General features: G+C 38.9%; 1 protein-coding gene across 1 annotated transcript; it reads right to left on the bottom strand.

Annotated features, from left to right (window-relative positions):
- Nucleotides 1-16616: 16616 nt before the first annotated feature.
- Nucleotides 16617-167382, bottom strand: LOC134540850 (importin-4-like). Its single transcript, XM_063383847.1, has 18 exons — nucleotides 167169-167382; nucleotides 147164-147511; nucleotides 142249-142434; nucleotides 131695-131952; nucleotides 128982-129176; nucleotides 124096-124314; nucleotides 122430-122691; nucleotides 115112-115228; nucleotides 111311-111546; nucleotides 100084-100201; nucleotides 97766-97844; nucleotides 90337-90488; nucleotides 46803-46996; nucleotides 46540-46710; nucleotides 43530-43738; nucleotides 37524-37656; nucleotides 29256-29430; nucleotides 16617-17336 (listed from the first exon to the last, which is right to left on the bottom strand). The coding sequence occupies exons 1-18, from the start codon at nucleotides 167220-167222 to the stop codon at nucleotides 17209-17211; spliced, it is 3234 nt and encodes a 1077-aa protein (XP_063239917.1). The 5' UTR covers nucleotides 167223-167382; the 3' UTR covers nucleotides 16617-17208.
- Between the last annotated feature and the right edge of the window lie 76411 nt (nucleotides 167383-243793).

The following is a 243793-nucleotide window of genomic DNA, read 5'->3' as shown; positions in this document are numbered from 1 at the left end:
GACCGAGGCAACTTCCCTATACATACATACCTTGGGTCGGCCCCACCTCGTGTACTAGCCGGCGTCACCCGTGGAAAGGTCCCGCATCCCTTTGAAGTGTCCCGTCATCAATTTAATACTCTCAAAACCATGGGCCTAGATCCCGGGTGAAGGAGGGGGGGGGGGGGGATGAGGAGCACAAATGGGCCCGAATTATGAAGACCCTTACTGAGGCGGCCCGCCTGCACTTGAAAATAAACGCATGGCTGTGAAACAGGTTTGATGTCAAAACTATGTTTTAGGGAAAACTTTCTGTATACTTTAAATTTTTCTGCTTATTGCATGCTTGTAGGTTCAAATTGTGGGCAGTATACAACATACAAATACCACATATAGAGATCACGTATCGGTTAACCCGCGTACAGAACTCTCTCCCCTCCCCCTTCCTTTCCAGGATATCTTGAGAATCCTACAGATTTGCACCTCTGCTCAGAACCCTTCAGAGGAACAGCAAGGCACCCTGGACTCCGTGGGACAGAAAGAGGCCTGCAAATAAGGAGTCCGTGTAACGATAAGGGCAGGGGCTGACGCTACGTGTGTTGTGTAATGACTGATCTAGGAGAAAGTGAGGTTTTCCCTAGTACCTAATCCATCGGGCTGGCTCACCGGTCTGGCTAGCTGACCTTCGTCTCTAGCAGCCTGGTATTGGTTTAATGTGTAACTGACATGACTTGAGGCCAGTGACGCCATTCTGCTCTTCGATCTGCGATCCATTGATCTAAGCCCAAGAATGATCTAGAGATCTTCTAAATGTTGCGCCAACATATACTGGGACTACAAGCTACTTGCTTGCGTGAACTATAACTCATACATTTCCAATCTAGCAGCAATGTCGAAGAAATGATAGGTGAATTTATATTGGTGGACTGGAACGACATGAGTCGCTACAATTGATTGTGACTCGGCTAACAAATGGTTGATGCGATTGCCACAAGATAGCAGTACACAATCGCTGCATCATCTTTTAAATTTTAATAATTGAAAACACATACTGGTGTTTAAAAGTCAATACAAAATGAAAGGCGGAAATATGAATAGGTTTTGACTAAAATAAAAGCGTTTTTTAAATATGGAAAGTAATTAAGACGAAATAAAATATTGTAACATTAAACTAAAATAACAAGCATTGCATTCATTAAAAATATGGGTATTTCACGTGAACAGAGGGTGTAATATTATAATAAGTATACCTTTGATTCGTGTGTTTTATATGTTCTACAACTTTTTTTAAATAATACCTACTGTAATATTTACGCCTGATTAAATTTACGTGCATAAAGTCCGTGCAAATTCCGGGCATATCTGCTAGCGCAGTGTCGATCCGAGATCATTGCTATGAACCGACCCGAGAGGCGGTTCACACTGAAGTTCCCAGCGATCTCTCAGCGCACACAACTCAATGGTGCATCAAATAATGTAGTCTAAGGATGATCAAACCAACTTATGACTTGAGATCACGCCTGAACTCTATGGGCTCCGCCTACCCGGGCACACACACGGTGCGCAGAGCTTTAGGAAAAACAACGCGATTTGAAAACTACTCAAGATATCCTAGTGGGATCCGCTTACGTAAAGCATTCAAGAGTTCGCTGATGGCCGAAAAGTAATTTTGATTTTGGATTAATTTTTGAAACTGTGTTTTCAGAAGCGTTAAAAAGGCTAAAACGCGTGTTTTCAAAGTAATTTTTAGGCGTAAAACAACTGGTAGAGATTCTTGAAAGCACTTAAGGGACTTGCATTACTCCTTTATCTTCATTTCTATGCCATGTAATGTTACGGTCACCGCTCAAATTTCACAGTTGTCCTGTGACGACGAGAAGACTGCGCGCCAGTCCAGAGGAGACACCGCGCTAAAAGCACCAGCGAGCGTCGCGCTTATCATCATGCCTCACTAAACACATACACCCCTGACGAGGTGGGCCTCTTAATGACTATTATTTGGAAATGGAACACAACCCCGTGCCACCTCCTCAAATAACCCCTTGAATGAGGGTTTCAGCAAAGAAATAGTACCTGCAACGAGAGTAAAACATAGTTACTGTCGCAATTTATGTGTATAGTTTTGGTTAAAAAAAATGTAACACCTAGTTAATTAACTTCTGCTTACAAAACATTTTCCAACTAAAGCATGTTAAAAAAAGTTATGAAAATAAACATAGTTGAAAACTTGTTCGAGAAAAAGAGCTGTTTCAACCAGGTACCTAAGGAAATTCTGGCGAAAAGCTTTCACGTTAATAAACTGGAGTAATAATGTCCCTTGCCTCAAATCGCGTCTGCTAAGCCGACTTTTACAGCGGAAGGTCACATGTGCTAGGTATTGATGAATTAGTAAGCATCGCCAGCTTAACTACCAACCATAAATTTTAAATAGGTTACTAGTCTATACTCTGAGTTGATACACTTTGAAAATCACACATAATTAGTTGTCATAGTATCAAAATATAAAAACACCCACATAATGTTTTGATATTTTAGTTTTGAAACCTTTAGATGTTTAACAGAAATACATATTTAACTTCTTAGCTCTCGTATTCGGCATTTGGTAGGAGAAATTTTGAAAATGCGGCGGAAATAAAGAACTAGAATTTTGTAGCAACCATGGTGCTGCGATCATTGGCGTATGGCACAAAGACTAAGGGAAACTTTATTGTATCAACTATTTAGTAATTTTTAACAAGATATTTATTAAAATTCCTTGACAAAAATCAGGTTCAAAGTCTGGGTTTAGTATTTTTTTCAAGTATTTTTCGTTTTTAACGGAACCGTTTCATTATAAACTTTAAAATTTCTGTTTGCAAATCAAATTATTCAATAGTCGACATAGCTGCTCCGGCAACGAATTATAGCAACGGGTGTGGAAACTATTTGTGATTCGCTTCAAAAAATGTATTTCGAAATAAAATTTGCGTGTATATTTATCACTTTCGGCATTATTTTAAAGAATTCCACGTTGCATTTAATATCCAAGTTTAGTATTACTAGAAGAAGGGACCGGAAAAATTCGCGAATTCAATTACCTACAGGATAGACTTCAAAGATCCTCTATGCACTCGGAAAAATTATATCTGCTCATTGGCTACTGACTTGTGATACCTATTAACTAGAATACTTTTGATTTGATACTTCTTTCGTTGAGGATTATTCATTGGCTCTGATTACTTCAGCCCAATCACTGAAGCAGCAAAAGGTTAAACACATTTGGATTCTAGCATATCGCGAAATGAAACAGCGAATTTTTCCTGTCTCTAACTATAAGTGTATTTGCAGCATGAGAAGACATGAATTTGCTCGTTGCCGAGGTTAGATGTTACACATCTCTGGCGAGTACTGAAAGATTAGCTCACATTTTTGTTTTTAAATGTTATTTTTACTTCACTTCTGCTACATGCATACCAGGCCAACAGAGCAGCACTGAAAATACGGGCTGATACAAGGCACATACCTGCTTTATTGTTATTCAATTCACATTCGAAAGACTATCTTCGGCAGCGCTCTACATGTACATATATGTCAATGCAATCACTCTCTTTGGCCGCTATAAATGCAGTTTGTACTCACATCCAGAAATTGATAATTGTTTATGGTAAACCTTTATTTACTTCACCATCATCCGCAAATGGCATCAAGAAAAAAAAAAAATGATATATTTAACTAACAGAAACGGCTCCAATTAAAACGAAAAAAGATTGAAAAAAAAAATCCTAAATCCTGGCTTTAGACATGATTTTCGACCAAGATTTTTATTAAACTACTGACCATTTTCTTAATTCACCAAAAAGTTAATAATATAAAGTTTCTGACAATGTCAGACGTTATAATTCTATGTTACTAAAATATGATAAAATAAAATATTAACCTGAAACATTTTAAAACTTATAACACTTAGTCTGTGCAAGTATATTGGTTTTGCTGAAATGACTTAAATACGCCAGTAAATAATTACTACAAACAAACCCTAAGCTGATTCAACATTATTATTACCTACATAATATTATTACATTATGTTAAAAATTTTAAAATATTCCAGTGCTGAGAATTGAACAAAGTCTCTTGAGGTTAACAAGCGCGCGCTCTACAGCTGCACCCGTTGAAATATTGCAAGGCGAATATTTATTATATTGTCAGACCAGTTTTTTTAATAGGTATTTTATAAGTTCAGGTTACCTTTAACTATACTATTTTCGTTTAGCAAATATATTCCGGGGTAGTTCCACTACCTATCAAAGTTACATTGGGTGCACCAATACGTTTGGTATGTACCCTAATGTTTACGAAAGTGAATATTACAGGTTTTTTTCCCTACATGTGGGTCCACCATCTTTGTCACATTTCCGTTTATCAACTTTCGTTTCATTTTCACAAAATTACTCCTACTAAATGCCGTATACCGAGAGCTAAGATGTTTACACACAAAATATGCTATTGTTTAAATGGTCTACAGCTTAGTCCAACAACCAGAAACTCAAAGCCTTAATCGAAACTTTAATTTACATGTTTTTATTCAGTACACATGAATGGACTTAAACATAAAATAAATAAAAAAAAGTTTATGTACTAATGTATGCATGTTGAAAAGTTTGCTTTATGAATTTAAATAAATGCAAAAAAAGTTCTTAAGATCATAACTATTCCAATACTTATCCCATCTGTGAAGTTTAACATGTCGAAAGGTTTACTTTACAATTTACATGCATTTTTGTTTACAATCACTGCTTTGTAGATTGTTCAAATAGGATTGTACGGAAATACAAAACTTAAGTGTGCCAGATCACTAGCGCTACATGTTAGTGCTGGCTGACACTGTGTATTCAAAATATCAAATATCCATAACGTTCACAGTTGCATGTCTGTTGCTTGGTACTGACGTCGACCGGGGCTACGCCCTCCCTAAGCCCGATGTGCCTCACGCCGTCGACACCCCGCTCCTCCCACCAACACCCTCTGTTTCAAACCTCCCGCCCCGTGTGCAGGTGTGTGTGTGTGCGTGAGGCTGCCAACAAGAGGCGAGTTTAGAGTGTGCCACGACCCCTTTTATTTTATCATTCAATTTTAATGTTTACGTAATTGCTACCTGTCTTTTCTTTAAATAATATTTTGTTTGCAGTGCTAGTTGGTAAGGAAAGCGCAGCGCCCCACGCGGCAGGCAATGGAACTACCTGCAACCAGTTTGGACCATAATCCCAATTAAAATAATTAATACTCAACATAAATAATTAAGGAAACCTTGTTATAATTTTATTATAGAATTTTAGTGTATTTGTTTTAGTTAAATAAGTGGTAATAAATAACAGGAGAGGCTAACGGTAAATCCAGCGCTTTCCGGCCGCCATGCTGCCTCTTCAGTCGCTTCTGTTCGTCACCCGGGGTAGGATGCTTGGTGAGCACCACGCAACTTCATATTTTTCTTAATCAACTGATCTTTTAACATCCGCCGGACTTTTTATAATTCTTAAAACCTTTTTGTATCTGCGAGGCCTACTCCGGGTGGCCGACTCGTTTTAATAAATATTTAAGTTCAATTCGAACATTTAATCACGAACCGCATCCTAAACTCACGAGGCCAGGCCACGAGGTGACCTGGTCAGCCTGTAACTGATTCTCTCCCGCCGTTGGCGTTATTAACAGTTTCATTGAGTGTATGTAGGTGTAGCGCAATTGGAGACGTGTTGTAACGTTGCTGAAATAAAAGGAGTATGTCGAACTGGTGATTTTTAGTCGAGTGGCCACGTGTCCCTGCTCCTGAACCTCGAGGCGTGTGGGATGCCTTAAGAGCCCACTGGAGCGATATCGCGTGCTAATGGAACCGGGCCTATCCTTACACGGGTCACGTCACGCCCTGAAGGGAGTCTCCGCCGGGTCCACGTGCCCACATCACGTGGTGGCGCCCACTCCGACATTTAATTTGTTCGTTCCCTTACATCCCTAGTACGACAGATTAAAAATCCTTCCATTCCTTGCCATTCTAATGTGTTTTCGGATGTACGCACAGTAGTCCTACAATATTTTAGCTAGCCAACTATTATGCAATGAGAAGAATAAAAAATGAAGTGTTTTCTATTGCTAATAAAGAGTTTAATTTATTTCATAGCCGTCATAAATCATAAATCATTTTACAAAAATGTTGCAGTGTGTCACTAAACACAAATAAAATAGAAGTTGCCAGCATGATGATGTTGAAAAATTTTTGGCTTGATTAATCAAATTCGAGCACTGAGAGTATACATTAGTGGTTTTAAATGTAAATTTGTTTATATAGTTAGAGTTAATTGGCCAAAATTCAAACACTGAAGTGCTAGTCGATATTTCCTGCTTATAATGTATTTTTCCTTATGCAATCTTGAAAAATCTTGACAGGGTTCTACTGTACTTAATTATAGAAAAAAAAAAGTTTTTTATTTTTATAAAAAGTTGTTTTGTAATACCAACTCCACCAAAATAGTCGTAAAATTTAAATGCTTACTTTTTTATGATAAAAAAAAAATAAATAAAATAAAGTAATCTGAAACAAAAAAAAAAATAAAAAAGCATTTGTGGATTTAAAAGTGATTCAATAAGAGAAGCACAATAAAACAAATTAAATTAATTTTACTGATCCATGTACAAAATTTTGTCTGAATATGACATTCCTTGAATTTAAAACATTTAAAGATTACTTTTTTTATGATTTTAATTCAGTTTTAATTAAATACTAATTAATTCAATGATATAACTTGCTTTTCAGAGCTGTATGGTGTATTAACTTGTGTTTCGGTGTTTCGGTGTTATGCTGTGTTTTGACATGCTTTTCAGTGTTATTCTGATTTTATCACAATTCACCATGTAATCTTGTCCCTACTTATTTGGCTTGATTAAATACAAGAATAATGTTAAAATAAAAAAATGGTTGTCTGTAAAGTCGGTTTACGGACGATAGTTTAACGTGACGACGTCATAACAAAACATTGATGAAATGATAGTTTAGTTAAAGTACTAAATTTAAAAGCTACTTTTGAAAAGCCCGTCTTAACCTATTTAATATAATAGTAGATTCATAAGCCAATTGAGTGGAAGAGAGATAGATGCGGCGCAAGCGTACAATGAGTGTAACGGGACACAGCGTAATGGGACAATGTGCATAACGGGACACTTTTTTGTGCGTGCAGCCGGCGTTCATCCATTTATTAGATTTTGTGACGTCAAAAAGTTTTAAAATGCAGCATTCATCATATTAAAGAGAACCAAAAAAAGCATAATTATCATCACTGTCATGAAAGTTTTAACACAATATTCTTGGCTAGTAATCACGAAAACCAAATTACAGAAATGGTCTTTACTAATTTATGTATTAAAATAAAAAAAGGGTGCGTGAACATATATGTACAAACATTAAAATTTAAAGTTCTTTGGCATAATTAAATAAAGCATACAGTTAAAAAAAAAAGTATAGCAAATCATACATGCCATGATTATTGTAAAACATTTTTCTCAGCTAGTAAATTATAAGTAAATCTGAACAAAAATGATTGCAGAAACAGAAAATGTGTTCACTGGTTTAATATTAAAAATGTACATAAGAATGTGTTTTTCAATTTGCTGGTAAACTAAGCTATTTTTAATTTGGTTGATAATAAACATTGTACTCTTGCATTCGAATACTCCCGGGTAAAATAAATAAATTTCTGATGTATGGTGTGCGCATATTACATTGCATGCAGGAAACCTCGAAAAGAAAGCAGTTATTTATTAATGTAACATGGGCAAAGAACTTTGAATATTTATTGTTTTGAGAAACAATGATCAAAGATTTCATGTGTTGAATGCAGAAGTTAGGTAGGCCATGGAATTACTTGGAAGTTGCAATTTTCTGTGTACATTTTTGAAGGAAACTTCTTTGCTGAAGGTGCTACAATTTTCGAGCATTACGAACATTCTGATCGCATGAGGGGAATAGTTAGGTACGTGGTGGGGGAACCGGTAGAGGAGGAGAGTGCGTCAGCGGCGACGCCAATCAAATGTATGCACAAGTTGTCTAATGGAGAGATGGCAAGGAGGGGGGATAGGTACACAGCATAGCATGCTATATGCTAGTCGTAACGGCTGGAAGAGGAAACGGTAGGGGAGAGGTATAAATGACGCAGCAATGATGCTACGGAACTCTCGTAATGCTGCTTGTATTTGTCTACTCCTGAGTTTTTCTAACGGCTAATGATTGATGCTATTATATTTCTTTTATTTAATTTAAAGTATCTACAATTTATTTATTTGTGTGGAAAAGAGATATTGATTTGTGCAATCAACTTTGTAAGTATCATTCATTGTTATGTGACTAGTGTGATTGCAAATGTAATAGACATACAGAATTACGAGGTTAGCTTTATAAGTGTAATTTATTTTTGTACATGAACATTGTGATTATAAATGTCAAAATGAATTGCAGACTCATGAGAGAGAATTTATAGGTAAGTGTAAATTCTGTTTAATTGGAGTGTTTTTTTGTTCTTTCATTAGGTTAAGCAGGATATCGTTACTTAACATAATGCCTAAAAATAATAAAAAGGCAGAAACAGATTGAAGATGCAGTATTATCAAAGGCAATGTGAAAATAAACCACCAAGTATCAGTGAACGGATGCGAGAGTAGTGAGTGCGGTAAAGGAATTTTTTCATTTGAGATAGTACTCGCAACCTTACTATTCTCAATTATTATGTCTTATTCAATAAAATATATTAATAATTAATCTCCAACTGTACCTAATAAGCAAGAAGTTTCACTTATGTTGCACTTTGACTTTACGCACACTTTTTTTTTTTAAAATTAGGGTCTTGTTAACTAATCATATTCCAATGTAGCTTAACCATTAATGTATGCACTAGAAACTTTTGACCCTTAACATAAATTCAATATTCTTGTTTTTAATCAAACAAAACTGTTTCCAAATGGCATTGAAAAAAAAATTATATTTCAAAAACATTTTTACAGCATGTCAAACATGGTAGCAAGTAGTCAAATCTGTACTTCATTATTTCAAAATGCCTTTTTTTTGCAAACATAATAAAATTCCTTTCACAGTTAAGGTTTAATACATGATATGGTTTATATGCATCACTTCCAATGAGGTCCTAGATTAAATCAAATATGAGTCTTCAACAAACATCATTTAAAAAAAAAAACTGATAAAATGCCATTCTGCCCAAACTTTACCAAAGCTAGAGAAAACCTATCTACAATGGTGAAAGGTACATCTGAAATTTATACAGTAAACTGAATAAACAAATGCACAATGAAACAGCATATACAAACACTTGATTTGTGAACACAATCCAACATTCATAAAACATTAACACACACAACTATAGAACGGTGTCAGGCAGATATATGTAAATTGTAGAAAAAGACTTTGGCTGCAAGGTTTGTGCAAATATTCAAAACTCCAAATATCAAAATGAATAATTTATTATTGTATTTGAATTTAAAATACATATACTTCCAAACACGTCATCCCTGAATTTGTATTGCCTAATGGTTTGATAGTCAATTTTAATTACTCCTACCATTTTGCAAATAAAAAGTAAAATTGTTGCTCAAATGGTCTAATTATGTATGCAAATGTTAAGTAGGGAGATGAATTTTTTTTTTATTCTATGTGTAGTCGCTGCCCAATTGGAGAGACTGTTAGCTGAGAGAAAGGTAGGTCAAGTCAGGGGTGCAAGTCAGTATGGTTCGCAAGGGGGCCCCACGCTGCCAGAGTTTTGCACGTGGGTTTTAATTGACACAAGTCATCGCTGGACAGGGCGCGTGTATTTTGCATACTGCCCATATGCGTGCAAAAGGAGAAAACTTTTAAAATTTAAAGAAAGTATTCCATGAATACCATGATGTTTCCATGTATTCCATGATGTTTATGTTATGAACCCCATTTCACATTCATAATTTTTATTTCAAACAGAACCTTGCAAACGCAATTTTAAAGTGTATGACGGCACTTAAAAAATCATCTGGAAAAAAAAACTTTCACAGTTGACATCGTCCGGGCCTGCGGCGCCTTTGAGCCCGATATGCCACCGCCCAAACACCTCCACCCTCTGTTCATGTTCAAACCTCCCGCTAACGAGTGCGTGCGTGTGTGTGTTGGTCGCCCGGCAAGAGGGCGCTGTAGAGCCAGTGCTCCGCACCCCTATATGTAATTCATAATATTGTAACCTTTTCTTTTCACCCCTAAAATAGTGTCCCGACAAGTCAGGAAGAGAGTGTCTTTTGTTTTAGTAATATGTATATTATATTTTTGTAATAAAGTACGTGCAAGCACGGACAAGGACGCTCCCTAGCGGGCGAAGACGGAACCAACATATAACTTTATTCAAACTATTTTACCACATAAGTAATTATTACAGATGGTCTGGTCGTGGATGTGTATATGCTAATTTTATAGAGAGTTCATGTTATCTTCTATAATAACCTGGGGCACGCAATAGCTAAGTTGTTAACGGTAATTGTGTTGGGCGCGAAGGGCGCCATGTTTCCTGCCGCAAGCCCTTGTCTCACCCCAGTCTCCTTCTTCAGCCGGCCGAGAGCGGACGTCTCTGCAGACACCCCGAGGACATCACCGTTGTCTCACCAATAAGTAGTTATGTTATATAATAATTGTTCAAATCGTTTTCTATTCATCCTCGGGGCCTCTCTCGGTCAGTGGGGCTGCTCAATTAATAATTTCTATGCTATCAGGAGTTTTTTAACCACTTGTGCTTTACGTAAAGGTTTGAGGCGACCACGTGTGTGGTCCGCCTCCTCAACTAAACCGATTCGTGCCTCGGGTGTTTTTAACAGTGTAAAGGAAGGACTGTATGAGGACGTGTAACGTAGAAGTAAATAAAACCAACCTAATTGAGTCACGTGTCTTTGTGTTCAGGGGGCCACGTGGGTCCTTAACCCAGTCAGCGGCGTGTGGGACGCCCTAAGAGCCCACTGCGGTTAAGTATAAGCGTGCCTGACGCTGAGAGCGGGCTCGGTTAGGAACAGCTGTGGAATTAAATATCAGGAGGGATAATATCTTGCCGCACACGGGCCACGTAACACCCTGAGTAAGAGTATTAAGCCGGGTCCACGAGCCCACTCACATGGTGGCGCCCACTATTTCCACAAATAATCCAGATCGTAACACCGGTATGCTCTCACAGTGTTGTAATTTCAGGCTGGAGCTTGACGTTTTCCTACTCAAATTACCATCACTGGGGAATTACCATCATTATCACTTTCCCATGATTGAAAGTAACGTCCCTGACTTTTCAGAATGTGGTCACCCTGGCAACAGATTATATACCAACAAGAATGATGCAAAAATTTCATTTGGGGGAGGAAGGGGCTGGTAGTAGTAGAACCACTTTGCCCACTGTTTGCTTTTACATTCCTTCCATACTAGTGAAATTTATAGATGGTATATGATACCCCTCTAACCACTCTTCACCCCCCCCTCCCCCCCGTCAATGTCAACCCAGACCTTGACTCACGGCTTCTCAGTCCTTCAGTGCGTCTTTATGCCTCTAACAACTCTTGTTATTTTAGTATGTACACACTTTTTAACTACTGTTTCGATTACGAGTCGACCATTTCCTTTTTGAGCATCAAGGTCAGCTGGAACGTTGCTCAACTGAACGCTGAACATTTAAATAGAGTTTACTCCTCACGCTTAAGGTCTCCATTCTCTGCATTCGTCCATCAAGGAATATTAACTTTTTTTGGCCAAGTTGTAAAAGTAATTAAAATTAACCATCAAACTATTAGGCTTAACACAACCACACTCCACAGAAATAAAAAATATTTGACTGTATTCTAAGTAGTGGAGTACCAATGTAATGGTTTTAGTATCTGCATTGGTAGATATTCAAAAATGTTGAGATATCTGATATTATTGTTGCCAAATGATACTTAAAAAACCAATTATCATAAAAAAAAGTACAATTTCAACCATTCAGGAGTCCATTTTTTTCTCTAATTTAAGGCTAAACGTGAATGATGGGTTTGTTGATTAGTCAAAGGCATAATGTGTATTGTGTTATGCACAAATTTTAAGTGGTAAAATATTTTTTTTTATCTACCAATAATCAATACTTAAAAATAATTGAATTTTTTGAGACTTGAACATTGATTATTTACAAAAAGGATTGAATCAGTATCAGTTTTTATCCACATACCCATTATTAATTTTAAATGTAGAAGGTTCCAATACCACCCGGTTTAACTATCAATGTTAAGGTGAAGTCATTGTTGTAGTGCTAAATGAATGTGTACATACAAATGTTTTCAATAAATGGGCCTAATATAATAAGCCATACACATACTCATTTACTGCAGAATGGTGAAATTGAGATAACAGGTTAATCTGCAATCAGAAAAATTTTGGTAAGCTTAAAACAAGTGAACAAAAGGCACTTTGAACCAATGCCAAAAATCTTAAAAATAATTTGAAAGCATACTTCTTTCACAGTAGTGATTTATTACTTAAACATTATAACCATTTATATAAAATATTTACTACAGCTTCTTAAAAGCATGCACAAGTTTGTTTTTAAATATAAATTTCAAACCATTAGGTACGTAAATGGTTTATAAACAAATTTCTCCAACCTTGCTATTCAAATTCAGTATTCGCATTCGAGAATATTTTGATATTTGTATATGAATTCGATTAGAACTGAAAAATTGATACATACTTGCACAGTCCTAGTGCGATTAGATTAGAATCCAACCTCTTAAATATTCCTCAAAATCTTCACAAAGATAGAATCATCTATCAAGCATTTCCATTTCAGACGTACAAAGGTATAGTTACAGCTGCCAAGTAACAAAATACACCCTCATAATTGACAGTGTGCCATTTAAATAGCTCTGGCATTAACTGGAAGGAGAATGTCAATCACAAACTTTCAGAACTTAAGTTACAGTCCCTTAGCACATCAATTATTTATAAAGATATTAAAATAAACATATCTGAAGTCATTAAATATAGTAAAAATGCCAGTCATCCAAATCAAAATTTAAGTCTACCAATTTTCTCTTGTTGTATTGCATCTACCATTCTAATTCTAAATATGCACATGATGCACTATAGTTGTACATTGAAACATTTCTTAATTGTTATGATCTGCTACTTTTTGGTATCAGACCTTTTTTTTTTTCAGTTCCAACTAATGCTTTGTTCAAGATAAACGGCTCCTAAAAAACACTTTACTGCCACTGAACATATTCTAGATAATTAATACCTCTTTACAAGCATTACACATTGCTGGAAAAGAAATGTACGTTCATTAAATGTTTCTCAATCCACACACTGTGTCAGACATTTGAACTACCAGACACACAGCAGTAATGGCTTGTAACACTACTCATTAACACCTAATCTTTTTTTCTACTGTCGCAAAAAAAATGGGGGCAGGGGGAGGATTGTTTGTACCCTGAGGAAAATTAAAAGTAAGAAACAGCAGTGTTCAAACCTATTTAGCACCAAACTTAAATTCCTAATTCACTTTATAGATGGCTGATATACCGTTTTATCGCATAATCCTCGCACGCGCATAATCTTTGCATTATTATTCCAGGGCGTCAAAATTTGGAGAAAAAAATTCTTGCATAAACGTCGCATTATATTTTTGGTCCCGCTGTTTGATTCCAAGCTCTTTGTGTACGTAGTTTTCCCATATAAAACAATGTACTTTAAAGTTGAAATCTAATATTTAATTGGATATTACCACTTACTTATTTAATTAACCCAAATACGATGTTGTTTGATGTGTACATTTTTTTTAAAGATGTTTTCAAACATTATGACCTTTATCTGTTTATCTTAATCGCCGCTGTGTACCGCATACAAAACTTTAGCCAGCGCTATTTGGCAACATTCATGTTTGGTCATGTTGATTCTTGTAAAGAGCAAACAGTCGAACATGGATATCGATAGCTCGCTAATTGCATGCAATCTGCGCGCTTTGTCTAGTGCAGAATTGACTACATTTAATAGCCCACACTCTTTCGTGGTAAGTGTGTACTAAGATGATAATTATGTGTTAGTTCGGGTTGACATTTGGGTCACGGTTTTCGTTTTCTATTTAAAGTTGTACAAAATGTTTTTGTTGCATGACTTAATTTAAAATGTTTGGCGTACTCTACTTTTTAAATAAACATACTTTCCATGAATAGGTTTTTTGTATAAATAACTTCACCTAACATTTTTTTTTTTTTTTGCAAAACAACTGCACCTCTACTTTTTAAACTTGATTTTAGTATAAAATGTGCGATGATTATGCGATAAACATGGTATATCTGGATTTTAAAGGTACACAATTTTTTTAAATTTGTTTTATAACTTGTTGAATGCATCGACAAAAAGTCATATACCGTATTCACCCAAAACATAATTCTATGATTTTCACCAAAACTGTGGGGGAAAAAAAGTGGCGGTCGCATTATAATAGCAAGCATGCATCTTGCCACTGAGAAAAGGCTGTTTCTTAAATGTATCACTTACTGGGTTCTTTCTGCTTCTCTTCACTGGCTGCCGGTGAAGGCCGATCCTCTTCATTAATTATCACCCTACCACACAACCTCTGTGTATCACCACATTCTTTGCTTTTTCATCAGTTGTCCTTGAACTAGTCATACAACTCGGTTTATTTTCTAACTGCTGCATGCTGTTTCAAGAGAGACCACGTAAATCACTCTACTGACAAACGTAACACCAGAAAGCACATGGAATCAATTTAAAAAATTTAATAAATTCCAATTGCTATGTACTTGAAGTGCGATTTACAATCCATAAAGTCTTTTTAATAAACTCATAATCATAAAATTTGGGGTCACATTATTTTCGGGTGAATATGGTACTATGAAATAAAATTTAGGGAAGAAAAAAATTACATTAAAGTAATGCTAGTTATTACATACTAACATCTAATAATACAAAATTGATTGGTATTTCTCTCAAAACCAAACTTATTTTTTGCCTTGGGAAAGATCTACTTCAATGATAGAAAAAAAAAAAAAAAATACTGACAGCCAAGACTGCTGCCAGTGAACAAAGTAATAATATTGTGCGAGTGTACAAAAAAAGAAGAATGAAATCCAGCCTAGAGATCATTACATCATTACACAGCAGAAGGATGTTCCAACTTCAGAATAAAACTAGAAACCTCAGCAATACAACCAGTAAGAAAATTTTCACACGAAAATACTTTTCTGAAACAATACAAATTATTACTTTCAAAATGTAAATTTTACAGTAAAAGTAATTTTTGGGAGGTCACAGGCTTATTCTCATTAATATGCACCACTTCAAACCCTTACATGTTATACTATTGCATTTGACTATTATTTCTGTACTATCTATGATTTTACTGTCACCTAACATACATCTTAAATAACTTACTAATACACAGGCATGTTAGGATTATTAGTTATTTATATTGATTGTACCATAAAAAAATTCTTAAATGTACTATATATTTGAAGAAAGACTATAAATAATCAAATAATAATTTTTTTAAATTATACTTCTAACTTGTAACCTACTAATCATTTTTAAATCACTATCTTGATAAAATTACATTTACATTTTTTTTTTACCTACAGGTGAAAACCTTTCTAATTCAAGCAATGCTAATTGTTTTTAGTTTAAGAGATTGTTGCTAAAATACACTTCAAGCCTGGCAGCTATTACGTAATAACAAAAAAATTAATTAATAAAAAGAAAAATAATATTTTCACAAAAACTGAAGTTGTACTACCTTAAAATAATTATAAACAAGTAAAGGAGAATAACCATTCCCATTAAAAGTTATGTGAATACAATAGGGCATAACCATTTTCCTCAGTTTTGTGTTAATTGGAAAAATGAATTGCAACTGAAATACTTGTAAAATTAATGCCTGAATTTAAGTTAAAAGAATGGAAGAGGCCAATATTTAAAAATCATTAAAGCTAGGTGAAAAATAATTATAATAATCCTGACCTAAGAGAAAAATAAAATTTGCAAAATGTTGAAAGTGATTTATAAAAAAGTACACACTATAAACACATGGTGGAAAATGTGTTTTATTTTTTAAGTCATAATGACACACATTATCAACACAACCTGAAGGGACCATTAGTTTGGCACTTTGTATCAATGAGATTGAAACTAACTAAACTAATGCAAATATTTATATTACAGTGTTTGTGTTTTGTATTTTAAACTTAAAAAAATTCTCTAATGGCTTAAAAATCTCACCTGCCTTTTCTAGCTATGTATCATATATTATGTATAATGATCGCAGATGAAACAGACATCTTGTTTTGCGTGAACTTTCTATATGAACAACTGTGAACAGGACATAAGTGCGCAATCAGTTTGATGCGTTTTTCAAGCAAATACCTATGCTTCCTGGGTACAGCTTATAAAATATAACATACATATTTATGTTTAAGTTATCTGCTGCTAACAAATATCTTCACTAGGTGCTGTTAAAATAGCCCAAAATTCTACAGTCAAGACTAGGCTGTTACAATATTTTGGTGGAAAATGTTTAAAACATAAAAAATACAAAAACATATAAATAACATCGATACCAGTATCCACTGTCCACTAATATATATTTTTTAACATACAAATATATAATCTTCATTAACAAAACCAGTCTTACACACATTCTGCAGTAATTTTGTGTCCCACTAATTGATTACTAGACATTAATGTCACAACAGGCAATTACCATTCCATAAGAGGAATAACAAGTAGCAAAATAATGTCATGAAAAATTCGGTGAACTATGAATATCACTTGTTTTGGAGTTACAGTGTGCGAAAATTTTCTAAAACCTAATTCTGATGAACTCAACCTTCATACTTGCATGCCATTTTAAACATACTGCACACAATCAAGCAATAACAACACATCATGCTTGGTTAAATTTTTTTTTACGTATATTTAACTTTTGGTATATGTATGTAGTATACTTTCATCACAATTTTAAATATATGAAATTTTCTGAAAGCTCTCTTCATATCTTACACAACCTATAATCAATATTTCGCTTTCACAACAGTGTTACCATCAACAATTTTGTGATCTTGCGGAAAAAAAAACGATGGCAGTCCCACGAGAATGAAAAGACGCGAACGTAACCACACTATTCACACCCTCCAGATCCGGACGCCCTCCAGCTGCTAGGACGACAGCACCTCCTGCACGACGGGCGTCAGCTCCTGGGGCAGGTCCGCCACGATCTTGTTGAACTCCTCGGCAAAGTCCCGGCGCACCAACTTGGCAAAGTGCAGCACCATCTCCAGAGTTTCTGGAAAACCCCAAAAAAAAAAATTGAAATGGAATTGCTGGACTAAGGCAGGGTGTCTACCAATACCTGGTGAACCAATATCAGGAACGTCTAGTAAAATTTTCATACCAGTTATTCTGAATGAAAGGGTGGTTTTAAAATAAATTTCTAAAACAAAACTACAGATGAGTAAATGCAATAACCAAATTTTCTACAATCTGCACTAACGTACTTAAAAGTTAGAAAGATAAAATTTTTTCAGAGATAATTTCAACATGATATTCAACTTGAGTCTGTAAACTGTGGTTAGGCCGAAAAAAAAATACAAAAGCTTAAAAAATGCTGCTGAAAAATTATATTTTCGTGACTTTCAGCGCCATTGCTGTTTATTTAGGGTGGTATTCCAAGACATTCAGGTAAGGTAGCAAATAAGCACTGCCTTGTTGGGACACAACCGTAATATAACTTCCAGGCATTATTCCCAGATCATATCCAAACTGAATCCCAGTAAGCAAACAAAATTGTGCCCTGAGCAATACTAAACACTGGTTTTCACGTATTCTAGCAGACGTTTTGCAGCCATAGATACAATTGTTATGTCAAAAACACTAGAAAAAGCAGCACTATCGCACAAAATAGAACAGATTTTCTAATTTTCTCAAGTAGTTTTAATTTACGATTATTTCTTTTTATGACCATTTAAGTGTACAAAATGTATTTCAGGATAGTTTCACTAAAATAAAGTTTAATTTGGCGCACAAAAACGCTTGGTACGTCCTCCGATGTTCAAAAAGTGTTTATATTGTCGCGGGTTGAAATTTTGCAGGGTTGTTGAAATCAAATTTGGGGACTTTACTGACGGGACTCTGGGCTGGCTGCTCTGTTCACTCGTCAGCGCAAGTGGCGTGACCATGTAATTGGGGCACGGGGCCGGCGCGGCGCGCTGCGGGCTTGCAGAATTTTGTTTGTTTGTTTGGCCGCGCGCTGGCGCAGCCACGGGCCGCAGTTACTGGGGCGCGCTGTCGTAACAAGCCGCGCGGTGTGGCCTGCACATCGGGGTAGAGGGGGGTAGCCTTCCCAGATGTTCTAGTTAGTTGTTTAGTAAATTTGACTTCAATAACGAGCTTTTGTTATGGTAGGCGCGGCAGGGCGCGCGAATTTAAGCGCAAGTGAGTGGTGACTCGGGGCTCACTCAGGCGGAGGCTATGCGTCTCACCTGTGGTCACGAGTTGTTAGTTCGTTCGTGATGTAGGAATTCAAGCTTTCGGGCGGAAGCTATGGCCGACGCCAGAGGCCACGAGTCGTTTAATTTAAGTTAGGTCATAATGTAGTCATCTTCAAGCTTTCGGGCGGAGGCAATGGCCCTTGTCACTAGTCGTTTAGTTATAATTTTTTAAAATGTAATGTTCGTTCGGATTTTAAGGGCAGGAGAGGCCCCTACGTTAGTTTTAAGTAATCGATCAAGAAAGGCTTTTCGGAAAATGTGAGTATGGACTTATCTTTGTTTTAATTTTAAGTATTAATTATGATTTGAGGTATTCGGAAGGACTAGGGAAGTGTTTAGTGAAGTTCTCTCATTCTCTCTCTTGTAAGGTCGTTCAATCGTTAAGGAAGTAAAGAGATTATTGTTTTAAATTGTAATCCCGCTATTTAAATGTTCTTTAAAATGATGTTGAGTATTTGACTTTAAGAATAAAATAATTTTAATTAAGTATTATGTTATTTTGCAAAATCTCCTTAGTTCAGCTCTCACCAGACATCCTGTACGGGATGACGAACCTATGATCCTAGGTACAGTAAAGTATTTTATGAAGTTAAGACTAGTTGATGCCAAGCGAGTTGTTTCTATGTAAAGAGCTACGATTCTCGCCCCCCCCTCTGAAGGTGGATCGTGACAGAAATGGTGGTGGCACCGGCTAGGTGCCACGTGACAGAAATGGTAGAGTTCGCCGGATAGGTTCTATTTCTGGAGAGAGAGAGAGGTAGATTTTTATGTTTATTATTAAGTTAGTTTCAGCTTCTGATAGCAGGTTATTAAGAGTTTACTTGAGGAGAGGATTACGGAATTTTAGTCTATAGTGGAGGAAGTCTTTGAGATTTTTTTTTTGACGTAACAGATGTTTATTTGAGGATACTTGTAAGGATAAAGTTTATAGTGATAAGTTGTTTTAAGTCGTTGAATTTATTGTAGATTTATATCGGGGATTATTACGTGAGGAGAATACGTTATAAGTTAATTGCTTATTAGAGATAATGCAAGTGGTTTAATTTAATTGAAGTTCATTTTAAGATTGTAGGTTAAGAGAATTATAATTTAAAATAAAGTTTTTTGTCGTAAATAGGAATTATTTTCAAGAGAAGTTTGTTTTGTTTTCGTGCGCGTAGGAGACGAGACGTACGAATTAAATCAGTCGAGGGAAGGATAAACGTTAGAAAGGAATTAAAGAGAAAACGAGAGTTTATGTAAAAGAGAGTTATAGAATTTATAGTGATGTTTTGTTTTAATTAGAAAAATGTTGAGAGTTGTTTCAGAACGACACGTCAGTGGACGTGGCAGAGTGAACACGTGACGGGGAGGTGCTGAGACCTAGCGGAGAACGGAGGAACCGCAAGCGAGGGTTGGCGCACCTGATGGAATTCGGTGACGTCACGGGCTCATACGGAGACGTGGACAGGCCGTGACCTTGTTTTGATCAGCTGTACGGTAACTTAGCGATAAGAAAATAGACTATTGGTTAAATAAATTTAAATTTAAGTGTGTTTTAGAAGAAGAGGAACTTTCAGTATGTAAGTAATTTATTTTAAGAAGTGTATGATGTATAGGCTAGAAGTGTTTCGTTGTAAGTTGTTTATGTTTTTGTTAGTTAAATTCTACCTCGGTTTTAAAAATATTTTTTTGGGATTTGTAAACATTATTAAGGAGGTACACTATAAAATCGATAAGCATTAAGAAAACTGGGAAGGCTAGATTTTGTGTGTAGAGGGAATTTACTCCAAAAGAACAGAGAGACAAAATTAATGTTTTCATTAGGGCGAGGGACCCTAAGGTGAGGCGTTGTGTCCCTGGGAAGAAAGGGAATTGTAGCGCAGACCATAGGAGATGGGCTGACTACGGAATTAAGGGTCAGGAGAATCCTGAGAGTTGTGAGTAGTTTGGGGCAGGAGTTCCCCATGGTAGTACCGAAGTGGCTATCCTGTATGGGATAGGGTACCATTTCAATGAAGTTTGTTGGTGGGGTTAGAGCCCCCTGTGTAGTGGGCCTATAGCAGATAGGCACTACAGTGAAATTTTTGGTTATTTTGTGAGGTAAATTCCCTGGAGGTTAAGTAAGATTGGATTCAGTTAGGAAGGAGGGAAATGAGAAACATTGCTGTAGAGAGTTAGTGTACTTGCCTAATGTGAAATTGAATGTTACTAAATTAATTTAGGAGAAAGTTTTGTTCGGTAAATAAATAATAATGGAAGATAGCTAGATAATTAATTAATTTTTTTTGAGTAAGGTGTTTTAAGTAATGAAATAAAATAAGGTGAAGTAATTTGAATAATTGGGGAGGAGTTTCTTTAAGAGTTTAGATAATTGTTTTTGAATTTATTGAGATATTCAGCCAGTGAAGTTTGAGTGTGAGAGATACAGTGAGATTTTAAGGAAATCGGTTGTTTATTAATTAGGACAAATGAGATTTTTTGATTAAGAGTCAGTAAGCATAGTTAAATTTACGACATAATATTTGTTGACAGTTTACAGTTATTAAGGAGAAAACAGAGTAATCTATTTATTTTTATTTTAATGGTTTGAAGATAAGATTATGAATTTTTTTTGGAAGTTTCTTTGGCATGTTGGAATAATTTTTTTTGATTTTTAGAATTTACAGAGAAAATTTAATTGATTTACATTAGTTTGGAAGTATGGAGGTTTAGTGTTCGATTAGCCCTAACTTGATGGTCGGATCCCAAAAGAATGCCGTAAAACCGATAGCCAATTGAGAGGAATGCGGTAGGCGCTTGTGTAGAGAGGGGTTGTGGGAAAACTCCTTGGGACTGATGGCAGATCAGGGGCCCTAAATAGTGTGTGATGCTGTAAAACCAGTGCAGGGAAAGCCTGGTATGCTTACATTTTTGGGCACAGGTTATGTAAACCTGGGGTTCCATGGGATTTAGTCATGTTAGCTGCTGTGAGACATTAAGATTTCCAGGCTCCATAGTAAATTCAATGTAAATTTTTGTTTTCTTAAAATAATAAATTTGTTTTTAATTTTTTTGAGATATTTGATTTGTAACAGTGAATACAGACCCCGAGGAATAAGAGTTGTCATGCTGTGAGAGGAGAAGGTGGTAGGCCTAAAAGGGTACAGGCACCACAGAGGTTATGTGCATTGCATAATTTAAATATAAGGAAACTTGAGAATTTGAAATTTTGTTGTTGGTTTGTACACCCATAAGAAGAGTATAGGCAGAATTTTTATTGTTATGAGATGTCTAATTTAATTGAAAAGAAGAAAGTTTAAAGATGCAAGGTAACATTATTATTGTAATAATTGAAAGAGATTAAGAGGTAGAGAGAAATAGGCAGTTTTTGTTTGTAAGTACTAAAGTTTACAAATAGAAATTTAGTAACTAAGAATGAATAATAAGTTAAGTCTAGTGTAAAAGTTTTTTTTAAGTTTGTTAAGTTAAGAGTCACAAGTAAATTTTTTTTTAGAGAGAATGTCTTTGATAGGAAGTATTAGAAACTTATGGGAATTTTAGGGTAACATAAATAATGTAGGTAATGAATAATAAATAGATGGTAGGTCTTAAGTTAGGATTAACATTTGAAGCAGAATTTAATTAAGAAGAAGGAAAATAAATAGGCCTAATGAAAAGAACAAAAAAGGATTTTATGGTAAAGCATTTTTTTTTAAGTAATAAACAATGAATAATAATGTTGTTTCAGGGTAATGTGTACTAATAATACAATTTTTTTTAGGACCAAAGAACAGGAATTATGTAATTTAAATTAACATGTATTTTTGAAACTGTTACAGATTCCTTAAGATGAGCTGAGCAGCAGTCCAGTTTACAAGATGACAAGAGTTCGAGAGACAAGATACAAGATCACTGAAACAAGAGCCAAGACTGAAGATTCAAGAGAAGAGAAAGCTGGCAGCCATGGACTTACAAGTGGAGATTAATAAGGTCATGTAAAGTTTTATTTTTTTTTATGGAAGACAGTAACTGGAGTTTTTTTTGTTATAAACATTATTTACAGAACTTTTTAGGTTATAGTAATGTAATGGAACTAGTGAGTTGTGGTAGCTGTCAAAAAGAACTAATACCTTAAGTTTAATTTTTAAAGTTAATTTTCTTAATTTACAGAGGGATTAGTAGTTTTTTTTAAACCTTATTTAGGTTGGAATTTAAATACAATAGCTTATTATAAATGTGTACGAACAGTTCAAGTTCACCGTACTGATAGGTAGGTCAGATGATCTTATTGATTTTGATGATTTGTTGTTTTGAGTTGATTTTTAAGTGTTGTGAATTAGACAATGAAATAGTTCTGAAAACTTAAATTATTTCAAGCTAAGAAATAGTAAAGTTAATTGTAACTCAAAGGACACCAGAATTTAATTTTTTTTTGAATTAGTAATGTTTGAAAATTTTATACTTTACAAGAAAGGTTATAAACAAACAGATCGGATGGAACAAGGATGCAGTAAATCACAATTTCATTTAGAATTATTGATTAGCTTTTGAGGTTATGAAGTAAAAGTAATTATAGTTTAAAAGTTTGAATAAAAAAAAAATGTTTTTTTTTTATTTGTTTGAAATAGAAAGTTTAAAAGTTAATTAGTCATGATCTAGGTGGGTGATGGGGTGGGAATTGGCCACTCTTTTTCCCTATAACCTCCCTAACATGGCCTTCTATTACAACTAACAGAAATAAAGAAGAAGAAAAATGAAGAATTATTAGTTAGAATGTTTCTTTCATGAAGATACCTGATGAACTTTTACTGTTTGGAAGAATAGAAGCAAGGTTAGTCAGATATTTTTACTCAGAAGAAGAAGAAGATAAAGCAGTTTTATGACTCGACAAGCCAGAGATTGGTGTTTCCCCTCTGCGCTTCTATTGACTACGTTGTTTACTCTCATGGGATAGCTGGTTCGGCACCATGGAGAGAGATTGGTGGGCATTGTGGTTGCCCCCAGAAGAAAAGAAGAGTAGAAGAGGTTATGGGTGGGTCATGTGAACTGACCTTCAACCCAGTTACTTCGTGGGGACTATTTGCTGTATAGAGAAGATCAAGACTCAAGAGTTAGGGAAAATCATTGGAGGTCATGTTTCCCTTCCTTAAGTTTTTCCTATCAAATTATTTGCCTGATTAGATTATGCTAAGGGTGGGATACTTTATGTTAGCAGTTGAATTAATTAATTTTATTTTTTTGTGTGTTTGCATCCTTGCCCATCGATTGCAGTTTAGTAGTTAGTTTTGTATTTGTCAGGCGTGATGGTAATGCCTGTTGATGATGTTTCAGAATTGTAATCTGTTCGTGATGAGGATGGCACAACTCCGAAGCAGATGTGGGGAGAAGTTGTGAGCTGCCCTGGAAGCCAGTCCAGTAGCTGTTGGAGTTGAGTGGTGTTTGCTGATGGCCAGCCCAGGGAGCTACTCTTCTCGACAACACTGACTTCGAGGAGTTGCACCAACCTTCACGAGATAAGAGTTTAATTAATTGAAACACTGTAAGGACACTTAATTTTTTTTGAAGAACGAAAGAAGTATGGTAATAAACGGAAACCGAAAAAAAAAAATAATAATAATTATCAAGAATTTGCACATTGTTTAACGAATACTGAGAAACTAAGAACAGTAATTTAATTTGTAAAGAGAGCTTCACTAACAGAACAATTTTTTTAGAATTGAGAACTCGAGCCTCTGAAGGTTCCTGTGAGAACAAACCAGATAAAAGTTTTACATTTAATTTTATGAATACTTGTTGTTTTAAAATAACTCTTATGCAGAATCTAGATGTATGTTCAGACAGCAAGGAACTAAGAAAATTATTATTTTTGTGAAATGAGGAATTTATAGTTATGGTTTAATGGAAAAAGACAATTTGTAATTTTGAGGTAGCTCGATGGGGCTCGAGCTCTGTGAGGGGAGGGTTATGTCGCGGGTTGAAATTTTGCAGGGTTGTTGAAATCAAATTTGGGGACTTTACTGACGGGACTCTGGGCTGGCTGCTCTGTTCACTCGTCAGCGCAAGTGGCGTGACCATGTAATTGGGGCACGGGGCCGGCGCGGCGCGCTGCGGGCTTGCAGAATTTTGTTTGTTTGTTTGGCCGCGCGCTGGCGCAGCCACGGGCCGCAGTTACTGGGGCGCGCTGTCGTAACAAGCCGCGCGGTGTGGCCTGCACATCGGGGTAGAGGGGGGTAGCCTTCCCAGATGTTCTAGTTAGTTGTTTAGTAAATTTGACTTCAATAACGAGCTTTTGTTATGGTAGGCGCGGCAGGGCGCGCGAATTTAAGCGCAAGTGAGTGGTGACTCGGGGCTCACTCAGGCGGAGGCTATGCGTCTCACCTGTGGTCACGAGTTGTTAGTTCGTTCGTGATGTAGGAATTCAAGCTTTCGGGCGGAAGCTATGGCCGACGCCAGAGGCCACGAGTCGTTTAATTTAAGTTAGGTCATAATGTAGTCATCTTCAAGCTTTCGGGCGGAGGCAATGGCCCTTGTCACTAGTCGTTTAGTTATAATTTTTTAAAATGTAATGTTCGTTCGGATTTTAAGGGCAGGAGAGGCCCCTACGTTAGTTTTAAGTAATCGATCAAGAAAGGCTTTTCGGAAAATGTGAGTATGGACTTATCTTTGTTTTAATTTTAAGTATTAATTATGATTTGAGGTATTCGGAAGGACTAGGGAAGTGTTTAGTGAAGTTCTCTCATTCTCTCTCTTGTAAGGTCGTTCAATCGTTAAGGAAGTAAAGAGATTATTGTTTTAAATTGTAATCCCGCTATTTAAATGTTCTTTAAAATGATGTTGAGTATTTGACTTTAAGAATAAAATAATTTTAATTAAGTATTATGTTATTTTGCAAAATCTCCTTAGTTCAGCTCTCACCAGACATCCTGTACGGGATGACGAACCTATGATCCTAGGTACAGTAAAGTATTTTATGAAGTTAAGACTAGTTGATGCCAAGCGAGTTGTTTCTATGTAAAGAGCTACGATTCTCGCCCCCCCCTCTGAAGGTGGATCGTGACAGAAATGGTGGTGGCACCGGCTAGGTGCCACGTGACAATATACGAGATAATGGCACCAGATACGGGTCTGCCATCTGAATGAAATCAACATGCGCTGAAATTGTGATATAGATCGGCAATGAATGAGACACCAACATCCGTTTCCTAAAAATAAGGGACTGGCCATGTCATATCTAAGAGATTGTGAGCGGTTTTGTGCACTAGGAATATGGTTAGGGAACAGGTAGCATATCTAATGCCTAAACCCTTATTTTTGTGTCTTGGCCTTAGGGACCTTTTTGTGACTTTCATGAATAGTCTTTAAGTTTTACTTTTTCTTGACTTTCAGAACTTTAGTGACAAGCAGATACATTGTAAATGTATCGTTGGCATCAAGGTGGCCAGAAGAGAGAGTGCATTGATGGAATGAATGGGTGGGGGAAATCGGAGCAACCTGAGAAAACCCACCAGCTTGATGCAATTCGGCCATGTTTCTCACTTAAAATGAAGCCTGGATCGCCTCACATTTGGAGGCAAGTATTAGATCAATCAACCACCTGTCTCCCTCGGAAACAAAAAAATAAACTCGTACTACGACATGATAACCAAAAACCCAGAACGAAATATTATTTGTCCATTTCATGACAAGCAATTGAAAGTTTTAAACACAAACATCTGAATCTAATTATAAAATAACTAGCTTTAAAGTACTGAGAATAAAAAAAAAATTCATTAAAAATTAAGAATAAATTATGAACATCTTTCATTATTGAGTAACAAAAATATGTGTATGTACTAATGACATCTCAATGCAAACACAAACTGTTACATACTTACTTAATACACAAATTTGACCACACCTTCACTAAAAAAAATTGCGGTGTAGGTAATATAAAATAGTTTTTTTTTTTTTTTAAATTTGTGTACTGTTACGCGATTTCTGGTAGCTCACAGAGCTAGTTTTACAAAGCTTATTTCTATTAAGATAATCTGCCGATTGACAACTGAAAAAAGAAAGAAGTTAAATTTTTTTCTGGAATTAAAATTCCATGATCGGAATTTATGTAAATACCAAGAAACTTTTCTAAAATCTTATATAATTTATTTTTCTTCAAACAATCAATAATTTCTCATATTATATACATATATATATATATATAAATACATGACATATATACATATATACATATAACATACATCAACTTTTGAGTTGACGGTTTTGGGATTTAGGGACCATAAAACTATAAACAACCGGTAGGTAGAAATTTTACAGAAGTCGCATAATGGTAATGGCAGCAGTATTTCTTGGAGATCTACCTAAAAATGAGTGAAGACAACCGAAAAAATTAACATTTAAAATAATTCCACTGACATATGCCACTGCTGATTTACAGTGGTTGTTACAAAAAACTTCAAATATGGACAAGAAATATGATCACACAGAGAACAAGCCAATACTATCAGATGTTAATTGTTACATGCCTAGATAGAAATTTAATCAGAAAAAATTACAGCACAGACGAACACAATAGGCTGCTAACAAGAGACGGATTCAAAAAGAACACTAAATACAGAAAAACAAAACCTTGGATAATGCAGTGATGCAAAGACCAATCCAACAGCATAAATAAACACACAACATTACAATGACACACAAATGAAAACAGTTGGCTTTCTGCATAAATAAACACACAACATTACGATGACAGCACGAATGAAAACAGTTGGCTTTCTATGTCAAAACAGTTGCAACGTTTCGGGAACCAACATACACTTCAGTTATCAAGAACTGACAGACCACTAGTAAAAACAAGCAATGGCATATGTTCATGAAATAATTTTCAACTAATATTCCTCCATAAGGTTGTCTACAAATGCCTGGTGAACCAATTTATAGACTTTCTCAAGACTATGATGAAAAATTTCTTGTAAAAAGGAGCATTTTCACACAAATTTTGGTAAGCAAAATTAAAAATCATTGCAGGAACATACTGATTTATAAGGTACTTACATTAGAAAGCTAAAACCTTTTCAAAGATAATTTCCCCAAGATTTAAGAGTGTATGCACGTAAAAAAAAAAAGTTAAACTTGTAGACTTTTTAAGTGGCCAAACTTCAACTAAATGAAAATTTATGCAGCGCATACTTTTTGCACAATTAGTTGGCACAGTTTAATTTTTAAAACTTTTGTTCAGATCGATAAGAAAAACAAATTGAATAATTAACTGAAAATTGTTAGGTTTAAAGGCAATGCTGGCGGCTACTGCGTGGTATAGTTTAAAATTCTTTCAGAAATTTTTTTCTCATTTTATTTAGCTTTTAAAATAACAATTTTGATTTGATTTAAATAGCCAGGTAAATTTTAAAAACTTTTTCTGAAAGAAATTAAACCATATCACATAGCAGCCAGTAGAATCGACTTTAAAACATACAACGCTCCAGTTTTATATTCCATTTCATTATCTTTATCCATACTGCACAAAATTGTTAAAAATGCAACTTTGCCAGCTAATTATGCAAAAAGTAATATATATATAAAATTAATTATGTTGAAAGTTCAGAACGTAAAGTGGGGCGTAAATATAAAATAATGACCTGGAACGGGACATACACCCTTAAGGTTAGTCTCCAAGTGTTTATATTTAATGTGCGACTATAAACTAAAGTGAGACATCAAAAAAATTCTGGGTGGACTGTATTTTGGACTACAGCCGCCAGGGGTTTGTTTCATGCATTTCCATTGCGCTGAACGAAACTGTTGTGTATCAAATAAATATAATAATTTAACAAAATCGATGTTGCTTTATTTTTTGATGTGTATTAAATAAACGCCTTTCTTGACGATTAGGTGGCCACGCCAGAAAAATTGTGACATCAAGCCGCAACAAACTTGGCCCATCGTTCACAACCACTGGCTCAGCTGACTCCATTGTCAACATCAGACATCCATTATCAAACAATTTTCTGCATTCCCTGTAACTTCTCATGAGGTAGATAGGCTTGCTCGAGCACAAATTTCACACCTTGTTCGGGGTTTCATTTTTCCCTACTGGCTCATTTCTCTTGGCTACTTTTTGCCTCATTTGATACCTACGACACTTCTCTGCATTTTTAATTGTGTTCTTTTGGGTGATTTAACTTGTTTTCATTCTTTTTTCCAACATAACCCGTTTTCGCTAAGGGATTTTGTGATTAATGGCCGCAAAACTATAGTTAGTAACATTATAGTTATTCCACTCAACTAGCACCACTCAGTGCTCACTCACAAGCAAATTAAAGTTTAAATTACGCAAATCCGTCTAGTACTTTTGGAGTTACAGCTCTCACCGACTTCAATTTTATGCTACACACCAATGCTCACTACGTCATCACTGTAAATGTTAATTGGTTAAGTCATACGTAACGACCATTAGCAAAGTCTGCTCTACTATGGTATATTTACTTCAACTCTGTAGCTTTCATAGTTTACGAGTTTTAAGCGGTGTCGAATCCTCGACCGAAGTGACACCCAACAAGAGATTAAAGACATTCATATTCCCATTGGAAATTCACGCAAAAAAAATTACACGTTAGTAAGAGGAAATTGTTTTGAGACTTCCAGCACTGTTAATACTTATTTTGGGACTTGTTCATGACATTGGTGACCTGTAGACACCCTGCCCGTTGGAACGATACGGCATCAAATGTACTCTAGCGCCAGGCGCAAGCGTTGCCTACCTGTGTCCCCTTGGTGCGAGTGCAGGACCATGAACGCAGTCTTCAGCACAGGCGTGAGGTGCTTCTTCAGCATGGGGTGGCCCAGGTGGTACAGGTGCAGCATGCACTTGTACACAGACTTGTTCTCGTCAAAGTCCTGTCGCAACGGCAGGTAGTTGACGAACACCGGGAACACCTGGCGAGCAACAAGACGAGCCGCGTCGCAGCTTACCTGGACAACTTCACATTGTAATGAGGCCTGTGCGAAGCTAAGACCAAACTAATCAAATATAAGCTGTGCTACCGCAATGGGGGTTGAAGTGTTTGTCTAAGTTTAGGGCGCCACCAAATCTATAACGGGCATGTGGACCCGGCTACTCTGTTCCCAGGGCCGTGACATAGCCCGTGTGTGGCGAGGCCCGTTTCCCCCCCGTATCACTGAAAAGCTCCGAAAACGACGACAGGTGCATGAAGCTCCTTCCTCTACCAGCGCTCACGACTCACTGCCCGTTCGTCATCGTTCGGCAACTTTCGCGAGCGGAGCACTGACGTCACATTGGCGGGCGCGGGCCGACACACACACACACACTTCGGCGGGCAGTTAAACACCAGGGTCGTAGAGGGTGGTGGTAGAAGGAATGCTCGCAGCGTGTAAAGGGGGAGGTGGTGGCACATTGGGCTCAGAATGGCGCAGTCCGGGACGATGTCAGCTGTTTCTGATATTCAATTCAACTCTGGAAATTTCTACTCGTTTCATTCAAAGCTTCTCCTGAGTTGCGAAACCTAAGATTCACGAGCCCTTAGTTAGATGCAGTTTTAATCCAAGTGCATAATTAACTTTATTGTACCTTGATCTTTGTACTGATTTCCAACAGTGGTTTAACTGTTGTATATAAGATTATATTTATCTTCACTTAAAAAATTAATTTTTGAGTTTTTGTAACATTTCTTAAAATCTATTCTGTGCGTTCATTAAAAACATCATAAGAATTATTCTTTCATCCAATACCCAACAAATTAAAAAATATATGTGATCCATTTTCACTTCACTAATTTCAGTATACAGTTTGGTGCACCCTTGCTTAAAAAAAAAATCGCTATTCTATGATCTTCACGTTCAGAAACCAGTATGGATCTGCATGGATCTAGTTTCACCCTACATTACATAACTGCATAGAGCCAAGATCTTATTCTTTTATATTTTGACTAGTTCCTTGCTTTCTTTTTATGACTGCTGAACATGTCAATAGTATTGTGCATTAATAAATAAAATTACTCGAACTTAGGCATATATAATTTTATGTATTAAAAAAAGTAACAATGTTATTGGAACTACCAAACAACACAAATTATTAGCAGTGGAAAGAAAATATTTGTTTGTTGTTTGGTTTAAATTTCTTCCCGGTGAAACCATATTTTGATATTTTCAAATTTAAATTTACTTTTAGTCACTATATCATCATCATTTTATTATTAGGAATAAAAAATCAATATCTAATTTTGAAAGCCCATGTTTCTTTTAAACTTTCTTTACGTATTAAATAAAGAAGGGGAGAGAGTCGGGGGGGGGGGGGGAGGAATCACTTTATAATATTGCCTCTAATGATAGCAATGACAGGAGCTCGCCAAAATGTTCAAAGACAAAAAAATGGACAGAAACGTTGGTCATGTTCTTTGTGCCATTCTTTCTTGCCACCAGAGAAAGATTTTCTTACCAGCAAACACTATGACCACACCCAATTAATTTATTGTCATTAATATTTATCTAGGAATTTTCCTGTAAATTTATTATTTGCATTTGTTATTAGGTGACGGATTTTCTCTCCGGATATTTACTAAATGTTATTGTTGAGCTGTATCCTAAAGCCACACAATGATCATGATTATGAACACTTGCTTGACCTTTTACTAACATGAGATAACGTTTGGTAAGCATATGTTTGGCAGATTTGAGACAAAAATAAAATGCAAGAAAACTCTTGTGATAAATTAACAGAAAAAAAAACTAAATAAAAAAAAAAGCACAATAAAATGTCTTTTACACCGGTAGTTTCTCGAACACAACCATGATGGATAAGTGATTATGGCGAGTTATTAAATTTCAATATATATTTAACAGAAATAACAACAATATATATATAACAGAAATAACAAAGAAAAATTTATTTTCAGTGTAATGATATTTAAAACGAGTTTTAATAAATTGCTCTGTAGAAAAAAAATACAGATGTATGAGTAGGGACCCTGAAAAATGGTAAATAAAAACTACCAATAGCGGTGCAAAAAAACTAGTGAAAGCGGTGTAAAAAAACCTGGTAAGAGCGGTGTAAAAAAACCAGTAGAAGCGGTGTAAAAAGTCAAAATTTTTAATAAAGCGGTAAATAAAATTTGTTTCACTTAACACGTAGTACATTTATGTAGGGGGGGGGGGGGGGGGGGGGGGGGAGAGAATACAGGAAAAGTGAAAATAACTTAACTGTTAAATTTTAACTTTCATAATGAGATAATATTGAAAACATCTTGCTATTATAAACACTTGAACATTTACACATTTAAAATTGTAATATTAATATAAACCCTTGTTGGGAAGTTGCAAAATTTGCACATCAATATATTTTTCTTTGCATCAAATCCGTCAGTTGCAAATTGATACAATTTTCGGCATTATTTAAACGCTTGTAAAACGTTTATATATGGCGAATTGCAATTGTATAAATGTTGTTTAAATTACATGCTTCATTCGAGGGAAAAGTACTAGATAAATTACTGTTTCAGATAAATGTATGAATATATAAATTCAAGAGTAACACTTAAATCCACTTTTCAATCTAAAAAAATATATAAAAAGTGTGTATTCAACAATAAGCAACATCAAAACAAGCAAACCCGGAGTTTCTGAGCCAAAGATAAATCTGTTTCTCCGAACGTCTCAGAGAAGACGAGATAAAGTGTGTGAGTTTTGTTCACAATACATCAAGGATGTCATTTTGTATGGAAGGACGCCATGTTGGTAAAATTATTGTTCTTTTTGTAAATTAACGTAATTCGGTATTGACTTCAGATATATTGTGAATGTTCTAGAAAATTAAAACTTTTTTCCGTATAAATGGGGTTTGAAAGAAAAAAGTAAAGATTCACAGCGAAAAATTAAAAATTTTCAACATGGCGTCGCCATGATAAAGTGTTTATGTACTTTCTTTTCTATGGCTTGTTATGGCCGTAAGGAAACCCGTTGGCCAACAAATGAAAACAAAACAGTTGTGTTATTGTTAGGTTAATAAACGTAATAAACCCTTTTCTTGAACCCGAGGGCGTTAAAATATGAAGTTACTTATATTATCAAATTATAAAGTGAAAAAATGATTTGCCTAGGCGTCGTTCTGTAAAATATTTTCGTGTAGTGTGGAGTTTTATCTTTGACTTGTAAACATATTCTTGCGCAAATCTTAAAAATAGTGATTTTAAATGGACTATTTCGTGCGAAATTTCGTGAAATAGAGGAATTTAGCCCCATTTCGCGCAAAACGAGAAAAATGGCAAATTTCGTGGAATTTCGCGGAATTTCGCGAGGCATAAACGGTTTGTAACACAATAAAAATAACATAAATTATTGGTATGTTGACCCTATATGCTTGTATAAAAATTTCGTGAATAAACCATTCGCGAAATAAAAGGGTCCCTATGTATGAGTTAAGTGTTTGAAAAATAGTTTCTAATATTACATTGGGTCCGTAATTCAGATGTCTTCTTGTCTTCTTCAATACATCATTAGGAAATTTTACCAGTGAAATGTTATCCTAAAGAAAACAGGAAACACTGTACTAATACACACACACACACACACAGCTAGATTTTAAGGAATATTTTAACCTGCCCAACGGACAGGTGTAATCGAAAATTTGCCTGTCCGCCATCCAATTTGCCTGTCCGCTGTTTTACCCAAATAAAAAAATTTCAAAGTCGCTGAAAAAGTGAGAAAAAAGGATTTTTGCTATATTTTGCACCTATTTTTATCACACACTTAACATCCTTATTTAATCATCATTTTCAGACGAGTCACTGTCTGAGTCACTGCACGAATTTCTTGGCTGATTCTGTCTTGAACATCTTCGATAAGGAGGCTGAAAGGGTCTACGTTTTCTCTGAACATTATGATACCAGAGATTTATTGCTGGTGCTGGATCAAACTCACTTTCAGAAGGTGACTGTATTTGAACACGCATGAGGGCAGACAGTGTATCATCATTTAGACAGTTTCGCCAGTCTGTCTTTATAGACTTCATGAGCGAGAACCCTCGTTCACAATCTGCAGTGTGAGCTGGCAGGGATAGCACAAGATCAATGAGAGAGACTACATTTTCATACTCAGTGTGGTATTTGAGATTGATATCACTCCAATTTGCTTTGGTTACTGGATTATACAGCTGGTAAACTGTGGTCTTTAGACTTGTCCATTCCAACTCAATCATTTCACACTTTACTGCATTATTCACAAGGGAGGGAGAAAAAAAGTGCATCAACCTAACGATGCAAGTGTCACCGAACTCTGGCTGAATGCTTGTAGGCCACGTTTTAAAACTACACAAATTTGTAGCAGTCAGTAATTTACAGAGTCAAGTTTTCTTATCTCTAAGGCGAGATTCTAAATTTTCAACAACTGCATTTATAACAGCTGTTTTCTTGGGTGTCTGCAAAGGAGCTCCTTTCAACTGCTTAGCTTCATCTTCAATTAATTTGTTGCATGCACGGAGATGAAAGCCATCTTTGTCACAGAGCTTCTGCAACATGGTATTAGTATCACACAGTGACTTTTGTGTTTCTGCTACAGTCAAATAAGGATGTTGCAAAAGTTGTGAAAAGAAACCCAACGAGTGCCTCCAACTCTGGTAGGTACGCAGAACTTGATTCTCAGAGTTTCACAATATTATTTTTTCAAGATCGCTCGGTGCACTGGACTGTGGTGGAAGAATGCATATAATTTCTTCAAGAAATTTTCCACTTTGAGATTCAATGGTGTTTCAGAAAGTGCAGCCTTCAATGCGAGTTGAAGACGGTGTGCTAGACAATGTATAGCAACCAAATTGGGCTGAATTGATTGCTTCAATTTGGTACTAACTCCATTATGCAATCCTCGCATCACTGCTGCACCATCACTTGCAAAGCCTACCAAATGCAGCTTTAAATCTGAAATGGTGGACCCACAATACTCATTTAAAACACACAATATGCAGTCATAAATCAGGGCTGCATTAGGCCTTTCTACATGTTTAACACCTACAAACTTACAATGTATTACCCCTTTAACAGCAAACCTTACATAAACAATGACCTGTTCTTGTACAGCACTGTCTGTAGACTCATCACACATTACTGAAATATATGGTGCACTTCTTAAGTTATTTTCCAATTCCTGGCGTTCTATTCCTGCAATGGAACACAGAAATTCTTTGCACTTCTTGTCAGTGCGGTAAGTATTACCAACATCCAGGCCTTTCTTTGTGTCAAGTATACACTGCCAAACTGTCTGTGAAAGGTCGCCCATGTTTAGCCAGGGCATGAGACGTACGAAACAGTATTTTCAGTTTAGTGAAAACATCCTTTTGAATACTTTGTAAGGTCATCTCTGCTTTGGATTGTCCAGGTTTTGTCAGTATTGCATCTTCCATATCTTGAGACTTGTTGTGGGCACTGCTTGTAGCATGCGACGTTAGGTTTTCCTTGCGAAAACTTGAGCAGCCCGTAACAAAAACTGATCCAGATGATTTTGAATGCGTTTCGCAGGCTTTGCAAAACATTTGTTTTGTTTCTGTGTCGTAACGAAGTCAAAGAAACTCGGAACACCAAGACGATAAAAAGGTACGGGACCGGGCGATTTTGTCATATTTAACATAATATTCTGACTTGTCCTCGTTCGTTTTTCTTTTCTTTTCTGGTGGATTTGAAGCACCAGTAATGAATTTCCACATTGTGTAACGCAGTTAATTAAATACTTAAACAATCGCCGTGACAAGATAAACTGTAAAAGATTACTGTGTCCTCTGTAAACAAGTAATGTTTATTTTTTGATGCAACAGTTGACAGGCGAATTTTCAAGTAGTCGCAGTCACTGCGGCCACTGTCAGCTGCATCTGGAGTACGCCGTGAAATGTTAACCACGCGAAAACACTTTTCTGTTAACAAACTATGTTAAAGTAGAGCAAGGAATTAGTAAAGTCGCGATTTATAAAGACAATAAATTTAAAAATATATATTTTGAAAGTATACAACGGTAAATTACGTAATTGTTGGCTGCACTGCAACAAAATTAATATTAAAACATGGCAACAAAAACAAACATCATCGGTGTGAGACGTTTTGCATCTGTAGCATACGAATACGACTATGTTACGTGAATCATGACGTGAACGTAAGATTTTAAGAATTATGATTCAGAAGATTTCAGCACTTTTTTATCCCGCGGTATACAATAGCCAGAGTCATCCGTCACAAAAGAGCAGCCATTATTGTTTATTTATAGATACTGTCAAAGACGTTTTATTTGCGGTCGCGGTCGCATAAATGTTATTAATCACCTCTGCTGCATTAGTGCGTGCGAATAACCTCGGCGTCACAAGTTGCACCTGTCCACCGGACAGTTGCCTTTTTTATTTTGCCTGCCCGGACGAGATTTTGCCTGTCCCGGGCAGGCGGACAGGCGCTAAAATCGAGCCCTGTATATATATATATATATATATATATATATATATATATATATATATATATATATATATATATATATATATATATAGAGAGAGAGAGAGAGAGAGAGAGAGAAAGTGTGTGTGTGTGTGTGTGTGTGTGTGGTTGGCAGGTTTAACCGTGTGGAATGTGAATATAAAATAATGACCTGGAACAGGACATTCACCTATATTGTTAGTGACAAGAAAATTAATTAATTAATCAAGTCAGCAAGCGAGATAGAACCGTAAGTGCAAAGACCTTACCCAAAAGGATGTCTTGTGACTGAGGTCTTGTCTTCAGGGAGACCTTGTAACACGTGAATGCTGCCTTGTATTCCAGGGTATGGTCAGAATGAAAGTTGAATTATTTAGAGGGTGTCTTACATTGCAGTGGATACAGCGGTTAAAACAATGGAAGATTAGATTAATGGTTTAGTTGGTACAGGTACCCATATGAGGAATAGTTAATCTATGTTGATCCAAAATTAAAATTGGTCTATGCAGTTACACACAATAAAAAGCAAAAATATTCTTCAAATAATCTCAATTAAGAAAATTTTCCTGCAAGTAAGTTTAAAAAATTCTGCTCTGGACCTAAAGATACATCCAATTTTACCCTTTAAATAAAATTTCCCTGATAATGCATTTAAATTTCTAAGCACCTTGGAAAACTTCTAAACAGTAATCTACTATATATTGCTTTACAACAGGTAGCCTGGATAGTAATGTTTTAACTGAATTTTATTTATTTATTGAAAACTAGTAACAATACATCAGCCAGTTACAACTTTTTCATTACAATTTAGAATTTTCATCTTTTTATCTTGACTGGTCATGGAACTGTACATAAATAAATATAATTTTAAAAAATATCGCAATAAAGAAGTCATTTTACACACTGTAAACGGAAATAAAAATGATATAACTATTTACTAAATGTAAATCCCTGTTCAGATGTTTTTCAATGTACTTAGAAATTTGACCACAAACAGGAAAAACTTATTAAAAGGGTACAATTGTTCGTATTAATAGGTCAAGTGGTACATTTTTTCAACACTTTACTACACACATACCACACTAACAGAGCAGTACTGGAAATACTGGCACACACAAAGTACACCGGCTCGATAAGAAAGAAAGACCGAGTTCAATCTTTAAATGGTTATTGCAATGGGGAATTTTGATTTAATACAATTTATTTGACGTATGTCATTGCAGTATATGCAGCATTGTCTCATTGTCGTGAGCCCACAGTGTTCGTCTGTGCGGTATTCATTTTTTTCCATTACTAAATTCCTTCCACGGAAATCTTGTGCTGTCTAAAATTTAAGTTTGAATGTGTTAGTCTGTGCTGTCATCCTTGTGTTGTCCATAATACTGGTTTACGTACACCGTTGGGTTTATTTGTTTTAACATCAGATGATTCAGGCTTGTTTTCTGTTCTGTTTTCATAAATTTCATTTCTTATTTTTTCATTTATGAATTTTTCCCATGACAAACAGTGCGATTCTGCAATGGCATACATCCAAGAAGTTGTATAAAACACCCGAGTGCAGGCCACACTCCATACCTGCTCCATCGGTATTCCGTTCACGTTGGAGATGACCATCCTGGACAGCGCTCCACAGATGTTGTCGAGAGCTCCCGGGTGGGTCTCTGTCGCAGCCGCCGAAGAGAGTGCTTGCAGAATTTCTGGGAAGTGACTGAGAGAGTCGACTCAGGAAAACAATTGCACAAGAGTACAAGGTGAAAACGATAATTTTTTTTAGTTCTGACGCAAGAACAAATATTGACGTGGCCAATATTATGTGGTGAAGTGCAAAAAAACTGAAATAACACCTAACAGCACGTCAATACACCATGTAACACAGAAATGTAAAATTATAAACCATTTAACATCAAAATACTACTCAAATCATAAAATTAATCAGCAATATTAATAAAATTATACTCAAATCACACAATAAAAATATTTAAAATTTAATAAATTCAATTACTCTAATATATTTAGGTTTTAGGTAATTCTTGCAATAGTTATTAGTAATTCATTTTTACATTATGGCATTGGTACATTTTTCAAACACACAAATACTTGCAAATTATTTTTATTGTTCCAAGAAGTAAAACATGCTTATTAAAAATTATTATACTGTAAAAGTACAATATATAATAGCCGAAATAAAGTGTTATATTTGTTTAATAATTTGTCATATTTATGAATCAAGAGAACTGAAAAATAATAAATACTATACTATTGACATATCCTATTTTAAAAATGAAATAAGCTTAAAAATAAAACCACATAATATCGACCCTATTTATAACATACAAAGGCAGAGGACCTAAAAGCACAATAAAAGACAGACAACTAAAGGAAGTCAGTTTTTCGTTACAATGAAGCTTGACAATTCCTTGATGACATGTTTAACTTCTCTGTTTAACATTACTGACTTCATGATGACATTTCTATAATTATTCCTAGCAACAATCCAGGTTACTTACCCTCTCCACTTACTAAATGACTTTACTGAAGGTTTACTAGTTTTTTGAAATCATAAACAAAACATGGTTAGGCTTTTTGGTATGATTTAAATACCAGCAGTTTATTCTTTTGAGAGAGATTTGTGTAAGTCACTTAGTTGTTTTTATTTGCTTGTTTATTTATGTAGTTACATTTTTGTGTTAGTTCACTTAATTTTCTTTTGCATTTTGTTTTGTTTTACTTGGTATGAGAGATGGCTGATGCAACAGTTTGCAAACCTAATAATAATAATAATAAACATTTTTGGACATTTAATAAAAATTAGTTAGACCACAGTCATTGGTAATAGCTCAAAACAATGAGTAACTTCATTAACTTCAACACTGTGCTTGTACAGTGTACAGTGTAGAGTGAGTTTTAAGCAACCACAGGATTTATGAGCAAACAGTATATGATTTTGAAGATTGGTAACCTTGAACAGTAAAACTGTATTTGTTTGAGTCAGCGCATACGTACTTTACGTTTGTAATTTCGACATATTATTTGTTTTTGTGGTCAGAAGATGGTTGGTGGTCATTGTAACTTGTGAATTTTCGTGAAGGATGAATAAAAACAGTAAAAATCAGTTTGTGCCCAAGATACGTCATTTCTGTAATTAATAATTCACAGTAACATCCTTTTACAGACTTTAAATATTATTTCAGCACCCAACAAATTTCTTTAAGTGTTCATGTAAGTGCACTCTAGACCAATGTTGAACTAGCCAGTGGTGAGAAGTGTTACAAAGTTCACTTATAGGTATTAAACAAACTTATAGCTAGTGATGGGCCGAGACTCGAAAATTTGAGTCGTGTCGAGCGAGTAGCATCAGCTCGGCTCGGCTCGGCATTCGAGTTTATTTTACTAGACGGGGCGAAACTCGAAAGGGAATTCGGGTAAAACTCGATGATAATATATAATAAAATTGAATTAGAATAAATTCTTAATATCTCCTTACGTGACTTCGGCCGACACTAAAAATTACGTACGTAAGACCGAAACACGTACCTACTTACAAACAATGACGACAATCGGCCATATTATTTATATTTTAGTTTTACATATTGCCAACTTAACAGGTGTGACCACATAGCAAAGAAGACGAACACATTTTTAATAAACAAAACACGAATTTAATTTTATAATAATAATATCGGCAGAAATATTACTTTTTTTTTTTAGTAAATCCGTGCTACAATCGGCACAACGTTTCAATAATAAATTAACGGTAGCGTTATATTTGTGCGCATGTTTGCGACTGATACGCCACCAATCACGAAATGGCATTTAAAAAAACTTTGCTCCACTAATTTTAGGATGTGTAGGTTGGCGAACATGAATTTTTTTTTCCGTGTTTGTTTACATATTACGTTCGGCGAGATTGTTTTGAATAATTGTTTGCTATCCAAGTCAAGTGGCAAGTTAAAATTAATTATGAAGTATAAAGTATTTTATAAAGTGTAACTATTTAATACAAATACAAAATCATGGATTGGTTGGAAGTGCCAGCTTGCGATTGGCTGGCAACGTAACGGCGTTAGTGTTGTAGCAATAATCTTTAAATGTATTATATTTGTTATGGGAACGTTTATTGTAATGTTGCGCCAATTGTAGCACGGCCTTACACTTCCCATAAGTGAAAGTTTTCAAAAATGTTCTAATGATTGTGTGAAACTTACCCTAACCTTCGCGCCAACAAGCCTAAATTATATTCATTGTTTTTTATTGACTCGTGAATACTGCAGGCCGCAGCTAACTCGTTCAATCCAAAATAAGGTAAATATGTAGTTGAGCGGTATTTGCGAAAAAAAAATGTTAAAAATCTGATAATACTTTTATTATATGCTCTTTAAATTCCTCTTTTCATTAAAGCCGGTGGATATAAGAAATTACAAATACTTTAGGAGATATCAAATTTTTTCATTTTCACAGTTGGGCAATATTTGTTAAATAAAATTTAAAAATTCCGAAAATACTTTTATTCTATGCTCTATACACCAATTATTGAATTGTATTATATCAGTTAAGAATTTATTCTAAATGAATTATTTGTATTAATACTTGCATTTTTAATATATTTGATTAAGTGGGCCATGATATAACAAGACAACCATCTAAGGACTCTTAGCAGTAAAGTGCAAATATTCAAGCTCGACTTAAGTGTCAAAGATTCAAATAAAAATTCAAATAAAAATTCAGACTCAAATCGACTCGACTTGAATTTATGATATACAAACTCGACTCAAACTAATTATTGTAAAATTCGACTCGACTCGACTCGACTTAAAAATTTGCAGGTTCGTACATCTCTACTTATAGCATTAGCTTTTATACAGCTGCAGTTTGTTTTGCTAGGCATTTACCAACCAATTATAGAACAGATACTCGCTCCGTAGACAAATAGAGTAAATCTAGCTTAATAAGTTTTCTTGCTTATTAAGTTCACAAAATTATTCCCATGATCACTTCCATATATGTCAATGTTAATTTTTACCATTCATAATGTTTGCATTAATAGATGGTTCCCGCATATAACGTTCAGCGTTTGTGGGAAAAAATAATGTTTGTCTTTAAACTTTTAAACTCTATTCAATGTTAATTCTTAAAGATTAAAGTATTTACAAATGATAACGAAAAAATTTATACTGCAATGACAGTCGAAACCTTTGCCGCACACAGTTACAAGTGTATTTTTCAACTGACATCTGCTTGCATTTGTTTAGACAGAGAGGTTTTATTATCTGTATGCCATTTCCCTTATTTGAGGTATAAAATCTGACGAATGATTAACACAAAAGACCGTTGAAACCTTTACCACACGCTGCACGTTGTTACAAGTGAATTTTTCGACCAATCAACTGCTTACATTCGTAGATGCGAGAGGCTGTTCCATTATTCCTATTCGAGTTATACCACGTGATGAAAACACAGAAAAACAGATTACCACCAGCCAATATTCATTGACCTGTTTGCTTTTTCTTTATTTTTTGCAAGCAGTGGACGCACTTTGTATTGTGCTCAGTAAACAATAATTGATAACCCACAAATACCGTATATACTCGTGTATAGCGCGCCCTTTTTTCCCCTCAAGTAAAGGAAAAAAATAAGGATGCGCGCTATACACGGGAAAAAAAATTTTGGGGGGGGGGGGAGGCGGGGAAGAGTGGAAGTCGTTAACTGCCGGGTGACGTTTCTGGCCAGCCCCCACACATACGCACAAGCAACAAGGCCTCTCTTTCACACACACACGCACACACACACACGCACACACACACACACACACACACACGCACACACACGCACACACACACACGCACACACACACGCACACGCGCGCGCGCAAGCTCGCACATCATGGTCTCTTGTTTATTTTTAGACCTCCCCCCTTTACAGAAAGCCAGCTCAGAAGCTAGTAAAAAGAGAGAGAGAGAAAGAGAGAATGTTGTCACCAGTTCCCCCCCCCCCCCCCACCCGGCAACTTCTTCGCTTCCTCCATTCCTCACCGGTGAGTCATCAAGTTCTCCGCGCCAGCTTAGCAACGTAGCGCGGCACGCCTCCCTCCCTTCCTTCCTTCCACGTACCAGTTGTGACGATATAGCGCTTCATTATCTTCCGTTTAGACAGCAGAGTTTATGTATTTTCCTGACGCATCACCACACATCAATTTAAATAATCAGGTACCACAAAATGTTAGTAAAATTTATTTATGGGGGAAAAAAAAATTCTTTGGAATTAGTTGCAAAAATCGTGGTGCGCGCTATACACGAGGGCGCGCTATACACGAGTAAATACGGTAAGGGGTTTTAGTTTGCGATCTTTTTAGCATAATAAATTTTTAGTGTTGTGAAAAACAGTGCATAATAGCATTTACAAGTAGTGGAGGACCCAATAAACGGAAGGCGGTATCGTTTGAAGAAAAACTGAAAATAATATCTGAAGTTGATGCTCGCGCTACATCGATCCGGAATTGTCATTATGATCCACCAGTTTTGTCTGTTCATCCTGAAGTCCCCAATGTTTTTCACTTGGTGCTTAAAACAAAAGATGTGGTTGAACCATGATCAAACCAGTTCTCACGATGCGTTCACACTTAAACTTGAATGGGCGACTTACCCAGGGTTTCCACTCTCTACCTTCTGCAGATTTCCCTGACTTTTCCCTGTTCCATCTAAACTTTTTCACCCGATATCATCAGTCAATCTGGTAAGATAAATACCGTAATGTTCCTGCTTACATCATATTTTTTAAGTGCCAACATTTCCCCCATAAGAACAAAGTACTAGTTATTTCCTGTGTATAACATTTTAGAGTGGTTTTTGCTTTCTTAAACTAAATAAATAAATAATAATAATAAAAAAACCACCCCCCTACCAATTAAAACACTCATTCCATCTGTGAAGTTTAACATGTTTAACAGTTTACTTTATAATTTACATAAATTTATGTTTACAATCACTGTTAACAACATAGATGTAGATTGTTCACATAGGATTGTGTACAAAAAAAATATATGTGTGCTAGTACATTGGTACTACACGTTAGTGCTAGCTAACACCGTGTATTTGAAATAACAAAGGTACGTAACGTTGGCAGTTACTTGTGTGTTGGCTCTCTTGATCATGGAAAAAAGAAAGAAAGAAAGTGAAAAAAAAAAATCCTTAATTTTCTTGCCATTCTGGTGTTTTTTTCAGTTTGTCAACTATTCTGTAGTGGCAAATAAAACATGTTTAAATGGCGAAGGAATTGGACACAGGCATTCTCTCTCCCCCCCCCCCCACCCCCCAAAATGACCCGTCACGAATTTTGAGATAATTTTACAGGAATACAGCAGAGAGATACGTGCACGGGGTTAACCGAAACGTCACCTCTGGATACGGTGCTTGTAATTTGTGTACTGCCCTTATTTTGAACTTAATACATGCCATAAGAACAAGAAAAAATTTTAAAATATTCATAAAATTTTCTATAAAATGTAGTGTTGACATTTTGATGTCTTTTCATAGTCATAATTTTGCAAGTGCAAGCAGGCCAGCCGGCGCGTCAGAGGAAGGATACGGGTGAAGAGCCTCCTGGCCGTGGCACACCAGCTCCCCGATGCCGAAGATGGCGTTGTTGCGCACCTCGTCGCTCTCGTCCTTGCTCGCCTGCAGGAACAGGGGCAGCAGCTGGTTCACGAACTGGCCCGACCTCGGTCCCAGGGGCTGCAGGCACTCGGACAGCGTGCCCACGCTGAAGGACCGCTGGGCGACGGTGCACACCTTCTTCTGCAACAGGGCACTTCCCGTCACCGTCTCGTCTCCAGTCATCTCCTGTGCTACAGTCAAACCTTGTCACTCTGCAATAACCAGGTTTGTATCTACCAAACTGTTGCTACACATATTTTTCACATTTTGTATATATATACATTTATATAGAGTGTGTTGTGTAACTAGGTATAACTGGTGTTTAGAAGGGAATTTAACCATTGAGATGTTGGCGACACTGACCATAAGGATACTGTTACCGGGCGCCATTGTGATTGTTCAGTTCTTTTTTTTGTTCATAATGTGAGTAGGCAGTGCGGTTGACTTCAACGTGAACACGAACAATAGGTATGCCGTGCATACAATTCGTGTTCTGGACCATAGGACAGCTGCTGTGACTTGTGGGTTTGTATAGTTTCGTGCAATTATATCTTTGCAATTATTTTGCGTGGTCCTCCGGTGGAACGTGGTTGTAACAACAAAGGAACTAAGTTCTATTTAATTGGGAACCCTCTTCATGCTAAATAAATTATATCCACTGAATCTACTACAATAAAAGATTACAGTTTTGTAATCTAAGTTAAGCTTTGACACAGTTGGTTTCATGATTGCAGTTGAATTCTGGTGCTAACTGGTGCATTAACTTGCATTTCGGTGTCATATGCTTTACAATGTTATTTCAGTTTTATTTCAATCCACCGAATAATCTTGTCCCTAGCATTTGCCAATCTCTAAATAATGAACCAACCCACATAATTTAAAGGTATGCTTTAAATTCACAAATAAAAAAATGTTTTCCAATAACCTAAAAATAGTTATTATGCATTTATAAACACTTAATAGTTATAATGATATTTAATTTTAGTGTATCAATACTATGAATATAATTACCTCTATTGTAAACATATCTTAAACTATTTAAGAGGGTGGCCACAATTTTACACTTGATTTTTTGTAGCAGAGGTTTATAGTCTTACGTATGTCTATACCTACTTTCGTGGTACACTCTGTAATCAGGCACCAAACAATTTTTTTTTTTCAGTTGGATTTGTGCATTTGAGATCCAAGTCACAGAAGTAACATGACACAGAGACTTATTTTGCACAGTGATAACTCACAAGTATTTCTGATTGTCATAAAGAAGCTTATTAAAACTTGTTTCAAATATCATTGAACATTAATTTTCATTTGATATTCTATGGAAACTGTATTTACATTCAATAATACCATATTTACCCACAAAAGGGTCGTCCTTGCGTAAGGGTCACACCTAAAATTTGGGTCATAAAAATCCAACATTTTTGCCGTTAAGGTCGTCCTCGAAATTGTTCGCACCATATATGTCCTCAGTGGAATACAAGTGAAGTCTTTATGGTCCATGTTTCAGCTTATTACAGTGTAAGAAACACGCCACTGTTGTTGATCCTCGGTCCTTCCTCTCTCCCCTCGCCATCTTTTATGGCCATTCTTCAACACTGTTAAATCCATTCTGTTTTATTGTAAAACCTTAAATTACTATCTACAACTTTTTCCTGAAATCATTGTTTATACGACCAACCATTACTGCAAAAGGTAGAATAAACAAGGGTTGGAGGACAAAAAAAATATAACTCCTTTCGTAGGCGCAGCACCGAAATCGTTAGGATATTTTGTAAATCTTATAATTTTTACCTAAAACTTTTGTCGGAAACAATTGTTAATAATACAAACCATTAATGCAATGGATGTAAATAAGGGTAGAAAGACACATGTTATTACTTTTTTTTAATAGATATACTATCAAATCTATTATAATTTATTTTAAAATACCTAAACTTGATCTAAAACAATTGGCTCAAATAATTTTTGATGAAACGAACTATTACCGTAAAAACAGGTGTTAAGATTAAAAAAATCAAAACTTTCTTAGTACCATTAGTAATTGGGATTTATTAATAACCATATTAATGTTACCTTAATATTTTGTCAAAAAAAATTTATACGACTATGTATTAGTGCAAGGAATGAAAAAAAGTTTTAAGATTAAAAATAATAGCATAACTACTTTAGTTCGTATAAAAAGAAATGCTGGATGCATTAAGTTTAAACAATTTAAAACATTTTTTGCTGCAAGGAATATGAGAAAATGTTAAATCAATATTTTTTGAATATTGGCAAACATCTAGGATGTTATGTAGGCTACAGTAAGTTCTTAAAATGTTTAAGGAGTTTATAGAAGTTATCAAAATATTTCCAGAAGAAATAGCTGCTTCGAAATCTACCTATGCTGTAGGCTGTTCCGACAGGGATTTTTTTAATATATAGGTTTATAAACTATGCATGGTTTTGGGTTGTGTTTCTGATGGCTATATTTAAGAGAAATGTTCCAAATACTGTTTAATACGCCGACTTTTGTGCATAGAAGCGCACGATGCTCTTTTTAATACATACATCAGTTTTCACATGTTTAACTTTTTCACAGTGAAAGAAAATAACTTTCCATCAAATTATAGACAATATATTTGATTTTCATGATAAATATGAATTATCAAAAGAAGCCCGGTATTGAAATTTGTTTTCTAATATTTTACATTTTTAAGTTATAAGGTTGGTGACGTCTTGCGACCTTGTGTGCTTCACAAACGACAGTGTTTTTCTTGCGTTGGTTGTGTGTTGCACTGTTACAATGGTGTGTTCCTTGCATAGTTTATAAACCCTGCCTAAAGAATATCTAGTGTACTTTCATTTAAACAGTTCAGTGATATACTACTTATACAACCTTAAAATAACGATCAATAGTTCACAACATCTTTCGAAACTCCTTGAGGGATCGCAGGACTTACAGATTTCGCAGTGAACAGTGGCAACAAATTGGCGAAGTACATGGCGAAATCGTCCGGCGACATCGCCTTCCCGAGGTTGGGGACAATGTTGCCGGCACACTCGATCAGCACCTCGTCTTGCTCGGCATCTGGGTCATCGCTTTCCCCGTCGTCCTTGTCTTGGCATTCAGTCTGCACATAGTTACAGAGAAATAAAATAAAGAACAAATTTTTAAGCGTTGGCGCTACCCTACAGGGTATAGCTGATCACAAGGAGTGCTCGCCTTGTAGCTCATGACGTCCATGATGCAGTTGATGATGGCGTCCGTGTGGCCTTCTCCCTCCAGCACAGGGGCCTTGACCTCAGCCAGTAGGTCGCAGTACACGTCGAGAGCCGTCATCACCACGCTCCTCTCCTCGTCCATGCGTATCAGCTCCGCGCACTTCGGGACCACCAGCATCAGCGCTTTCGACAGGGCTGCGAACACGACAGGGCTCCGCCTCACATGCCGTGCCAACGCTGGGCTACTTTTGCAATGGCAGAGACACATTCAAGTTGAATGTACAGATAGTAGCTACATTGGAAAATACCACACGCACAGCAAAACAGCACGAGCACAGCAAGTTGTCTGACTATTCTCTCGGCTGTGCGCAGAATTCAGTTTGAGGCCAATCAGTGTACACCACGCCCACGGTTTGGAATAACTGGCGGTTGTTTTGATATGTGCATTTCAAACATGAAGAGAGAAACTAATTTGAATATGCATTTATTTGCAAGGAAATTCTTTTTAGTTTATTACTAAACTTTAAATACAAATCTGTGAAATAAAATGCTTGGATTTAGGTAAACTGCTTCTGTAAATAATAGCTAACAAATTTCGAACATTTGAAAATGAAAATTTTAACAGAAATAAATTAAGGAAAAAATCTATTGGATGATTCAAACTGGTAACTGCGTGCTATCGCGAATGTACATATGGCTCAACCACAATCAACATAAACTTTTTGAAAGCACAACAGTATTATACACATCAGTTGAACTCCATGACATTCAATTTGACTAGCTACAACCGTACACTGCGATAAGCATTTACACAAGTCTGGTATTAGTATTAAACAATTAAGTAAGTATAGTAGCTTTAGGTTGGGTAACTCTTGCTTAATAAAATCAAAGGGTCAAATCTTCAATTTTCTTGAATAATTCAAATCTCGAGTTGGAATCCCACAGAGTACCTTGAATATACCCCTCAAATCAGATTTTACATTTCAAGAATAAAAAATAATATACAAGAAATTAAAAATATTATCTATGGTGGAGAAACATCGACCCTAAAAATATTTGTTTCACAAACTAAGTTTCCAGAATTAATACATATTGTAATTTTATTTATTTATTAGATTTTAAAACTATAATGTCAGAAATAGTAATAGGATATGTAACAAGAAAATATTACTCTATAAACTTCAAAAGTTATTAATGTTGATTATTAGGTAGAATTCAAAGAAATACTACCAATTGAAGTTATTACCATGGTGTGTGACTTCCCGAAAATTTTAATTTAGTTTTTCGTTTCATGGTCCACAAACCCCAAAATCATCGTTAACTCAAAAGTGTGTGAGTGTATGTGTGTAAGTATGTGTGAGTGTGTGTGTCTAAAAATTTTATGGACCCGATAACAGCTGCAAATTTTTCACAAATCACTTCCAAACTGATACATAAAATCTAGTTGTGGAATATCTTGGTCGAGTTTCTTAATATTAATTGGCAATATCTGACCAAAGGAGTAGAAATGGGGAAGGTTTTTTGAAAAATAGAAAAATCGATGTAACTCCCAATAATATGGAAAATATCACATCCATGTTCCAGGAGTTTATAGAAGTTTCCAAAATCTTTTTCAAAATAAATAGGTCCTTCAAAATCTACCTATGCCTGTAGACTGTGCCAAAAGGGATATTTTAATTCATTTTATTTCTTCTAATAATTTTCTTAGAATCTTGACGTGCGACGTGCCGCGCACGTCTATAATCACGAAGCCGTCAGCCCCTTCCTTCCTAAACACGTGTGCGCGCCGCCGCCACTGACGGCTGCGACAGCGTCACCGTCCGGCCACCACCGCGTCGCCCGTTGCCAAGGCAACCACGCCGCGTCCTTGGTTGCCATGCCAACCAGCTGGGTGCGCGCGCACACTCCTACCGGCCGCCACCCCTCGCCTACCCCTCTCTCGCCAGGCCAGCCGAGTGCGCGCGCAGCTTCCCCCTCCTCCCCCGTTTTTTTTTCCCTAATCTAAGTTAAAACTAAGTGTGTAAGGGAGGGGTCTAGGTAGGGAAGACTCTAAGTGCGTCTCAGGGCAAGCCCTATACGCTCTAAACATGCGGGTTTTTAACCATGCAGAAAAGGTCACGTGCATCATGTGCTAGGAGGGGATTGGCCAGCCATGGCAGACGTTTTCGCCATGACTTAACTCCCCTCACTCTTAATTCTAGACTAAAACTAGATAAGTTGGGCCCAGGTAAAACCTCCATAGACAGAGGGAAAACCCTGGGCACATACATGCGGGATGCAAAGGTCATGCATTATTACAAGCAGGTGGATTACAGGAATAGAAGGATGGTCCTGGAAGAAGAGTGGGGCATGGTATAAGTTCTACTATGCAAGGGGTGGGGCACTTGGACTTTTAGTCCGCATTGGTTTGGTCAGGTCTGGTCTTTTTGGGGGCCACCCCTCGCCTACCCCTCTCTCGCCAGGCCGAGTGGGTGCGCGCGCAGCTTCCCCCTCCTCACCCACCTCCGCCTGCCCAGCCGCCTCCCCCCGCCTTCCCCTCTCCAACCAAGCCGAGGTCCGTCCCAGTGGGAACCACACATAACTTAGAAAGTCACAACTTAGAACAGTCATAACTTAGAAAACTTGGAAAAATCCACGTAACTTAGAAACACACAACTTAGAAAGATCATAACTTAGAAACACACAACTTAGAAACACGCAACGCAGAACCACACAACTTAGAAACATCGTAACGTAGAAAGTCACAACTTAGAACTATCACAAGTTAGAAACACACAACTTAGAACTGTCATAACTTAGAAACACGTAACTTAGAAACACGCAACGCAGAACCACACAACTTAGAAACGTCGTAACGTAGAAAGTCACAACTTAGAACTATCACAAGTTAGAAACACACAACTTAGAACTGTCATAACTTAGAAACACGCAACGCAGAACCACACAACTTAGAAACGTCGTAACGTAGAAAGTCATAACTTAGAACTATCACAAGTTAGAAACACACAACTTAGAACTGTCATAACTTAGAAACATGCAACGCAGAACCACACAACTTAGAAACGTCATAACGTAGAAAGTCACAACTTAGAACTATCACAAGTTAGAAACACACAACTTAGAACTGTCATAACTTAGAAACACGCAACGCAGAACCACACAACTTAGAAACGTCATAACGTAGAAAGTCACAACTTAGAACTATCACAAGTTAGAAACACACAACTTAGAATGATCATAACTTAGAAACACGTAACTTAGAAACACATAACGCCGAATCACGTTACTTAGAATTTGAATGAGAAGGCGTAAATATTTTGAAAGGACTGTAGTGAGAAATATTTTTGCTTGCATTCCCCGCATTCAGAGCTGCACTCTTGTGGCTAAACAGTTACTTTCGGGTTCAGTTTGGTTCTCTGTGTATAGATGGTGCTGTTAGTTCCACACATAGCTAAATTGACTTCAGCTAATGGTTTGCTCGCCATATCTGAATTACACGTTTATTTTATTCCTGTTTTCATATGATTAAGATTTAATTTGTGTTAGTAAAACAGTTTGTTTTGTTTGAAGACCTATAATAAATTCGCTGTTGACGGAAATTTAAAACTAAATAAAAATAAACTTGTACTATCTCATTTACTTACGTTGTAGCATCATTAGGTATTCTTCTCTCGAAGGTTACATTAGTGTCTTTTATTTAATATAAAATTTTTACAGTTTTTTAAATGTAGCGATAAACATAATCTTGAGAATATAAATACAGAATGTATGTAAAATAATCGTTAAAACTGTAATAAGTGATAAATCACGTAATGTAGAGAAAGCAGAAACATTAATGTTCAGACGCAGGGTAGTTATTAAAATCTTTTTAACACATTTTGAGATAAAAAGCTTTAAAAATTTTATATATGAGGAACATAAATATTTAATTTTTCCATTTCATAAAATTTATATCAAGGTACTATTTTCCTGATGATTTCCGGGGCAATACTGCACAAGCAATGTTTACTGGGGATGCAGAAAACTTTTGGCCAGACAGCTGGTTCCAACATGACGGCAAGGTTATAGGAGAGGTGGTAAAAAAATAAAGATTCATGAAATGATTTCGAACCTGAGCTTTCGCGTTTTCGCTACCTCGTTGTATTATACGTAGTGCATTTCCGAGTAACACTCATTACTTGATGTGAGATAATGAGGTATTTTTACGGGAATTAGGTTTTAAATTTAAAAGTATATATTTTTTTACAATTTTTTTCATTGTTACTTTAATTAATTTATTGTTTGCCTAACCTATTTTCATAGTTGTAAAATAAAATTCGATAACTATTTTCCTTTAATATACCTATTCATATTTTTGAATGAGTTACCCGTAGTTATTTATAACTATTTTTGACTAATATTATAAAAAAATTTAAGGGTATTTTCCGTTTATATATTTATCATAACTTTGAATTAGTAACAGTTTAGGAAAAATTGCTGTTTCTTTTCTTCGGCTCGTAGAAGTTTCAATCGAGTTCATATTTCAGCGTGACTCATGTAGCTGAAAATGCCGGTCGATCTGCTCGGTGTGACCTGCATTATGCCCTACGTATAAATCAGAAATTTTACTATCTCTCGCGGACTTTCTCTTCCTTCACGTAAGATTGCAGAGTATTTTGTCTACAGACTTTTAAGTTTCCAATGTCTTAGTAAATATGTTGAAATGTACGTACTACGGCAGCTCCCCCCCCCCCCCATTTTTTTTATAGTAATGTCAACAATATAAGTACGGGTTTTCATCAATTAATGATTACCTTATTTTTGGTTTCGTATTTCGCACAATAAACTTTAAAATTTAATATTATGTATTTTAATGGTTCTATGAAAAAAATTCCCTTTTATTATTTACTTTACTCTAAAAGTAAGAACTGTGTCAGGTGTTTTGGACGAAAATTTTAAGCTCTATTGCTTGCAACCAGATAACTATTTACTGTACTCGACTTTGAATTAACACTTTCACTAATTCATTGCCAAATGCGAGTAGGTTGAGTGGAGAGGCATTATTCACAAATGAGTTAACTAATTGTTTTCTTGAGAAAAATGCTGTGACACAATTACTTAATTGAATGTCTGCGGTTGGTTATGTTATGTGTAGACCTACATTACATTAGTCTGTGGCTTTTTGCCTCATAGTGCTACACTCCATTATTTAGTAATTTTAACATATTCACTTGTGTTGTTTTGTCATATTTTGACTCATTTTTTTTGCAGCTGAAATTAACAGCAGGGCCTTTCCCTTGAAACACACAAAACTCCTTTTTATATATTTTTAAAGAATTCTTAACAAAAAAAGTATTTATAATTATTAAGAAGTTCACGCCAGTATGCATTCAAAATAAACTTTTTTTTCTAGCATTCCGTATGAGAAGTGTATAAATGTATGTCCGGAAACTGAAGTCGGTGCGTGGTGTGTTTGGAGTCCGCCATCTTGGATTGTGACATCATGGCGGCTATCTTGAATGACCTGGACTATGATCTCGCCGCCATACTGGAATCCACCATTTTGTTTCTGAAACTTTCCACCATCTTAAAATCGAATGCCCCAATTCGTTACGGCCGCAATCTGGGTTTTTCCATCATCTTGTTTTTATCTGCCGGAAGTTGTCATCTTGCTTTTCTTTCTTCTACTGGAGGTCGTCATCTTGGATTATGTAATGTCTACCATTTTTGTTACTGCTATTTTTTCCTAGTGTTTGTCAAATACTCTCTGTCTCATGCACATAAGTTCGATGTTCCATTACCTACTAATGAGTTTATGACCCTTATCGACATATTAAATTAAATTTTTTATACTGTATGCATTGGCAGTTAAGTTATTCGAACCATGGCAGTTCGGAACTCTGGATTAAAAACATACGCCTTTTACCACATGACCATCGAGACATTTAACAGACTGAGATTATATAAGGTATATATAAAAAATGTCGCAAATTCAGACGTAATTTTTTTCAATATGATGAAATAAAAATATCAGAATTTGTTAGAGGGAACTGCCGCCATACTTGTTTTCAATTCACAATAATAGGAGCGTGAGTGTCATGTAGTACACCAACCATATGCTAGAGGGCGCTGCCAACATATTTGTTTTCAATTCTAGCTACCAGGCACGTTAGTATCCAGCTATAGAGCGCTACCGCTATGCTGGCAAGAGTGCAGGAGTATTTATTGCAAGAATGTTGTCACTTCCGCCATATTTTCGGACATCATAGCCGTCATATTGTAATTCTGTAATTATTAACCTATATATCCGGAAATGATTCCAAAAATTATAAAAGAAAATCTTTCATAATGTAATGATTGACCCGATTGATTTAAGTCTTTGGTTCAATCCTTGAGCAATACAAATAAAGTTTTATGTTTAAAATTTAATTAAATTCATTTAAAAATACAAAAATATATATATTTACTTTCCTAATCTATCGGCTCCTAGTGAGCCGCAGATGTAGGTTTGATCGCCATATTGAAATTCTGTACTTATTAAATTAATAATCGAGAAAAAATCAAAAAAATATTAGGAAATTAGCCAAATAATATAGCGATTGAATCAATTGATTTCAGTCCTCGGTTCAATCCTTGGTCGATGCAAAAAAGGGGATTTTAGACTAAAAATATATATTTTTTATTTCTCTCTTTACCTTCTGACAATTGGATAGTTGGCCTTACAACAAAACGTCACTCTAGACAGGCCGTATGACAAGCGTCTCCACACCAAGAGGTTTGGAAACTCCTTCAGCTTACTCATGTACCATTTCAGGTATAGACAAAGTATCCCGAACCATAAGATCTAATTCATCGGTTCTCAGAATACTGTTCGAACAGATCATTTACAATGTCAGCCTTGTAGGCCAAGCATATCCGAACCACGATGTATTCGTTTTCGATACTTATGTTTTTACTGCTGATAAAGACACTGCACCCGTTAAAGTCTCCTCTAGTATGTAAACGACGATGGTAGACCTTCCACAATGATCTCTACTGACGATAGTCAGCATTACTGTTGTTATAGGTGATAGGTCAGACTGAACTGAAGAACCTTCAATTGCTGATGGTACATACGTCATCAAGGTCTTCGTCATTGTTGCGACTGCTACTGTCCAGTCCGAGTAAAGATTAAAATCAACAACTCAAAATTACTCTGGCTTCCACAGCTCCAACTGGCTACGACGGCTACAATCGCTACATCAGCTCCAACTGGCTACAACGGCTACAATGTCTCCAACTCTCTACAACAGCTACAACTGAATTTAGCTCTTATTGGTTTCAGTCATATTTAGCCCGAAATTGTCGCGATTGCTGAGAAGGCTTTTTTGTTACTTATTATTTTGTTTGGTGACGATTTTTGCATATTTTAGTTAGAAATTGTAGTGTGAGAAAGTGTAGGCGATAAATTAAAATACAAGAAATAAAACATTTTTTCCAAAATACAAAATATAATTTATTTTTCAATAAAATACAGTTGCAGGTAAAACAAGGCATTATTGTACTATTCCGTACATCTTAGTGCATGAAGTATAGTACCTTTTTCTTTAGTAATGGATATATTTTTAACATTTTGGGAAGCAAGTAGAAGTCTAAACCTATCGACCAATATTTTAGGATCTTCTCATGTGTAATCAATCTCTTCTGCTGCTGCTGCCTCCATCTTCTTTACGCTTTTACTGCCAATTTTCTGAGAAACTCGATAGTCTTCTGTTTTCAAACCAGCCTCATAGTTATTATAATCATAATCGTCCCATTGATCATCACGGAAATGATCAGAATTGATAATTTGAACATGTCGCTTCCATCGTTTAGATCTCAGTGCTTCATCACAATTGTCGATCTTGTAAGATTCAGGTGCTACAGCTTGGTCTTCGATCTTGAAAGGTTCAAGTGCGTCATCACGTTATTCGAACTTGTCAACTTCAGATGCTTTTATATTGTTTTCAGTTATGCAAAGATGACTTCAATTTGCTATTGATGATTCTTTTTTTTTTCATTTCCATTAAAGATGCTACTTTCTTCGTTAGCATTTAATTTCAAATCATTAACGAAATCTGGGATAGTGTTGTCTTTATTTCACTTTCTGGATGTTGAAGCACTGTTCTTTTTATCATCAGTTAGCTTGGTTGTACAGATCTTGTGATGTTTATTCAAGATATTTCGTCAACTAAATGATGATGAGTGCAACTAAATAATTTTTGGTAATGACCCAAAATACACTCGCTTCTCTCATGACGTTTAACAATTATTGCAAGGTAAATTTCTTGCTGCAATAACTACACTTGTGTCCGTTCGATAACGGCTACAGACATCGCTACGGAATCCATACTAGCTTCTGTGAATGTGGTCAGAAGCATACTGAGTGTTCCAAACTAAAACAGACATTCAAGTAGGAATTTCAGCAAACCATCAGCTAGAGTTAATTTTACATTTGTTGAAAAATTCATCTACAAGTAGATCTGCTTTTCACCTACAGATGTCTCCTCATGTAATTGCTCACAGTGTTCTTGCTTTAAACAATATATCTGAATCCATCTAGTACAATTTACCTTGTATAATAATGCAAGTATAAAACATTCGTTATTTGTTATGTTGTAAAAGCGGCCACTGTTTTAGGCGAGATGCAGGATGCTCACTCACGATCGGAATAGGAGAGCTTTGCTAGACCTCAAGCAGAAGGAGAATAGTCTTGCATGCTGTGGTTCTCAGCTGTTTTAATACATAGAAATTGACTCAGTGATAAATCTAATTTATGTGTGAGTTTCACCTGATTTAATTTGTAGTTGTAATTTGGTAACAGGAATTCACTAAATAAACGCAAAACTGAATACAATTGCATGTCTCATATCGAAAAAATGCTTGAAATGAACCTACTTTCTAATGATTAACCAGAAGCACACTAAGAAATTCAACAAAAGTTTTGACAAGAATAACCAGGAGCACAGGGAGAACACCAACAAAATGTTGTCAGGAATATCAAGCGGCCGAGGTCAAAGTCAAGGTCATGCAAAATGGCCGCCGTGAATTCACAATCCAAGATGATGGACCTCAACCACACACGATGGACCTCAACCACACACAATGTACTGGCACCAGATGCCGGACATACATTTATATATTACTCGTATGCCATATCGGAATGTTTTAGGGCAAAATTACAGAGTAGCGGCTCCTGGAAAACAAGTTGAATAGTAACTACAGTTAAAGGTTAGTTAGGTTGCCTTTATTAATTGCGTAATAAAGTTTTACTTACGTACCAAATGAATATTACTACTTCTGAATTTACGCAACGAATCTTCCACTTCACGGTTTTGTATTAGCCTTATTTACAAGAAGCTGCTATTTTATAAAATTACCATAGTACGAAACTATCCTAATTTTTTGTGTTACAATATAGATTTTATACTCCTTATATACAAATTCTAACCAAATGAATAGTGCCCTCAGCATCATCTAAGAATAATTAGTTCTTGAGTTTGGCTAGGTTAATTTTAGTTCTCAGTATATGTTCTTTAGTATTGAGTGGGTTGAGTGTTGGAAAAACTTTTAACTGTGCGTAGCCTTGCATTTGTGAATAACAGATTGTTTTGCAAACAGCCTTTCCATTTTATTTATACAATACATTTATTTTAAGATATTTTCGAATGTAAGCTTTCACTTGATTCGTTGTGAGGATGATTTTGACTTTACACCAAAATCTATAGAATTGGTTGTAGGGAAAGTGGAAAATATGTACATTTCATCGTAAACAATTTTAGTAATTTGGTTGCTCTTGTATTATGTACTAACTTGGCCCCGATTTCAGGAGCCAGCGCTCTGGGAAGATAATTTTTAGCTGCCCCCTTTCTTTCCAGTTCCCCGCAAAAATAATAAAACTTTTCAATGGCAAGCTTATTTGAATAAGTTTTAAAACAGCATATTATGCAACTAAATACAAAGGTTTTTCAAAGACAAAGGCTGTGTGTATTTTTTTAAATTTAATAAATGCTTGTAGCATTTTTATACGGTTGTTATACGTACCGTAATAAAATATGAGTTACAGTATACTATTAAACAAATTTTAAATCTTTTTCTAAATTATTTTATTTAGTAATTTATATTTTTAGGCATTATTTCTCGTCCCTCAAACCATTTTGTCCAATTTTTTTCGTACCACGAATTCTTTCGCCGCTCAAAAACTGGAAATCTGGGCGAATGCCCGGTTGACCCATATGTAAATTGGGGTCTAGTACAAGTACATTTTTTGGATCTACAATGACGAAATTACTAGGATATGAAGCGTAATACGAAGTTAGGTCATGAGATGTAAACATATCAATGCCTGATTATTAACTATTAATGTATACTTGGTTTATAAACACTTATCATATTTTCCGATTATCATCGAGTTCTAAGGTAAAGCTGCCATGAAGTGAACGATTTTGATAAGAAATTGGATTTTTTTTTTTTTTTTTCAGTATCACTGATGGAATAATATCTTTGAAAATATGATTTTTTTTACATCCGGTCATTCATATATGCTAATCCTGTATGTTGTTGTTTTTACACTGATTTTTTTGCAAGTTCTCGTAAAGCAAATGCAGTTATGAATCATGGTAGTTGAAAGTGTAGACGTCCAATAGCGCTGGATTTCAGTAATTAATAAACAGAGTATGCTGTTGTTTTCATTTTATTTGAGAACTTTTAATATGTAGTTCGCTATTATAAGACATTATTTTCAATTTGCCTCCAGAATCATTACTTTGTTTTTAATTATATTTAATTATATAATTATGTTTATATACATGTGTGTGTGCGTGTAGGCGTGTGTGTGTAAATCATGATAGTGGTTATTTTATCGTAACTCAACCAATTTTCAGTTAATTTATTTTTTTCGTAACCGTGAAATTCAATCACTTCATTACCATTTGTTAAGTTTTCACACACTGTGGAAGCAGCGAACGCATATTGAAACCTAAATTTCTTGAAGTTCCATTACACATTGTGGAGCGGGCTTGAGCGGTAGATACGTGGCACTTTTCACGTGGAAGAAGTGTGAAATACATGAAAATTTAACAATTGGATGTAACTGTAGTAAATTATGTTTAAGAATTGACCACGGGTGTCTAAAATTAAATAAAATCAACAAGTATAATTTGGCTACACCTTAAGGTGTTCACTAGTTGACTACAAGGCTAATGTTATAAACTTCGCAAGAAAAGCAAACGCACAGGACGCTACATGCAACAAGTGCAATAAAACTGCGGCAATTTATAGGTAAAATACGCCAGAAGCTAACATCGCCGACCCTGCAACTTGAAACAATACAAATGTCGAAACAATTTACAGTTGGCTTATTTCTATAAGTAATGTTAATTTTTATGTCAAAGTAAGCAATTCTTTATAATTTCATTAAAAAATTTCATGTGCTTTCACTGTTTGGTAGTTTCATAAGTGAAAACGTGAAACGTGTAATAAAAATAAAGTCGTTGGCTTCCATACAAATAACTTCAGTGTTCTCGGAATACGTTACATTAAATATGGAGGACAGAATTACAAGATGTCTTGTGTGATTTTTAAAGGTTATTTGAAAACATTGTTATTTACCTTTTCTTGAGTTTCTTGTCTAAAACTGATAAGACTCGGTCTCATTGGGGGCCATCCCTAAATAACGCCATGAGTTAAGGGGAGGGGAGGTGGTCGACGAAGTGTGACATTGTGTGACAAGGGGTAGGAGGCGTCATAAGCTTCGTGATGTCACATGTCCAAATATAAAATATTGAAATGCGAAACTTTAAATGTAAGCGAAAAATGTTTGATTTAATGTTATTTTGTTTAAAACATATTTTTAATGAGAGTAAAAATAATTTTAAAACTGCTGTTTTAATTAAATTAGTTCAATATATAAAATTGGAAAATTTGTGACGTCACACCATCTGTGACAAGTCCCGGGTGGGGGTGGGGGGCAAAAAAATCATGATTTGAGCGACAATTTATGGATGGCCCCTTGTAAGTGTACACATGCGTCTCTCAAAGCTCGTTGTTTTACCATCTGAACGGGTGAAAAAAATTTATGTGTTAGAATACGATTGTAAAAAGTGAAAAACTGTAGATTTTTATAACATTATTTAATGTGAAGGTTTAATTTTGGAAGTAACTTGGAACACTTAAACTAAACAAAAATTTATTTCCCCATAGAACTCAAGGAGACTGTATTGCGTTTTTATAATATTTTGTGTTTGTGAATACTCGAATTATATTTCATACAAACCAGCACGAATATCTGCGTAAGTTTCATTCTGTCCTTTGTCTTGAGAATCCGTTTGCCCGTAAATTGTTCCCCCACCACTTGGCAACTTATCTCCCCTTCCCCAGTGACGCACGGGTTTCCTGCCACACCCCACCCCAGCACATTTCAGGTATTCTTCTCCAAAGACCCTACGACCTTGAGTCCGGGATCTCAGGCGCCCCACTGAGGCATCACAATGACAAGCCATACAGTAAAACCTGCAAACATTTCCGTCGACAACAAGCAGTCGCTGTGCTCAGGGGGGGGACACTTCATAGGGTATGGCAAACACATTTTTCTAGTTGCTATACAGTTTTATCCAACATCTGAGCACAACAATTATAATCAAAATACCACGTTGATTAAATAATTATTACATTTGTTTTAACATTTTATCAAATTTATGGCATAAATTGATATTGTTGAAATGAAAATAATATATTTACTTAAAAGAAAATAAACGAGTTTTCGTTGGCACGTTGAACCACTTGTTTATCCATCAACACCATAATTAATGGCGTCGGCGTTGAATTAAGCGATATTAGGTTTAATAAAAAATTTCTAAGGAAATTTTGTTTCAATCATGTTGAAATAGTAATCTCGTAAAATAATATCAATGATTTCATGAACTGCTTTATAAATCACTGTTATGAAACATGCCTGATTCAGCTACGTGTTGTGTTAACTACTGCTACAACAAGAGAAGAGATAATAATAATTAACTTTACTTTAAGTTTCCGCTTGACGAAACTAGGTATGTGTAAATTATTAAAACGAAACAAAATAAAAGTTTTGTGTAATTAAAATAGTGATGAGCATTTTGTTTTCATGCCCTACAGAATTTCCTCTTTTTAGGTAGTGTGTAGTCGCACATTGAGGACAAGCACACAATACATTAATACTTAGGTACTGTTCTAAATGTCAATGAGTCTCAAATTCTGCTCAAACTTGCTACTTATGTACTTTAATTAGTCTAAATGTTTTGTATGAATTTTATTTTTAGGTCGAGAGGGAGGTGTGGGTAAAAATTTTGTATTGCGTATCCAAGTCTATCCCTTGATACTAATGACATAATCCTGTGGTAATGATTCTTGCTGTTTTAACATTAATTAAAACAGCAAGCATCATGTGCCACCGGATAAATCATACATGATCATGCCAGCAGGATCAAGGGATAAACTTGGATAAGTGATACGGAACAATTACCGAGGTGAGGGTTGCGATAAAATGAAGTGTCTTTTAAATTTTTATGTTGAAATTAAGGTTTTTTTCCCTTAACAATTGCTATACACCTGTCTTCAAGAAGTGAAGATACGAGAATGATTTGTACTTTCACCTAATCCATAAAGAATTAGATGCCATTGGTAACAGCTTCATTTCAGTTTTTGTGGGAAAATTGTACAACTTAGGCAGTTAAATTTGCCAGAAATACACATTGCCTGTGTTAATGATTAAATACTTCTGCACGTTTTTTTATGCATTTTGTTTGCGATTTGTAATGCAATTCGGTAGGTACCTACGAAAATCCTAACCTTAACTTCAATCAACATGATTCTACTAAAACAGAAATTGTTTCTTGGACATAAAAAAATGCAGCAATTTAATATAATCCGAAAATATGTTACATGTTATATGCATTTTAACAAATGTTATGATACGTAAACAAAACATTTTTAACCGAAATGAGGTTAAGGCAAACACTGTCCCGAAGGTAAGAAATTTACTTATTGTTTTAAAAATATTGCTCTCCTAAATCATTTTATGTTACGTTTACCGATATTTAGTTAAATGATTTGCTTATAAGGGAAAAAAAATAAAATCAACATTTTTATAAATATCAATGCATGCACGAAAAAAGTCACAAGCTCGCCAACATTCAGTTGAAGCTGCAAATTTCCCTACTATTCAAATTAGTGTTTTAAGCATATTAACTGCAAATTGTACTTTCTACAATCAATGTTGTATTTAAATTAAAGTTTACTTATAATTTGAAACGTAAGTCTTACTCCAGAAGGTACTTTATCTCGGTTTTAAGCCATTGCAACTTTGTTTTAATGTTTGTCAAGTTTGCGTTTTTGTATAGCAACTAGGGCATTTCTGAATAAAAAAAACGTAGAACTGCAATAGCATTGAGTGTCCACTCTGTACTAGTACTTTATTTACTCTATGGCTGTGCTCGTATACACAAGCATAAATATTCGTTCAACCTATTCATAAACAAAACTAAATTAACTTTTTTTATTTTAGTATCTGATTTCGGGAGACACATATCTAATTTCATTGAAAGAAATGTCAATGACTTAAACAAATATAGGTAAACGACTATGAAAAATAAACACAGGCCTGTTCCGTTCAATTAGCACTTTTATTCATTCATCCTACTAATATTATAAATGCAAATTTGATTTTGATTGTTTGTTTGTTACGCTTTCACGCCTTAACTACTCAACCGATCATGATTAAATTTTGCATACACATTGTCAGGGGTACAGAAAAGGACATAGGATATATTTCATCAAAAAATAAATTATAGTTTAATAAACTTAAAGAAAATTTTTACAGCAAATCTAACTAATATATCGCTGGGTGTAGTTATTTTTCGTTGCTATGAGCAATCCGTTAGCACGGAGAAACGTTTCCATAACATAAATTGTATGTATATATTTTTACTGGTGAAAAATCTTATCAAATTTAAAAATCTAAACAAAAATTGGTGAAAGGGTCTACGGAATTCAAAAAATTAATAATAACCTAGAACCACCTACATGCGATCCCGCTTCGAATGGTGATGGTCCCATACCGGTACTTTTAGTCGTGTTTACGCGATTGCACCTCAAAGCAGAAGAAATTTCATCATTTATATATATACTAGCTGCGCGACCCGACTTCGCACGGCTATACTACAGGGAAAAGAAGACCAAATCTCCCATTTACAGTAATAATTAATGAAATACCATGGAAATTAATTTATTACAATGTTTTTTAATGTATCGGAGAGAAAACGAATAGCACCGATGGTTTCCCGACTCTCGAGCACGCAACGTCAACTGGTGTACCCGTACTTCGCTTCGGCAGTCTGCAGGCAGTACACTTTTACGCCGCTCATTTTACATGCCCCTCCTTGTGGGTACGCCACTGCAGCGCCTCGAATGGAAAAAGAAATCAAAGCGATGCCCGTTGCCATGGAGACGAAGTAACCACTGTTGCACGGACTTAACCACCCTTGAGAGCTGATTTTCGGAAAACGTCATCCTGCGTAACATAAGGAACATTACTGTCAAGTTTCAAGTCGGTAGGATATATATTTGGAAAAAAAAGAGCAATTTTTATATATTTAAATTCCCCACAAAATTTCAACGGTGATGGGGACTGCACTAACAATGAAATAGTCGTTGCCATAGAAACGAATGAAGCATCAACAATGTTACAGCCGTTGCCATGGTGATTTTCTACCAATTCATCAAAACATCACTAAACCTCTAAAATTATCAGTGTTTCTCTATTATATTATGCATGTTTTATAGATATAAACCTTCCTCTTGAATCAATCTATCTTTAAAAAAAAACGCATCAAAATCCGTTGCGTAGTTTTAAAGATCTAAGCATACATAATGACAGTTTGACAGCGGGAAGCGACTTTGGTTTATACTATGTAAGATATAGATTACAAGCGGAGTTAATAAGGGATGTTAATTAACTGTAGGTAAAATTTAATATGGAGTGGGATCTTAAATTCGCGACAAGGCAGAACCCATGACTCTACTAACACAAACTCCGCTATTTCTTTTCTTCTCCAACACTTAACCCTGATTTATATTGTGTAGTTTTTTTTCTTTTGTAAATATTTAACCTCTACCCGTATTGAACAACATGAATGAAATGAGTTAATTATATTATTAATTAATTTAATTTAATAGTTTTTCTTCCTGTGTCGACCGACAACCTGAATTGAATGACAAAATCTACTTAAACGAGAGCGAAGCCGTGTGGGATAAAGCTAGGAAGTAATAAATGTGATGGATATTATTTTTATTATATTTTAAGAAATGAATGTATTATGTATCATTTATTCATTTCTTGTTCTACAAACTGCTAAAAAGGTTTTATATATACACACATGTACATACAAGCACACACACATATTAGGTGTGTGTATATGTTTGTATATATATATTCTTTCCTTGCGCGCTTGAAGTTGTTAGGCTAATATTACACTATGCTTTTCTGACGCTGCGGCTAAAACTTACACTGAATATATATTACTTTTGACACGAGCAACTAAGAAATTTACTTTATCTTAAGTGAACTATAAACATACTGACTACTTGTAAAACATTTATTATATAAAATTAGTTGTATAATTCTTTATTTTTTAATTTTAGACCAGATTTTTCTAATGAAAAAGGTGTGGGACTAAGTAAGTTGTATGGATGGTTCAGATTTAGCATGTTTTCTTTATAGAAGCAGTACAAATAACTAGAGACCGGAAAAATTCACCGATTGTTTCAGCGATAGGCTAAAATTAAAATAAATATACCTTTGAGATGATTTTGCTATTGGCTTATTGTTCATCTGGACAAATCTCAACCAATTATAAACCCTCAACCAAAGAAGGATCGAATCACAGACAAACCAGCTGAGACGACTTACAAGTCAGCAGCCAATGAACTTGCGTTATTTGCCCGAGCGTACAGGGGAATGTGCAGTCTATCCTAAAGGCAATTGAAACCGTGAATTTTTCAGGTCCTTACAAATAACTGATATCAAACTGAATGTAAAATTCGAACAATTTCTTATATTTAGTATTTATTTAAATTTATTTAATTATAGCTGTAGAAATGTGGTAATAGTCAGAATTGATAAAACATGCATAGCAAAACATGGTTTAAAATATATGCATTGCTCTTAAAAGTAGAGAAACTTAAAAATATATTTATTGTAAAGATAGATGGTTTGATTAGTTAGCAAAACGTATTTAGGTACACACTGATGGCTAGCGTCTCCCTTCTGAGCTCCGTGTGCGTGGCTGATAGCAAATAAAGACAAGACTACAATCGCATTACTTAATAAGGTACATGTAAATGAAAGACTGTAACGCTATAGGCGTATAAGCTTGACAGGAGCAAGGCACTGAGACTAGGGATTGCAATACAGCTAAGAGTAATCCCGCAATCCCGCGGGATCCAGCATCATCTGAAGGCCTGGGGGATCCCTCACTGGCTTGTGGATCCACATCATGTATTGGTTGACAAATCGCGCAAAATTCAGTCAAATTTGCCGCTCTTTGAATCGCCTAGCGCGACGTTGCCGTTCCGTCGCTCTGCATCTCGCATGCACTCGGACATAGCCGCGCCGCCGCGCCGCCGTCTCACTCGCCAGTTGGCATTTGATTCGCGCAAAAAACATGGGTGGTTTCACGAACAATCCGTCGTCGTGTTAGTAAAGTATATTTTTGTTTTCGCTCATTTAAATAATTTCTGCCTTTACCTTGATTCAAGATAATCCCATTGAATTGTGGTAAATTTTTAGAACTATTTTATTATCTATTCACGTAAGGTGTATTACATTAATTCATGTACAAAACCTAATCTATTATTTTTAATTGCGGGTACTAGTAAAGTATGGCTCTTTCAAAACCACATCAGAAGAATTTTGGTGACAGTAATGTTAAAGGTTAATGGCATTAATTAAATACATCTGAAGGCCTAATGTGTTCTCAATTTTTGAAAATCAGTCACTGGCTTAAGAACCCACTTAAAAACAAAGCGATGCTTAGAAATAGGTCAGTTACGTCCATTTATAAATACAGATATCAAAGCATCCTCGTTAAAAAATGAAGATATTGAAGAAGAAATACCCAAAAAGAAAAGTAAAACTATCAGACGGATATTTGATAAAAGAATATTTGATGTGGCTTCTTACTACAATATTAAAACATAAACACAATTTTTCATACAAATGTTTTCTGAACAAAACATTACCGCAAACCGTTATTTTCAAAGCCTTGTTTTCGCCAAACGAAAACTAAGCACAGTGTGTCTCACAACATTTAAAGTAATTTGCCCGCGAAGTAAATCAAATCGGAGGCTTCCAACGATAAAGTTAAAATCACGTTCTAGCGAAAGAGGAATTAATTTCTTACATATGTAAGGTTTAATTCAATACAATAAAAGAATAACTAAGCCTATTTGTATTTGTATTTGTAAACATTAAGTGGCGCTCACCCGTCATGACGAATAAAAGAAGTGTGAAATGGACGGCGTATGCATTTTACGCCTTTAAATCTAATAAAATGCACGCACTTTTGTATGTTGTAAGTGAATCCAATTATAAGTACAAATATGGCGTTTATAAATTATTGATTTGTATAAACAGAAAATTGTGTCTTCTTGGTTAGAACTTTTGCAATTTTTTTTAATGATGTTACATCACATAATACTTGTGTTGCCTTCTTTAAGCAACAACTAAATCTGATTTTTTTTTGTTAAATGTATATTTCTGTATTCAATTAAATATAGGACAAGAAAACAATGACGTTAAAATTTTTTTGCTACCTTAAAATATTTAAAATTACTCTTTATGTATATACCATAAGTTGGCAAACATTTATAAAATTAATTATTTGCATTAAATGTTATGAAATAATTTCATAATATGAGAATAATTGTCATTAATTGTTTTTAATTGTATGAAGATTTACATACCAGCATTCTGTATATTTTTATGACATGTGCAGTGAGATTGAAAAGTTAAATAATAGAAATAGTATTTGAACATAAAGACATTCTGCTTGTTGCGGAGGAGATCAGTCACCTAATAGGCTTGGAAGTGTAAAGACAGCTGTGGATTTTTTGTCTTCCCGAAGTTCAAATACCGTAATTGAATTAATTGACACTAATATTTTTTTTTCATGTGACTGGTTTCAAATACGTCTTAATATAAGTTATACTTATAAATAGTTGTCTGAAGAAAAGAGAATGAAAAAAGAATTCATAATTTTTGTAATTTATTTTAATTTTTTTATTTGAATCTTTTAGTTTCTAGGTAAAATTGGAATCTAGTATTCAAATTTCACTCTAAGCATCAAATTCTACCTGAGTTATGAAACAATATTAGATCTGTTATTTTTCTGTAAAAGTAATACGTCAAAGTCGGGTAGAACCCAACTTTAACAACAATAACAACTCTAAATTATGTTTTCGACTCGCCAGACCTTACTAGTTGCAAGAATTCAGAAATTTGTTAGTCCATGAAATTTTTATGTAATTTTGTTCTCTTTTAATGTTAAAATATTCAAGTTAACCAACATTAAAATATTTGTTAAAATGCTACTTTCCTTATTCATTTAATTTAATGGAATTTAGTAACTGGTAAAAATAACGACACAATGTTTGTGACTGCAGAAGTTACACTAATTATTTTGGCAACCAAATCCAAGTACACTTAAAAAATACAGCAGTATGAATCAGTCCACCAAGAAATATATTCAGGCAATAGTTTGTAGGGTTACGAAAAAAAAAAATACTTAAATTTGTTTTCAGCCTAATTTTTTCATATAAAATTTAAAACAAAGTTTTTAATTTTTGATGAGTCTAGAGAAATCGTTTTAAAATAGAATTCTGAAGAAGGGGCCTATTAAGCGTTAACACAAATAAATTATGGATAGTAAAAGTAAGCTCAGGAACAGTATAATTAATTTACGGTTATAAAATTAGTTCTTAAAATAAAGACTCTCTTAAACAATGAACGTTATTGAGTTAAAATAAGATAGGATGGCTGGTCGCTACAGCAGTATCGAATATAATTTCGAAACACAACTCATAAACTTTGTACGTGTTTTTGGCATTGTTTTCTTGATAATCCAATACACGATCAAACTCTATTCGACAATCCTTTTGAAGGGTACAAAACTATGTCGCTAAGATTTTTTCTTTCTCATTTCCATTGGCCTACAACACAAACTCTAGATGATTTACTTACAAATAACAAATGGTTGAAGTAATATCTTGTAACGTGTAATGAAACCATTGAACTATCAAGTATATATTATAAATTTGCATGATTATAAAGCTCTGCAGTAAATAGTAAATTTACATATACAAAAAAAACATATGAAATATTTTGATTTCAAACTTTTGTCAAAAGATAGACCCGTAAGTCTGCTAAGTATGTATTTATTAGACCAATTTTTAAACTAAAATAATACTACTTAACTGTGAATCGCACATAACGAAAACTTAACAAAATGTTTCATTGTGAATCTATTGGCTAACTTTCTGTGTTGTATGGGATGATTATACATTTTCTATAAGACGTCGACTAGCCGTAGTCATTAATGCATTTTATTACACGTGATACTTCAGCGAACATACATTATTATTGAACATTGGACTGTGAATGAATTTTTCCGTTTCACAAATGACCAACAAAGCGGAGTTTTAACAATTAAAGGAAATAACATATAAATTCAAAATACTTGTTTTAATTACGCAGTTTCAAAACACAAGAGTTATTTGGTGTTCACTATTACAAAGAATAAACCAATCGTATTGTTCCCAGTTTTAAAACCATGCAATCAAAACTACCCATCAAGTTTTAGGCATTACTAGCTCATTTAAATGGCCGTTATTTCCATCATATTGGTAATTGGATGTTAACTTTATTTTTTAATTCAGTTGAAGTAATTTTTTGTTAGATTGCGCTTCAAATAATTTAGGATATTTTTTTATATCATAGTTCAACTTTGAGTTTCAATTGGAGATAAGCTCATTATTTGACTATTCTACAATTAATAATATATGATATTTATTTCTCACAAATGTTCTTTGTTTAATGTTCGTACTGTGTGGAAATGCCATTGTTAATAAAAAAAAAGTTTATAAAATGTAGTATTTAAAGTAACCAATAGAAAGCACTCGTGGTAAAGATGGTTAGGTATTCATCTCCATCTAGCGGGCAGAGTGAGAACTATGTAGGGACTGCATGAAAGACCGTATGAAAACCTTCGCCACAAACACACAACCGAATGTTAACAATTCAAGATCCACACAACTTAGAAACGTCATAACGTAGAAAGTCACAACTTAGAACTATCACAACTTAGAAACACACAACTTAGAACTGTCATAAATTAGAAACACGTAACTTAGAAACACGCAACGCAGAACCACACAACTTAGAAACTTCATAACGTAGAAAGTCACAACTTAGAACTATCACAAGTTAGAAACACACAACTTAGAACTGTCATAACTTAGAAACACGTAACATAGAAACACGCAACGCAGAACCACACAACTTAGAAACGTCATAACGTAGAAAGTCACAACTTAGAACTGTCATAACTTAGAAACACGTAACTTAGAAACACGCAACGCAGAACCACACAACTTAGAAACGTCGTAACGTAGAAAGTCACAACTTAGAACTATCACAAGTTAGAAACAAACAACTTAGAACTGTCATAACTTAGAAACACGTAACTTAGAAACACGCAACGCAGAACCACACAACTTAGAAACGTCATAACGTAGAAAGTCATAACTTAGAACGGTCATAACTTAGAAAATTCTAAGTTATGTGTTTCTAAGTTGTGTATTTCTAAGTTATGACAGCACCCCCGTCCCAGTCAAGTAGGCCGGCTGGAATTCCTGGAAGCGCCCGTGATTCTTGGAACTCCCAGCCCTTCCTACGTCACTCCCCGGCCCTCAGGAGGGGTATATAAGGCCGGCCCTTGGGCCAGGAAGTCAGGTATCAATAAGCAGGCAAATAGCCATTAATAGGATATGTAAATTTTTAGTTAAAACTTTAAAATCAATCCCATAGGCAGGAGGTAAAAGTCCAGTGGACTAGGTACTCCAAAGCAAAAATGCACGAGTTTCTGGGCGGCACTCTATACGAGAGCTGGCACAGGACTCAAGCAAACAAGCAAACAAGAAAAAAAAAAAAAAAAGTCAGGGAGAGTGCTACCCAGTGAATTTATTTGAAAGGTAGCCTGTGCACCCAGAGTGCGCAGGCAGTACAGGTGTTAGCAAATAGAGTAAGCGCACTAATCGCCCGGGGAGTAGCTGCCCCTACAGCCTAGCCGCAAACCCGGACTAGTCCGGGTTTTGTTGGTCAGTGGGTGAGCAGTGCTGCTGCAGCATGTCCGACCACGAGTGTACCAATGCAGAACAGGAGCACATGAATGTGCCTCTGCCCAGTGAAGATGAGGCAGATATGTCTAGTGACGACGGCTTCACCGTCGTCGCTAGCAAGAAAACCAAAACAGGGGAAACAGGCAGGATTCGCCCCCCTCTTACGAACCCGGCCTACAACAAACAGGACGCGCGCGCGCGTAAAACCCCGGCACGCCGGACTCAAGAGCCCGCGAGCCTGCCGGCCCCCAGCACGAGTGCAGGTTCGAGCCCTGCCTCAGCAGAACCAGCCCCTCAGGCACCCAAAAAGATGCAAGTTAAACCCCTGTTTGTTTTTGTCGACCAGGCACATAGTTACCCGGTCATAAAAGCTGCATTAGATGCAGCCCTGCAAGAAAAGTGGTCGTGCATAAGTAGGGGGCACGACCAACTAATGGTACACACCGCCACAGTGGCAGAGTACCACAGGGCAGTGAAGGCCCTAGAAGTGGCCGGAGTGCAGCACTCCGTGCTACTACAGTGGGACGAGGTCCCGAATAAATTCGTTTTCTGCCGCGTCCACAGCAGCATGGACAAGGTTTTCATTCAGGGGGAGTTCCAGAGAATGGGACTCCCAGTACAAAACTTTTGGTTCCTGACCAATAGGCAGACCAGGCAACCAATAAATAAATTAGTGGTTGAACTCCCGAAGGCCATCAACACAGACAAGGTCTACGCCATCAAGACTTTCGGTGGCCTCAACATCAGAGTTGAGGACTACAGACACCCTAAGGGCCCACTGCAATGTGAAAACTGCCAGCGATTTGGCCACTCTGGCAAAGGCTGCAGAGCCTCCCCTGTGTGTCGCTGGTGTAGCCAGGGCCACAAAACTGAGGTGTGCCCCCAGGGAGGGGACAAAAACCAAATTAAGTGTGCGCGCTGCGACGGCCCGCACTCTGCAAACTATAGAGGCTGCATGGCCTTTAGGAGAGAAAACTGGCGTCACCTCCCGCAGCAAGAAAGGAAGGAACGCGAGCTCCAATCAAAGCGCGCATTGCGCGACAATAGGAGAGCTGCAGCAGCAGCTCCAATCCCCCCTCCCCCGCAACACGCAGGCCCCTCTGGGTACCAGCCCCAGCCCCCCAGACAGGCGTGGAGAGCCCCCAGCTACCCCGCCCCGCAACAGTACAATCAGTACACAGTTTTGGCCGACAGGTATGAAACTGAGTACCCAGTCGTTGCCAACCCGTGGAGGCCTAGAGGCCAGCCCCAACCACAAAGACCCCCGAAGAAGAACCTAACGGGGCACAAGAATGATAGGGGAGAAAGCCCCCAGTGGAACAGCCGGCCCCGCGGCAGGAACAGCCCGCGACACGGCCCCCTCCTTCCCCTCCCAAGGCTCTAGAGCAGCCAATCGCGCGGGCAGCGCCCGCAGCCACCGACATGCAGGTGGAGCAGGTACCAGCAGTGCAGCCAACTGCTCCACTGCAGCCCAGCCCCGTAAACAAGCCAGCCCCTGGCCCTAGTGAATTCCTGAAGGTTGTCCAGCAATCTGAAACCTTCGCCCAGGATCCGAACCTGGCCCAGGTTCTAGAGCCGATGTGCCAACTGATGGCCATCTGGTGCAACCCGGCCATGTCCCTTCAGGACAAAGTACAAGCCACCATGGGCTTCATGACCACCCTAGCGGCCAGCTTCAATGGCCAACAATTGTAATTTAGGCCCTGTCGTTGACTTAAACCCCGGCGACAATAGACTAAGCACCATCCTTTACTGGAACGCACGAGGAATTAAAAATAAAATAATAGAGTTTACAGACCACTTGATTAAAAACAATATTAAAGTCGCGGCCATCAATGAAACTCATTTAAAACCAGGCGATCGCCTCACGATATTAAACTATTTTATATATAGGCGCGACCGCGATACTAGAGGTGGGGGGGTTGACTTAGTGGTCCACAGAAGCATTCAGCACTTAGAATTTCAATTACCTGTATTTAATGAACTGGAAGCAGTAGCCATAAAGTTAAAAATAAATAATCAAAACATAATACTAATTTCTATGTATGCAAAACCGGGCAGGACACTAACAGAATTAGACTTAGATATCTTATATCAATCAGCTCCTTCGTTTCTAGCAGTTGGAGATATTAATGCTAAGCATTGCGACTGGAACTGCCGACGCAACACGGCCAATGGTTTCGTGTTGCAAAGGCACGAGTCAAATAAAAATTATCAAATATATGCTCCCTCAGAGCCAACACATGATAGTGGAGCAATAAGGCAAACCCCAGACATATTAGATATAGTACTAAACAAGCGAGTTCACACGGGTTTCGAACTCAAAGTCGTTCACGAAATGTCGTCTGATCACTTCCCAGTTCACTTAATATTCGATGACGCGGATACTGACATCAATCTGCCGAGAACAGTCAGAGACTATAAAAAAGCAGACTGGAGAGGTTTTCAGACCAGACTAATTGATAATTTACCAGCGGCCGATGCTGCCAACTTTGAAACTAAAGAAAATATAGATTCAGCAGTAATTGAACTTACAGAACAAATACAGCTTGCAATGAACTCGTGCATTCCAGAAAAGGAGGTTAATTTTAAGCAGGACGAACTGCCGGCGTATATTCGCAACTTAATTTCTCAGAAAAATAGACTAAGGCGCGAGTTTAGCAGGCGTCGACAACGAGATACCAAACGGCGCATTAATGAACTACAAAGAGTAATTTCCGAGGAAATTACTCTATGGAGGAGTAGCCAATGGGACGACAAAGTTTCGAAACTCCAGGTACAAGATAATAGCACCTGGAATATGACAAAGCGGTTTCTCAACAAAATAGAAAAAATTCCTCCGCTGCAGACCCCCACTGGTGTTGCCTTCACCCCGATAGATAGAGCTCAAGCATTCGCGAATACACTCGAACAAGCTTTCACCCCGAATCTCGAGCCCTGCGACCCGCGATTTACTGCCGAAATCTATAGGGAAATTAGATTAAAATTAAATCAACCCCTCACCACAGAGCCTTATTTAACTCAGTCGCAGGAAGTTAAACAAGCCATTAAGCGCATGAAACCTCGTAAGGCCTTTGGAAATGATGGCATCCAGGCAATTGTACTTAAGCAGCTGCCAGAAGAAATTATTGAGTATCTGGCAGCCCTAATAAATGCTATATTTCATTTACAATACTTCCCTTCGCAATGGAAAGAAGCGAACGTAATTGTTTTTCAAAAACCTGGTAAAGATAAAACTCTCCCACAAAATTATAGACCTATTAGTTTATTAAATATATTATCAAAGGTGGCTGAGTATATTATTCTTCAGAGACTCAACACCCACATTAAAAATAATAATGTATTACCTGATGAGCAATTTGGTTTCCATAGCGAGCATTACACAACACATCAACTAGTGCGAATGACTGAACAAATAGTTGATACATTCACTTGGAAACAATTCAGTATAGCAACATTTATAGATGTCAAAAAAGCATTTGACAAAGTATTTCATGCAGGATTAATATATAAACTTTATCAAACAGGCTTTCCCGACTGTTATATAAAACTACTAGCCTCGTATTTAAGCGGTAGATCATTTAGAGTCACGACTGAAGGGGCTCAGTCAGACGTAAAACAAATCAAAGCAGGAGTCCCGCAAGGCAGTATCTTAGGACCTGTATTAATCAATATTTTTATTTACGACATGCCTAGACCTGAACATAGATATGTCCAATTAGGACTATATGCTGATGACACAGTTCTGTTTAGTAGGTCTAGGAACTTAAATTTGGCTGCCGAAAGGTTGCAAACTGCATTAAATCTGTTTGAAAACTGGTGCACAAAATGGCGAATTAAAGTAAATCCGACAAAGTCAGAAGCCATAGTGTTCACGCGCAAACATCTGCCGGACTTAGAAAATAGACCACGCCTCACACTCTTTGATGCAATAATACCGCATAAAAACGTAGTTAAATATCTAGGAGTACACATGGATAGAAAACTACTATGGCGTGATCACATAGAATCCAAAAGAAAGGCAGCTTTCGCAAGACTCATGACACTCTATCCAGTCATGAGCAGACGACTCGGGAGCTCTGTTAAAAATGGCTTAATAATATATAACGCGCTCATTAAGCCCATCATAACATATGCAGCACCAGTGTGGGCAACTGCGGCTGAGAGCCATTTAATAAAGTTGCAGCGAATACAGAACAAGAGCATTCGTATCGCGACAGATGCGCCTGTGTACTGCCCTGTCAGGGCTATGCACAGGGAGCTTAAACTCGAACTCTTGAAAGACTATTATGTCAGGACTGCACAGAAATTCTATGATAAGAGTCGCTTGAGCGCAAATATGTATATTTCCTCTCTCGGAGACCGCGACCCGGAATTTTATCGCAAATACAAAATGCCTATTTCAATCCTGGCGCACAGGCCGCCCTAGCTGCTCAGTGATTGGCCGGCCCGCTGGCCAATCACGTCACGCACAGGTTCACGCGCGCGGAACCCAGCCCTGTCTACACGGAAAATTTCCTACGCGAGTAATACTTCAAAAATAATTATTTAACTTATAAATACTAAATAACCAAGCAGGCTGCATATAAAACCTCACTTAATAAAAATTAAATACGAATACTCCTTCACCATTCGCCTTAAACCCATACGCCGACAGTTCTTCCACTATAACTAGTGAATAGACGTAAGTATAATAATATTAGCCTATATTATGTTACATAATATATGTATTAAAAAAAAAGTAGTTCTAGTTATGCTTAGTAACACATTTACAGTTAATGCTACACGCACACAAACTCGTAGACAATTAAGCGTAGAAGTTGGGGCTAAAGGGCTCGCGATGAAGGAATTGGGTAGTTTCTCTAACCGACCGACTGCCCTTACTGGCGACAGGCGATATGAGCTGTGCCCTCTTCCTGAGTGATTCCTGAAGCGCCAACTCGCGGATACACTGTTTAAATTAATTATTCGTAGCTCTGGATGCGTAGATGCTGTGATAATGGGTTAAGCAATGATGGACGAACTAATTTCTCTAAGTGCCGACAGCCATTGACAGGCGACAGGCGACCTGAAGCTATACTGTCCGCGTCAGGAAAGGTGGCACTTCTCTCCGCGGGGGTGAGGGGTCATGCTGGAGAGAGGGGAAGTGACTCCCCGCGTATACCTGCGTCTGTAGTCAGCAACCTACAAACATTGTTCCCTCACAGCAGTTCAACAGTGGTAGTCTGTTACGATGGATGAGTCTGGGGGCCCTCCCCCGTAAAATAAACAACTATTTTAAGGATCAAAATGGTGATATAGTTGTATTGGGTGCCTAGCTATTTATATTGTAAACACCAAATATAATTAAATATTAAATATGACGTTTGTTTTAGTGAATATGTGAAAAATAAATAAACTTTATTTTAATTAATCCAAAAATCCTCTCCACCTATATTAACGGGGGTTTTCGGCATAGAAAGGCCGCCTAATTAAGCCCAATATATACGTTCATTAAACACAAAGAACCGATGGAAAATCAGGTGTATGTTCATATGTGTCCGAATTGTAGTTTGTGCTGAAATTGATTCGTGAAAACTGTCCAGTTTCTATTTAAGTATGTTTGTTTTATTAAGGGAGTAGTTTCCTAGATTTAATAATTTTATAATTATTACTCAGCAATTAATATTTATGGCATAATCTTGAAATTTGGTGGTAATCATGACACAGTAAAGTACTTATCAGACCTTTTGAATTTGAAATGAGTTGCCTGTCATCCATATTATTTGTTGAGGGACTGAAATTATTGACTTATTAGAATATACCTAATTAGGATCATGCAGGTCATAAAATGATTTAATATTAACAAAATAGTACTTAAAATTACTGTTAAAACGTGATGTATGTCATACTTAACCTAGTTTGAAAATATCGGATATAAAAATATAGTAATGGCGAAATCTAAACCAATTCATGAAAGTAAGGAAACTACCCCCTTAAAGCTAACTTGTTGATTCTAATTTAAATTAACATGTTTTTGCAGGCAAAGAAAGACTGTCAAAATTGACGACAGTTTTGATAAAGAGTTATTCGAGATACAATTCACGAATTCTATATTGTGAAAAAGGTTGTGCCAACAGTCAACAAGCTATTACCAATTCTTAAAGAAAAGATCTGCTGGATTTGGAGCAAATCGTCATTGCGCCGACTTCTGCAGGAAATGGGTTTCGTGTGGAGGAAAACCCAAGACAAACGTGTAGTACTCCTTGAACGAGCTGATATCATTTGTTGGCGGTCAAAATACCTTACTGAAATGAAGCAAATTAGAAAAGATGGAAAAGAAATATTTTTCCTTGATGAAACTTGGATTGACACAAATTTAACATTCAAGAAACGTTGGAAGAAAAAGGACGATATAAACGGTGTTATGAGTACAGGAAACGCAGCTCACAGACTAATAGTTTTGAATATTGGTTCGAGAAATGGTTTCCTTCCAGGAGCATGTGTTGTTTACAAAGCTAGTGCTACAGTGAGGGATTACCACGGAAAAATGAACTCTGTAAATTTCGAAAAATGGCTTTCAGAAAAGGTACTGCCAAATCTACCACCTGCATCGATCGTAGTTATGGACAACGCACCATACCACTCCAAACAAGTGGACAAGCCACCATCAAAATACGATGTTAAACGAGAAATAGTGGGATAACTTAATAGAAATGGGGTCGAATGTAATGTGACTATGAGTAAAACAGAGCTACTAGATCTGCTGGACAGACATCGACCACAAACAAAAAGGTTTAGAGTTGATCACCTATTAGCAACTCATGGTCATCGGGCTATCAGATTACCACCCTATATATGTGAATTGAATGCTATAGAGCTCGCTTGGGCAAAACTTAAACGTCTAGTGCGAGAAAATAACACCACCGGTGAATTGTCTCTCTCTCTCTCTCCAATCATTGCAAATTCAAACCACACAAGCTATGAATTATATCTTTGAATATATATACCTACTGTATAGAAGTCGCCAGCCCAGGTTAAAATTTCTAATACGGTTTGAGGTAGTTGGTTAATTCACCGCCGCAATCGCCACCATCTCTAGGGCATCGACTTGTGTTGGTCCCTAGCGGACAAGTGTCGAACTCTTCAAACACCCCTTCCCCCTCCCGTTGAACGACCTTGAGCTGCAGTGAATGATAGTTGGGGGGTGCGGGGAATGACAGAGGGCGACAGTGCTGCGCTCTAACGTGTAAATAACAACTAAGACGATACAGGGCGTTATGGCAACGAATTGCAGCGGTGAAGTTCCCAAGCTGCTCATCATACGCTCCTGAAAAACGTAGAGTAAATCCTATCCACTTGTGACTTCTATACAGTATATATATTCAAAGATTATATTACCTGCAGTGACTGGGAGGGCTACTGCCAACACGTACAGAACACGGAAGACAATTATTGCAAGAAAGACCCATTAATGGACGATATTCAAGACGAATATTTCATCATCATTGGGAACGACAGTGAAGATAGTGATACCGGTGAGGGTAGTGAAAACAGTGCCGAAAACAGTGATGGTTACTGTTCTACATCCTGTGAAAGTAACGACAGTGTTTTGGCAAGTCCATTGTGAGTTTCCTGACACGTGCAACACATTTTGTACGTTTGAAACAACATTATATTTGAAATATATCTCTATCAGCGTAGCTTGGTATTTCACTCATACATTTCTGAATCGTATTTAATTCGTTGGTATTGTTTATTTATAGCATTTGTAATGCTACACTTTCAGCCTTATTATTATTATTTTACCATTCATGTTATCACATTTTTAATTGCTGTATTGCATAGCAATACAAAGACTGTAGGGACATTTCAGCTGCGCAGTAATGCAGTACCGTGATGAATGTTTTATTTACATTTCGATGTGACATAAATGTTTAGTATTTTAAATTATGTTTAATATTCGATTTTTTTTTTTTTTTTTTTTTTTACTGGAACAAATTAGTACCTTGTCTTGAAAGCTGTTGTAAAGTCAATGATTATGGTCACATGGTACAGGTGTATATCAACATTTACTGTGAAACATTTATAAATATATTCATGTAAGGGAATATATGACCAGGCCGTTACTACTATCGTCCTCGCTACAGATGATCGTACCCTCTGATCCGAGGACTAATGTGACCGAGTGCCACCATTCCTGGCGCGGACAAATGTTTTCATGTAAGAGAATATACGGCCACGCCGTTACTGTTGTCGTCCGTCGCTGCGGGTGGTCGTGCCCTCCCATTAGCCCGAGGACTAGGGAGCTCAAGTGCCACCATTCCTGGCGCGGACAGTAGTTTCTCCGGAGTAAAGCCCATGTCTCAGCTCGCGGATACTTAACGTAAATAAAACATTTAATGCCCACACATGCGTTACACCACACGTTAAGGCATGTTAGCCCGCGCAACATGCATTTACTAAAAATAGTCTTAGTCTGTAGGATGTTTAATTTTCTCTCTTTTAGTTATAGGTGCTGCTGTCTGGAGCGGATGTGAGTGGTTCGTGTTACCCTCACCGCCAGGGGCGCCTGCGTCCCTGGCCAGCGAATTCCAGTCCTGGACAAAATCAAAAATCAAGGCGGACCTCGAGTCCAAGTGCCCAACCCCCGCATGGTAGACTCTTTCTACTCTGGCCAACTCTTCATCCAGACCATCCTCTGTCTCCTGTACTCTCCTACACTAATGCATGCAAACTTGCATCCCGCATGAAAGTGCCCAGGGTTTTCCCTGTGTCTATGCAGGTTTTACCTGGGCCCAACTTAACTAGTAGCTTAGACTAGAGATAAGAGTGAGGGGAGTTAGTCATGGCAACAATCGCTGCCATGGCTGGCCAATCCCCTCCTAGCACACGATGCATATGACCCTCTCCCTGCATGGCTATTCCCAGCATGACTAGGGCGTGATATGCTTCGGCCTGAGACGCACTTAGGTCCCTCCCTAACCCGGACCCCTCCCAAACACACTTAGTTTTTAGTTAGGTTAGGAAAAAAAAAATCAGGAAGTCAGGACACTTCGCACCAGGCAGTGGTGCAGAGAGGACAGCCTCCCTAAGGCCTAGCTTTGCTGTTCATATCAGTGTTTGTCAGCCACCACTGCTCTTGGGTTTTGGGCGACCGGCGGGTCGGATAGCCCGCGAACCGCGACAAGGGAAGTACAATGGCGAACACAACACCGAGCGACCAGGCAATGGAGACAACACAGGCCAGCGCCAAGCGCGAACGTGCCGAAGACGATTTTCAGTTGGTTGGGGGGAAAAAGGCCTCGCGATCAAACCGCACACGTGACCGTAGCCACTCACTCGGCAGGAAGCGGGAGACTGTTCTCGCGAACAGTGAGGATGCGCGACCAGTCAGGCGCGACTTAGCTCAACAGCCAACAGCAGGGACTTCCGCGATCCCACTTCAAAACAGCTACGGCGCACTGGCAAACCTGCCCGCCGACAAACAACCACCGTCTCAGACACAACCACAAACCACCACCGCGGCCGGTAACAGGTACAGGGGTGTACCTATCATGGTCAGGGAAGTGGCGAGGCTCAAGGAGATCGCAACTTTCCTGAACGCGCATCGCATCGCGTTCAAAAATACAATCACGCGCAGGAGAGAGCTGCGACTCACATTCGAAGACAGGGAGGGCTACACACAAGCACTCACATTTCTGAAAGCCCATGACAACTTCCACCACACGTTTGCGCATCCCGACGAGCGCAACACAAAAATCGTGATTAAGGGACTGTACCCGCGGAATTGACCGAGAAAGGTTTCGTGGTGCACGATGTCAGAAACTTTGAGATCACCCGGACTGATGCGGCGGGGCAGCCACAGCGTTTCAGGTCAGGGACGTTCTGCGCGACCTTCCGGCCTCAAACAACAACATACTCGCCGTGCGAACACTCCATTACACTTCAGTGACCATTCAGAAGTACCAAGCCCGCCCATAAGACATCGCCCAGTGTAAACGCTGTGGCGAATTCGACCACACACACACTCGCTGCAGCAAGCCACCGCGATGCGTCAGGTGTGGCGACAACCACGCCCGCAAGGACTGTCAGAAATCTGATGACACCGAAAAATTCTGTTTCAACTGTAAAGTGCGGGGACACACTGCAGCCTGGAAGCAGTGCCCAGTGTTCTTAAAAATTGTCGCGAGCAGGACACAGCGTCAAGCCGTGCAGACACAGGTAAAAACACAACAACAAGCGCCAGCCACGCACAGCCAGGTGGAGTTTCCCCCCCCACCCGCCCCGCTCGCGCACAGCCGCGCGCCCAGGTGGTCAACAAGCCACAAACAACAACAACCACCGAGCTGACACGACCGGAGCGCAAATACTCGCAGGCCGTGAAAGAACCACGCACCACACACACTCCAGCGCAGAACAGAATGGAAGGTAACACCGTCGGTGATCTGTTTGAGCTGGCAGAGATTCTGAAACTCTGCAATTTCTCACAACTCATCGCTACACTCTCTCCACACTACGCCGCCATCCGAGCTGAAACAGACGTATCGAAGCGAGAGATGATTCTACTATCCACAATCCTGAATCTCGCTACACCTTAAAATGGCACAGAACCCGGGGAAGCTTTTACAGGTCCTAATTTTCAATTCACAGGACCTCCAGAATAAAATCTATGAACTGGAAGAGTTACTTTTTGTATACGGGATCGATGTCGCTTTCATCTCTGAAACTTTTCTAAAACCACACATGCGAGCGTACATATGCGGTTACACAGTATACAGAACGGACCGCCCCGCACTCCGCGGCGGCGGTACAGCCATACTAATAAAACACGGAATTCACCACCACCCGATAACAATAAATGGACTACAACACATTGAGGCCACCAGCATAAACGTCCGTAATAATAATTCGCATGTTTGCATGTCCGCGGTATACAAGACGCCACAAGACCCACTCACACCACAGGACCTCAATAAATTAATGGAAGTCGAAGATCAATTTTTTTATAGCAGGAGACTTAAACAGCAAACACACTGACTGGGGCTGCACCCAAACAAACGCCAACGGGAACATTCTACACGGCCACGCGGTAGCAGGAAACTACATCATTATTGCGCCTGACTCCCCGACATGCTATCCAGTAAGTGGTGGCACTCCAGAAATTTTAGACATAGCCCTAACCAACATACCAAACGCTCAGATAAATACAGAAACCTTAGATGAACTAAACTCCGATCATTTACCGGTGCTAACACAAATAACTTTTAATGCTACATCCAACATTCAACTCTTTAATAATAACCTTAAGATAACAGATTGGGACGGGTTTAAGGAAGAACTTATAGACACACTAAATCAGCCCCACGAAATAACTTCACCTGACGAAATAAATCCTCACGTAAAACTTTTCACGGACACAGTAAAAAATGCTATTAAAAAACACTCCCGTTTCGAAACAAAAAGGCAGTTCACTCGAACACACTACCCCGATCTGGATTATCACATTTCTCTAAGGCGACAAGCCAGAAACAGGGCACAAAGACTTCGCACACCAGAAGCCAGAAACAAATACAATAGACTAAATAATCTCGTACAGCGCAAATTAAAACAGGAAAAAATAAATCAATTCGGAAACTTAATAAACGAAGTAGCCACAAAACCGCAGGAAATGTGGAAACTATCTCGCAGGCTCCGCGGTAACCAAAAATTTATTTCAACCCCAGCTATTATAAGAGCCACCGGGGCTAAATACATCGCAGAAGACAAGGCCAACGCAGTCGCAGACCTACTGGAGAAACAATTCTCCCCGAACACAGACGTAAATGACAGAAACTTCACTTTAACAACAACACAGGCGGTAAATAACTTTTTACAAACAGGCACGCAGTCTGTTCCTGAACCCATAACGTTAAGGGAACTTTTAAAACTAATTAAAGCCAGTCCGAACAACAAATCAGGCGGCACGGACGCAATAAATTACGAAACACTTAAAAAACTCCCTCTCGAGGCACTCGAATATTTACTGGCGATATTCAACGCAATACTAACACACAAAACTTACCCCGATTCCTGGAAACTTGCAAAAATAATCACAATTCCTAAACCAGGGAAAAACCCAGCCATCCCAGAAAACAGGCGACCTATAAGTCTTCTAAACAGTATGAGTAAAATTTTTGAAAAAGTCTTACTCTCGCGCCTTCAAACACACGCAGAGGAACACGACGTGATTCCAGACATTCAGTTTGGTTTCAGGAAAGGTCACTCAACAATCCACCCCTTAATTAAAATCGTTGAAGATGCTACCGACGGATTTAATAACCCATCTAAAGCCTACACAGTAATGACAATGCTCGACGCAGAAAAAGCATTCGACAAAGTCTGGATTCCGGGTCTTATTCAAAAATTAATAAACTTCAAATTTCCAGACACATATACATACCTGGTGGCCCACTATCTATGGCGTCGTAACTTTTATGTTGCTCTGGACGGGGCTAAATCGACTACTCGCGAACTTACAGCTGGAGTGCCACAAGGCTCCCCACTCTCTCCTTTCTTCTATAATATTTACACAGCAGACATACGCATGCAAACGCCTACGTACAGATGTATGCGGACGATACAGCCATAATTAAACAATCTGGTAACCTAAAATATGCCATGGTATGCGTCCAAAGGCAGCTAACTGCACTTGAGCAATACTACACTCGGTGGCGAATTAAAATTAATGCAGCTAAATCAACCACGCTTGTAATTTCAAAACGTAGAGGCAGACCAGACAGGGAACTAGAAATTTTTCACCAACCTAATCCTAATGTTTCACAGGCAAAATATCTAGGACTCACGCTAGACAGGACATTACTATGGAGCAAACACATTACTCGAGCAACAAACATTGCAACAGGATCCTTAAGAAGCATGTACCCTATGTTAAAAGCACCTAATTTACCACGCAGGAAAAAACTCCAACTTTACACTCATATTGTACGCCCGCAGTTGCTATATGGATGCGAGGTCTGGGGCTATGCTGCAAATCACCATATAAATCGGCTACAAGTTAAACAGAATAATTTCCTAAGGGCCATTTTAGACTGTAATAGATTTACGAGTAACGAAACTATTCATAACGCACTTAACATTCCTTACATCCGCAAAATAATATCAAAGAATAATAATAAAATGTACCTAGATTTACCACAGCACGAAAACGCACTGATTAATTCAATAGCGATTTACGACCCGTCCGAGCAACGTAAACATAAAAAACCTTGTTTAAATTAAAACTATAAATATTAAAAACGAAAGCGACATGGATTCAGTTTTAAAAAAAGTCTTCAATAACTTTAAAATTACATAAAATAGCATCCCGAACACCTTGTGCGGGGGCCTGCGGGGCCCCGGCCAACCACAGGCCTAGAAGCTCTCTGATTGGTCGGGGCGCTGGGGGCCTCCAAACAAAACTGTTTTTCCGCCCGACCCCAAGGTAGAGGTGGGTTGTTACAGCAATTTTCGGTATCTGTCCCAACCTGATACTGATACAGCATTGTACCATGTTACAAGTCTCTGATACTTCTGTATCAGACGGTCCCAGGAGGCAACAAAGCTCCGCGTACGCAGACCGTGCGACCGGAAGGAGAATCTGATACATTATTTATCACGCCTGGTAATTCTTTACCTCTGATACTCTCATGCCCTCCTGATACAACCAGTATCAATCAGTTCAACATTCACTGCAGTTCGTCCTGGCCGTGTATCACCATGTTGCGGGCTGTCATGCTTTGTAGTTAGTATTTTTATAGTGAAATAAGGAATGGATAAGTGCACGAAAAAGACTTCATTTGTGTGGAATTTTTTCACGGAAAATAATGAGTTTGCTAATTGTAATTTGTGTAAACAAAAACTGAGTTATAAATCATCGACTAATCTGAAGAAACATTTGAAACGTAAACATTGATATAGTATGCTCACTAATGTACCTATCTGTTTTTTTATTTTTTATTTTTGATAAAATCGTGAATTTTTAATGTATAAAAACACTAGTTACTAATTGTTATCGAAAAAAAAAAGTCCATATGTTGATTACATCTGTTATTAGTGTCAACTGAGAATTTATTTGCATTTTCATAGCTGTTAGGTGCACAAATATAAATATTATATCTTGTATTAATGTACTTTTTAATATTAAAATTTCATTAGTTTTATTATTGAACGAGACGGTGCACGCACTGCGCACTGAGCGTACTTTGAAGTAGGACAATAAACAAAACGACTTGTAACCAGGGCTGCCACTCTGATATTCATGAAAAACCTAGATAACCTAAAAAAAAACCCAGACACACGGGTAAAAAACCCAGATGCGTCTAAAATGCTATCGTTGAAAATGTTTGCGTACTAATTCAAAAATATAAACATAACTGGTTTTAATATAAAACAATTAATTACCTTACAAGACTGAAAACGGTTAAATACAACCAATACAAGAAAATTACACTGCAGCAAAATGGCTGTATAAGTAATTCTTGGACCAGCACATATCATAAAAAAACCTACAAATATATACATGACAAAACAAACACCATCACTGTATTCTTTAAACCGGTAAATGTTTTTATAAAACTGCATCATGTACGTTAGTCTTTATTCAGAGTCTGATTCTACAAGATTGGTTTGAAGGTTAATTGTTGCATTGGTTTTGTGTTCTGCAAGCCTCTTTGAAGAATGTGTCTAATTTAATATTCGACTTAGCTTCTTGAAAACTAGTTTTGTGTTTATATGTATTTTTGTGTGTGAAACACATAGACTTGTTTGCATTTATCAAACAGATATTGCAACAGATACAGTAGCTACTACCTTTATTATTGTTTTAGGTATAAAAATAATTAAAATTATAAAAAACCTAGAATTGTTGGAATTCATTATTTAAAAACCCAGAAACCCAAACACCATTGGAAAAACCCAGATCTGGGTGGAAAAACCCATGAGTGGCAGCCCTGCTTGTAACAATATCGCTTTGCGCCTCTCCTTCAAGGCTTCAACGCCTTCCCCTGCGCTTCCTCCCCTACATTCTTTCCCTTCTTTATCCCTTATTCGTCGTTCCTGCTCCCTCCCCTTTCACAAGCTCGGCCCAAGTGACCGTCATCTGCGATCGGGTACTGCGCTCATTGGCCGTGGTGTTGTTCCAGGTGAATTCTGAACTGATACTAAAGTCTCTGATACTTTTCAAGTGTACTCGTTTGCCATTCCTGATACAGGCGCGTATCAGTTACAAAGTATCAGGTTGATACTTTTCGACCCACCTCTACCCCAAGGCAGTCGCACTCCAGCTCCGGGCGTGTTCACACCATGCAGAGCCTACAGTTTAAACTTTAAAGTTTACACGGCCTATACAATTCAAAATGGTCCGAAGCACGCAGGTGTATGTACTAACCGACCTCTGGGTTCACTGCCTGTGTTGTTAGGGCTGACTCCCTATGCCTGAAGGGCGAGACCCGCCTGGCAGGCTTCACCTCCAGTGCCGGCCGCATTTCGGAAAGGCATGGGATTTTGAATTGTGAAACAATTAAAATTTCTATATATAATAATAACAATTAAAAAAAAAAATACAAGCTACAAAATAACTTCAGCACCATTAACTCCACTTCTTTCGATTCAAAATGGTCCAAAGCACACAGGCATGTGCAGCCCCCTCGGGTTCACTGCCTGTGATATTAGGGCTGACTCCTTATGTCTGAAGGGCGCGATCCGCCTGGTAGGTTTCACCTCCAATGCCGGCCGCGTTTCGGAAAGGCATGGGATTTTGAATCATAATAATAAAATACACTTCTAGCTCACCACTTAATAATAGCAAATTAATTTTCTTACATTCTCTGCATTTCTCTCTCCTAGCTAATTCAAAATGGTCCGAAGCACGCAGGTGTATGTGCTAACCGACCTCTGGGTTCACTGCCAGTGTTGTTAGGGCTGACTCCCTATGTCTGAAGGGCGAGACCCGCCTGGCAAGCTTCACCTCCAGTGCCGGCCGCGTTTCGGAAAGGCATGGGATTTTGAATTAACAAAGCTAGTTCCGTAAATCTATCATCACCTAATTAATTTTCCCTTCCCCGGGGTACGTAACATTTTACAGTCAAACCACTACAACACGCGCGACAATCCACACACATGTCGTAGCACCTTGTCAAGGCAGAATCATGCAGGTGAACTGGCAGAGGGAGCTGCCCCAGCCCTCGCTGGGGATCCGGGCCGAGAGGCATGCATGCCTGTAAGGGCAGGGCTCTGGGGGCTTGTATAGTAGCTTTAAGTCTAGATTAAATATATATATATATATATATATATATATATATATATATAATTATATATATATATATATATATAAAAAACAAAAAAAAACTGGACGAGGGCATCTCTCTGCTCGAACAATAATAGAATAGGACGTCATTCATTTACTAATTTCACTTTCTATTTTTCAGGTTTAGATGACAACAGCCTGGGGGCTAGCTACAGCAATACTGGTTTAGCCTAACTTTGACCGAACTATATTGGAACGCAATAGTTCGGTCCTTAAGGCGGCCAGGTGTTTACTAATCTATGTAATTTCTTTTACCGTATCACCAACACGACCACACGATGATATGCCTGTGTGAAGTGACGGCCTGAACTACCTTGTTACATGCAATAATGGGCTAACTACCCTAGCATGTTTCTGTGTTCCCAGGGGTTCGTAGGAGCGGCTTGCACAGCTTTACACTACACGCCACACCCGAATTTAACTAGGTCACTTGAAATTACAGCACACCGACAAGCCTCTAATGCACACCAACACGACACTACATCACGCCAGTTAGCCGATCTAGCTGGTGGGGAGCTTTTCTCCCCCGCCGAATTAGGTACACGTAACTTTTCTAGCATTACACAACATACCAGCGCACACACAGGCCCGTGTGCCAAACTTATTCCACAAGACACGCGCCCCGCCCGTTGATCCAAGTGATTCTACAAAAGTGTGGGGTGCACCTGATTTACTATGCACTAAGTGAGTTACAGAAACTTCGGTTTCTGGTCTCGCACACACTAACTGCCCCGGATGGCAATATGATGGATCGGCGGCGGCGGCAGGAAGTCAGTCGGTGCCCTCGAGGCACCACTGGCTGCCGAGCCTAGCTCACCGCGCCATCAACTGCTCACCGCGCCTTCACCGGCAGCCGAGCCTGCCAGCCAAGAGCAGAAGACCGACAACCGTGTCCGCGAGTTAGTGTGTATCGGGAGGCTGTCGGTACCAACCGCGAGTGTGCGAAATAAAACTCATACCGCATATCGGAGAGTGTTCTTTCGGGGTAAGGGCGAACCTCGGGGACCTATCCAACCAGCCAGCCAGCCGCCTGTCAGCCAGCCAATCCGCCAGCCAGCCAGCCAGCCAGCCAGCCGCCCGACTGCCAGCCAGTCCGCCAGCCAACCGCTCGCCTGCCAGCCAGCCAACCGCCCGCCTGCCAGCCAGCCAGCCAGCCAGCCGCCCGACTGCCAGCCAGTTCACCAGCCAACCGCTCGCCTGCCAGCCAGCCTGCCAGCCAGCCAGCCAGCCAGCAAGCAGGTCAGCCCTACTACTGGGAGACCGCAGAGCCAAACCAGCCGCAGCCCGTAAGTAGGCATCAGACGAGGGACACTGGGAGTCACTTTTAGGGCATCCCAAGGTGGGGGAGAATCCTACCTACCCCTCTTAGGAACCTCCAGCCAGAAGTTACTCGCGCCAGTCAGGCCGCTCCCTTCCTATTCAGGCAGCACAGCAAATATTGGACGCAGGGAGGGGACTCGCTCTAGCAGGAAGCAACCCTCACCTCGCGACAATTAGTGGCGCCCAACGTGGGGCCACTCCCTTCTCACCCAGGCAGCAAACTAAAAGATTGACGCTTAAGGCCATTCTGGAAGAGCCAGAGAAGAGCCTCGCGACAATCTTTCACCTCGTTTTTGATTTGATTCCTTCGAATTAAAAATTTGATGAAATATAAAGATTTGAGTATTTGACTATCCCATCCCTACTTAATACTGTATTATTAAAACTGTGATATGTTTTCCATCAGAAGCTCTAAACATTCTACTGTGTCATCACTTGAAAAATTTATTTAATAAATAAGAAAATCTGTATGCTGACTACACAGTGCAGGATATTATTTCTTTTTTTTTTTTATTATGTTTGCACGATGGAGTTAGCTATAAACATCACAGTCCAATTTCCGAAGAAGAAATTTAATTTTGCAATTCCTATGCAATTATGGATTTTATCCTTATACAGTGTTTTCTCGCATAATTGTCGCACATTTTATTCTAAAATCAAGTTTGAAAAGTAGGGGTGCGACGATCATGTGGGAAAAAAAAATTGTTAGGTAAAGTTATTCATAAAAACAAAACCCATTCATGGAAAGTACGTTTATTTAAATAAAGTGGAGTACACAAGACCACGCCAAACAATTTATATTAATAATTCATTAAACAAAAACCTTTCTTCAACTTTAAATAGAAAAACAAAATCTGTGACACGAATGCAAGCGACTTGAATCTATGACATGAACTAATGCGTAACTACCGCGAAAGAATGCGGGCTATCAAATGTATTTAACTCGGCACTCGACAGAGAGTGCGCGTTGCATGCAATCAGTGAGATATCGATATTTGACTACGTGCACGCGCTCTATACGGGAAGCAACATAACCAAGCATGAATGATGCCAACTAGCGCTGGATATGTTTACAAGCGGTATACCGCGGCGACACAGACAATCAGATAAAGGAAATAACGTTTAAAAACGTCTTTAAAAGAACATTTACACGTCAGACAACTTTGTATTTCCGTTAATTAAATAAGTGAGTAGTAATTTCCGAATAAATATTAAATTTCTACTTTAAAATACATCGTTTTATACGGAAAAGATAACACAAAATGCTGTGCATCTAATAGCGGGACCAAAAACATCATGTGAAGTTTACGCGAGAAGTTTTTTTATCCCAATTTGACGGCCAAAATATAGGTGTGACGATTATGCGAGTGCGACGATTATGCGATAAAAGAGGGTAATTACACACTGCAAACTATAGCAACATTAATTTTTCGAAGGCTTACGAACCAAAATAAACAAATAAATGGGGTTAAGAATAGGTTCGCTGTAACCAGGCTGCTGTACTGGTTTTGTGATGTGAAAAGCTTATTGCAATAACTAAATGTTGTGTATTATGTTGATTGTTGCCGGGTCTTTATTCATTTCATTTTCCTGTTATTAATGTTGTTATGAATGAGCCAGAGCAGGAATACAGTACTTGAATGAGATCATGGGAAAAGCAAGAATGAGATGGTACAGCCATGTCCAGAGAATGGGAGAAGAGAAGTTTCCCAGGAAAATGACAGGGTTGAAGTGCGCAGGAAGAAGACCCCAAGCACGACCAAGGAGAAGGTGGAAAGAGCAGATAGTTAAAGGAGTGCAGGAGAGATGAGAAGTATGGAACAGAGTGGAGGAGGAGAAATGCAGGGACAGAGGAAGGTGGAGGCATTTTACTTTGCTGAATCGGCCACACGCTAGAAGCCATCAAAGATGATGTTTAATGGATATTATCAAAAACTTATCAAGATAGCATTCTTACATATTGTGTTTCATCACAACTTTTAACACCAGATATTTACTTAGTGTTAGTTATAGCGGAGAAAAAAGTTGAGAATTCATTCGTAGTTATGATTACTAGCATGATACTGATAGTTAACAACATAACTAACGTTTAACATTTATCTGGAGACAAAATTTGTGACCAAATTACCATGATAACTTCATGCCAGATAACAAGTAAATTAATAAACTTTCACTTTATCTAAAGCCCAATAACCATGTTCCCACATTTCAATTCAATCCTTAAAAAATATTCCTACCCATTAAAAAAAAAAATTATAACCTATTCACCTGATATACTAGTTCAGTTGGCAACAAATCACAGAATAATGTTTCATGTCTAGTGACCAATTGTACCATTCTGCTAATTGATCCACATTCCAATGATCTTAGCTCAAGAATGACTAGACATTGCACCAACACATACTGGGACTACACAAACTTCGCTCGTGTGAACAGAGGTTCATCATTTTTCCAGCAACTGGCAGTAACAGTGTCGAAGGAACGCAAGGTACATATCTATTGGTGGACTGGTGTTTGGACTTGTAAATATTGTGTGTAATTTAGTGTATAGTGTTTGAAACATTTGAATTTTGAACTTCCCGCACTGCTTGCTAGCAGCGCCAAGTTTTTCAAGTTGGCTGCCTGCCAAGGCAGGTAGCCCTGCAGCTTCCGGCAACGAAACAACAGTTGTTGTTGAACCATCATGGCGGTAAGTTGTGCTATCGTGCACGCTTGCTGCCAATCGAGTTGTTTGCGAGTGAATCGTTATTAATTGTTTCGTTTTATATGGATTTTTACAGTCTCGTACGTCTCTATACAAAACAACTGGAATGATTTAAAGTCGCTACAATCAACTATACCAGCTAGAAAATGGTTGATGTGATTGCGAAAAGATAGCAGCTTATGTGGGTTACTGCCAAGTCTCAGTTAATTTTTAATAAAACAATTCACTGGTATTTAGATGCTATTACTAAACAAAACATTCTAACAAATCTATAACTTTTGTTATAAAACCTCTTAATAAAATAAAATGAAATAACAAGCCCTATTAAATCATTACATTAAAATGATAAAAAAATTCAAACATTAATAATAACATAGAATAAGCATAATTTTTCATACATACTTAATCTAAATTTGGTAAATCATTCTCTGATAATTAAGTCTGATTACAGTAAGAAGTTACATACGATTCATACAAATTCCGGACATGTTTGTATGCTCGCTGTGTCCATTCCACATAATTTTTATTAACCACAATGTCGGTTGGTTCGTATTGAAATTCCCAAAGAATTGTGTTCCGACATGATCATTGCAATAATAAAAACAACTACACAGGACCAAATAAAAGTCTTTTTTTTTTATAGTTGCAGGATAGAAAGCATTTAGCTATAAGCTTATAAATTGCTAAGAAGGGTAGTCCAAACTTTTAAATTAACCGCAAATAATCACATAATAAATCACAGTCAATTTGAAGAAATGGTACCTGCTTTTCCTTCTTCAGTCTCTATCTTCGAAAAACAAATTGAAAATTGTAGCAGGGTTTCCAAGACAGCCTTCCTTATCTCATCTTGCGGATATGTTATCAACTTGAAAACTTCTTCAAAACACTTCTGCAGGTATGGCAGGAATGCAGAGCTAAAATCAAAAACCAACTATAGAATAAAATTTTTACACTGTTTGTAAAAAGTGAAAATTACCTTATTTACCTGAATATGATGCTACGATTTTTAACAAAACCTTTGAAACTGAAAGTGGGGGGGGGGTCGCATTATAATCACAAACTTGTATCTTGTAATTAGAAACAGCTTAGTTGAAAAACTACACTCTTTGCTTGTAACATGCATCACTTATGCCACTGTGGCCCAGGGCTTCCTGAACGTCTGCACAGAGTGACAGATGAGATGCAGGATCAAGGAGAAGGTGCAAATGGAGTTAGTCACTGGGTTCTCTCTGCTTCTCTTCACTGTGGCTTCTAGGATGGAACCCCCCCCCCCCCCCCCCCCCTCCTCATTCACCCTCACAGAAGACCAGACCGCCGTATGTCACCCCACATATTTTGCTTTCTGAACAGCCACCACTTTTGAACTAGTCACACAAAGCAATTTTTTTTCTAACTGCGGCTTATTGTTTCAACAGAGACCATATCAAATCACTCTACTGACAAAAGTGGCACCAGAAAAGGTCTAGTAAATATGGAACACATTTAATAATTTAAATAATTTTCAAGTGTTATGTGCTTTAATAGAATTTCCTATCTATGAAGTATTTATCATAAACCCATAATCAAAATGTTAGGGATCACATATTCAGAGTTGCATTATTTTTCAGTAAATACGGTATTTACAGTAGCTGTAATATTTTCCTCCAAAATAAAGCTGTAGCATGCTTGGCATTATTTCATTTTCGGTAGACTATTATACAAGTATCATTACAACATTCTTGTTTTGAACACTACAATGCAAGATTGCTTACTGGATTATGTACACAGTAAGTGATAGCTGATAGGTCTTTAATCCAGCATTTCAGGGTTTGGTACGTGCTGTAATCTGACACCAATCGAGCTGCTCGTGTTGACCCTGCCCTCCCGGTTACATTACTGAGCGGCTGGCACTTCAAGTTTGCTCAGAGTTTGCAGTTAACAGTCTGTTTTCAATTCAGCACAGTATTTTCTGTTTTCTAGTGGGTTAAATTTTCAGTGATGATTTTTTGACGAAGAGATCACAGACACAATGTAATATCAAAAACCTTTTTAAACAGTAATGCTCATCTATCTAGAGCAGCTTATTAAAATTTTTTTTAAAAATCATTATTCTGTATACTACACTAGAACCCTGTTATAATGTTCTTGTTTATAGTGTTTTCCTGCTTATATCATCATATTTTAGTCCTAACATTTTCCCCATAAAAACAATGTATTTCCTGCGTATGTATATTTTATAAATTTCAATAAATAATAAATAAAGATAAGTTTATGTATTAACATATGCATGTTAAAAGTTATACAGTAAAATTTACACTGCCTATAATGTATAATTTTAAAGTCCCAACATTTTCCCCATAAGGATAATGTATTTATTATCTGCATATAATGTTTCATAAATAGTGAAATGTTTGCATTATAAATTTCAGTAAATGCAAAAAAAAGTTTTATAAACCAAACTATTCCCACACTTATTCCAACTGTGAAGTTTAGCATGTTAAAAGGTTTACTTTATACTTCATGTGTTTTGTTTACATTACTGCTGTACCATAGATGTAGATTGATCAAATAGGACTGTATGGAAAAACAAAATGTAAATGAACCAGAACTCTAGTGCTACATGTTAGTGCTGGCTAACGTTGTGTATTCAATATACTGAAGGTGCATAAAGCATAATGTTTGCAGTTACATGTCTGTTGAATGTTGGCACCCTAGTCTTAAAGAAGAAAATTACAAATCCTTCCATTTCTTGCCATTCTAGTGTTTTCAGATGTACATACGTAGTCCTACAATATTTTAGTTTGCCACCTGTTCCACAATTACAAGAATAAAAAAGAAGCATTTTCTATTGCTTATAGAGTTTAATTTATTTCGTCATCATCGTCACGAATCGTGAATCGTTTTACAAAAATGTGGCAGTGTGTCTTTAAAGATAGTAAAATAGAAGCTGGAAGAATGACAAAGTTGAAAAATTGTTGGCTTGGTTAAGCAAATTCAAGCATCTGGTGTATCCATCAGTGGTTTTAAATTTAAATTTGTTTATATAGTTTGATGAGCAAACTGGTAAAAAGTTCAAACATTGACAAGTGATAAATTGATATTTCCTGCTTACCAGGGACTGGAAGTAACGCGCTACTAGTAACGACGTTATTTGTAACAGTTACTTTTTATGGTAACGATCGTGGTAACGCAATATATTAAGTTTTCTGTAACAGTAACTGAATTACATTTTTCTCCCTTAAAGTAACGATAATTGTCGTTACTTCTTGCGTTACATTTTTAAAATGTATTTCTTATTGAACGAACAACGATTTGTTGATTTTTTCAATCCCAGAATGAAAATCCCGACGAGCATATTATTTGCGATGGTATTGCTTGTACTTGTAAAACTGCTGTTGGCTAGCATGCGCTCGTATTTCGATTGTCATTTCTTTAATATTTGCGGCATGCGGGTTTACTGCTGTGCTGTTTAATTAATTAACCTACCTGTGCACATGCGCGAAAGCAATGACAGAATCTAATGATGCGAGAAGCCGAGAAAGCAGTCCAGAATTTTCGTTGCTGTGGCCTTCATATTCTAATTTTTTCGAAGTTCGGTCGAGTGATAAAAATAACCTTATTGTGAAATGCTTGTTGTGTGGTGCTGCGAACAATTTTGTAATGTGAACTAATTACTCAATGTAATTTAAGACCTATTTAAAAAATTTTAGTTTAAATAAACATATATCTTTACTAAACACAATATGTTTTATTAGCTTTTAATTAATAATAACAATATTACGTATCACATTTTTAGTTTTTCACAAAGTAACTGTTAAAGTAACTTACAGTTACTTTTCTCATAACTGTAACTGTAACTGGTTTATTTTCAGTAGTGTAACTTGTAGTTGTAACAGAGTTACATTTCCAATGGAGTATTTCTAACTGTAACTGAGTTACTTTTTTAAAGTAACTTTCCGGTCCCTGCTGCTTACACCGTTTTCTTGCTTATAATTTATTTTCCTTACACCTTATTTATCATTGTAACAGGGCCCTACTGTAATTTAACTTTGGTAATGGTTGGTGTTGAGTTAAAACAGTATCTAGGAAGTGTTTAGAAGGGAGGGAGCAGAAACAAAGAGGAAATTGTAAAAAGAGAACAACAAGGGGATGCATTCTACAGGTGTGTGAGATTTGCCATTAGAGTGCAGACGAGAGTTGTACAATACATACTTAGTACCCATAGTCACTTATGGAGCAGAGCCTTGGACTGTAGGTAAGAGAGATGCTTGGAAGATCTGAGCAATATGAATGAAGTTCATGAGGGGTATGTTGGCAACTATACAAAACATATAGCATGCTAGCAAATTACCTTTTCATGTAAATAAAAAGAAAAAAAATTTAAAAACAAAATCACTTATGCATTATGCAATAGCAAGATTAAGTTATGTAGCTAAATTTTAAATTTAAATATGAACAAATTATGATTATTGCCTATAACTGTCTTTTCAAAAGCCTAACAAAACTGCCTGTTGTGCAAAACCTGAAAAATTATGATATGAAACAGAGTTTCTTTTTTTGATGTGTAACAATTTAGCTCTTGGTGGGAATAATTTCATGAATCTGACGAAACCAAGTAACGGAATGTGTAACGAACACCAAAATACACACGCCATCTGTCACAGATGGCATAAACCAAAGTTCACAAAGACCACGGGAAACTTTATAGTATTACTGATTAATGAATTTTAACACAATAATAAAACTTCTTGTTGAAACTTAAGTCCAAACAGTATTTTTCAAGTTATTTTCTCTTTTATTGGCGCCCATTCATTATATAGTTTAAAATTTTGCTCTTCACAATGAATGATCCGATAGTCAACACAGCTGCTCCAGCCGCAAATTTTAGCGGCGGGCAGGTGCGGAATTTAGGGCCTACATAAGATTTGCATCCAGAAATGTAGTTGAAAACACAATTTATGTGTATCAGGTTCAACATTATTTTTAAGAATTCTACGTTAAATTTTGTGTCCAAGTTTTATACATTATAAGTGTACAGTAAAACCTTTTTGTTGCGACCCCATTTATTGCGACCACCTCTCTTATTACAACCCGATTTCGAGGAACCGTGAAAAAATTGCCGAAAATCCGAAGAAAATCGGACAGAAAATAAGTTTCTTGTGGTGAGTAGCATGTTACTGCGTTTCTCTTGCCGAGTCCTGTACTGCTGTAGGCAGCGCATATCTATAAATAGATACCACTTCCTGTCCACCGCTGTCAGCGCTTGACAACCCCCATTCCACGTCCTTTTGCCAGCAGGGTGCAGATAAAGGTTTTGGTGGCAACGTGTTTACGTTTAACTTTTTGCGAGTGTCTAGTGTGGTACGCAGTTAAGGCAAAGCTACCTGCTGGATTTCTCTTGATTTTGATTACTATCGGTTGACAATGTTTGCTTAGTTTTTGAAGTCCGATTTGGTATATTTTCTGGCTTGAATTAGTGAACTATTGTTGATGACTTATGCAGGTTTTTTTCTCTTTTTCCCACGATTTTGTGTATTATGACTTAATAAATTAAATACCATTAAATATTAATTACTGATAAACAATGGAGGAAAAACCCTCCGGCCGCAGCGTGTGAACAAGGTAGTCGGCCGTTCGCTCCTCCCTTGCTCACCCTCTCCCCGTACCGTGTGATGGGGCCGATCTCGGATGCTACTTGTACTTGTTACAATCACGTTAGCAGCTTCATTTTAACGAGGAAAGTAAAAATATATTAAAACTGTCAGCACATTGATAAAAGATTTAAGTGTTCGCAAAACAGGACACAACACTGGCCCGCCAGTTGTTTTCATTCAAAACGTGGCTAAAGAACTTTCATGGATCAGGCTGAAAACATCCGGCAATACGTGTAGGTTATAAGGAATCTTGTTATGAATTGAGATGTTACGTTTTTCGAGTAGATATACACAGCGACCGACTGGATGCACGTCTGCCTCGACTTGTTTTAACTGTCGCAGCGATGTTTATTTTGACAGTTCAAGCAATTATCTTTTCCCATGTGTTGACAGAAAAGGTCGCTTCACCTAGCATAAAAAAAAAGGCTACGCCACTTATTCCCCACGCAGGAAACACACTGGCTGCCGTCTGTCTCCCCCGCATTTATCTTTCATCTAACATTCCATGTCTCGCCTCTCGCGCGAGTAATAACGAAGCGACCACGCATTGGGCCGTTTTATGCTTTGTTTAGTGACAGCAGCTTGATTTTATTCGGTATATTACTTTTCATAGGACCCTTGCTATTAAAATACATTTATATTTAAGTTTGAAAGCTTGTAAATTCCATGCCAGAGATATGACTGAACTCGAACTTGATGTGAAAAGTGACATATTTTGACATACTTTTGTTTGGGCGTGTTTGGCTGGAAGGGAGGGGTCCGAAAATATTTACAACGATCTTACCCCTCCCTCACCGCTTTAGTACCCCATTCATAATAGCCAAATTTTAAGGGTGAAGGGAGGGTGAAAAAAATATTTTCTCACTGAAGGTTTTTCAAAGGGAAGAGAAGTTGGGGTGTTATAAGGGAGGACACTAGATGGTTTGTGTCTGGGAGGGATGAGCTAGCCTTGAAGAATGTTACCGTGGGGAGGGAGGGGTGAGCTAATGCGTCATGAAGCCGCTGCCGCCAGCCAGTCGGGCGAGCTTAGTGTGCGCCCACTCGCGTTGCAGAACCTACTGCTGCCATATTTTTAAAGGAAATGTCCCATTATTTTTTTGTTATTCTTACATGAACATTACTGTAAGTATTAAAGCCTACACAAAAATACGCTGTGTGTTAAAATTAACAGATTTTAATGATCTTTTATTTATTTATTTATTTATTTTTTTATTCTGATTTTCACATTTTGGTCAAAATGTCCAATTTTTTGACGGTTCCCGAGAATGTATTCGCAAAATCACTGCTTCGTTAAATCCGGGGTTCGTGACATCAGGGTTCTAGTGTATTAAACTACGGCAAGCAGAAAACGTACATGTAAATTAACCAGTAAAAATGAACTGTCTTTTGACATATTTTCTTTAGAGGTGGCCTGTAGGGAGACGGACTTGTCATGAAGGTTGAAGTGGGTTTAAAGCAAAGCCGTCTAGCATTGTGAGTGACGGCATCCTGCCATTGTACGGCTGGTTTCTTAGCGATTAGCGGTTTGGGTTGGGGGAGGGATGGCGGGGGGGGGGGGGGGGGGGGGGTTTTGAAATCAACTGAAAATTTCGGAAAACATCTATTACGACCCTATTCCAGAGAGGTTTGACTGTACTTGCAAAATAATAACATAAACTTGCTTGTTACTGAGGTGAGATATTACACATCACTGGTGAGAACTGAAAGACTCGGCTCAAAAAATGCCTAAAAAATTTGGTGAAAAGAATACAGATATCTTTCTTCCATTGTATGTTTTTACCGAGTAAATGATGCAAACCATTTTAAACAGTGTCTTGTATTTGGTAGAATCTTACTCTTCTATACATATTTTATATTGCAACTGCAGTTAATTTTAAAAAACCCTTAGAGATGTTCAAAATAGTGCCTGGGCAAGGATTTTTTTTTTGGTAACAGAGTGCTCTATTCCCCTTAGAAAAGGTGTCTGTTTGAGAGAGAGAGAAAAAAAAAAGAAGGGGGGGGGGGGAACTAGCAGTGTGTCTGTTTGGAAGGAACAATTGCGTGTACATTATCATGGTTCATACTGTTTCACAATAATAGAAATTAAAGAGTTTGAACTAAGACTTTTAAGGATTTTTAATAACAGTAATGAACATATTCTGCTTTAAGAAATCATCTTTGGAATCTTCTAAAATTTTATCTCTGCCAAAGATGAAGAAATTATATTTAAGGAATGGACACATCACTAGACAGTTCTTATTTCAAATAATATGATACGGAATGTAATAAAACTACTGTAAAAAAATTTTTTGGATCAAAATATCTCAGGACTTAGATTTGGTTACTAGTTGAAGTCAACACTTGTGAACTGGTAAGATTATCATGATAGTTACAGTCCCCTGCGTGAAATAATAACTTTTTTTCTCGCGACGCTTACAGACTAGAGCCAGTTAGTAAATATGTGGTTGCAACAAGGTATAGAGGGTCTATGAGAGATTATTTATGCTCTGACATGCCAAAAAATTGAAAAAAATTGTCCAAATTATAATTATAGCAAAAAGATGGAAATAACATCATACCCGGAGTGCTGTGCAAGTTCTTTCAGCGCCAGACAAGCTTCTTCCTTCTCATCCACGTAAGCATTTTCAACACTGTAACCTGAAATAAAAGAAACACAACAAACTTTTTTTTTTACAAATGTGCCATTTAAAAATCGGGGAGTTGCTAGTTAAAATCTAAAATGAACGACACAAATGATATAAATACACCCGCCCCTTGAAGTAACGCTTTCTATTTGAACAATTTGAAGTTAACGATACCAATAAATCACGACATGATTTGAAGTAGCGCGGTCACGGATTCAAAGTAGCGCTTTATTCTTTTAGATGAATTTTTATTTCCGTGGATGCAAAATGGCAACGGGCACTTGTGTAGTATTAAATAGAATGCAACAAATTAGTAATGCGATGAATCAACCTGTGCAAATGTCAGTTTTTATTTTTTTTTGAATTGCATACAAATAAATTTGAATAGTCAGAATGATAGAAAACCACTAAAAAAATTTTTCACATCATGTCACTACTTCTGGGAAAATGTTTGTTAAAATATTTAAGTAATAAAATACAATGTTGAGTTCTTCATTATGCAGCTCTCTTACCTTAACCAAAATTATCACTAATCTAACTTTAACTAACCTAACCTAACCCAATCAATCAACCTTTCTATTAATTTTTTATTTACCTTATTTTCCACTATCTGTAATTCTACATATTGAATTGAATATGAATAGTTTAATATTTGTATTTGTATTTGAATTTTAAAAATTGAATGTTTGCAGAAGCTTAGCATTTAGCAAACAAAATATTCAGGAATTACATTACGTAACTGGTTAAATAATCTTTCTAATTAAAAAAAAAACATTAAGGTTATGCTTTTTTAAATATTAATAGAACAAAAATATCTCGCCTATATTAACAACATTATTATGTAGTAATTCAGAAATGTCATTAGTGACTACTCAGTAATGTTATGCCCAAGCACTATTATGTAAACAATACGGTATGTAAATTTTTAAAAGGGGTTACTTCGAGGGGTGGGTAAACTAGGTATCTGATGTGAAGCTAATATCAAACTGAATGTTTAAATCATTCACAAAGTTTAATGGCTGTATTAAACTTATTTTTATAAAGTAATGGAATGAAGTATAAAATAATAAAATACCGTATTTACTCGTGTATAGCCCGCACCACGATTTTTGCAACAAATTCCAAAGAAAATAATTAAATTTTTTTTCCCATAGATAAATTTTACTAACATTTTGTGGTACCTGTTAAGTAATTACTTATGAAACAAATGATTATTTAAATTGATGTGTGGTGATGTGTCAGGAAAATACTTAAATTAAATACTCTTCCACCTGAAAGCGAAACTTTTGTGGCATACGGTACCATCTGAAACGACACGAGCAAGCTAAAATCTGCTGTGTAGACGGAAGATAATGAAGCGCTGTATCGGCACAACTGGTACAAGGGCGGGGGTGAGGGAGGGAGGGAGGCAGGAACTGGACTATGACCATCAAGTAACCTTGACAGTTGACAGGACTAAACACCACCACTCCCTTCACTGTTGCTAAGCTGGTGCGAGGCTAGATGACTCACAGGTAGCTGCTGGGATGAGGAAGCGAAGGAAGTGGGCTGGGGACTGGTGACAACAACATTCTCTCTCTTTTTTTTACTAGCTCCTGCGCTGGCTTTCTGTAGAGGGGGGAGGTCTAAAAATAAACAAGAGACCATGATGTGCGAGCTTGCGGTGCGCATATGTGTGTGTGTGTGTGTAGGTGTGTGTGTGAGCGTGTGCATGCGAGAGACCAGGTTGTGAGTCTGTGTGTGTGTGCGTGTGTGTGTGTGTGTGTGTGTGTGTGTGAAAGAGATGCCTTGTTGCTTGTGCGTATGTGTGGGGGCTGGCCAGAAACGTCACCGTCAGTTAACGACTTCCACTCCTCCCCCGCCTCCCTCCTCCCCCCCTAAACTTTTTTTTCCCGTGTATAGCGCACATCCTTATTTTTTTCCTTTACTTGAGGGGAAAAAAGGGCGCGCTATACACGAGTATATACGGTACATATATATCAAGTTTTCTGTTCACCAAAAAAAACGAATTTTTTTTAAAATAATGTATTCAAGCATAAGATCCAGTGACACAAACTGAATGGACTATAATGTTATTAATATAACACACATACCAGAGAAGATATCTCCTCTGGAAAAAACAATCAAAATAACAAAACCAAAAAATTATCTAACCACAAGAGACAAAAGACCAGGTTAAAAAAAAAAACCAACAACAACAACAACAACAACAACCATTTCTAAAACAGTTTTATAGTAATGTCAAGTTTTACCAGTTATATCTTCATCTTCTTCCTCTTCGGATTCATTCTCTATATCTTCTTCATCGGGAGTGTCGCTGAGGTCTTCACACACTTGATACGCACCATTGTCCTCTTCCCTGAAGTGAGCCTGGAAACATATCACTTGCAATGTCAACGCAACCACAACTCTTATCTCAAACCACTACGAATGTTTAGTTCATCATCCGACAACTTGATAATATATTCATTTTAAATAACTTCAAACCAACTTGCATGGAAAACAAATAAAAAATAAATCAATAAAAATGTTGCATTAAAGGATCTCCAGAAGCCCACCAAGTGAGCGGTGTATTTGTGTTAGTGAGGTGGAATTATAAGTGCAAATCTCACTGGCTAAGTGCAAGGCTCTGAACTGAAGCGCAATCTTCTAGTTGTGCATAGGGCAACTAAAAGATTAGAGCAGCAATCAAAACATTAAATGGCAGAGAAATGGAGATAACAATATAATGCAAGTCCCTCAAGTGCTTCCAAGAATAGGTATGTACGGGGAGTATCCTACCAAAATATTATTGTGAAAACATGTATTCTAACCATTTTTACACTCATAAAATACAGTTATAAACAAAATACAGAAATATAACTACATGTCCGCCCTAAGCGTATCCTCAAATGCTTTTCGTTAACATCAATATAATTTTAACTGGAATACCAAAGAAAAATCATTATACAATAAAATAATAAATTTTTAAATTATGTTAAAATCAGCTATACTATTGCAAGAAAAATATAAATTAGCATAGCCGTTTCAAAAAAAAGTATTCTGTATCACCATGTGGCATCCATTAGTCTTATCTCTACTACAAAAAATCATTATGGATTATACACAAATTTATGAGTTCAGCTGAATTATAAAGCTAACAGCTAAGTCAACAAACACCTAAATTCACATGAAAAGAACTGAATGTAAGTGGTTATATCAAAGCCCGATTACAGAATGTCCAGAAGCACAGAACTCTACATTAAAGAGTGGCAACTGTCATTGGTTGTCAATGCAGGTTTGCAATTCAACACATTTTTTTACATGCAGCATTTATTCAATCTGGATCTTATACATTAATTAAAATGCGATAAAACCAAAACACCGAAAAGTATGTCAATACAACTTATACCAACAAAATGTAAGTTAATACACCATAAAGCACTGAAATACCTTTAAGATCATTAAATATAAGCATTTCAACACAACTTGAATCAAAACACAAAAACTTTTATCTTTTAAGTAATAAATTCAATAAATGTAATTTATTCATTATGAAGTTTGTACCAAATGTATCATCTAAACTACATATATAGAAAAAATAATTTTACTTTGTTTGAGCTTTCATCCTTTATTACTTTATTAGTAACCCATTTTTACATTCCTGGCATTCGTACATTTTCTCAACACATAAATACTTGCAGATTTATAATTATTATTGTGAATAGTTCTGCTCTAGACAAGCTAATTAAAAACTATCTTACTGTAAAAATGCATTCGTGTCAGTAAAAAAATGGCACTGTTATGGTGAAATTAGACATATTATGAAATATATTTGTGTCATATCTATGAATAAAAATAATTTATAAAAATAAAAACAATACCACTCAAACCTCCTGTTTTCTTGAAAATAAAACCATAAAAATCTTGTCTCAACAAACTAGGGAATGAAAAGAGTTAACTATTATAACAGTTTTCTTTTCGTGGGGAAGAGATAATGCTTTAGGAGGGTCTAATAGGGTTCAAGGTCAAGGTCATTTGAGCATGAAAAAAAAATTACTTGTCTGTAAAGTCCGTTTACGGACGATAGTTTAACATGACAACGTCATAACAAAACATTGATGAAATGATTGCATACTTTTATGAATAAAATTGAATCATTTTTATTGAATTATCACTATTTTGTATGGATACAAAGGAGTGAAATGAAATCTACAATTTTATTGATAAATTTACTTTTATTTGCACTCATTAATTCGAATATGTTTATTACTTTAACGAAGGATTATTTTAACAATAATTTTATACATGTTTGCTATTTAACTTCTTTCAATCTGTGTTATTCTGTTAAGGATAGGACAATAATAGAAAAAGTAGGAAACAAATGGGAGTGTTTCAAGTTTAATGTGCCTTGAAAAAGTCAAATCGATGGTTGTTCCAATCGAGTGGAAGAGAGATAGATGCGGCGCAAGCGTACAATGAGCGTAACGGGACACAGCATAATGGGACAATGTGCATAACGGGACACTTTTACGTGCGTGCAGCCGGCGTTCATCGATTTATTAGACGTCACGTCAAAAAAAAAAAAGCCTTGGCTGGTCTTGAGTCTCGCGCAAAACTCACCAATGGTTTCCTACAATTGGAACAAAATTAACTTCAGTGATCATACCCATTTCTGCCACGTTTTTTTTTAATACTATGGCATGATTTCCTTAAGTTTTTATTTTTAAATACTAACTATCCAGTTAGCTAAAAATCATGCACACAAACTTAACGTTTTAGGCATAGAAACACGGAAATAAAAATATTTATGACCGATCAAACAATACATACTAGCTGCTACTTGTGCAAAAAGATTTTTGTCATTATATCTACAATGGTGTAAAAGAAATTATAAGGGAAAGAACCTTGGTGAATTTCTCACCCAAAATGGGACTATAGAACACTTAACGTAGACTATATGGCATAAAAAAACAAAACAGTATGTCACCACTGTAAATCACTAACAGGCAAAAAAAAAAAAAAAAAAATAAAAAAAAATAAAAAAAAATTCCAAGTCCTTGATGGTTTGTAATGTGTAAACAATATAGTAAAAATTAAAAAAAAAAAAAAATTAAATATCATTTGGAATAAATTATGGGTTGGATCCCAATTTCCTCAAATTATAATATTAAATTTGAATAACATACCTTAAATCTACACCTCGAAACCAAAATCAGGTCTCTGGTGAAAAATAAAATAACGTTCAAGAAATAAAATATTAGTAATATTACGTATTAACTATGGTGATAAAACATTCAACCCTTTAATATTTGTTTAACAAACTAAGTTTCTAGAATAAATGCATATCGTGATTTTATTTGCATGATAACATATTAGCTAAAATAACAATAACTTGAGGAATGGTTAAAGGAAAGATTATATGGTGAATAGCGATAAAAGTGAAATAACAGCGAAATTTAATTCAATACACTGCCGAACACAGAAATTCTCTTGAATACATATAACACTGAAATGCAAGGCAAAACAAAAATAACGCAAATCCTCTCCTCAGTTAACTATTTTTTTTTTTTAAATTTATTACAGAATTATTTTTATACATCTTTAGTTTATGCTTTTATTTAAAAAAAAAATCTAAATTATTATGTCCTAAGTAAAAATATTAATTTAGTTTCTATTTATGTTTTTTTTTTTTTCAATGTAAATAAAAGCAGTCTATAGCTGATACTATACAGATGCAACTAACGAATAATATGACGATTTGCATATTGGTTTTTTTTATTCATATTAATAGTAACAAAACTAGGCTTTAATCATTGCAGTTTTAAAAAAAAATGTTTAGCTGTAATATAATTTTCATATTAATAACTTTCTCATGAACTACGGAACTTATTGAATGCTTTAGTTGCAGTATTTTGTTTAACTTTGTGCCGGAAATTAGGCATTTCGACACCTTTTTTAATTTTTACTATAATTTTTAATTAATTTTGGAACATTTTATTTTTTTTAATTTATCTGGTTGCTAAAGGGGTGAACTACTCTTTGTTAGGCCGGTGTACGCCACGTGTTTAAACTTTGTGCCAGTGGACTGAAGCACCTTTCTCAGGGACTTATCTGATATTTTGCTAGTCTAATGTGGACGTGGGCAGCCCGGTTGAAATTTCTCTCGCCTGCAGTCACGTCCCGGGTTTGTAATATTAATTCCCTGCATGACCAAAATCGCATAGGGCAGCTTCTGGCCTGCAAGCTGCTACTTCTTAAAGGCCTGCTGAGAGTAGCGAGTCTCGTCACGAACGAGTCTCCAGTGGACCTCCGTTCCCAGCTTAGTGGCGTTTTCTGTCCACCCTCCCCTCTCTCTCCTCCCCCCTTAGTTCTAAGAAATCAAGCTAGGAGCAGTGACCTGACGTGAACTTCGCCAAGACGGTGGCCTACTCCAAGGACATTCTCCCTTGTCCTACAGAGACCTCCACGACATCTAGCGGCAGAAAAAGCAACTTCGGCCCTGGTGGCCAGCGAGCAGAGACTAAGCCAGTGACAGCTGGCGGCGGTTCAGTTCACCGCCTCCGTTAGTTCCCGTTTAGGCCACCAGAGTGCACCAACAGCTACGCCATAAGGCACTATGCTTTCTAGTCGCATCCTGTTAAAGTCGATTCTTTGTAGCTTCCTGTTACCGCCGGTTGAGAGCGCGCATGTCGTGTTGTTGTCACGCCCGCCTCGGACTCCTTCGGAAATTTTCGGCCTAGAACCGAACCTTCCCCTCCATTTCCCTAGGGCCCTAGCGCCAGTTTTAATTAGGAGCTTTGTCCGCAATCGCCGCACTCAGTACTCTGACTTCGGCTACTTACCGCATCATCTCTGCGTCCTCTGGGTTAAGAGGCTTTTCGCGGGAACGGCGAATTCGTGTGCATAAGAGATGTAGTCAGTTGCCTTAAGGGATGTTATCCCAGTTGTACAGTAGCCAGTCAGTAGTAGTAATTAGTACAAGTCATGTTTTTATTTTAATTGTATTAATTTTTTTATTTTCCTAAAAATTTGGTTTCTTTCGCGTCATCCGCGATTTCTCAGTGCGCGCCACCCTGATGTCGGCGCGAGACATCTCGTGAGCCCTGAATCTACACCCTGCTTGGTGAGTAATCCTGCCTTTTTTTCTCCTCCCCAAATTCCCGTTTGTTGGCCTATCGCACCGACTGCGTATGACTGTCTGGAAGCAGGTCTAATTCGTTTTGAATTTGACTTGTGTTTCAGACAGGGTCCAAGTGCTGGGGAGACAAATTGCTCCCCGCATAGTCTTCGGGACATCCAGCTCTAGCAAATTTTTAACCCCCCCTCCCCCATAGTTATTTGTTATGAGGTTTCAGAAAAACACCCCCCCCCCCCCCCCCAATAAATCACATGTATTTTTTGGTGCAAAATATTTTTAAAAATTTCGGAATATTATATTTAAATATAGGTATAATCTAATTTAATTCTGGAAAATTAAGCACAGTGATAAAAATGTCCAGACACACATTTAGGTTGCAGTTTTATTCTCACTGGCATAAAAATAATAAAGGAAAGGCTTATATGTGATTTACGCATGTATTCGGCGCCAAAATCACAGTCTTACTAGCGACTGGCAAGCCGAGCCGGGTGGTTCATGTTGCGGCGGGCGGGGATATTGTTGCCTGGCTACGGCGAGTCAAGGTCACGCGTCGCTTTTCGGTTTAGTAGAAATCGGGCGAAAAAAAAATACACGTGATATCTCTCTACACCCCCCCTCCCCCCTTGTGATATTTCGTGATTTTTCCCGACCCCCTCCCACCCCCTTTCGAGCCTCACGTGATTAATGGACGATCCCTTAAGAAGAGAGTTTATCCCACCCCGACGTCATACTTTGAAGACCCGGGTGATATGAGCATGATATTTTCCACTTCCATATAATTAACTAAATTAATTAAATACATACCAGTGAACAGTGCCTTAAGAACTTAATCGACGATGAATTTGTAAAATTCATGAGACTGTGATTTATGTAATCATCGAAAGAAGCTAAGAGGGTGGAATATTTCAATTTTTGTTCTGTGACTATGTTTAATTGAGAAAATATAAATTGTTTTAAATAATTTCGCGACGCCCCCATATTTTTTGTTACTTGCTAAGATCTTGATTGTGATATCGAAATAATGCGAAAACAAAACGTCTTCATAATAAACCAGGGAAACCTATAGACCAAATTATTTATGTAGTGTATTTATTTATCATATACCTTCTTCTATATAACGATCCACGAACTCCCATGTTGCTTGTGTGCAGGGAGTGTGAAATTTGTCTTGTTCACCGCCTCGTGCCCCCTCTGGTAAATAACTATAATTTTCTTAATATTTTGCCCAGCAGTTTCCAAGGTGTTTTTTATTAAATTAAAATAATATAATTTTAGGGCACGTTTTATGTACAATTTTTTTAATATCTTACTATGACACGTTGAAGCAAATTATTAACGTAATTGGTTTTGAATTGTACTATTATTAGTAGTGGTGCACCGATATGGCTTTACCGATTACTGATTCGATTACCGATTATGAGAGCAATAATCGGCAGATACCGATTCAGTTACCGATTATAATGAAATAATTTTTTTAAGTGTAATAATGCACACAAAATTTTTTATTCCCAAGTGAATTTAATTACAAGAGTAGGTAAAATTGAGAATACAGTTATAATAATAGTATAAAAATATATAAAATACACTATTAAGTCATTGCAAAGAGTAAATTAAATTAACTTCTATTTATATTTGTTATTGTAAATAACTTGAACTACAGTCTAATAATTGTAATTTACAATGGGTAAGTTTTTGTTGCGGAAAACTAGCATTATTATCGACTATCACATAAGGTTGCATCGAGAAATTACCGTTTAACAATGTAAACATGTTGCTATATTTTGTTCACTTGAGTTTATATAAAAATGTTTCCGCACTTCACTTTTTTTCTCCCTAGTCGCCATCTCACTATAATTATATAAAAATGACTCAAAACCAATTCTAGCACATGTGATTTTATTAATGTTGACTGAATGTTTAAAATTATAAATACTTTTTCACTTTTCACGTCACATACAAATAACACAACAACGGATAATGTTACCAAAGACGCCCATAACGAGTTTGTAAAACGCAGTGATAAACTCTGAAAGGTATTGGGACCACGATTTTGAACCGCTACTACGACTCGAAAAGATCGATTCTCATAGAATACACTGCAACTGCTTGTGGTATTTTGATTGCGTGCCATCTATTTTACGTCTCTGGCTATAGGTAATGTACAAGGCCACTAAACAAAAGACAGAACAAAAGACGAAACGTAAATAAACGTGTAGGAAAAATTTATTTTTTATTGTTAGAGGCAATGAGATTAATTAAACTTAACGAAATATATGTAATCTTGATATGACTGAGTTAGATGAATTTTGTAATATCAGGGTGTCCAGCAAACCAGGATAGAAAAATTCCCTGACTTTTCCAGGTTTTCCAGACAAAAATGAAAATTTTTCCAGAAAAATTCAGATTTTCAGATTAATATCTTTCAGAGATTTCTTAAATGAAAGTAACAAATCATTTGCAGTTGAGTGACCCAGAAATGCAGAGTTGTAATATCGTGTAGCAACAGCTTCCTTTTCCTTGTCCCAGAATCTGACATAAATATCCATTTGTTGCATTTGAGCAACTTTGTTTAAACTTTCATCAAAAGCAACAAAAATATGATGACAGTCAACAACATTATTTAACATTTCCTTTTGAAAGTAAGGAGCAAGGCCCGACACAATTGTGTATGCTAATTTGGTTTTCTGTAATTGCATTCCTGCAGCTATTTCACTATCTGGAAACATTATTTTGAATAAAGAAAAAAATTGGCAGCAGACCTAAGAGAAGAATGCTGCATAATGGCATTCAAACACCACAAAATTTTTGATTTTGTAACACTGTCTTTCCTGAAATATTGTTCAAAACCTCGAGAACTCACAGACTGGGATCTGCTAGGAAAATCACTATTATGAGCTTTGAGATGATTTGACGTTACCTGACGAATGAAATTGTTCATTAGAGGCTTGTCCATCGAATTTGCTTGTGGTAACTTTAGACACAGCAGTAACTGATTTGAAAAAAATACCAACTGACTTGGAAGAATTCACTGTATTATTTGCACGTTTGTGTTTTTAGCCTTTCATGTGGCTTGAAAGAGCTTGTTTGTCCATATTACTGAGGGAAACAACAGTCTTGCATAATTTACAAAAAAAATTAAATTTATCGCCCGGCACTTCCGCGTACCAACTAAATGCTGGGTCAAGTAACCATGTAGGATTGAACGATGTTTTCTTGAATTTAGACATTATTCACCGAAATTGTAGAGGCCTGGTCGCAGCTCCAGTAAAATCTAGCAGAAAGACCGCGAAAGATTCGCAATAAACAAAGCGTAAGTTTGTATGCACATCGCTACAGTGTAAAGAAATATACTATATTTTATAACTTCCTAAGATCACAGCACTAAAATTCATAAGTATTTTGGCTATGATTAGAGTACAAAAATTTCCAAAATAATATTTGTATCTTTCAAAGAAAATTATGTTTGGCAATCTGAGATAACTGACGAAACGTGTAAACAAACGGAGGAAACTGCAGTAATGGTGCCGGTGGTCAGTTCGGCCAGCTTCGGTAACCTTCGGGTACACTCGAGAACCGCCAAAAGTATGGTATGTTGTAACCCAAAATATGGTACAGTAGCAATATATTAGGCAGACTAACTATGAACAGTAGCTTACAAGTTTACAAACTATGGTATTATGTGCCCCCTTCCTAACGTTGGGTGCGGTATTATCAAAATACAATATGCATGTCATACATACGGTAGGTATTTATAGACTTCATGAAAGCAGCACGCTTGTATGTCGCAAGTCCAGATACGTAAAGGAAAACATTAGTTTAAATATGATTTGATTAGTCAAATAGTAAAACTAAAGAGTGAATTCTGTAAAACATTGAGAAAAACCTTCATGATAAGCGAGTGGTTAGTGGTTTTGGTCATTTCCAGAACTTTCACAATTTTCCCTGACTTTTCCCTGACCCCCAAAATTCCCTGACTTTTTCAGGTTTCCCAGGTTTTCCAGGTCGCTGGACACCCTGAATATATACAAATATTACCGTATTTCGTCCTAAAATGTGTAACGAAATATTACACGGTAAAAACCTACTTAATTACGCCGGGACGTAGATAATCGGCAAAGTAATCGTTAAGATAATCGCCGATTACGATTAATCGGTAAGTACCCATAATCGCCGATTACGATTCATCGGTATCCCCATCGGTGCACCACTAATTATTAGCCAACACGTGTTTTAGTTTATATGACAAAGACGAATTTCACTATTTTTAATGACTAAATTTACTTTTTAATAACACACAAAATCTTGGCTCTAGGAATGATATTAGGATAGGTAAAAGGAAAAAAAAAAAAAATACTAAACTTTATAGTTTGACAGCGTTGAATTTATGAAAATGAGATAGTGTCTCGATTAACAGAGTTTAATGTGCACCATGGCCACCTTTGATAAGCAAAATCTGGGCTAGCAGGGATCTACAGTATTTATCTTAAAATAATGCAAACTTGAATATAATACAGTAGAACCCCTGTCATACACTTTTCAACGGAGGGCACAAAAATGGTGTATGATGCGGGAAAGTGTATGAAAAGGGAATGGCAATAATAAAAAATTTTTTCAATCTAGCATACCAGCCCAATGTCAGATTAAACTTAAATACATAATGTGTAAATAATTGCATCATATTAATGAAAGATATGAATTCATCATTATATATACATATAATAAAACTACCAGAAATGTAAAATACAGTCCATAATCAAGTAAAGCAGTCCTTTCTTGGAGAGGGGAAAAGTCACCAAGCCTAAATTAGAAATAAAAAAATTAGGCTATTGTAAACAGAAAAACAGAAATTTTTGCTGGTTTGTTTCATTTTACAAACAACTTTATGCAACAGAACAATTTTCAATAAAATTTTAACTTGAGAAACGTAAAATATAAAACAATCCGATCGTAAGAAAACAATAACAAACAAGTATATTCAGTTCAAAGATTAATGAATATGAGATCCGTGCCTTGGTAAATCGCGTGCACCATTTTCATAATCATTCGCGCCACTAGTCTCGCTTGGTGCTGGCCATAGATGCTAATAGCGAAGTGCACAGTCTTCCCGATACTATCCATATCTATGATGCGATAAAATTATTTTCTTACGTTTGCAAAGGTAAACAATGAACGTTTCTCAAAATAAAACCATTAAAACGTAGTTTATCAGGAGGAATATAACAAAAAAATTTGTGAATTTTAGGACTTTTCCGCTTTGTAAAAACGTATGAAACGGGAAATTAAAGATTTTATAAGTGTATGTTCCGGGAAAGTAAACCATTGTAAATATAGAACTTTCGGCGGGACCAAAATTAATTGGCGTATGACACGGGAAAATGTATGAGACGGGAACGTATCATCGAGGTTCTACTGTACAACCCTACACTTTTTGATTATGAGTTTATGAAAAATACTTTATGAATCGAAAACTTTCTTCACTTGAAAACTATTTTAATTATTAAATTTATACCATATTTTTTATCAATCCCACTTCTGGTGCCACTTTCGTCAGTAGAGCGATTTACATGTTCTTTTTTAAAACATCAAGCAGCAGTTAGGAAAAAAAAAATTTTTTTATGACTACTGTAGTTCGAAAAGCAAAGCATGTGGTGATATACGGTGGTCTGGGAAGGGGTGTCTTCCTAGAAGCCACAGTGAAGAGAAGCAGAGAGAACCCAGTGACTAACTCCATTTGCACCTTCTCCTTGATCCTGCATCTCATCTGTCACTCTGTGCAGACGTTCAGGAAGCCCTGGGCCACAGTGGCATAAGTGATGCATGTTACAGGCAGACCCTGTAGTTTTTCAACTAAGCGGAGGTTCAGGAGGCAGTAGCTAACAGTGGTCTAAAGTAGCGTAAATGACACATTTAAGTGGCGGTACCTGTAATTTTTCAATTAAGCCATTCCCAATGGCAAGATACAAGTTTACAATTATAATGGAACCCCTAATTTCAGTTTAAACAGCATTTTATTCAGGTGTGTAAAGTAATTCAAAAAAATCATCTTGGTTTTCAGTCAGCCCATTGGTATAATTTTTGGAGGTAACAATTTCCCATATGTTTAGTGTAAATTCTTTCACATCACTTTATGATTCACTTAAGCAGCACATTGCATTAATTCAGGTTAATTCTTTTTTTTTTAAGACTTTTGACAACAGTTAGATCATCTTCTAGATCCTCAAACAAATGATTACCGGGAATTGCACTTTAGGTCAGCTAGGATCAAACGGAAGCTCGGTTAATCAAGACACTACTTTAGTACAGAACTCAAAACTAGACGTTCGAGGGTATTCGAAGGTTGAAGGGTTGGGCCGGCTCACCACAATGCCCTCCGAGCTGCGAAGGGACGTCAGCATGAACTGCACTATGACCGGGAGGAACGCCGCCATGTCCTCCTTCAGGACTATCGCGATCGACCCGAAGAGGCCGTACACGCTCTTGCGCAGGTCCGGGTCGTCTGTGTTGTTTATGAGGTTCAGGCCCAGCTGGATGCTCTCCTTGGACAGCGGCATGAATGTTTCCGCACCTATCGTCCTGGCCAGCACTCCCAGCGTGTCTGCAACATTACACATTACACGCATCCAACTACTGTTGCAATACTTTAAGAAACCAGTGTTGTCTTTCTTTTTGAAGTGAAACATTTTAGGCGAGATGGACAAAAATTTCAAGGCAGAATTTTAATGCAACGTTTTCGTCAAACAATTTCTGAAGCTAGTAGCGGACGGTGCAGAGAACTGGGTGGGTCGCGGGCTCTACGTGGCGGCGTGCGGCTCAGGTTGAACCCCGCTATGCTGCAGGGATAGTAGGGACCCGCCTGCGCCTGATGCCACCCGACTTGCTGGCGTCTAGTAAGGCAGTATTTGGGCAGAGGGCAACACAACGGGGTTTGAGCTTATTTTAAAGTGAGTAATAATTTTTTTTTTTCAATACATGTTTTTTTAGAAAATGGTATTATGTCTCTCATTCTCTCTTTCTCTCTACCGTTTTACCCCTTACAATATGCTTACGAGTCGAGGTTTCAATTGCCAAAGAAGTTTCACTTCTATCACGTGTACCGAGTTAAACGTGCACTTTTTTTGTTAATCCCTTGAACTTGTGTCTTGAATCAGGTTCATCATCTTCAATTTCATGTTCCAATATGTACTTTGTTGAGTATGGCTCTCTATTAAGGGTCTGCCAGTATTAGATATACGTGGATAATTTGATATTGATATCGCATTGCTGCCAGTCTAGGCACTATCATATGCAAGCAGTAAAACACACGTTAAATGAACATGGTATAAAGTTGATGCCAAATACTAGACTTTATAGTTTTGTTGATACAACTGATAATACACATAAAAATTCAGTATTTTAATAATACAGTATTATTAAAATACTGAATTTTTATGTGTATTATCAGTTGGATCAACAAAACTATTTTTAAACTTAAAACTTAAAAGTTTAAGAAAATGCAATTTCCCTGACTTCCATTACGAGAAATTCCAAATTTCCCTGAATTTTTTATATTTACATAATTTATCTGTAATTAAATTTTCTGAAACAAATAAAAAAATGTCATCCATATGTTTCCATCTTTTTAATTTTCTATAATTTGCATATTAAGTGTGGATTTTTCTTGGACTCCCGAGAAATATAAAAAAGAGATGGAAAAAAAAGGGGGGGGGGGAGAGGAATTTTTTTTTATTGTATCTTTCAATTGGATAAACAAAAAATTCAACATTCATTAATAACTTGATATTCAATACAAAAGAAAATAAACTACTATAAAGCTAACTAACTATTCTCTATTTTCTTTAACCACATCCCAAGGACAGGTGAATAAAAACAAACCTGTAATTAAATTTCCCTAACCAGAAATTTCAAATTTCCCAGAATTTACATAATTTACCTGTAGTTAAATTTTCTAAAAGAAATAAAAAAAATTCCAACCATCACAGTTCTAATAGCTGACCTAGTTATTTCTCCACTTTTTTTTATTGCGAACAGAACCTTGCATTATACCACTTTGTAGTGTGTATGGGTATGGGGTAATATAAACAAAATTTATAAACAATACAGGAAATATACAACTTACAGAAACATTCAGATTTTCACATTAGAAGCTAATTCTTTTCAGAAATAATTTCCATGTGATATAAGTGGACAGTTTATATATTTAACATGCAACTTTAAACCATGGTTCGTACCCTAGTTTTTAAGGACCTATTTACTTTGTCACTTGTACCACTATGCGGAGATAGAAAACTATTTGTGATATCACAAAATCCCTCAAACAGTTAATGCACAAAAATAAATATGTTGGTTATTTCAATTCTTACAGATAAGCTCTCATTGTCCAAAAATATCTCTGGAACAAATATCTAACCCAGGCATAGTGTATCTGAAATTTGTAGCCCTGAAATTTAGTTTTATATAATATGAAAGAAGGAAATCAAAACTCTTTTTATGCACAAGAGGTAATCACGTGGCCTAAAATTTGCCAATTGTACTGTGTATGCACAAAGCATTGTTTGTTGCCAAATTGGAAACAAACAAAACATTCACATACCTAAATTTATCCATTACTAATTGGCTACTTGCATGCTATCAGTCTTTATTAAGGAGTTTTTAAGGATTCTTAGTTAAATTTAGGTACTTTTAAAGGCTCTTATTCAATTAAAGCATTACAAGATCTTTTTAATGATACCGTGTTTTATTGCATAATCATAGCACATTTTATGATAAAATTAAGTCTGGAAAGTAGGGTGCGATTATTATGGGACATAAGCATTTTTGTTGAGGTAAAGTTATTCATAATAACCAAACCTATTGGATATAAAGTATGTTTAATTAAAAAATGCATTATACAAAAACACACTAAAACAATTTAATTTAACGAGTCATGTACAAAAACATATTTAGTTCAACTTATAAATAGAAAAAATGAAAACTGTGACCCGAACTAACACATAACTATCGTCATATTACACAAATGTAGTTTACTTGGCACTAGACAGAGCGCCCACATGGGAACGGGCTTCAATACTGATATTCGACTTCATGTGTGTACTCTATACGGGTATCAACGTAACCAAACACAAATGATGCCAAATAGCGCTGGCTACATTTTTACAAGCGCTACACAGCAGCGACGAAGACAAACAGATAAATGTTATAACATTTGTAAACATTTTTAAAAGAAAATGTACAAATAGGACAACTTCGTATTTCTCATAATTAAATAAAATGTTACTGTAAATATAATTACCATATTTTCTCATTATAATTACGAAACTGCTTGACAGCAACTTGAAAACCAATAGGCAATTGCTGTTGCATAGTGCTTTATCCTTGCATGTTTACTACCTACACAAAGCGCTCGGAATTTAAGACCAGGACCAAAAACATTATGTGATTTTATTGCGAGAAAATTTTCTCTCCAAATTTTGTCACTTTGAAATAATATTGCGACGATTATGAAATTGTAATGATAATGTGATAAAAAAGGGGATTGTCTGTAAAGTCGGTTTATGGACGATAATTTTACGTGATAACGCCATTAGAAAACATTGATGATAAATTGCATACTTTTTAATTTTCAAATATTATTTTCAGTTTTTGCAAATTTTATTGAAATAATTTGTTTAAATATAACAAACAATTAGTTATAGAAATAAGCTGAAATCAAATCAATGTCAATAAATTGTTAATTTGAAATGACGAAATTGGACAAAAAAAATCAAATATTTTAAATTGCTGCTTTTAAAAAGCCCGCCTTAACCTGTTTGATGATATAGAATATTTTCTCGCACGGTGGTTGGCCAGTTCTTGCATGCTCGGCTCAGGCGGAACGTGACAATGAGTCATGCTTTTTCGTGCGTGGAGCCGGCGTTCATCGATTTATAAGACGTTATCACGTCAAAAAAATGGTATAAAAGAGGCATACAAACACTGTAAACTGATGTAAGGCATTGAAAAATCAAAATGCAACGGCTACTGGTGATAAAAGTTTCGTAACTTCCTGCTGTTTATTTAGTAACTTATTCATGACCATACCTTCAGTTTGGTTACTTTAAAATGACTTTCGTGACATGCAGTCACCTTGGACTGCAAGTCAACAAACACAAAGATAAGCTCACCTACGGCTTGAACCTGCAGGCACATCGTCTCCTCGGTTTGTTCCTGGGTCAGGTACATCTTCAAGTACTCTATGACCCGCGGGAAGTAAGGAATCATACCTTCTTTGGCTGCACTCGCTGGAAAATGAAATAAAAATAACAAACGTCAGTGGAAGATCTTATCTCAGGCATTCTACGGTTCAACAACAGTCTGTAATCTTTCAAAATTCGAGCTGATCGCATTCAGCTTTCTTCGGTTGGATTCTGGCTGTTGACCCCGGCCACCAAGTCACGTTACTGAGCTGCCAGAATTTCTTGTTCGCTCAGAGTTCATCATTTGTCAGTTGTCATTTCAGTACAGGGTTTTCTGTTTTTTGTGGGTTGTACGTCACAGTTACATTTCTACAATGATTTTTTTAAGATTAGATCTGAACCATGGACACAAGTTGATATCAGAGACTTTTTTTTAACAGTAAGGACTAAGGATCATTTTTTCCCTTAAAAACAGCATATTATTATAACTTGTATGAAATACCTTTGTACTAAAAATTAATTTCCCTTTGTTATTCCTAATAAAACTATACTGGCGATCCATAATCCGGCAAATTTGCTAATCAAGCATGGCCATGGTTCTTAACATGCCAGATTAAGGGTGTATGTCCTATTGCAGGTAATTAGTTTATACCTACTTACGTTCCACACACTTAAACTTGCAGAACCTTTGAGAGGCTGAACTTTCACCAAATGTAGAAATATATCAATAGCAAAATTAGCTGGCAAAGTTGTATGTTTAATGTTTTTGTGCAGTATGGATAAGGAGAATAAAATGGAATAAAAAAACTGGAACTTTTTATGTTTCAAGTCAATTTTACTAGCTGCTATGTGATATGATTGCAATTCTTTCACAAAAAAAAAAAAAAAAAAAAAAAAAAAAAACCACAACACAACACAAGGCCTTTCAAAATCATCAGAACTTTTATGATTTTAAAAGGCTGAATAAAATTAATTAAATTTTTCTGAAATAATTTTAAAACCACTAGCATTGCCTTTAAACTCAAAAAGTTTCAGTAATTTATTTAATTTGATTCTCCTTATCCATACTGCACAAAAATGTTAAAAAAATTCAAATTTGTAACTACTTATGTAAAGAGTATGCACTATATAATTATTATTATTTTTTTTTCATTTTATTGAAGTTCAGTTACCATGTTAAACATAAATATAAAATAATGACCTGGAACGAGACATACATCCTTGAAGCTCTGTCACTGTACAAAAATATATGGACAAATTAGGGGTTAAAGTTTTGTCATCATAGGGTTACACTGTAAATTACCGGGGTGAAATGAGAATGAAATATGGACAGGGGCTGACCATGTGGGAGGAACGGACGTAGCTTTAGAAACCTCACTGGCTCCCAGTAAAGTCCGTCACGTTTCCTGCTTGCTGCAAAATCTTTGGTTCAACCCCACTAGGAATAAAACCCGCATCACCTATGTGGAAGGTGAAATTCCATGACTTTTACAGGGTTTTTTTCAGTCTATATGGAAAAATTTCCAGACAATTACATATGATTGTAATCGTTCTTGGTAACTTATTTTGGAAAGTTTGTCAATGACAATTTTGTTCTAGCACAGACTACTTGATAATTTGTATAAGAGATGTCCTTTCAGAAATTTGAGATCTCTTACATAGCATTAGTTAGCTGAAGTACTACTCTTTTTAATGAGTGGTTTAACTATAGATATGTATTTATACTTAAAGTAGAATAAATAAATTATTAACAGTCAAAAATGTACCAAACCATGATATTTTAATAGTCATATATGTAAGCCCACAATTATACAAACACACAATTATAAAAAAATTAAATTTAAAAGCACATACATATTTCAAAGAAGTAATTGTCAATTTGCTATTTTGCAAGTTAAAAATCACAAAGACATAATGTTCGTAGAATGTACAGTATTTTTAACATTTTAAATATGCTGACAAGTCTGTACGAATGACCCCATACAACAATAAAAATAAAAACAAGTAAACAAAATTCATAACATTTTAAGGCTTTTGCTTGATAACTGAACACATCATCTAATAGTTGGGCTTCCTTCTGAGCCTCTTCTAAAATTTTTTGTTTCATTACTTGCAATGCTTGAACCAGCGCGCAATGAAGTTACAACAGTCTTTCCGTCTATTTTTCGCATTGATTAGTCATTACATGTACATTACAGCAAGATTAGTGTCTTTCGAATAGTCGAAATTACGGAACACACAAAAAAGGTCTATTGTGGTTTGTTAAATACCGTCTTGTCTTTTGTGATTGTGACGAGACAGAGATAAAAATTACAAAAGAAAACAAACATTTTCTTAAACAAATTGAAAAAATTATGTTTAACAGAGTGGGAGAAAGTGTGTTGTTTAATAAGTATGTAAAGTAATTCCAGAAATATTTATTTACTTGACTTTTCCAGGGTACACGGAATTCCCTGATATTTCAAGGTTTTCCCTAGCTGTAGCAGCCCTGTGAAATCTTCAATCTCTATACATTTTTTTTCTTTAGGTTGTACTTCCGCAATATATAGTAAAAGTTGGTCTATAATTTTATAATATAACGTTATAATATTAGCAAATATATATTAAATACAGTTTTGACTAAAGAATACACAGATTGAAGTGTTATGAGTGGGGCCATGTATTTTTAAAGGAAAAGATATCCAGAGCAACTGTGTGTTAAAACTTTGTAGCATTGACTTGTGTTCTGTTGGTTGGCTGTAGGGATGGGATTTTCGAATCTTGGATTCGTCGAATATACCGAATCCTATGGATTCGAGGATTCGTAGGATCCGAGGTGGGATTCGAGGATTCGTAGGATCCGAGGTGGGATTCGAGGTTGGATTCGAGGTGGGTTTTTAAGAGTTTTAGGTAGTAATAAAAAATTGTAGTGCTGGGCGAAGTTCGAAAATTTCGAACCGATTCGAACCCTTACGTTCGGTTCGTTTCTGTTCGGTTCGAAACCTCTTAAAATATATTCGAAAAACCGAACGTTCGTTTCAAAAAAATTAAGTACGTTTTTCTAATTTTCTAACCCCCATTTGAGACCATTCACAAAACAGCACAACAAAATTCCATTACTTGTAATATTCCGACTTTTATCGCATAATCGTCGCCTCAACAGTTTCAAGCGCAGACAAAATAAAAACAAAAATTATTATTCGTCGCATAACTCGCATAGCATTTTTTCATATAGGCGTGCTTTGTTTTTTTTACTTTAGAGAATTTTGTATGCATTTCTCGTACTATGTAATATAAACTATCGTACAAATGCCAAAGGTATTGTATATTATACCTTTAACTATAGTGCGTGTACGAGAAGTGTTGTAAAATCACCAAAGATTGCGTACCCCATACGTTAAACTAAAGCGCATGTACGAGAATTCTCGTATTTCGGCAAAACTAACGTGATCAAGTTAACACAAGACAAATGCGGTAGGAAATGATTACGTAAATTACGTATTTTAAATTACTGGGATGTATTTATTTTCTTTGGCCATTTTGGTTATAACAGTCAGGTACAGAAAATATTAATTTAATCTTGTGTATTAAAAGTACTGGTACAGTAAATTTTACAGTACGGTACTAAGTTGACTAGCGTAGTCGCGGCAGCCATCATTATTTCTCGTGTTTTCTTTTTTCCGACGGAAATTTCTATAACCACACTTCTTACGTTACGTTTACAATATTATTGTTCTTGAGGTGATTTGCGATGAGCAGGCTAACGTCGTTTAAGTTTTCCAAATGGAGAAAAGATAATGACGACCCAGATGACCCAGAACCACTCCAAAAAATGTCAAGTTTCTTCTGACGAGCAGCATTCTTCCAAGAAAACAGCAACTGCAGTCAGCGGGTTTTGTAATGCAGATAGGTAACTTAATTCACATTCGACTTTTTTTTAATGTCCTATTAAAAAGTTTTACTTATTAAAAATGTTTCGTTATGTCTACCACAAAAATATGTTATGTGGCCTTATGCTGAATGTTTGTCATCTTTATAATATAATATTTTTTTTTAATGTAGGTTAGTGTACAGTGAGAAAGGAAGATAGTCTTTTTGAAATTTAGATGGAACTTCTTCATGAATTAAAAGTTGGTATATATATATAAGCTAAGCTATATAATGTTTTAATTTTACATATGGCTGGAGAACCTTTCTTTCTCACCACTCAATTAAAGACCAAAATGCTGGTCATCGGTTCATTTAATTCAAAACAATTATTTCTGTATGAGGTTCGGTTCGGCTCGTTTCGAAACCAGAGAACTGAGGTTTGTCCAGCTCTAGAAAATTGTATACCTAAACTATATTATAGGGTTGTGCGAATGTTCGGTATACCGATACCGAAATCGAAAATTTGCTACTTTCATTTTCGATTTCGGTAAGAATTTCATCTGTCGAAGTTCGTTTTTAGCGAAATATTTCGAGCCAAACGAAAGTTCAATAGCTTACCGAAGTTCGTTTGTTCTAGTTGAAAAAGAAATCGTAATTTAATAAAAATGTACAGTATAATACCGGTACAATAACGTTTCTTATTATAAAGTATATTTCACTTAACAAATTTTTTTTAAGTGCCCACCAAAAATCGTATCTTCGCCATGCAAAACGGTTTCAGTTTAAAGTATCATTTTCACTACAACGTAAAAATTCTACTAGTAGCGTGGCATTACTACACCAAAATTTACTTAAACTGGTAAATAAATTTCCAGCTAAATGATTAATGTAGTGGAACAAAGATACACAAATACCACCGCAACGTATTTTCTAACCTCTAAATTCTCAAAACAAAGTTAACAAACAGTTGCGCGCACAACCATAGATTATACCGTACGTAGTATGCGACGTGAGCAACACAACATCATTCGATACATCGAAAGACGGAGGTTTGAGAGAAGTATTAATTATTTAGACAAAAGTGTTACGCTACGCTAAAAATACTGTTTGATGTGTGCCGGGATTGTTTATTGTTATTGTTGAGTTTATTTTCAGGTTACGTTATTTAGACACCGCATTGTATTTGTGCTACAATATGAATGATCCTGGAGATAAAAAGAAACGAAAGCAATTCACGCTTAAGGAAAAAGTGGATATACTCAGAGAACTAGACACGGGGAAAAAAGCAAGTCGCAGTTACGAATACATATGGCATTGCGGCTCTCCTGTAGCTATTTTTTTAATATATTTTTTTCTCTTTGTAAAGATATGTATGCATGTTTCAGTGCTAAGTACAAAAACTTGAGGTACCTGTAAGTACTTAGCACTGAGATTCTACTGTAATGTCTTTATATGATTTGCTTGTTATTACTAATAATGTAATAACATATGCAAATCATATAAAGACATTAATTAGAAAAAATATTTCCATTAAGATTAATTTACGTGGTGATGAAAAAAACTCACGTTAATGAAAATACGGTAAAATCATAATTTGAACAAACATGGCAGATAAAGTAAACAAAATTCAACCGTGATTACAGTAGGTCTAGGTATCAAAACAAAATCATGCAATATTTGAAAAATTACCTGATTCATTTGCTTTCAAACAGTAGTGTAGGTACTATATTCGTAAAACATACATTCCAAAACTGATAGTACACTATTTAGTATTTACCGTATACACATAAACAAAGAACGTACCTACTTTTATTCGCGCACAGCCAAACAAAAACATTGTCGTCTGCTTTATTTAAATTTTACATACTCTGACTGGCATATAAAATCCTCATAATATACAGCCAATTAGACAAAAAGGTCAACAAGTCACTGCATGTAATGACCACTTGGCAGCAACCATTTGTTATGTTTTGTTTTGACCATGTCCCTTGCCTGGTTTACAGCTTCCTGAGCTAGCCATGTGTGACAGTGGTGCAAGATGGCGGCCGTTCCGCAGTATTCACGTATTTTTTCATCAGTACCATGCACGTGATAAATATATTATCATAGACTGCGACATTACGACTGTAAAGGAAATAGTCTGTGCGCTGAAAGATCTGGATTGATTCTTGAAATTTACGAGTGACATGGGGCTGTGTTGTGTGGTCTAGGGCGGATGTTGATTTTATTAAATAGTAATATTTATATATACATCAAAAGGTACCAAAATGATTTATGTAATAGAATTTATTACTGAAGAGCAAATTTTGGGGCACTTTTTTTCTTTGTTAATTAAAAAATTTCGCTTAACTTTCGTTAAGAATATATTTATCTCTCAGAAAAATTCATTTTCGTTTCGCTTTCGCGAAACTTGATAAATTTTCTTTCACTTTCATTTCGTGTGGATAAAGTCACTTTCGCACATCCCTACTATATTATAAAGGTAACGGAAATAGCACGAACATAAGATAAACTACGCTGCATCTTGTCAATTAGCATAACTACTCAATCATTTCCAACCTTCAATAATACAATATTGCAGAAAAAAACGTTACTTTTTTAAAATGGTGTCTGTTATACAAACATATTTTATTGAAAACATAGGAAGGATTAATTTAACAGAATTAGACAGATGCAAACTTACATGTGTGGTTTTTGAGGTTATTTGCCTCTATTTTATATCAGGTGTATACACTATGTACTTATTTTATAATTTTTTTTTAATAACATGTGGTGAAGTTTAGTGTGGGACTGGGATTCGAGATTCGATGACAAACACTGAGGATTCGAACAAGGATTCGGATTCGACCAAAATGTGGATTCGTCCCATCCCTAGTTGGCTGAGTTTAGTTCAGGTACCCATCCATGGGCAGCACACCAACCATAGCCGTCCAGTGCAGAGGCAAACATGTCCTGGACGGTCCGGCCAAATAGGGCAATGGCTTCAATTGCTGATGACCGCCAATCGCAAGGGGAAAAATCGCTAGCACAGGTATACCTTATTGCTAGGGACAAGATTCCTGTTTTTACCACCAGAAGGGTCATCCCTGCGTATGGGTCACATCTATAATTTTGTGTGTCTCCTCATACTAGTATTTTTCAGGAAATAATGTGATTGGTCAGTTGGCTCACGGGTTGCCTCCGTTCGGGACAGTAACTGCGTAGTGCGAGTTCAGTAACTCAGTAGTATTGCAGTAGTAGCAGTTGTCATCTACAGTAGAGTAGCAGTCGTCGTCGTCTACAGTCCAGCAGTAGCGGTCGTTGTCGTCGGGTCGGCCCAAGGTGCGGCCGCAGTTTGTAAGAACAAATGTAACTTGTAACCAGAAATTTTTTTTCAAATATATAAACGAAACTTTAACAGTGTTCAATTGTACTTGTTATTACTCCTGGCCAACCTGAAACACACGCCAGCAGTCACCTGTGGCGCCGATGGCGCTGAGGGCCAGCTCACGCAGGTGCACCGAGTTGCCCGGGCTGAGCGCGGTGAACAGGCGCTCCATGAGCGTGGGCAGGTAGGGCAGCAGCTCGTCGCCCAGGTTCTCGCAGAACATCTCCAGGGCGTAGAACATGCGGTCGGCACCCGCCGGCTCCTTGCCGCTCTTCTGCAGCTGCGAGCACAGCTGGTCCAGGTAGTCGAACAGCACCGGCAGCAGCTCCGAGGCAAACTGGCTGATGTCCGGCTGGGAACACACGCGCACGTTGCCGTTATTTTTGAGGCTCATTTTCGAAGTTATGAACTTCTTTCGGCACGATGAGAGTGAAATTTCAACGCAGAATTTTAATGCAACGTTTTCGTGAAACATTGTAGTGAAACGTTTCTGATGGAGAATACGTTGCGGAGGGTGCAGCGAAATGGCGGTCGCTGGCTCCACGTGGCGGCGTGCGGCTCAGGTTGAACCCCGCCATGCTGCAGGGATAGGCGGGTCGCGGCGGTAGGAACACGCCTGCGCCTGATGCCACCCGACTTGCTGGCATCTAGTAAAGGTGTCTTTGGGCAGAGGGCAACACAACAGGGTCTGAGCTTATTGTTGTGCACCGTGCCACGGGCCACATTCAAAAGAAAATGATGTTCCTTCAAGTAAGTATTATTGAAGTGAAACTTCTTTGAACACGATGAGAGTAAATTTTCAATTACAATTTCAAGGCCGAATTTTTTCGTCCCTCTTTTCACTAGCATTTCAACTAAAATCAGACCTGTGGAAATGTAACACAGGTTCAAAATACTTTTAAAATTTATCAAAAAAATTAACCATGATTTAAAGTTGAACAATTATCATTAACTGTAGATTACCTACGATGTTTGCAGCTTTACATAAATTAGGTATAACGAGAGATCTGGAAAAATCGCAACTCACGAATTTGTGAAAAATTACCTAACACTAATAAACAGTAGAAAATATCTTTTAATAAAAGTTAAATGTGTTTTAAAGCATTTTTGATTTGCAAATCATAACGCAATTTTTTTGTAAATGATTTTCATCCCGAGTTTTCATATCTATTCACCAATATCAACAAATTTTTAGTTATTTCATTAATGATAAAAAAAAGGGTGCGAATGTATACCCATGGTACACTGAACCATAGATAAGGTACATTGTGTGATATATGATGGTACACTGTATGGAACTCAATGTCTTAAATTATTGTATGCTATACCCAAAACTATGGTAGACGGCAGATTATTACCATAGCACTGGATCGGTAGTGGGAGTAAGAGACAATACATTTGTCTCAATGAACTCCCGTCACTGGTGTATGGCAGAAGCTGCCTTCAAGCAGGACAGAAAGATGGATAACGAAGTATATTAAAGGCCCGTGATGATTCAGCATTCAAAACAAAAACATCCTTTGTTCTGTTCACTTGCCCTGACTCCAAAAGCCATCAAGGCACAAGGCACATGTGTGTATCTCATTCCTTCAGTGTTGGCTGGCAGAGCTTTTTCATCATTCCCACCCCCTTCTCCAATAGGATGTTCACCCCATCGTATGCCCTTCTGACATGCCTGACAGCCTTTCTTCAACAGAAAATTTTTACGTCAAAGAATTTAAAATAAAGGAGATAAAGTACTGACAAGAAGGCTCACCTGGAGATGTTCCGAGAACTGACCCAGCGCGAAGAGGGCAGCGTTTCTAACAACCCCAGTCGGGTCGCGAATTCCTTTGCACACGCACTGCAGGAACAGCTTCAGGTACTTGGTGCGGATGTACTCCGCACAGCCTTCCGCCAACACTGCCATGGTGAGGTACGAAGCCTTCTGCTTGTACACATCGTTTCCCTGCAGGCTCGGTTCTATGTGCTGCAACTGCACAAAGATTAAAATTCTTGATTAAAAAATAAATGCTCAAATAGAGTAAATTAAACAGCTGCATATTGCATACACAACACATAAAGAGGCTCGCCTAGTCAGGGGTATATCTGTGCTTGTGAGTGCGACAATTATATGCTGCTACTAGGTCTCTGCGAATATTTGAATATTCAAATTCTAACACTTTGAAATAACGAATATTTGTTTGTTTACAAATATTTGAGTTTGTTATACACCAGCGTTCACTGCTGAAGTTAAGTCATTTGTTCAATAGAAATACATGTTTTAATGTGACTTCATAATCAAAAACATGAAAAATAAAAAAAGTTTTAAACATGCAACAAGTATTAAAAGTTTTTTCCCCCCACTACCGTATCACTAAACAGTAACGGAAAAATCACGTGAACGATTAAAAAAATGTCAACTTTGTCTTTACAAACTTGAAAAAAATCTATTAATTTTATTCTTTTATTACAATTGATCTTAACACCATGTATACAGTAACACCTTACTTGCTATATATATCTTATCTATGATGAAACAAAAATTACAAATCAAAAACAAAATAAAAAATGTAAATATGGTTGTAGATTCCATGCCACCAGCAGTTTCGACTACTGGATTAAAAAGTTGAACTAAGCACAAGTATGGAATTCAAGTGTTTCATCAACTAACATTAAAATTAAATTTTGAAAGAAACAAACCAGAGGAATAAAACTACATACATATATTTACTGTTCTCGATTCCAGTATGTTTTTTAAAAATAGGTTTTTCGTTTGCACAGTTTCTTATCACACCAAAGATACAGTGTCTCCTGAAAGATGGCATTTTTATTTTCTCGTTCTGACTCACAACTCAAGATGGCTAGACATACAGCAGCATGGCAACATCCATTAATACAGTAGTCTTGAATAATTGAGGTTCCGTATTATATGAGCCAACCTAAAGTGCCATTACCAGCAATAACGTATTTATCAGCAGAAGGGTCGCTCCTTTTCATATGTGTCGCACCCTTAATTTTGGGCAAAAAAATCTAACATTAACATGGTAAGGGTCGCCCTTGAATATGAGTCACACCATATAACTGTCTTCAATAGAATAAGAGTGAAGTCTTTATGGTCCATCCTTCCTCTTTCCTCTTTTCATCCTTTATGGCCCTTCCTCCCCTCTACCCCCTCACCCTAGCACTATCCAACAAAAAAATACCAAGGAAAATATGTATTGCTATTTTTAATACCCATGTTTTCCTTACCTTCTCCAAGGGAGAAATGACCGCAGGCTATTTTTTTGTCAGTTTTTTCAATAAAAACAAGCATGCCCTTTACAGCAGTTTTGTCATGAATGAAATGCTGCAGTAGGAAACTTAAGAAATTTCATGCAAAAACAAAGGACACAGTTGCATCACAAAAACCTGTTGAGATAGACATGATAATAGTGTACAGTGCCAGTTCAAAACGAGAGGGGGAGGGAGAACCATAAACACTGCTAATCCCTCCCCCCTTCACAACTCTCTCTCTCTCTCTCTGGCTGGTTTATTTTTGGATTCCCCCTCTTGCCGAGCGCTAAGCCCAGCGGCAGACAGCCACACGTCACTTACCAGTGCCGGCCGGGTAGCCACACGCAGAAGTAGCCCAATTGCTTTATACTTACTGCCGAGATATTTTAACTAAGTACAGTAGAACCCCGATTATCCGTGTTAATGAAGGGGACGAGTGAGTCGGATAATCGAAAATCGCGGTTAGCCGAGTCATGCTTGCCTCAAAGGTCATTAGCCCACAGACAGCCATCTGTGGACATTCGGAGATTACATATATACACATGCTTTGTGTGCGTGTGCGTTGTTGACATAGAAGCGGGCTGCTTAGTGCTGGGCAGCAGTGGTTTTTAAGTCTTTCGTGTGCGGAGACGGCACGCGAGTCGTTGTTGCACCGAGGTGTGTGACTAGCTGCCCGCCAGTCCGAGGGCCCAAGACAGCTGATAGCTGCCAAGGTCACGCATTCTTTTCATCGCCCGTAAGCGACGCTGCCACACTTCGCTCATTGCTCTGTTGTCAGTAACACCATCTGGCTGGTTATTGTTTTACAGAACGACTGCCTTCAAAATTCTTTTTGAGATAAGATTTTTCATACCAGTGCATTGAGACTTGATTTGATGGTTTTGAAACGGTGTCTCTGTCTCGTATAATTCACGGTGTTTTTATCCCCCTTTATTTATATGAATTTTAAATGTTATATTTTTATTTTTAGCTTGCTGAACGTGGAATTAGTGCAAAAACGGCCTATTATGACTTAGTGTTGCAGATGGGTCGGAAATCTTATAACGACCACCTCTCTATAACGACCCTAATCTCGGGAACCGTGAGGGGTCGTTATATCTATTCTCCGTTCACTCTTAGCTGAGTTTTGAAATAAACAAACACCGTCGTATCACTGAGCCGCGTCAGCAAGTTATAGGCTGAATTTATCTTGCGTGCCAAGCACTAGTTGCAACACACACACTTCCGTACTGTCGGTGCTCATAAAATAACGGAGAAATAATATAACAGGAAAATGGTTCTTCTGTCAAGCCTAGTTTCTTTAAAAATTTACGTCTGCTGTGATAAAATTACGCCACTTAATGGTACACCCTTCGACCTTTTCTGTTGAAACCATTCAAACAAGTGTCCAAGCTGCTAAATGTGGATTCTTTCATCGTCTTGCGTTTATTTAATCCACTTGAAGTGTCAGCCTGTGAAGCAAACTGAAGGATTTTTTCGCGATGTTTTATGATGTCGCGCACTGTTGTGTTACCGACATTAAACTCAGTCGCAAGTTTGCAATTGTTTCTCCACTCTGAAATCTTTCTATAATTTTTTTTTTGCTGTCGATGGACAGTACCGCTCGCTTTCTTTTCTGTTCATTTGATGACATGATGAAATGTTGCGCTCAACACTTCCGCACAACACAACGGTATAATCCGTAGGAATGCAGATCACTGTTACAATACATAAAATGATCACCACCTTCACGCTTCAACAACGTACACTAATGGACTGTCTCCATGCGCCGGGTAATCTCTGTGGCACGGCGCCGTGCTGCGCGCGGGAGTGTACAGTCCGGTCATGCGGATGTGGAATCGCGCACCAGTGTATAATCTATTCACGTAACATGGAACACAAAAATATTATGTACATACGTATGTATGTACTAGTATTTTTTTAAAAACTTTGTATATATAAACATAACTGAGTCAAAGTACTTTGACCAACATACATTTTGCAAAGTATTTTAACATTTACATACATTTTGAATCATTGGTTATATGTAACTAAAAAATTGGACTTTATGGACATAAATCGCGGTTAATCCGCGAATCGGATGATCGAGTCGCGGATAATCGGGGTTCTACTGTAATTGATATTTATTAAAATCAACACAGGCTGGTTATTTAATCATATAGTCAACCACAACAGTACAATGTTAATTTTTTATACCCAAACATGGAAATATTTGCATATGGATCACATTACATTAAAAAAAAAAATTGGCATAAAATTTACGTCCCATACGCAGGTAAATACAGTAACTGTTAAAACATTTGAGAGCCTAGAAAAATGATCTAATTGTTGATGATAGCCTAAAGAAAATTAACCAACAGATGTCATTTAATGGTTGGGCAAATCATGGAGAAAGCTGAAGGAATCTACACTGAATAAAAGATGGAAAAAAATCACCTTGCAAAAAATTAACTTGGGCCAACTGAAAACCAAGACGATTTTCTTATTTTGTCCGTGTTACCCATGTGTGCAACTTTTAGGTAATATTAGGTAATATGGCAATATTATTTTTTTAATTTATCTAGGAGTTTAACTTGTACGGGAATTTTAATCATGGAGTATTTCACTAATCTTATTTAGAATCTTTGGGCCTGAAAATTGGATTCTTTACCAGGGGAAGCCTCATTTCAACAGTTTCAAAAGGAAACTTAAATATTTTATATAGGATTGTGAACGTCCTCTAAACCTCTTACTTTTGTAATAGTGGTTTGGTATTTTTCGTACGCATCCAAGCTTTTGTGTTTAATAATAAATAATTAATTAACCAAAGAGCGACGGTTAAAAGAGAAGCTGCGATCCACATTACTCGGTTGATCAAGACCCCTACAGTATGTATTAACAACCATTTACTTAGGTGGATATTTTATCTATAAATACCCATAAAAAATTTCTTGTCAAAAACATAGTCATTGAAAAGATATTAAATAAATACGTACCAAAAATTAAAAAAAAAAAAAAATAACATGGCAGTATAAAAACACCAAAGCAATTGTGAGGTATGTATGTTAGTATTATAATGGGTGAGTTCAGACCTCAAGGTTTTTAATAATAATAATAATAATAATAATAATAATAATAATAATAATAATAGTAATAATAATATTTTCAAAAAGGATATAAATGTTTGCTTAGTTGGTCGAGTAAAAGTGATGGCTGCTAAAAGTTTTAGCAAATATCTGCTGGTTAAATTTCTGAGAACCAGTGGAACCAAAGGCAAAGCATCTGAACGGACACATCACCACTTCAGAGGCAGTTCATGTACCTGGTACCTCTAGTGGAAAACTGTAACTTGCATGAAGTTGTTTTGCACCGTTATGTGAACAGGAGTAACGAAATTGAACGGCCTACCAAAGGTGGAAATAATTTGTCCGGTGGCAGGTGCAGTGCTAAAATGTCCAGCGTCTGGGTCGCACACGTCATCGGCGTGTTGGAGTCGTCGTCATCTATGAAGTACTCCTCCATGTCTTCGTTTGCCGGCGGGATGCTCTCCAGCTGGAACAACACGTCCACGATGGGCTGGACCAGCTTGTGCTTCACGATGGCCTGGAAGCACAAGAACAAGAACCTTCACTGCCCGCGGGAACACAGAACACTCCGTCGTTAACTTCCAAATCGTGGACACAGGATATACTGGTGAACCATTTCAGGAATTTTTCTGGAACATTTATTAAAACTTTCCAAGAAATTATATTTTATGTAAGTATGATAAATTAAATTTAAAATCTGAAAATGTAATCAAAATACTGTCTGTGACTGATGGGAAGATCCCTGAAACGGGTATGGGGAGGTAGGGGTGTTGGCGGTCGTATTTCCCGGAAAACAGGCGGGGGAGGGGGGGGCTTGTCGCCTGAGCAGTGTGAAGTCTTGCGTGCAAACATCGGTCCTCTTCTCTAGAAGTCGAGTTTGATTCGAAATGTGCTGTCAGTTTAACACGTGAATGCTAATGTTTGTATAGACAACAAGTAGACCTGAACGTTTGTTTCAGTTACAATTATAACTGCTAGTACATACTTGTATTTGTAACTGTGTGAATGTGGCCACTGTAAATTACAATCTTTATTTCGGCAATGGCTTCTAGCGGAACTAAAAAGAGGAAAGTGATACACAGTGAAGGATGCGAAATTATAAGTGCGGTTATTTAGAAGTGTGACAATGAAGCTAAAGAAGGTGTCCTAGAATTTCCTTTAATTCAAGCAACACGTCGAGCCGCTCATTACGTAGGTGTAAGCAAACCGATGGTGAAACCAATAAGAAAGGCAAACAAAGTACGCAATGCAACTAATAGTAACAGTTCTTTAGTAACACCTTGTAAAAACCAAAGTGATTGGCGAAAACACACTACCATGGTTGTGGATGATTTCGATAGATGCGTTATCAGATAAACAATACATGAATTTTATGTTTGCGAGAAGAAAACTCCAACTGTCCCTAAATTGTTGCCTATAATCAAGAACAAAATAGAGTATCCATGGGGATCAAGATCGCTACATTGCTTGATCAAAAGCATGGGATTTAAGTAGAGGAAGTGCAGGTCCAAGAGAAAAATACTCGTTGAAACAGCAGACGTAGTGGCATGGCGCAATGACTACCTTCGCAAAATACTACACTACCGTGAAGTTGGCAGAGATATTGGCTATCTAGATGAAAGTTGGATAGACAGTAATTTAACTGTTTCTAAATGATGGCAGCATGAAGATGAATTCAGAGTTCAAATAAATGCTAGCACAGGTAGAAGGCTTATTTTGTTGCATGCAGGTACTGCGAATGGATTCATTCCTAATGCACTGCTTGTTTATAAAGCAGGAACTGCCACGAGAGATTACCACGGCCAAATGAATAACGTGAATTTTGAAAAGTGGATAGACGAGAAATATTATTGCATAATCTTACACCAAATGCTGTAGTTGTGATGGACAATAATCCATATCATAGTATGGAGATTAATAAAGTCCCGTCCAAGTATGCAGTAAACAACGAAATTATGCTGTGGCTGAAGAACAACGGGGTTGAATACAACTAGAGCATGCGCAAAGTAGATTTGTACAAGCTTCTATAACAGCATAAGCCCAAAGAAAAAGCATACAGAATATACTGTAAAATCAATCAGTTTGGTCACACAGATGGATTTATTCCGGACGTGATAGTGATGACAGCTTGGATAGTGATGACAGCTTGGATAGTGATGACAGCTTGGATAGTGATGACAGCGACAATGAAACTGATAGTGACGAGTCATCATGTGCTGCCGTATCGAGTGATAATACTGATTCGGAGTCAGAACTGGCACGGCCGTTGGAAAAATGTTAAGAAAAATCTTAAGTGATATGTTTTATTTATGTCTGAAAAACCATAATTATGTAAACACCAGTATACAAAAACAACTATTACAAATATTACAATATAGACGTTTCGTCAACTGCATATCTTATATTCATACTTGTGGCCCTCAATACACGACTTCTACATACTTCCGTCTGTGAAACTGGAATCGAGTATTAATGGTGAGTTCATGTGCATGTGAAAATTATCGAAGCATGCCTTATTTTGTTATCGCTTTGTAGAAGTGATCAGGAATTCTTTGTTAAGTAAACAAATGTAGTGAATACCTTTTCGGATGCTTCTATACATCTATTTCGTGGCGCTAAGTAACAACATTGTATTGTATTCGTTGAGTCGAGTCAATGTTTTCACTTTGAACAGTATCACACGTTCCCTAGTCTCCGTGTCACCTCGCGACGTCAGTGCTCCTCTTCGCGGCCGCATTCCTGGCAGGTATCTTCCCATCAGTCACGGACAGTAGGCACACTATCCACAGTAGACACATTACAAACGTTTAACAAACATGAATATTTATTTTTTTTTACTTCAATCCTGAACTTTATAAAATAAAAATAATAATACAGCTTTGCAAAGAACAATGTCAGCAATTTGATTCTACTTCAAAAAATATTTTAAACATTTGATTTGATATTCGCTTAGCATAAAAAAAAACTAGTATTTGCACAGGTCTGGTACCTGGTGCAGGCAAACAGAAAAATTGCCGTTCTACATAAAAGCCAACCTTCTTCTTGGTGCGCGTGATCCAGCCGATGAAGCTGAGCGCCTTGACGCGTATGGCGTCGCCCAGGTCCTTGTCGGCGGCGAACTGCAGGGACATCTCGACCAGGGGCTTGATGTGCGGCACCACGACGGCGACGGCGTTCTCCACCAGGTCGTCGAACAGCTCCATGACCTTCACGGCCTTGTCCTCGTCCGCGCGGGCGAAGGCCCGCACCGCGTCCATGGCGCAGGGCATCAGCTGGTGGTACAGGTTCACCAGCTGCGGCACGGGGCGGGCCCGACAGGGGTGAGTCGTCACAGCCAAGTTCTCGCGCTCGGATCGCAGTGCAGAGTACATGGCAACCAATTTTGCCACGGCGATACCTTTGAATATATATACTGTATAGAAGTCGCCAGCACAGGTTAAAATTTCTAATACGGTTTGAGGTAGTTGGTTAATTCACCGCCGCAATCGCCACCATCTCTAGGGCATTGACTTGTGGCGGTCCCTAGCGGACAAGTGTCGAACTCTTCAAGCACCCCTTCCCCCTCCCGTCGAACGACCTTGAGCTGCAGTGAATGATGGGTGGGGGGGTGCGGGGAATGACAGCGGGAGACAGTGCTGCGCTCTAACGTGTAAATAACAACTTAAGACGATACAGGGCGTTACGGCAGCGCCCTGCAGCGGTGAAGTTCCCAAGTTGCTCATCATAAGCTCCTGAAAAACGTAGAGTAAATCCTATCCACTCGCGACTTCTATACAGTATATATATTCAAAGGTGATACTAAAGGCTTATCATCATTAAAAATTTTATACTGTATACTATCGTCAGGGACAAGTGTTTAAAATTTCCAAAATCTATATATTTAATTTTTGCCACACAAACCTAAATAACCCTTCTAATATTAAATAATAAAAAAAAATTAATGCTATAACTTAAAGGGAGAAAAATATTGTGTGCATGAACTAGGCAGGAAAATTTTTAAAATGTTAAATTTTTCCACTCATACTGTAAATAAAAGTAGTACGCAACATTGGTATCCCACTTAGATTGCAGTGCAAATAAAATAGTGCAGAATGTCGCCAGTTTAATACTACCCGACTTGCTTACATTTAATAATTTTGTATTGTATACCCTCGTTACAGACAAGATTTTTTTTATGGTATTATTTTTCTGTAAATTTTCTTTTTAAAACAAGAGATTTCGGTGTTAATGTTTTTATTTTTATGCATTGTCTTTATTATATATTTAGTGTAGTATTCAACCAATAAGAAAAAAAATATTTCTTAATACTTGTTTCACAAAATTAGTCTTATATATGATAAACTTAAGCTACAGCCACACAGGATGCTATGCTCGGTATTTCGAAATGTTCACTACGCGAGTAAAATTAGCCAGCTGCATCTCAGGTGTCACTGGCCACACAAAGCTGTGTTCGCTATGTTGGTGACGTCGCCAGGTGTTTGGTTCTCTGTAATTTTTCTAAAACGTCACTGACTTCGCGCATGCGCAGACAAACTACATTTGTTTTCGTGTGGAATTTTGCTGTACTTCTGCTTTAAATTAGTATCATGCAGACAGAAAATTTTATTGGAGAAGTACGAAAATATCCATGATTATGGAATAAATGTAATATATGCGGGATAATGCTGGGGATTTGATTTCAAGGGAGGTTAATAAACTACGTAAGTTAAATTGCAATTTTTTTTACTCAGTTAATAATCAAATTTAACTTGCACAAATATAATATTGACTATAAAATTTCAAATTATATCTACAAATGATGGTTTTTCATTTTATGAACATTCGTTTACATTTTTAACACTATTTTAGGTTGAAAACCAAACAATGTTTTAAAAACAGAAAAATGACAAAATAATTAGAGTTGCAATATGTTACAATTATATAAGCTGCACGATTAACAGCATTACCAAATGATGGAATTCTCCAATTTCATTTATTTTTAGATTAACTTTATAAACCCATTTCTTTTTACATTTACATACTGAGAGAGCCAGCAGAATATTATCATCATCGGAATCATCACTTGATTCCCACGGCATGCGTCTCCCTGACATTGCAAACTAGACTATCCTGTCTGGCCATCTGGTGCAGCAACCATAGCAAACATAGCGAACATCATGAACATAGCATTACTTGCTGTGTGGCCGCGGATAAATACAATATTACCATTACTAATAATAACAATAAGCATGTCTAGAACAGAATTACACCAATCCCTCACTTAGCATAACTGATGCATTCCTAAAAATGTTGTTATATATAAACTGCATATTCTAATGCATAAGTGTGCATAAATAGCAAGGCTACTTCACTTAATGTGTTTCAAAACGAGTAGGGAAATATTATTTATGTAATATAAATGTGTATAATAACACTCAATGATAAATATGTCACACCACTTATCTTTATAAGCCTACCATCACATACTTTGTATGACAAATATGACACCTCATAACGGGAGGTAGTCATCGTCAGTCGGCAGTTGACTTGTCCACCCGGGCGTGACCTTCAACTCACGTCAGTGACCTTCAACTCACGTCACGTATCTTTCCACAAACTTTTCAAACCATCCTTTACTGGGAGTGAAACTGATATTACTGTCCGGATATTTACAATTAAATTTTTCAAAAATTGAAGTGGTTATTCATATATCACAGCTTGGTTCACACCAATCATGTCAGGCCCGTGATTTTTTTTTATTGCACCATTAATTTAACAACCTTTTCCATGTGAATCTATAACGGTTCGTTATATACAAAAATAAACAGATGTTCAACGCCGATTGTAATTTTGTTGTTTTTATTTTTTTCAAATAGAATGTTGCACAGACGATTCCAAACACTTCCAAAAGAGGTTGTTCACTCATTCCACGTACATCTGCCCGTCAAAAAATGCCCGCAGTTCGCGTGATGAGAATTAATGAAAACTAACGTCCTTCAGTAATATTTTACTGGAAGTACACGAAATTAGTGCGGCCTTAAACATGACCGCACCCAGCGAAAACGAGCCACGAGCCAAAACGCCGACGAGGAGATCAAAATTTCTAAATACTGCCCGAACGAAATAAAAAGAAAATTAGGTTAATTTAATACTCGGCATGGCTCTGACCACCAACGTTAAATTATCTCTTCAATAACTTCTACATAATTTGCGAGAAGCCACCGAACGCGACCTACTTGTGCAGCGTTCGACGGACGACTGGTGAAGTCTTGTCACCGTCTCCTCCACGCAGGGAGAAGAAATCACATGACCCCACCGACCAATCACACACACGCTTCATTCACACTTACAGATACAAGCCAATCAGAGTACAAATTACAATACATGAAAAAATCTTGTACACACATAACTCGGGGCTTCCCTTGATCTGTCTCTTTTCAATTTTACATCAAAATCGGGGACTCCCATTCTCGTTCTCTCTCCCACACCATGAGACAGCAGTTATCACTCGGTTCCCACGCAGTGGGGGAATTCCTGTCTTTATCTCGGTTGGCGGGGAAACACAGTTTCTTTCTCACTCACACTTACAGGCCTCTTATGCCTCTTTCTAACCATCACACCAGACACAGTTCCTTGTTCTAAAATTATGCAACACGTTAATTAAAATTAAGAACAGCAATCATAATACAAATTACTTTACAAAATTAAACTCATTTAGAAAAAACCTGAAAAAGTAGGCCTAAACCGGCAAAAATCTAGTACAGCGACTTCTTTGTGAATAATTACATAAAAAATAGTAATGATTGAAAATGTCTAATAAAATACTAAATAGCTTCTTAAAAACATAGCAAGTGAAAAATATCAACCCTAAAATATATAACAAATGGTAAAATATCATTAGAAAGACTTTTTAAGAAATATTTACATGCATAAAAAATAGTTTAAAAGAAAAATTATTTAGCTAGGAGGGCAGGGTCTTGCAACGTTACAAATCATCTGTTCATTTCTGCTCCGGTATTTAATGTCCAATATATTCCCGTTAGTACAACCAACAGCATCAAACTATAAATGTTTAATAAGAATCCTTAGTTCATACGACTGTGTACACAGTTGACTTACTTAAAACTAAAGTGCGACCAACATAGGTGTGGCCTTCATGACATTCTGCATGCCGTAATACTTCCAGTTTGGTTTCAAAGACTTGAACACAATGCATTACGCTCTAATTTGGAAGCTATGATTCCAATATGATTTCAACAACAGGTACTTGCGCACGTACAGTTACCGGCAGACGTATGGGCAGACGTTGCTTTGTGTTTCAGCATGCGAGATCCCTGCCACTGGCTAGACTGAAGTTAATAACGGCCCGGTCTGTGGCCGGGTGTCAACGGTACAGCCCGGCAGCATACGCGCGGACATAACATTTGGTCCTTTACACTCCATCGCTGCAAATGAACTTGCCATAGCTGATGTTTGTACAACAGCTGATAGCATAGTCAGACCTGCGCGCGCATCTCTTCCTCCTTCGTAAAGCTAACTGTATGCCATGGCATGTTTGATGCTTACAGAGTTGAAGCAGACTTCGTAGCATCAAGCCCGACTTTTTTATTTTTGCCTGTGGCTGTGGCTCCTTAGAAGTAATACAGAATATTATCAGAACAAAAAAAAATTCAAAATTCTCATTCTAAAGTTTCTTTTAAAAAATACAATTTCACAAAATAATAAAAAAAAATTCATTACATTATAAAGGTGTATCTAATACAGTAAGTCCTCTATTTACGTCGTACCGATTTACGTCGTTTCGGATTAACGTCGCTAATGTTTGAATACTCATGTTTCAATTTAAGTTGTCGCCGATTCACAATAACGTCGTTTACAATGACCGTAAATCTTTATTTTAACCAAAACACCGTATATAATTCGTTTATAATTCTTTCTTTCCTTCGGTAGTTAATTTATGCTATGTAGCGTAAGCTACACGTTCACCGCCTTATCTTATCATACATCATGAGGGACGCTTCCTGCTCTCCGCTGCTCTCCGCGCGGTGATGCAATACTACCAGCCCGCCCGCTCGGCCACCCACGTATCTCGCACGTAGAAGTGTTATCTACTTCCCGCAACGACACAGCATTTTCTCCTACCCCTTCCGGCCGACCTTGGGTGTGGCCGGCCGGTGGCATGAAACATGGCTCATTTTGCGTGGTTTCTATTTACGTCGTGGTTTTCAGGAACGTAACCCGACGTAAACCGAGGACTTACTGTACTTCATACTTTGCTCTATGGGATATACCTGGCAACAGAGCACACCGAAACAAGGACAGCGCTAATGGAAGAAATCATGCAATAGAAGGAGAGAGTAAACACCCATTTAAATATACACTGCGAACTAAGGATGAGACATGCTAAAGAGACAACATCGTAATGATTATATTTTTACTCAATTACTTTTCTAAAATAAGGGGTTTTAATGTTATCAGTTTTATTTGCACAAAGATGTCCACAAATATCTGCAATGAAATTACCTAGACTGATTATTTTTTTAACAATTTACCTATCTACAAATTTCTAAAAATAATGAAGCAAATTGTCTCCACTATCACCATAGCTGGCCTATTCTCTCTCCACTTTATTTTGTAACGTGCTGCTGCGCTCAATATGAAATCTCGTCTAAAGAACAAATATAGATTGGCCGTGGAAGCGCCAGGCAGAAACAGTACTAAACACATTACCCATAGGGGCACAGCGCACGCACAACAAAATTTATGATTAACCTCCTTAAAACTTGGTAAGGTTAATGTGGATCGTGATCAAGGATAAGAAAATAATAAGATCTGGTTTGGTTTACATTGGCATTTACTTAATGATTTTGTTGCTGTTATTTCTACTTTACAAACCTTATTCCATTGAAGATAACCCATGGCATTACAGCCGAAACAAAATACCAAGAAAATTGTTGACCTTATTTGCTATACTTAATACATTAAATCTTGTTAAACAATAAACCAAATGGGAGGCCCCGGGGCGAGATATTATAATAAGTAACAATGGTTATATTTGACTGAATCAAAGGTCATTTGGTTTCTTAACTTTACCGGCCATTGAATATTTAGCGCGCAGGCTCTTCATAAGACAGATTATAAAAAAAATTACATTTACTCGTTAAATGAATAAAAGTGTCCTGAAACTGGTTGTTCAGAATTATAAATTATTTTGTGGTTTTTCCACTCAGGGAAAAATATGTTGAAAGCTGGAACTCTTGAGAAATTCTCCGATTGCAGGAGGCGATGAATTTCGGTGAACTAACTCATGAACTGCATGGGAGTTGAATTTGGAGCGGAATCTCTCATCCTAGTTCTTGATCCCCGCCTGCAACCAGTATTCCCATCAAATTAGGTTGGTTAACAGGCGGCTGATGTTGGGCGAAGTTAAGCCCACGAGAACAGGAAAAGAAAAGTGTGTGTGGGGCGACGAAATAACTTACCTAAGCTGCGGGGTGGAGTAGATCAGGTCGGTCACTGGAGATGGCCAGGTGATGCGCGACGCGGAAGATTGCTGTCGCCATGAAGAATAATAAGTAAAGACAAAAAAAAACTATTTCAAAAAATAAACTATTTCGGGCAGCAAAAAATTAAAAATTGAGTGCTAAGGCACATGGCCTTGTCGATAACCAACTACATGCTTTAGAGAAAGCCGTTCACGACTTTTCAGAAGCGCGTTGTCTCGGGCTGCGAAGAGAGATCCGCCCTTACCGCGTGCTGCCTGCCGAATCTTTTAGAAATGGCGTCGGGGCGCCTAATTAAAGTAAGCAACTGCCCCCAGCCAAAGAAGGGGGTGGTGGTGATTGCCCGAAGGTGTCCGGAGATGCCCGAAGGGGCGAAGCAGACTGCAACCTGTTCGCTGCGCTCTCACGCGAGTCGTAGGCGAACTAAAATCGCAATCGCACTGCGACTGCTGCCAAGGTCGATTGTGACAAGCTGTCTCTTATGGGAGGGATGAGTATTGCACTCTGGTGGCCAAGACGAGAACCTGTCTGGAGGGTCACAGAAACGTCCGCTAGAGTGCAGTGGGCGCGCTCGCGACCAGCGCTCAGAGCAGGGTTAGGGATTTTTCCCGCCGCTAGACTTCGCTGAGGGCTCTGTTTGACAAGTGGGAATGTCCTTGGGGAGACCAGGTCTCCGCCCGGGGTTCACTGGGGGTCGTTGCTCCGGGTTTGAGTTCTCGTGAAGCCACAGGTGGGTGTTGAGGGGAGGGGGGTTTAAATTTGCTAAGTCGCCTGGGAAAGGCGTCATGTGGACTGTCTCGAGGCGTCGCCCCTGGCTGTAACTTGGTCCAGAGGCGTGCTTGCAAAACCCTTACGTATGCTTGCCTCCGAGAAATGAAAGTTGCTAGCAGTGGGGTTGGGGTAGCGTTCGCTAACCCGAAAGTCGTTCCGTTACATAGGGAAGGCGTGACGCGAACCGCGGCCGGGATGCTGCGATCGCAAATCGTCAGCAAACAGTATCTGTTTGAAGCCTGCGAACAAGCACAGGTGCACTGGGTTGCACAAGATTACGTCGGAGTGTAGAGTAATGGAAACAAAATTTAATAAAATAAAAATTACAAATTTATTATTTGGTTTCCTTCTTTAAAAATTAAAAATTAAATTTAAATTCGTACGTTTGTGCCTGAAAGTGGCCCTGAATCGGCACAATTTATTATATATAACACATCCTTGCATGCATGATTTATAAAAAAACAAAAAGTGTTAATATTTTATTTTGGTGCCTGTTATTATTCTTAGTCTAAATCAACATAATCTAAAATACAATCTAAAGCATGACTCATTGTCACATTCCGCCTGAGCCGAGCGTGCAAGCGAGAGCGCGGAACAAGCGATACAGAGGCACGATCGGCTTGTGATGCATCCATCTCTCTTCCACTCCATCGGCCGATGCGTCCAAGTAGAAGAGAGACAGCGGCAGCACACAACCTACACGTGAACTGTTTTGTCAACTGTTTATAAAGTGAAGTGAAAAGTTAATATGGTTTCCATTGTTTATTACAACAATTGCGGCAAAAAAGGTAATTAATTCTTGCATTTTAAGAATTTTATTAGCGATATAATCATATATATTTTTCTTTGATTATTAACAAAAAAATAGCATCGGTCGGCGAGTGCAGTAATGATAGTTTATGTTAAAATTTTGACTAAAAAATTATCATCTCATGTAAACAAACGTATAAAAAGTCAACTGCTTTTATTTAGTATTCAATGAAAAAAATGATCGTGCGTAGCTATGTAAGATTAAAAATTAATGTTTAACCTCACACATGTCATAACAATGTGTCTAAAATGACAAGTTGAACTGGCCAACCACCGTGCGAGAAAATCTTCTATAATATCAAACAGGTTAAGGCGGGCTTTTCAAAAGCAGCAATTTAAAAAATTTGATTTATTTGTCCAATTTCGTCATTTCAAATTAACAATTTACTGACATTGATTTGATTTCAGTTTATTTCTATAACTAATTGTTCGTGATTATATTTAAACAATTTATTTAAATTAAATTTGCAAAAACTGTAAATAATAATTGAAAATTAAAAATAATGTTTTTAACAAGAGTTTAAAAATATTTATGTTTAATGACAAGTTAACGCAGTTATATCAAGCAAGTTTTGGCGGGCCTTTCAAAAGCATAAGTTTCATGAATTTGATTTATGATTTCAATTTCATCGTTTTAAATTAACACTTCATTAACATTCATTTGATTAAAGTTTATTTCTAAAAAAAATTGCTCATAATTATTTTTAAACAAATAATTCACATTAAACTTGCAAAAATTTAAAAAATCAAATCATGGATGAATTTAATTAAGTGTATTGATTCGTATTTAATTACATGTATTTTCATTTAGCTCAAAGCTAATTTAAAAAAAAATCACAAGTTATCAAATTTTAATTAACAATGGATCAAGTACTTTTCATCAATATTTTCTTATGACATATCACGTAAAATTATCATCCGTAAACCGACTTTGCAGACAACCCCCTTTTTTTATTAACTAGAATTTCATTATCTCACATAGTGAAAACAATAAATCCATCAAATCTTGCAGTAATTCACAGTTGAACATGAAAATTTTGGTTCATAAGTAAAAGATGTTAATGTTGAAGCATCTCAAACTGTCCACTTTTTTACAGTGAGATTTTCTTACACACTTCAATTATGGACATTAATAATCACGTGTTAAAATTATATTAATTTTTAGATTTTCATTGGAAATAATTCTATTAAAAGAATATAACTATTTTCGCTATGATTGTTTATGTTTAGAAAAAAGAATCGGAAGTAATGTTTGGAAATTCAGTGTGGATAAGTTAAAACAAACATCACTGAACATGCACAAAGTCGCCATGTTTATAGGTATTTGGTACGTTGCTTTAAAATTATTTTAATACGGGCACAGTAAGCCAATGTTTTTTTCAAGTAAAAATCTCATTTTAAAACTTTTGATTATGCATAATACATTAAAGTTTAAAGGGGGAAATATCAAAATGAACTTAATTTTCATGTTCACGTCACCAAAGTATTGGTTCATGGCCATATGGTTCACCATGGGGAAAAAAAACAACAGTTTACAATAGCAAACATATAAACTTATAGTAAAAAAGTAACTCTATTCCCTAACAACTTTCATTGTTCCGTCTAAACTTTTCCAATGGTTTGCTAGTAAACGCATCACTGTCGCAACATAAATCACGAGAAATGATTTCGCATAAAGTGGGCAAGTAATGCATTAGTACTGTAGAAAAAATTACTTTGAAATTAAAAAAAAATACGTTAATCACGGAAATTAGTAAATCCTGGGTACGTAAAAATGAGGTTCTGCCGTATTAAGATTTGTGACATGACCACCAACATACAGTTTTTATGGCGGGCACGAAAAAAACTAGAAACAAAAGACAATCATTAAAAAATACACGAATGTACAAATTCACACAGGGGTATAGTAATGGCAAGCAAGTCTGCACCACGCACAGGTGGGGAAGCCTATGATGTACATTCTGTATTGCACAGACCCGAACAAGCCCGAATATCTACCTTCGGCCAACGTCGGGATAATTTTTTTCTGTAGACTCAAAATATTAACACGAGGATGATTCAAGGTTGAAGGCATAGTTTGATTTATGGATACGCAAACAAACTGATTATTGATGTTGAAGGGGTAATTATCTTAACTAGTCCTTCTTCATTAAAAAAAAAATAAAAAAAAAAAATTATTATTTCGTGCTACAAAATTTCCTCTATTAAACACATTTTGTGAAGATAAGAGGTTAATTAGGTTAGTATAGCTACATTTAAAAAAAAATGGGAGATTGTGTAAATGTTTTGTTAGGTCACGATAGCTACATATTAAATTAGAAATTCCTAAACAGTAAACAACCATTAAAATGATTTGACAGTATTTTTAATGTAGCTATACTAACCTAACATAACCAACCATCCACAATTTTGTAAAGTAATAAACAAAAAAACTGACGAAGTTGGCCGAAGGTAGATATAAGGTAGATATTAATTCGGGCTTGTTCGGGTCTGCACAGGCGGGCAGGAGGGGGAGCGAGCGCCCACCTTCTGGTCGGACTCGAGCAGCGGCACGAGGTGCACCATGGTGAGCAGGGCGTGGTAGCCGAGCGGGCAGGCGGGGCTCTGCAGGCGGCCGAGCGTGGCCCCCAGAGCGCACACCAGCTGCGGGGCGTGCGGCAGGAACTGGTCCGCAGACACCTCCGTGATCACGCTCAGCGTGTACATCCCCAGCTGCAATACACAACGACACACACCAGCTCAGTTCCCCACAAGCTACCCACTTCCTGCACAGTTACCAAACAACACACCTCATTTATCTGCATCTCACAGATAATCCCTGTCAGATATGCCAATTTTTATATGTAATGTTCACATAAAATCGACAATTGAACACTACATCTTTACACAAACAAAGACTGTTTAGCGCACGATAATACACCTTAACATGCTTCAATCAAATTTCGATACACGTTCAAAACAGAAGAAAGTTGACGAAATCATTGTTATTTTTATGTTTTTTTTTAATGACTTGCAAACAATGTAGGGAATGTATGCTATGTGATTTTGATTCAAAATTTGATATGCTGTTAATACAATGATATTGCAAGGACATGGTGACCTCTACCTGATGCAGTATGCCAGTATGGTATAGAGGGTGTAGTACTGTACTACTACAAAAACAAAACAATGGTAAAATTAACGATGATGGTGTTTAATGCATATTAATTACTAATAATAGCTTCAAGTAAGAATTGCAAAGTATTCTAAATGTAAAAACATTTTTCAATAATAAAGTAGGTACGACCGTTAGTACTTAAAGTATTGAAATACGGCTTCTCAGACTTTACAATTTTGCTAAAGCCGATCTGCCATGACGATTTTAAACTTATTATGCAGGAAATTTTCTTCAGAGTGTTTTAATATGTCTAATGTAAAAATCTGCAAAAAAAAATTGTGCTTATGTAACATCCATAACACTAATCCTACGGATTTTGTATACCTGAACACCCAGAGAGGTGCTGAGATAAGTTTTAAAATGTTTGATATTACTATGCACGATTCTGTTATTTTTCACACTGTCACTTTCAAAAGAAACTTTTATTGTACTTTAAAAAAAAAAATTTAAAATTAATGTGGCAATATGAAAAATTTGTGTTTCTATAACTTTAAAATTCAAACTCTGTAAATACATTCAGAAAAAAAAACCTAAACTAACTGTAGCTAATTTTTTTTACAATAGTTCTCTTTTTGCAATGCATAGTGCAGTTTAAAGGTGTGTCTACAAATGCGTGATGAACCAATTTCAAACCTTTCTCAGGACTGATTACGTAAATTTTCTCAAGCTAATTATTTTTTACATATAATAAGCAGAATTAAAATATATTATAAAATATATCTACTAACTGCTAGAATATGTCAATTTTTATGTTCGAAAGCTAAAATATTTTCTGATATAATTTCCATGTTGAGTGGACAGTTGCTAGAATATTTTATGATTAATGCGTGAGCTTAACATAAGTTATTCATTGTAAAAATATATTAAGTTCGCAAAAGGCTGCTCAAAATTTAAGTTTTGCAACTTCCAGCACAGTTGCTACTTAGTTTTAAACTTTTTGTTAGAAAGTGATTTCGCAAAAAAAGACCGGAACACACCTAATAATATTTAAAATGTAAACCACTATCCCAATGGACAGCTGGGTCTGCAAGTAGATAGGGCTGCTAAACGATAACTATGTTTAAAATGTAACTACCCATGATCAAGGGAAAGTGTAATGTTACAAATGTTCAAACCTAGTTTTTTTATTATATTAAATATTTTGGTTCTCACCATTTCAAATGAAAGCCATACAACATCCTACTTTCTGCCACTCATGTTGAATCAGAAAAGTTATAACATCAAGAACTTAAGTCTAGCAAATCTGCACATCTGACTGAGTCTTCAATACAGAAAGGATATTTCCCCACAGGAGGAGGATTTTCCAAACAATGGGTGTTTCTCACAGAAAGTGGATTTACAGTAAAGTCTGGGATTCCCTGCAGAATAGGAACTATGTAACTATTTAATAATTCTAATTTTCGAGGAGTAATTAGCTGGGCTTAAAACTTATTAAAATAATTTAAATGATAAAATCTTGATTTGCATATAATTTGTTTTTGTAAATCACAAGAAACACTAATGACCAAACTTTTCTTGTTATTAGAGTGAAATTAGACATTTCATTACAAAAAAAAATTAAGGTTATCTATTTAAAAAAAAAACATTATTTAAAAAAGAAAATTAAAAACCATTTGGTTTAACCCTTGCAGTGTTAAATTTTTTAAAGTAAATTGGTTGAATTTAAATGTTATGTTTACATGTTATGCTGGATAAGGTATGTTTGGAAATTATTACTGAAATAAGGATTCTATTCAATATTTTCAATTACCTAGTTAAACAATACTTACAATCACAATAATAATAATAATAATAATAATAATCGTCATCATCATCAACAACAATTAAAAATACATGTACAAACAAATTTCAATTTAACTTTCATATGTGTATAAAAAGTAATATTGACTCTGAAAAACTCCATTATTTTATAAATTGCTATTGATTGTTTTATTTATATTTGAATAAAAAAGATACTTATTCAACAAACATATTTTACCACCATAGGTGAACAGTTACTTTCCAATCTAGAAATACAATGTAAAATAATACTAATAAATGATTAAATGCAAAGAAATATTAATATATAATGTTAAAACTTTTGACATAATTTACTTATAAATAACTTACAACTACATGACATTGTACAAGAATCCTTACTTTTTGAATGTTACAGATAAATAGTTCAACAAACATAGTGGTATTTCAGTTGGAAATAATAATTTTTTTTTCAGGACATTGTTTTTTTTTTTCAATTTACAACAAAAAAAAAACTTTTTTCTGCAAAAATATTTATAAGTTTGTTTTGGTGTGGTAAAGCCTGAAGCAGGGTGCAACACACAGGCCTACATCACACTGGGGGCAGAAGTACCTGCTCTCTCTTCTTACCCTCTTGCCTTTATCGTCTCTCTCAGAGCAGCAAACCGTACATTGTGTTGTAGGCGTTTTCTTTTTCTCGGTTGATGGAATAATTTCCGGGAAATGGCGCTCTGTCAACCTCAGTGGATTAGGAGTAATTCCTGGCCTTCCGCCACGAGAAGACAATTCTCGGGAGTGTTATTTCTCAAACATTTTTTCTTCAAACAAGTAGCCTGTATTCTAAATGAGCAAGGCGGCCACCAAACTTCATGTAAAAAACAAATGAGTTCCACAATGCCTGTTCAAGGAGGTGGAAAAATTTTTTTTGTACATTTCCCCCCCCCCCCCCCCCCCCCCTTTTTCTGGGAATAGGGTAGTTGGCCAAATACTGGTCCTCTCAATCAACAACCCCCATGGTCTGGTTATAATCTATAACTAATTTGGGTTTCATTACCGTATCATTCCTTCTCTTCATATTTACCATCTCACTGTTGTGGATGGTCGAGAGTAAGCAGATATCCTTCTTATCTTGCCAGCGAATGACTGTTACCTTCCCACGTTGTGCTGCTACTATTTCCCCCTTCTTTAGCTTCTTCTTGTTTTACATGCTGGGAGGCATATCTTTACGAGACAATTTGACAGTTCCATGTGTCAGTCTTGCATATAATCAGCAGATCTGCCAGTTGCAGGGAGGTGTAAAAATTGTCAGTTGTGACACAGTAACCTTTGTCCAACAAAGGCTCTACCAGCACAAGAACAATTTGAGAGGACACTGAAAGATTCTCGTTTTCACTTTCAAACACCATTCCTTTCCCAGTGTAAATAATAAAATTCCAATATTAACCCCGATTTTGATTCACATAACATTTGTCTTTATGCCGAATCTCGCTCTTTTTTGGGGGATGTACTGAATCCACCCATCAGCCTTTGTACAGCATTAGGCTCTCGTCAATAGTGATATCTCTGTCAGGTGTGAACAATGCCATGAATTTTTTTAAGTGCGAGTGAGAAAGAAACTGTGATTCCCCGCCAACAGATATAAAAGCAGGGATTCCCCACTGGTCGTGGGAACTGAGTGATAACTGCTGTCTCATGGTGTGGGAGAGAGAAGGAGAATGTAAAGTCCCTGGCTCTATGGATAGAAAACTGTTTTCAATGTATGTTCTGTTTTCAATGTGAGTTCTGTTTTCCTATTGGCTTGTATCTGTAAGTGTGAATGAAGCGTGTATGTGATTGGTCGGTGAGGTCATGTGACTTATCCTCCCTGCGTGGAGGAAACGGTGGCATGAGTTCACCAGTCGTCGGGCGATCGCTGCTAGGCGAGGCCGCATTTCGGCGGCTCGCGGTTTTATCATTGGGTGTGGCCCTGTTTGAGGTCGCACTGATTCCTGTTACTTACAGCTTACAGTAAGATTTTACTGAAGAACTTAATCAACGTAATTTTTTTTTTTATTAATTTTCATCGCCTGAGCTGCGAGCATTCTACGACAGGCGAATGTATGTGTTGAGTGAATGAACAAAGTTATTGAAAGTGATTGGATTCGTCTGTGCAACATTCTAAATTGAAAATAAAACAAAAACTACAATCTGCGCTCAACATCTTTTTATTTTTGTATGTAACGAACCATTATATTGTAAGCGTCGTATTTGTTAAAAATTGTGCATCTTAATGAATAAAAGGAGTTCATAAAAAAATCATCAAAATTTAGTTTTAAAAATAAAACCATAAAATCTTGTGAATATCAATTTTTCATCAAATTAATACACTGTTTATTGTATCCCTTACATATAGTTAATGTTAACAAAAATCTGATAGTGATTATTTATGGGAAATATGTATAGTTAAAATACATATACCAGTTTTAAGCCATGAAGATAAAAACTAGAACGTAAAATTGACGATACTGTAGTGTGACCGCGGAGAGGCAGCGAACACGTAACACGTACCTCCTGGTGCGTGGGATTGTTGCTGCCGATCATCTGCTGGATGAACTGCAGCACCTCGGGCCACGTCTGGCCGGGGAACTCATGCCGCACCACCGTGCCGATGAACTGCGCGATGGCGTTCTTCACCGACTTCTCGGGCTCCGACACGAGCGCCTGCAGGATGCCGTGCTTGATGTCGCCGCGCACGTTCTCGGGCAGCCGCGCCCAGTTCCTGGCCTTGGAGAGGCGCTTGCGGAGCAGCACCGCGGCGTACTGGCGGATCTGCGGGTTCTGCGAGCCGCCCACGACCCCGCACAGCGCCGGGATCACGCCCGGGCTCTTGAACGCTTCTCGCAGCTCCTGCGTGCCCTGCGGTCGGCACATGACAAGCGGTGACTTTACAAACTGTTAACACACTGAGACGGGCGAACAGGATACCGGGAAAGGAATCGGCCCTGTCATACGGAACAGTTCTGACCACAACCAGGTAGGATTATTGAACTTGCAACATAGTTTCAACAGCTACAACAAATGTGAAAAATGAAATCCTGACTTTTCCCCGACTTACCATGACCAAAAATTCAAATTTCCGTGATTATTTTTCGAAAATAACTTTCCTTATTTTGCGATTTTCTGTAAGAAATAACAAAATACAGCCTCCACCACTCCCATAGCTGGCCTAGTATTATATTAAAAAAAAAATTTAAATTCAAACAGAACCTCGCATACACCATTTTAAAGTGTGTTTGACTAGGACTAAAACATCATCTGAAAAATAAAATTCTTTAATGTCTGGGTGATGGCTGATTGGTGCATGACATTCTGTCCTCAAATTATTATAAATTTCCAAATGTTCCCTGACGTTCCCAGAATGTGGACATCCTGGAAATAATACCTGCTATAAAACATGAACACTGCACTTAAAAGAAAAGACAGTAGATAACGATAAACTCTGAGTGAACTAAGAATACTGGCAGAGCAATAAAGTGACTTGGCGACCAAGGTCAACAGCTGGAATTCATCTGAAAAATAATTTCAAAGAGAATTGTTCAATTTTTGCCAGATTACAGAATGTTCGGAACCACAGAATACTGGGCTACAGACCTTTCAATGTAAAATCCATTAGCCTTAAGTGATTTCAGGATAATGAAGGGAACCAGACACTGTGGTGGCTTCAGGATGACTTCTCAGGAGGGTCTATTATACACGGTGGGGCCAAAGGTGTGTATCAGTTTTGAAGGACTATTAAAAAAACTGAGCAACTTACAAAAATGAGGTTTTATTTTATTGGAATCAGTATACATCATTTTTAACACGTTCTGAAGATTAAATCAGGAAGATGGTGGCCATCAGCAGCGATGCATTGATGAAGGCCATTTCAGATCTCTTCGACAGCTTTTCGGCACATCTCGGTGATTTCCTCCCGAATTCGCATCTTCGTTCTTCCAAGGTGTGAGGACAATGTTTTGAAACCCTTTCCTTGAGGTAAACCCACAGGAAGAAGTCACAAACGCTGAAATCCTCCGAGAGTGTTGGTGACTTCCCTTCGAGGTTACCTTTAAGGAAAAGGTTTTCAAATATCGTCTTCACACCTTGGAAGAACTGAAGATACGAATTCGGGAGGAAATCACCGCTATATTCCCTCGCAATGTGCTGAAAAGCGTTCGAAGAGTTCCGAAATAGCCTTCATCAATGCATTGCTGCTGATGGCCACCATCTTCCTGATGTGATCTTCAGAACTTGATGTAAAAAATGGGGATACATACGGATTCCAATAAAATAAACATCTTTTCTGTAAGTTGCTCCATTTTTTTTAATAGTCCTTCAAAACTGATACACACCTTTGGCCCCACCCTGTACAAAGAAAAAATGCAGTTTTCAGTTGTTAGAGATGAATCTTGCTCATTTTCCTAACGCACCACGCACCCGCACTGTGGCTCTTTTGAGTGGCCCTGTGTGAAGGAGCGTCTGAGATAGGATTGGAATATTAAAAAAATGTATGGGCCAAATTACCGTTATTTAATAGTCTCTAAAAACTTTTGATAAAAGAAAAGTTTAACACATGAATTAAAGTATTTAAGTTAACATAAATATAACCTACAGTGTTTCCCATTACCCTACCACACCATATGAAAAAATGAGACAAAGAAGTGACAAAATGCATTGGTGGCGGGAGAAGCAAGTACCCAGAGAAAACCCACGGCACACTGCAACGTCAGTCACATTTCTCAATTGCGACAAAATCTGAGTTTGTCAACACAAACATAGTGGAAGAACATTAATTTTGCGAACAAAGCAAAGTTTTGTATGGACCCAGGCCTTGGTCTATTTCTGCTCAACTGTAAACTACAGCTCGATTCCTCTCTTTGCTAATCATGCACAAACATAAGGAGTTAATCTATTTTGAATCATGCTTACTATCAGGCGGTTTGGTAGTTTGTTTTACACTTCGTTGACACAGGGTTTACTTAATTTTCCAACAGCAAACCCTTTTGTAGCACTTTTTTTATTTAAATGAAAACTTGTATTTAATATACCTATATACATTGCTTCAAAGCAGGGGAAAAATTTTTTGTTTAAATTTTTTTTGCCTCAAAAAAATTGATATTTCAGGGCCACTTTTAAGGAGTATTAACTTTTTTTTTTGATGGTTCGAGGAAATATTACCTTAATTTATCTAGTTGTTTGTGTGTAGGTCCATGCTCCTTTTGTAGGTCTGTGTATATGTATGTAGATCTGTGTATATGTATGTAGGTCTGTGTACATGTATGTAGGTCTGTGTACATGTATGTAGGTCTGTGTACATGTATGTAGATCTGTGTACATGTATGTAGGTCTGTGTACATGTATGTAGGTCTGTGTATATGTATGTATGTATGTATAAGTACATGCACATGAATGTGTATGTGTGTTTTGTGTTGGTTTGTGTGTATCACTATAAACTTAGGTCTGTCTTACTGATTTTAATTAAATATTATTTGGAGTTTTAAATTTTCTATATTTGGTCAAAATTAAATTACCAAACACCATTATTTTAACTATGTAAGCCCTAAACTGACCAATTCTGAAATAGCTTGCCAAAATATTCAGTGCTTCAAAACATTTAAGTGATTGTAATAATATATGACCTTTGGACAATGTTGAATAATGCATTCTCAATAAAACAAATTTTGCTTAACATTGGTTAGACACACTTTAATTTGGACATACATCAAATAATCAGAAATAATGTAAGGAATATGTATGACCAGCATTAAAATGGCCAACAAATGTATCATCACAATGTTTAATAAGAATAATTCTTAACATTTGTTGAAGATTAACGATTTACCCTGTTTGATAAATCATCAAATAAAACCCAAATTACTTGGCTTATTTTAATAAAATTTTAAGTCTAGTCATTCAAAAATATTTTCTTTAAAAACTAATAGTGCAAAATGTTAGTTGACCTTTATTAGACATTAGCTTAAACCGTAAATTACATTACCTACAGTCAACATTCATGGTGCAAGGAATCCTGGGTAAGAAATAGATTTGGTACCTAGTTTTTGGGTGAAAACTTATTGGAACACTTATTATCAACAAGTTTCATTGAGATTAATATTTTAATTTGTAATTAAAATATGTCTGATATTCAAGAGTGTTATTAAAAATATCCTCATGTAATTATATGATCTAAGTGCAAAATTATTAACTTACAGTTTTTAATATAAGTAAAACACTTTCACTGCAATTAGGCAAATTTATAAGTTTTAGTATTGTATTTATTATCAGTACTATCAGAAAGAATTCATACTTGCAGGTCACGATCAAAGAAATTAGTTCTTAAATTTCTCTCAAATAATTGGAAAAGAATGAATTTTATCGTTGGACAGTAAAACTTTCTGTGTGGGAATTTGAACTGGCAGTACCTCAGTGTTAAAATTTCCATAATTTAGAAATTTAACCATAGAACCGATAGTAGCTTCAAGACAAAATTATTTACAAACTGTACGTCAGTATAGTTTAGGATTATAGATAGATTAAAAATACTTTGTATGGACTTCAACATCATTTTAAATTTGCCGTCGTCCGGGGTCTCGGGCTCGAGTCCCGGTGTGGCTCCTAGTGGGAAAAGGCGGTTCTTGATCTGTGTTGTCCGGGTGGGCGCCAGACTAGCTCGTCTCTAGTCGTGAATTTGGGGTCGTGGATGTATGTGCCCCTGCGTGGCCCACTAGGGCCGGCGGCGGTGTTGCGTGAGATGATTTTAAATAAGAGACGTGGAGTTGAGGTGGCGGTGTCGTACCTTTTACTCAGAGGAGCGAGTCGTACACGATACAACACTCTACAGAGGTCCCCGGGGGGTTTTACTTGTTATTCCGTGGCGCCGTATTGTTTGTGTTCCGCGTTACGTGGCCTCGGATGCTGTTATGTCTCAGACGTCTCACTGGGTACGCAGGTAACGTAATTTCGTAACACAAAGGCGGGACACAAAATACACTGAATTAAGGGGGCGCGTACAGGTTACGTGACACTCGTTACTCGGGTAACGTAAGTTAGCAATACAAAATACGGGATACAAAAATACACTGAATTAAGGGGGTGCACACAAGTTACGTGGCACTCGTTACTCGGGTAACGTAAGTTAGCAGTACAAAATACGGGATACAAAAATACACTGAATTAAGGGGCGGGCGATTGGAGACGGCCAATCCCGTATGCAAATGTCTCGGCGCGGGTGTTGTGCCCACTGTGGTGAAACACGCACCGCAATTAAGTTTGTCCAAGTTCCCTTGCGGGTTTGTGGTCAGCGCCGTGCGCGTGACCTTAAACAAAGTTCTGTACGTTGCGGGAGACGGCCCGTGCCGTATGCTGAAGAGCAGCCCCGCTGACCAAGTGTGGTACGGGGTGTCCTTAAGTTGATGCGGCCGGATTAGGTCCGGGACCGAAAAAAGGGACCGGGTACTCACGGAGAGGTTAAGTAATAAAAGGGGTTTGGTTAATTAGTGACTATATTTACCGGACGTTACTTTCAATGTAGACAAAGGATGTTGCCTCTCCGTGGGACGTAGGTCCGCCCCGGTCCATGAGCTGCGCTGAACTGCCGAACTGGCATGGCGTCCGAGGGAGGCTCGGCCTCTCTCGCGCCAGGCGTGACCTCATTACGCTAGACTCCAAACGGGTGTGTCTGGAAGAGATTTTATTGTCGCTAAAATCCTCATTTAATGTTTCAGGAGGAATGGGTACGGTTCTTCTCTTGTCTACTCAGGTTTCCGCGGCTTTGTCTTTAATTGCTGTTCGGGTCGCCTGACTCGGGTGGGCCATGGCCAGGGGTGTGTTCCGTTAGCGGGAGCGTATACTGGCGGGTGCAGGTCGGGCTCTGGGGTGGTCGTCGGCCAGACGACGTCAAACGCCCCCCCCCTGTGAAGCCCGACCTTGCGCCGCTTATGGTCCCGCTAACATGGGGCCACCCCTAGCTCCGGCCGCTCCATCCCGTCGTGGTTAGCGGCTCAGCAGCTGGTTGGCTCCGCGTACTGGACCTGGTGATCAAGGCCGACTGGGTCAACGTGCGCGCCGCCCCGGTTGCCGTCGTGGCAGGCGTGCCGGGGGCGGCGTCGTGGCGCCTGTGCGGGGTCAGCGGCTGATAGGGTCAGCGCACTGGACCTGGTGATCGTGGCCGACTGGGCCAACGTGCGCGCCGCCCCGGTTGCCGTCGTGGCAGGCGTGCCGGGGGCGGCGTCGCAGCGCCTGTGCGGGGTCTGCGGCTGATAGGGTCAGCGCACTGGACCTGGTGATCGTGGCCAACTGGGCCAACGTGCGCGCCGCCCCGGTTGCCGTCGTGGCAGACGTGCCGGGGGCGGCGTCGTGGCGCCTGGGCGGGGTCAGCGGCTGATAGGGTCAGCGCACTGGACCTGGTGATCGTGGCCGACTGGGCCAGCGTGCGCGCCGCCCCGGTTGCCGTCGTGGCAGGCGTGCCGGGGGCGGCGTCGTGGCGCCGGTGTGTGGTCAGCGGCTGGTAGGGCCAGCGCACTGGATCTGGTTTTCGTGGCCAACTGGGCCAACGTGCGCACCGCCCCGGTTGCCGTCGTGGCAGACGTGCCGGGGGCGGCGTCGTGGCGCCTGGGTGGGGTCAGCGGCTGATAGGGTCAGCGCACTGGACCTGGTGATCGTGGCCGACTGGGCCAGCGTGCGCGCCGCCCCGGTTGCCGTCGTGGCAGGCGTGCCGGGGGCGGCGTCGTGGTGCCGGTGTGTGGTCAGCGGCTGGTAGGGCCAGCGCACTGGACCTGGTGATCGTGGCCGACTGGGCCAACGTGCGCGCCGCCCCGGTTGCCGTCGTGGCAGGCGTGCCGGGGGCGGCGTCATGGCGCCTCCTAGCTCCGGCAACAGCTCCACCCGGGTGGTGCTCGCGGTGGCCGCAGTTGGTAGGGCCCGAGCACCTGTCCCGGGTCGTCCCACGCCGAACATCCGGGGGTCGACTCGTCGAGGTGGCCTTGCGGCTGACAGGCTCCGCGCCCTGTTCCCAGGTCGTAGTCGGCCAGGCGAACTGGAGGTCTGTGGGCCCGTCGGGGTCGTTCCGCGGGCTCGCTGGCGGGTTCGCTTGTCCCCAGTCGATGTCCCGGTCCGCGGAGGTCCTCCTTCGGCGGCGGTTGACAGTTCGTGGACTGGTACGGGGTCCGTTCCCGTTCGGGTATGGCGGCTGATGCTGAGGCGGCGATCTCCGAGTCGGTCTCTCCGGGTTGCGTGACGATCGGCGTTGGCCCGTCGTCGTTGCATGCATCGGATTGACCTATGCTGTGCGACAGCTCGGCGATCTCCACGGCCTCTTCGTCCTTGCCCCGTGGGTAGTATTGCGGTGGGGGGCTCTCGTACACCACGCTCCCCTCCCAAGGTACTACTGCCGTCTCCGGTGCGTCCTCGTGGACCTCTTCCGGCTCGTCTGGCACGTCGTGGGCGGGGTCGCCCCCGGTGTCCCCCGTGGCCGTGCTAAGTGCGTAATCGTCGAGGTACGTCGGCGGGCGCCGCCACCGCCGTGGTTGTGACCTCGTCTCGTCGTCTGACGCGGCCTCTGCGGGTGATGTCACGGGCGTGTCCGCGGGTTCGTCGCGGGGCCTGTTGGACGTGGTGTTCGTGAACACCAGGGTGCGGTATGGGCGCGGTTCGGGTCGGCTCCTAGCGGGGGTCGCTTCTGGCGAGTCGTCCTCTTCCTGGACTACGTCGCTCTCCGGCGTACGGCGTCCATTTTCGTCCGGAGTGGGGGGTCCTGCGTCTCCGTCTGGGTTCCTCTCCCCAGGTAGGGCGGTGAGCCGGATGTCGTCCCTGTGCACCTTCTTCAGGCGCCGTCCCTCCGTGCGGACTAAGTACGTCGTCCTGCCTAGTCGTCGCCGTACCGTGTATGGCCCGCCCCAGCGCGGGGCCAGTCCCGCGCAATAGTTGCGGGGTGCGGCTGAAAGTGGGTGTAGTCGCGTGAACACCTGATCGCCGACCTGCACGGCGGGTGGAGGATGATCTGTGGTTGGGGTGATCCGGTTGGCGTACCTCTCCTGTCTACGTCTTGCCTCGTCGTGCAGAGTCACCCGTCGTTGGTCACGTTCCTCCGTCGTCTCGTCGGGGTGTGGAGTGCCGTGTGTGGCCCATTCTCCCGGTAAGGGCAGGTTGTGGCCCTGTATCATTTCGGCCGGTGTGCGGCCGGTTGCGGCGTTGGTGCGGCGTCGTACACAGAAGAGGGCGTCAGCCACGTGCAGGTCCCACTGCGTGTGGTCCGCCCCCAGCCGGATCCGGAGCTGTGCCTTCAGTTCCTGGTTCCGGCGCTCTGTCGGGTTCGCTCTCGGGTGGTAGGCGGGCGTCGTGTGGTGCTCGATCTGGTGTTCGTCGCACCAGCCCTTCCAATGTCGCCCCAGGAACTGACTGGCGTTGTCCGTCAACACCGACTGGGGGTATCCCCAACGTGACAGGAATTCCCTGGTCAGCAGGCTGATGATGGTAGGTGTGCGCACGTTCCCGCATGGATACGCCTCCGTCCACCGCGTGAAGAGGTCTGTCACGACGAGGAGGAAGCGTTTGCCGCGCGGCGTGCGGGGGTAGGGGCCCATTACGTCTAAGGCTATCGTTTGGAAGGCGGTGGTGGGTTCCCTGGGTCGTTGTTGCTCCTCGCCGTCACGCCGCCTCGCTTTCCTCGCCTGACAGACCTCGCATTCGCGCACGTACGTACGTACGTCGTACGTGACGCGGGGCCAGTGGTAGTGCCGGGTGACTTCTCGTCGTGTCTGATCGGTCCCCGGGTGTCCAGCGAGGTCGTGGTTGTGGAAGAACCGAAGGACCGCTTCTCGGGCTTCCGTCGGGACGTAGGTCCTCCAGTCTTCCTGGTGTCCGGGTGTGTGAGTCTGAATCAGGCTGTCTTGCACGCGCCACGCCACATGTCCGGCGGTCGCTTGCTGGCGGCGTCTTGCCGCGTCTATTGACGTTTCCTGTGCTCGACGTACCCGGTCTTGGACGTCGGCCACGGTGTTGGGTGGGTCTTCGTCCCCGTCCGCGTCGGCCGTGATGCGCGCGCATGCCGAGTCGTGCGATGCGTGTCCGTGTGGTGTGTCCGGGGGTAGAATCTCCTCCCAGTCGTCCTCGTCCGTCAGCTCTGTTTGGTCGTCGGGTTCCCGCGACAGTAAGTCGGGGAGCTGGTTCTCCGTGCCGGGAACGTGCTCGATGTCGAAGTCGAACGACTGGAGGAATAGCGCCCATCGTATGAGTTTGCCTTTCCGCCCCTGCATCGTACGCAGCCAGGTGAGGCAGCTGTTGTCCGTCCTCAGTGTGAAGCACTTCCCCTCCAGGTGGGGCCGGTACTTCTTCATGGCCCAGACTACGGCTAGGCACTCTTGCTCGTTGCTGTGGTACCGGCGTTCGGCCGGTCCGAGCTTTGCGCTAGCGTAGTCGATGACCTCGCGGACCCCGTTCGGGTCCGCGTGGAAGAGCACCGCGCCCACACCGAGTGCGCTGGCGTCGGTCTGGAGGTAGAGGCGGCGTCCGGGGTCTACTCGTGTGAGGGTGTGACAGCGAGTGAAGGCGGCTTTTATTTCTTCAAAGGCGCGTTGCGCGGGTTCGCCCCAATGGTACCGTGCCCGTGGTGACAGGAGGTCGGTCAGCGGTGCGATGGTACGGGAGAAGTCGGGAATGTACCCCCTGAGCCAGTTCACTAGGCCGATAAACCGTTGGAGTTGCTTCCTCGTCCGCGGTGGTGCCGCCTCAGCGATCTTGCGCAAGTGAACGGGTTGGGGTCGGTTGCCAGCCGCGCTTACTAGGTGGCCCAGGAATTCGACCTCCTGGGTCCCTATATGACACTTGTGGTGTGCGGCCGTGAGATGGTGTGTGGCTAAGCGTTCTAGGACCAGCGCCAGGTGTCTGGCGTGGTCCTCCCACGTCTCGGAGAAGACGATCACGTCGTCAAAGTACGCGATCGCAAACCGGCCCAGGTACCCCTCCAACACTCGGGTCATCATTCCCTGGAACGTGGCCGGTGCGCACTTTAGCCCAAAAGGCATGGCGCGAAATTGAAACTTCCGCCCGTCTGGTATCGTGAACGCGGTTTTCCCCCTGTCTTCCGCCCGTATGGGCACTTGCCAATACCCAGCCTTCAGGTCGAGCGTACTGAAGACTTTCGCGCGGCCGAGTCCGGCTACGGCGGCGTCGACGCTGATTTGAGGTGGGGGTGAGCTAATCGTGATCGCGTTTAGCGGCCGAAAGTCGACGCAGAAGCGTAGCGAACCGTCTTTCTTTGGGGCTAATACGACGCAAGCATTGTAATGACTGTTGGACGGTTCGACTACCCCGTCGCGAAGCATGTCCGCCACTTGCTCCCGGATGGCCCTCTGCTCCCGGAACCCGTAGCCTCTCGGGGCCTCGTGTACTGGGTTGTCGTGGGTGGTCGGGATGTGGTGTTCGGTGATGGTGGTGCGCTTCAGTGGGTCGGCTACCGCGAAGATGTCCTGCCTTTCTGCCAACACGCGTTCCACTGCTGCTCGGTACTCGTGGGGGACGTTGTGGCGGAACTGGTCTAAGGTTACTTTCTCCCCCTGACTCTCGGGGGTAGTGCCTATGGCGTACACCGTGAGCCGCTCGCGGGTGCCAATGTAAACTCGTCTGGGTTTCATTTCGATCACAGCATCTTGTCTCGCTAACCATGGTTGGCCTAGTACTTTCCGTTCGTGTAAGTCCTCTACCACTAGGGCGGTTACCGTGGTGACGTCGTCCCGAATGCGTACCTCGAGTTCGGCTTGCCCCACTGTCCTTCCCGGTTGCGTGCTGGTTGCTAACCGTAACTCGGCTTGGTGGGGCTGCAGCGCGCCGGGGGGTACCAGGTGGGGGGCCACAAACACGTGGCTCGCGCCCGTGTCTACCAGGGCCGCCGTGGGTTGTCCGTTGACTTCCACGGGGATGCGGAGTAGGCCGTCGCGGGGACGGACTAGCTGGTTTAGTTGCGGTGTGGCTATTTCCGCGGCGGGTGTGGGTTGGCTCGGTTTGCTCGGAGGCGCGGGTTTTACCGCCGTGCCCCCGGGTGGGCGTTTCCCGACGTGTTGGTGACGTGTGGTGTTTGCCGGCGTGGGCAGTCGACATGCCAGTGGCGGGTACCTGCGGGGCAGCCCAACTGGCATCGCGGTAGTGGGGGTTCCTGCTGTGTCGATGACCCATCGGGCCTACCAGGTGGTGGTGCGTCCTCGATGGCTCGTCGCGGGCGGTCGGGTGGGTAGCCCCCTGCTTCCCGGTTCTGGACGCTGGCTATTCTCTGACCCATTGGGCGTCTGGCCAGGTCCCGGTCGGTGTTCGGGGGGTCGTAGTGTCGCAGTCCCCGGATGTTCCGTTCCGTGTCTATGGCTTGTCGGACGTAGTCCTCAACTTCCTCTGCGCGGTAACACCGCATGAACGGTTGCAGTTCATTGTGTAGGAGGGTGGTAATGGTTGCGAGCGCGGTGGCTGGCGCGGCGCCGGGTGCTACTCGATTGAACAGTTGCATTTTCTTGGCCAGAAACTGCTCGACGGGTTCGCCGTCGCGTTGGCGTTCGCCATAGAACTGTGTCGTGCATTGGACCAGTGCGTGTTCCGTGTCAAATCGGCGGTTGAAGGACATGGCAAACTCCTCCCGGGGCATGCCGAAGCGTCCCCAGGTGTTCCACCATTGGCGGGCGGTCCCCTTCAGCTGTTCGCTCGCTCGCCCCGACCACTCATCGGTCGGTATTCCGGACCGTGCCAGTCTGACCTCGCAGTGTGTTAGGAAGTCTCTGGGTACTTCGTGCCCTATTCCGCTGAACTCGGGTAGTGCTAACTTCCCTGTGTAGCACGGGTTGCGTGTATGCATCCCCGTGTTTGGTCCGGTGATTGCGCTTGGTGGTGGGATGTATTTGGGTGCCGGATTGGTCCGCGCACTCGTGAGGCCCATAGTCGGTAGTATGCCTCCCAGTGTGACGTTAGCTTGTGCCTCTGTCTTAAGCGGTGCCCATGACCACGGTAATTGGGTGTGCGGCTCACCGAGTAACGTCTCGCTCCAGGGCTTGCCCCAGGTCTGCTCAGTGACGTTGTCCCGGGTGTTCGCGCATTGGCATGTCCTGTACCACGGCAGTGATCCCGTCAATAGGTCTATTTCCCTTGGTAATAGGCAACGCGTGCACACGAGGTCTGTAGGTGGTGCCTGCATGTTGAGTTGTATGTTGTACGTTCAAGTTCGCCGTCTGTGACGGGCTGTTTGTAGTCTGGGCGCGTGTTGTAGCGCGCGGGTTTGAGATCGGCGGCGGGCAGGTGCCCGGACAGCCGCACAAAGAGGAGGCGAAAACGGTCCGCGCGGAGTGGGGGTATCAGGATGGTTGCCCGAAGCGGAGAGCGTGAAGCGGGGTGACGAGGTGGGGGTAGGTGCCCGGACAGCCGCACAAAGAGGAGGCGAAAACGGTCCGTGCGGAGTGGGGGTGGTGACGTCGCTCCGTTGCTCGCCTCGCCGTGATGACGTGCGGGGGTGGGGGTGGTTGGAGTGTCCTTTGTCCGCTCGCCTCGTCGCGCCGGTCTGTCTGGCCTTCGACCCTTCCTGTGTCCAAAATGGCCGTTTCGTGTCTCCGCTGTCGCCTGTTGGTGAATTTATTTCGAAAATGTCCAGAAGTGAAAGAAAAAAATTTTTCACGTTATTTTCTGCCCCACGCAGCGGGCGCCAAATGCCGTCGTCCGGGGTCTCGGGCTCGAGTCCCGGTGTGGCTCCTAGTGGGAAAAGGCGGTTCTTGATCTGTGTTGTCCGGGTGGGCGCCAGACTAGCTCGTCTCTAGTCGTGAATTTGGGGTCGTGGATGTATGTGCCCCTGCGTGGCCCACTAGGGCCGGCGGCGGTGTTGCGTGAGATGATTTTAAATAAGAGACGTGGAGTTGAGGTGGCGGTGTCGTACCTTTTACTCAGAGGAGCGAGTCGTACACGATACAACACTCTACAGAGGTCCCCGGGGGGTTTTACTTGTTATTCCGTGGCGCCGTATTGTTTGTGTTCCGCGTTACGTGGCCTCGGATGCTGTTATGTCTCAGACGTCTCACTGGGTACGCAGGTAACGTAATTTCGTAACACAAAGGCGGGACACAAAATACACTGAATTAAGGGGGCGCGTACAGGTTACGTGGCACTCGTTACTCGGGTAACGTAAGTTAGCAATACAAAACACGGGATACAAAAATACACTGGATTAAGGGGGCGCGCACAAGTTACGTGGCACTCGTTACTCGGGTAACGTAAGTTAGCAGTACAAAATACGGGATACAAAAATACACTGAATTAAGGGGCGGGCGATTGGAGACGGCCAATCCCGTATGCAAATGTCTCGGCGCGGGTGTTGTGCCCACTGTGGTGAAACACGCACCGCAATTAAGTTTGTCCAAGTTCCCTTGCGGGTTTGTGGTCAGCGCCGTGCGCGTGACCTTAAACAAAGTTCTGTACGTTGCGGGAGACGGCCCGTGCCGTATGCTGAAGAGCAGCCCCGCTGACCAAGTGTGGTACGGGGTGTCCTTAAGTTGATGCGGCCGGATTAGGTCCGGGACCAAAAAAAGGGACCGGGTACTCACGGAGAGGTTAAGTAATAAAAGGGGTTTGGTTAATTAGTGACTATATTTACCGGACGTTACTTTCAATGTAGACAAAGGATGTTGCCTCTCCGTGGGACGTAGGTCCGCCCCGGTCCATGAGCTGCGCTGAACTGCCGAACTGGCATGGCGTCCGAGGGAGGCTCGGCCTCTCTCGCGCCAGGCGTGACCTCATTACGCTAGACTCCAAACGGGTGTGTCTGGAAGAGATTTTATTGTCGCTAAAATCCTCATTTAATGTTTCAGGAGGAATGGGTACGGTTCTTCTCTTGTCTACTCAGGTTTCCGCGGCTTTGTCTTTAATTGCTGTTCGGGTCGCCTGACTCGGGTGGGCCATGGCCAGGGGTGTGTTCCGTTAGCGGGAGCGTATACTGGCGGGTGCAGGTCGGGCTCTGGGGTGGTCGTCGGCCAGACGACGTCAAATTAAACAATCAAATGTTTAATGTATTTAATTTGTATGGATTTCAACAACAAAAAAATTAAAATTGAATAAAAATTTTAAATGTTGCATACTTAAAATCCATACAAAGAAGTTTTAAATCCAACTATAGACATAAACTATAAACTTAACTACCATTTATAACATAAATATTTGCAGCCAAACAGAATTCTATACTCATCAGTTAGAAAAATAAGGAAGCATAAACATGCACTCATCATTAATTTACAAATTTGATGTGCACAACATTTCTTAATTGTGAAACAATATGTAAACCCAACCCAAGCTTTTTTCATCCTTTACAGAAACATCCATTCTATGTAATTTTTTTCAATTACCTTACTCTCTAACACAATTTACCATGGCATTTTAAGTAAATTTGAAAATTTTAATATTTGACCCCATGTATCGGTACATTTAATTGCTTGCCACATATAGAAATTAGAAGAATATCAATTTTTATTTGTTGAAAAATAGACAAACATCTGCCAGAACGCGAAACTTATGATTTTATAAATTTTTCCACTGTCTTATGCTTACTGTAATTTTAAGGCGATTGGTGCATGGAAAATATTACAACGAAACTAATTTAACAGTATGTATTTATTTTTAATCCCATTTAAGTGAAAAATAGAAAGCAGTTATTTTTTAAATAATTTTTTACTAAGTTATGTCCTAAATGTATTTATTTTCTTGCCAAACCAACAGTAAAATGAGAAAACTTAAAGAATGTTAAGTAATTGTAAGTTTAGTTCACATAATGATTGTACAAATAAATAGTTGAACCAAGAAACAGATAAAAAAATTTAATTATTTGTTAAATTTGCAGTTAAGTTTTGAAAATTTCCATGGTTCATTGCTGGTCTATTTTAGAAGATATTTAACAAATGAATTTCAATGAAATTAAAAAGATACTCAAAGACACAAGATTAAGTCATGTATGTACTCTTATATCCTTTTGGTTTTGACAGGTTCAGACTCCAAACACGTACATAGGAGTGATAGTTTTAGCATTGCGTGTAAAGCTTTCATTGCCGAAAAGTATGTCCCCGCGACGTTGTGCAAAGGTTGACACTTCTTGGAACTACGTAGTCAGGCGGAGCTCCGGGCGACTGCTGCAAGGCGGTGGAAGAGGAATGTAGGTTTGGGGCGGGGGAAGGGATGAAGAATGGTGAGAAGGGGGATAGAATGTCCGTGGGAAGAGGCAAGTGGGGGAAGACACGTCGCACCAGACATGGTCACACATTGCAGTTGATGCATCCCTCGCTCACGCAAAGAAATTATGTCCCCGTGGAGAAAAAAATTGTACAGCTAAATTATTTTTACTGGTTACATTATGAATTGAAGTAGAAAACTGATCAACTAAGTCTATTTTTTTTTTTTTTTTTTTACAGAATTTGAAAATAACTACACCCACAAATATTTTGTAATGTAATGAATAATTTATTTTCTAATGCAATAAGCTAATACTTTTCTATACACAATTAATTTCTGTACTCATCTGTGGATTTCCTTGCTGTTGCTAGGACAAAATAAAACTAGTTTAAATATTTCTGACTTCATTTGCATGAGTTATCATTTTAACAATACATAAAAGCTAACCAATTTTTTTTGTATATAAAGGCATGTTCAGAGATTGTGCGTGCGAAGAATCACATTGGCGAGGACTGAAGCCTGGATCGGTGATGCTTGAGGGTGAAGCAGTGTCTCAACGTTTCAAAAGAGCAGTCTTTCGCTAAATCTTTAACCACACACTGTTATGAAGGTTACTTATTAAGTTTTGTAAGCTGTAAATTTAAGTTAGTAAATATGTTTAATGTTACGGAAAATCCATGTCAGAAGCAGGTATACAAAATCTCTAAAGGTGGACTTTCGTAAATTAATAAATGTAATAGGGTTATTCTTTGTCATAGTGTCATGTTACGAAATCATTTTACTGCAACTTAATGTGGAGGGAAGCTTAGACTGAATGGACTAACAGCATCGTCATTTTCAGAAGTTTGCAAACTGAAAACTGTCACATCTTGCCACAATGTAGTGGTTGGAATAGTGAACCCCACAGAGATCAACATAAAATTAATAAGGTAGGGACGAATGCATTTAAGTACCGCAAATACGAAAAGAAGGACCATCTTATGCTTATCTCGGAGCAAGTCCAGATGGAAGAATTGAAAACAACACTATTATAGAAGTTAAATGTGTACCTTTTATTAATAACCTGAAAGTAAAATCACCTGATAAATCTACACGAGAAGCTTCCAAAGTAAAATCCATAGCTGTTGGAACAGAAAAAACACACCCCTTTTTCTATCAGATCCAATGACTAAATAAATATATATTTTAAGAGATAACACTGTTTGCTACATTTATTTTGTGACTTCGATACAGAATTTGTCTATGTTCAATGCGACAACACTTTTAGGAGAAAACATGCTTCAGAGGTTAGCACGGTTTTACTTCAAATCTGTTTTTCTCGAGATTGTTGACCTGAGACATGTTCGTGGACGAGGGTCATATAGCTATGTCTGGCAACTTCCTATCCTTCGCCTTGGCGTGTTTCGTTGGCTTAAATGAAGCTCACAGCGATCTGCGAACTAACGGCGCTGGTAGTAGTTGAACTGTCAATGAACTATCATTGACAGTTTCATAAACATATTATCTATTTACTACAAAAAGAGTGCCTTCGTTCATGAAAGTACAATGTGGGCCGAATCAACCAACCAAAAAAAGATATTTTGCTTCAAAATAGAATGTTTATATTAGGTATAGTAAGTATCCGTTCCTAAATTCTTGCAGGGAATGTTACTATCACATTTGTAAGAAAACAATATTTGCAACCAAAAATTTTAAAATTTTAAAATTAATAAAGACCTTTCGTTCGTACAATATCTAAGGCCACCTAGAAATACATCACCTGTCACACAGAAACAGTCTGGCTAAAACAAAACTTACTTTATTGGAATTAAATCACTAACAGCCAGTTCCAACTGTACAAAAAATACCTTCAAGATGAGTTGGGTAATACACATAAATTTCAACAATGTTGAATGCTTCTTAAATTACTAATTTATTATACAAAATATATTACTATGGGTTAAAAAATATTAGAGTATGCGTATGCATATACATATATACATATATACATACACACATACATACATATAAACACACACATAACAAACAAAGTTTTGTACCTGTTATAAAGTATTAAATCTTTATTGTAACCCGTGAATGTAAATGCTGTGTACAATTTAAAAAATTTCCCTTTGTTTTGCACAATAAATTTGTTATATAACCTTTCTTGTATTGTTTAAACTTCCTACTTGTAAGAAAAAATTTAAACCATAATTTAACATTTTATGGGCTGTCCTATGGTTCTTTATCAGACTAGTTCAAAGAAATATTAATTTTGCTTGGGACAATTTAGTGTTGTAAATTGTTTAGTTATTTTGTTTAATGAAGTGTTCATGAGACACAAAACACTCATTACCTTGTAAACATATGTTTCTCAAAATTGGTATATGATTACTTATATAGAATTAAAAAATTATGATTGACTTTACATGAATTCAGTGGAATTGTCAAATTTCACTCGTATATGAACTGCTAAAGTAACTGTCAAAACTAAATACAACTATTATAGTATGTTAAATGACCTTGCAGAATTAGTGAGTTGAAACATAATATTAATCCAAGAACAGATTAAACACGAAGTACACTTATTTTAAACGACACTTTGCAAAATCCCTGGTTGAAGTACAAACCATTATTTTAACGATTGGTATCAGTCTTAATCCAGTTGGATTTTGTTTCAATGAGAAAAACGTAAAGTTAGCTAGCAAATAAAACTTCAACTGGACTGGATCATGTTATTATATTTGCTACAAAATGGCCACGGTTCAATAGTCATCTCTGTACAATGCAACAGGAAATACAATTAAGTTAATATTGACTCTAATGGCATTAAAATCTTACTCAACTTAACTGAGAACTCTTACTACATACACGGACAACCTCCAGATTTTTAGTTTAGCAGTGTCATATAAATAAAACTTTTTGATTTTTTTTTTGCTGACGATTCACGCTTGGGTTTGGATGCACAGTAGGGAATACGTAATTTTTTAAAAATTATTATTTACGTTCCATTACGTTGCCATATCCAAATGCAAAATCTACAGTTCTTACATGTGGAAAACCACAGGATCGGCAACACTATTAAAGCACAACATGGCGACGGCTGGTACACTATACAGGCCTTCAAAAGATAATTTCTCAACCAGTAGGAATTAAGAAACGCTGTTTTGAGGGTAAATAGAGGAACACCTTTACAATTAGTACTAAAAAGAGTATTTTCAAAATGTTATTACTAATTCATGGAAAAGCCACGCTGTCAGAATTTTACCGGAAAAATCAAGGCAACTGGGAAGAGACCCCTTTCAGCGCTTTCTTGTTCTGGTTCGCTCTGTTGCTAGATATGCACCACAAAACACGAAAGTTTAAAAACAATTTTGTAATGTAGTAAAAAATATTTCAAATATATCAGCATTATTGTATTTTGTAAAGAAAAAATTTGAGTGAGAATTTTGGAAATACATTTTCCTTTTCTATTAAGAGTTGTAATTAAAAGATGCCATCTTAGTTTCAAATGTTTTCGTCAACATTATTTTTTTATCATTCAACATTAACATTAAGTATTTGTACTTTTGAGCACAGCATATCATATTTTGAAATACCTTGTTATTATTAGTGATTGACTGCTAAAGACCGTTTCTCCATTTAAATAATAATTTGAATTTAGCATTGAATTATTCTTTCTTCACATTAACTACAACTGTAATACACACTAATTTATGGTCTTACAAAAATTAACAAACAGCACAATAAATTAAAAAGAAAAAAAAGTATTAAAATGTTTATACATAAAGATGGTGTACAAAATAATATTTTTCATGATAACCTGAGTAGTATAAATCTGGCAACAATGGTTACTCTGTACTTGTAATCTAAGCTCATGAGATAGATTATAGCATTTGTGTTATATTGTTATGTATGCAAGCTGAAAAATATTATTAAAATCTTTAGTCAAGGGACAAAAGTTGTCCACTAAACAATATTGGTACAGTAATACTGATCAGTGGGACTTTTCCATAAAAATAAAACAAAATTTGCAAAAATTAAACTTTTTTAATGCCTATAATTTTTTTTTTGGGCTAGGGGATTGAAATATTTCAAATATCTTACTGGGAGTTAACTGTTTTAAAGATTGGTTAGGTTAAGTTACCAATATCTCGCTACTGATAAGCAGTGCGTATTTCTGGTAGGAAAAAATGTAGGGGAAAGATGTGACATCATTTAAGTTGGCGAATGATGAGAAACTTGAATGACGGAATGAAAGGAATTATAGTAAGTAACATTGGTGAGAATGAACGACTAAATATTGCCGTAAAAAATACACATGAACAATAGTGAGTCTTGGAGTGAAAGTAGTAGTTTTAGAACGACAAGAGTGAAGAAATAAATTTTAAAAATAATATTAACAGAAAAAAAGTGGAATGGAACATCTTGATAATAGGTGTTTTAAGTAGGTATATAATAAGTATTACATAGGAAGTAACCAATTTATTATATATGTGTGGTAATGAGTGATGTGGTTTCGTAAACAATACTAAACCAGGCAGGATTATAGTATATAGGCTAATATATGTAGGTAATTAATTTTCTGCATTATGTTGTATATTAGAAAAGGTAAGACTGTAGTATAAAATACAATAACCAAAAGATGATTTAATAAAAAAAAATTTGTTCTAAACAAGCATGTGAATGTTCCCCGCCCAAAACCACCATATTTCCGCAGTTCTTCCATAAGAATGAAGGGGTGGTTAAGACGTGGATGCCCCCATGTTGATGACATCATCAATATTATGGTATCAGGTTCTAAACTACTCCCTGTTAACTAAATTTGATGGATTGTTTGGTGGGCATTTAAAATTGCTGTCCAGTGTGGATGGTTGGTTAGGTAATGCTGAATACATTTCAAATTGTACTGTAAAAGAATGAGGAATTATGTATTTTAAATGTCGCTGACCTAACCAACAGTCCACATTAATTTACAGTCCTTTTTAATGTTGCTAACCTAACCTAACAAACAAACTATATTTTACAGCATTTCAAACCTTAGTACCTTATCCACCCTAACTTAAATAGGTAACCATTCGTTAGATTTTTGAGAAATTATTCTGTAATACGGTACAATAGCAACTAACTAAAACCTGCGCTTAAATAAAAACTATTATTCTAACACCAAGTGTACATCATCAAAATAAGACTTTAAACACAGAAACTCTTAAAACAATTTTTTCCAAATTTGTAATTCTCTGTCGCACTAATGACGTTATTAAAACATGCGAAGGAAATGAGGTTATTGTAAAAAAATTAAAAAAACTGTAACTTATTAAATATTTTTAAGTCAATTCTTTCCAAGTGACATAACCAAAGAAAATAATATATAAACACGATTTACCTGCTGAATAACTGCAGTGTCAGCCACCAACAATTTCGATAATATCTCTTCCATATTCAGTTTACCAACTAATTCCTGGCAAGTATTTTTTATACACCGATTGTTGATTCATTGGTTTCAAATGACAAGTTTTTTAGTGTGCTAAATACCGGTAAATTTTATTACGCGAAATAACAGATAGGAAAATTTAGTTTGGCATTGTACCAAAGACAATGTTTTGTGTAGAAAAAAAGTTCAACTCTACAATACCAGCCATATTTGTACAGGAACTATTACACTTTATGCCACTCAAAACATATTATTTCTATAATTCTCTAGACTGGTCATAAGCTTTTTTGAATATGCTAATTGATTCATGCATACCTATTTATACGCGAGTATGACTTACAAAAAATTTAGCAATTTATTCATAATGCAAAGTAGTATACAAAATCTATTCTGAACGGTAAACTTGTCATGTTAGGTTTATATATAGTATATAGGAGTAGAGTATGTCCGCATGTCACAAGAAAATCCATATGTAATTAATGGATCGTTTGATTTGCTTGAAAAGACAATTGAAGAGAATGGTTTGACCAACAAACCACACTTAACATTTAACGGTGATGAAACAGGGATTGCACATGACCCAAGCAAAACCAAAGTTGTAGGTGGCAAAGGTGTAAAGTGCACTAGAACAATAAACTTTGCTGGGTATGAAAACACCACTGTTCTTGCATGTTGTTCTGCTGCAGGAGACAAGCTTCCTCTCCTTTGTGTGTTCAAAGGGAAGAATATGTAATGGAAAGCTGGATTGACACAAACACTGATGCCCGGACTGGTTATGCAGCTTCAAAAAGTGGGTGGATGGATAGTGAGATTTTTTTAAACTGGTTTAAAATAAGTGTTCCTGCCTAACATACCAGAAGAACGGCCTGTACTTCTTATCCTTGATGGACACAAGAGTCATGTAAGTCTTCCTATGATTTTAAATGCAGTGGAGCATCAGGTAGTCCTTGTAAAATTACCACCTCACACAACACATGTCACTCAGCCCATGGATGTTGGAGTATTCAAAGGTTTGAAATCTGATTGGGATAAGAAGCTTACCAAGTGGCAGAGACAAAATCCTAGGAAAAAAATTCCTAAACAGGAATGTGTAAACATTTTGACAACTACATTCCATGATGTTAACAAACAGAATATCAAAAATGCTTTTAAAGCTTCTGGAATATATGATGAAGAGACAGGGGGCCCAAACAGGCAAGAAGCAATCAAAAAGTGCAAATTCAAACCTTGTGAATTACAAGCTTCCAACAAAGCACAGTTCAAAAACATTGCAGATGCCAACAATATCATTTAAAACCAGATAGATGCTGACAATATCCCTGATGCCCACACGGATACCGAACACACTCCTAATGACTCGGCTGATGTTGGCAAGACTCCTGATGCCTGGGCAGATGCCGACAAGATTCCTGAGGCCCACACTGATACAGACAACACTCCTAAGGACCAGCCTGATGCAGACAAAACTTCTGATGGCCAGGTGGATGCCAACAATACTCCGAACACTCATAGAGAATCTGACAAGACCTCTGATGCTTTCGAGATGTCTGCTCCAAATGCTCAGATGCCTACCAATGGAACTGTAAAACGATGTTTTGAATACATCATTGTCGAAATATTCCACAAAAACAAAAGCCGAGAAGATTCTGGTAAAGAATCTTCTAAGCCGAAAAGGAAAATATAGTAAGCTCAGGAGCTGAAATTATGACGGCATATGAGTACATAGAAAAAAGACAGGAAATAAAGAGGTTGGAAGATTTGGCTCTGCAGCAAACAAAAAAAAAAAAAAAAATTGGAAGAAATGCTCCTAAAAAAAGCATGGAACTGTGAAGAAAAAACTAAAAAGAAAAGAAAAAGAAAAACAGAAACAAAAAAATGAAGATGCAATGCGGGGAAAAAAAATCTGAAAAAGAAAAGAAATGTTGCATCTAAACCACCGACTTCAGTAGATTTAGAAAATCCATTGCCTTCAACTTCTGGCCTCTGCAAGTTAAAAAAAGTGAAACCCATAGTGAATTCAGACTCTGATGATGATGATAATGTGTCGTAGCCCCGGATATCACCCCCGTGATGCGGGTTGCGTAGTATTCTCAGGGAGGGTTCAGGCCTCGTGGCGGGTGAAATTAACACTATCCGAGCTACAATGATGTTTCGACAGTTTGACCACAAGTATTTATTGAGCCCTTCGCGTAATCTAGGTACATGGTCAATCCGCCGCACAACACCCGTCCCTCCGCGGAGTGAGGCTCGGCTGCACGTGTTTAAGGTTGGGCAGGCGCCAAGTGTGGACTGCACCCCCTGGTTCTTTATGCGACTGATGAACTGTCTCTGCCCCTTCTCTATGATAGTGAAAGACCAATTAAGTTGGAACACCGTCGCCAGCGACGTGAAGTCCGTCCCGTTGCAGCACGCACGTGTCCGCCGATGCGCGAAATGTCCCGCCTCAACAAAACCAAGAAAATACTTATTTACAATTAAATTAGTTACAATGATGACCGATAGCGTAACGCCAGTGAACGTGAAAGTCCCGATCGCCCTGATCCAGTCTCACCAGTTCTGGCTCACGTCTCGCTGCCGCACTCGTCACGCCGTGAGACCGCCTTCCTCGGCCGCCAGATGACTACTCCTCGTTGCCCGGCGACTCTCGTCCCTCGACACGTCTGTCCTCTCCGGCCACCAGACTCCGACTCGCCTCTTCTGCCGCGCGTCTGCCTCTCCGCCCGACCTCCCCCAACCACCGCGACACGTGCAGCGCTCGGATTGATTCCGGGTGTTGGCCTCGGCTTCGTTACCCGGTGACAGCAATTAAATTAATACTTGGAAAGACATATAACAATAATAAAATTACAAAAAATACGGAAAAATAATACATAAAAACAATACATAACACCTTATTAAATAAAAAGTACGTTCTTAATATATACAAATCAAAATGTCACACTGCACGGGCAGGGGTGGATCAGGAGTTGGCGCAGCATAACGGACTTTATAAGCAGGGGAGACACTTGGGTCGACGTCAAATGATGATGATAATGTTGATGGTATGAGCACAGCAGACTCCGAATCAGATGTAGTTGTGCCTAGTATTTCTGTTATCAAAGATGACTATTTTATTGTATTGTATAATGGTACAAAATATCCCGGACAAGTTACCTATGGATTTAGATAGAGATCAAGTCAAAATTAAACATGACGTCGTCCGGCCGACGGCCGCCTTCATCCCAACCTGCAACCGCCAGCATCTGACCCTGCTAACGGAACGCAACCCTAGCCAAACCAACCCGAATAAGGCAAGCCTCCCAACTCTAAGGTAAAACTGTCCGCGGCGGCGAACACCTGCGCTTGTTGGGCCAGTACCTCGTGAACATGTTCCTGTACTCAGGGGGCACCTCATTCTGCAGGTCCGCTAGGGTGATGGCGGGGGTTGGCGGGACTGTCCCCCTCTGGTTGACACTGTACAGCGTCCTCCTCCCATGACGCCCGACGTGAATTCTACCCTCACCTACGTCGATGGCAGCGTCCTCCTGTACGAGCCACGGTAGTCCCAGGTTCAGGTCGTCCCTCAGCTCCGGCACCACCAGGGCTGTTGTCCGACTGCACATATCCCTGATGGCGATCCTTACCTGGGCGCACCCCGTCGTGAGCACGCTAGCTCCCCAGGTGGCCAGCTGGACGCCTCCCTCCTGCTGCACCAGGTCCGCCTCGGGCACCAAGTGGGCAGCGACGTAGGTGTGGCTCGCCGCGGTGTCCACCAGGGCGTGGACGGGCTGGCCATTCAGCAGGACGGGCACCCGCATCAGCTTGTCCGTGGTGTTCCCCGCTCGCCCCAGCCGCGGCGATGGTGCCCGGTCAGGTCCCGCAGGTGGTGCCGGGTACGTCGGGGGCGCCAGTGACGCGGCGTCGCTCGCCGACGACCTGGTGCGGGACGTTGACGGGTGCTGGGGGACACACCGCCTGGTCTGACGGGCGGCGATGGTGCCCGGTCAGGTCCCGCAGGTGGTGCCGGGTACGTCGGGGGCGCCAGTGACGCGGCGCTGCTCGCCGACGACCTGGTGCGGGACGTTGACGGGTGCTGGGGGACACCACCGCCTGGTTTGACGGGCGGCGATGGTGCCCGGTCAGGTCCCGCAGGTGGTGCCGGGTGCGTCGGGGGCGCCAGTGACGCGGCGCCGCTCGACGACGACCCGGTGCGGGGCGTTGACGGGTGCTGGGGGACACCACCGCCTGGTCTGACGGGCGGCGATGGTGCCCGGTCAGGTCCCGCAGGTGGTGCCGGGTGCGTCGGGGGCGCCAGTGACGCGGCGCCGCTCGACGACGACCCGGTGCGGGGCGTTGACGGGTGCTGGGGGACACCACCGCCTGGTCTGACGGGCGGCGATGGTGCCCGGTCAGGTCCCGCAGGTGGTGCCGGGTACGTCGCGGTGCCAGTGACGCGGCGCCGCTCGACGACGACCTGGTGCGGGGCGTTGACGGGTGCTGGGGGACACCACCGCCTGGTCTGACGGGCGGCGATGGTGCCCGGTCAGGTCCCGCAGGTGGTGCCGGGTGCATCGGGGGCGCCAGTGATGCGGCGCCGCTCGCCGACGACCCGGTGCGGGACGTTGACGGGTGCTGGGGGACACCACCGCCCGGTCTGACGGGCAGCGATGTTGCTGTGCGGACTGGCCTCGTGGTTGATGCGCTAGCCGTGATCCAGGAACAGTAGCCCGCTGGTATTCTGTTCCCTAGCGGGCGTTTCCCGACTGCGTTCCGCCGGGCCGGCGGTCCTGCCATAGCGCAGCCAGGGTGGGGCACACCTCGTGCCTGTGGTAGGCCTCCTCCCTGCAGTAACGGCACCGTGGGGGCCGGTCTCGCTGTCCATCGGCCCGCGGGTTTGCGCACGCGGTTCACGGTGTGGAGGTGTTGGCCGAGGGCGCGGCGGGTTGCGTCGTGGCCCCTCTCTCCCTGACCTCGCCCCCCCGGCGGATGGTACCGGAAGGGGAAGGGGGGTTCACGTACGGTACTACCGCCCACGCATCCTCCGGGGCCGTCGTGGGTGACGGGGACGCCCCTCGGCGGCGGGCTGCGGTGTCCCGCGGGCGCGGTGACAGGCGTAGGTCCAGCTCGATTTCTTTCGCCAGTTGGACGAAGTCCTCGAGCTCCCTGTCCACGGCCCCCCGCAGGTGCGGGCGCAGCTCCCTCTTCATTAGCTCTACTGTCACGTCAAGCGCCGTGTTGACCGGCCCGCCGGCGTCTAGACGTCGGTGTAGCCTCACCTTGGACCAGATGAAGTCCTCGTCTGCTCTTTGCGGTTCGCAGAACAGGGCGCGCTGGCACTGGGTGCGTGCGCGGGCGGCATTGAACCGGGCTTCCAGGCGTGGCGCAAAGTCCTCCCATTCCACGCCGTATTCGCCCGTCATGGACCACCAGTCCATTGATGGCCCCCTAAGCTGCTCCGTGACACGTTCCGTTTACTCTTCCTTAGGTACGCCGTACCTGGCCAGGCGGTCCTGGCACGCCCGTGTGAATTTCTCCGGGTTTTCGTATGGGTGCCCGGAGAATTCTGGCAGTTTGACCCGGATGTTGTCCCGCCGGGTTTCGCTCACGACGGTCACGGGTGCGGGCGAGTTCACTTTGACCTCGCAAGTCGTGCACATGAATAGGCCATCGCGAAAGTTCAGGAATTCCCTAGCTTCCGTGCACGTTCGGTGTCTAGTGGTGCCGCACTGGTGGCAGTAGGCTATCTCGTCGAGCTGGCAGTGGCACCCCACGGTGTGGCAGCGTCGCGCCGATGCGACCCTGACCTCCCTTTTGACCTGGGCCATTGCTTCCCGCGCGCCGCCTTCCCGTGTGGTCTGCGCTTCTGTCCTCATGGTTCCTTCCGCCCCGCCTGTCAAGAAGTCCGTATTCCACCACTCCCCCATGTCGATCGTGACGTCATTCTGCATCGCGCCGCGGCAGGATGGCCCGGGCGGCGGGTCGTGACGTCGCTGTCCCGACTCCGTGGTGGCGCGGCCGTGTGACGTCACCCCTCACAGCTGGCCTAGGGGTGGAGCGTGGTGGGGAGGGGTGTTGAGCGGAGTGACGTGCGGGTTGAGGGGTGGTACCGGGCGGAGGAGGGGAGAGGTGTTGCGTGGGGTGGGTAGTGCAGGAGGGGGGTTGTCCGGCCGGCGCAGCGCCGCTCCGTCGCGCGGTGTTGCCACGCTGCACGCTGTTGCCCTATCCCTACTCGAGCCCTTTGTCTGCTAATTTTTCCGTTTCGTTTTCTTGGCTTGTTTGTCGAAAGAGTTTGCTGATGTTATAGCCACACTAGTTGGGCGCCATTTTGACGCCGTCCCCGTTGCCTGATCTGAATTTTACGTGAATTAGAAATGTTTTGATTAATTTTGATCTCAAGGGCAGGGTTCCTGGCCTCGTGGCTGCAGGCAGGGACGCGTCGACAAAGGACTCCCCGGGCTGTTATGGCCTCCCAGGACGCCTTATTAATAAAAACACACACGTACTTTTAGCTGGTTTATTCCGTCGCACACTTTACACGTTACACGCTCACGTAACTGGCCGCTTCATCGTCGACCTAAGCTCCACGCACGCCACCCTCTATTGGCGGACTTGTTATGGCCACACGGTAACCCGGTGGCAAGTACGTTGATAGGGGTTGTTCCTGGCGAGTTGTGAGTGGGATGCTAGGGCGAACAGTAAGTCTGTTCCTACCTACGTGAAAGTCTGCGGAACGCAACGTGAAATGCGTGGGCGACTGGCCATACAAAATTACTTAATACAAAACACTACACTACAGTCACTGTGGTTAGTCCCGGGTTCGGACCAGGTCCGGGTGTCCCACACAGGTGGTTATACAATGGCGGCTACTCCGCGTGGTGGCTGGGGCCACGTTACGCTGGGTACGGATGCTGCGGAATCCGGCAGGATATCGCACTCGCGACCGTGGCACGTCCCAGTTAATGACTCGACTTAACACTTAGGTTCGCGTTTGGCGCAGTGCCGCCCCACATGGGCGAATAATTATTTCCCGAGGTGGGATTTCACTAGCGTGAGGCGCAGGTGCCACGAGGGTTCACCTAATTTATTACGTAGCACACGAAAAGCCCGGTATCGGGCTACACATTATATTAAAGGACCGTGCGAAATCTCGAACGGCCGATTCGGGCCGACCGGGGAGCTGAATTAAACGGTTTGACTATATTTACCTATTGTAGTGACTGGTGGAGTTGGCGCGAAAGTTGAGAGCTCCCCGTGCGTGGGCTGCCGGCCCTGGCGAGTGCTGGATGGCGACTGACTAACCTCCCTGGCCGCCGTGGCCAGGGAGGGGGAAAATTCCGCGGGAAACTGCGGAGCGCGGGAAGATGATTTCGGCCAGTTTTGTGAATGATCCCAGTTTACAAAATGATTATTAAATTAACATTAATTATTAGTTATTTTACAAGTATTAGTTTTTGTTTGTCTTAACAAATGCATAAACAAATTATTTAGTTGCGCAGTGCCACACCCGGCCGGGCGCTTTGCACACGTAGGGGGCAGTGACTGACGTCACGCCGTTCGGGGCACTGCGCTATGTTGCACGCACGGGCGCGTTCGAGGCGCGGCACTGATCAGGTGTTGAGGACACATAACGGCCTGTGCTCTCAGAGGGAGCACTGACGGCGGCGTCATTGTGTTGTTTGTTTTTATATTATATATAAGTGCAACGTGACAGCAGATCGGCCGTGAGGGTTTTATGTACTTTTAATTTAAAATAATGTATTAAAATATTATAGCGTTTCCGGACATTCCCGAGGAAACCCGAAGCCAGACAATTATTAAATTTAAATCTTAATAATCATAATTTGTACAACCTTTTCTCTATATTCAAAAATTGTCACATAACTTTCAATGCATTCTTGTCATGTTAATTTAGTTTCCCGTGGCACGAATTCGTTAATATCTTTTAACTGCAATTGTTTCGGCGGGAGGACGCCATGTTAGTCGAGCGAGCCATGATCTCATCCCCAGTCTTCCGCCATCAATGACCGAGAGCAGACGCATCAGCACTCCGGGGACCTCACCGCTTGTATTCTCTGCCAAGTAATTCTGTTAACTTTAATTTCGTCTCAATCATTTTCTTTTAGTCCTCGGAGCGGCTTTCGGTCGGGGGACTGCTTCATTAATTAGTTTACGGCCAGTTTCGGTCTTTTTTCTCGTAATACGTAATTTAATATGTGACCACGTGGTGGCTCACCACCCCTAACCGATTCGTGCCGCGGGCGTTTTGTACTGTTTCAACTGTGTACGAGTGTGAGTTGAATTAGCGGAATAAATCAGGCGTGCGAATTTAACGTATTATTATTTATTTTCCATTTGTGTGACCATGTGGAATGTGATGGCATGTGGGACGCCTGAGAGCCCACGGCGTAGGTAAAAGCGTGTCCGACACTGAGAGCGGACAGGGATTAGTACTAGATGTTTTCAAGGGGGAATATCACGTCTCACATGGGCGACGTCACGCCCTGAGTAAGGAGTCTCACCGGGTCCACGTGCCGCACCACGTGGTGGCGCCCATTAACCTTCCACCTTAAAGCCGACCGATTGACCCCCCCCCACCCCCGCAACAAATTCATTAAGAGTCCAAAATTATATTACATTTACCAAGGTCTAAAACTAGGGACTTGGCCCTTTCGAGTTTCAAAATAAAATTCTGTATTTGTAATGCAAGCAATGAGCAATGGTGAATACAGCTCTAATCTGAAAGGTTGTCACTTTTCGGATTTCAACCTTTATCATTCTCCACGGTGCAATTTGTACAGTATTGAAGTATAACAAAACTAAGAACATAGTTTATAAAATAATGTTTTTAAAAAATAATTAATTTTTCCAAATAATCTTTTAGAAATTTATTTTAAACAGTTATTAATTTTTCTACTCTGCCCCCTTTTTTATACCCTTGGGGAACATTCTAAAGATGTTGAATGTTTAAAGATCCAACTATTTTTATTTATTATTTATTTTATGTTAGTTCACTTTACCCTACAAGTGTACAACCTTACCTCATAAGAAGACTTGTTACTTGTTAATATTTCATTTGGCATTGAGTTCTTTCTGGTGCCGTACTTAAACTAAGCTACTAGTAGACAATATCAATAGTCCTGTAATCCTGTAATAAATAATGACCACTATCTGTCTTAGCATGACTAGGCAAAGAGCATGGCCTGCATTATTCTTTTTAATACGGCACATTTCCAAGGTAACTGAGCTGGGTAAGCGTGCTGAGTCCACAGCCTCGGCCAGTTCATTAACACCCTTGAAGCACAGTAGACGCTTATCGCCCCGTGGGGCGCATCAACCTTTGTTTCACTGTATTCATCATAGTAATAGTGTATGTTTAAAATTCTTCTGCATCTTGCCCATGGACGGTCTGCACAGCTGGCCTGAATTCTCCGGCCACTTAACTTAAACATGAGTGCCCTCTCGAGAAATGTTTTGCTCTCTACTTGTATTTTGTCTGGGCGCATGTTGCGACCCAGTCTACAATGATTAGTATTCCATCGCCAAGATGTACATAGCCATGCCCGCGCAGAGCTGGTGGTTAGGCGAAACTCATCCAATAACTCATTTTAGTTAGGATTTTCAGTCTACAATTAGTCCCGCCCACATGGCATTAGTTAAGTTTAAGACCGCATGCCAAGTAGCTAAGTTTAATACGTATGTTGAGGGTTGCTGTGTACTTTTTTAATTTGTGTGACTTGGTGCCTTCTTGCACCATCCGTTGGACCTTGGGACAGTGCTGCGATCTTCGGACTAAACAGACAGTTACGCATCATCATGGCGTCGGTTCGAATGTTGATGTATGTGCTCGAACATTTTTGGTCCTCCGGGCAGGATGATAACGCAAATCAAGATTAGCGGCGCGTGAAAGTGTTATAATAGCATCTAGGGAACGATTTACAAAATATTTTGCACGGGAAAATGGCATAAGGACCTATCGGTGAAGCGTGGTTGTAAGGCCGACGGCTTATAAATAATGACGTACATCGCGAAGGTAGAAAGTGATAATTATTAGAAGAGTGAAATTATGTGGCAGTGCATCTATGTTTATGGTTATTAAGGGCACACAAGAGTCGTTATGCGGGGATTAGTGAAGTTACGCACGAAAAAAAAATAACTAAGCCAAAAACAAAGGGAAACGCTTACCCACTAAGCACAATGGCAGCACAAACAGCGGAATTGCAACATGTAATTTTCAACTTTTTATTGGGCAAGGCCGATGAAGCCCGTGATTTGTATGAAGCATCGGAGGAGGATGCATCCAAATTGAGGATTTTAAAATTGTATTTGAGGAAGTTATAGAAAAAAGGAGTGAGTTACTAGCAAATTTTTTTGCAATGTGCACTAACCCCCCAACTGATAAGGTCGATATGAGCGAAGTCAAGCAACAGTTCGCGGTTTATGAAGTAGTATTCCGGGAATTTCGGAAATCATACAATAAACAGATGTCAAGCCAAAGTGAGGTTAAGGCACCAGGTGACACAGTGCCTAACACGGGATCGCAAGCCACATTAAGTCCCCACGTGTCAATGTTGCCTGCATTACCGCTACCGGTGTTCGGCGGTAACCGTGCTGAGTGGAAGGGATTTGCAGAACTATTTAACTCGGTGGTTGGCCAATGTTTGCACTTGACTAAAGTGCAAAAAACTCACTATCTGTTAGGATGCCTTAAGGGCGAGGCGCGGGACTTAGTTTGCAACATACCGGTCACGGAAGGTAATTATTATGTAATATGGGGCCTTTTGGAAAGGAAATTCTTGAGTGTTCGGATCACAGCGACCATCCATGTGCAAAAAAATATTGCATTTGGCTCAAGTAGACAGTCGCAGTGAGAATGCCCTCAGCAAGTTTGTAGCCTGTGTCGAAGAGAATGTAAATGCCCTGAAGGCACTGGAATTTCCTGTCGAAAAGTGGGACTTCCTCTTATTGAACATTTTGATGGAGAAGCTTGATTCACCTTTGAAACGGGGCGACTGAATTGCGCCCCATTGGAAAGGGTGCCTTTCAGATTTTTTCAAGCACACACACAATTATTTAAATCCTGATGGGCTGCCATTCCAGAGTTGGATGTCCGCCTTGTTTTAAGCGAAAGAAAACCCTGAATTGTGCCCCATCGGAAAGGCCGCCTTTCAGGTTTTTTTCCTTGTACGCATACAGTTCGTAAAATCCTGATGGGCTGCCTTTCCAGAGTTGGCTGTTCGCCTTGTTTTAAGCGAAAGAAAACCCTGAATTGTGCCCCATCGGAAAGGCCGCCTTTCAGGTTTTTTCCTTGTACGCATACAGTCCGTAAAATCCTGATGGGCTGCCTTTTCAGAGTTGGCTGTTCGCCTTGTTTTAAGCGAAAGAAAACCCTGAATTGTGCCCCATCCGAAAGGCCGCCTTTCAGGTTTTTTCCTTGTACGCATACAGTCCGTAAAATCCTGATGGGCTGCCTTTCCAGAGTTGGCTGTTCGCCTTGTTTTAAGCGAAAGAAAACCCTGAATTGTGCCCCATCGGAAAGGCCGCCTTTCAGGTTTTTTCTTTTACGCAATGAGTTCGTAAAATCCTAATGTGCAGTTTATACTCTTAATTTATTCCAAGACAATTTTGAATTGTTCCCTATTGTTGAATTATCGGCGCAGATGAAACCCTTTTACACACAAAATGCAATCAATGTATGTCTGTACAAATTAATATTTATCTTATGGTGTACGACAAAACGAATCATTTTAGTTTCCTTGTAATATTTTATTTAAGCATTAAAGTTATCTGCTGACTGATGTCTACCATCAGAAACAAAATCGACGCTTATACAATCGCCCAAGAGATCATAAAGCTATATGTGAAGGAAATGCAAAGTAAATAAAATTATAATGCAACTTTTTGCTAGGTACTATTACAGAATAAGACCACGGGGCGTGAGGACACCCAGTGGGCATTACAGCGACTTGTACAGCCGTAGATGTGCACACAGGCACACGACAGCTTTGTTGTCGACATTCGGTGAGGGATAGTAGAGAGCTTTTATATAGATTGCCGTGACAACTTGTCTATGTTCTTGCGGGTTTGTGGAAGTAGTTTTGCATTTTTCTTGGCTATAGTGGGGTTTAAACTGTGTAACGCAGAAGGCCTGCTCACCATAGTTGTAACTTACGTTTTTGCACCCAAAATTGTGAAAATGGGCGATGCCATGTAAAGTTAATGAAATAGAACAAAGTTTAAAGAAATCAAGTCTATGTGAAAGCTTCTTAATGCAGGATTATGGCGAGTAATTATAACATACAAAATGAAGTGTACTCGCCGATAAACTAAGCTCTAAGCTCTCTATTTATGTGTATAAAATATATATACACACACACATACTCCACGGTACCAGGTTTTCGTAAAAGCTGCTGCGTGGATTACTGTAGCTGCTCCCATAACAGCTTATATCATAGAAATCGTCAGACCAAGAGCAGATTTCGCAGCGGGTATGACGATATAGCATGCTTTATTTTCTCTAGGAGGTAAACAGGGTTGAAAAAATGTTTACACCATTTTATTTTTAACTCCCTAACCTGTGCAGATATGGTACTGCTGTTTTGGTTAAAAAAAATTGCTAAATTAAAATACCTAAAAAAATGGTATAGTATTTTGGAAATTATAAAATTAAGGGAGTGAAAATGGGCGAAAACTGTCTGTGCAATTTCCTTAAAGTCTTCCTCTAAATCTCCATAACCTGGGCAGAAATCGCTATGCTTTTTGGTTTCAAACATTGTTGATTTAAATACCTAAAAAAAAGTATTTTCAGTATTTTTCGAAATTAAAATTTAAGGGGTAGGATTGTGGTGAAAACTATTTTCGCTATATACTTAATATCTCCCTAATCTGAGCAAATATACAAATATATTTATACTATTTGGTTTAAAACCACTGCTCACTTAAATACCTAAAAACTATTTATTTATTTTTTAGAAATTTGGAAATGTAGGGACTGAAATTGGGTTAAACCTGTTTTCGCAATAAACTGGACATTTATCTTTATCCTCTTTGGTATATCTCAACTGGACATTATCGTTTTTCCCTTAGTATATTAAACTCAGAGTAAAACATAGACTAAAAAATTTTAATGCGGGTAAAGTCGCGTCAGGACAGCGTCAGGACCATTATAATAATGGCGAAAGTTTTAATTTTTATTATTCAATCACGCCTGAACAGGTTTGTATAATATTTGGCATAGAGAAAGATTATGTCCAGGAATAGAACATAGGCTATTTTTATCCCGAATTATGCTTTAAAAGGGAACGAATCAGACATGATCTTTGTTAAGACTCTACTATGATTTTTGTTAGGTGATATGATATTGTGTCCATACATAGGCTTACGGAAATAATTTATGCAAAGTTCGTTTGCCTTCCGTTACATAAAACCATAAAAATATTGGCAAAAATAATCGGGAGCACACGGAGAAATCCGACAAACACATTTCTTTTATATAAAAAAATTCAAAATCCCCCCCAAAAAAAGAGATAAAAAATTACAAACAATTCTGACAGCTTGTGAACTTCTCATTTGTTGAAAAAGGATACAGTTCTAACACAAGCCAGAATTCTTTGTAATTTTTTATCTCTTTTTTATTATTTTTTGTTATTTTGAACTTTTTTCTGTAATTTTTTTTATATAAAAGAATTGTGTGTGTGTCGGTTTTCTCCGTGTGCTCCCGATTATTCTTGTCAATTTCTAGATGGTTTTATCCGTGTACTCCCGATTATTCTCGTCAATATTTAGATGGATTTCTCCGTGTGCTCCTGGTTGCTTCTGAGAAACCGATCTAAACATGAAGGATTTTTTACTTAATGAGTCATGTCATTTTATTCAGAGTTAAATTTAATTAATTGAATTTCTGCTATTAAATCTTCACTTGTAATATTTTTAACGTAGCCTTGTAGCCTCATAGTCTCTTAGACTAGTATCATTTTAGCCAAATATCATTGGAGCTGTTGAAGCAAAAGGTAGTTGGTGCCAATGACTATTGGAGCCAATGACTTTTGGAGCCAAAAGACTGTTGGAGTCAATGACTGATGGAGCCAATGACTTTTGGAGCCGAAAGACTGTTGGAGACTATAACTGATGGAGCCAATGACATTTGGAGCAATTATAATAAGCTCTGAGACATCTGAGAAGCACTAATAAGCATGACGAACTTCCTTTTCCTTGGTGCTTAGCGAAGCCATCCTTCTATTGCGATCGTTAGAGAGCATCCTGCATCCCACATAAAAGCACTAAATAATATTTACCTGTAAGCATCATGTGGTGTCATCTGTTGACAATAATCGTCACTACTGTAAACATGTTATTTTGCATGAGATAAATTAACTCTCACGACTGAATGGTGCTATTGTAGTCAGTTAGAGTCAAGTAGTCTCGTAGCCACATAATCTCGTGTCATGGAAGCTTCGTAGTCCTGTAGCCTCGCAGTCTCGTAACCTTGTGTTCTGGAAGCTTCGTAGTCATGATGACTTGTAATCTTATAACATAATGCTGCTGGAGCAGTTGAAGCAACAGAGAAAATTCCGCTGAAGACAGATGTCGCAATTGGAGCCATGTAGACTTGTAGCTTCGTAGTCAAGTACTCACGTAGACTTGTAGTTCTGTATCCTCGCAGTCTCGTAAACTTGTGTACTAGAAGCTTCGTAGCACTGTAGCCTTGCAGTCTCGTAAACTTGAAGACTCGTAGTCACGTAGTCTCGTAACCTCATGGCTCGTAGTCGCGTAGTCATGATGTCTGGGAGCCTCGTAGACTTATAGCTACGTAGCTAAGTAACCTTGCAGTTATTTGCAGTCGAGTAGACTTGTATCCTTGTAGCTTCATAGACATGTAGTTTCGTAGCCACGCAGCCTTTTAGCCATGCTGTCTCGCAGTCATGTATAACTCGTAACCAGCTAGATCCTTGTAGACTCGTAGCCTTGTAGCCTCATAGTCTCTTAGACTAGTATCATTTTAGCCAAATATCATTGGAGCTGTTGAAGCAAAAGGTAGTTGGTGCCAATGACTATTGGAGCCAATGACTTTTGGAGCCAAAAGACTGTCGGAGTCAATAACTGATGGAGCCAATGACTTTTGGAGCCGAAAGACTGTGGGAGACTATGACTGATGGAGCCAATGACATTTGGAGCAAATACTTATGGAACTAAAGACTGATGGATTCATAGGGGCCGCGGCAGTAGGCCGAAAATCACTAGGCCGAAAGGCACTAGGCCGACAGGCACTAGGCCGACAGGCACTAGGCCGACAGGCACTAGGCCGACAGGCACTAGGCCGAAAGGCACTAGGCCAAAATGCACTAGGCCGAAAGGCAGTAGGTCGAAAGGCTCTAGGCCAAAGAGGCTGGAACAAATGAAGATAAGTGTTAATGTGAGTTGTATATTTTGTGATTTGAGTGATAGTACACAAAAAATGTGGCGGGAGTGGTAGGGTTTGTTATGTTAAGATAGCTACATTAAAATACTTAAAGAATAAGGAGAAAGTAGAATCTCAACTGAAATAAAAACAAGAATTGTAAGTGTATTTGAATGGAGAAATAAAAGCATACCTATGTTGTAGTTTTTGGATGTGAATTTATTTACAGTTGTTGGGTGAGAGTGGCGTTTATTGTTTAGATTATCACAAAAAACAATCCCCAGCCGGTATAATGTAATTTGCGAAATCTGTAATTTAATCTTGGTATGTGAGAGAAAGGAAATTGGTTAAAATGTTTCTTGAAGTACCTTAACTGAAGTCTGCGCAGGCGAGTGTGAAATGCGAAACCGGTATTGCAATACATTAAATTAAAATAAATAGAAATAATAGTTTAGAGGTATCGTCAAGTACACTAGGCCGACAGGCACTAGGCCGAAAGGCACTAGGCCGAAAAATTGAAAATTTATCTCGCTGGAAATATGTCTTAACTCTGGCAACAGGCACTAGGCCGAAAGGCACTAGGCCCAAATTTCGGCCAAATGACTTTCGGCCTAGTGACTGCTACCCGATTCAGAGACTGATGGAGACATAATATCTTAACGTTGTCGATCGCATCGTAGCGAGTTGCAAGTACTTGAGAATGTACCTCCTTTTCGTTAAATTAGCTTTCGTTTTGTAGAATGTGCTTCCTTTTGATTGATGGTGCGTCCAAAATATGTTTCCTTTTTGTTGATTATGCTTCCGAAATGTGCTGCCGTTTTGATTGTGCTTCCAAAATGTGCTGCCTTTTTGTTGATGGTGCTTCCAAAATGTGCTGCCTTTTTGATGATGGTGCGCCCAAAATGTGCTTCCTTTTTTGATGGTGCGCCCAAAATGTGCTTCCTTCTTTGATGGTGCTTCCGAAATGTGCTACCTTTTTGTTGATGGTGCTTCCAAAATGTTCTTCCTTTTTGTTGATGGTGCTTCCAAATGTGCTGCCCTTTTTGATTGTGCTTCCAACACGTGCTTCCTTTTTCTATGGTGCTTCCAAATGTGCTGCCTTTTTGTTTATGGTGCTTCCAAATGTGCTGACTTTTTGTTGATTGAGCTTCCAAATGTGCTGCCTTTTTGTTGATGGTGCTTCCAAATGTGCTGCAATTTCGTTGATGATGATTCCAAATGTGCTGCCTTTTTGTTGATAGTGATTCCAAATGGGCTGCCCTTTTTGATTGTGCTTCCAAATGTGCTGCCTTTTCGTTGATGGTGCTTCCAAATGAGCTGCCTTTTTGTTGATGGTGTTCCAAATGAGCTGTTTTTTCGTTGATAGTGCTTCCAAATGTGCTGTCTTTTCGTTGATGGTGCTTCCAAATGTGCTGCCTTTTCGTTGATGGTGCTTCCTTTTTGTTGATAGCGCGTAGTAAAATATGTAGTGACTGAATATTTACTAGTTCAAAACCTCTTGGTGTTACTAAAATTTGTTTCAATATCACTTAGTCCTTTACTATGTATAAAACATTTCATGATGGTCTAATTGGCTGTAATTAGCTAACGACAAAGAAGGTCATGATGTCCGGGAATGACTAGCCTATATGTCTGATATTGTCATGACTCGGTCTCATAGTCCGGAGACACTTGACCTGTATGTGTGGCTTTGTACATGACCTGTTTATAGGTTATTCAGATTATCGAAAAATTAGACTTTCATTTAAGGCATATCGGCATTGTATTTAATTCGTTGGTCAGGTATATTGTCTTGAGTTGTTTTTCGTAGAGTGAATGATTAATAAATTCCACGAAAGGTAATGGAATCAAAATATTAAATATATTTAATATTTAGTTACACCTGTCACTGGTCAAGAATCGAACCGAGGACAGGAATCCATCGATTCAATATGTAAATTAATATGTGATTTATTTAATGAATTTGGTATTTTTCCCGAATTTCTAGCTAAATAATTACACGATTCCAAGATGGTGCCCAAATTTCAAGATGACGGGCACCTCAGTAATAAAAGATTACTGCACTCTAGCGGGTTAGAACTAAACTAACATGATGGTAATGATAGTAAGACGAGTACACACACAAGATGGTGTCCTCCAGCAGACGAAAACAAGATGGTGGCAATGACCACTAGCAGGCGGTAGCTCCTGATAACATGTACTGAACATAAAATGTCAGATCCACGATGGACGTCAAGGTCAATGTCAAAGGTCAAGGTCAAGGTCAAATTTCAAGGTCAAGGTCAAATTTCAAGATCAAGATCAAATTTCAAGATCAATGTCAAATTTAAAGGTCAAGGTCAATGTTCAAGGTCAAAGTTCAATGCCAACAGTCGAGGTTAAAGGTATGGTGAACAGAAAATTATACAAACATGTCGCCAGCACACTCTGGCAGACTAAATCAAGATGGCAGTCTCCAGCAGATGAAGAGAAGATGGTGGACATGACATACCAGCTGACGATATATACCTTGGTATTGGTGGTGGTAGGTCAGTCTGTAGGTGGCTATGGTCATAATACCTTCTTAACTAAAGAGAGCAATGCCGTGCGTAACCCTGCCTCAGTTGCCTCCTCAATGGCATGTATGGGACCAGGAATGGTGAAAGGGCTGAATCTGCGGGCAACAGCAGATGCGATAGAAACCTTCCTGGGGGGTTCGATTGCCGAGCCTCGGTGCATCGGTCCGCAAAGGGCCTCATAGTGAATGGATCCGGCCTTATGGTAATGGAGGACTGGGTATGGTGCTGCAGTGTTTGGGCAACCCGGGCCTAAAAAAAAGGGCTGTAAACTGCTCGAAAGGGAGCCCCCTGGCCCAACAGTCGGGGTAGGAACTGAGGTGACCCCCAGGTTTCTCCGGCCTTGGCGCTGCAGCTCCCATTTCTAGCTGGGGCTGACGGCGATCGTCGCCCGATGACTCGAGTCACAGCCGGGCCTTAATCGATTGTAAATCCGTCGGGCCGAGGTACGGCGGGTCGTGGGGTTGATCCGAGGAGACGAGGACATCCGGTGGCTCGTGTCTGACTGGTGATGGTTTGATCTAGCTACTGGCGAACAGTCTACCGAGTTATGCACATAAGTTGGTAGTAGTACGGGAAGAATACATCATGTTTGAATGATGTCCCCGCTGAGGTTCCCTCTAAGGCCCAGGATTCTTGCTGGGTAGGACTTGTACTTGGTAGTGGTGGTTCCTATCTCTTGGAGCAGGCGCCAAGGGCCCCTCAAGCCCGATGCGGAGTCGACGTGGTGAGCGACGACGCAGCTCCGGTACCAGCCTGGAAAGTTGGGAGAGGTTTGGGTAGACCTCCACCGGACCACGGGTTCACTGGGTGATTGAGGAGTCCCAGTGTGATGTGGGAGAATTGGGTAGGCGCCAGCAATGCTGCACCTTTTGAGCTTAGGGGTGTAGCCACTTGTCTGGTTAGCTGAGGTAGGGGGATTGTGGTGGTGCCTATGCTGCGATGGGTAGCTTCAGTCTCTGGGCATAGCCGCACCTCTAACGCCTTTCCATTTTGTGTATACGGCGTATCCGTATCCGTGCCCATGGGGGCCCCAGCCTGGAAATCCTTATAGGATATGAAGGCTGGGTTATCAATAAGGAGGAGAGATCCTCATAACTTGTAGGTGGCTTCGGTGGAGGAAGGAACTGATGTTTTTTTTTGCTCTTAGCAGTTTCAAACCAAGGACGGAAATCAATCAAAATTTTAATAAGTTAATTTATTGATGAATTTTGGAATTTTTCCCGAATTCCTATCATTGAAATTACCGATTTTCAAGATGGTGGCTGTAACGAAACATGCAACATTTATAAAATCCAAGATGGTGATACTAACGATAAGTGCAATGGTGTTTTTTAAATTTTTATAATTTAATTGGATTGATTTTTTTAAAATGATTTTTAAAATATTTCCCGAATTTCTAACATAAAAATTACGAATTTTCAAGATGGCGGATATGACATCATACTACCTGATGATATATATGCTATGAAACAAGTGGTGGGGGTCAGTCTGCCAGAAGCCACTGTGAGGGAAGGATCGGTCACCATTTTTTATTTTTTTGCCCTCACCGGGTTCGAACCAAGGACTCCGAGCTCCATGACGTAAGTGAACATTTTTAAAATATTTATTATTAAATTTTTATTAATTGATTTTTTCTATAAATTCAAAAAAAATCATTAAAATAGGATAATAAATAAAGATTTTCAAAATGGCGTCCGTAACGGAAATTGCAACGGTGACGTCATAACCCTAGATGACGTCAGGAGCTTATCGGAGGCTGTAGACAAGGATGCTTAAGGGGCCCGCCTACCCGGGCACACATACGGTGTGCAGAGCTTCAGGAAAAACAACGCGATTTCAAAACTACTCAAGATATCCGAGTGGGCTCTACTTACGAAAAGCATTTAAGAGTTCGCTGAGGACCGAAAAGTACTTTTGATTTCGGATTATGTTTTTAAAATGTATTTTTAGAAGAGTCAAAATGGCTTAAACGCATGTTTTCAGAGTAACTTTTAGGCGTAAAACAACCAGTACAGATTCTTGAAAGCACTTAAGGGACTTGCATTACACCTTTAACTTCATTTTTCCGCCATATAATGTTATGGTCACCGCTCAAATTTCACAGTTATCCTGAGACGACGAGAAGACTGCACGCCAGTTCAGAGCCTTGAGCTTAGAGGCGATACCGCGCTAGAAGCACCAGCGAGCGTCGCGCTTATCATCCCGCCTCACTAACACACATACACCCCTGACGAGGCGGGCCCCTTAAGCCTCTTTTAGGATTTTGAGTTCTTTCTAAGGCAAAATGACTTTTGACGTTTTTCTAAATCCTAATTTTTGAATTGTGGAATTTTTTGAGATTTTTTCGCGCAATTTTTTTCCAAAAAAAATGGAAATTTTGGCGAATTTTGAGGAATTTTGGGCAAATTTTGGAAAATTTTGAAGGTCGAGGTTCAAGGTCAAAGGTCAGGGTCACACCCATCTAAGATGGCCGCCGTGACGTCACAATCCAAGATGGCGGACCGGCTCCCGGCTCCACAGCCAGAAGCCAGGCGCCGGAAATACTATTACACACTACTATCTACACTAATTAAATTAAAATCAAGCACCAAAGCGATAGCCACTTTACTACTTGCCTGGACCGTGAGCCACTTTTAACTTTAGAATCACACACACGCGCCCCGCCGTCAATTATTCGAACAAAGTGACGGGGTCGCAATCTTATATTGATATCCCACATAGCGAGTTATGGTAACATAATAGTTCCTGGTATCGCTGTCACACGCGCCTGGCCGAGCATGTGAGGAAACGGCGGCGTGCTATTAGCACACCACAAGCACAGTTTAAGCGGTAAGCATATGAACAACACAAGCCCAGAGGGGTGGCTATAATTGGCAATAACACAGCTACCTTCTTATATTTTATTTACGGATTTTCTACCTGATAAATTTGTGTTGCTTTGGCTGGCAGTGGAAATTGTTCAAAAGATTTGTTTATAAACAATACAAAAAAAACGTGAGTAGTTTTCATTTGCTACATTTGCTTCTTTTCTATAATCGGCTGTGATTTTTCATATGAAGTCAGCTTCGACTCGTCCACTGCAATTAAAGATACTTCAAATCCTCCATACGTCTACTTTGTGAAATATTGCAATTATTGCAACAATTCCTAGTCCCACGTGCTAGGTCGTATACAAAACAGAGTACACACAACAATATAGACGACAATCGTTTATCGCAAACTGAAGTCAGTCGAGGCTTTGGATTCTTCATTTGTTCAGTATTTCACTTAATACCATAGCACAACCACCGAAGCTTGTAATTGGGCGATTTTAATGCGGTTTTTACTATCAGTTAATTAATTTTTTTTTACAAAAGGCTATACACAACAGTACCCGAAGCAGGGTGAGGGAGGGTCGCTAGTTTAATAATAATAGTGGTGTTGTGTAATGTTAAAAATAGATGATTTTGAATCAATTTAACTTATTTTCTTCTTTTTAGAGCATTTAAATAAAAGTTATTTTTATTTTTTTATGTACTGTTACATCGTTCAATTTTCCAGCACAGAATTATTATATTCGGTATTTTCAATATTTACACTGTTTTGACCGTGTATTTAATAATACTATTATGTTCTATGCTTAGGGAATGCCGTATCTATCTCATTTAATCTCTAGGCTAAGGCAGGCCTTGCTAGGTCAACAATGCTGCTGGCATGTCCATTGTAAAACCATACTATTAGCGTGAATTTTCAGCTTCTGTAATATATCACATTTATGTTAACTTTTATATTTATAAATAGTTATTATTAATCTAATGAATATTTGCACAAAAATTGTTTTTGTTAACAGTCCTGTTTGTCTGTTGTGAAATTAACCGTTGTTGTAAGTTTGAAGTATCAGCCAATCAGAGCCACTTTCTTTAGGACCCAGACGCTTACGGGCGTAAATGAGAGTAAAAATAGGGACGTTTTTGACAGCGTCACTAGGGAGACGCAAGCTAGACTATCTCTACGAAATTAATTTATTTTAGCTACATTAGACCATCCAAGTCTAAGAGATGGTGTTTTAACGACGTAGCATAAATATATGTAAATAAGGAAGGGCTTATTCTGACGGATAAAGCAATTAGGAGTGCAAAAAGGTATGTGTTACAGTCCTATACGCGTACTAACAAAATTTTAAGCCCTGACTCCAAAATAAATTGAGCTGTGTAATTAGGCCATCACCCCGTAGCAACATAAATAGACTGAAAACGTTATCTATTGGTTGAAATCAAATGACTATTGGGCTTGAATATTAATTCTCCAAGGTAACTATATTACACCCAGAAGTTTACTGGGAAGGGAATTTCGTGCTAAAGACTATCTTTTTTTGACTGAGCGAAGCTGAGGCATAATTAAAAATCAGAAAATAAACTGTAATTTTACATCTAGAATTTTTTTTATATATAAAATAATTTCTACATTAGGTCATGCGTGTGAATTTACGTGAGAGAACGAACATGAACTGAATGGACCGTTGAGTAAACTTGTGCGCAACCTAATTCCTGTTGTTTCTTAATTTTATTGTCCCTAAAGAGGAGTTCATTGCTAAACTATATTGTCTTATGGATGCATAAATATGGGATGCTCACTATTGAAATTGTAATCATTTGTTCCCGCACAACTTATAATTCTTATTTTCTATTATTGAATAAATTTGATCCTTTATTAGTTTTATGTTATTTGTTTTTTTTTTTTTTATTTGAAATAAGTAGTGTTGCAAAGTTCTATGTAGGGGAGAAGGTGGGAATATGGACCACTTTTTTTGTTTGTTTTCAGGAACAAGTACCTATGTTTAAAAGTAAACGTTTGGCGAAAGTTGCAAATTGTCATGTATTGATCTAAGATAACATAGGAAGAAGATTGAATTTTATATCTACAATCATAGTGAAGCTATACATCATTTAACGATTGTTTGCAAATACTGAGTCTGCAGAAGTGGGGTGGTAATATGGACCATAACTGAAAATGTGAAAAACTTATCACAAAATTGTAGTTTTTATCCTTCAGATTGACCCCATACACATCATGAGGCAATGCCAATTCACTCAAAAAATTGCACATTATTTATAATCACATAGAAGCCACTGGCATTTAAATTTCTGGAAGGCCTTATAATGAATCTGCACTAAAAAATAAGAAAAAGTGGCCTAGATGTTCAGCTTAATTCTAATGAAACCTAAAATTAATTTTACTGGATCATCAAGTGTTTTGGGTATTTGAACAAAAATCACAAATGTATAATTCACTATCACATCCACTGCATAAGTTGTGGGCCCATTCGTGACATGTTACACACTGAACCCAGAGTTCTCCTGATTTAGACATCGTAAAGGTCTCAGAAGAAAATAAACACTCGGCGTCTTCTTTTTCAGGAGCATCTTCACCAATAACTTGTTCTATCGTTGAGCTTCTTGAAGATAAACTGAGAACATCTTCGCAAGAACTTTCTGAAGATTCGCTTCTCCTTCTCTTCTGTTTGCGATTCACACGTGAAGCTACTTTGCCTGTTTCATGCGTAGTTGAACTTGACTGAAGACTTAGCTCTCTGTGTGTTCTTGTTCTGTTTTTATTTTTTGTTTTAACAAGTTCTTTTGCAGCAGTCGTCTTCTTAGTAGCCCTTATCCTATCCATTGAAAGCTGCAACCCGTCTTTATATGGAGAAGCTGTCAAAACAGTTGCTGAAAGTGATTTACGGCCTCTATTTGACGTCTTCTTGCTCAAAACTGGAACAGGAGATATGTCTTCTGGGGTGATGAAGGCTTGAAGTGTTGATGAACCAGGCGTTGATGGATCCATAGCTTTCGAAGGACCTGGCTTTGGCGAGACATACTCGCGACCTACTTCATCAGTTTCTATTCCATGTGCTTCTGCTTCTTCGATCTGAGGAGGGTTGACTTTATCTACTTTTCTGTCATCAGTGTCTTGAGCTGGTCTACATTGTCCATTGCTTTCGTCCGCAGGATTTTCTGCTACTAGTGCAGAGGCAACGAAGACAGCATAGTCAAAAACTTGTCTGTCAAAGGGATATATTCCCGTACATTTAAAATCCCTCACAGCAATAGCACCTGTCTGAACCTTCAGATAGGCTTTTCCAAACATTTCCGCAATGTCATATGCATCCAAACCATCTGAACGGAGAGCTTGTCTTATTTCGTAACTGTAATAAATAAGTTTTCAATGGACCCATGAAGGTTCGGTCCAAAGGCTGGAGCCTGTGGGTTGTGTGAGAAGGTAAGCACAAAAGGGTGATGTGATGGTCTCTTGCTTTTAGGATTACATCCAAATTCCGGGTATGAAAATTATGACCATCCAGTATGAGCAGAACAGGATCCTCGGCCGACGGTTTCACATGTTTAATAAAATGATCTGACCATTCAGTGAAAAGATCACCAGCCTGATGGGTGGCACTTTCCTATTGCTCCTGGAGGAGAACCATTCATTAGTCTCTGGGTCCAGTTTTTACGGGGAAATATCATCATCGGAGGGACGAAATCCCCTCCAGCACTCATGCAGGCAACAATGGTGACAAGTCTTCCCCTCTCCGCAGCTGTAAGAAAACCTCTCTGCTTCTTTCCTTTCAGACAACAATGTCAGCTGTTTAGACTGCACAACACTAAGACCACTTTCATCGACATTGTAAACGCGACTAGCAGAATACTGATGTCTGGAATATTCCTGTTCCAAAAGATCAAAAAACTTCATTACACTTTCTTTATTGAAACCTACTGCACGAGCGAATGATGTTCCTTCAGGTTTTCTAACAGAGAGCTTGTCCCTGTGTCGGTGCATGAAATGGTCAAACCATGGTCGACCGGCCATATCTTGTCTAAATTTGTGCAAAATGTTGTTTTCGGCTGCAAGCTGATAGGCGAGTTTCCTAATATCGTTTCGAGTAAGCCCATGGAAAGTATTTTCCATTAGCAGACAATACTGAACCAGTTTTTGCTCAATTTCTGGAGGGAAAATAGTACGCCTACCCATCCTCTGATTTGCTACAGTCTCTGCATCAAAATAGGATTTTACTTTCCTCAATAATGTTGATTTATGGACATTAAAATATCTAGCAGCTTCATTGAGACTTTTCTTTTTTGAACGAACAGCTGTTATGACATTCACCATATCTTCCGGGCACCATTTCTGCCTTAGTCCTCTATTTTCTCTTCCCAGCTTCTTCCTTGGTATAGTAGCCTAAATGGCTCACCTGGAAAAAGATAGGTTCGAAAATTAAAAAAAAAAAAAAGAATATGTAGGTCTAGTACCTACAAGTGCCTATGAATATGTTGATAAAATCGCTTTTCCTACAATTAAATAAGGAAATATTTAATTTGGCTTACATCAGGCCTATCTAGGTTAATGGATACTATTAAATATTTTTTATTTAAAAAAACTTAAAAAAATGTTTTTATACTGAAAATATTCCAACTAAATGAGTGATACGTTAATGGCCACAATTATTACAGCAATGTTACATAGTTGCGCATTATATTGGTGGAATTCACTGACTAGCAACAGTATTTTTAAGCAACATTTAATAGTTAGCTCGGCCTACATGCATATTGTAAAAGGGGTTTTAATATGGACCAGCTTGGACGAAGAAGGTCCATATTACCACCATACCATGTTGTACAGAATAACCTAAAAATGTCGGTCTATGAATGGTATAGCGAAAATAATATTAGGTGCAGTTTGAACCTTAACATTACTACTAAATATGTATGTATGTATCATATTTTACAAATGTCTTTAAAGGTAAGAAAAATATTAGTTAATCTCACCTTTCAAAAAGTTTTAGATGGACAAGAACAAACACGTCAACTTGCTAGCTAAACTAAACGTGAAATCCACACTAGCGCCACATGTTGACTTCTCAGGACACTCTCCGATGTGTTTATTCCAAAATCCGGCAGATCGCAGCACATACAACAGAATAACAATACTGGTCCACTTTACAACCCCGGTCCGTATTCCCACCTTCTCCCCTATATATTTAAACTATATCAGTGTCGAAACTCATGATACACGGATACTTATAAGGGAATTGACAGAAATTGCAACCAACAAGCAGAGACTAACAAAACTGCAAGTACACGAACAGGTATACACACCTGTCAAGAAAACTTAACTTACATTTAGAATTAATTTATTTCATAACTAGCTGCAGTACCCGGCGTTGCCCGGGCTGAAAACAGGGTGAAGGGGACCTTTTACGAAATCAGATGTAGTTAGTAATTGCATTCTTAATTTGAATGTCAAGTGTGCGAAATAATTTATATCACTTTCAGATCCCGACAGAATTTGTTCTGCCAGTGTATAGTTACTTACCTGTATATATCGAAAAATTGGTGGTCTGTATGTAATCTAGACTTTATAAAGCACTATAGAAAAAAGCTGAAAAATAAGAGATTACTAATATTGAAATGATTCCATTATCTAGCTAATGCTCAGCATTCATTGCAATGCCTCATTCAGTTATGTTCAGTAATATGTTTAAAGTAGTTTATCTCTTTTATAAATATATACTTCCCACTATCTCTATATCTTCTTTATATAAGTCTCTATATAGCTCTATACATGTATGGGTATATCTCTTTATCTAACCCATTTCATTCTCTATACCTCGCTCTATCTCAACTTATCTCTCCATCTCTATCTCACTCTATATATATCACTATATATGTATCACTCTATCTCTGTCTCTATTTTATATTTAAATAAATTGTCTCATGCGTGCGCACTTAGACAACAAATACAGACGAAGTGCCGCTATATAATATGAAATAAACACATTTTTTTGAAACGATTCGTGCTCCAACTATTGCAAAAAAGTTATACTGTCTCAGAAACCTTCACGGGCATCCGCATAACAACTCACCAATCGCAATCGGATAAATGGTATAGGAACGAATACGGCACAAACAAACGAAAATTAAAGACATGACAAACGCATCGAACGAAGGTGCGTTTAAAATTTAAGGCAACTCTATCTATTGACGAAGTTAAGAACCAAACTGTTATTAGCATATTTATTTTGCTAGCCGCTGCGAGCTCCACTAAGCGGGCTGGTCTCACTAAAGATAAAAATATTAATTTGCAAGACCTTACTATGTGTATGATCGTGTGTCAGACATAGAGAAATGACACTCACTCACTAGGCTATTTGTATGTCTATGACCTATGATTTTTTCTGTTATAAAATAAATATTCACTTTTTCACTCCCTTAAGGATGGAATTTCATATTAATATGTAGCCTATGTGTTATTCTGATGTATAAGCTATATTATTGTAAAGTTTCATTAAAATCCATTAAGCAGTTTTTACGTGAAAGAGTAACAAACATCCATACTTACAAACTTTCGCGTTTATTATATTAGTAGGATTTTTTAGTTATCATTGTAAATATCGAAATGTTTCTTAATCTGTTCATTTCATTTAGAGCGTCGATATTGACTGGTCGTTTGTAAATCACTTTTGTGCAGTCTAATTCATCAATAAGTAGACCTTCTTACGAATTTACTCTACTTAGGGCCACATATGGCTTGACCAGCAAGAGCTTTGAACCTTAGTACATGACGACGTGTTCGACAGTGCTACCTTGCATTTTGTGTACGGCGCAAGCCTAGCATAATACAATTCATAATTTCATTCTGCAGTGCCGTGACTAAAATTTATCGGGAATTGCACAGATTTAGGTTGAATAATGTGAACACCCAAACAATTTTGTGAATATGAGGGCTTCCACGGTTATGAAATTCGATTCTCCACCAGAAATCTTTAATACGACCATTTAAAATTCATTTAAAAATCCTGAAAATAATTTTTTTTAGGTATTTAAATCAACAATGTTTGAAACCAAAAAGCATAGCGATTTCTGCCCAGGTTATGGAGATTTAGAGGAAGATTTTAAGGAAATTGCAAAGACAGTTTTCGCCCCTTTTCACTCCCTTAATTTTAGAATTTCCAAAATACTATACCATTTTTTTAGGTATATTAATTTAGCAATTTTTTTTAACCAAACAGCAGTACCATAACTGCACAGGTTAGGGAGTTAAAAATAAAATGATGTAAACATTTTTTCAACCCTGTTCACCTCCTGGAGAAAATAAAGCATGCTATATCGTCATACCTGCTGCGAAATCTGCTCTTGGTCTGACGATCTCTATGATATAAGCTGTTATGGGAGCAGCTACAGTAATCCACGCAGCAGCTTTTACGAAAACCTGGTACCGTGGAGTATGTGTGTGTATATATATTTTATACACATAAATAGAGAGCTTAGAGCTTAGCTTATCGGCGAGTACACTTCATTTTGTATGTTGTAATTACTGGCCATAATCCTGCATTAAGACGCTTTCACATAGACTTGATTTCTTTAAACTTTGTTCTATTTCATTAACTTTACATGGCATCGCCCATTTTCACATTTTTGGGTGCAAAAACGTAAGTTACAATTATGGTGAGTAGGCCTTCTGCGTTACACAGTTTAAACCCGACTATAGCCAAGAAAAATGCAAAACTACTTCCACAAACCCGCAAGAACATAGACAAGTTGTCACGGCAATCTATATAAAAGCTCTCTACTATCCCTCACCGAATGTCGACAACAAAGCTGTCGTGTGCCTGTGTGCACATCTATGGCTGTACAAGTCGCTGTAATGCCCACTGGGTGTCCTCACGCCCGTGGTCTTATTCTGTAATAGTACCTAGCAAAAAGTTGCATTATAATTTTATTTACTTTGCATTTCCTTCACATATAGCTTTATGATCTCTTGGGCGATTGTATAAGCGTCGATTTTGTTTCTGATGGTAGACATCAGTCAGCAGATAACTATAATGCATAAATAAAATATTACAAGGAAACTAAAATGGTTCGTTTTGTCGTACACCATAAGATAAATATTAATTTGTACAGACATACATTGATTGCATTTTGTGTGTAAAAGGGTTTCATCTACGCCGATAATTCAACAATAGGGAACAATTCAAAATTGTCTTGGAATAAAATGAAGAGTATAAACTGCACATTAGGATTTTACGAACTCATTGTGTAAAAGAAAAAACCTGAAAGGCGGCCTTTCCGATGGGGCACAATTCAGGGTTTTCTTTCGCTTAAAACAAGGCGAACAGCCAACTCTGGAAAGGCAGCCCATCAGGATTTTACGGACTGTATGCGTACAAGGAAAAAACCTGAAAGGCGGCCTTTCCGATGGGGCACAATTCAGGGTTTTCATTCGCTTAAAACAAGGCAAACAGCCAACTCTGGAAAGGCCGCCCATCAGGATTTTACGGACTGTATGCGTACAAGGAAAAAACCTGAAAGGCGGCCTTTCCGATGGGGCACAATTCAGGGTTTTCTTTCGCTTAAAACAAGGCGAACAGCCAACTCTGGAAAGGCAGCCCATCAGGATTTTACGGACTGTATGCGTACAAGGAAAAAACCTGAAAGGCGGCCTTTCCGATGGGGCACAATTCAGGGTTTTCTTTCGCTTAAAACAAGGCGAACAGCCAACTCTGGAAAGGCAGCCCATCAGGATTTTATGGACTGAATGCGTACAAGGAAAAAACCTGAAAGGCGGCCTTTCCGATGGGGCACAATTCAGGGTTTTCTTTCGCTTAAAGCAAAGCGAACAGCCAACTCTGGAAAGGCAGCCTATCAGGATTTAAATATTTGTGTGTGTGCTTGAAAAAATCTGAAAGGCGCCCTTTCCAATGGGGCGCAATTCAGCGTCCCCTTTGAAACAGGGGTTTGAAATGTCATATGAAGAGGACATTCCCTCCTACCGAAATCTCTTGAAGTTTCTGGACAGGAGGGCAAAGGCAGCAGAGCAAGTCCATCTGTCTTCAGTTAGGAGCACCAGGCCAGTCTTCTCACAAAACACTTCAAGCAACCGGGTTCTTAACATAAATAAGTGGGACCGATTAATGTGTCTGACTCAAACATACCCTATTTTCGAAAGACTACACTTGTTTCAACTTAAGACAACCTGAAGTGTAGTATGTGCGACGGATTTCATGGATTGCATACCTGCCAGGAATTTCGTTCAAGTTCGGTTGAGGATAGACGGAACTTAGTGCAGGCGCAGAGGCTCTATAATAACTGTCTACGGGCACAACACGTGGCAGCACAGTGTAAGTCTAAGTTTCGCTGCCAACTCTGCCAGGGCAGTCACCATACACTCCTCCACATTGCTACAGGACAGGGGCCTAGGAACTACGCAGCGAGCTCAGATGACGATGGACGGGGTGAGCAAGATAGTCCAGCAATTACCATGTGTGCATCAGAAGAAATGAGGCCGGTCAATCCACCCACCACAGTGCTGTTAATGACGGCATTGATACGCATCAAGGACGGTGCGGGTCAATACCAAGTGGTTCGTGCGTTACTAGATAGTGCTTCGCAGTCTTCCTTCATCACAGAGGCGTGTGTACAACGGCTGGGACTAAGGCGACATCGTACAAATGTGAGTATTGCTGGGGTTGGCAACACTTTGATCCTGGAAGCCAAGGGATCAGTTATTTGCGAGATTAGATCACACAAATCACCAAAACTTCACATCACCAGCAAAACATTAATTCTTAAAAGAATAACCAAAGACCTACCATCAACCAAGATTGCCACTGGGAGCTTAGTGCATCTAGATGGCCTGCCGCTGGCAGATCCCCAGTTCTCTGTGCCCAGTGCCATCGACATGCTGCTTTCTGCGGAGGTAGTGGCAGAAGTAATGACAGTTACTAAGATTCACGGACCGCCTCATGCCTTCCAAACCCTATTCGGATGGGTACTGGCAGGCAATGCTCCATGTGCACAGTTTACTCAGCCGGCATCAGCATCATTACTGGTATGCACTGACATGTCCCTAGACCTCGCTCTTCAACGGTTCTGGGAGGTTGAAAATCTCCCTAGTAAGACCTTCACATCCAGGGAAGATCAGATCTGTGAACAGCACTTCCAGGAGACTCACAGGCGTGACAACCAAGGCAGGTATGTGTTGAGGCTTCCGTTTGCACGTTCAGCGGACATGTTGGGTGATTCATTCACAACTGACCTCAAGCGATTGCAGGGGTTAGAGCGTATATTATGTCGATCCCCACAGTTGCTTCAGCAATACCAGCAATTCATGGAGGAGTACGAAAGCCTGGGCCATATGTCAAGGATTGGGACATTGACACAGGATGCCGACAGCAAGGTGTCTGTATCATTAAGGGCAGATGCGCATAACCGACCACTGTACATTATACCACATCATGCTGTGGTCAAGGAAGATAGTTTAACGACTAAGGTACGCGTAGTATTTGATGCATCGTCGGAGACAACCAATGGACCCTCCTTGAACAAGTTGCTGTTGTCGGGTCCTAAATTGCACAAGGAGGTTGCTGACATAGTGCTGAATTTCCGAAATTCAGCAATTGCGATAACAGCTGATGTATGCAAGATGTATCGTCAAATTGTAATTGATCCTAAGGATAGGAAGTACCAGTGTATTTTGTGGTGTAATTCGGTTAGTGACCCCATACATATATTTGAGCTGAACACAGTAACATATGGACTATCATCTTCATCCTTCCAAGCGCTCCGAACCATGCAGCAGTTGGCAACAGATGAAGGCGCTAACTATCCTTTAGCTGCTCACACTCTGTTACATGATGTGTTTGTCGATGATATTGTGACCGGAGCCGATACTGTAGGTGATGCACAGGAATTGAAAACTCAGCTAGTGGCGCTACTCGGAGCAGGTGGCTTCCAACTTCACAAATGGTGCTCCAATCATGGAAATGTAGTCGGCACCCATGACACTGTTCAGGCTGATATGAAATTTGACATTACGGAGTCGGTGAAGGTGTTAGGAATACATTGGACTCCATCAAAGGATGAATTTTGCTACAAGGTAGAGGTACCTACTGTACCGAATACCAAACATGGTATTCTGTCCTTCATAGCTCGATTGTATGACCCATGTGGCTGGTTTGCCCCAGTGATTACAGCCAGTAAAATTCTGCTGCAAGTGTTGTGGACTAAGGGTCTTGGTTGGGATGACCAAGTTGACGAAGATGTCTTGTCTGAATGGGAGAGCTTTACAGCAGTGTTACCATTGTTGTCTCGGGTACGAATACCCAGATTTATTCCATTGCAAGAATTGGACGTTCAGTTTCACGGGTTCTGTGACGCGAGTGAGAAGGCCTAAGCTACAGTCATGTATGTTAGGTGTGTGACAAGGAGCGGTGAAGTTACTGTGCGCCTGCTAATGGCAAAGTCAATGGTCGCTCCCTTAAAGACATTGTCCATTCCAAAACTTGAGCTCTGTGCTGCACACTTGTTGAGTAAGCTATGCTTACATGTTTTAGCACTTTTCCAGCCCAAGGTCAAGACTCCAGCGTTGCATGCTTGGACAGACTCAACTGTTGTCCTAGCTTGGTTAAGTTTGTCTCCACACAAGCTGCAGACATTTGTAGCCAATAGAGTGGCCGAAATACAGAGTGCTGTGCCGCCAAGTGCCTGGAAGCATGTTCCCTCGGAATGCAACCCAGCTGATGCAGCTTCTCGTGGATGCTTGCCAGTTCAACTGCTGGACCAGACATGCTGGATGGCTGTTGCAAATGGAAGAACATTGGCCATCACAGGCGATGAAACACCATGGGAGCATCCCCGAACTGAAACAACCCTCAGTTGTAATATTGGTAGCTCAGTATGAAGAGAAGTCAGAGGACCCTCTAGGTCTTATCCAGAACGCATCTTCACTGAGTTAACTTCAGGCTGTGACAGCATGGGTTCTGCGTGCGAAAGCAGGATTCCAGAAACAACAGTACTTACAGGACACCATTTTAACCTTCAAGGAAAGGGAGGCTGCTTTAACTTACCTGATCAAAATGACCCAATTATATATCTTTAAGGATGCCATCACTGCCATCAAGAAAGGGGAAACATGAAGCAAGAATATTCAGGCATTGGTACCCTTCATTGACTTACAGGGAGTCGTCAGGGTGGGCGGCAGGTTACGAAATGCCTCTATTACTGAGAGGATTAAGCATCCTATTCTGTTACCGGCACAAAGCAAACTTTCAGAGTTAATTGTGATTCACTTTCATGTTGGCCACCTCCATGCTGGCCCACAGACGACTTTATGCCTGACACGGCGTCAATACTGGATAGTCTCTGGAAGTAGTCTAGTTCGCAAGCTACTTCACAAGTGTATGAATTGTTTCAAGGTGAGAGCTATGGCATTGACACCACTAATGGGCGCACTACCAGTCGCAAGAATTACTCAAGTCAGAGCGTTTCGTTCTGTAGTAGTCGATTTTGCAGGGCCATTTCTCATTACCCCAGTCAGAACACGAAGAAGAGTGATGTATAAGACCTACATGCGTTTGTTTGTTTGTATGGCCACTAAGGCGGTACATCTTAAAATGGTGACTGATCTTTCTGCAGACACATTCTTAGCAGCTTTGAAACGGTTTGTATCACTCCGAGGAACTCCCACGAAAATCTACTCTGACAATGGTACTAACTTTGTGGGTGTCAGTAACCACTTGAAGGAACTCTACAAGACTCTGTGGTCAGGTGAACCTCGACAGCACATCCTGTGTGAGTCACTCTGCTAGCACAAATATCAGCGGTGATGAACTCTCGGCCACTGTGTGCACTGTCAACAGACTCTGACTCCAGGTCATTTTCTGGTTGGCGAGCCAATGACTGCCGTGCCAGACCACAATTTGATGAATATTCCCCTAAATAAGTTGGACAGATGGCAACTTGTTACCCACTTGCAACAGATAATGTGGAAATGGTGGAGTGTGGAGTACCTCCACACTCTTCAACAACGTGCTAAATGGACCACCCCAACACCTAACGTACAACTAGACCAGCTGGGTTTGGTCCAAGAACCCAATATTCCTCCACTTAAATGGAAGACTGCCAGAGTCACAGCTCTCCATCCAGGCCAAGATGGGATAGTGCATGTTGTCACACTGAAGACTCCTCATGGGACATTTGTGAGACCAGTGGCTAAAGTTTGCCCATTGCCCATGAACTAACCATACTAGTTCTTGGCTAGTTCACTTTCTTGTTAGGGATGCCGTAGAGTTATGTAGTTTTTTTGTCTAGATGTTTACCTGGTGATTATGAAAAAACATTTTTTTTCGGTGGGCGGAATGTTGAGGGTTGCTGTGTACTTTTTTTATTTGTGCGACTTGGTGCCTTCTTGCACCATCCGTTGGACCTTGGGACAGTGCTGCGATCTTCGGACTAAACGGACAGTAATCAAGTATTTGAGAAACAACATAAGTCACAAACAACAGATTTTACAGAAAGTGAATAAAATGTAATAGTCAATGGCATGTGGCAAAATATGTATATGTGATACTATGGATACATTAAAACATTAATTTACTTCTATTTAATGTAAAAAAGAAAGACATTGTATTTACAACCCCCCCCCCCCAAACTATATTTAAAAATGCTGGACTTATGTTGTTTCTCAATTTCCTACATAAACTCAAAATACCATTGTTCTGAAATGTGCTATTTTTGCTTAAATATAGTCATAATATTTCACAAAACATAATATTTATTTGCGTACACAAAGTAATACTATAATTTTACTTAGAACATAAAAAAATACCAATAATTATATGAATATAAATGCATCCAGTCCCTAATGCACTAATCTTGCTGATATGAGAAAGTCTATACGATGTAGGTTTTTAGATCTAACTTTGTATATGCGGCTTACACCAACTATAACATTGAGAGATCACATTTTAATATAAATAAGTATGCATGTGTCCCTCTTCAAAATGCACTATTTGCTGATGATGTGCGGTAAAGTCTACATTGATGTTGTTAATCATCATGCTGATTTTGCGTTACTTCTGTTACACATGTTGGCCACAAGAATAATTCATTATAGAATGACTGGCAACCTTGTGTGTGTGGCAAGTAGTTTTGCGCAAGTAGTATTGCGGAGGTCATCTATTTTGTTCTGGTTGATAGGGATGCAACCTGCAGGATACACCATGTTTTTTGGAAGAACAAGGTCCGCAAGTGTGCAATTTAGAACCCTTAAATGGTGCTTGACAAGGGAAACAATGAATAGTCATGCCACAAAAAGTCCAGCATTGTCACTTGCATAAATGAAGTGCATGAACTGACTTGGTTTGAAGCTTGATTTCTGGTCTCTAGGCACAGATTTTCCATAGGACTCTTGTGACAGCACATTCCTCTTAAAATACTTGGCCCACCATTGCTTGATGTCGAGAATGCTGATGGAATCTGCTATTACAACAGTGAAGGATCTCTTGCAGGATGAAGTTACAATTTTCTTAACATACTCCTTGATGGTGTACACTCTGTCGTACTTCTTGATTTTTCTCTTGATTACTGAGAAATCCCTATCGCAGGTCAGGAAAGTGTCCTCTTATTGGGAAGTAATGTTCGATATGTCTAAAACGTTTAAGATAAGTCAAAGCAGACAACCTTCTGATGAATGTATGGTTTTTATTTTGTGCGCTGCACCCATCAGAAAATATGTACAACTCTTTGACTCCCTTCAATGAAGTATTCAAGAACTCCAAAATCTCTTTGACTCCCTTCAATGAAGTATTCAAGAACTCCAAAATAAATTAACATACCTCATTAGGCCCCTTTGTTCCAATTCCCTCATGGTACACAAAGAAAGTTGCATTGCCATCTTTGAGATTATGTATGCAGAAAACACTGATGGTTAACTGTCTAAGGTAAAACACCTCCTGGACTGGAATGCAAGGCAACTGTAAATTCTGCACGAAATCTATGCAAATGGCTCCCAAATCACCCGTTTTATCAGCTTTGATTATCTCGCTGATTTAATTTATTTTCGCTGAAAATTTCTTAGCCCGACACAATTGCACACATTTTTCTGCTTCAGCTACTTTCTTTGCTTTTTGGTTTAAAAAGGGGCTTTTAAGTTTTACATCCAACTCCTCACAAGTCGCACATGTATCTACCTGGGGTTGTCCAAACGACAGAGAAAAATGTTCTCTGAAAACTTTCAGATAGAAGCGATAGTTTGCAGCTGACATTTCAGGGTACTTCTCTTGGAAGAGCGAGTACATGATCTTGACGTCTAGCTTGTCGCTAAAGTAGTGGTATTCTTTGCTACTGTAGTGTGATATTTAAAATGGAAAAGAGGATATATGCTGCTTAATAGCATCTATTACCAACCCTGATTTGGCATTACCTGGGATTGATTTCCCACGCATATCACCTTCAGAGAGCAACTTACAGAGTCTACGAACACATTCCTCCGAGATAGCATGTATGTTACAAAAAGCTGTTTTACATAGGTACTTGATGTTTTCCTGAACTCGTTTATATCTCGTATACATATGTACATCCTCTTGGTGGTTTTGAAGAAGCTTCCTTTGAAATGCGATGTCTATGTCACATCACCTTTTTCGTGGAAATAATAAATCTATGGCTATACCGGAATCAAGCAAATTGGTGCTTTGTGGTGTTTGAGCGCGGTATTTGAGAAACAACATAAGTCCTGGACTTATGTTGTTTCTCAAATACATAGCAACTAGAGAAGGCTATATATATGCAATCATTGCGTGGACTTACATGGTTATTTGCTAGCATGTTCAACTACCCACCAACAAACTGTTATTGTTGGTAACTCATTTTCGCCAAAATGTGGACTTATGTTGTTTCTCAAATTCCCGATTCGTTACGCATCATCATGGCGTCGGTTCGAATGTTGATGTATGTGCTCGAACAACGTAATCTTTTCCCCTGTGCCAGATGGCTTGTAGTGTTTTCATAGTGCATGTATTAGGGCTTTTGTATTTGTTGTTAGTGTGGCCATTTGGGGGGGGGGGGGCTGCTACGTGTAACTTGTAATATGCTTCGTAATTGTTTCATAGGTTAGGATTAGTGTTGATTCATCATAAGTGCAAACACTTAAATTTATATTTTACACAGTGCGCCGAAAGCACCTGTCCAAACATTTTGTGTACGAAGGCTAGAGAGCCCATAAAGTCAGTAGCCTTAATATCATTCGTAACTTCTTACCATCAGGTCAGTGCGACCAGTACCTAAAGCATGCCGCATCGAGCTCCAGCTCAGAATTGATCAAGCCATGCACTGAGTAGTGCATGTAATAGTGCCTTTGATCAATATAAACAGTCTTACCAGAATGCCGAGCTCCTGATTTGTAACACACCCGATCATAATTTAACATAGCATCCCTGGTAGCTACAACAGCTGGGTATATTTCTGTTGGGATAACACCTGCTGCCTGCCAGCCATGTGGCGACATCACACCCTGACTAAAGATTCTCTAACACTTTTTGCACTAGCACACAAGAATAATTGCTAGTTGGCGCCTATGGCAACCAGTTCCACCTAAACATCTCTGCGGCAAAAGGTGGCAGGTCGACAATGTATTGTTACAACAAGACTACATATTCACCAACACAATAATAAGAAAATTACCTGGTAAATGCCTGTGCACTTTTCCCTCAGTCCTCCTCAGAATGCCATTCTTGCAGATGTCATGTGGGATTAAGGTAGCAACAGAACACCTATCTTAGGGCTCCCCAGAAATGTTGCAACACAAGTAAAAAGCTTGGGTGAGCCAGCAGTGCCGATATAATGTCTTTCTGATTAGTGTTAGTCTATAGCAGCAAAGCCATTAGCTCTATAGACTACATGTTAAATAGTTTTGCCGAAATAATGCAATTATAAATTTTTCATATTCTTTTATGATGATAATTTTGGTTTGAGTTTTATTACACAAAAAATATTTATGGGTTAAGGAAAACACAAACTTATTCTTGCATACACTACTGTCAACCATCGCAAACTGCATTCTTAAGTAATAACAATGGTTGCACATAATAATTATGTATTTTTAGCCTACAACAGTTGATGCGGACATGTCTCCCGTGGAGTGTGGAGATGTAACAGACGCCTCTCGGTAGCAAGGTGATTAGATGTTGTTGCTCGGCACCGCTCTCTCAGTAAGAACATCCTCCTACAGGGAAGTGAGTCGTGGCCAATTTGGCCCATGTGGCCACCCGATGGACGTCACCCGTGCCAGAGAAATGATGCTATACCTGAACCCTCATTGAACAACTTGTTGCAGGCCCCTGGGCACCTCCTTAGCTAGGCTAGACATTCTGGTACACTGACTGGGACAGGGTAATGATCGGAAGTAAACGGTAATTACACATCAGGAAGTAGTCACTTCTGGCTTTGATGCAGCAGCCACATGTATCTACAAGTAAAACAACACAGTACTCCATACTCTTCTGGATAAAATGGTAATTTATATATTTATGATGGCACTTGTTCCTGATTCGAAATGTTTAGGCCTGCACATGTTCTTGCCAGTGAATTACTTGGAAGAACATGCCGAAGTTGGCTGGTCCCATAAGCGTAGTGCCTGCCCACATAGCCTAAGGTGCGAGGCGAAGAACTAAGGAGCGTGAGTTAGGCCCTCCAGTTCAAAAAGCACACAATGAGAGTCCATAAATAAAAAAGGGGTTAAACAATACTTTAAAAACAGTTAAGGCAAATCAATAATGGAAGCTGCGAAACTACCCATACAGCACAAAATGTTACAGATATGTTTCAGAAATATAACTTTTGAAACATTGTAACATGTTTGAAACATTTCGCAACCTACCTGAAACATCTCGGATCTATTTCAGAAACGTCAAAATGTCCGCCCTGTGAAATATTTCAATGACACCTCCCTGCAACATCAAATGGTAATGTTTCTGAAATGTTTCAATGAAACCTCCCTGCAACATCAAATGGTAATGTTTCTGAAATGTTTCCACTAATGTCCCATCAATATTTCTGAAACATTTAACCGAAATATTTCCATAAATGTTCTGAAATACCCAAAATACCTCTGGAAATTAGGATGACTGAGGGTATATTTATAATTTAAAAGAGTATTGCACTTTAACAGATACCATAATGTTACAGCTGCATTGGTCAGCTAGTTGCAGTGAAGTGCAGTGACTGTGTTCCAATTCATCACAGCATTCCCTCGTACACTTCCTCTTGATCACTTTTTGCATAATGCCCCTTGACCACACCCCTAGAAAGTGTTAATCGGTGGATTGATATGATCTTGTTCGTATCTTCTTGTTTTCGTCAAGTTTTGCTTGTCCATAGTAATGTGTCATTTTTTGATTATATAAAAAAATAGATATTGTAATATTATTTTGTTTGAAATTATTTTAAAGATGTGCTCTGGTAGGGCATAGAATGTAAATTTTTGTCGTTTTTAATGTAATGATAATTGATTATATTACTTAATAATTTGGCTTGTACAATAATTAAAAATTTACTTATAATTTCTAATGTAAGATTAAAAAGGCCTGCCGACAAAATCCAACAATTCAGGTAAATTAATGAAACCATATTCTCCACCCTACTGAGCTTCATTTATAATTTATATATATATATATATATATATGAACCTAGTTAAAGAAATAATTTAATTAATAAAGACATCAGATGTTTTCCCAGGTCAGCGTACCAGACTTGCCTAACATTAATTTTACAAACTATTTTATTATTCTAAAAACAAATTATGGTTATAAAAGTAAAATTTAAATAAGTCTTCAGTATGCTTGCAAAGTGAATGAAACTTACATGAATGTAATAGGTAGCCCAGCATTGGTGTCCATGGTTCCTGTCCATTGCATTTTATTTTAATGGGGAATTTGAATGTGATATAGTGGCAGGCAGGCATGCATCTACATCAGTACATGGGGAAAAAGGGACAAGCTAATGCACAAAGGTTCCATTATTAAATACAATGACAATGTCATCTTATAATGAATAAATTAAATTGAGGCTCCCCAAGCTATCTGGATGTGATCTCCTTATGCTCAGCACAGAAAGTATGCTAATATTTACTTAATCCATAACAACCAAACCCCACTTGCATAGGAGACATGATTACTGAGCATTTTAAAATATAATTTTCACAACCCAATGTGTTATGGCCACTTCAAGTTTGTTTTTGAGTATCATAAATGAGCACTTGTCCATCGATGTCTTTATCTGTATTTGAACAATGTCTTGAGAATTTGGGTATGGTTTTCTATTGCATTCCAGATGTTGACATTCTCAAAAATCACGACACTGTTATTGTGTACGGTATCAGTGGTCTAGATAATCATGTGGTATTACATTAACTTAAAATACTTGATACACACAAGAAAAAAAATTGCATTCAACCTCAAACAAATGTTATAGAAATAAAAAAATAATATACCTATATACAATACAATAACATATTATAATAGACTCGTCAACAATGAAGTCATTAGAGATAGAGAAACTTATTCAAACAGACAATAGGGTTTTGGATTGTAACTTCTATGATCTATGTTATGAAACCAGCCAAGAATGCACCTGAAGTAAGTTAAGAACCATGTATAACCATAATCAGAAAGCCACACCAGGTCAAACCAGGTTCTTTCCATTTGAATACTTAACAATAGAGGCAAAGATGCAAAGGGGTATTTTCAATAACAAATAACAACATAGTCTGAGAAGTAGACTTTAATAAAAAAAACTATATATATATATAAATAATATATACAATACATTAAACTTTTAACTGACTCTCTATGCAGATGTTTTTGGAGATTTTTGCTGGAAAAAAAAGAAGAAAAAACAATTATTTTTAACTTGTTTCAGGTCAATTATGACATGTATGTGATATTTTTAAACATGTAGACACTAAGTTGTTACATTATTTATTTTTAAATTACCATGCAAACAGAAGAAAAAAAAGTTTCTGATGCCAATGATAAATTTCAAAACTAAAAGCATCTTAAAATGAACAAATTGGTATTGCAACCTATTCATTTTTTTTTCAAACTTATTAAGCAGGAATACTTCTTCACTGGGAATTTCTTAACATGCTATTTACATTCCTAATAATCAATTTAATGGTGTATGGTTAATGCAAAGAGGCCCATGACATTGTATAATAACACATTTTAAGCAAAGTTTTAAAAGAAAACTTAAATTTAAATCCTAATGATTTCATAATAAGTGTCTGTGTGAACAGTGCCTGTGATGTTACATCATTACAATTCAGCCCATGTTTTTGTGCAATAATACTCTAAAATTTCTAGTAATTTTTTGAGCAGATTCTCAATATTATCCTTTCTAGTGCACATTTAATGTTTATTTTCATTATTTAAATTGCTACCACTACATAACTATACACATGTAATCTAATAAATCATCATTTAATGTGTTTGCTTTATTGTCATATAATGGATGGAATTAGGTTTTGTCAAACTCTCCAAATCAAACATACTTGGTTACTACCATAATTTAGCATAAGAAAAACTAATTTAAATAGAAAAACCATTGATGCTTATGCTTAGTACAACACAACTCGAAGACTTGTACCTTCTCTGCGGTAAAGGACAAGATTTATTTCAATTATTTTGGGCTGCAATTCCAGCCCACCAATAAAATGAAGGCCAGATTGCAGAAATAACTTTGTTAAGCGAAATGGCAATTAATGAAACCGCTGTCTAATTATATGTGTAGGCCTAGTGCATTCACTTACAATAAATTACATTTATGACAAGCCAGATATAATAGCAGGCTTTATTAAATTTCCGTTAATAGTAATACGTAGGCCTACAACATACGATGTAAGTACTACAGAGTGCAGAACATAACATAATAAAAATAATTACTTAACCAGTAGAATTGTAAATTATTTCAAATAAAACACTTCAATATTTATATTAAAATAAACACAACATAATTAATTTATGTGTTGTGCACAGTAAATAAACATTAATTACCCTTAACTACATATTATAGGTTATGAAATATATTTACTTAAGTATATTATAAAAGCCCGAAGGTGATAACTGAATAAAATAAATTGGTTTAATCAAATGCTATTAAAACCAAAATATTTAGGAACCTATAAGCCTATATTTGTGTGATTTTTAACTAAAGATAATAAATAACCCATACATTAGCATTCGTGTTCTACAGTCAACGACCATTTATAGCTACAGTAAGTAGAAAACTCATTAGATGCTTTCGCAATTTTATTAAATCGCGAATATCCTGTTAATGCATCACATAAATTAAAAAATCAGACTGAAAACAGCGCACATATAAATATGGCACGGGAATGTTAAGCATACCGACAAAAAAAGACATTCCTTAACCTACAGCTTTACACATTTCGAAGACGCATAAAAGAATGTTTCTATACCGGTACTTGCTTAAGTGCGAAAGTAAAAACAAAAAAAAGTAAACTAACATGAAATAAATAATGTTAAAACTTACAATTTATTCACCACATATAAAAATCCAAGTACCAAAATACTGCGCCAAAACAAGAAATAATACACAAAGACAAAGATTTCTAAACTTCAGTGCCAACAAGCATGATGGGAAGTTTCAATATAATGTCTCAGATACATTTCAGAATCAACCACAATGTAATATTGCCAAACGAATCTTGCTGAAATGTATCTGAAACTTCATTTATAGACATGAGTACTATGTGTCCAATGAAATGTTTATGAAATATTCCAGAAACATGACAGATGAAATGTAATCTATTAGAAACATAGTAATGTTACTGCAATATCACAGACATGTTACTGAAACATTGTGTGCTGTATGGGTAGGTATGACCCCGTCGGTGGATCGCACAGGACTGGAGCAAGGGTTGCAAGGACTTGGTTTCCCCTCTGCGGAAGCAGAATTGTGTCTACAATATCACTAATTTAATTCTCATATGAGGCCAATCTGAATTTTTTTGGGGGAGAGGGGAGTTTAAAAGAACATATAATAAATTGCACTGGAATACATAACCTAGTCTGTATTGTTAGTTAAAATTTTAAAGCAACATCTTTAAACACAACACTGGTGGTAGGAGCCTGTGAGCTCACAGGGTGTGCTCCAACAGTGGCGGATGGTACTGGAACCCAGGCTTTGCTTACTGCCCTGGGCAGTACCTACCACATCACAGTATAAAAATTAATCTGTGACTAAATTATTATTATTTTTTATCTTGGGAAATAAAATTATAACTTTATTAATTATACAGTTAAAAATATTTTAGTATTAAACACATTTTGTAAAACGTGCAAAAAGCAGCTAGTTTTCACATAAAATAAAATCAAAATACTGCTTGTTACATAAAGGCTCAAATTAACTAATGTTCATTCCATAATTTGAATATTTTTTGATTTTTCTTTTTATCAGCATGTCAATAGTATTCCACTGAGTAATATGATTAAACATAAATACTTATTAATAGTACAAGCTTGTCATCATCTGGGATGTCTCGTGTGTTAAAGCTATGAAATTTTTTCCCTGGTGAGTTCTCCAAAAGTGTTCCTGGCCACATGGCGGGAGACAGCAATGACGAATTGAACGACAAAAGTTCAGGACGACTTTGAATTAATAAATGAACTAGCTATTTACAAGGTGCTACCGCAGCAGTTAGCTCGTTGTGTTTCGGTGCTGGTGCACGGCGCTGAGTACTTTAAGGACATGAGCGTAACGGTTATGACCAATGGTCGGCACTCGGATTTGACTGCTCAATGGCGGTGGGGTGTGAAAGTCCGCAGGTGGCGGTACGTAGTTACAGTTCGACTGTCACTTCAAGTCCGTGGCATAGTGGGTACACTAGATATGTGACCAAACACATGATAATTTACATTAAAAAAAAACTAAAATTATATATGCCCCTGGTTCAGAGTACATGCGCGAATGCTAGATGTCTGACGCGTCTCGCGAAGAACATAGTTCAGGTCCGTTATGTTAATAATCGCTACGATGACGATGTTGAACAGGATACGACGAGTAGGTATCTGATTTTAAGCACGGACGAAGGCTCTCACGTGCACGTTTCTCATGTGGGTGGACGCGGCCTACAGCAAAGTCTCATGGGAGTGAATTAATACATAGATGGTTCGGTGGAGCGTTTTCACGTTCCGTCCGAGGACGGCTCAGTGCGGGCGAAGATGAAAAGATCACATCAATCACAGCCCTTACCCGAAGTTCGAGAGCACACTTAGCCCGTAGATTACAAGGGGAAAAAGCTAAACTCGCGAAGCGCGGTTTGTGAATGTTACATTTAATTTAAGCGATGAGTTCTTTACAACTACGCCGGCCACGGATCCGATGAAAAAGGATTAGAAAAGACTTATGTTATGGCGTTCACAAGCGGTGAAACAAAGCGATGAGGACCCCGTGGTGCGCGCGCGCGTCCGACCCCTGAGCCTGTCAAGCAACGACTCGCGCGCTTCTGGCAGCTCTACGAAGCCGGAGCCACGTTTCCCGCGCCAAGTAAGTTACACGGAGCGTGGCATACTCGCACAGTGAATAATAGTCACGGTATCATGGGAACATTATGGCAATAATAAAAACAAAAAAAAATACATCTGATAATGAATTTAAGTTACACAAGGCGGATTGATATACAAAGCTCCTGCGAAGGAGCTGTGATAGCTTCGCGGGCGGCTATCGATATTTAGGTCGCGGGGACGTTCGACTCGCCACACTCCGCTGCACTAGTCTGCCCCCGGGTACGCGTTCGTAACACATGCTCATCTGAGGCGTTGATGAGGAGCACCGGCCGTCGGCGTCAAGTATTTAAAGACCTTTCCGGTGGTAATATTTCATAGGCAAACCATCTGCAACGAAAAAGTTTGTGATGAACGACAAACAGTTTGTTTGAAAACGAATTATTTATGTTTTAAATTAATTTTTAAAATAATTTATGAAAATCACTACAAAGTATGAAATTTAAAAAAAATAATATCTGGGAGTTCAAAATTACTACGAATTTTGTGTTATAGCTAATAAATTTATAACTTAATTTACAACGCCGTGAGTGTTCAGTAGCTAGCAATATACTTACAAGTGTTAAATTGGCTGGCCCAAATCCGAATTTCGGGGAGGATGAAAGACCGGAGGGTTTTGGCTGGTATGGAGCACCTCCCAGTGGTCGGGGACACAAACTCTAAAAGCACGGGGGTCGCTAAGGGCGACACTGACTATAGCGCTTCACACGCCTCTTCGCCTCTACGCTCCAGGCACAAACTGGCGTCAGTAACGCTCCTCCATGAGACTTGTAGTGGTGACCCTTTCATTTTATGATGGACTATTAAAGATAAAGTCTCCCTGCACGTCACTATGCTACTTAAAATACCGTGCGTTGAATTCTGAACTAGAACTAGTAATTAGTGTACCAATTTTCAATACACTCGGAATGGGTGCCATGAATTAACAAATTGAAGAAATTTCTCAAATAAATCAAACGTGATTTATTATTTACGTATAATTGGTAGGTACTATTATGTACACAACGTGACTTACATTAAATGGGCAATCAACGAATCATCAATATAATTATAAACGAATTAACATTTTAACTGGATGGAGTTCACTTTAGGATTCCAATGATACTAACGTTTGCCCGATTCTATCAATATAAAACATCATCTAAAAAAAATTATTTAAATTTTAATCTCAAATATTTACTTGTTAAGAAAGTTTGATTCCATAGTAAATATATGTGCATGCACAGGCTTAACGCTGGAAGAGCGGGACCTCTGAGTTTAAAGTACTCAAGTTAAAGAATTAAAATAAATTAAACAGTGTGTGAAGCAACATTTACAACTCTAATATCGTCAAGTAAAAACAGTTAAATTTATCACTTGGCAACGATCAGTATTAAAATAATTATCGCGTTCAAAGAAAAATGTCAACAATATTTGATGGCATGGGTTTAACTAACTAACATCGACATCAGGACAATAGTGCCATATGATCTTTGCAAAAAAAAAGACAGTACCTTTTAGGAGATTGTGATATCTACCAGAAATACTTGATGTTCATTAACGAAGACTCGACTTATCGGGCGGCTACATGCAGAAATAAACACAAATCACGAGCCATGATCAAACTCATGGTTCTGGGGCTCAGCTGGTAGCTCAGCGAAATGGTCCAACGATGGATTCGACTGCAGGTGGTTTTCGAAAATAATCAGGCTAAGTCTCTTTCTTCTGCCCTTCCTTCCTTTGGTATACAGAGTGGACTCGTTCTTAAATGATGTACTTGACGTCTTGAAGTTGAAGATCTATTTCTTAGTCACACAGCTAATCTTGGCTGTATAGCTGTGTCTCGTATAATGCAATAGTAGAAAAAGTATTCCATCTCATCTTTTACCATGAGTAGTATATAAATGTAGGTCCTGCGGCAGGGTTAAACATGAAGAGCCGAGGAGCCGACTGATTGTGACGTCACGGCGGTCATCTTGGATGATCTTGACCTTGAACCTGGCCGCCATCTGGGTTTCCTCCATCTGGTTTTCGTCTGCTGGAGGTTGTCATCCTGTTTTAATCTGCTCTAGACCACTATCTTGGATGATGTCACGACTGCCATATTGGTTTTCCTGTTCTGCTGGAGGCCGCCATCTTGGATTCCATGATTTTGTTTTGGGTATTTGTTCCTAGAGAGAACCGGTATCGCTCTTTCTCATGCACATGAGGTTGATGTTCCATTACATGCCAGTGTTATTATGGTCCTTATCGACATATTAAATTTAATCTTTATACAAAATACATTGGAGGTACTGTGATTCGAACCATCACAGATCGGACCTCTGGGTTAAAAAACATACACATGGCATGGCATGGCCAACGAAACAATTACCAGACTGAGAATTAAATAAGTTATATAAAAATAACAAGCATTATTTGAACTTGTAAATTTTTTGAATTCGAAGGAATAATAGCATCAAGTGTTCGAGACAGGACCACCATATTTAATTTTTCAATACTTGCTACCAGGAGCGCTAGCTCTGCTTGTGCTAGAACTCTATCCTTGCTGAACAAAGCAAAAGTTCACAAGCGGACTGATTTTTTTGTATTTTTTATTATTTTTAAATAATTATTTTTTTTTGTAATTTTTGAACTGATTTTTTTTGGCAAAGATCAGGAATATTTGCAACAAGTTCATTTGCATATTATAAATTAACTCTCGCAGCTGAATGGATTCAAAGACAATTAGAGCCATGTAGTCTCGTAGCCTCGTAGACTTGTAGCTTCGTAGCCAAGTAGACTTTGTTGCCATGTAGCCTCGTAGGCTTGCAGACTTGTAGTATTGTAGTCTCGTAGTCTTGTAGCTACGTAGCCAAGTCGCCTTGTATCCAAATTTCGTTTGAGCAGTTTAGCCTACGACAGTTGGAGCAGTTGGATCATACCATATATTAGTGATCGTATCCTACCAAAAGAATCATATCCTACTGAGTTAAATGTGCGTAGTCAAGTCTGTAGTATGTATACCACTGTTGAGATCGTATCCCTGAGGCGAGATCGTATCCTTGTGCCGAGAGCGTATCCCTGCGAGGAGATCGTATCCCTGTGTCTATATCGTATCCCTTTGGCAGGATAGTATTCCTGAGGCGAGATCGTATCCTTGTGCCGAGAGCGTATCCCTGCGAGAAAATCGTATCCCTGTGTCTATATCGTATCCCTTTGGCAGGATAGTATTCCTGAGGCGAGATCGTATCCTTGTGTCGAGAGCGTATCCCTGCGAGGAGATCGTATCCCTGTGTCTATATCGTATCCCTTTGGCAGGACAGTATTACTGAGGCGAGATCGTATCCTTGTGCCGAGAGCGTATCCCTGCGAGGAGATCGTATCCCTGTGTCTATATCGTATCCCTTTGGCAGGATAGTATTCCTGAAGCGAGATCGTATCCTTGTGCCGAGAGCGTATCCCTGCGAGGAGATCGTATCCCTGTGTCTATATCGTATCCCTTTGGCAGGATAGTATTCCTGAGGCGAGATCGTATCCTTGTGCCGAGAGCGTATCCCTGCGAGAAAATCGTATCCCTGTGTCTATATCGTATCCCTTTGGCAGGATAGTATTCCTGAAGCGAGATCGTATCCTTGGCGTATCCCTGCGAGGAGATCGTATCCCTGTGTCTATATCGTATCCCTTTGGCAGGATAGTATTCCTGAAGCGAGATCGTATCCTTGTGTCGAGAGCGTATCCCTGCGAGGAGATCGTATCCCTGTGTCTATATCGTATCCCTTTGGCAGGACAGTATTACTGAGGCGAGATCGTATCCTTGTGCCGAGAGCGTATCCCTGCGAGGAGATCGTATCCCTGTGTCTATATCGTATCCCTTTGGCAGGATAGTATTCCTGAAGCGAGATCGTATCCTTGTGCCGAGAGCGTATCCCTGCGAGGAGATCGTATCCCTGTGTCTATATCGTATCCCTTTGGCAGGACAGTATTACTGAGGCGAGATCGTATCCTTGTGCCGAGAGCGTATCCCTGCGAGGAGATCGTATCCCTGTGTCTATATCGTATCCCTTTGGCAGGATAGTATTCCTGTGCCGTATCCCTGCAACGACATCTTATCCTACCAAGTTGAATTTTCGTACAAATGTGTGTTCTTTTCGTTAAATGTGTATCCATTTTTAATGAGATTACTTTTTTTGAATGTGCTTCCAAATGTGCTGTCTTTTTATCGAATGTGTTCCCAAATGCGATTCCTTTTTTGAATGCGCTTCCAAATGTGCTACCTTTTTTGATTGTGTTTCCAAATGTGCTTCCTTTTTTTGGTTGTGCTTCCAAATGTGCTTCTTTTTTATCGTGCTTCCAATTGTGATTCCTATTTTTTTTATTGTGCTTCCAAATGTGCTTCTTTTTTTAATGTGCTTCCAAATTTACTTAATTTTTTATTTTACTTTCAAATATGCTTCCTTTTTTGTTTGTGCTTCCGAATGTACTTCTTTTTTTATTGTGCTTCCAAATGTGCTTCATTTTTGACGAATGAGCATCGACAAGTCTCTATCTAGGACATGATTGGCTTCGTGGTTCAGAGACGTCTGGTCTATACAAAAGACATTGAACATGACCTGTTTAAAATGTTGGTCGAGTATAGACGAAAAATACCTCTTGGCTACTTACTGGATGTGCCTGGTCACATACTGAACATGCGTTCCTGACCACTTAATATCGTGTCTGGCGCTCCGACTGATGTGCATCGCCACCGACTGGACGTAGCTAGTTAATCAACTGTATGCGGAGATTCCCTTTAAACATATGACTCGCTTCGTCTTCTAAGAAGACTGTAGAAATCAAGAAACGCTCGTAATTTTCTTGTTTTTTTGTATTTGTTGAATTTGTGTAATAAAATTTTATTTGCAATTTTGTTGCTTTATTTCTCGAACCTGACATTTTTTTTGTAATTTTAATTAAATAATCTTTTATTAAAACAATAAAGGATGAAAACAACGACGGATATCGATCGTCCAATCATTTTTTAAACAAATAATTTTTTAATGATTTTTTTAATTTTTCCCAAATTTCTAGCTTAAAATTTACAGAATTACAAGATGGCGGCCAAGACTGCTGACAAGATAGCGGAAGCCACGGCAATAAATACTGCTGCACTTTATCGGACAAATATTAAACTAATATGGTGACAGCACCCTCTAGCAGATGGAAATGAGATGGCGACCTCCAAAAAATGACGGACCCAAGATGGCTGCCATGATGTCATACTGTCTGGCGTAATATCTGTATTGACATTAGTGGTGGGAGGTCAGTCTGCCGGTGGCTTCCATGGAGGAAGGATCCGTTGCCATATTTAATTGAATGACCTCGTCGAATTCGGACCGAGGACTAATAAACCCATGACCTAAGTGGGTTTTTAATTAAAATTTCAATAATAACATTTTTTATTAATTTTAAAAATGTTCACTATTTACTAGCAAAAAATTACGGATTTTCAAGATGGCGGCCGTAACGAAAAATGGAATGTTAAGGAGTGGGGAGTTAGATTCCAAGATGGCAGCTGAGTCGTCAAAATCTTAAAAAAGTGGCTGTGACATCAGATCTAAGATGGCAGACATGTTATTAGAATTCAAGATGACCAATGCAACGAAACTTTCAACATTATATAATCCAAGATGGCGGGTATGACGTAAGCAAGGATTTGTTGTTATTTTAATTAAATTGTAATAAATATTTTAAAAAAAATTCTTAATACATTACATGCTTACTCTCGCTGGGAATTGAAGCAAGGAATGAAGTGAACTAAGTAACTAAAAATTTAAAGTAGTCTAATATTCTTTTGAAAATTTTGGATTTTTTTTTGGTCAAAAATGGAAGATTTTCAATACGGCGGCCGTAACGAAAATTGAAACGATGGCGGTCGAGGTCAAAGTCTTGATCCCAACGGCTTAGGACGGCTTGCTTATGGTTAGTTTCAAGCTGTTGACATTTTTGAGTAATAAAACGGGAAATTTGGCCTAAAAAAGGAATTTTTCCTTTGGAATAGACTTTTTTTTTTGTGGAAAATTTGAGGAATTTTGATTCATATTTGAGGAATTTTGAAGGTCAAGGTCATCCAAGATGGACGGTTGGTCATTGACCCCATTCACAATCCACACTCCGGTTTCAGCGCCAGTAGCCCCCAATACATAACAAATCTTACAATATTTAAAAAAATAATGTTTAAGCAATGATATTATAGGCGTTTTCCTTAAAAACAAGAGATTTTGCCGAGTCCACACCGAAAACGTCTTTAAATAATTCTCGTATTCTTTATTGAGTGAAGAAGTATTTTCTACAGGCCTTTATCTCTAGACAAATAATTGGCATCGTACATTTTACAGCAGCATATGAACGTTATTAACCCAGTCACTAGCGAATCAAAGCTGAATTTTGTTAGTCGAACTGAGAAACGACAAATTGTCCCAGACTTGAATAAAGTGTAGCGTAAAGTTAAAAAAAAAAAAAAAATCAAACGAGGAAAGAATGAGTACGTATTGGGATGTAGGCTGGGTTTATAAACTACGCAAGGAATGCCACGATGCAGCATGACACGTCCCAAAGCCAGAAAATCACAGTCGTTTATAAATCACTCAAGTCGCCAGACGTCACCAATCCTACAAGTTAAACATTGAAAAACAGTAGAAACAAACTGATACCCTGATATACGTTTGATGATTTATATTTGCAATGAAAATAAGAAATTTGTAATGATTTGATTTTAAAGTGTTATCTTCTTGCGCTGCGTGAAAGTTTTAAATAGTGCCAGAAAGAGTAGGCAATATAATAAATAATCATGCTCTTTTACGAGGGATATTCGTAAAGTAAGCTCCGTTTGATTCTTAAAAAAAAAAATAATAATAATTTTGTGAGAACAATTTTTATATTGACAATTTTAGTTTACTACTTATCTACTTTACACTTTCACAAAATCGCAATTCCGTTCCAAACATTTTTCATAAAGCTGTACCAGTTTCTTTGTAACCCCTCTGCATAGAAGTTCGAAACCTGGAAATGAAACGGACGCCTTGGACATTGGTATCATGGACTTTAAATACGCAATGCTTGTAGCTTAGTTAACATCTCTGGAAAACGTTTAAGCAATTTCTATACTCAGTTAAAAAATGATGGCTACCATTTTTTTTGGGACGAAAAAGACGTCATTCTGGTTGATTTAATGAAACGTAGGTCAACAATTAAAGCAAAAATTACAACTGGTTTAATTTCGAGACGGCATACTTCTATGCAGAGGGGTTGAAGAAATTGGTACAGCTTTGCAAAAAGTGCTTGGAACTAAATGATGATTATGTGAAAATGTGAAGTAGATATATAGTAAACCAAAATTGTCAATGAAAACTTTTTCTCACGAGTTAATCTTTTTTAATGATCAAATAGAAATTACTTTAGTAATATCCCTCGTATGTTCATAACGCCAGCGTCTCCAAAAGGTTTCAGAATACTTCTCTTCAAATACGGCGGTTGAAAACCCAAGAAAGTTGAAAGTTGAACAACACTTGCGTTGCGTTGTTGCACCTTGCGTAGTTTATACACCGGTACTCCATAATGTGGTTGCTGAACATTATGGATCCTTACGTTGTTGCGTTCTTGCGTAGTTCATGAAACAGGCTGACATGGAATTCATTCATCGAAGATATATGAAGGGTAATTAGAACAGATTTTCCAGCGAACAAGCTGCAATTAAATTATTTTACATGCCGGATTTGATGATATTTATTTCCTTGCGGGCTGGAAAACCATCAAACGCGAGCTCCGTAGAGCCACAGGGAAATGGATACGTAATTTCAACGCAACTTGGAGTGTCTGAGGTGGAGCTACAACGAGAGGCTGATGCTACTCATCCAACTCCCTCTTAAATTAATGAGGCTAACCTGTGATTGACTGCAGAGATATCCCATCCCAAGAGTTCACAAGGCGCTTATCCAAGGCTGTCACATCTCTGGAACAACTCAGCCCACCCAGAGAGCCAGTGGTTTGGCCAAAATGCATCCAACTTCTACTAGCTATCCAGACTAGTAGCGGAGCTGTTTCGCCGCTCACTGCATCCACACATAACCAGAGTAAGGACTCCTCGGGGAGCGCTCTAAGCGATCAGATCCGCCAACCGTCATTACGATTCCTCACTGTGCGACCTGGGCTTTATTGCCTGGATTGTCCAGGTAATAGACTGAACAGATAATAGAGACTGGCATACGATCCCGTGTAGCTAAAAATCAAAGGGTTAATGCTGAACGAATCCCCACAGGAACACACTTGCGGTAGTTAGTATCATTTCTCGACACTTTTACCTCAGTTTTGTTCATTAAAATCGAAATTTGATGATGACATGCGGTTGAAATTTTTTGAAAACTGCCAGTTTCATCCACCCTCAAGTAAGCAATCGGGTGTAATATCTAGCTTTCAGAAATTATGATTCCCACATTCTGCATTTCCTCCATGGCCACTTTCTCTTTTTGGAGTTCAGCCAGTATCAGAATCGACGCAGCACAGATGGCAAGCTGTGACATTGTGGGTGAAATTTTTATTTATGTGCCTTTTTCATGGGATTGTCCAGGCAAATGCGGGCTTGTGCGGTCTGTTGGTCCGTGAGCCAGCCATGGTAACTGCCTCGGTCCCGGACGCAGGGGACTCTTCGGGAAGTGGTCCCGTCAGGGCCTGCCGGTTCCGGTGCCCCAGAGCTTAAAAAAGTTTCTCTCATGCCCGGTTGCATCTGTTTTCCACAGCAGAGATCAGCCTTTCCCACTACACCATTGATTCTTCACGATGAGCCCAGGCCTCTGGAACCTGACAGCCTGTGGACCCGACAGTTTGACCCCAGGTAAATTTTACAAACCATCTGCCGTTTCCCGCAGACAGGGCTTTTCCACCTCACTAGATACCTCTTTCCAATATCCGAGGATGTGTAGGACGTAAAACTCCTCGGCAGAGGTGACTTCAGTAAACACCCTTGGTACCACGAGGAGGTATCTAGTTGCCCACGAGTAAAGAGGCTCTATATTTGCATTCATGCACCTTTCCCGTGAGCCTGTTGGATTCTACCTTGGATACTAGAGCCGGCAACAGCTCTGACTTCTCAAGGATCAGGCACCTTATCCAGAACGAGTCAGGACCACTCCCCGGGAATTTAAACAGATATTTCCGTTTGCAATTCGGATTTAATTTTATATTTCCTAGATCTTATCGTGGTAAGGACATACTAGGAGTTATGTATCTCCTTATTTTATTCCTTTGTCCGATAATGTATTTTTGTTCCTAATAATAATAATAATAATTCTTGCTTTATACTTTTTTCTTATAACAATAATTAATTTCTTTATATGATTTGTACATGTAGCTATGAACACACGAATATATTCCTGTTTTATCATTTAACTTATAGTTCATATTAAGTTGGAGACTTCTTTCAATCCTGGTCACAATTTTCCTTCTGTAGCAACCTAAATCATCATTCTTCCTTCTTTGTCTTCGTACTCAAACTGTGTCAGCCGAAGTCATCTATCTATCTTCTTTCTTCTGCTTCTCATTCTTCGAACCGTTTTAAGCTGGAATCGTTTGTCTTCGTCCACGTACATAAGTTTAAACAGTGAGAGGTGGGACAGTGATGGGACGAGTAGGCGGAGGAAGCAAAAGCACACTGAGGACTCCTTCAACCGGTTCACAGAAACGTCCACCGCGTTTCCCACTTGCGGAAGATATAAATCGCGTTTGACTTCACCGGGATTCGAACCCAGGATACCCTGAGTCGGAGGCGATCGATTTGATCATTTCACCACCTCAACACGGTCACATCTGGCAGCAACCCTCGTAGAGACAAAAAGGGCAACCCCTGCTTCTGAAACTAGCAGACAACGCACCACGTGCATTTGGACTCAAGGGCTGAAGGGCAATGATGACTTGAGACAAACAAAAGAAGAAAAAAAAAACAGCTTAGAAAAAAAAGAGAATCACTCACCCTCCCTAAGTCGAGAAAATGGTGCGGCTGTTCTAAACAAAGCAAAGGCGGCGACTTCAAACGTTTTCCACCGCAGGGGGTGTAATATGATCCCGAAAATTGTTCACATGCTGCAGGCGAGCGTGGCTCCAAAAGATGAGTAGGGCGGGGTGGGGTTCGGTTGGGAGTTTTGGGGCGATAACCCATCTCGAGCCCAAAATTCTTTTCAGTTTGAAGGGTGTATTTATTTTTACTTAAATACTTAAATTCAAGAACTTATTTTTATGTTTGAAAGTATTAAAATTCAGAGTATTTGATATCAAAACTTTGTAAAAATTTCAATACCAATTCCTGAATTGTTTAATGTCATGTTTCGCAAATGCATCCCTTCACGAAAAGTCTTTCTGGTGCCGTCCCTGATTGTAGGGTGACAAGCTCTTGCTTAGTGTTTGAGACAGTGAATACGTAACACCCCCTTCGTTTTTAATTCTCATTTCCTCTGCGGAACACCAGCATGGACGTATTTATTTATGTGCCTTCTTTGAAATGTCAGCTTAGGCTTTATATGGCATAGGACAAGTCAAATACAAAATAACTGTAACCCGATGTAAAAAAAAATTACATTATACAAAATACTTAACTGTAGCTACCTCAGATTTTAGAGAACACAATGTTCATTTCTTATTCAATATGGTTGGCAACAAGGTGCATGATGTACATTTTACGCCCTATGTATTGCTAAAAGAGCACTTATTCAATTACGCCCGTAGTGCAATTTTTCCCAAAACAAATATATCAATAATTAGAACATTTAACAATTAGCTTGAAAATACTATTTTTGTCTAATAAAGAAGTTTAAGAATAATTTATTAAAATTGTGTGAAGCGATTTCCCTTATTAGCGACGTAACCTGAAAATAAATGAAGTGGAAAAACAAATAGAAAACTTGCTCGTTTGAAAAGTTAAGATTTTGTGACAAATGTGCATCCTGTATGTACAATAGAAATTCAAATCACAAAAAAGTTCAATAATACACGTGTGATGCTCATTTTTGCATTACTGTGTTAAAAAAAAATTTCATCGACTTCAATGGACACATATTTATAGGTAAACTAGCTGACCCGGCAAACGTTGTTTTGCCATATAAATTATTTCTAGGAAATTTCTAGCTCCAGTACCCGGCGTTGCCCGGGCTGAACACAGGGTGAAGGGTACCTTTTTCGAAATCAGATGTAGTTAGAAATTGTCTTCTTAATTTGAATGTCAAGTGTGCAAAATAATTTATATCACTTTCAGATCCCGACAAACGTTCTGCCAGTGTATAGGTATTTACCTGTATATATCTAAAAATTGGTGGTCTGTATTTAGTGTAGACTCTATAAAGCACTATAGAAAAAAGCTTAAAAATAAGAGATTACTAATATTGAAAAGATTCCATTATCTAGCTAATGCTCGGCATGCATTGAAAGGCCTCATTCAGTTTTGTTTTGTAATATGTTTGAAGTAGTTACACATATACAAATCATCTATCTCTCTAAACATATATTTATCTCTATCTACATCTTTATATATCTATGTATCTCTCTATCGCTATTTATCTCTTTATATTTACATATATACCTCACACTATCTCTATCTCTTCTATATATAAATCTCTATATAGCTCTATATATCTATATATCTCTTTATCTAACCCATTTCATTCTCTATACCTCGCTCTATCTCAACTTATCTCTCTGTCTCTCTCTATCTCACTATATATATCACTCTATCTCTGACTCGCTTTTATATTTAAATAAATTGTGTCATGCGTGCGCACTTATACAACAAAAACAGACGAAGTGCCGCTATATAATATGAAATAAATTTTTTGAAACGTTTTGTGCTCCAACTATTGCAAAATAGTTATACCGTCTCAGAAACCTTAACGGGCATGCGCATACCAACTCACCAAAATTTCATCGCAATTGGATGAATGGTATAGGAACGCATGCGGCACAAACAAACGAAAATAAAAGACATGACAAACGCATCAAACGATGCGTTTAAAATTCAAGGCAACTAACTCTATCTATTGACGATGTTAAGAACAAAACTGTTATAAGCGCCTTTATTTTGCTAGCCGCTGCAAGCTCCACTAAGCGGGCTGGTCTCACCAAGGAGAATTATATGAATTTGCCAGACCTTACTATGTGTATGATCGTGTGGCAGACATAAAGAAATGACACTAGTAGTATATGAATGGGGCTCCGAGCCCAGGCTTCAGGCTGTGGTGCTTGGTGCTAGTCAGCCATGTTGAATTCTGACGTCACGGCGGCCATATTAAATGATTGTGACCTTGACCTTTGACCTTGACCTTGACCCCGGCGGCCATTTTGGATCCGCCATCTTGGATGACGTCATTGTGTTTTCTCGAACATTCCGGCGTTGTGTTTTCCGCCATTTTGAATGATGACGTCACCGTTGCAATTTTCGTTACGGTCGCCATCTTTAACTTTTTTATTTATTATCCGATTTTAATGAATTTTTTTTAAAAAATTATAAATAAATCAAATAAGAAAATTTTAATAAATTAAAAAAAAACATACTTTTACGACACGGAGTCCGGAGTCCTCGGTTCGAACCCGGTGAGGGCAAAAAAAAAAATGGCGACCGATCCTTCCCCCGTGGTGACTGCTGGCAGACTGACTCCCACCACTTTTTTTCAAAAGCATATATAAAATCATCTAGTATGACGTCATGACCGCCATCTTGTCTTCGATGCTGGAAGCCATCATCATCATATGTATAGGCTAGAGTGCGCCGATGCCATGTTAGTTTAATTCGTATCCGCTAGAGTGCAGTAATAATTTATTATTGCTGTGACACCCGTCATCTTGTCATTTGGCCGCCATCTTGGAAACTGTAATTATTTAGCTAGAAATTCGAGAAAAGTTCCAAAATTCATTAAATAAATTGGAAATAAATATACTGATTGATTCGATCGATTCCCATCCTCGGTTCGATACCCGATCGTTGCAATAATGTTATAATTTTATGTAAAAAATAATAATTTCAATAAACCATGTTCAACATTCGTAAAGAGACTTTAAATCCTCTACTACCATCATCCTATCAGACATCAAGACCACCATATTGGAAATGTGTAATTTTAATGCTAGAGATTCGGGAAAAAGTTCAAAATTCATTAACTTAATGTGTAATCTATATACTGATTGATTAGATCGACTTAGGTCCTAGGTTCGATCCCTGGTCGATACAAAACAACTTTAATATTTAGAAAAAGTACCACTAAAGTGACAGGTCTGAGATAATAAAAACACCACAAGTTCTATTAAAAAAACTTTTATTACATACATACTACACTACTACAAGTACAAAAAAATACACAGACAAATTACTAAAGTCTTGTGGATTTCTCGACGTCTGCATCTGCCACCCACGAATTAAAGCGAGGTAGAAAGCCCCACCACTTGACGTAGGACAGTCCATTTCTTCGTTTTATAATCTTCTCCACAAATTACGTATCGGGATACAACGGAGGCTGAATCTCTTCGGCATAAAAGCCGCCACGGATAGGTTTGTGGTCCAAATCATCGAGGTAGTAGGTCCTAGGCTCTGATTCACGAACATTTGTCACACGGAAAAGTTCGGGACTCCAGTTTGCAGTGAAACCTTTCTCGAAGATACCTTTCTGCTTGGAGATTCGCACAATGCCACCGACGTTAGCTTTACACTTTTGTGGATCTTTCTTCTTCGTGTTGGAAAACACTGTTTGAAGCAGGCGATTGTCCTTTACGTCCTTTGGCTTCATTTTCGTGGTAGAATGCACCGTGGAATTATACTCGCCTATTAGTTTCAGCAAGATGTCAAGCCACTTGTAATTTCCGTTAGCCGTGAACTGCCGCCACATATTGGAACGAAAAGTTCTGTTAAACCTTTCGACAACAGAGGCTTTGACGTTACTAAATGTAGAGTAGTGTTTGATGCCATACTTCTTCATCAAAGCCTTGAAGGTTGCATTGTAGAATTCTTTCCCGAGGTCCGTTTGCAGGTGTAACGGTACATGTCCATCACGCAAAATATTGTTCATGGCCTTGGCTACGTCAGTTGCAGACTTTGATTTTACAGGTCTCGCCCAAGCGAACTTGCTATAAACATCGGTGACTGTCAACATGTACTTGAAACCTTTATTCAATCGGGAATACGGTATCATCTCAACAAGGTCCGCCTGGAATAAATCGTCAATTCCACGAACTAGACTTTACGACGAAGGTATTTTCGTCTAGCAGGAGCATGAAGTTCGCGAGTGATTCCGGTTCGACTCATTGTATGTAGCCGGCTTCCCTCAGTTCTTCAAGTATGGAGACTATTTCGTTGATGTTGGAATAGTTTCCTACACTAAGCGAAGCATGTAGAATTCTAAGACGATTAACTAATTCATTGGGGTCGTCCCAATACACATAGTCAAATATCTGACCACTTTCTAGCTTTTTTAAACCTTCGCCATGTATTGTTAGTTCACTGAAGAGATTAGCGAGAATGTCGATTTTTTCATGATCTACGTCTTTATATACACCACTATCTGGATCGTTATCGCGAAAATGAGCATTGGTTAGCTCTAGCAGTTTTTTGTACTCTTGTAAGTCTTTGTGAGAATATCCTTTAGGCTCCCTGCGAAACAGCAATTCGTACAGACCCGGAGTCCCACGTGTTTTGAACGCTTCTACGCGCACGATATTTCCTGGTAGAAAGTCTATTTCTTTAGCACCGAGGAACCACTTATTATGTTTTCAGTACACTCCGTAGGTCGTGTCATTATTCCGGCTCGTAAACGATATCAGGTATGGTCGGACCATTGCATTAACTTGATGTCCTTTTTTCGGTATTTTTTTCTTGAGCATGGACTCTTCTTCTCGATCCGGTTCATACTTTCTCTTCTTTACAGTTGGCATTTCATCTTCAACTTCTGTCTTCACAATGATGGCTGGTTCTTCCTTGCTTTTAAGTTCGTCGAGGCGACTAGTGATTGGTTTAAATATCTCCTCATTTGCCATTTCACGTGCAAGTCTGGTTCGTCTAGCAAGTAAATATTTTTCACGAACAGACTGTATAGCTCGATGAATGTCACTGGCCAGGAGTAGGTAATTATAGTATGTTCTGGGACAGGGGCTGGGGGCTGGGGATTCAGGGATTCGAGGCGGCCATCTTGGATTACGTCACTTCCGGCCACCATCTTGGATTACGTCACTTCCGGCCGCCATCTTGCATTACGTCACTTCCGGCGGCCATCTTGGATTACGTCACTTCCGGCCGCCATCTTGGTTTACGTCACTTCCGGCCGCCATCTTGGATTTGACTTTAACCTTTGACCCCGACGACCATTTTGTTTTCTAGAACATTCCACCTTATTATGACGTCATGTCCACCATCTTGAAAATCCTTATTTATTATCCGATTTTAATTAAAAAAAATAAAAATTAATAATTTAATTTTAATTAAATGTTACAATTATCTAGCACCACACTCCTATACATTATGTTTACATCATCAAGCGCCCCACTCTTCTACATTACGATTACATCATCGAACACCCCACTCATCCCTGTCGCAATTTTTCGTAACACCACCATCTTTTAAAATAAATTTATTATAAAAACAATAATCTAAACCATTATCGTCTGCTGGAGGCAGCCATCCTGGATTACGCCATATTGATTTCATCCGATGATGTCATCACCATCCTAAAGCACCTTAGTGTATGTAAGGCCGACTTTCTATCCCGTACCAATGTTGTTATGATCCTTATAGACCATAAAATCCTCAGTCATTTTTTTGTTGTGACAACCATTTATTCTTAAAGGCATAATCATTTACAGGTTTTAACTAACATATATGTTATTATTTCATTGCTGCGGATGCGATAGTTAAAGTAATTATAATTTTAAAAAATATAAATTTATTACTCCATCTTAGCGGACCAGAAATTTTTCAGAGTCCGTGTTTGCGTACTCGTGTTTAAAAGCTGCATGGAAGCAGATATTTTAATGTTTATGTATAATTACATGATCATTTTACGATATAAAATTAAGTATAAGTACCTTGAGGAATAAAGGTTCTTTATTTAAAATAATAAGCAGTATGTAGGTATTATCATATTTATTTAAATAACCTCGAACGCTACAAAAACAAATTCTGGATTAAAGAAAAATACATACACATCAAACGAATCTATACAACAAAAAATGAAAACCATATAGCAAAAATGGAAACTATACAACGAAAATGGAAACTATAAAACAAAAAACGGAAACTATAAAACAAAAAACGGAAACTATAAAACAAAAAAACGGAAACTATACAACAGAAATGGAAACAATACAACAAAAATTGAGACTATACAAAAAATTGAAACTATACAACAAAAAAAACTGAAACTATACAACAAATTGAAACAGCAACACCCAAACTATTCGCAGAAAAATATTTACATGTCATCACCGACATACCCGTGGGGGACAGTGCGGATACCGTCTTTACATATTCGACGCTTATCGTCCTCCCATGTTATGGCCAGCTTATTACTGTATTCACTGTACAGCACATGCTGCCTTGATCGTATGGCCCTAACGCCTGCCCTCCTAGTGCGGTGGTCTTGCAGGGCATCCAGGTAGTCACCGAATGTGATGCGGTTTTTGACCACACAACGCTGGATGCCCTTGGCCTTTTTCTCGACCATGCCACCGCACTTGTAGGCATAGAGTTTGGCCCGCAGACTGACAAACTCGCTCATTACTTCACCCCCACACTCGTCCTTGAATTTTCCAACAACCTTTTTGTTGACTGGGGAGAAGCAAGGGTGGTCGGGCGGGTAGCAGCTTGTGTCGAACTTCGCCATTAATGTGAAGTCGGCTTTGAGGTCATGGTAGAAGTCCTGTGTATGGATCTCGTAGACAAAACTATCAGTGTCCATGTATGCTAGATGAATATTATCATTGTATCGAGGTTTCATAGTATTGTAGTGGAAGTCGTACATGAGTGTTTTGGAAAGGTCGAGTACTGCTAGTCCGGCATAGATCGGTTTGTCAAAAATGATGGTCTCATGGTTCAGGTGGACAAGCGTTAAATTCGGTTCGTACATTGTGCGGTCCTTGAAGGATGGGCGACACACCAGTTTCTTAAATCTCTTCTCGGAGCACACCAGCTCCATTTTGAGCCTCCGCCTCTTGTTCTCCATAAGTTTCCCGAACGTGGAGTTCACAGCCAACTTAAAGAACTCCTTCTCGAACTCGTTGGCTGCTGCTTTACGCTTGTTGGTGTTGAGCTGAATATACGGCTCCAACCATGCCGACTGCTCAAACTGAAGGACTCTGTGTATCTTAGTCACTCTCAGCCCATGCGATACTGCTTGCTGGAGGTTTCTGTAGTGTACAATGTAATGTTCCTTATTTTCCAGCGTTGTCATGAGTTTCGATTGCTTTGAGCCAGGCGGACATTGATTCACAGGGAGAAACGGAAGGTCTTTGTGACTTTCGTGGAGCTCGTGAGGGTACTCCACGTCACACTCAATAATGTACCCAGTAGGAGAATTTTCCGGAATAGACATAACATCAATGGACGTATCCGACCATTTGAAATGACGAATGGGGAGCGGCAGAGACATTGCCCACCCATACAAATTATTGGCATCAATGTACTCCAGATAGGTGGATGGCTTGGATGCATCATATGTCTCAGGCACGTAGGTGTTATTAGCCACACAATGACGTTTGATGCTTTGTGCTACACCACCGCGAATACCTGCTTCCACAAACATGTACATATCATAATCGGTAAGAAGCTCGAGTTTTACACCTGTGGTACGAAGCATCGCGTCGAAAGCGAATCCTGGACAAGAAATGTAGTGCGAGGGGTCTAGACTGTACGTCTCCAAACATATTGAACGGAAATTCTCGAACACATCCGCCAGGATCAGGACATCTGTCTTCAGGTACAAGTCAGCGTACTCCCCCAAAGTAGCACACTGAAACTTGTCCCAGACTTTCCCTGCATGAGCATACTCCATCTCTGAAATCCCTGAATCAGTCAGACTATTGTAGAAATCATCGATAGGTGGAAGACAAGTATCGTCTAGTCGAACAAAAGAATCTACAAAATCGTATGGGAATACTCCTTTGCGGGTAACCAATTACAGCTCATCAGGAGCGAAAAACTCAGCAGTACTGACAAACTTGTCTGCAGGCAAGAACTCAGCGAGCGAAGCGAGACCACGACTCATGAAGCGGAACGTATCTACAAACTGAATGCTGAACTTATCATGTAACTTCTTAGAAAAAGTTATCAGCTTCTCCTCTGAATTCGGAATTATGAAAATGTCTTTAGTGTCGTACCCTAACTTCCTGATAATGAAGTTCTGGTCGTAGGCCAGGTTGTGGAAGAACACAATCAACTTTTTTGGTCTGCGCCTGAGAAGGTTGCAGTCAGTACATGCAGGCCCAATAAATTCGCCGGTGAAGTGATTATGATCACGGACTTTCTTTGAATTTCCCCCGAACTTTCCTCCACAGTAGCAACAACATCTTGCTTGCAGAAAAGCGGTGTTTTGAGCATGCGTGAGCGGAGTCATTGGAACAGATGTGGAAAAGATTTTCTGGACATCATGTCCAATTTCCACAATGCGAGAAATGAACTTATCTTCTGCGTCACAACCCCTATACACTTCAGGCTGTGAAGGAAGTGAAGAAGTGAGGTGTGCAGGGATGATGGTGTTATCCACTTTCATGTAAATGCAGTAGCTATATGCCTTATGCTTTTGATACTGCAGCGTGTATGGCTCATCAGGATTCGGGTGACATGTATGGATTTTCTCTAGAATAGCCTCAAAGTCGCAATATACCACGATAGGCATCTTATCGGCATGGTGGAAGTTTTTGAACTTCAGAACAGGAGGCTGACCATTTTCATCAACTTGAGGCATTTCCATCCTAACAGCAGCATGCTGTTTGCAGAGCTCTCTGTGTTTTTCCAAACACTGAAGACCCGCGAGTCCTGTAACCCTATCCTGATCATCGTAATGCTTAAAGCATCTTTTGCAAACATGAATAGCCTCAGTGTGTGTAGTGAGTTGGGAGCGAACCAGGGCAGAAAAATTAGTGATGTAGGTGAAATGGGACGAATTGTCATTGACCAAGAGCAGCAGATCGAAATGATGTTCTTTCTCTTCAGGAGCGACTCGTGCAGGAACAATATTCAGATTCTCGTCGATACTGTAAATGTTGATGGAGACTCCGGGGTTCTGTTTTTCAAACAGCGGTATTTGCTTGATTGGAGTAGGGAAGTCAATGTTGTTGAAGTTGAACTTCCCCTCCAGGTCACGGTAGCGCTGGTTGACACGTTCTGGGTGCTCGCCTTCAACGTACTTCACAAGAATCGACCACTTAAAGCACATGTGATCTTCGAGGTTCTGCGGATTTATCACTGCATGTTTTGACTCGATGGTGGTAGGCAGTTCGATGTAGGAGCTGGCACGGAGTGGATCGAGCTTATTTATGCGAAGCTGTAGTCGCTTGACTGCTGACAAAGTCCATCCGGACCCCTTTCCCATGTAATCTTCCTCCTCCTTGCAGATCTTAGAGATGGATTCAGTAACTGCTTCCTCCACCTCATGAACTGCGTAGAGGGGGACATTCATGGTTTTGAATGCCCTCTTGTCTTCGCTGGCATCCGTAGGTTTTTCGTAGTCGCACTCCAGCATTATGTTAAACTTCAGCGGCCCATTCTCCTCTATCTCCTCTATGAGCTGGCTTATTATTTTGTTCTTGATGGAGTTGAGGTACGTACAGATATCCTTCTCAGAACTTGAGGTATTTACAGCAACGTACGTCTTCAAGTTACCCTTGAAACCCACTTCGGCGGTGATGAAGCCGTGGGTATTGGCCAAACCCGCACCAGTCACCAGCTTTGTACGGCTGGTCGAAGGCTTGGGCGTAACTGCAGGCTTGAGTGCTGCCATCCTCTGCTTTTTGGTTGGAGGTGGAGCAGGTCCCTTGCATACCTTGATGTGGGCTTTTAACTTATCTACCCTGGAAAACTCCTTAGCACAGTTTTCACATGAATGTGCTTTGCGGTTAGGGTTTAGTCCGCAAGCCGACTTCTCATGCCGTCTGGCATCATTAGCATAGGTGAAGGTCTTGTAGCAGAAACTACACCGGGTGCCTGATGTCGTGGCGACAGCTCCAGTGCATGATACAAGGTGCTGCTGCATCTTGTCGCTGCGTGCGACCATCTTCCCACACAGGTGGCACTGCTGGAAGTCACGAAGCTGATTCTCAGCACACTGACGCTCGTGCCGGTAGCGGTTGTGTCCCAGCGAAAACACAGCAGGACAGAAACGGCATTTCTGAACGGAAGACGTCATCGCAACAATCGGTAGACTGGTCTCAACGTACGGAACACGCGAAGGAAGCTCGACGTACGGAGAACTATAACAAAATACATAAACAATGTTGCTAGCTGTTAACACGAAAACAAACATAACCTCAAAAACCCTAGTCCTCAAGCTTACTAACCTAAACTGATAGCGATGTTACTAAATAAAAAAAGTTTCAAACATAACCTCAAAACTCTAGCCATCAAGCTTACTAACCTAAACTGATAGCAATGTAACTAAATAAAAAAAGTTGCAAACATACCCTCAAAACTCTAGTCCTCAAGCTTACTAGCCTAAACTGTTAGCAATTTTACTAAATAAAAAGTTACAAACATAACCTCAAAGCTACTCCTTCATGTACAATCCAAAAAAATGGTAGAATATTTAAAGTACTGATAAAAGTTAAAGCTGAAAAATTATTCAATGTTAACTAAACATGTTCAAAACTAGTCTAATGCACAACCTAACAATGCTAGAATATTTAAAGTACTGTTAAACGTTTAAGCTAAACAATTCCTGGTTACCCACACATAAGTTTAAGTCCAAGTCCTGCTGACATACACTAAAGTTCAAGTACAGAGAAGTAGTAGCTGAAAAATATTACTGATAGCTTATACAAAAGTTCAAGTACAGAGAAGTAGTTAGCTGAAAAATATTCCTGCTAGCTTATACAAAAGTTTAAGTACAGAGAAACAGTTAGTCGAAAATCCAAAGCTGAAAAAAATATTCCTGCTAGCATACATAAAAGTTAAAGTATACAGAAAAAATTAGCTGATAACCTAAAAGAAGTTTAAGCTGATAACCTACAAAAAAGTTTAAGCTAAGAAACTAATGAAACATGTAGCATACCTCAGAAAATGGTGCAGTGGAGCTGTAGAAGGCGATGTAGCGTTGGTGGTAGGAATCGTGGTAGCAGCGAAACTCACACACGAACTCACTCAAACTCCAAACTCACAATGAAGCTCCGACCCCTAATCCCGGCCTTTTATAGTCGCCGACCTCCCAATACAGCCAATAGGAACAGAGTATTTTTACCGAACCTACCAATAGGAATGTATCTGTGGGGAAGTACCATTGTCTTCGGAAAAACCCGGCATGACTCATGCGCAGGTCGTGGCAGGTCTATGAGAGGTGTGGAGCAGATGCCCTACCACTTGCGAGTCGGGTAAAACCACTAATGACCTAGGTGATAAGGCGGCGAGGCACTGCATGCATCGTGACTCATCACTCAGGAATGTCGTCTCGCAGTGCTGAGGGGGGCCCCGAACAATATACGTGACCGTGCATGTCGTAGCAGGTCCATTAGTCCGCGACTTTGTGGCGCCATGAGGTGCTCAGGAATGTCTGAGCCTGCCACAAACAGCTCGTCAACAGTCCAAGCACTCGAGCTGCAGTCATGACGCACATGCTACAAAAGGTCTGCGACTTTGTGGCGCCAGCTGACACTCGAGCAGCTAAATGATAATACAGGTAATACAAGGAAATAAAATAAATCGGGTAAGTTTAATACATTTATTTTAAAGTAAGAACACATTACAGACATTTTACAAACAATAAACTTATTCCACATTTATTAACTCCGACATTCTTTTAAATATATTTTGCATTTCATTGCGTACAATCAGTTGAACATCCGCAGTATGCAGGGCTGCTGGTTCGAAGAAAGTACTTGTAGTTTTCAAATTGTTTTTAGCAGGCTTGCGAGGATTCTTTTCTTTCTGGTACACTTTTCGCATGTTGGAAGTTTGATCTTTCATGGTTTGAATACCCACTTCGCTCGTAGTAATACAGTTTGTTGCAGGATTGTAGAACTGTATAGTAGCACATTCGGGAGAATGAAGAGGCAGTCTTTCTTGATTTTTTGCAAACTCAATTACTTGATCGATAGAACTCGGTAGCACTGTTTGTTCCCTCATGTAAAACACAGGGCACTGTCCGTAAATTTGGCAGCTAACAATATTTTGACAATGTTCGTATGAAGTCAAGTCATCGGAAACCAAAGTATGAAATAAACTGTCACATGTCTCCGTATAGCTTTTTAAGTCCCCGCCATTCCAGTATGAATAGCTTACCTGGGATAAAGCTTGTTTCACACTAACGTACGGATTAGCAGGATGAAACGTCTGCATTCTGAGGCTTCCAAACTCGTACTGACCGGCTTTTAACATATACCGATCGGCTTTTACATATAACCGGTTAGAACCTGTCTGTATGACTCATCGCTTGAAAAAATAGTTAAGTAGTCGTCGAATACATTCACAGAAACCATGATAGTGGTGATGACAGTTACAATCACAATTAATATCTGTAGAACTTGTTTCGGCATTAGGTTCATTATTTGAGGAATTAATATTGAACACAGGACATATAGAAGAATCGCAAGTTTTAGTTTCAAATATTTTTATTGTTGATTTCTCTCCATGCAAGTAGCCGACATGACAACCATCATTACATTGTTCAGAGAACACAACATATCCATCCACACTATAAGTAATGGTTTTATGACCCTTTAATAAAATCACATAATCCATGTCCTCACTGTAGCGCAACATTTTACGTACTGAGACATTATTATGTAATACACATTATTTTAAATAATTTCATGTAGTTTCTTGCACCATCCACAACTGTGCGGTGTTGAAGGTGTGTCTTGTTCAGGCCTGTCATTGTCGAAACACTCGGTGCACGGCAGGCAATCCACTATGTTCGGATCATTTTTCAAATTTGTAGACAAGTAGTCGAATACCCACTTTATTTGATTGGCTGCATACACCAGCAAAAATTCTTTAGGTAAGTAGGGTAGTTCTTCTGTCTTGTCGAGTTCAGTAAGCATACCGCACTTCCCAAATGCTAGAATGGCAGACATTGTTTTTTCGTAGCACATTTTTTGTCGTTGCACAATCAGGTTAGTCTGACACATCCATGGAATTGTCGGAACTGGAATCGTCCTCGTTGTCAGAAACAGCCCAAGTCGGCTTATCGGCCAGCCATTCGTCCAAAGCTTTCGAGTTACACTCTGCACACTGCAACCTCTTTTTACGCCGTTGACATTCATGTAATTTATCGGCATATTTCACAACAAGGTATGCAAGTGGCGGGCAGCAAAACTCGCTTTGTAGGTCGACAATATTAACACTATTTACAGTACCTCGACAAATTTTCTGCAGCCAGAACTTCTGTTGACGGTCAGCCACATAGATCGTACCACTTAGTAGATTTCTTACAGTGTTACCGATCTTGCGGAATGGAAGTTCACCTTGACACCAGCGAAGCCCATGTTGAGTGCAGGATAGTCGAATGTTGGTTTTCTTGCATCGCTGATGAAGGTAGTTCCAGTCGTATGGTGGCTTAAATGTTTTTACTGTAGTCACACCATCTTTACCCGTAAATGCAAGTTCTTTAAGAACGAACCCGTTCTGTGAGTTCAGTCCTTGCACGTTACACGTCATTCTGATACTGACTCATCCGTTTTGAATTCGCTTCCATATATAACCTCGGAACTATTTTTTTTTTGGCACCATTTCCACAGAACCCATGTATTCATCCGCAAGCTTGTTTCAACCTGCCCACAGTATTCTTTTCGAAGTTGTGCAAGCGAGGGACAGTCATACTCCTTCTGAATATCTATTATGTTAATTTCCGGTTTACAGTACTTATTTAACAGGCGTTTTTGTTCGATCCCCGCCACATGTACATCACCAAATAAAATCTTATTGAAATAGTTTTTAATTTCTTCATGTGGAATATCGCCATCGTCCCATCTGAGGCCATGAAAATTTTTCGTAAGCCATTGGTTTGTAGACTTTGATTTTTTGTCCAAGTCGTTCCATTCAAATGGAGGTTTGAATACACAGGTAATTGAATTTCCGTTGCTGCAAGTTACGCTAAGTTCTTTCACTACAATACCAAACTGGGACTGGAAGGCTTGTATGTTACAGTACATGCTCGCTCGGGTGTTTAGACACGACTGATGTAATCACACTAATATTTTAACCATTTTATCCCTCGAGTTATTTGTGGCTAAACGATCGTGGATTATGAGAGCATAAGCTTTCGTGTCTCTAGGAATATTTTCAGAGGCTGTAATTTCGATCCTACAGTCAATTATATTTGAGTTAATACGATCGTCTTGTGCGGAAACATCAAAAACTAGAAGGGGTGCCATGTTCTTATATTTTTCCGGGTCAAGTGTAGCAGATGCTTGTCTACCAAAATATGCTTGTTGAAATCTTGAATACATTTGATACGCCATTAGGAACAAACCATTATTAAAATTAGCATTTAAATACAAGTAGGGATATGCCTGAGAATTGAGAAACACTTTAACATTTTTTATATTAACGTGGTCGAAAATAGACTTATCGGCTGTTATCGTGTTTTCCCTCTCTTTCTGAAAACCTAATATAATGAATCGCGGTCTCTCTGATCCAAACGTAGATTTCACGTTCCAGTTTATGCTATGTGACTGAGGTAAACTCGGATAGCTTTCCAGCGACCACGATCTAAAAGCAATTTCAAAATCTTTCCCCTTTTCTACAAACTTTAGCAGTCTTATTCGTTCTTGAGTTTTAACCTCCAAATGTGGCATCATCCACTCGATTGTTAATAATGATAAAATCATATTTTCTGGATTTTCTTCAGCTGCTAGTACGGCATTATTCCATGTATTTGCAAGAGAAAATACTAGTTCTTGCTTCGAGTTTATTATGATGTGTTTGTAGTCGTCTGCGAATCCTAGGATTGTGGCTAGCGGTATGCAAATTTCAAATCTACCACCTTCGTACACAGCTACTTTGAAATTTTCTTCGATACCCCAACCCGACATCTTTGCTACAGACAATTCATTCCTCGTAAGATTTAAATAATTCTTTATAGTACTTGTAATTCCGGGATCCCTGACAGAATCAAGTTCGATCCCATTTAAATTATATGATATTTTAGAAAATAAGTGTAGAACACCATTTCGAATGATTCGTGTAGTTGTCGGGTGTTGACCATTACTCTTTAAAAGCACACCTCTTATTCGAATGAAAGACTGACTCGGAAGAGTATACACATCTTCGTTCTGAATAGTTATTATAACTTCGGAAGATTGTAAATACGGTCCTGAAATATAAGGAGAGTAGCTATGTATCTCCGACTTTGTGATTGAATCATCAAAGCTAACTCCCTCATTAAGATTGAGGATTTCTGACTCCATACTTGCTTACTTTATATCCTAGACCGCGTAGAAAGGTCTGATTAGTAGTTGTTAACCCTCTGACCTTCTTTCGCAAACTAACTATTTTCTTAGTTATGTTCGCGCTTTTATACTTTCTGTTAAAATTAATTCCCATCTTTCTTCAAGTGCAGTCTCAAAGTAATCTGTTCTCCTCTAAAATGTATTGGTTTTCCGTTTTGATCTACGAGCTGAACTGTTATTTCACTGACTGACTTAACTATCACCGGAATATAGATTGCAGTTTTTGGTATTTCAATCAAACGGTAGCCTGGAGGAACATTTATTCCAAACTCGTGTATCGTTGTAGTTGGTTTACCGTTTAAAAAGGAAGACCCCACCAAATTGCAATTTACTCGAACAACATTTACTGGTAAAATATTTACTGAATTAATAGATTCGTGAACTTTCCCCGACTCGTATATTCTAGGCTCGAAGCCAAAAAGCGATCCTATGCTACTGTGACCTTCAAAATCTATATCGCAACTGCTAACTAAAATACTTTTCATGGTATTTATATTCCCGGTAAGAATTATTGTTTCATTCGGTTGTAAAATATTTTTTAAGTAATCTTCAATATCGCTAATTTCGTAACATCCAACGGGTATTTTTATTTCTTTAAAATTGTTTTCATCAGACTGTCTGTATCTGAAAACATTATTCGTTTCGTCGACATTAGCTATAGAATTAAAAGTTTGTAAATCCGTCAGCGCAACTGACCAGTTTCCGTACAGTTGTATTGGTGGAAAGAATATAGAACTTAATTCGCTGCTCGTGCCAGACAATATCGCCGTAATACTCATGTTTGTAACTAACTGACTAATAAATTTACATGCAGCTGTTTATATACTTTTTTACACGTGAAAAGTTTTACCTGTAGAGTTTTCAAAGTATCACAGCACTCTAGGAAATAAAGTAGCAAGCTGTGGTTGCAGAAAGTTGTTAGAGAGGTCGTTAAATAACCTCCTGGCGTGTCACAGCTCGTCGGGGAACGTGTGCGTATTTCGTGTACGTCAGAGTTGCGGAATGCGCACCCCAGTTTGCGGAGACTATCATTAGTCGCGCAGATGTTTCACGTAAGGTTTGGTGACGACACACTGGTGACTGTCTGCGGCTGCTACATGAAATATTTCACGAATATTTCGACAGAAATATTAAGCATAGTTTTCCGCAAATTTCAGAGTTAAAATTTTGTTCCCTATTGTAATTGTATGATATTTTTACGCCTTTTAAATAAATTACGAGTTCTCTTGGAGGCTTTAAATCCCCGAAACTATCAAAGTAAATTACTTTTTTACCTCGTTTCACATATGCCGTCCAGTGAGTACCTTCGTTACTTTTACTATCTAAATTAACAATCGAGGATTCGTTAACATTAGGTTTTAATGGAAGTCCATCTCTCATAAACACACCTCTAAAGTTCTTGATTTTTAGTTTATGGGCGTATTTTATTAATTCCGCGTTTGATAATGCGCGAGTCGATATTGAATTTATTACTTCTTGTTTTTTCGCGGTTTTTTCTTTATTTTCCCGCCTCCTTTTGTATATGGACGTAGAAACATTCCCTGTCCGTTTTTTGAACCTACAGCCAGTGCCTCCATCTTCTCGTTGTGGCGTCTGGCTTCTTCCAAGTTTTTTTTATTGGTCTTTGCCGAATTAATTGCCCTAACTACTCCGCTTCCTGCACCGACCAACCCGGCCAGTGCGGCAATAGCGGGAAGAAATGGTAAGAATCCGCCCTTCTTGACTCGTTTCTTAATATTTTTTTTGACTTTTCGTTTTCTCTTGAGTCCCATACCAAGTTTCACTTTTGAATTCATGATTTTCGAAACAGCAAATGAAGCTAGCCTTTCGCCTAGTTTAGTATCGCCTGCCTTGTACAAATTCTCCGCTGCCTGCGATAGGATTTTGTCAGCCTCGTGCCGGTCTTTTAAATCAACGCTTTTACTATATGCAACTTCGTGGTTTTTACAAAAATTATCGAGTCTGTTTACACCTTTATCTCCTCGCCTAAGTCTCTTAGCTAATTTCGTGCCCGGGCCACAGTAGTTATAACCTGGAATGTGTAATTCGAATGGTAGTTTGTTTATCAAACTATTAACTAATCCGCCACCAAGTTTAGACTTACTCTCACAAGTCATTGAAGCTTACTGAAGGGAAACATATAAATACAGGTCCTTATATACCTGTGTTGATCAGTTGCAAACTAATTGTTGAAGTAGTTACATCACCTGAGTCAGAATGTTTTACTTGTGTAAATACTGTAAGAAATGTTTTGGTTTAAAACAGAATGCTTCCCATCATGAAAAACACGTGTGTTTAAAGAATTATTCGTACCGCGTGTTTCGATGTCCTAAATGTTACCGCGAATTCAAGAGAGTTAGTAACTTGCGAAAACATAGTATTACTTGTACGGATAAGCAAAAGCAGTGTAGTATTTCTGACACTCATGTCTCAAATACTAATCATCATATTTCAAACATTGATGAAGTAATAACTGAAAGTTTAGGGTGCGGTATGAAAATTATAAAACCTAATTTAACTTTACCTGTGAAAATATCAGAAGTCGACAAAATATATAGTAGTGCTCTACATTGTAGACATGGCAGCTTACTTCCAAATGCTGTAAGATGTATCATTGCAGGGCCCTCTGGGTGCGGGAAAACGTGTGTGCTCATGAGCTTGCTAGAACATCCGAATGGTTTACGTTTTCAAAACATTTACATTTACTCGAAATCCTTACAACAGCCTAAATATGTACGGCTCGGTTACATACTAAAATCTATTGATGGTATGGGGTACTATCCTTATAGCGATAACGATGCAATCATTCCCCCCGAAGAAGCTAAACATAACTCTGTTTTTATTTTTGACGATGTGGCTAGCGAAAAGCAGGGAAATATTCAAAGATACTTTTCAATGGGTCGACACTCGCACGTAGATTGCATATACTTGTGTCAAACATACTCCAGAATACCGAAACATCTTCTAAGAGATAATGCGAACATTATTATTCTATTCAAAATGGACGATCTAAACCTTAAACATGCATACGGAGACCACATTTCGAGCGATATGTCATTTAACGAGTTTAAACAAATGTGTTCCGTGTGTTGGAGTGATAAGTACGGTTTCCTCTCGATTTTCAAGGATTTTCCACTATATAAAGGACGTTTCAGAAGGCAATTGGATCAGTATATTGTTAGAGATGACTGACTCCATAAGTAAGTTCGGACATAGTGCCATGAAACGCGTGCGTGAAAACATTAGTATTACAGAAATGCGAGATGGGAACTTGTCGGCAAATGGTAAATTATTACGCAATCTAGGGCAGCCTGTACATTCTAACGAAAAAACAAAATGAAAATTTTGAACGTTTGTTTACTAACATAAGAAATGTGTTTGATGAAATTCTAACCAAAAAACTTGAAATTGTAATGGATGACTTAAATGAGAAAATATTGGCTCTGAGTCATGATGACGAATTATTTAGACACTGCGAACACATGCGTGAAACGATACTTAAACAAAATGATGAAATGAAACCTGTAATTGAAAAAGGTTTTATGAATTTACATGAAAAGTTTCTGTCCGAAATGAGTGTTCGCATGGATAAGTTGGAAAAATATGTGGCTAATAAGCCTTTACAAGATTCTAAACTTTTACCTCAAAAGGGAAGAAAGTAAGTCTCATAAAAGGTATATAAATGGACGATGATTAGTTTAAGCCGCACTGTATTACCATGTCTGAATCTACGAAAGAGCTGCATGATATAATCAAGAGTATTCGTGAAAAATATTTACTTGCTAAGAAGGAAAAATTAGGCTGTGATATTATTAATGAAAGAATATTCGAGCCAATTACTTCGCGCTTAGATAATATAAAACATGAAAACATATCTCCTACCCTTGTTAAAACTGAGAAAGTTTTAACTGAAGCTAAAGAAAAACCACCTGTTAAAATCTTACGTCGAAAGCGGAAGATCGTACACGTAAACGAAGAAGATGTTCCTATTTCATATTTAGTACAGCATAAAAAAATACGTTCGTCAGAAAATGCTTCTACATACTTGTCATGTACTTCACGCAAAGGTGATCCTACTTATGGTGTTTTTAAACGTAATAAGAAGTGGTATATGGGAAAATTAGAAGTGCATTTTTTACCAGGTGATAATATTAAAGTAGGAGGATTTACTACGACCGGGACACCTGGACTTTATGATTTGCTATTTCTTAAAGATCCTCAGCGATATACTAATGAAGATTTAGATCGATATAAGCAAATGTTGAAAACTACAAGTGCTCATTACAAAAATAACTGTTCGAAAACTAATTCGTTTAAAGACGAGAATCATATAAAATACGATGTCATATCTAAAATGTTCCCTGAAGTAGGTACTGTAACAGGATCGGGATTAGTTAGTAAATTATTTGATAATAAAAAACTGTCTTACATATTTTGGAATGACCCGAATGAGCTGGTAAATCGTCTCCGCTTGCTGCTAGCTTCTAAAGAAGCAGGGAATACTTCTCATCAAAACGAAATAATATCCATACTTGAAGAACTACAGGAAGACGAATACATCTCGAAATGAGCCGTCGAGCCATTGCAAAGGAGTTACATAGGCCTGCGCGACGCACTTTTCCTAGACGAAGTATTCTGACATTAGGGCTTTTAGACTTATTTCAGGCCGATTTGGTTGAAATGATTCCTTATTCTAAAATGAATGGTGGGTATAAGTATCTTCTTACTGTTATAGATGTTTATTCTAAACGAGCGTGGGCAGAGTCTGTAAAAAGTAAAAACGCTAATGATGTGACTTTAGCTATGGAACGCGTTTTAAAATTAAGTTCCGTACCTAATAACTTACAGACTGATGCAGGAAAGGAATTTTATAATAGTAAATTTCGCGCTCTTATGAAAAAACACGGAATCAACCATTATTCTACGTTCACCGAGATAAAAGGTGGAGTGGTCGAACGTTTTAATCGTACTTTAAAAGAAGCTATGTGGAGGGAGTTCACAGCAAAAGGCAGTTATAAGTGGATTGATATGTTACCGTCATTATTAAATGAATATAACAGCAGAAAACATCGAACAATTGGTATGGCTCCGACTGATGTAAAAGACAACTCGCTCCTGAAAACGATTTATTCTAACATAAATAAACTAGAGTTTAAAAAGCCAAAAGCCCAAGTTGGGGAATTTGTACGCATTTCTAAATATAAACGTACATTTGAGAAAGGTTACACTCCTAATTGGTCGACTGAGATCTTTCGTATTTTTAAAATACGTAATTACCGTCCGAGATGTTACTACTTGGAAGATTTACGAGGTTCACCGATACGTGGTGGATTCTACGCGGAAGAAATTCAACCTACCAAGTACCTGAATGATTATTTAGTAGAAAAAGTAATAAGACGTAAAGATGATAGTTTGTTTGTGAAGTGGTTAGGTTTTGATAAATCTGAAAACAGCTGGATAAAAACTACTGATGTTTTGTAAATTATAATATTGTACATTTTTATGTATTGTAATATTTACGTTTAATAAATACATGTTGTAAATAATTGTTTTATTTATTTCCGTACTGTATAAACCTTTTTCTTTAGCGTCGGAGCACTTGCGGGTGGTACTTAAAATGGTATTAGGAGGCTGGAACGAGCGGCGACAGGCTCGGGCTATTAGGGGCGTTGAAGGGCTGTGACAGGGCAGGAGTAGGTACGTCAGAGGGTGTACGTCACGGGGGAGCACGTTCTCGGACAGGTCTGTCAAGGAGGGGCTGGGGGGAAGGGGTGTCATAAAACTGTAGACGGCTAGGAGCAGGCTTCAGTTGTATCAGATACGGGATATATACTAAAAAAGACACATGTCTTTACACGAAAGCTATGTCGAGCATGCCTGTTCGAGTGTGGAGGAAGGTCTAGCTGTATTTCAATAAATATAATTTTACCTACTTACCGCTTTTTTATTCATACCCTATATTCCTCAAGGTACTTATACTTAATTTGATATCGTAAAATGATCATGTAATTATACATAAACATTAAAATATCTGCTTCCATGCAGCTTTTAAACACGAGTACGCAAACACGGACTCTGAAAAATTTCTGGTCCGCTAAGATGGAGTAATAAATTTATATTTTTTAAAATTATAGTTACTTTAACTATCGCATCCGCAGCAATGAAATAATAACATATATGTTAGTTAAAACCTGTAAATGATTAAGCCTTTAAGAATAAATGGTTGTCACAACAACAAAATGACTGAGGATTTTATGGTCTATAAGGATCATAACAACATTGGTACGGGATAGAAAGTCGGCCTTACATACACTAAGGTAGCTTTAGGATGGTGATGACATCATCGGATGAAATCAATATGGCGGAATCCAGGATGGCTGCCTCCAGCAGACGATAATGGTTTAGATTATTGTTTTTATAATAAATTTATTTTAAAAGATGGTGGTGTTACGAAAAATTGCGACAGGGATGAGTGGGGTGTTCGATGATGTAATCGTAATGTAGAAGAGTGGGGCGCTTGATGATGTAAACGTAATGTATAGGAGTGTGGTGCTAGATAATTGTAACATTTAATTAAAATTAAATTATTAATTTTTATTTTTTTAAATTAAAATCGGATAATAAATAAGGATTTTCAAGATGGCGG

Source organism: Bacillus rossius, chromosome 17, assembly GCF_032445375.1.
Source record: "Bacillus rossius redtenbacheri isolate Brsri chromosome 17, Brsri_v3, whole genome shotgun sequence".
Classification (NCBI taxonomy): Eukaryota; Metazoa; Arthropoda; class Insecta; order Phasmatodea; family Bacillidae; genus Bacillus; species Bacillus rossius.
The sequence above is the reverse complement of the archived record's forward strand: the minus strand, read 5'-3'. Positions and strand labels throughout refer to the sequence as shown.

Coding starts and splice junctions, on each gene's coding strand:
- LOC134540850 (XM_063383847.1), bottom strand. CDS start 167,222: ATGGAAGAGATATTATCGAAATTGTTGGTGGCTGACACTGCAGTTATT. Junction 147,512..167,168: donor ACACTGCAGTTATTCAGCAG/GTAAATCGTGTT, acceptor TGCCGACCGCAG/GGCACGCAGGAGCTGCGAGA. Junction 124,315..128,981: donor ACAAATTATTTCCACCTTTG/GTAGGCCGTTCA, acceptor ATCTTTGTGCAG/TTGCAGCACATAGAACCGAG.